Source organism: Macaca fascicularis, chromosome 11 (assembly GCF_037993035.2).
Source record: "Macaca fascicularis isolate 582-1 chromosome 11, T2T-MFA8v1.1".
NCBI classification, from domain to species: Eukaryota; Metazoa; Chordata; class Mammalia; order Primates; family Cercopithecidae; genus Macaca; species Macaca fascicularis.
The window spans coordinates 19,007,062-19,295,419 of record NC_088385.1 but is presented as its reverse complement, the minus strand read 5'-3'; the positions used below and the strand labels follow the sequence as shown (position 1 = coordinate 19,295,419).

The 288,358-nt window shown below is 37.2% G+C and overlaps 2 protein-coding genes and 2 long non-coding RNA genes across 6 annotated transcripts; 1 reads left to right on the top strand and 3 right to left on the bottom strand.

The window, feature by feature from the left end:
• Window positions 1-53,133: 53,133 nt before the first annotated feature.
• LOC135966180 (uncharacterized) lies at window positions 53,134-83,804 on the bottom strand. The gene is made up of 3 exons (XR_010579306.1): window positions 83,686-83,804; window positions 61,912-62,030; window positions 53,134-58,828 (listed from the first exon to the last, which is right to left on the bottom strand). It is a non-coding gene; the product is annotated as an uncharacterized lncRNA (long non-coding RNA).
• A 6,558-nt stretch (window positions 83,805-90,362) lies between these two features.
• On the bottom strand, window positions 90,363-114,672 carry MGST1 (microsomal glutathione S-transferase 1). 2 transcript variants are annotated; one of them, XM_065523805.1, is made up of 4 exons: window positions 114,607-114,672; window positions 107,780-107,927; window positions 104,453-104,547; window positions 90,363-94,664 (listed from the first exon to the last, which is right to left on the bottom strand). In XM_065523805.1, the coding sequence occupies exons 2-4, from the start codon at window positions 107,903-107,905 to the stop codon at window positions 94,526-94,528; spliced, it is 360 nt and encodes a 119-aa protein (XP_065379877.1). In that variant the 5' UTR covers window positions 107,906-107,927; window positions 114,607-114,672; the 3' UTR covers window positions 90,363-94,525. The 2 variants fall into 2 exon arrangements, with proteins under 2 accessions (XP_065379877.1, XP_045220725.1); XM_045364790.3 differs by lacking the exon at window positions 90,363-94,664 and adding an exon at window positions 97,478-98,095 and having other exon boundaries at window positions 107,780-107,937.
• A 5,582-nt stretch (window positions 114,673-120,254) lies between these two features.
• Window positions 120,255-205,828, bottom strand: LOC102145268 (uncharacterized). 2 transcript variants are annotated; one of them, XR_006690743.2, is made up of 8 exons: window positions 194,470-205,828; window positions 193,817-193,868; window positions 192,604-193,005; window positions 191,876-191,971; window positions 190,757-190,823; window positions 133,911-134,172; window positions 127,616-127,864; window positions 120,255-120,518 (listed from the first exon to the last, which is right to left on the bottom strand). It is a non-coding gene; the product is annotated as an uncharacterized lncRNA (long non-coding RNA). The 2 variants fall into 2 exon arrangements; XR_281776.4 differs by having other exon boundaries at window positions 193,817-205,828.
• On the top strand, window positions 186,991-279,559 carry SLC15A5 (solute carrier family 15 member 5). The gene is made up of 9 exons (XM_005570252.4): window positions 186,991-187,983; window positions 192,526-192,748; window positions 207,663-207,832; window positions 224,621-224,841; window positions 229,570-229,756; window positions 243,694-243,882; window positions 251,197-251,328; window positions 273,620-273,728; window positions 278,236-279,559. Exons 1-9 carry the CDS (start codon window positions 187,623-187,625, stop codon window positions 278,381-278,383), a joined length of 1,740 nt encoding a protein of 579 aa, XP_005570309.3. The 5' UTR covers window positions 186,991-187,622; the 3' UTR covers window positions 278,384-279,559.
• The last annotated feature ends 8,799 nt before the right edge of the window (window positions 279,560-288,358 follow it).

The following is a 288,358-nucleotide window of genomic DNA, read 5'->3' as shown; positions in this document are numbered from 1 at the left end:
TTTTTATTTATTTATTTATTTATTTATTTATTTATTTATTTATTTTGAGACAGGGTCTTGCTGTGTCACCCAGTCTGGAGTGCAGTGGTACAGTCACGGCTCACTGCAACTTCAACCTCCCAGGCCCAAGTCATCCTCCTGCCTCAGCCTCCCAAGTAGCTGGGACTACAGGCGTGCGCCACTGTGCACAGCTAATTTTTAAACATTTTTGTGGAATCGGGGTCTCTCAGTGTTACCCAGGTTGGTCTTGAGTTTCTGGCCTTAAACAGTCCTCCCACATTGGCCTCCCAACGTGCTGGAATTACAGGTGTGAACTGTTGCACACAGCCAGTGATTAGACTTATTTGCAAACAGCAATGCAAATCATTATACACGGAAATGACCATTCAAAACAAAAACAGCATAGTCAAGAATGGTGTGGGAGACAGATGAATGCCAGCATCAGTAGAAAATTGAGAAACCAACCAAAAATAAATAGAAAGATGATTTCTAGTTCCTTAGAGAGGAGAACTAAAAAAATAAAATAAAATAAAATAAAGGCTATTAGAAGCCTAGTATATTTCTTTGACAATTGTATATGGTTATTCTTAATTTAATTCATGGTAAACCATATCTAATTCTCATTCCAGAGTGGGCAGTCAGATATTTCAATACTCTCTGTGATTGTGTTTTTAATACTCTTCATTTAGAGCTGAGTTACTTAATCTCAGCACTATTGATATTTTGGGCACGACAATTCTTTGTTGGTGCATTGGTCCTGTGCATTGTAGGATGTTTACCAGCATCTCAGGCCACTATCTCCTATATGCCTGTACCAACCCCACAGTGTTGACAATAGAAATGTCTCCAGACTTTGCCAAATATCCTGGGGATGGAGGGGATGTGGAGCCAAAAATTGGTTCCATTGGAAACCATGGAGATAGAGGGATATCTTAACCTGTCTCATGCTAAAGTGAAGAATCTAGAGGGATATCTTAACCTGTCTCATGCTAAAGTGAAGAATCTGGCCAACAGATTTAAAAGTTATCAAGTAGCATTATGGATAAAATCTTGCCAAGCTTTATTTTTGATAGGTAGGCTACATCTGAAAAGTAGGGATTGATCTTAGCTGGAAGAAGTGTTTATTCTAAGAAAGTTCTTTTTGCCTTCGTGGAAAGGCTAGGCTACAAAATGCAAGAAGCTAAGAAACCGATGCAAGGATTTCCAGATGCCTTTAGAGCTTGGCTCAAAGTTAAAATTCTTTCTCTTATTTTAGGAAGGGATGAGGATTTTTTCCCTGCCTCTCCTTTTACTGCCAGTTCAGTACAATGCCAATTGAAATAAATCATTTTCAACTGCTTACCTATTTAAAGAGCACTTTTAAAACTCATTCACTACCTAAGTATCCCAATTTGAATATTTTTAGTCATCCATGACCATGTATGATTGTGTTATTGCTCAATATACATAAAAACAAATACTGAAAAGGTATCTCTGAAGATACTAACAATTGTAGAAAGAGAGTTTATTAAATCGTCAGACAACACATTATCACTCTGGAGGCTGGAAACATCATGTGATACCATCTCCAGCCACTAATACCATTTTCCAGCTCAAAACTGAAAACATTTTGCTGAACTTTCAAAATGATTTGGCATTAATAGTCACACCAACAGAGGACTTAAAAAAAAAAACAAAAAAAAAACCAGAAGTAAGGCCCTACTCAACTGAGTTACCAGGTGGGCAGACGTTTACCCAAGTTATTTAAAACTCTTGATTTTTGTAGTAAATATGTTTACAAACATATTATTCCAAAAAATGATCACACCAGTAGTGGTACTTGTAATTTGACAGTAATTTACAAAGACTTGTCTTTTTTCTGCTTGTGAAGGAGACAAGAAAAAAGTTATTGTATAAGTACTTTTTATGGGGCGAGTAAGGAGTTGGCTGAAAGATTACGCAAATTTTATGCACTTATAATTCCTTGAGGGATTATAATAATCTTATAGAAGAATAGGTATAATTTATGTAATCATGGGGGACAGTTTATATTTTCCTAGGGAGAGGTAAGGAAGGAACTAGCAGAGGACAAAGTGAAGGCAAATAATGAACAGGAAGTACCAAATAGTTCAAAATGCCTGGAGCACTGGGGAGATGTGTGAGTATGTGGAGCAGACAATGTGTGTGTGCATTGGTGTCTGTGTGTGTGTATGTGTGCGTGTGCATGTGTATCTGTGTGTATGTGAGCTCTACACTTGGTAAGTATTCTGTTCATTGTACCCACCTATAACTTCAGAAACAGATCATGAAATGAATTTGTCGCTGTAATATTTTTTCCACAACGTTGGTGAGTTGTCAAGGAAGATAAAAATTTGTAGGCCTCCATTCTGGCCAGCCTATTAATCACCCAGCATAGAATTATTCTGCTACTATCAATAGTAAATTTAGTATAAAGCTATATCATGTTAGATTGTCTTCTGGACCTGCAAGCTGAACTTTTGTAGTAAATATGTATTTTTCTGGGCTTTAAAATACAAGCAAAAATTAAAGGGTTTCATTTTGTTTTGTTGTGCTATACAGCCTAAATTTCCCTACATCTTTCTCATATTTAAAAATTAAGGCACTAAAAACCTGAGTGTTAGTCCCATAAGAGTATTTCCTATATAGAAATACCATAGCTCATTAAGCATAATTCAGTAAAATAATTTTAGCAGAACTGGTTAGTGTATTGATTGATGAAATTATTAATAATATAAACAGGTGGGGGTGATTCAATTCTGATATACCATAGTGTAAGAATACCAATGGAGAAAACAATTATTTCCCTACAAAATGGGTTGTGGCCACATTGCATATTTCTGCTATTCTCCATTGTCTTCAACGTTGGCCACTGCCGCAGGCAAGTGTGAGACAAGACAGACAAATGGTCTGATCTAGAATGGCAAATTCTATGTTTCCTTAATACAGTCTCCTGGAATGACAGCAGTTATGTATTTTTAAGTCCACTCTTCCATTATGGCGATAAATGGTTATTTAAATACAGTCAGGTTCAAATTACACTAGTGGAAAATGCAGCAGGGAAAAGTATCAAAGACAAAGAACTTTTAAATAAATCTCATCTCTCCTCCCGCCATATGAAGTCATTTCTATGCCAGATGGCAGATGTTTATGCTGGTACTTAAAAGAAGTAAAAATTAAATCGATCTCAAAAACTTAATTGTTTTTAGTTTTAAAATATCCTCAAATAAAGGGAGGTTGGTAGAGATTTTGTTTTAAATGATCTCAAAAACTATAGAACTTAATGTGCAATTTAATTTGGAAAAATAGTTAACTCTTAAGTAACTTATTTTTTATCTGAGTTCATTATTGACTTTTTCATATTATTTTTAAGGTAATTTTTTAAAATGTCACAAGTCATGTTTTTCTGGAAGCAATTACTAAAAATCTTCAAAAGGCTATATTTAAATGTATAATGATTCAATTAGGTCTTCAAAATTGGGTGATAGATTAGGTACTTAGAAATGCTTCATCATATCTATACTGGTACAAGACATAAAAGTTACTCATCCATGACTACTATCCTGTTATGATGGGGATCAACACAACACAAATAACAGAAAACCTTCTTCCCCAAACCAGTGATTGCTGTGTGGGTAGCTCCTGTTATCCAGACCAAACTGATCAACTTTCCCATAAGAAAGCTGTTCTCTCAAAGGCTCAGTGTGGTGGAGAAATATTTCATTATTATGACATCTGAATTTATTGTTCAAAAAAGCAAACTCAACCTAATTGGAATCTAGAGATTCTTCTTCTCATTTCTGTAAATATATAAACCCTGATCAAAAATAAACCCTGCTTTCTTGATCTAAATTGCAGGATAAAGTTTTCAGCAGATATTCTGGAAATGCCAAATGAAACATAGTTATTAGCTCAAATAACTCTAGCAATCACTGGATTTTTTTTTTTTAAGTAGAAAGTTCCCCAAATATTTATTTTTATACTACTAACAGTATAGCAATGACCAATTTGGAGAAAATAATATTTAGATAAGTAAACTATTGTGAAACTTATTCCAATTATTAGTCACAGACACTAGAACATGTACAATATTTCTGAACTTCTATATTCTGAACAATCAATTCAACAAGCCTCAATGAATACTTAGGATGAGTTCACTGTTTCGCCGTGTATACAGACATGATTTCTGTGCAAACAGAAATATGAAAAAGTCTCTTTCCTCAATTTACTTACATTTGTGTGTGTGTGTTAAGGCATAGAAGTATTTAGAAAAAAATGCTTTGATTATTCAAGGCTAAGTCGCACTTCATTTTTAGTTCTTTACAAAACCTAAAAAAATCGCTATTAGATTTATTTGAGACAGTCGCAAATTACATAGGCAACAAAAGGCAGCTTACTCTGATAATCTGTGCAATTCTACTTCATTTTACAGTGGCTTCTCTTACAGTGAAGACCACAGCCTTACTGAATTTTGCCCATACTTAGCTTGAGAGCAGGCATCCTTAACAGATGGATTCTCTTGTCTTCAATAGTCACAAATGCCTTTAAGTCAGATCGGACTGCTTCTCAGATTATCACAGCCCTAGTAGAGGACAACCAGTGGATCTATGGGATTCTAGAATGGCATCTATGGGATAGAGCATTATGGCTAGGCGTGGTGGCTCACGCGCCTGTAATCCCAACACTTTGGGAGACCGAGGCAGGCAGATCATCTGAAGTCAGGAATTCGAGACCAGTCTGGTCAGCATGGTGAAACCCTGTATCTACTAAAAATACTAAAAAAAAAAAAAATTAGCTGGGCATGGTGGCACATGCCTGTAGTCCCAGCTACTTGGGAGGCTGAGGCAGGAGAATCGCTTAAACCCTGGAGACAGGGGTTGCAGTGAGAGCCAAGACTGAGCCACTGCACTCCAGCCTGGGCAACAGAGTGAGACTCTGTCTCAAAAAACAAAAATAAAGCATTATGCATGTTATGTTACTTATAGTGTTAACCAAGCTACAGTAACAAAGATATCACAGAATGCAATCTCACTCAAATAAAATGGAACTCTATTTCTCTCACATTTAGCAGTGCAGTAATAGGTGGGAGGTTCAAACACATAAATAATTTTGCTCCATCTGAATTCCTTCTACCTTGTTTTTCTACAATCCCCTAGGAGTTTCTCATCTACTGTGGGTGAAGCTGGATCATCACTACCCCTGAAAAGGTGAAAGAAGTAGAGGACAGCAGTGTCACAAGAAATAACTGGACACGGGCCAGATTATCTAGCTGCTAGCAAGACTGAGAAATGTAGTCCCTAACTAGACAGCCATGTGCTCTAACACCTGAGGGTGGAGATGGAGTTTCTATTCCTATAGAAAGGGGTGAGTAAATACTAGGGGACAATTAGCAGTCTTATCTTAAGCATTTAATAAAAGGTTTGATTAATCGATCCTAAAACAAATATATTCTGAGTGCCTACTTTGTATATAGCACTCCAACAGGCCCCACTGGGATTTAAAATATATATAACCGTTTTACCCACAAGCACCATATTTTGATGAAATAAGCTACATACACCCAAGACCTCCAATGATGATGTTAATAATAATGTTGATCATAATGTACCATATCTGGTGTTAAATGAGTGATGTGGAAGATGTGTGAGATGAGTACTCAGTGTCATTTCTTGATAGGAAGATTGGAGGAGACAGCAGCCATTCTTTTGCTCATTCTTCTTTTGCAGTTTTCATCCAATAACAATGAGACCTGACACAAATGAAGTCATTTCAGCCTTCAAACCATAAAAAGCATAATGTTTATCTTTGAAAAATTGTCTAGATACTTGGGAATCTGCATATGTATTCACATATATGTAATTGACAAATAGCAGGCTTATTTGTACTCATTTTGACCTAGATATGATGCCGATACTCACCTTTTAGTTAAACAGCATTCGTTCTTATTGTTAGAGAGGCTGAATCAATCAATTGCATTCTCTAATGATGGAAGCAGATGGAAATAGAATGAGCTTCTGAATCTTCCTCAAGGGCATTGTAGAGGATGCTGCACCCTTAACTGAAAATTGCTCAGTTTTGCAATAGAGTTGGCCAATGTAGACACAGTCTTATATTTTCCCTAATTTTGAATTAATACTCTAGAAACCAGCAGCTGACAATGAGCCTGAACAGTTGGTTTCACACCTGAGGCCTCTTTTAAAAGACCATTCTCATCACAGTCAAATAACAGGAGGATATATTAGAGGGGGAAATGAGTGCATTTTCTCTAAGACTACTTAAGTAGGAGTTTCTCTTGAGCTAATTAAGATTCAATTCTATTTCGGAAACTAATGTCTGAAGCAGACACTCTGTTTGGGAATTATTAACATGTGAAAGCAGAAGGTTCCAGAGCACTTGAAATGGTGTTTTTGCCTGGTGGCTGCTCTGTAAAAGTGCTCGTTGAAAATAATTAAGTAAAGTCATATTTTAAACACAATATCAAATGTTCAAGGTGAATGATTATGGTATACAAAATTATTAATGAGATCTATGAACTTTTTAAAAGTGGAATAAGCAATGCATTTGACTATTGAAAACAAACCTGAAACTCTTACTATTGTGTTTGTGGGCTCTTAGAATTCTTAGATGTCCGGGGGAAAACACTGAAGTCTGTCTAGTTTTACTTTATTCAGAATAAGTTCTGTATAATATGAGTCATAGTTCCACTTTAAAAGGAAAAATATTTGAATATACATGTTAAACTTACATATTGAATGTGACGGTTTATGTAACCTAATTCAAATAGAGCAGCTGGCCTAAGCCTAAACCAGAAAAAGCTAATATGGCACGGAACAACATATTTTTGCCTGGCAGTTTCAATTAGCAGTCACAAGTTGTCCGAGTTGTACTCTGATTTTTATATAATAAATTGTTACATGTATAAGTAGTAGACCAGAAAGCACCATCTTTTCTGTCATGCAATTCATCTTTCATGCAGCCTTGAAGGTAGTATTACATTGCCCTTCTAGTGAAAATCACACTACATGAGGTTTGTGATTGCTGCAAGCTCTTAGATTTGTGTTTCATATCACGTGACAACTCAATTTTAACGGGCGCCTGTAGTCCCAGCTACTGGGGAGGCTGAGGCAGGAGAATTGCGTGAACCCGGGAGGCGGAGCCTGCAGTGAGCTGAGATCCGGCCACTGCACTCCAGCCTGGGCGGCAGAGCGAGACTCCGTCTCAAAACAAAAAAATAAATAAATAAAAGAAATTAAAAAAATAAAAATAAAAGAACACTTTCTGTGTTGCTTCCTGTCTTTTTACTTTAACAGCAGACATAGGCATCCACCAAAGCCATCTGCCACCTGCTATGAAGTCTCAGGGTCAGACTGCCTTTTAGAAGTTACATAAAACTGGGATTATCAGTGGAAGGAAGGGAGTGATAATTATCAGTGCAACAAAATTGTGGAAAATGTGAAATCTTTAGGGGAAAAAAAGAGAGGAAATTTCAAAGTGTTCAAAGTTTGAGGCCATACTTTTTAGTGTCTGACACAAAAGAGAAAGTGTGTTAAAAGAAAGAAAAATAGAGAGTTAATTATTTAACCCTTGCCTTACTTTTGCTATTGGTTTCTATCCGGAGAGAAAATATATCTCACTGGGATTCTTGTAGACTTCTGTAGTTTCTCATTTTGTCCCATGCTGATATAAACAATACTTTACCTATCCAAGACCATCCTTCCTTTATTCAAGTGGCTCATATTTAATGACCCCAAAAAATCAGTCTTTCTTTCTTTGGTGTGGTGTCAACACTTTCATTAAATCAAGGTTTTAAATCTAAGACCAGATGACAAAAGGAAGCTGTGTTAGCATCTTTGTCATGGCCACATTTCAGTAATGACATTTTATGTCAAAGTGTCCTATCAAGCTTCAACTGTACACAGTAGAATCCTTCACTTTTCATCAGAATTAGTAGCCATGACCTCACCAGCTATTTAAACATTTCAGAATCCTATGAGAGGGATGGTGGGGTGAAGATCCCGAACCTTTCACAAATCACAAATCCATTTCTTCTCTTTCTAGGGCACAAAGTTACACTGTGCTTGCCAGCCTCCTTCGAGGTTCAATACAGCCATGGGACTAGTTGCCAATGAATGTGAGCAGATATCAGAAATGTTGTATCTTTAAGAAAGTCTGATGGCTGTAGTAATCAGTTTATTACACAGATTAATTTTCTTGAATGAACCACCATTTAGGTCTTTACACATACGCAAGTATTTCCACTAAATGAATTTTCATTCTTACATCCGGATAGGCCTAAACAGTCTAAAACGTAAGAAAAATAAGAGTTATTAGCTATATGTTAACTGAGAACCTGTACAAGCACAAACCATACCACGATCCCTCCTCTTGCCATTACTGAAATTTAAGTCAATAAAGAAGGCTTTTAGTCTCACACCTAGGTTACATCTGGAGAACTGGCTGGTCATACACACTTCTCTTCTCAGAGACAGTGTTGGTACAGAAGTACAGTATTTCTAGTGTGTTATTCCAAGTATAAACAACACGGCACACTACTGTGTCAGGTAAAAAATGTGTGCACAAGGGGAAATGAGGCATGGGCCCGTAGAAAGCAGTCAGAGGGGAATCAAAAGGGCTTTGTTTTTCAGAGTTTCCCTGGTGTTATGTGTAGAAGTTATTGAAAAATTTATTTAAGCTTGTTACAAGCATTGCAAAGGACTATGAAGCCCTAGGGCATGGAGGGGCCACGAGATGGAAGCATCTCAGTTATCAGAATCATTACGTAAAGCCTCATGCCATTCAGGAACATTGAGCTCACTGTCACTTGAAGAGGAAACATGTGTCTATCATGTTAAGTCACTGAAATTGTGATGTTATTGGTTACAGTAATATAGGCGAGTACCTTTGCATAGGAATCCAGGGACTACTACATGGTTCTAAAAGGCTATTTTGCTTTATTCTGTGATTTCAACAATTAAGAGCTTGTTGGTTGAACGTGACACTTGCCCTTTGGCAAAACACATACAGCCCATGGCTAATTATGTATTATAGGCTCTTAGATTTAAATTTTTCAATCATATTATTATCTGAAACTAAATCACAGTGAGGGTGAAAGAAATCACAAAATCTACCCATTCCTTTCAAAGGAAGAAAAACAACAGAAAATTTTTTCTGTAGTTGCTACCAGCCAGAGAAAAGGAAGATGAAGCTTGGAAGTTTTGCCCATGTTCAGCATTAGATAACATGGCAATGGGGGGGGAAATGTAATGAAATAAATGTTACTTTGTGTTCCTGCTACATTTAGTGTTTCATAATAACTGTGGTTGATCATTCACTGTGTGCAGGATCTGTTAAAAAGAATCTTTTATGTAAATTATTTTACATAATTCTCATGACTTATAAAGTCTTTGTATACCCACTTCACAGATGAAGTCAAGTAACTGGCTCACATTTCAATAGCCAACGAGTAATGAAACTGCCATTCAAACCCAGGCCAACTGAGTCCAAATATGCTTCTTAATAACCATGCCCTGTGGCCTCCAAAGATGATGATGCGATAGCCAGTCGTATACATTATGACTTCGTATCATCAGAGAGAAGATACTTTGAAATTCAAAAAAGCATTTAACATTAAAGTAATCTTTCTTTTCAAATATGTTGTGGTAGTATTGATAAAGAGGCAGAAGCAAAGATGAGCTGTACTTAGACAACAAAACAGGCTTATTAGTGAGTGTCTTGTGCCTTCTTTTCACACTATGTAGGGTAGAAAATAGGGAAGCAAATGTAAAGGTTCAATCTTCACATAGACCAAAGGATCAAAGTAGAATCTATTTTTAAGAGCAAAATATATTTTCTGCTTAAAAAAACTCTGCCTCACTTATTTCTTTTTTTCTTCCTTCTCCTCAGCTTTTATTTTAAGTTATGGGAACATGTGCCGGATGTGCAGGTTTGCTGCAGAGGTAAACGTGTGCCATGGTGTTTTAGCGCACAGATCATCCTATCACCTAGGTATTAAGCCCAGCATCCATTAGCTATTCTTCCTGATGCTCTCCCTCCCCCCACCCCCAGAGCATATACCACCTCACAATAAATGTCCTTCACCAGTCTTTTAAAAATTATTGCCAATCTCTTTCTCTTAAGAAAAAACTGAAGCTGGACATGGTCATGCACACCTGTAATCCTAGCTATCCGGGAGGCTGAGGCAGGAGGATGGCTTGAGCCCAGGAGTTTGAGGCCACAGTGAGCTGAGCCATGATGGCACCACTGCACTCTAGGTTGACAGAGAAAACCTCATCTCTAAAAAAAGAAAACTAGTGTTGAGGTAAGGGAAGGGAAGAGGGAAGCAGTGTTAGTCTCTTAATTTTCTGCCTTTCCTTTTGCTTAGATTTTTAAGAAACAACATAACATTGAAAAATAGATTGACAAGTAAAAATGAAGTGTTGCTCAACTACCCTTTAAGTTTTAAATTAGAAGATCTTTGGGAGAGAGAAAGGGTGGGAGAGAACAAAGAAGACATATATGTTAGTCTATAGCGGTATATCAGATATGCCAAAGTTATCAGTCACAAAGGAAGTTAAAGAGTAGCAAAGCTTTAACATAAGAGGAATAAAATATCATCACCCTTTCCTAAAATGTAGTAGAAACAGCACCAAATCTGTAGCTAGAAGATCTGAGTATTATTTCTAGTTTATAGTTACCCATCACGTGATCTTGGGAAAGTTACCACTTTCCTTTTCTTTGCATCTCAGTTTTCTACCTTATAAAAAGATGATGCTTACCCTGCCACTAAATGAAGATCAAATCAAGATAATCTTATCTAATAATTAACTAAACAATTGATTTGAATCTGCATCTAGAACAACTTCTGCAAGCATTCTTTCCATTATCTCAGCAAAAAATGTGAAATTTTGTAGTTTGTACTTTCAACAAAGGTTTTTCCTAGTTTTTCTTTGGGTAAAGTGTGTCTTTTAATGAACCCTAATATTAATGCATTTATACATTCTAAAAAGACGAGTTTCATAAAGCCTTATAACAGAGTTCATTGATGTATTATTTATTTTATGTACTTGTTAGTGTTACACATGACAGCAAATGCTGTACTCTGTAGATTATATTAATGGATCAAGAACTGGAAGGTCCCTATTGACTTATTGTAACCTTATAAAAGTCAACTTTTTGCTAGAACTTTCTCATCTGTTTAGAGATAATATATTCACCCTGTTCCTCCGAAGGTTAGTTGGAAGTTTAAAAATTTAACTGATGCAAAATGCTTGCAAAAGCTCCAAACACCTAGGAAATTATACATATTCATGTCTACATATGTAGATCCAGTATCCCAATTTTCTGAAAATGTATTTTTAATAATGAAAGAGTATCTAGATACAGTATCCCCATTTTCTGAAAATGTATTTTTAATAATGAAAGAGTATCTAAGGTGAGATGGGGAGCTAATTAACTTAAAGTGTGTGATTGCTGGTCACAGGTTTTTATTCCAGCTGTTCAGATCCATAGTCTCAGAGTGAGATTATCTGTAGGTGATGAGACCTTGGGAAAACAGGCTTCTCATATATCCTCAAATCACATGAAACAAGGTATATCTGGAATTCAGTGTAATATTGTATTGTTAGAAATAGCTACTGTAAGCCAACTAATCATCTTGGTAAACCAAGTAAGATTAAAAGGTGGTTGGGGATAATACATGATAAAGACGATAATGGTGCCTTTAAGGTCATAACCACCAAAAACAACCAATTGTTTTGGGCAGTTGTTCTGGGTACAGGTTGTTTCAATTATTCTGTCAATGTTCCTGTGAGCTAATTGAGACATGTACGAATATTCTGCTTTTTGCTAATAATTGGAAAGCAAGAAAAGCCCATGTGTGTTTCAAGGAGAGTTGAAATGTTTTTTCCTCATGGGTTCGAACCCCTTCTCATGCTTATTTGGAAACAGAATCTCTTACCCAAAGAACCTATTTTTCCTAGAGAGTTTTTATATTGTTGGTGCCAAGATAAAATATTGACTGGATAATAAATTGAATGCTTTAAAACATCAAAGAGTCATGAAGGATCTTCTTTGGTAGGCACGTGTTAGCATAAGAAGTACTTGGAAAACCATTCTGGTTGTATGTCTGATAAACTGTTTGGAATGATGTACCTTAGTGAGCCTGATAAAATCTATAAGTTAAGTAATATAGAATAATTATATAAGTCAACTGCAGAAAAATAATTAATTTAAATCCCCTTAGTGTTCAGGGTATCTGTGGATTAGTAATAATTTGCATCTTTAATGCCATAAGTAACCTAGGCAGCCTGTGTTTGAACAAGGTCAATGATGTTATGATGTGCTTTTTTTTTCCTTTGGGCATTCTCTTCCAATATTCCAATTTATTGAAATAACCCATTATCCTCTTAACTTAGTTGTCTGCAAAGCACTCTACTCTGTAGTCTTTGTTGTTGTTTCTATTACTTTATCACCTCTATTTTTCTCTCTCTTAATGTGTTCAACATCCACTTCACTCATTTATTCTACGACTTCCTCTGAATCTTCTCCTAAACCTTTTCCACTCTGCAAGAAGGTCAAATAATGACTAATACCATATGATTTAAGAGACACCCAGAAAGCTTCTTGCTTTATAGTATCTCCTTTAACACCCTGCTATAAAGCCTAAAGTTACCGTTTAAGAGTATTTTGTTAAGGTTAAGGGACTGCATCACCTGACATCTGTTAAAACACACAGGCACTTATGAGGGTGAATTCATTTAATCATTGACTCAATAAATATCTGTTTTGAACAACAAGACTATTACAACATAGCCTGAATTTAGATCTAACATTGTTGATGATGGAGCATAGAGAATGAGTTAGAAGTTATTAAACTGGAGGTGATTAACACCACCACCAAGAATATAAAATATTTTTCAAAGAAAAAAAAAACCGACCTGAATTAGATGCCCACACTAAAGCCCTAGGCACGCTCAAGCAGCATGGGAATGTACACAGAGGAGCCTGGTAGAACAGAGATCATTTGAAGGGGAACCAAAATCTTTAAAAGAAGGTAGGGGTATGTAAGAGAAAATAGTCAGCAACTTCCCATCTTGTAGAGACCTATCTATGTTTTGGATAGCACACCTTACCTTGGCCTTTCGTGAACTCTAACCCTCCCACCAGCCACAAGTCTTCAAGTGCTCTCTCCATTCCCATTCCTGATTCCTCCAGTAGAAAATGTATATGCCATGCTCTCCACTCACTGCTTCATTGAATGATAATAGCTAAAGTGGACATTTAGGTTTTCATTCAAGCATTGCACTGCCACACTGTTAATAAGACACCAAGGCTATCCAAGGCTATCCAGACATATGACACCCTAATAACAACTAACCTTTATGGAGACTTCATTCTGTGCCAGGCACTAGACTAAATTTCCTACATGGACTGTTTTATTTAATCCCCACATCATTCCTATAAGAGTGTGTTCTATTGTTCTTATAACACTGAGGAAAGTGAGGCATAGAGAGATTAAGTCACATTTTTAATCCATTAACCTTCTGTTTCTACAATACAGAAGGTTCTAAAATGTAGCATTCGAATTTCTAAAATATGCCTTTTCCATATCTCTATGTGGGTCATTTAAGCAAAGCCCCCACAGGAGGCTTTCCCATAAGGAGAGACACACAACCCAGGCCATATGCAAAGTTATAAATTCCTGCTGGGCTTTGTATATATCAAGGTCATGAGAGCAAAAGATGTGGTTGAGAAGCTGAGTTCCAGAGTTATTCTGTGTGATACTCTAGTAAAAACCTGCAGCACACTCTGGATCAAGACAAGATTCTCTACCTTACGCCCTGGCCCTTGATCTGACTTTCTGTTCCCACCTCTTGGCCATTCTTGACCCCGGTTGAGCTAGACATTGTTACTCGGCAAAGAAGATCCAAAAATAAAATTTGTCTACATGTACTATTATTAAATTAATTCTTAAATAATAAAGGGCTGCAGGATCCATGACTTATGACTTGAATCACTAAAAGGAGACTATCATCTGTAACTCAGGCTAACCAAAGGGAGAAAGGAAATAATGTTTATCTTTACTAACTAGAGTAATAAATATTGAATAGAAAGGTTCTTGATCCCATTTTCTTCCTCATTCACCACGTTGTACCAAGGTAAAGAATCCCATGCCGTAGGTCATTTAGGGACTTCGAAGCTCATGGTATTAGCAGAAAGTTTCTTAAGTGATGATGTTATTATCCCCACACTTCTTGAGATTTAAAATTGCCAGGAGGTTGGGAATCATCAAGAGTTTACTATCCATCATTCTATTAGGAAGTAGAAAGAAAGTGAATGGAAGAAGCAAATAATAATTGATTAAATTTAGAAAAATGAACAGAATAATGTCTTTAATTGCCTTCAAAATGGACAAATCTTATTCCCAACGTCTTGTTTATCTTAAAGTTTTAATAGACTTTTATCGTTTTAAGCATTTTCTAATTTGAAGATCATAGGTAGGCCAGAGTTGTTAACAAGGCTCAGTAGTGCTCTGGGTATGAAATTCTGCCTCAGATTGCTTGGAACTACTTAGATTTCTGTAAGAATTCCCTGCTCTCAGCTCAGCAGGATAGGCCATACAGCTTTCCTAACAAGCCACTACTTACCACTGAACATGGAGACTTCAAGATATACTTAACCTTGATGGAGGGAAAGCTTGTATCTAATAAAGAAGAATAAAAATTCCGAATAACCGCAAAGCACTGCAGCAGGCAAGCTGCAATTCCAGTCATATGAAACCTCTGTTTACAGTAAAATGATGATATGAATCACAATGACACTCATATAAGGACTCAACTGCCTACCTACTGATATGCCACATGTTTATAATATATAATTTCATTTTCATACAAGCTTATTACACATATTAAAGCAATACTTTTCCTTGTACAGCCGAGATTCATTGATAAAACAATGAAGTGAACTAACACCCTTCCTAAATAAAGTTTCACCAATAGCATCGTATGTTAATGGATCTATTTCATTGTTAATGTGACTGACTGCTTATTGATTCTTGCAGGAATCCAGCAAGGGCTTCAGAGTACAATTTAGTTTGGAGAGCTGTGGGTCCAACATCTATGCTCAATTACAACTTTCAGAAGGAGAGATCAATAAAATTTAAATTGCTTATGGTAATCACAACTTCAAATCATTGCGATCAGCATAAGCAATCTGCTGACCCCAGCCAAGCTCCTAAATTGAAACTTGTAATGAGTGGTCATTTAGTTTGGGTCCATTCATATTATTTTGGAGGCAGGTGATGAACAATTAAAGATCAGCTGGCACCTTCTCTGCACAACATTCCCATCTTTATTCCCAAAGTATTAATATGCAGTAACCCTCGGGTTCACGCTTTTGCACTTCTTTAATGGGTATTCTGTATGAATAAGCAATTATATTTTCTATTAAACAATTTCAGTGTAATTGAATTAGCAGTTATAATATTGCTAGGGCAAGCAAAAGCTTTCCTAGGGAAAAATTAAGTGATATTGGGTAGTGCAAATTAATTTATAGAACTGAAAAATGTAACCAATTAAATAGAATTGCCTTCACCTCCCCCTCCTCCAAAATACAATTAAGCAGCACATTGTTTCAAAGAATATGTTTCAGAGCAATTTGTTTTCAATCATAATAGCTGTTTTTCATTCATTATGAAAAGCTGTCTATTATAATGAAAATTTCATAGGCAGTTTTCCTTGACAAAGCAGGTTGCAAGTTTAAACAAAGATAGCCTGTAGATTACTTCCTTGATAAGGAGTCACCTTAGAATTACATTTTAATAAATCGTTGAAAATAAATCTTCTGCATTACAGCATGAAGGTTTAGAGAAAGAAAAAGCAAATAGAGAGAAACTAATCAATGAAAATCTCCTGCTGCCAATATAATAATAGATGGACCAATGCTAATATATAAAGTGTATTACACTCACACACACAGCCAAAAAGAAAAATGTGAGATAAATATCACGGAAGTCAACTGTCACAAATGAGACTTGAGTAATAATCCCATCTTTACCATTCATCATTCCTACTGTGCCTCCTCCAAGCACTTTGCTGAATTATAAACTAGGGTATTTAGGCCACATTTTTTGCAGCCTAATAAGATGACCAACTTTGAATTAATACGACGATTTAGAGCACACTCCCAAGTTTCTCAAAACAAAATCAAATGTAAATGTATACATATATATGTAACGTACATGTTTATGTACATATATATATCACTAAAGGAGTTTAGGACTGTAATTGGAGTAATTCTAAATATTTAATAAGTATGCATTAGTAAGAATTTTGTAGTAAAATATTTAGTTAAACTGATGTCATTTATTTTATTAATGCCTGGATATGAGAAGACCCACGCAGAAACCATGAGTCTCTCCATATGAATTATGTTAAAAGGATGGTCCAAATTATTTGAACAGTAGAGGAACTTAAAATGCCTTTATGCAAGGAATGACAAGTCAGGTTTAGGACATGTGTGCAGTCAGGAGGGACTGGAAGGAACAGAGTGAACCAGAGAGAGGGACAGCTGTTAGTGACTCTGCATTAGTCCGGGTTAGAGGGTGAACATTCAAATTAACGAAGAAGTGGAGAAACAAATGCAGGTTATCAGTTTTCAGAAGCTGAATTGACAGAGTTTCACATTTGATAGGCTGACAAGAGAATAAGGATGAGGACTTCAGAATAGCTTGAGGTTGCCATTTTAAAAAAGCCCAAAGGTTGATGATGCTTTTTATGAGTTAGAGAATATAAACTAAGGAGTATGTAGGGGAGGTGACTCAGTTTGTGTGTTAATTTATAATATTTCCAAAATCTGAATTAGATTAATGTTCCTGAGCCCTCAACCTCTGTTGGAATAGTAGTGACTGAAAAAGACACTTATGGTAGAAATAACTACTGATGTTCCTTAAGTAAGTTCGTCGTATTCCTATCTAACTTTTAATTCAGTCCATGAGTTAAGCCCATTGTCTGAGAGGGTATGTTATGTACTTCGATAGAATATTTTTGTGTCCTAATGATATAGCTATTTTAAAATTAAATTAAGATTTAATTTTTTTTTTTCAAAAATTAAGATAAATTGTATTTTTTATTCAGCTTCTGACAACTAATGATTAATATTATAAATGATGGTTTGGGGCTACAATGTATTTTATCTAACATTCAGAAAATATTTGACAATAATTTATATTCATTTACAAGAATTAGATATCCACTTTCTCCAATTGGGGAAAAATAGGGACACTAAATATATCCAGGGTTTGTAAACAAAAAGTTTAACAAACTGTAACTAGCAGTTTTTAATTTTTTTATTTTAAAATTATAGAGACATCCCAGAGCCTGGCACGATATCAGGCATGTAATAGAAACTCAATAAATACTAAATAAACATGTACCTATATTTGAAATAGAAAGTGGACACTTGCTCAACTATATCAAGGCAATTGCATATATATTTTAGCAACCAACAATTTTAACAAAAATATTTTTGCATTTAATAGTTCAATATGACTCTTCCTACACACACACGTACACACACACTTCTAAGTAATTCTCGCATCGTCTACTTTGTTTCAATAACTTACTGTCGAAAATTTTATAGTTTTACACTATTAACAGTATGATTCATATTTGAACCTCTTTGAAACAGGTGATTGCAAAACATAAACTTTAGGAATAAGGAATTTTTTCTTGGGTTTCATGGCCATTATAAATGTAACTTTCTTGCACAGATTTCTGAAATTCGAGATGTGATGAACCATAGCAATAGATGATGAACTATTTCTCACACAAAGTTGCCTTGTCTATCCACGCTCAGGCGCAGACTATTTTTCACTTGATGAGGCTTCTTGATTCTGCTGTTTCTTTTCATTCTTTAGCATCATCTACTTTATCCTCTGAAGACTCCCCTGTGCTATTCTGCATCTCCATGGACCCAATCCTTAATAAAACATAACTTAAAACTTTATCCAACATTTATTAAATACCTGCCAAGTGCTGTGCTAGGTGAAAAAAAAAAATAGTGAACTAAATTCCTTCTTATAACATTTCTTCTTCCTTGGTGAAATCAGTGGTTAAGAGTGATTGCTCCTAATAATCTAGTGGGCCCCTTACTGTGTGGCTTCTAAACCTCATTTTCTTCATTTATAAATGGAGATCAAAATAGTACTCATATCATCCATTTGTTGAGAGAATGTAATGCAATGTTGCCTACAAACTATTTAGAACGGCCTGAAACATAGCATATGCTCAACTAATGCTGCCTATTATTTTTCAAACCAGTAGGTAGACTATTATGAAACTAGGCATATTTGATAGACTTACATTCTATCATTGTCCTCAAAATTCTATTAAAAATGTTTTCTACTGTCAATTCCAAAGTGTTCATTTCTACACATATTTGTTAATTATTTAATGCACAGTAGGTACTAATGATACAAAATGAGGAAGGTTTGTTTCCAGTACACAATTTAGTTCAATAGCCTCTCTTCCTTCACTTTCTTCTTAATGTGAGATATCTGACACTGTCCTGCCCTGGTTCTCCTCAGATCTTCGCACCTCCTTCCCCCCACTTTTTTTTTTTTTTTTGGTCTACTTAAACTTACTGATTTTTTTACATTAATTACAGGTTTCATTGACAGTTCAATTTTGATGCCTTGAATTTTCCCTTTATCCACCCCTACCTCAGGAACATTTCTACTCACATGCTTGACATATTTTCCAGTAGAAATATTATGTCTAAAATGATTTATCTCTGGCTTCTTCTTCCTCTACATTTCTACAGGTTATTCTGTGATGTCAGAAATCAAATATGTGAAACAGCTTGTCATAGTTGAAAGGAAAAAGACTTTACGGTCAAATAAACCAGTCTGAATCCTAGCTATGTAACTTATTATTGGATGACTTTGGTAGACTTATTTGACATCTTTCTCTTCTTCCTCATCTTTAAAATGGGAATAATGAGACCCACCCTCTAAGATTTCAATAAATATAAATGGAAATAGTACAAGTAGAGCATTTTGCATAATACCCTCATTATTTAAGGATCACTAGAAAGAGAAGAAATAAAGAGAAATTAAATTCTTATTTTTTAATAATTTAACATATTTGTTCTTGAGAAGCATCCAGAATTTCCCCATAAAGTATGTGAAATATGTAGTCCAAACCTTAAAATCTCAATAACAATGTAATTTGCCTACCAGGAAAAAAGAGTTCCTAAATGAAATCATTTATACAAGTACCCTATTTTCAGTGAGCTGAAAGCTAGGTGGTGGGAAGCGTATTGTGTTTGCACTTAGGAATCTGAATCCCGGTCCTAGCTCTGCCACTGGCTGTGTGATCGGCAGGTACGTCACCTGATTCCTCTGGGCTGGGACATTCCCATCTGAAAGTCACATAGGTTTCTAAAGTTCCTACCAACTCTAACTTTCTATGTTAAACATCCCTTTTCTTTCAAAGTTGACCTTATGTTTTGTGTTGAATTTTGTCCTCCCCAAAATCTACATGTTGAAGTCCTAACTCTCTTGTCAGAAGGTAATCTTATTTGGAAATATGACTTGTTGCAGATATAATGTTAACATGAGGTCATTCTGGAGCAGCGTGGGTCCCTGATCCACTATGACTGATGCGCTTATAAGGAGGGAATTTGGAGACACACACACACGGCGAAAATGCCAGGCAAAGATGAAGGCAGAGATGGGGGTAAGCTTCTACAAGTCAAGGAACATCAAAGATTGTTGGCAAACCACCAGCAGCCAGGGGAGAGGCATGGAACAGACACTTCCTCACTGTCCTCAGAAGAAACCAATTCTGTCAACACCTTGATCTTGACATTTATCTTCCAGAACTTTCAGAGTTTCTGTTAAACTAATAATTCTATAATACTTTGTTACAGCAGCCCTAAGAAACTGATATACCTTATTTCATAGTTAACTAAAATTGCTGAGCTTTATTATATAAATGTATATACATATTTATATATTTGTATGTATGTATAAATAGTGTAAAGAACACTACCAGAATATTCATTTGATTGAGTTGTTGTTTTCAATAGACTATTGATTGAAATATGGAACAATTAAATATGGAATCCAATTACTGAACATTAGAGTCTCAAATTGAGAATAAATGTTACAGAAAAGCTTCAGAATTTAACAGCTTTTCATGTCAGGAAGGTCCTAAATACATTTTCTTCTCTTTGAAGTCTAAAAGGATGTTGCTATCTCCACATTGCCTCTCTCAGTTTTTAACAGCTCCCTAAATGGGTTTACTGAGCTCATGGGAAAAGTAGTTTTCCCCATCAGTGTTCTTGGTTCATATCACACAGGCTTGTTGCCTCTGTGGAATTTTGTTTTTCTTATAAGACTACTTTTCTCAATCGCTTTGCATTTCTTTTAGTGTTTTCCTTCATGAGGATGTGAACCCTGATACATTAAGGCTGGGAACACTCGAATCAAATTTAAGAAAATATGTGTTGGCCAATGCCTGAAAAACAACCTGGCAGGTATCTTTTTATCCTAAAGAAACCATGATTGGTAATTTAGGCACATCTTTATATTTATTTTTTTATTATACTTTAAGTTCTAGGGTACATGTGCACAACATGCAGGTTTGTTACATATGTATACATGTGCCATGTTGGTGTGTCGCACCCATTAACTAGTCATTTACGTAGGGATATCTCCTAATGCTATCCCTCCCCGCTCCCCACACCCCACAACAGGCCCCAGTGTGTGATGTTCCCCTTCCTGTGTCCAAGTGTTCTCATTGTTCAGTTCCCACCTATGAGTGAGAACATGCAGTGTTTGGTTTTCTGTTCTTGCAATAGTTTGCTGAGAATGATGGTTTCCAGCTGCATCCATGTCCCTACAAAGGACATGAACTCATCCTTTTTTATGGCTGCATAGTGTTCCATGGTGTAAATGTAGGCACATATTTTTATAAAACCTTCCTCTAAAAACCACTGGCACTGCTATTAGTTTAAAAGATCCCAGTTTAAGGTCAGAACATTTTAATTTCCTGTAATTCACTGAAACGTAGTCATGGATACGTCTGTTTGGAATACATCTTCAGAATATTTTTTAAAACATTTTTTATTGTTCAGTTCCCACCTATGAGTGAAAACATGCGGTGTTTGGTTTTCTGTTCTTGTGATAGTTTGCTAAGAATGATGGTTTCCAGCTGCATCCATGTGGGGGGAGGGATTGCATTGGGAGTTATACCTGATGTAAATGACGAGTTGATGGGTGCAGCACACCAACATGGCACAAGTATACATATGTAACAAATCTGCACGTTATGCACATGTACCCTGCAACTTAAAGTATAATAATAATAAATTAATTTAAAAAAAAAATTTTTTAGCTTAAATAAATTTACCGTAGTAATTAAAAACATCACTTCTAAAGTTAAACTAGACTGGGTATCTTGACTAATAATACCAACCTTGCAAGGTTGTTGTGAGGATTAATGGGATAAATACTGTCCGATACTTAACACAGTGCTTGGAACATAGTTTTGAGTATCTCAATACAAGTATCTCAAACAGTTTTGGGCTGCTCAATACAAGTTATCTGTTGTATTCTTTAGTAGTAATAATATTGCCAGCTATGAGTTCTTATCAGCAATGGAAAATTTCAGTTTGTTGGATAGGGTGATCATGATGGCAACTAAACAGTTTCCATTTTATTTGGCCACTTCCTATAGACACAATCTAATTTGAGCCTCTGAATACAAAGAAGTGAATTTGAGAGCATCCACTAGTATATGATGTGACAATCTTGCTATCTACAAAAACTTAGGGTTCTCTTAGGACAAGACCAATATATGAAACAGATGTTATAGGAAATAAGGATATCGGCCATAATCAGTTCATTCTAATTGACTGTCTTATAGAAAGACAAAGTAAAGACTTTGCAACTCTCTACAGTTCTCAGAATTTTATACACTGCCCACGTTTAGTTCCTCTGTCAGACCTGCCATTTTATGCGTAATATAATACTGCTCAAGGTTATCAATCTTTAAAAAAGTATACCATTGCTTTATAGCCACTCCTGCTTTGCAATACAAATGACATAATTACTTGCTCTGGCTGGAGGGGGTCCAGTTCCTCAAGTTCATTTTTTAAATGCAAATCTTATTAAGTATTTTATCCTAAAATGGCTAATGCAAAAAGGGCAGTCCTAGACTAAGATGGACAACATGCCTAAAAAATAAATACTAGGCGAATAATGAAACCTGTATTAAATCAGGGTACTGGAAAACCAAATTGATTACTTATTGAAATATGTTAACATGGTGTAATGGGTAACTGCCAAAGTCAGCTATGCAATAATATTACATGAATCATTGTCAGATAACCACAAAGGTTTATAAGAGCAATAAGAAATTTTAAAACCTTTTCCACCAAAATTTAGATGCTCATAAAAAAATATAGGTAGTGATCTGTATATCAGGTAGTTTAGTTAAAAGACCTTTTTTGTTTTTTACAGGTTGTCTTTTTTTTTAAATTCATATAACTGTTGTCAACTAGAATAATGGTCAGTTTTTCAATAAAATCTTTCAAGAAACTTTTAAGAATGTTAAATGCATTTCCTCTACTCAATTTATTTTCAGATTTCTGCTATGGAACACAGTCTTTTTGAGAATTCCTTTTTATTTTGAAATATGTAATACATAAAAAGTGTATTTTATATATCTTTGCACGTATATAATATTGTATGTGGACAGTTTAAAGGACAGTAAAAATAACCCCCCCTATGCATACCACTGTTTTAGCCTCATGGGACCTAGTTTTTGTCTTTGGAGCTATCTAAGTGAAACAATACCTATTCGGAGATTGCTTTAATCTTGAAGTTATACTGAAAATAATTAAATTGTTTGATTGCTTTAAGATACAAGTTTCTAGAATGTATCCACCATCTATTATTAAAAGAAAAATTGTTTCAAAGTCCAATTCAAACAATTTACAATGTAATTTTGAAAACTGAAATGATACTTATACATCTGTTGACTGCTTACAAATTACAGAGCATTTCAGTTATTGTTATTTTCCAGGTTACTTATAATCCTAAGAAAGAAAATTCCTAAACAGTATTAATTAATCTCACAGCATTTAAATAACAGTAGGGAAAAGCTGAAGAAGAAAACCAATTCAAATTCAGATAACTACCAACTTTGAGCTATAGATGTGGTCCTTTATGTCTCAGTTTCCGTGTGTCAGACACACACACACACACACACACACACACACACACACACACACACACGGAATACATATATTTGAAAACCATCCTAACCACCTCCTAGATTCACAAGTTATTTGAATATTTTGTCTTCCTGATCAAACAGAGCTCAACAAAGAGGGAAAAGCCCATTCACTCATGCTGGGAAGAAAGTGACTTCATTAGCACATCCTAGGGGTGCCCCTTTGAAAGTGTGTTAAATTGTGTTAACAGTTTGGTTAAGAGGTGGGAGTGTGACTGGTTTAACTTGTCTCATTAATACACTAGTGTGATTCTGAGTTGGATTTTGCAAGCCTGTTACAGTATTTTCTCACTCCTCTCCCTAGAATTCCTTACACTTTCTACCTCTCAGCTTCTGACTGTTATCAAGGCTCTGCTCTTGAGTGATTTCTAGCCCTAGGACTCTTCCTTTGTTTCAGTCATCAAGAACTATTAGTGGCTAATTTTCCCAAGGAACAGCGATTTCATTGTATTTTGTTGTTTCAGCAGCCCTTTGTCTTCCTCTTGAAGGAGAAATGAACCACCATGCTTTCCAGAGAGGCAGGCACTCAGGGAAGCATTTTGCCTTATGTGATGAGAGATGTAGAAGGAGACCCAAGTGACTGGACACAGACACCCTAAGGGTTATCCGTGCAACCAATAATTAAGTTCTTAGCAGCTGATTACTTTCTGTTGCTTAGATGCAAAGCAAACAGAAGTCTCATACACAGGATAAAAGCCAAAGAGCTGAGTACGTGTAAACCTCTTTTGGAAGATTTATTACGTGTCACAATGTGGCTATAACTTATTCTCATCTGTCCCTCTTGGCACTTACCAACAGTGATGAAAATGGAGAGTCTTTACTCAGGGAACTCTTGACTGCATTACTATTAAATTATTTGCATATTGGTAGCACAGAGGGATCCTAGGATGGCAGTTTTCCAAGTTTCATTACCCTAACCCTCACCACTCAATAAAAGTTCCCACAATTCCAATGAGGTGGAGAGAAAACTGCAGAGCTTTTTGCCTTTTGAGTATTCTCACTGTTAACTAATGAAGAATGAAGGTGAATGGCGCTAAACGGGAGAGTGGAAGAATGGAGGGCTAGATGGATGAGTGGAAGGACTCAATAGTTTATTAATGGAGCTAATCACATGGTTCTTTTGGGGCAAAATTTGAATAAATGAGTACAATTTTATCACAAAGCCACAGGGTCCCCTACTGGCATCATAATATAGTTGATCTTGCTTATTGCCACTCTATTTTGATGAACAATTACATGGAGCATTTATTATGTCACAGAGAGGCAGATGGCCATGGATTTTTCTTCATCCAATTGTACACCTTTCACTAACTATGAAGCATATCCACCTGGACATGTATTAATGTATACTCACCTTAACAACTGATATGGTTTGAGTGTGTGTCCTGTCTTAAATGTTCAAATGTAATGCCCAGTGTTGGAGCTGGGGCCTGGTGGGAAGTGTTTGGGTTATGGGGCAGATCCTTCATGAATGATTTAGCACCATCCCCTTGGTGATGAGTGGGTTCACTTGAAATAGGGTTGTTTAAAAGTGTATGGCACCTCTCTACTCTCTCTCTCTTGCTCTGCTCTTGCCATGTGATACGCTGACCTCCCATTTACATTCTGCCATGATTGTAAGTCCCCTGAGATCCTCACCAGAAGCAAATGCTGGCAACATGCTTCCTGTACAGGCTGCAGAACTGTGAGCCAATTAAACCTCCTTTCTTTATAGATTGCCTAGCCTCAGGTATTTCTTTATGGCAATGCAAAAGAATGGCCTAATACAACAACTAAAGTTACATAGAGTTCAACATAAGACTGCAGAGCATCATTATTCTTCCTGTTTCATTGGGATTGAAATTACCAGTATTTTTATGGACTATTATTGTCATAGTTAGCTCAACTTTTAAACATCTGACCTGCCCCCTTTCTTCTTATAAATGATATCTCTTAAAGTAAATATATGCCTTTCAGACCAACGGGGATAATGTTTCCTACTTCACTCTTTCATGTGGAATCTCCCAGCCTCCTCTTTCATTAACACAGTCATGTATTGCATTTGCAGGATAAGGATAGCTTGGGGTGGAGTTGGAGAGAAATAAAGGTCCTTCAAAATCCTCTACTTCCCAAAACCATTCCAATTTCAACAATTACTATAATTACGTAAATAAGAATAGAGTCAGCCAACATGTGTTTGAAATCATCAATCTGATTATTTTTATTTATCTATAACACAGACTTTAAATTTTAAAAGTGTGTTTATGGAGAAATGCCACCTCCAGACAAGTCTTCTGAATTTGCTTTCAACCATATTTTTGCCCCAAACCTCGAACACTATAAAAATCCTGGAACCATTACTGTTTTTCTTCTACCCTGATATTTTTTGAATTGATATTCTCATGTGCATCATAGCAGCAAAGTCTTAAGCCTGCCCTTGCTTAGCTGATGGCTGAATTAACCCTATCCTCCAGATCTATCCTGTTTTATGTTTTAACCAGTTAGTCTGAAACCCAACACTTCCACTCTTTCAAAAATTCTTCCTCATTGAACCCTAATTCTTGACTCACCCTCAAATCCATACAATCTCTTCCTTGTTAATTATACAAATTATAGGAGAAATTCAGCAAGTATTTGTTAATTTGAAGCACAATAGAGAATGTTTAATAAAATATTTACGTTTCTTCTTTTTTTGTCTTTTCTGAATTGTCTCATTCATTGTCCTTTCAATATTGCTCTTCTCTCATTTTAAAATTTAAAATGTTTAACATTTTTCTTTTTTTGGCCTTTTTATAAGCTTCATTGGATATCTTGACAACTTGTACAGTGTCTTTCAACTAGTACTATATATAGGTGACTCCCAATGCCTACTCAGTGTATTCATCAGGACATACCAGATGTCCAGATGCATCTAAAATGCAACAAATTTATTTATTCAGCAATAATTTATTGAGACCTTGATACAGTTACTAGTTTTGAAATTAAGTTCTCACCATAAGAAATTAGAAAATCTGGAAAAAATATAAAGGAACCCTTTGTAGGCTTTAGATAGCAACTGAGGCCTACAGCCCATGAAAAAGGGGAGGCCCATGGTGAGCACCATAATCTTCCACCAGGACCTTGCATATCTGAGCTGCACAAGTGCCAGGAGAGCCTCCATGATGCCTGGCTGAAAGCAGCTACTGTGAAAGTATATAGAATGTTCAACTAAGTCAAATCTATTACGCCAGGCTTGGGGCCCTTGCTAGGAATCCCTGGTATCTCGACATATGAGATCAGTCAGATGCACCTATTCACCCAAAAATTTGGGTTCTCTGAAGTTTTCTAAATCCTTAGATCCTGCAGAGATAGTGCATCCTTCCTTTTTCACAGCTACCCTTCTTGCATGTGGGATAACACTGCAGAGTCCTCTCTCCCACAAGGCAACAGGGTCACCTTCAGGATTTTCCCTCATCTCATCTCCTGAATGTCAGGCCCCAAATTTGGGTTAAATTATATCAAAAGCAACTCAAGGTTATACCAGACCTGAGTGGTGAGGAAAGAGACTATACTCCCAAAAGAGCTTCAATGACTAGTCAGCATATTTGGGAAAGAGCCAGCATATTTGGATAAACAAGTGGTTTTGAGTGTTGATCAAGGAGGCAGGACATGAAACTAGATAAAGGAGAGTTTATTGACTTAGAGCCATTCTCTTAGGATATCAGAACATGGGATTTAACACTTGACAAGGACCGCAGGGAAAGGCATAAATTTTCTGCTATGGCATCTCTTAGAAGTCTGGAGAAAGTGATGGTCCATGCTGAGTAAAGTTGCATTACTTAAGTTGCTATGGCAGACTGTGGAGAAAGGAATAGAGAGGCTTAGGGGAATAGGCATGCTGGAAAGACTATATGATGTGAGGCTAGAAGACCCACAGAGGATTATATTGTTCCATGGGAAGGCCTAGAGGAAGTACCATTTAAGAAGGCCATCAGGAGTGTACAAGGCTCAGGGACACCAGAATCAACAAGAAGTTCAGTGATGGCTCTGTTCCCCAAGCCACAATGGAAGATAGGAGGGGCTGTCACAGAGATTTTGTTTGCCACAGAACAACTGGAATCAATAAAGGCTAAGTAGCAGCATTTAACCAGCAGGGGCCTGGGAATCTCAATTAATACAGGACTGGTAAGGTTGGAGTGATAAGGAAGGAGACATGACTTTCTGGGAGTTGTGGAGATAGTTAATAGAATGCAGCACCTCTAAATACAAAAAAATGAACAGCCAAAACATATCCTTAAGTTACATAGTCAAAAGAATGCAGGAATGACTCCTGAAGAGGCTGAAGATGGCTACCTTGATTTTAAAAAGTCATGGTCATTTCTCTATTTCCTGGAGGTTTCAGACCTATAACCTGTTAAGTGAAAAGATGACTATGTCCCAAGAAGAAAAGACTGCAACACCTGGACAAACATATATTGAAATAATTTCCTTAGTCACTCTGCAACTGGACCTCTAGCTATTAGTTTGGATAATTATCGCTGGGCAAAGCAGAACATCCAGATATTGCTATTGGTCATTTAGACATGGGCACTAATTCGATATTGATATTTGGAGACCCAAAATGTCAAAGTTAGAGTGGAGTCACACAGAGGGCGTATAAAGTAAATGGTGCTCTGGTCAGACTGGATTAAGTGGTTCCACTAGGTCCACAAAACCATACATTGGTGAGTTCCCCAAATCCCAAATGTGTAATTGGTTTTGACATACATGGCAATTAGGGTAACTTTCACATTATTACCTTGGCATGTGGAGGTAAAAGTTATAATCCTAGGAAGACCGAGTAGAAAGATCTGAAACTAATACCCATGCCAAGTTAGTAAATTGAAGCTAATATTATACTTCTGAGGATATAAAGGATATTAGTGTCATCCTTAAAGATTTCAGGTTTGGTGTATCCTGCCATAAGTAGTCCTTGCCCAAACTAGATAGATCCTGAGGGAATAACTTCAGGTTACCACCAATCCAAACAAGTAGTAGCCCTAATTATAGCTGCCATGTGACTGTAACATCTTTGTGAGAACAGAATAAAATGACCTCAGGTACCTGGCATGGGAGCATTGATATAGCAAATGAATTCTTCACTATGTTAATCAAGAAAGAGGACCAAAATAGTTTTCATTTACATGGAATGGACAATATACATCAACAGTTTTGCCCGAGAGCTACGTTAACTCTCCTACTTTTTCTCATAAATATAAAGAGGTCTGGATTTTACATAGAAGATCACATTGGTCAATTGCATTAACAACATCTTGTCATTCTTAGAATGCAAGGTGAACGAGAGACAGTTAGCATGCTGGAGGATTTGGTAAAGCACATGAAACCTGGAGGGTAGAAGATAAATTATCTCTTCAAGGACCTATCAGCTCAGCAGTGTCTAGTGCCTAACATAAGGGATATGCCAGTACAATCTCACCAAAGCAAAAGGCTAATTGCTATATCTTACATCCCCTGCCACAATGAAGGAATTACAATCCTTAGTAACCCTTTTGGATTTTAGAGACAAAACACATTCCACACCTAAGAACATTGCTCTGTCCTAATAAAGTATGTGACTTAGTGAGCTGATCTCGGATGGGGCCTAGAGCAGAAAAGGGCTAGATAGCAAGCCCCGGATGCTGTACAAAAAATCCCTGCAGTTTTCTACTCAAAATCAAGCAAGCCTTATGACTGTGGAGGTTTCAGCAGTGTTAAAAAAAGTTCAGTATGGAGTTTATGACAAGTCTCAGTGGGAAAAATCACAATTCAAGTCACTTGGGAAAGCCATGCCATCTACACAAAACAAAACACTACATGTCCTTAGAAAAACAGCTTCTAATACGCTACTTGGACCCATGGCTTAACCATGAGTCTGTCTGAAACTGCCCATGAGCTCACTTCTGTTAGACTCATCAAGTCATAAAGTCAGGTGGGCCCTGCAGCAATCCATGATAAATTGGAATTATGTACCCTAAGCAGGAACAAAAGACATAAGTAAATTGCATGAGCAGGTTGTCCAGAACCATGTGTCACTCACTACTGTTGTACCAGCACTCCCAATTCAGCTTATGCCTATGGCCATGTGAAACATTCTATATAACCAGCTGAAGGAGGGAAGAAAAAGTCCAAGCTTGGATTATGGATGGATTGACTTGGTGTGTGAGGATAAGCTGAAAATGATGATGTCTGTATAGAAGTCACGCATAGGGGTTACTTTGAAAGATATTGTTGAGACAAAAAATCTTCCCAATAAGTGAAGCTTTCTGAGCTGCTTATGTCTATGCACACTTTGGCAAAAGAAAAATTATTCTGAGTTGAGGATATGTAATGAATTCATGGGCAGAGACAAAAGGCTTGGCCAGCTGATCAAGGGACGATGAAAGTGGATTGAAAGATCAGAGACAAAGTGGTCTGGAGTAAAGGCATGTATGTGGATATATAAGATTTGGTATAAAGTATAAAGATCTTTATAACTTAATACCCACAGAAACCTCCAACCATGGAAGATGCACTAAAAAAAACAAGTAGAAAAAAAAAACCAGCCAATTGACACGTCAACCTTTATCATCATCCACTTCAGTGCTGGTCCAATGAGCAAACAAGGATTGATCAGAGTGGCAGATATTGAGAGGATGAGCTCAACGTCATGGAATACTACTCACTAAGGCTAATCTGGCTATTGCTATCTGACCGATCAGCCAATGACAACACAGACACAAACTATAGCTCTGTTTCTCAGGGAGAATACAACCATTTAGTGGCAAGTTTACAACTTTTGGATCCTCCTATCTTAAAAGGGCGGTGACGCTTTTCTTGTTATGGATTTGAATTCTGCCTGCAGAGCTTCAGTCAGTACGATTATCTGTGGGTTTGCAGAATGTCTAATTCACAGGTATAATGATTAAAATAATTCAAGATGAAAGAATAGAGACCAAGAGAAATAAAGTGCTCTGGAATGGACAAATATATGGATACATATGAGACTGTTGGCCAATTAGAGTCACAATTGTAACATTTTGGGAGTTATTTTCTTCCCTTATAATTAAATGCATGAAATAATAGTAAAATGAACAACAAACAAAACGATGAGAGATATTCAATGGAGTACAACTAGTAGAAACAGTTTGCATTGTTTACGATGTTATAAAAATACTAATTTAATGTATACTGTAATAAGTTAAGAATTTCAAGAGTAACCACAAAACAATGATACTAAAAGTTATAATAAAAAAAAAAGAGCTAATAGAGGAGATAAAATAAAGAAACAAAAATATTTAACTAACACAACAGAGCAGGAAAAAAAATTAAGGAAGAATGAGCAGATGGGATGATAAAAAACAAAAAGTGAGATTTTAGACCTATACCTAACTATGTCATAATTACATTATATGTAAACTGACTAAACATTCCTACTAAAACACAAGATTTAGATATATTTTAAAAGGTCAAATTATATGCTATTTTCAAAAAACATACTTTAAACATAAATATAAGGTAAGCTGAAAATAATTGAAAAAAGACATTCCAAGTAAATACTTAGCATAAGAAAGATACAATTGCTAAATTAATATTGGACATAATTTCATCGAAGGTAAGAAGTAGCACAAGAAAGAGACATGTCATAGAGATAAAAGGGTCATAAACAAGAAGATATATAACCTTAAACTTGTATGGCTCTAATAGTATAGTTTCAGAATGTATAAAGAAAGAATTAACAAAACTAATATAGACAGACACATATGCAGTTACAATTGGACATTTTAACACACTTTTCTCAGTAACTGGGTGTATAAGCAAGTAAAAAATCAGTAAGGATATAAAAGATTAGAACAATATGACACATCAAATTGATTTAATTGATGTGTATAAAACACTATAGTATTTTAACTCAATTGTCCCAATAACTGATAAAAACCGACCAAAAGAAGAATCAATAAGGCAGACCCAGAATAGCCAACACAGCATTGAAAGAGAAGAACAAAGTCAGAGGACTGACACTACCCTACTTCAAGACTTATTATAAAGCTACAATAGTCAAGATATTGTGGTATTGGTAAAAGAACAGACAAGTAGATCAGTGGAACAGAATAAAGAGCCCAGATCCCAGCTGATCTTTAATAAAAGAGCAAAGGCAATACATAGAGAAAATATAGTCTTTTCGACACAAAGTTCTGGAACAAATGGACATCCACATGCAAAACACAAATAAATAAAGACAAAGACCTTAAATCCTTCACACACCAAAAAACTGAAAATGGGTCACAGATGTAAATGCAAACCACAAAGCTGTAAACCTCCTAGAATATAACATAGGAGACAATCTAGATGACCTTGGGTATGGTGATGGCATTTTAGATACAACACGAAAGGCACAATTCATGAAAGAAATAATTGGTAATCTAAACTTCATTAAAATTTAAAACTTCTGCTCTATGAAAGACAGAGTTAAGAGAATTAAAAGACAAGCCATGCTCTGTGAGAAAATATTTGCAAAAGATGCATCTAGTAACAAACTGTTTTCCAAAAGATACCATGAAAACTTAAAGCTCAACAATAAGAAAATGAACAACCCTATAAAAAAATGGGCAAAAGATCTGAATGGACACCTTACCAAGGAAAAAAGAGAGATGGAAAATAAGTATATGAAAAGGCGCTCCATATTATGTGTTATCTGAGAAATGCAAACTTCAAAAACAACGAAATTCCACCACACACTTAATAGAGTGCCCAAAATCCAGAATACCGACAGCACCAAATGCTGCTGGGGATGTGGAGCAATAGGAACTCCACCATTGCTGGTGGAGATGCTAAATGGTACAGCCACTTTGCAAGACAGTTTAGCAGTTTCTAACAATGCTAAAGACACCCTTATGATATGATCCTGCAATCCTTCTCCCAAAGGAGTTGAAAACTTATGTTTACACAGAAACTTGCATATGGATGTTTAAAGCAGGATTATTCACAATTGCCAGAACTTGGAATAAACTGAAACGTTCTTCAGTAGGTGAACAGATAAATGAACTGTGATGATAGATCAAGAAAATGGAGTATTGTTCAGCACTAAAAAGAAATGAGCTATAAAGCCATGAAAAGACACGGAGGACACTTAAATGCATACCACTAAGTGAAAGAAGCTGATCTGAAAAGCCTACATACTGTGTGATTTCAACTATATGACATCCTGGAAACAACAAAACCATGGAGACAGTAAAAATCAATGGTTGCTAGCAATGGGAGAGGCAGATATGAATAGGCAGAGCACAGAGGATTTTTTAAATGGCAAAACTATTATTTACTATACCATAATAGTGAATAGATATCATTACACATTTGTCAAAACCCATAGACTATACACCACCAAGAGTGAATCCCACTGTAAACTATAGACTTTGGGTGATAAGGACCTGTCGTTGCAGATTCATAGATTGTAACAAATGTATCATTCAGGTGTAGGATGTTGATAGCAGGGGAGGCTATGCCTGGGTGGGAGTAGGGTGTATATGAGAAATCTGTTTATCTTCCACTCAATTTTGCCGTGAATCTAAAACTGCTCTAAAAACTAAAGTAAATTTTAAAAGAGAAAGAAAGGCAAACCTGAGAAAATATATATGTGTAGTTTATACAGGTGTCAAAGGAATTGTATCCAAATATATAGATTTCCAACAAATTAGTAGGAAAAATGTAAAAGTATGCAAAAGAATTAAAGAGATGATTTGCAAAAGATGATATCCAAATAGCTAATAATGACTAATTTGCTAAACATTATTATTTATTAAAGCAAATTTAATCTATAATGAGATACTACTATATAACCACCAGAATGGCTAAAAATTGTGGCAAACAATAACAATTTTTCGCGATGATATGGAGAAGCTAGAACTCTCACATTTAGCTTTTGAGTATACAAATTGGCCCAGACACTTTTAGTAAATAAAAACCAATTATATAACTCAACAGTCCAATGCTTAGGTATATACTCAAGAAAAAATAATGTAAAAGTCCACAAACAATAATAAGTACACAAATATTGGTAGTAACTTATTCCTAATCATTGAAAACTGAATAGCTTTTGTGCTCATGAAGAAGAGAATGGATAAATAAATTATGGCATATTTGTGCAATGGAATTCTACACCAGAATGCAAAAGAATGAACTACTGATACATGCATCTCAAAAACATTATGTTGAGTTAGATAAAAAAGAATAAATGCTATGTGACTCCATTTATAGAGTCCAAATGGAGTTCAGGACCAGCAAAACTAATTTATTCCATGAAAATCAGAAGAGAAGTTACCTCTAGTGGCAGGAAGAAGGTATTGGCTAGGAAGGAGCATGAGGAAACCTCTAAGAAGTTGGAATTATTGCGTGGCTGTCACATGGAGTATCCAAATATAAAAATTATTAAACTCTATACCCAAGGTTTATATGCTTTACTGTGTGTGTGTGTGCATGTGTGTGTGAACACATTTCTTAATATAACATGAAAAATACACATGCATACAAGCAATCATTTATTCATCACTTACAATGTGTTCGCCATTGTATCTGAACTTCTACTATATTAAAATTAGGAATCACAAAGATGAATAAATATCCTAACCCCCAGTCTATTGGTTAAGAAGACAGCTATTTAACCAGAAAAGTTAGAACATCACACCACAAATGCACCTCCAGAGTCATTTTAATGTTGCTGTGGAAATATCCAGGATGAGAACAACTACATTTTCTGGGAGCTAATGGAAAAGGCTTTGCTGAAGAACCAATTTTGAGCTTTGATGTTAAAATTAAATAGGAGAGTGCTGGAGAGGGAGTTAAGGGGAGGTGGGGTGGGACTTGATATTCCAAATAGATGAAATAATATACAGAAAATATGAGTACGGTTTCTAATGGCTGATTTCATTAATGAAGCAGGTTATGGCCAGATTACAAAGGGCTAAATAATTTAACAGTAATGATTCCTAGATCCATGTTGGAAAATTGTGGGTATATCAAAATTAGCTTGGAGAGTTCTTTAAAACACATAAGTTACTCCAGAAGTTCTCAGGTTCACCTTCTACCCCTCCTCTTTGAGAAATATTATCATAAGGAGCCACTATAAGTGACAGGAGTATATCAGGCACCGCCTGTGTTTGGGGACAGAAAGAAAGATTGAAAATCAATGCTCTAGGGCAAGGCTATGGTGAATCAAGAAAGAACAGCTGAAGACCTCAACAAAGGTAAGGGCACAATTTTCAAGCAACCTTTGAATTAAACATAGTTAGAGTCTGGAAGTTCAAGATAAAGCCACTACTCCAAACATAGAAGATATTTTCCTGGTACATTTTTTCCGGGTTTCCATTTTCTTACCACATTGGAATAGATACTTCCTGAAATACCTATTCTTAATAAAACAATATTACATTAATTATAAATGCAATAAGAATCTTTCTAAAAGTCTACATTTTTAATGTTCCCTGTGTCGTACTTTATATCCAATAAATGCAACTCTAAAATAGTCCTCTGGTTTTGTGACAGGGTTCTATGCAATCATAACAGAATATAGATAGTTTTCTGTCTGGCTTTCTTTACATGTCTTACTTTTCCCATACAATTTATATTACACTAAGAAGTTGGAGATTCTTCACCTTTCATCTATAAAATATTCTGTGTTGTCAGACTCTTTGAGCTGTACATTTGACAGGCTTTCATGTTCCATCTTTCCCATTAAAAATCTGCACCATGAATAAATACTGCCCCCAGTAGTTAGTTAAAATAGTATCCTGCCACCTTTCACCCCCTTTGCTCACAAAGTAATCTAAACCTAGCACATTAAGGCAGAGATCAAAGTGATGTTGCTGTTTTATGTACAGTAGGTGCAGCCAGCTCATTTGTGAGTTACTACTCTCTAGGGCAAAGATAAGACATGCAAACAGTTAGTTGTGGCCTTTCACCCACAAAAATCGAGTTTACAGTGAAATATGTGTGATGCACAAAAGAGATAAATAGGAAGAAATGAAGAAATCAACATAAAGAAGGAAATGAAGCAGAAACTAGACAAGATTTAAACATTTTCTAGCTATTAGAATGTCACAGATTTTATAAGGAAGAATTACTACAGAATTTAAATATCTTTCTAGGAGCAACCATCAGGAAGAGGTCATAGAAGCTCGGTCCAACAAACACAGGGCAGATGAGATATAATATAATCTCTACTCATATGTTAACCCCCAAAATCACCCTGCTAAGCAATGTCTGAAACCCCTTTCCTAAATTCGAATCTGATTCAGCTCCCAAATCATGAGCTTCATTACCATAGAGTCTAGTTGGAACATCAAACATTGTTCTTCGAAGGAAGAAAATAACTCCCCCACTGTCAATGTAATTTTATCCCAGTGGCTAAGGGTTGCATTTTTCATTGCCAAGCATATTTTGTTTTTCCTTTTGTCCTCCTCTCCTTTCATAGAAAAATCACATTAAGGCCAGACAGAATGTGGGTTGCACGTGTCCAGCCGCTATAGTGAAATGTTGTAAGAGAAATGGCACAAATGACTAAAGCCGACAACATACCTTTCTTGCCATATATCTTTTGAAGACGTCTTCAGATTTGTGCCACATAGTTGATTTTACAAGCTGTGGAGCACTGCACTATATTTAACATAATATTGTCTTCCAAGAGCAGGCAAAAGCTGTTTTAAAAAAAAATTTACTGTCCCACACAGGTAAACCCAGGCATGCCAACTGTTCTTAAAACTACGTGAACCCTGTGTGGATAATCTGAGACTTACAGGAAACATACCCAGGGATACTTTAAAATATTTGATTCAGAGTTGTTATGTTTCTTTTCTACTTTTTATGTGACTGCCAACAAGTCACCTTATGATAAAATTTGTGAATAAGTACATCTGTGAGGGGTTAATTTTCATTTATTCTGTTTCACTTTCTGTCATTCCTGCAGTCACTTGTTCCTGTTTTCCAAAGAGCCTTTGTTATATCTTACCTCAGAGCACGTTTGCAACAGCATAGAAAGATGTTTCCATTTTCTTTTGAAAATGCATAAGCTTTTGGAAGCGACCATGCTAAGCGTCCCTGGACAAGGAGAAAAGAGAATGGTATGTCTTGGAGAATGGCCAGGAGGAAGAGGAAGCTGTTTTCCTCGGGCTGAGAAGTCCGAGGTCAATAGAGTATGAAGAACTTGAAAAGCCACTTGGGCCAGCACCCATGAAGATAAGACTGCAGAATGTTGAGGTTTATTCTGGGAATAATTCTTGGAAGCCACTGAACCCTGGGTACAGGGGCTCCTTGTCGTGCCAAAGATTCAAGTGCCACTAGATCTGAAAAATCAAGAAAGGCCAAAGTTTCAGCTTCTCAGTCAGGCCCCTCTACCATATGCTTCAGTCTTTCTTTTTTGACAATTAACCAATATTCTCAATAGAGAAGCATTATTCCTGACAATCTGGTCTATAAATTTTCTCCAGAGCATAACCTTTTGTTGATTAGAGTCACCCTCCTTTAGTTCATAGCGTTTCTTCTATTTGGAATATGCTTTCTTTCTGACTGTTCTCATCTTACCAATATTCCCAGGACTAATGTGAGTTCTTCTTCCTCCAGCAAGTCTCCCCAGAGTAATCCAGGCTTCAGTCATCTTGCCTTTCTCTAATTGGATCATTTATGCCCTTGCTCTTCATTTCAAGATTAGTGGCAACAGCTTTAATTTTAACATTTTTATTACTACTTGGCTACTTAAATGGCCAGAACTTACACAATTTTCTCCAGTTACTGTTTAAGCTCTTTGAAGGCAATGATCATGTCGTATCTTTTTTTATTAGTCACAGTGCTTTGAGAAACATTATGGCGGACCGGTTAAGAGCATAGATGCTGAAGCCAGATTTCCTGGGATTAAGCCCTGCCTCAGCTACTAGCTAGCTGCATGACTGCGGACAAGGTAGTTAACTTTTTTATGCCTTTGTTTCTCCTTCTGTACACCATTGGCATCATGATAGCAGTTATTTCAATAAGGGCCCCGTGAAAGTTAAATAAGCCAATACATTCAAAAACTTAAAACAGCAACTAATAAATGTGAGCTTTAACAATAATTGTTATCATTATCTTTTATTTATTCACATATTTTCCTGAAATACTTCCTTTTAATGTTTTTCCTTTGCTGTTTTATTAGGTTTAGTTAGAAAATATCTGTTGAGTTTCTATTGAGTGCCAAGCACTGTTCTCTGCAACAGGGAAATAGAAAGACGTATGCAATGTATTTCCTTCCCTCAATGAACTTAAGAGTATGAAGAGTACCTATCCTGTAAGAACACCCTGTTTCAGCTCTTTGATCAAGTTTTTCTGGAAAACCTCCTCTGAATGAGGCACATCATATGTCACAGCTTGCCTAACTAGATAATAAAATGCTTGAGGACAGGGTCTGCCTTGTCTGTTTTATCACGCACAGTACCTACAAGAGTGCTTTTTATATTGTAAACACTGAGTAAACATTTGATAGATTTCTTCTTATTGGTCATCATTTCTTCAGTGCAAATATTAAGAAGAGCAAATTGCTTGTTCTATTAGAAATGCCTTTTTCTTATTGAAAGAGGCTGAGTTCCCAGACTTTGGGAACTCAGAGTTTATAGTTACACTGATTAGAAGCTCAAATAATTTTAGCGGAACCAAGAAACCATCAGGTCCATTTTAAGAAGGTGTTATGTATGTGTGTGTGTATTTGCAGCAGGGTGGAAATAACTTCTTTAAAAGATATCATACAGACTGCATATTTTGAATTTTCCTACATAGATCTTATGACTCAGGGGCTATTGAAAATTCAAGGCTATTCTGAAATATCCCTAGGGTAGCATCTGAAGGAATAATGTCGCTAAGTACAAGACAACATTAGATTCTATATTTTATTATAAGCTAATAAACAACACAATCATGTATAACTTTTAATTTTCTACACTTGAGCCTGCATTGTTTGTTACTTATTAATCTTCTTAGAAGTCTAGGGTTACAAGTCTTTTCACAACTTTTAGAATTATAGCTCTGATTTGATTATACATCTTGTCTTTTTATTACCCTATCTCTAGCACTCAGCATGTAAGAAAAGATCAATAAATATTTGTTGAATGTTGAATGGATGAAAATTTTCTTCTGTGAATACTCAGAATGATGACAAAGAAAAAGTTATTTGATAGAAGTGTTTTCAATGTAAATAAATAAAAATTCATAGCAATAATTTGATTGAAATGATGTATCTTTCAGCCATGAATTGAAGAAAATCAAGTTTAGATGATAAAATTAGAAGTGCACATTTGTTTTAGGCATATTTTCCTGGAATCAATGAAAAAGAAAATGCTTAGTACTAATACTGCAAAAGTGCTGGCTGTAAGCTGTAAGTAGAAATCTGGGGAAATTGTGAATAATTCATTAATGTACCTGGGCCATATCAATATACATTCATTTGTATTTTTTCTTTTCTCTTTTTATGCTTCATTTGTACATTTAAGTGAGATAAAGAAATAAAATCAAAATAAAGTTAAGAATAAATAACAAGAATGTGCTGTGAAATGTTTTTATGTTAGATGTATCCCAGGTCCTAGAAGAATGCCTAGTACATAGGCATATAGCAGTTGTTCAATAAATATGAAATGAACGTTTTAAAAAAAATAAACTCCTTTTTTAAAAGATGAATATTTGTATGAGATAAATTTTTAAAAGAATCTCAGATAAATTTAAAATTAGCAATGAAAGAGTTACACAAACCTACCAGGTTAAGTGAACTAAAAATGTCGCTTCTCCTTCACCTTTCATTGTTTATGTTCTTTCAATTTCATAAGAAAATTGTTTTTTAACTAAACTAATATCAAATGTGATCTTGGCTTATGAGAAAACCACACAACAGAAGCTATCAAAGTAGGGTTAAATTTGCATTCTGTCAAATCTTTTTACTTTAAGAGTTCATGCAAGTCAAGCATGCTGGTTAATTCCCCAAAGGGAACTGAATGCTCCAAAAACAATTTAGCACTCCCACTTCTCCCTGCTGAAATATAAAAAAAGAAAAAAGAAAAGAAAGAAAAAAGGTGCGGGGGGAGGAGCAGTAGAAGGAGAGCAAAGGAGGGGGAGAAGAAAGAAAAAGAAAGTCTGTTCAATTAAGGTGACAATGAATCTTTGAATCATCTAGGGACTTACCAAGTCATAGCATAATTTCCTAAGAGTCTTTCGGTATACGGCATATAAACACTAGCCAAATCTAGTTGAAGCATGTTAAAAATTGAACAGAAATACACACACACACAATTGAAATAAAATAAATGAGAATTACTTGGAACTATAATGAGACATAACAAGTGATCACAAGAACCAGAAATTTCCGTTGTATAATCTTGTGTTTTAAAACTAGAAAGTATTTTATAATGCTTCACAGCTTAACTATATGACTTTCTAGCACCATTCATGACATGCATTTCTTTCTCATTTGCATAGTGTTTCATAATTTCTGCATTAAGGATTTGTTCTCAGTGATCATTTCATCCATTCATTATTCATTCATTTATCTGCTCATCCAACATTTATCTTGTTCCTATATAAGGAATATTTTTACTGATCCAGATGAAATAGAAATAAATACATGTTAACATAGATATGCATAAAGTACAGCTCCTTAGTCAATGCAATGGGAAACGTAATGGGGACTGGGAAAAGAGATGGACACAGTAGAAGTTAATTTTGTAGAAGAGAAGCAATTTTTTCCAATACATGAGAAAGGTATTGGTGGCAATATAAATAACAATTACTAATAGGAATCTTCTGATAAGATAGAAAATTGATACGGGCTACTGGCTTCCTATCCCAAAATCAACCCTGCAGACATTAGAAAAGAGAGGTAGAAACATACATATAAGAAACTGGCATTAAAACTAACTGAATGCCTTGGGGGGCACTGAGATTGCCTTGGATTGGGATGTGTACGTGTGATGTATGTGATGGTTAATTTTATGTGTCAACTTGATGAGTCACAGGATGTTTGGTAAAACATTACCTGAATGTTTCCATGAGGGTGTATTTGGATGAAATTAATATTTAAGTGTATTGACTGAGTAAAGTAGATTGGTCTCCCTAATGTGGGCGGGCCTCATCTAACCAGTTGAAGGCCTGAATGGAACAAAAAGGCTTATACTCCTCTGAGTAGGAGAAAAATTCTACTGCCTGATTGCCTTTGAATTAGGACATAGGCTTTTTCCTGTCTTCGGCCCCAGACTGAAACATGAGCTCTTCCTGTGTCTTGAGCTTACTGGTCTCTGAACTGAAACCACACCGTGATGGTTAATATTGAGTGTCAACTTGATTGGATTGAAGGATGCAAAGTGTTATTCTTGGGTGTGTCTGTGAGGGTGTTGACAAAGGAGACTAATATCTGTGTCAGTGGACTGGGAAAGGGAGACCCACCCTCAATCTGGGTGGGCCCAATCTAATCAGCTGCCAGCACAACCAGAATATAGGCAGAAGAATGTAGAAAGATTAGACTGGCTAAGCCTCCCAGCCTACATCTTTCTCCCATGCTGGATGCTTCCTGTCCTGGAATATCAGACTCCAAGTTCTTCAGTTTTGGGACTTGGACTGGCCTCCTTGCTCCTCAGCTTGCAGACGGCCTATTGTGGAACCTCACCTTGTGATCGTGTGAGTTAATACTCCCTAATAAACTCCCCTTTATATACACATCTATCCTATTAATTCTGTCCCTCTACAGAACACTGACTAACACACACACTATTAGTTTCCAGGTTCTCAGGGTATTGACTAGGTCTAGAAATACACCATTGACTGTCCTGGATTTCCCACTGGCCAACTCACCCTTCAGCTCTTTGATCTTGTCAGCCTCCACAATTGTGTGAGTCAACTCCTTGTAATAAATCTCTTTGTCTATCTATCTCACACCCTAGTGATCATTTTCCTCTGGAGAACACTGACAATATTATGTGTGTGTGTGTGTATGTGTGTGTGTGTGTGTGTGTGTGTCAGAGAGAGAAAGGAGAGATATGTGAGTCAGGACATAGTTTTAGGTGTGACAATAAAAGCTAGAGGGGAAGAATGGAACGTTGAATCATTTTTAAGCATTACTTTTGGCTCTCTCCCACCTGTCCTTGAGAGATTCATTGTTTGTTTCATTGCTACTATGAGGGAGAAATCAAGAGGAAAAAAATTCAACCACCCAAGTTAGGCTAGGCAGATAAAAACTAGATGAGAGTTTATGTAAATGAAATTTCACCCACTAGCCATAAGCACTCACTCATTCTCACCACTACAATTCCTAACTGATTGTGGATTCTTAAACCTAGGAGCTACTGTACTCCCAGTGGTACTTCTTTCAAAGAGATTGTGGTGGAATCCACTAAGTGAGAAGCTGTCTGGCAGAATGACATCGAATAATGATGTAGGTACTCTGGACTGCCTGGGGTCCATTGCCATGAAGTACATTTCCTCACCTCTCCTTAAATTTACGGGAAGAATGTGTAACCCCAGTATACAATATCGGTCAGGGATCGGATACGTCTAAGATAATGTGAACTCACAGGCAAAGTAATTAGCCATTCAATGTGAAGGATCACTGTTAAAAGCAGATAACGAATGGAATGCATAGACCACATCAAGTGGTCTATGAAAAGGACCAGAAAAGGTCTATTGAAAAGGACCAGTCAAATATTTAAAATCATCAGAATGAATTTCTCAAATGGATTAAAGAAGAGATTTTATAAATGCTATAGGAATAATACAGAATAAATTTTAGGGAAAATATGATAGTTGAAATAAATACAGGTATACCTGTTTTATTGCACTTCACTTTATTGAGCTTCACAGATACTGCATTTTTTGTTGTTGTTTGTTGTTGTTGTTGTTGTCTTACAACTGGAAGGTTTGCAGAAACCCTGCATCAAACAAGTCTATCAACATAATTTTCCCAACAGCATGCATTCACTTCCTGTCTCTGTGTTACATTTTTATAATTCTCACACTATTTCAAACTTTTACTATTATTATATCTGCTGTGATCTGTCATTAGTAATCTTTGATGTTACTATTGTAATTCTTTTGGGCCACAGTGAACTGTGCCCATGTAAGATGGTACACTGTGGGTTCCGATTGCTCCACCTGCGAGCCGTTTCCCCATATCCCTCCCTCTTCTTAGGCCATGAAACACAATATTGAAATATTGAATTAATGAACTTACAATGGCCTCTGAGAGTTCAAGTAAAAAAAAGGAGTTGCATAACTTGCACTTTAAATCAAAAGTTAGAAATGATTAAGTTCAGTGAAGAGGGCATATGGAAAGCCAAGCTAGACCAAACCTAGGCCTCTTATGCCAAACAGTTGTGAATGCAAAGGAAAAGTTCTTGAAGGAAATTAAAAGTGCTACTCCAGCCAACACATGAATTATAAGAAAGCCAAACAGCCTAATTGCTGATATGGAGAAAGTTTTAGTGGTCTGAACAGAAGATCAAACCAGCTACAGTGTCCCCTGAAGCCAAAGCTTAATCCAGGGCAAGGCCCTAACTCTCTTCAATTTTATGATGGCTGAGTGAAATTTTATTTTAAAAAGCTGCAGAAGAAAAGTTGGAAGCTAGCAGAAGTTAGTTCATGAGGTTTAAGGAGAGAGGCCATGTTAATAACATAAAAGTGAAAGGTGAGGCAGCCAGTGCTGATGTAGAAGCTGCAGCAAGTTATGTGGAAGATCTGGCTAAGATCATTAATAAAGTTGGCTACACTAGATAACATTTACAATGTAGCTCAAACAGCCTTCTATTGGAAGATGATGCCATCTAGGACTTTCATAGCTAGAGAGCAGAAGCCAATGCCTGAATTCAAAGCTTCAAAGGACGGGCTCACTGTCTTGTTAGAGGCTAATGCAGATGGTAACTCAGTTGAAGCTAATGCTCATTTACTATTCTGAAAATCCCAGGGGCCTTAAGAATTATCCTAAATATACTCTGTCTATGCTCTATAAACGAAACAAAGACTGAATGCTAGCACATCTTTTTATAGCACTATTTACTGAATATTTTAAGTCCACTGTTAAGACCTACTGCTCAGAAAAAAACATTTCTTTCAAAAATATTACCACTCGTTGACAATGCACCTGATCACCCAAGAGTGCTCATGGAGATGTATAAGTAGATTCGTATTTCCATGCCTGCTAACACAATATCCATTCTGTAGCCCATGGATCAAAGATTAATTCTGATTTTCGGTCTTATTATTAAAGTAGTACATTTTGTGAGGCTATGGCTGCAAAAATTAGCGATTTCTCTGATGGATCTAGCAAAAATAAATTGAAAACCTTCTAGAAAGGATTCACCATTCTAAATGCCCGCAAGAACATTAGTGATTCATAGGAGGGGGTCAAAATATCAACATTAACAAAAATTTGGAATAAGTTGCTTCCAAACCTCATGGATGACTTTAAGGAATTCAAAACCTCAGTAGAGGAGGCAACTACAGATTTGATGGAATTAGAATTAGCAGTAGAACCTGAAGATGTGACTAAATTGCTATAACCTCATAATAACACTTTAATAGGTGAGAAGTTGCTTCTTATAGATGAGCAAAGAAAGTGGTTTCTTGAGATGGAATCTACTCCTGGTGAAGATGTTGTGAATATTGTTGAAATGACAACAAGGGATTTAGAATATTACATGAACTTTGTTGATAAAGCAGCAAAAGGATTTGAAAGAATCGACTCCAATTTTAAAGTTCTACTGTGGGTAAAATGCTATTGAATAACCTCACATGCCACAGATAAATCTTTCATAAAAGGAATAATCCATTGATGCAGCAAACATCATTGCTACCTTATTTTTAAAACTGCCACAGCCACTCCAACTTTCAACAACCACCACCCTGATAAGTCAGCAGCCATCAACATTGAAGTAAAACCATCCACCAGCAAAATGATTATGACTTGCTAAAGTTGCAAATAATCACTAGCATTTTGCAGCAAGAAACGTTTTTAAATTAAGATATGTACAGTTTTTAGACCTAAGAATATTGCATACTTAATGGACTGCAGTATAGTATAAACATAATTTTTATATGCAACAGGAAACCAAAAGGTTGGCTGATTCACTTAGTTGAGATATTTGCTCCATCTTATTGGTCAGGAACTAAACCTTTCTTTAATTAGCAGACCTGTCTTTGAGGTATGCTTGTAATTTAAAAAAAAAAAAAGGATGACTAGAAGGAATCAAAAGATATGATTGAAGAAATAGCTCAGAAGTCAACAGAAAAGGATGAAGGGAGAGAAAATATAAAACATAACTGAAAATAAATGAAAAAGGAAAGGAGAATGCCAGTTAAGACCATCAAAAGAGTAAGAAAAGTATAACCACAAGGAAGAATCACCAACAAATAATAAGTGGTTCAAACTGCTCAACATGAGTGACTGTTTTGAAATATTGAAGGAAAACTGCTTTGAAGCAACCGAATTATGATTTATGTAAATGTGCAATAAAGATATATATAGAACTGAAAGATTCAGAAGGGCAAGATATAAAGAAAATCCTTTTGAAAATATCCTTGAAGAAAAACATAAATAAGATAAATAAATTCAGAAGGTGCTGGAATGTAATGATGTTCAAAAAATTTAACAATGTTTATTGTTATCTCAAAAAGCAAAGATAAGAGAAAAAAGGGCAGGGAAGACTTCAAAAAAACATAAATGTACGTAACGATGTGGAACTACAATTGTAGACAATATTAGCCCAGTTGAGAAGGAACAAAAAACAAAGGTACAAAAAAAGATGGCTAAATTTTTTATCATCTTTAAACGATGGCATAGAAATTGAAAAGATTAGAAATCACTAGAAAATAAATATGTGTTATAGAACAAAAGTTAAGAAATTATTAGGAGGAAATAAGTATAAATAGAAATCTTAAGTAAAAGCAAGTCTCATAAAAACAACGAACAAAATGTATGACTTTTTAACCATCTGACATACATAAAATCTGAAAAACATTTTAAATAAAATACTTTTATGCAACAAAACCAATAATACTAAATGACATAATGTACTTGGTGGGACATATAAAGTTTGAAATATATTTAGCAAAAAATAAAATATATATTTAAAACTCTAGGAAAACTGAATTTCATACAGATGCAATATCAGTGAAATTGTTGAAATCTTCCAAAATCCACCATAAACACTAGAATAACAATTAAAAATTCACGAGAACATCCCCAAAAAACAATAGAAATGTTCAATACAGGTTGATAAGAAGTCATGAATAAAACTGAAGGGGAAGCTTTAGAAATATGTATCCAGAAATGTTATTCTGTCCTACTCATTTTCAGAAAAAAATTAGGAAAATTCACTTTACTTTAAAATAGCTAGTAGAAAATATTGTGATTACTTTGCAAGTAAAGTTATAAGAAAAAAGATTAAAAGTAGATTAACATCAATGAAAACAAGCCAAAATATATGATCCCTCAAAAAAGGCAAAAATATATATATATTTTAAAGTCAGCTAAAAAATAGTATTTAAAAATGTTTGAAAAAAGCTATAAAGGGACATTTATGAAAATAAATCAAAATTAGAAGACATCTTAAAGACAATCAGAAAAACTCCGGTTTGAAGAGATTGGGGAAAATAATTTTCTTAAAAAAGGTTACTCCAGGAAAAGTTGGAAATCAATGCAAGAGTAATTTAAGAAGTAAAGACTAAACAGAAAGAACACAAAAGAGAATAAAAACAATGTATAATGCCTCAAGAGAAATATAAGATTAAATCAAAAAGTTTAAAAATCAAAAAGAAGAAATAAATAAAAATATTCAAGAACAAGTGAGTCACAGAAAATAGCTTAAAAGATCCAATATAAGTATGACTCCCTGAAGAAGAAAAACATTAAAAAGAATAACTTTTTTAAAATGTAAAATTAAAAGAAAAAAGTATAACACTTAGATGAAAATAATTAAAGCTGAATAGCCAGTATCAAGTCATATTCCTTTATGTACTATCCCTTAATGGAAAAGAAAAAATGTAGGCCAGACCCGGTGACTCATGCCTGTAATCCCAGCACTTTGGGAGGCCAGGATGGGCAGATCACTTGAAGCCAGAAGTTTGAGACCATCCTGGCCAACATGGTGAAACCCTGTCTCTACTAAAAATACAAAAATTAGCTGGGCATGGTAGCACACCCTGTAATCCCAGCTACTCAGGTGGCTGAGGCATGTGAATCGCTTGAACCCAGGAGACAGAGGCTGCAGTGAGCCAAGATCGTGCCATTGTACTTACTCCAGCCTGGGCGACAAAGCCAGACTCTGTCTCAAACAAAAAAGAAAGTTTGATTATTATTTAAATGCCTATGGCTTTCTATAATATTGATTTAAACATTGTCAGACCAGAGACAGGTTGTTTCATCTCTTTCCCTCTGCCCTTCATCCCGTTTACATAGATCATTCCTACTCATCACCTGTATCTTAGTCTAAGCACCTCTTCTCACTTGGACATTTTCCTTGAGCCCCCACAATATGTTAGTCTTCTTAAAAACATTTTTTCTAACTTTAACTTCTCCTTAATAGAATACTGTAAACAATTGTTTAAAGTCTTTATTGCCAGACTATAAATTGTCTACTTCATCTCAGCATTCCTTGTAATTGGCACAATGTTTAGCACACAATAGGAATTTCATAAATATTTATTCAATTAATGAATGAATATAACTCCGTTTTGTTCAGCTTTTAACTACAACAGGATGAACCCTAATACTTTTGCTAGGTATAGCATTCTACAAATGCATGTAGTGAAATGGAATGGAATTGAATACTGTCAAGAAGTCACACATGAAACTAACATTCAGTAAATATTTATTGGATGATTGAGGAAGTGAATGAATGAACGTAATAAAAATTTAAATAATAATCAAACTTATTTGGTTTAAAGGAGAAAAACAACTAGAACAAAAAAAACTCAGCAGGAAGAAGAGTCTAATTTCAACTGGAAGAATCAAAATAAATTGTCCTTTGAGTTTTGCCAGGATGAATACATAGAATTTCTGACTCAGAAAAGTGGAGTGAATGAGCATTCAAAACGAACAGTTGTTACAAAACCATAGATGCAGGGAAGTATAGTGTATGCTTAGGAAAGATCTACTATAGCCAAGGTAAGAGGAATGGAACCCTATAGCGAGGAGTAAGAGATGAAGATTGTAAAGCAAACACATAGTGTCAGCCTCAAAATTTATTATAGTGACAATGAGGTATTTTGTTGAGCAGGGTATAAAGTGATCTGATATCCCTTTAGAAAGCTAAATCTATTAGGAGTGTGGAGGGTTACTGGTCAAGACAATAGAATGGAATCAAGGAGTCCACAAGGAGTCTATTGTATTATAATAATCAAGGCAAGAGATACGAGACCAAACATATCAGTGACAGTAAACATGCAAAGGAAAAAAACAAATGAAAGTGGTATTTCAATAATAACATGAGCATGAATTAACTCCTGGGTTGAGAGAAGAGGTCTGAAAATGTGCTTACACCTTCACACTTGTGTGAATAGAAAATGGGGTATTGAGAATGGGCTTGGGGGAAATAAGGACTTTGAGTCTTTGAGTTTCTGTAAAAGGTAATGCCCAGGGGGCAGTAGGAATAAGGACGTGAAGAACAGAGGAGCTCTGAGATTCTGCTGCATGTTCTTGAGCAGCTGCCTTTTCTCTAGACTGTGCTTTAGATCTAGTTGTTGTCATCATGGAGGTAGAAGTGTCTTTATTGGTGTGGTATCCCACAGTATAAGAATTAATGATGAGTTTCTGCCAGGGTGCGGTGGCTCACGCCTGTAATCCCAACGATTTGGGAGGCCCAGAAGGCGGATCACTTCGGGTTCTGAAGTTTGAGACCTGCTTGGCCAACACGGAGAAACCCTGTCTCTACTAAAAATACAAAAATTCGTCAGGCATTGGTGGCTCGCATCTGTAATCCCAGCTACTTGAGGAGGCTGAGGCATGAGAATCACTTGAGCCCAGGAGGTGGAGGCTGCAGTGAGCTGAGATCATGCTATTGCACTCCATCCTGGGCAACACAGAGACTCTGTCTCTAAATAATTAAATAATAAAAAACCTACTAGTTTCCAAAAATATTTATACTTTTATAGGATATTATGGCTATTTTATTACTTTTGGCTGGATCTATCTACCTTACTGTCCTTAAGTAGATAAAGTACAAAATATATCAAAACTAAACTTAACTCAAAGACCATAATTGCTGTAAGTAGATGATTATGCATTCTAACCCTGCGTTACATCTACCTGAATCAAATTGATTCAGAATTAGGGCAAGAGGTGTTATGTTCCCTGAAATACCACTGAAAGATGGTTGTGTAAAATACATTTTTTTTTCCTTCCGATAGATTGATTCTATTATATAGCTCCAAACATGTCTGTTCTGTTTCTTTGTTTGGCATGTACATAGGTGAAGACGCTGAAGAAAAAGCCTGACTTTTGGAAACATGTGACTCACATTCATACAGACATGATCTGTATGAACTGGGTTATAAAATAGAAGAGACAAAAATATATCCCATTTCCCAAGTCTGAAGGATGACTCTCATTTTAATGATGGTGGGGAAATGACAAGGTGACAGTTTAAAAGGTGAGGAGTTCAATTTGTGCCAGATTTAGCTTTCATGGGTGGCAGTGTATGGATAGGCCCGTGTCACTCAATCAGAAGCAGATGTGAAACTGGAGTGTCGCTGAGAAATTAGGCCTTGGAATAAAAATTTGGAAACCATCTTCATGCTTACAGTGGGAGCTATTCTTCCGGAAAGTGAGTAGGGAGAAGTAACAGCACAGATTTCAATCTTGGGCCTTAGAAGAAGAAATAATTAGAGGAAAAGGAAAATTTCAACTCAAATGTTCAAGCATGAAAAAGTATCCAGGAGAGAGGAGACTTAGTCAGCAACTTACAGATTTAGGAGATTTTAGACCACTCGATTTTGCAGAGAAAGTTGAATTTTTTGTAAAGTGGTGCATGAGAGACTTTATTCCAATATATTTTTGAATTGAAAATATTGTCTGTTTCTTCCAAAGTTCTTTCAGGAAGGCTTTGGTCAAGGTGAAGTTGATTCTATGACATCTCTGTTGAACTTAAAGGCTGTGATGTGTAAACACACACTACATCCTTCACGAAGAAGGTGCTAAAAACACTTGATGATCGATTAAATTTAATGCAGCATTTATTTAACATCTGTAATTGTTCTTGATCCTGCAGAAGATACAAGGGTGAATAAACCATGATTCTAGCTCTCCACTGGCTCACAGTCTAGTTGCAGAGAGAAAGACACATGAACATAAAACAAAGCTAGATAGGTTGTTTTATTGACTATAAATGTACTCTGAATGTGCTATAAATAAAGGAAATATGTTAGATATATTTGGAGACTCTCAGAACTAATGGGAGGCTGGAGAAGCAGGCTGGAGCACTGACACTCACCAAGGCAAGACAGGAGACTATCACGTGGGAATCATAGCAGAAAGGGCCTGGTGAGAATGTACCTGCCAAGTGGGGAATGACCATTTTCTGTGAATTGAGGGAGCATAGGATTGTCTTACCTCAGATCGGGTGCTCTTGGTTAGAGGAGCAAAACGGACAAGCTGTAATACCAATAACAGAATTCAAGGAAGCATGAGGAAGAAGTATGTATGTTGAGTAACAAAATAACAAATCCACAGGTAATTAGCATCACAATGAGTACACAAACAAAGTGCTATAAGAAAGCAGATGATGGGTAAAATAATTCTAAAGGATAAACAATAAGCATGTACAACAAGGGTTTTTTTGTACACAGTTTAGGGACAACAAAATATCAGAGAATTGTTTTTTGTTTCACTTTAAAATCAAATATTTGCTGTGACCTATCTTCATGCCGAATCTTATACACTGAGAAAATAGAAACACCTAGATAATTACAGGATTGTTGCATGCCAGGTCTGAGTTGACATTAGTAGTTGAGGACATGGGCCAACATAAGGATCAGATTTATTCTCCCACATGAAACAACTAAATAGATGAAACAGTAGTTTTCAATGTATTTGACGTTAGGTAATTAAAGACAGTGATCTCTAAGATAATGAAAAAAGTAAGATGAGCCCTCTGATTGATCCAGGTTACTGTTTAGAGAGTTTTCAGGCTGTGGCTTAAAGAGCTCAGCAGTCTTCCTTAGTGGAGGAGACAAACAGAGTCAGGGGAAAAGAAGGCAGCTAGAGTTCACAGGGTAGAGTACTGGAGATCAGAGAGTGACACAGAGAGGAAGCTCCAGAGACCTGCAGAATCTTCCCTGGAATATTGAGCTGAGTACCAATCAGCATGTCCATGTGACAAGACAACCTGAGTATCAAGGGAGAACCACTCGAAATAATTAGAGGAAGCAGTACCTGGAGCTCATATACAGGAAAGGGGCTTTCTCATAATTCGTGAGGCATTAGATAGCGTACCAAGAAAAGTATTGTCTAAGTAATTGCCCTGAGAATAAACTCTGATTTTGTATCCACTAGGAAATCTTATAAGTGACACCTAAGAGATTAAAGCTGTTTCTAAGTAACTTAATTAGAATATCAATTGACTATGAGTGCATACATCTAAAGGATATGGTACATTGGGATCAGACACAAGCAATCCAGAGGCAGAAGCACAAGTACATTGCCAGCACGTGACCCATGCCCCATTGTCAGCTACCAAAATTGCACCTCAACTCACTCCTATGGCATCATGTGTGTTTCCTTTTAACCTGATAATGGAGACAGAAAAAGAGAGTCTTGGTCTGTATGGTCTATGCTGAAAATAAGCCATTTTGTTATGTGTGATACCAGCTGAAAATGGATTTCCACTGAGAAGTGGCCCTGAAAGTAGTAAGGGGAACTTCTCCCACTGGCCAGAGATTTATGTGGTATATCTGATCATCCACACTGTATAAAAAGATAGTTGGTCCAAGATAAATATATACATAGAGAGAGAGACAGATAGATTCATATACACACAATAGAGAATAGATGGGCTGGTTGATCAGAGGGCTGAAAGAGAGCACATGTCCCACAGAAGAAGAAATTAATCAACACTGATAGATAGTTACCCAGTCAGTTGATATCAGCCAGTCTTATCCAAGACCACCCCAGTTCTAACAAATGGGTGCAAGAATGGAGTATCTGTGATGGTGGAATGAAGACTTTGCATAGGCCCAGCATGAATGCTCACTGCCTGAGGCTGATCTAACCAGTGACGCTGCTGCCAAAAATGTCCAACCAGCCAGCCACAAAGATCTAGAGTAATGGTAAGAGATTAATGTGGAATCCAGATATGGAAACATCCCTCAGTGAAACCAGAACATTTACTTTGTGTCATGCTAATTACACTGGACCCTTGCACTCTGGAAGGGGCAGTTATTCATCTTGACCAAATGGACATATATTCCAAGTATGGATTTGTCTTACTATTGCCAGGGATTACAGTCTTTGACCCACCATCATGACATTTTATCTAAAATTGTTCCAGATCGAGAGACCCACTTTACTGAAAGGGAAACATAAAAGTGAGTATATGTCCATGGACCTATCCCATACTACACCATACTACATATCCCATACTACTAGAGTGATGGAACAGCCTTGTAAAGGCACAAGTGAGGTAAGAATTAGGAGATTATTCTACACATGAATAGAGTAATATCCTTCAAAATGCACTGTATATCCTAAATCTACAGTCATATTTTATTATGTCCTCAGTAAGTAAACTAGAAATAGAAGTGATCCCATTTGGGGAATTAGTGATTTCCATTATTAGCACTCTGGGCTCTATTGGTTTAGTGGTCTAGTTTCAAAAGGGAAACGTTTTAACCGGCGAACAAAACAATAATTTTATTAAACTTTAAGCTAAGGTTGTTACTGGGTCACATCAGGCTCCTCATGCCAAGAGACGATCAGGGAAGGAAAGGAGTCACCATATTTTTAGAGGTAATGGACTCTGATCAATAGGGGGAGATACGGCTACTCTTAAACGATGAGGGAGTATGTTTGGTACCTCCCTTCCCCAAATTTATTGATAAATGGATATGTGCAGCAGCCATGGGTATAGTAATCAAGGATTCAGATTCCTCAGGGCTTCAGTCTGGATCATTTCATCTGGTTAAATAATCTAGATCAAAAGAGATGGCAGCCAAAGATGGGGAAAATGTGTAGCAGAGGATAGGAGAGAAGAGAGACAGTGAGTACCAGTTCCAGTCTTGAGACCAATTGCAGAGACAGTGCTGTGTTGTATCCCACTAACCATTCTTAGGCAACTCTCCCTCAGTAAAAGAGATGAATCTGAATGCTGGAGGAGCTGTTCCCAGAATTTTTCATGAAAATAAATGAACTTAAGAAACTCAATGGGTGGACTATAATGCATGCTGAGGCACTCATTCCCTTGCCTGCTAAGAAGCCTCAGCTAATGGTTAAAGGTGCTCAGTTAAGTCCTCTGGCAGTTGTTCTCAGTAGAAGAGAGCATTCTCACCCAAGATCACCCCCACTTACTAAAGACAGCTCCCCATACCCAATCACTGTTTGATGAATAGGAAGAAAGGTCCAGTTCTGAAGGATCATCCCAGTTCCAGAGCTCTCCTTAGAATCCGATGAGCCTTTGTCGTGATTGCATCACAACTCAGCTCTGCCTTCTGCCCTTTCTCCTCCCTTCACTCCATCACAGGTGTTGATCCTGAGAGCACTTGCCAATAAACCTCCTGCATGGAAACCTCACTCAGATTTTGTTTCCCAGGAAACCCAACTTAGGATAGTATTTTTAACCTATGTCAAAAAACACGTAAAAAAAATAGACATATCTAGAAAAGTTCATTATAAGAATAAGTTTAATGGCTTTCATGACAAGTAACGTACATTTTTCTTAGATGATGAATGTGTTCCAGGTTGCAGAATCAATATGCAATTGGCTTCTTCAATCAAAAGATCTGAATCTTCAATTAGTGCATTTTGCTTCAGATGGAAGTGGACATCTTGATGATGTGATCTATGCTATCAAAATGCTCCTGAGTGTAATTATTTTGAAATATATATATTTTTAAGACAATCATTAAACAGATGAGAAAAAATTATTCTGTATGATTCTTAAAATTCATCTATGTAAAGCTAAACTTTAAAGAAAATGAAATTAAGATACAAATGAATTGTTAACATAAACGTTTTCTTCTAAATCACCCTCAATTTTCACACTGGAATCAAACTGCTTTTAGCATTTATATACTTTGGTTTTTCACCAAAATCCCTCTAGACAGGCTTCATGGGCTGCCAATATGTCTCCATCACAGATTCAAGTAATCTGTTCACTCTGATTAGACTGTTGGAGCTAAAGTATGGCCTTTGTTATGCCTATGGCAGCCTAATCAGCTAGGCGGATTCTCTGACACCCTGGCATCCAAGCCATCTCCAAATCACTGAAGCAGAAAGGCAAAGATTATGGCCATCAAAGTATATCTTCAGGCTGAGACACATAACCCTCCAAGCTATTCTTAGTTAAAATTGTCATGTTTTAAAATCACTGGAAAGATATTCAGATGTTTGATAGAAATTCCAGGAATCCCAAGTATCTCAATTGTTTTGCCTTGACTTGGTCTCCTTTGACTAACTAGAGAATAAGCTCTTTGAAGAAATATATCATATTACTCTCCATATTTCCTATGGTATCTTACAGATAGCATGGTTTTATTCGTACCTATGAGGCAATTTATTGAGAAAGTTCATTGTTGAGGTTTTTTCCTTTCTTCTGAAGCAATCTCTGTAGGAAATTATAAAGGCACCTATCTCTCTTCCCCCAGGAAGGACAGACCAGAGTTTCTTAAGTTCCAGTATCTGCCTTTTCACCACTCCCACCCCTGGTGAAGAAACTACACTTTCCTTAGAGCCAGACAAGAGAATATGCCAGACAAAGTGTGAATCTTGAAGATAATGCCTACAGGAGCTTGTATTTTAAGAAGATGTAGGCTGAGGTATCTGAGAAAAGGCAAGAACAGAGCATTTGGAAGAAGGAACAGCTCAAACTTAAAATGCATGGTTAGATCCCTAACACTGGGAAAGAAGATTGTCAGATTTGGGTTTCTAAGACTGGTGATGACCTGACCCCCATCAAATGAGTGGTAGAATCTTGAATAGAAATGGCTCCAATTTAGGTAGTGCTGAAAAGCCATGGTGAAGCCTAATTTCTGGAGTACAGTCACCATCTCTGACTAGGCCACATGAGCCTGGCCATCAATAATGATCTTCTTCCAATTTAGGACTCACAAACACTAAATATGTAAGCTCTGAGGGGTGGGTATGAGTTCTTCAAATTTATCAGTGAATGTTTATACTAATCCTTGAAATGGATCAAATTCAGTTTAACAACATAAAGATGTTACTAGTGTTTCTTGAGCACTCACTATGGACTGGACAGTGTTAAGTTCTTTATATGTATTATTTTATGTATTCCCAAGTGTAAGAGTTAGGCATTATTATTAGTATCCCTCTTGAGACCACCAAGGCACACAAAGATTAAATAATTTGTCTACATATATCTAGTTGGTGGCAAAGGTGGGATTTAAACACAGGCTATCTGCTTCCAGAGCACAGGATTTTATCTTCTTATTTCTCAATGAATGTAGAATCTCTCAGAAAACTAAGAGTATTAGAGTTTGCTTCTGGGTACAACACAAGTGAGTGAGGGAACTGAGTTTGATTCCTGACACTGCTTGTTAAAAAGTGATTTTTTTATCAGAGAAGAATGAGCATTATAAACCCAAATCTTCTGCTGATATATGTGATAATTAAACAAAAATCAAAATGTTCGCCATTCCCGACTTCCATCTTTCCTGCTTTACCTTCAGATGTTTTTTCGCTCATTCAAATTTTTCTCTAATCCCAGGAGGTGGCAGGATATGCTGCAAAGAACATGAACCTTGGAATTAGAACAGCCTGTCTCCATTTCTGGCTCTGTCATTTACAATGTCTGTCCTTGGGCATAGTATTTTACCATTTGAATTTAGTTTTCAGTAAAATGCAGACAATAATTGCCACTCTATAAGGTTGTTCTGATGATTAAATGACATGACACACATAAAACTCGGGGCCCATGGATGATACTCACTAATTGTGAGTTCCCTTTGCCCTGCTTTGACTCCTTTATTTTCCTGATGAAGAGATGTATGTGCAGTCAGCCACCAAGTCTCAAAAGTCCTTCCCTACAGCAAGGAGCATGGATGAGCTGTTCAAGCTGGAAATTGAAGATTTCCTAGTCCCAATATGCAGAAGTAATTTAATTAAGTAATTAAGAATGGACCTCAATTACACTTAAATACTTGCCTTGATACTTTAAATACTTGCTTTACTGCTTTTGTATTTTAAAGCCGATACCTTTGATGTTTTAGTAGTTGTGTTTGGGGATGTTTCTTGGGTTTAGAATTTCACCCATATTGTAGAAACTTTAGGGCCCATTACCTCAGATTCTGCAAGTTTGTTTTTCACAGCTCCAAATATCTAGGCCCTTATTAACCTACCATAAGTTAGAGGCATTGATTTGCTTACTTTACTGTTGAGCATTCTCCCTTCTTATTGGTTAGACTGTCAAACTTCAGAAGCAATATTGCTTCTAGAAAGAGTAATAAATCAGGAGTTATAACACTTGGATTCTTTCATTGATCTGCTATTCTCCATTGGCAGGGCATTGGTCAAATAGCTCTCTCAGCTCCTGGAGGAGGGGACCAGTTTTCATTGATTTCTATACTATACAGTTAAGAATTTGATATGGTCTGGCTCTCTGTCCCCACCCAAATCTCATTTTGAATTGTAATCCAAATTACAATCCAAATCCAAATTGTATTCCATGTGTTGGGGGAGGGACTTCATGGGAGGTGATTAGATCATGGAGACAGTTCCCCCATGCTGCTCTCATTATAGTGAGTGGGTTCTCACAAAATCTGAAGGTTTTATACCTGGCATTTTCCCCACTTGCACTTCTCTCTCCTGCCACCATGTGAAGAAGGATGTGTTTGCTTCCCCTTCTGCTATGATCGTAAGTTTCCTGAGGCCTTCCCAGCCATGTGGAACTGTGAGTCAATTAAATCCCTTTCCTTTATGAGTTACAGGTATTTTTTTTTTCATAGCAGCATGAGAACGAACTAACACAACAGTAGAGTACCTAGAACAAAGTAAAGACTACAAAAAAGTTTGTTGAATGAATAATTTATCCGTCAACTAGATAATTAATCGATATAGGAATTGTAGGCTAAATAACTTAGCCCATTTTTAACTGGCTACCTTGTGATACTTCCGATGCATGCTTTTGGTCCACACATTTGATCTGGATATACTGCAGGTGGCGTGAGGAATGCAAATTCTGCAGATTCCTAATTCAGTTTTCAACAACGAACTTTTAAGAAATTCAAACCAAATTGCTCCAATCTTTGAGAATTCTTTCTCAATGCTTCTCTCCAGTCTACAGCAACTTTTTTTACATCTACACCCTCAGCCATTTTGCTTATTTTCCCTGTGTTATGCATTGCATGTTTGTGCTTCCCCAAAATTTGTGTATTAAAACCCCAATCTCCAATGTGATGGGGCCTTTGGGAGGTAATTAGATAAAGATGGAGCCCTCATGATGGGGTTAGTGCTCCTTTAAGAAGAGAGAGGAGAGAACTTACTTCTTCCTGCTGCCCTCTCACCCTGCCATGTGAGAAATCCAGAAAAACAGCCCTCATCAGAATGACCATGCTGGAGTCCTCCTCTCCAGAGCTGTGAGAAATAAGTTTCTATTGTTTAAGCCACTCCAGGTTATGATATCTAGTTATAACAGCTTAAAATGGCTTGCACTACAATCCTTAACATTAGCACTACAATATTTAGTTACACATTTTTGTATTTTTTGAAGGTTGAATCTGACCCTTACTCATTTCCAACTTTGCAAACTATCTCCATTCACATCATTAAAATAACAAGCAGATAACAGAACATTTATAAATAGTTTTAAGCAGAAACATACAAGTTTTTAAAGTACAGGTATAAATTGACTTTATAACCAATTAAATCTGCATCTACAAAGTTCTTTCTTTTCCTCATGGTCTCATTTTATATCTTATTCTCACATTGAATATTTAAAGAATCAAATGAAAATGGTAGGCCCAGGTGACCATATGTTATCCAGTAAAGGCAACTATTTGATTATATACAAATGCGCATGAAAAGGACTACTAAATGTATATTATTCTTTTTGCAAAATCTCTGCATATGAAATGAAATGAAAGGTTATTTCTTGATTATGGCTGCAAATATTTATAAAATAAATTTTATAGAATTTTATCTATAATTTTTCTACTACTGATGTTTGAAGATAAATAAGTCAGTCATTCCTGCCATTGAGAATGAGGATTTCGCCTCGTTTGTGTAGCTAGCTATACAGTAGATCTTTGAACAACATGGGCGGTGGGAAGCACCCCTCCACATACACACAGTTGGAAATTGACATATAACTTTTGATTCCCCAAAAACTTAACCACTAATAGCCTACTGTCGATCAGAATCCTTACCAATAACATAAACAGTCAATTAACACATATTTTTTGTGTTATACACATTATGTACTGTACTCTTACAATGAATTAAGCTACAGAAAAGAAATGTTATTAAGAAATTCATAAAGAAGAGAAAATATATTTCCTATCTATTAAGTGGAAGTGGATCACTGCAAAGGTCTTGATCCTTGTTGTTTCTATGTTGGGTAGGCTGGAAGAGGAGGAAGTAGAGGAGTTGGTCTGACTCTCTCAGGGGTGGCAGAGGCAAAATAAAATTCATGCATAAGTGGACCCACACGTTTTAAACTCCTGTTGTTCAAGAGTCAACTGTATTTTATTAATGGCCAAGGAAATAAGATGAGTAAATAAGAGGAGGTTCTCAGATCTGTGTAATTCACAATGTACCCCTTTTCCCTATGGAAATTAAGGCATTGTGAAATAAACAATGTAAACTGCAAATGTTACTGAGCAAACTTCTTGTATTTGTATTCAAACTAGAAAAATGTCAAGAAATATGGGAAAAGTAGTATAAGATATCTAATCCGACCATAATATAATTCCAGAAAATGTACATATCAACTATGAAATGCAAATGTGGCTTTTAATGTTCCAGCCCCTTACATAAGTGTTTTAACCTACCATACACGCTAAAACATACAGTAATTATCAGAAAAAAATTTTTGAGGCAGAGTTTTGCTCTTGTTGGCCAAGCTGGAGTGCAATGGTGTGATCTTGACTCACTGCAACCTCCGCGTCCCGGGTTCAAGTGATTCTCCCGCCTCAGCCGTCTGAGTAGATGGGGTTACAGTCACGGGTCACCACACCCAGCTAATTTTTTGTATTTTGTAAAAACGGGGTTTCACCATGTTAGCCAGACTGGTCTCAAACTCCCGACCTCAAGTGATCTGCCCGCCTCGCCCTCCCAAAGTGCTTGGATTACTGGCATGAGTCACTGTGCCTGGCTAAAAATATTTGTAAAATAATCACCTTGAGGCCTAAAAAAAAAAAGAAAAGAAAAGAAAAGAAAAGAAAAGAAATCAGGTAATACAGAGGAAAACATAAATCTTTCAAGTCTGGTCAGTAGTTTGAACTTAATAAATGGTTTACCAGTTAATTGTGAGTCCTCAACCTGTGAGTCCACATTTTTAGGCTAGAAAATCATAAATCGGTATACATAAAACTAAAAGAGCTAGTAGCTGGAAAAATTGGTATTCCACAGGGATAAAGAGAGCATGAAAGCTTAGGGGACTTTAGTGCCTTTTTGAGCACCAATATTACGTCTCTTGGTAACAAAGGAAATGCCTTGTTATTATTATTTTTTTGTATAAAACCAGATGGTCCCAACTCTTAGCAGGCAAATATCATAATACTTAGTTGTTGATCCTACAGTTTCTACAAAACATATTTATTCTGAATTTTTAAAATTTTGCAGAAAGAAAGCATTAATATTATGTTTGTAAGAAGAAAAAAGAATACACATTCACATATTCATATTCATATATGTATACTTTCATTCATTGATTTGGCAATGGCTAAGAGTCTTCAATGTGTCATAAATTATATGCTAGAGATGCCAAGATTAAATAACACTATTAATTGCATAGTCTAGAAGTGGAAACAAATGTAAACAAATACTGGCAGCATACTATGACAAACGCTAGAATACAAACTCTAGTGGTTTATCCCAAAAAGAAGGGATAACCGACACTTCCTTGAGAATGTATGGAAAAAAATAAGGGTAAATGAGAAAATTGAGATCTATCTATATGGATAAGTGAGAGTTTACTCACTGGACCTGGGGAGGGGATAAAAGGGAATCAAGTGCGATGGGTATTTCACCATCATCCTTTCCAATCCAGATACAGATACTGGGAGAATTCTCTTTCAACTCCATACCACCACTTACCTGCTGTTCTCAGGGGTCATAAAATGCCTGTACCATTAAAAATTGAGTGTTTCGTTCACAATGGGGCTGCTTGAATGAGAGTTAGCAAAATCTTGCGTGACGAACGCATGTCTTTTTTGCTGCAGAATTCATGGACATGCAGACAGCTGTGGCTGCAAGACTCTCCCTTGACAGCTACCTGAGCAGCAGCTAGCACGGCTTCTCAAAACAAGTGATACGTGGTTGTTGCCCAAATGGCAATACGGCATCCGTAGATATCAGTTTAGCTCCTGCACAGCCAAATAGGGCTCAAGAGAGCCAGTGATAGTGGTTCTCTTGATGCTAATTTGCTGGCCTCTCTTCTTCCTTTCTTTTAAAGTGATGTTCATTGAGTAGTCACACAACTCACCCCTAAATTAACCACCTTCACTATCACCATCCAGGGCAGGTGGACTGAGGAGTTCCCTACTCTCTTTCTGGCATATTATTATGACATATTATCTATGTTCTGCTTCATTCTGAGTCCTTCTTGAATCAAGAGCCTTTTCTTCTCCCCATTAAAGGATGACTTTTCCAAATAAAAATATTATGTACAAAATTACTGTTTTTGAGGAGGGCTCTGTATTAGTCTGTTCTCACCCTGCTAAGAAAGACATATTTGAGACTGGGTAATCTATAAAGAAAAAGACATTTAATGGACTCACAGTTCCCCACGACTGGGGAGTCCTCACAATCATGGTGGAAGGTGAAGGAAGATCAAAGACACATCTCACATGGCAGCACGAAAGAGAGCATGTGCAGGAGAACTGCCCTTTATAAAATCATTGGATCTCATGAGATTTATTCACTATCATGAGAACAGCATGGAAAAAACTCCTCCCCATGATTCAATTATCTCCCACTGGGTCCCTCCCACGACATGTGGGAATTATGGGAGCTACAGTTCAAGAAGAGATTTGGGGATGACACGGCCAAACCATATCAGGCTCCAAAAGCCTATTTTGGATGTCATAGTTGAAATATTAGTTGATTCTTTCTATAAATGCTTGTTATGCACAATCCTAATTCTCCTCAAGCAATGAATGCCTCTGACCAATTTCCAACTGGGCAAAGATTAGGACAAAAATTAATATTTCAAAATAATATCTCACTACAAAGGGAAACTAGGAGATCTGATTGGAGCACTTACACTATCTACCATGTTTGGAAAGTTTAAAACAACCCTCTCGGGTAGGTATTATCATCCCCTACATTACAGATGTAAGTATGATTCAGGTTGTACTCATGGTCATATTTAGTGGTTTAGATTCAAATCCAAGTCTTCTGACTTCAAGCATGAGTGTAAGTTTGATCTATAAAAGGAAACTAGCCAGAAATAATATAGCCCCAATTTCCATACTGCAAGTGTAAGACTTCTTAATTTAAAAATCCAGATCTATCACAGGCAGTAATGACTAAAATTTTTTAATAGTTTACTATTTATCAGGCACTAGTTTATACACTTTACATGGGCTAACCCTTGTTATCCTTACAACAACATTATGAGGTTGGTATTATTATTAATTTCATTTGACACCCAAGTCACCTCGGGTGTATAGAACTTATCTAACTCTGTAACGACCATAGAACTGATAAGTGTTTGAGCCTGAATAGGAAGGCAGACATGATTCTCAAGTCTATGTTATTAGTGATTATTCTACACTACTTTTACATCTAAAAAGAAGAAAATTCTAATATACATCATCATAGAAAATACATTATCATAGAGAACACATCATGAGAGAAGCCATTTTCTTTCCTAGTTTTAGCCTCTGTCAAGAGTATTAGAAAACAACTTCATTATGACACTGTTCATATCAGGATTTATAGGATCTGAAGCCCCACCATTTGTACAGCCCTTTATCGTGTCACATTACCTCTTCTTAGAATGAATTACCTATGCTGTCATCCAAAATCATCATGTGTTATTAAAGAAAACTAACATTTTTGAAGAATGTGAGATCTTTGACCTAATAGGCCAAAAATCTGTTAAATTTAACACAAAAATATCATAGACAATTTTTTCTGCATCCATTTACTCTTCCTTTGGCTGTCTCACAAGTGTATCATATGGTAACTCTCTATAGAGGATTTCACCGTGATAATGTACAAGATATAATCAACATTGCATGTAAAATGCATTATTTTACTTACTTAGTTTTTTTTATATTTACTGCCTTCAATGACCCAAGTACCAGAGTTGCCCTGATGTTACGGACTAGCTGTAATGGTGAGCCCAACGGATGTGGTTCTGCCCTCATGCAGCTTAGAGCCTATGGGAAGATAGGCAAAGAAAATAGACACATAATTACAGCTGTGAAAAATGCCCAGAAAAGAAAGCAAGTAATACGTTGAGGGTCTATGACAAAAGAACTTGATAAGAAAAAGAGGTCTGAGAAAGTCCCTAAGGAAGTAACAGTTGAACAGAGGAAGAGCTAAGTGGGAGTGCAGCAGGAAGCAAAGCATTGCAGAGGGAAAGGCACATTCAAAGCTTCCATATCAGAAAAAAGCATGGAATATGAGGTACACAAGACGTTGAACATAGGTCAGCCTGGCAGGGTACAGAAGCCAAAGAAACAGTGGTTCTGGAGCATCTTGGGAGAAAATGGAGTCAAACCAAATAGTTACATGTAGTCGTTATTCTTGTGAATAACGAGAAGCTGGTGAAGGGTTTGGGATATGGGGGGGATGATATAATCAAATATATATAATCAAACGTATGCATTTGAGTATATTCAAATATTTGATTATATATTTATATATTATATATTATATATTTATATTACATTATATATTTGATTATATGTTTATATATGACATATGTATTACATATACATTTATTAACATGTATATGTAATATATACATAATATAATATAGTATATTGTATTACAAAGACCCCATTTGCATTTCATACTTGATATGTACATTTTCTGGAATTATATAATGGTCAGATTAGATATCTTATAATGCACTTCCCATACTTCTTGACATTTTTCTAGTTTGAATACAAATACAAGGCCATATATATAATATAATAAAATATACATATTAATATATGTATATGTATGTGTAATACATATATTAATATAAATATTAATAATGCATCATATAAATATTAATATATGTATATGTATATGTAATACATATCATATATGAACATATAATCAAATGTATAATGTAATATAAATAGATAATATAAAATATATAATATGTATATTAATATATGAATTACATATGCATATATTAATATTTATATGTAATATAGTAGATATTAATATATTAATATTTATATGTAGCATATATTATATATTCACATATTGATATTTGTATGTAATGTATGTATTGATATTATATGTATTAATATTATATATTAATATTACATTATATGTAATATATGTATTATATATACATATATTAATATGTATATGTAATATTTAAACATTGATATGTATGTGTAAAATATATATCATGAATGTATAGTATGTATATAAACATATATAAATATATAATCAAATGTATACACATATGTAATATACATAAACATATATGCTTTTATAAATCTGACTAGAGTCTGTAGAACTAAGTGTATCATATTTGCAGATTTAGAAAACACAGAGAGGGACTATTGCAGCCCTTCAGGTAAGAACTGGTGGGAACTTGAACTGGAGAGATGGAAGAAGAAACAGGAAGAGTTAAGTGTATTTCAGAAATGCTTAGGAGGTGTATAAGCAGACATGCTAGTAAAACGGTATGTTCAACCCTTCCATTAGAATAATTAAAATGATAGATTTTAAATATGGTAAATCATCTTAAAATGTCAAAGAGCAGGCAAGATAGGCTAATCTCCTAGTTAAAGAGAAATGACAGTAAGCATAGCACTATAACCACTTTGACCCTGGTGACATTTGCTGAACCTGACAAACTTAAACTTCATTACTCACACCCTTTCAGATTATGAACAGGGAAGAGAAAGCTCAGAGTTAAATCTGCGCTACGCTACCCCACTCACTTCCCAGGATACAAGAAAATTTACTTTGGCACTGATAACTCACGAGGGAGGGGGCATTTATCTCTGAGATAACATAAAACAAGTATTTTTTCTCTTTCAAATGTGTGATTATATGTTATCTGAGTGGCTCAATATACCTCAAGCTATTAATTTAATTTAGATGAGGTTAAATGGGTGCTAGATTGCCTATAACCTGAGGTACTTGGTGCAAGCAAAGGGTGCTAAGCTCTGGGGAGGACCACCTGTTGGAAAACAATTTTCCTTGAATAGTTTTACATTTCTGTGTGGTGTAGGCTTTCTGGGCAAACAGCACTGGCAAAATAGTTAAAGACTAATTTAACACCAGAGCTGCCATGGAAGCAACACGATATTGTTCTGCGAAGGCTTAGAAATTTGTCTCCCTAGAAGCCCTGTGCTTACATTTCTATATTCTATGAAGGTAAAAACTAAAATCTTCCCTCTCTTCCCCAGAGAAGATTCGCTTATACTTCAGAGTAAAGGTTTCTCTCTCCCACCCTATATAAGCTCCAAGTCTCATAATTTCAGCAATCCTCTCCTATGGTACAATCCCACTGCATGCACAGGTGAATGTCTAGCCCTTATTACATCACGCTATTGAGAATTGGGTTGCAGGTACAAAGATACTTTGTGGATAATAAATGCTCTTGTTTTATGATCCAGAGATTCCTTTCAGAATATATATAGGTGTGTGTATGTGTGTGTATGCATATACATACATATATACATACACACACACAAATACACACGCACACACACACACATACACGCACACACACGTCACACATTACCTTAACTCTAGACCTCAAATAACTTCCACAGATAAATTTCCAGGAAAATAAGTAGTTCACATATTTATTTGTGAACTGTTCAAGGAAACTAGGTATCATAAACAAAGTTCAGAAAGAAAAATTGTCTCCACAAAGACCTCAGATGTTTAAATTACAAACACAGGCTATGCGATACTGATCCCCAACAGATTTAACATATAATGGTTTAAAAAATAAGAGACAAAATTAAAATTTTGTTCAGGAAATAGAAACTTTGAGTAATGACAAAGTAGATTTGCAGAAAGAAAAAGTAACTTCTAAAAATGAGAAGCACAACAAGCAAAATTGAAAACTAGATATATGGATTGTACAGTAGGTTAGACTCAACTGAAAAGAGAATTTGTGAATTGGAGATAGTTGAAAAGAAATAGTCCAGAATGTAGCACAGATTTTTGAAAAGTTAGAAAATTTGGAATAGAGATGAGGAAATATAGAAAAGAGAAGGAGGTGATTTAACAAATATTAAATCAGAGATCTAGAAGTAGTAAAAACAGAGAATTTTTAAATCCCAATATCTGATACTAGCTAAAAGTTTTCCCAATATCTGATACTAGCTAAAAGTTTTCCAGAAGTGATGAAAACACAAATACAAAAATCTCAACAAATGTAAAATAGGATAAAAATTTCCAGTGAAACTGCAAAATATAAAATTAAAAGAGAAGTTGGTAAAAATAACAGCCAGAAGCAAAGATTAATTTTAAAGGAGGTATAGTTGGTCTGATAGCTTTCATCCCAACGGCATTAATGGAAGTGAGAAGATAATAGAATATTAGTTGGAATGTGCTGAGAGAAAACCACTATCACATTATAATCCTTATAATAATGAATTTAATGAATCCTATATTCATTAAAATACCTTTCAGGGAGAATGCAATAAAGACAGTTTAAAAAAATTTATTTTAGGATTGAGTACATGTGCAGATTTGTTACATAAGTAAACTCCTGTCACAGGAATTTGTTATGCAGATTATTTTGTCACCCAGGTACTAGGTCTAATACTCGAAAGTTATTGTTATTTATTTATTTATATTTTTGGCTTCTCTCCCTCCTCCCACCCTCCAACCTCAAGTAGGCCCCAGTATTTGTTGTTCTCTTCTTTATGTCCATATGTCCATGTGTCCTCATCATTTAGCTCCCACCTATAAGTGAGGACATGTATTTGGTTTTCTGTTCCTGTATTACTTTGCTAAGCATAATGGCCTCCAGCTCCATCCATGTTCCTGTCCTTTTTTTTTTTTTTTTTTTTTTGAGATGGAATCTTGCTGTGTTGCCAGGCTGGAGTGCAGTGGTATGATCTCGACTCATTGCAACCTCCACCTCCCGGGTTCAAGCAATTCTCCTGTCTCAGCCTCCCAAACAGCTGGGACTATAGGCATGCACCACCACACCCAGCTAATTTTTGTATTTTCAGTGGAGACAGGGTTTCACTGCATTGGCCAGGATGGTCTCGATCTCTTGACCTCGTGATCCACCCATGTCAGCCTCCCAAAGTGCTGGGATTACAGGCATGAGCCATGGCAATCGGCTAATCTTGTTATTTTTTATGGCTGCTTAGTATTCCATGGTGTATGTGTACCACATTTTTTTATCTAGTCCACAAATGATGGGCACTTAGGTAGGTTCTATGTCTTTGCTATTGTGAATAGCATTGCAGTGAACATATGCACGCAAGTGCCTTTATGATGCAACAATTTATATTCTTCTGGGTATATACCCAATAACAGAATTGCTGGGTCAAATGGTAGTTCTGCTTTTAGTTCTTTGAGGAAGTGCCTCACTGCTTTCCACAATGGTTGAACTTATTTACACTCCAACCAACAGTGTATTAAGTGTTCCTTTTTCTCCACAACCTTGCTAGCATCTGTTATTTTTTGGCTTTTTATTAATAGCCATCCTGACTGGTGTGAGATGGTATCTCATTGTGGTTTTGATTTGCATTTCTCTAGTAATCAGTGATATTGAGCTTTTCTTCATATGCTTGTTGGCCCCATGTGTGCCTTCTTTTGAAAAGTGTCTGTTCGTGTCATTCGCCCACTTTGTAATGAGGTTGGTTTTTTCTTGTAAATTTGTTTAAGTTCCTTAGAGATACTGGATATTAGACCTTTATCAGATGCATAGTTTGCAAATATTTTCTCCTATTCTCTGCACTCTGTTGACAGTTTCTTTCATTGTGCAGAAGCTCTTAAGTTTAATTAGATACAATTTGTCAATTTTTTGCTATTGTTGCAATTGCTTTTGGCATTTTCTTCATCAAATCTTTGCCAGTTCCCATGTCCAGATGCTTTTGCCTAGGTTGTTTTCCGGGGTATTTATAGCTTAGTTTTGAGTTTTACTTTTAAGTCTTTAATCCATCTTGAGTCGATTTTTATATATGATGTAAGAAAGGGGTCCAGTTTCAATCTTCTGCATATAGCTAGCCAGTTATCCCAGCACCATTAACTGAATAGGAAGTCCTTTTCCCAATGTTTGTCAGCTTTGTCAAAGATCAGATGTCATAAGTGTGAAGCTTTATTTCTGGGTTCTCTATTTTATTCCACTGATTTGTGTGTCTGTTTTTGTACCAGTCCATGCTGTTTTGGTTTCTGTAGCCCTGTAGCATAGTTTGAAGTCCAGTAGTACAATGCCTCCAGCTTTTTGCTTAGGATTGCCTTGGCAATTCACGCTCTTTTTTTGGTTCCATATGAACTTTAAAACAGTTTTTTCTAGTTCTGTGAAAAAAAAATTATTGATAGTTTGATAGGAATGGCATTGAATCTATAAATTGCTTTTGGCATTATGTTCATTGTAATGATATTGATTCTTCCTATCCATGAGAATGGAATGTTTTTCCATTTGTTTGTGTTATCTCTGATTTCCTTGAGCAGTGTTTTGTAATTCTCACTGTAGACATCTTTCACCTCCCTGGTTAGCTGTATTCCTAGATATTGTATTATTCTGTGGCAATTGAGAATGAGATTTTGTTCCTGATTTGGCTCTCAACTTGGCTGTTACTGGTTTATAGGAATGCTAGTGATTTTTGTACATTGATTTTGTATCCTGAAATTTTGCTGAGATTGTTTATGAGTTTAATGAGTTTTTGGGCTGAGACTGTGGGGTTTTCTACATGTAGAATTATGTCAGCTGCAAACAGGGATAGCCAGTTATTTGGATGGCTTTCTATTAGGATGTACTTTATTTCTTTCTCTTGCTTGAATGTTCTGGCCAGGACTTCCAATACTACGTAAAATAGGAGTGGTGAGAGAGGGCATCCTTGTCATGTACCAGTTTTCAAGGGGAATGTTTTCAGTTTTTGCTCATTCAGTATGATGTTGGCTGTGAGTTTGTCATAGATGGCTCTTATTATTTTGAGGTATGTTTCTTCAATACCTAGTTTATTAAGAGTCTTTAACATGAAGGGATGTTGAATTTTATCAAAAATCTTTTCTACATCTATTTAGATGATCTTATGGTTTTTGTCTTTACTTCTGTTTATGTGATGAATCACATTTATTGATTTGTGTATGTTAAACCAACCTTGCATCTCAGAGATACAGCCTATTTAATCGTGGTGGATTGGCTTTTGGATATGCTGTTGGATTTGGTTTGCTAGTATTTTGTCGAGGATTTTTGCTCAATGTTCATCAAGGATATTAGCATGAGGTGTTTTTTTTTTTCTTCTGTTTCTGGCAAGTTTTGGTATCAAGATGATGCTGGATTCATAGAATGATTCGGAGAGGAGTCCCTCCTCCTCCTCAATTTTTTGGAATAGTTTCAGTAGGAATGATACCAGCTCTTCTCTGTAGATCTGGTAGAATTTAGCTATGAATCCCTCTAGCCTTGGGTTTTTTTTGGTTGGTGGGCTGTTTATTACTGATTCAATTTTGGAGCTCATTATTGATCTGTTAAGAGATTTAATTTCTTCCTGGTTCAGTCATGAGAGGGTGGATGTGTCCAGGAATTTATCTATTTCTTCTAGATTTTCTAGTTTGTGTGTGTAGGGGTGCATAGAGGTGTATCTTATTAATTTCTCCAGGAAACCAGCTCCTAGATTTGCTAATCTTTTTAATTTGTGTGTGTGTGTGTCACAGTCTCTTTTGGTTCAGCTCTGATTTTGATTGTTTATTCTCTTTTGTTAGCTTTGAGGTTGGTTTACCATTGGTTCTCTAATTCTTTTAATTATGATGTTAGGTTGTTAAGTTGAGATCTTTCTAACTTTTTGATGTGTATGTTCTATTAATATAAACTTCCCTCTTAACACTGCCTTAACTGTGTCCCAGAGATTATGGTATGTTGTATCTTTGTTCTCATTAGTTTCAAAGAACTTCTTGATTTCTGCCTTAATTTCATTATTTACCAGACAGTTCTTAGAAGACAAAAACTGAGAGAGTTTGCCACCAGTAGATCCACACTCAAGGCAACTGTAAAAAATGTATCTCAGAACCAGAGGAAAGCAATTCCGTCTGGAAGGTCTGAGAAAAATGAAGAAATAAATAGCAAAATAAAGTGGCAATGAAGACCACTGATTGAATAAAATAATATCTCTAGAGTTTTAAAAAGTATTAAAATAGACAAAGACAATAACACAAAAATAGGGAGATGAAAAAATGAAGCAAAATCTCCTATGGTCCTTGAAATGTCCCAGAGAAGGTTAAAAATATTGGATAAATTTGGACTTTGATTGGTTAAGTGTGCCTGTAGAAATTTACAGAATAACTATCTTAAAATATCATATAGTGTATAGTTTCTATACTAATAGAGAAAAAAGAATAAATAATTAATAATACAAAAAGAAAACTTGAATTATAGGTATAAATTCAAATATATCAGCAGTTGCATTAAATAAAAATGAACTAAATGCACTGTAAAAGACAAAGATTGCCATATTGAATTTTTAAAAGGAATCTAATTATATGCAATTTATTAGAAATAGATCTAACACATAATGATTTAGACAAAGTGAAAGTAAAAGAATGGAAAAAATATATCAAGTAAACCAACTAAAAGGAAGCTAATGTCACTTTATTAATATTACACAAGATAGACTATAAAACTGAAATAATTGCTTGGGAGAAAGAGGATCAAGTTGTTAGGACAAAAGGTACAATTCAAATAGATATACTTGTAGATATTATTTTGTCTCTTCCTAAAACACGACTTCAAAATGCATGACATAAAATTAATTGAATTATAAGGAGAAAAGAACAATTCTACAATCAGAGCACTAGACTTCAACACGTTTTTCTCATAATTGATATTAAAAATCAGACAAAATATTTACAGCATTGATATAATTAGGCTTAGTTCCACCCAAATCTCATCTTGAATTATAATCCCCATAATCCCTATCTGTCAAGGGAGAGATCAGTAGGGGTAATTGAATCATGGGGGTGGTTTTCCCCATGCCGTTCTCATGATAGTGAGTGAGTTCTCACAAGATCTGATGGTTTTATAAGAGGCTCTTCCTCCTTCGCTCAGCATGTCTCCTTCCTGCTGCCTGTGAAGAAGGTGCCTTGCTTCCCCTTCACCTTCTGCCATGACTGTAAGTTTCCTGAGGCCTCCTTAGTCATGCCGAACTGTGAGTCAATTAAACCTCTTTCCTTTATAAATTACCCAATCTCAAGTACTTCTTTATAGCAGTATGAAAACAGACTAATACAAGCATAATGAAAATTTTGATATTAGGCTGGTGCAAAAGTAATTGCAGTTTTGACATTAAAAACAATGACGAAAACAGCAATTACTTTTGCCCCAATCTAATACATGTAGAACATTCTATCCAATAATTGCAAAACACACCTTCTTTTCAAATACATTTAGAACATTTGCAGAACATTTGCAAAATAGACTATACAATGGTCAGTAAAGAAAATTTAAATACACATCAAAGGATTGAAATCATACATGGCATATCTTCTAACCTCAGTGCTCTTAAGCCAGAAACTTAAAAAAAAAAAAACAATAAAGCAGACTAAAAAGGGGAATAGCTTCACACATTTAGCGTTTAACAACACATGTCTATATCATCTATGGGTCAAAAAAAGTTGAATTAAAATTTAAACCATTTAACAAAATTTTTAATATGCAGGATAATAAAAATCCTACATATTAACACTTGTAGGGTGCAGCTAAAGCTGTACTTCTTGGAAACTTATAGTCTTAGATATTAATATTAGAAAGTTGAAAGGATAAAAATGATTAAGTCAAGGATAAAAATGATTATATCAAATCAAAGTTGAGAGGATAAAAATGATTATATCAAATCAAAGTTGAGAGGATAAAAATGATTAAGTTGAAAGGATAAACATGATTAAGTTGAAAGGATAAAAATGATTAAGTCTAACTACTAGATAATTTATTTGATAATAATAAATATAGAGAGAATATATTAAATATATTTTATTTTTATTTTTAAATATATATTAAAAAGTAGAAAATAAATCCCACAATACTTCTTTCTATAAAGGAAGAAGAAAGGACATAATGTAGCAAACAGTGGAAATTAATAATATAAATAACATATATATAATGAAGGAGATGAATACAGGTAGAAGTTGGATTTTTAAAAGACTGAACAAGAAAAATACAAATGTCTGGTTAGACTAGTCAAGAAAAAGCTGAGAAGGTGAAAGTAAATGGAAAAAGCAAAAGAATCTGTTGTAATAATAAGGAATGTAAGCAACTTTTCTAGATGCCAAATTATATATAAAACGCAACTCCAGTTATGTAACTCAGCAACAAACAGAAAAATTAGAAAATGGTACTACATAATTTATGGTAGCATAAGAAGTGTTAGTAGCTGATTATCAATCTCACCAAGAATGGGAAAAAAAAAAAAACTCTATAAGAAAAGTAAAATATATGCGAAAGATGTCAGTGCACACGTAAGTAAATGGAGAAATAATTGTGATCATGAATTAGAAGACCGAGCATGTAAAGATATTGACCTATAGATGTCTTATAATCCTAATCAAAATCTTAATAAGTGTGTATATGTTTGGAACTAAATATATACATATTTAGTTTAGTTGACAGTAAAATATATATTAAATATTTATTATTAAATATATAGTAAATATTTTAGTTGACAGTAAAATATATACAGTGATAACAATAACAACAAAAAAGATACTCTTGATTAAGAAGTTCAGGGTAAAGGAAAATGCCCAAAAATATATAAAGACATTTCCCTGATCATTAGTGATGTTGAGCATTTTTTCAGATGTTTGTTGGCCATTCGTATATCTTTTATTGAGAATTGTCTATTCATGTCCTTAGCCCGCTTTTTGATGGGACTCTTTGTTGTTTGTTTTTTTTGCTAATTTGTTTGAGTTCCTTGATATTAGTTCTTTGTCGGATGGATAGATTGCGAAGGTTTTCGCCCATCCTCTGGATTGTCTGTTTACTCTGCTGACGGCTCCTTTAGCTGTGCAGAAGCCCTTTAGTTTAATTAAGTCCCACCTATTTATCTTTGCTATTGTTGCATTTGCTTTTGGGTTCTTGGTCATAAAGTCTTTGCCTAAGCCAATGTCTAAAAGGGTTTTCCTGACATTATCTTCTAGAATTTTTATACTTTCAGGTCTTAGGTTTAGGTCCTTGATCCATCTTGAGTTGATTTTTCTGTAAGGTAAGAGATGAGGATCCTCTTTCATTCTCCTACATGTGGCTTGCCAATTATCCCAGCACCATTTGCTGAACAGGATGTCCTTTCTCCACTTTATGTTTTTGTTTCTTTTGTCAAAGAGCAGTTAGCTTTAAGTATTTGTGTTTACTGGTGGGTTTTCTGTTCTGTTCCATTGGTGTATGTGTCTATTTTTATACTAGTACCATGCTGTTTTAGTGACTATGGCCTTATAGTATAGTTTGAAGTCAGGTAATGTGATGTCTCCAGATTCGTTTTTTTTTTTTTTTTTTTTTTTTTTTTTTTTTTTGCTTAGTCTTGGTTTGGTTATGCAGGCTCTTTTTTGGTTCCATATGAATTTTAGGATTGTTTTTTCCTAGTTCTGTGAAGAATAATGGTGGTATTCTGATGGGAATTGCATTGAATTTGTAGATTGCTTTTGGCAGTATGGTCATTTTCACAATATTGATTCTACCCATCCATGAACATGGGATGTGTTTCCATTTGTTTGTGTTAGCTATGAAGTCTTCCAAAATTGTTTTGTAGTTTTCCTTGTAGAGGTCTTTCACTTCCTTGGTTGGGTATATTCCTAAGTATTTTTTATTTTTTTGCAGCTATTGTAAGAGGGATTGAGTTCTTTATTTGATTTTCAGCTTGGTTGCTGTTGGTGTGTAGAAGAGCTACTGATTTATGTATATTAATTTTGTATCCTGAAACTTTGCTGAATTTATGTATTAGTTCTAGGAGCTATTTGGAGGAGTCTTTAGGATTTTCTAGGTATACAATCATATCATTAGCAAACAGCTACAGTTTGACTTCCTCTTTACCAATTTGGATACCCTTTATTTCTTTCCCTTGTCTGATTGTTCTAAGATTTCCAGTACTATGTTGAATAGAAGTGGAGAGAGTGGGCATCTTTGTCTTGTTCCAGTTCTCAGAGGGAATGCTTTCAACTTTTCCCCATTCAGCATTATATTAGCTGTGGATTTGTCATAGATGGCTTTTACTACACTGAGGTATGTCCATTCTGTGCCAATTTTGTTGAGGGTTTTAATCATAGAGGGACACTGGATTTTTCAAATGATTTTTCTGCATCTATTGAGATGATCAGGGAAATGCAAATCAAAACCACAATGCAATACCACCTTACTCCTGCAAGAATAGTCATAATCAAAAAATAATAGACGTTGGTGTGGATGCAGTGAAAAGGGAACACTTCTACCCTGTTGGTGGGAACATAAACTAGTACAATCACTATGGAAAACAGTGTGGAGATTCCTTAAAGAACTAAAAGTAGAACTCCCGTTTGATCCAACAATTTCACTACCAGGTATCTACCCAGAGGAAAAGAAGTAATTATATGAAAAAAGATACTTGCACGTGAATGTTTATAGCAGCACAATTCTCAATTTCTTTCTCCTTTCACCTTTGCTGCTACTACTGTCACCACAGTGGCAGTGATCCCAGACTCACTGCTCTTGTGTGAGCAGCCTCTCATTGCAGGTTTTGCCTGCCCTGAAAGACTCTGAAAGTATGGTTATTCCTCTCATAACCTCCTCTTTTACTTTACTCTTTTGGAAATGAGGAAGGAAGCTGCAGGAAGCTAAAGCTGCTGCTCTTTCATATGACAGGGTAGGTTTCTCTACTCTTGACATTTTTGGGGAAAACTCTCCTACCATTGTCACCATTCACAGATTGACTGTGAAGCTAAGGAAGCAAAAATATCAGGGCCCCCTTATTTGCACAGGCATCTTCCAAAGACCTGGCAGGGGCTCTGGCAATGTGTTTATGTGGTCATATGTCTCTATACAATTTACAAAACTAAAAAGAGGAGCCAGTTAAGACCACTGTCTGTTTTCATTTTAACCTCTCCCTTATAAAACTTCAACTCATGATGGGTGACATTAGAATGGCCAAGAGCATTTTCTATATATGGTTAAGGGGAAGTTGAGCTGGGAGTACGTTTCTAAGGGGTTTTGGTGGGATATAGATAAATATCTATAGCTATCTACCTACTATCTCTCTAGGTCACTCTAGATAGATACCGATATAAGTAATTATATAATAGATATAGACAGTTATATATATACACAAAAATGTATATTTCAATCTATCTAGCTATCCATATGTATACAGATATATCTTTGTGTATATCTCTCTAGATAGACATATCTTTGTATATATCCAGACAGATATATCTTTGTATATATCTAGATAGATATAGAGGCATATAGAGATATAGAGACAGGAAAATAAGTTGGCCATATCCCAAAATGACTGTAAGACCATAAAGCCATATCCCAAAATGACTATAAGACTATAAACAATATCTGTTTTTCTTATTTCTGGAACAAAAGTGAAGGAATGGAGTTGAGATTATGACTTCAACATATATGATTGCGTCAGGCATTCAAACTATACCGGGAGAAAAATGAAGCTGAAATGTATGGAACTACAAGTTAGTCTGGGGAACATTCTTCCAGAAAGTTTATAGATAAAGAAATTTGATAGAAATCTTTCTAAATTTGTCAACAGTCCTAAAAGTTTGCATGATATTACTGAGAAAGTAATAAAAACAAAACTTCCTGAAAGTATCAATGAAATTTTTTAATTAACCATGCTAGAGGCTAGAGGAAAGAATTATCTTGTTCTCACTATAGGAAATCAAATTACACAATCATTGTCATGTGAAGAGGTAATCAAAGAAGATGCAATGCAAATATGCAAAAAAAAAGTATAGGGATAAAATTGACAAGTAAAAATATTGTTCTTCAAAACATCACATCACCCGACTTCAAATGATATTTCAGGGCTACAGTAATCAAAACACCATGGTACTGGTACAAAAAGAGACACATAGACAAATGGAACAGAATAGAGAGCCCAGAGAAAAGGCTGCACACTTACAACCATTTGATCTTTGACAAAGCTGACAAAAACTAGCAATGGGAAATAATTCCCTATTCAGTAAATGAGGCTAAGATAACGGGCTATCCATATACAAAAGAGTGAAACTGGACCCCTTCCTTATGCCATATACAAAAATCAACTCAAGATGGATTAAAGACTTAAATGTAAAACCCTAAACTATGAGAACTTTGGAAGACAACCTAGGCAATACCATTCTGGACATAAGAATGAGCAAAAATTTCATGATGAAGATGCCAAAAGCAATTGCAACAAAAGCAAAAATTGACAAATTGGATCTAATTAAACTTAAGAACTTCTGCATGGCAAAAGAAACTATCAACAGAGTAAACAGACAATGTGCAGAATGGGAGAAAATATTTGCAAACTATGCATCTGACAAAGGTCTAATATCAAGCATCTATAAGAAACTTAAACAAATTTACAAGAGAAAAACAAACAAGCCCATTAAGAAGTGGGTAAAGGCATCAATGATACACTGGATAAAGAAAATGTGGCACATATACTCCCATTTGATCCACTGTGGAATACTATGCAGCCATAAAAAAGAATGAGTTCATGTCCTTTGCAGGAACATGGGTGAAGCTGGAAACCATCATTCTCAGCAAACTAACACAGGAACAGAAAACCAAACACCACATGTTCTCACTCATAAGTGGGAGGTGAACAATGATGAGAACACATGGACACAGGGAGGGGAACATCACACACTAGGGCCTGTCAGGCGTTGGGGGAAAGGGAAAGGGGAAGGAGAGCATTAGGACAAATATATAATGCATGTTGGGCTTAAAACCTAGATGATGGGTTAATAGGTGCAGCAAACCACCATAGCACATGTATACCTATGTAACAAACCTGCATGTTCTGTACATGTATCCCAGAACTTAAAGTAAAATTTAAAAAAAAAAAGTGGGCAAAGGACATGAACAGACGTTTTTCAAAAGAAGACATACATCTGGCCAGCAAGCATACGGAAAAAGCTCAATATCACTGATCATTAGAGAAATGCAAATCAAAACCACAATGAGATATCACCTCATACCAGTCATAATGACTATTAATAAAAAGTCAAAAAATAAAAGATGCTGGAGAGGTTGTGGAGAAAAGGGAACACTTATGCACTCTTGGTGGGAATGTAAATAAGTTCAACCATTGTGGAAAGAAGTGTGGCACTTCCTCAAAGAACTAAAAACAGAAATACCATTTGACCCAGCAATCCTATTACTGGGTCTATACCCAGAACAATATAAATAATTCTACTATAAAGACATACATGTGAATGTTCATTGTAGCACTCTACAATAGCAATGACAAGGGATCAACCTTAATGCTCATCCATGACAGATTGGATAAGGAAAATGTGTACATATACACCATGGAATGATGTACATTATGTAGCCATAAAAAGGAATAAGAACAAGATTATGTCTTTTATTGGCACAAGGATGGAGCTTGAGGCTATTATTCTTATCAAACTAGCACAGGAACAGAAAACTAAATACCGCATACCCTCACTTATAAGTGGGAGCTAAATGAGGAGAACACGTGGACTCAAAGAAAGGAACAACAGACACTGGGGCCTACTTGAGGGTGGAGGGTGGCAGGAGGGAGAGCAGCAGAAAAGAATAACTATTGGATACTAGGCTTAGTGCCTGGGTGACAAAATAATCTGGACAACAGACCCCCAAGACACGAGTTTGCCTATATAGCAAACCTGCGTATGTTTAAAGTTAAAAAAAAATACTGGTTTTTTTCTATAATTTGTAGCATGTGTTAGCTTTTTAAAATGGATAATTTAAAAAAATTTTTCTGTACCCAATTTAATATTTTAAATTGTTCCCTTTTTTTCCCCTGAGGTACCCTCAAATTTTAAGGTTTAGGCCCCATAAAACCTATATATGCCCCTGCCTCTATTACATTTCCCAACCGGAGAAATAACATGTAAATGTCAGTCTTTGCTGGAGTTATTCTGAAAAGATGTATTTAGGACCTCCCTTTTGGAGCCCTTGCCACATAAACGTGAACATATCAAAATGAGCCTCCATGTGTGAAATTTCAACCCTCTGACTGATGGAGCTGCAGTCTGTGTTGCACTTCAACTCCCTTCTCACAAGAGCATTGCTCTCTTTCTCCTTTTCTGCTCATGCAATCCTGCCTCACTCTTCATTACAACTTCCCATTGGGAGCACCTGATCCAGTGCTTCTGGCTCTCATCACTCTATTTTGCCTTTACCAAGGGATCTCATGCCTCACTCCCAGTCACCTCTGTAAGCTCTTACTACAAAAATTCCAATATTGCTCACTAAACACGTGTTCATACTTCAAACCCCAGTGAATCATCATCAGCGAATGACCCTTCTTTCACATTCCAAACTCCTCCTCCATCTGGAATCCTTGCTTCTCTGTAGTCCCTCCTGTGAAGTACTCATGTCATATTCCTGCACCTACCAGACCAAGGAAATCCAGGGAAACCCCATTTTTTCTACTGACTGTCCTAAGAAGGACAGGAAAAACCCAACAGTATTTGAACTTGAAATTTCCAGAGTTTGGAATTTCAAGAGTAAGCAATGTTCTGTGCAGTCAATTTGATCTGACCCATGGAATCATAAAAAAGAGAAAAAGAGAGCTTACTTATTTTCATTCAACTATAGTCTGGTTTAAATGGTTTTCTATAAGCAAACAGGACACTTAACCACTATTCTCAACATTAATTTTTAGGCAAGTTGTACTCTTGCATTACAAATACCTGGCTCAATAAGTGACTGTTGAGACACAAACTGTTGATGCATCGAGTAAACAAACTATTTCTTTTCGGTTTGTGAAGCTAAAATTTCCTTCTGTTATTTCTGTAATTGGAGCTGGTTGCTGGGTAAGCCATCACATTATCTATCACCTAGGTGTCACTATGACTAATTATTAAAACGAATCCAAGTGCAAGGTATTTACCAGCCCTATGCCACCTTTATTTGTCTTCAGATATGCAAAGTGGCACTTTACAAGATTAACTTAATTTCCCCAAGAAGGTTCAGAAGCTGAACTTCAAGAAGCATTCCTTCTCCACTGCTGTTGCTTCCTGGGATCATCCATTGTTTTCTGATTTAAAGTAGTCTTCATCTGAGATTCAGTGTAGCTGCTCAGTGGAAGGTCCAGGCCTGGCCTAGAGCAGGAGTTCTGGAAGGACATAGTACAGCTCCTGCCACATTGCAAGAGTCTCCATTCAAGTCTCCTAAAACCGCCTTATGCCTCTCGAGTTCCTCATGGTCCATTAGTTTTAATTTAAGGATGTAGAACTCAGCCTGTGATAATGCCTAGGCCAGTGTCTCTCGAAGGGTAATGAATCCTCAAACCAGTGCCAGTCCACTGTTTCCAGTGTGTAACAAAATAAATACAGAAATTGAGAGTAAGCATTAAAAGAACACTTATAGCCAGCTGACATTGCTGTGACAACCAAGCATATAGTTCATTAACTGGTTTTATTAAACAGGGAATACAATAGACGCCAGTTATCTGCAAGTGTATATTTCAAGAGCCTGATTGATGCCTGAAACTGTCAATAGTATCAAATCCTACTGGTAACAACTGGCCCCTGCCAGCTAGTGTGAGCCACCTTCAGCTCTGTGACGATGCTGGTGTAGACCAACCCACTGGGTTGCAAGACATAGGAAAGCGAACAAGTCATGTCCTAGGCCTCCACACTTACTCCCCACTCACTCACTGACACCCACGGCAACTTCTAATCCTGCAAGCTCCATTCGTGATAAATGCCCTATACAGGTATACCATTTTTAATGTTTTCTACTGTATTTCACTGTACCTTTTCTATGTTTAGATACACAAATACTTACCATTGTGTTATAATTGCCTACAGTATTCAGTGTAGTAACATGGTTGGTGCAAAAGTAATTGCGATTTTTGTCATCACTTTTATGGCAAAAAGCGCAATTACTTTCGCACCAACTTAATATGTCTATACACAGTCATGTATTGCTTAACAACAGAGATACATTCTGAGGGATGGATTGGCAGATGATTTTATCTTTGTGAAAACATCATGGTGTATACTTGCACAAACCTAGGTGGTACAGCCTACCACATACCTAGGCTATATGGTATAGGCTATTGCCCTTAGGCTACAACTCTATGTAGCATGTTACTGTCCTGAATACTGCAGACAAATTATAATACAATGGTTAGTATTTGTGTATCTAAACATCGAAAAGGTACCATGAAATACAGTAGAAAACATTAAAAACGATATACCTGTATAGGGCATTTATCATGAATGCAGCTTGCAGGATTGGAAGTCGTTGTGGGTGAGTCAGTGAGTGGGCAGTGAATGTGAAGGCCTAGGACATTACTTGTTCGCTTTTCTATGACTTGCAATCCAGTGGGTTGGTTTACACCAGCATTGCCATAAAAAGGGGAGTAATGCTTTGCACTATAATGCTAGGACAGCTATGATGTCACTAGGTGATAGAAATTTTCCAGCTCTATTATTATCTTATGAGTCCACAGCCATAGATATGCTCCATCATTGACCAAAATGTCATTATGCAATGCATGACTGTACTGTTTTTTTCCCATTTATACATGTATGTCATGCACTATGATAAAGTGTAATTTATAAATTAGGCACAATAAAAGAAAGTTTATAAAGTTTGTAAAGTTTAATTTATAAATTTGGCACAGTAAAAGATTTAACAGCAATAACTGGCAACTAATAATAAAACAGAACAATTATAATATGCCAGCATTACTACTCTTGGGCTTTGGGGCCATTATTAAGTAAAATACATGAACACAAACTGCAATGCCACTCCAATCGATCTGATCACCAAGCTGGCTACTAGGTGACTGACGGGGCGGACAGGATATATTGTGCAGAGACGCTTGATAAAAAGACAATTCACATCCCAGGCCGGATGGAGTTGGAGGTGAGATTCCATCACACCGCTTAGAGTGGCACACAATTGAAAACTTATGAGTTGCTTATTTCTGGAAATTTCCATTTAATATGTTCGAACTGCAAGTGACCACAGGTAACTGAAATTGCAGAAAGCAAAACTGAGACAAAGGGGGCCTACTTTCCGCAGTTTGGGTGTTATCAAACTCACACAGTGAGTGGCATACTGGTCATATGCAGTAAGATCAGGCATTGGCCTGCAAAAAGATCAGAAGTAAAAACATATTTGTTTAAAAGCTAGTTCATAATTCTTCATGAGAGATTGTTTTAGAAGCTTTGGTCTCAGTATTGAGAGTAGGCTGGGAGGCAGCAAAAGTTTAATGATGCAAGTTGGAAAGACCCCGGGACCTCCACAGAGATAATCCTGATTTCTGCGCAGTCTCAGAGTAATTTTTGGCATTACCATACCATTGTACTATAAATCCACGTGCCAGGGTTAAGTTGCGCCAAGTTCCAGCTTGGATGACATGTCGCTATAAACTGCTTCTTCAGAGCCTGCGGAGCGCTCTCCTTCTATCCAGCAGCGTAGAAATAACTTGCCGCGTGTACAGCACTGATGTCCAAAAGAAAAGCCACACAGGGACATCTAGTGGCAATGGGAAATCACCGATCTTCTTCAAAAGAGTCAAGAATTTCCAAACCACAAACTGCTTGGGTACTTGGGACTGGTTTATTGACCTTTACCTCGCAACCTAGCAAATTAGTCACTGCCTCTGAAGGCAAACAGGCATACAGGGAACTGAAATACAGCTGGGTCGCCCTGGTCAAAAAGAGCTCACACCTAACAAGCCACTGTATGACCAAAGGAAGCAAAGAGTGAAGGCAGTAGGCAGATTATTCAGGCAAGTGTGCTGAGAAGAGGGTAGATAGGAGACTCTCATTCTATGGGCAATTACTTCAATATTCTCTTTCTAGTTGGCTGTCAAATAGACTTGACTCTTGAGAGGTAGAAAAGATGCAAAGCTCTAGAAGAAACTGTATGTATTAAAAGCAACCCTCCAAACTTGCAGATCTATCAATTAGCATTTGCAGAACTCTTAATGAGAGTTACTTGTGAGCTCCACAGTATCATGCCAAAGACAAATCAAAGTTAGCCACCCAGATAGAGGGAAAAAAAAAAAAACCAAAAAAAAAAAACCCTTGGAAAAGAGATGGGCTTCTCCTGGACTTTGATGCTAGGACTGAAACTAAAAGAGATACAGTTGCATCAGATTTTCATTGTTTGAAACAGACTCTTTCCCAGGCAGATGTGCAAATAAATTATTCGTAAAGTAAGTCTAAATTTAGCCGGTAAAAATTATAGTGGATTTTACTTGAGAAAAATATTGAAAGTGTATAACCACTGATTTTTGTCATTTCCATGTGTAATAAGATCAAATATTATATACTACAGTTCATGCACACAAATGTAGTTTTTTTTTTTTTTTTTTTTTTTTTTTTTTGAGACTGAGTCTGGCTCTGTCGCCCAGGCTGGAGTGCAGTGGCCGGATCTCAGCTCACTGCAAGCTCCGCCTCCCGGGTTTACGCCATTCTCCTGCCTCAGCCTCCGGAGTAGCTGGGACCACAGGCGCCCGCCACCTCACCCGGCTAGTTTTTTTGTATTTTTTAGTAGAGACGGGGTTTCACCGTGTTAGCCAGGATGGTCTCGATCTCCTGACCTTGTGATCCGCCCGTCTCAGCCTCCCAAAGTGCTGGGATTACAGGCTTGAGCCACCGCGCCCGGCTACAAATGTAGTTTTAAAGAAACCATGTGATTGATGTAACCTCAGAGTTCTTCCTTCACTTCCAACCTCCCTCCATCTAATGACAAAAAAAAAATTTTAGACTTGCCCTGTTCACACTCACTAAATCTTTGATTGATTACGATGGTCCATTACAGTGGAACTCGTATTGCAGTTCAAACTATTTCTTATAACGGTTTCTCTTTGCAAGATTCTCCTCCTCTCCAAACTAAAATTTGGGCACACTAAGTAGTTTATACTGGGAAGGGGATCTTTAGTTCCAAATTATATGTCTTTCCTGGCTTCTGCTTCTCTGAGCTGTAAATAGTTTCTTATGGTCTGTCCTATCTAAATACATTCTAGCAAGTCCACGGTAGGTGAAATCCATGGGCTGTTTTCCCAGCATATCTAGTACCTGATATTATTTCCCCTTTCCCACCCAATTCCTGTTCCTTCTTTGGCCTCTACCGCTACTCTATACCTCCACCTATAGTCTCTGCTGTAACCCCAGCTAGAATTATCCCTCACTATAGGGATCCCTGTGATAGGCCTACTTCTTCTCAGCCATCAGCTGCCTTCTGCATCCCACAAGGAGCATGGCAGAACTCCAGGAAGCTGTGGACAAAAGTAGGTCAAGAGATACTTACGTGTTTTCTCTCTGGACCTCACCCCTACAAACTACCTGATACCGATATTACTATGCTTTTGAGCATCTCCTGTTGCACTTAGGTGCCCCGTGAGTGGGACTCCTCCCAGAGTTTGATATAATAAGTAGATATATTGGTTTTCTAGAGCAATTATACCAAATTACCACAAACTTAGTGGCTTAAAACATACATTTATTATCTCCCAGTTCTGGAGGTCAGAAACCTGCAATCAAGTTGTCAGCAGGGTTGGTTCTGTCTGGATTCTCCTTCAGGGCACCTGTTCCATGCCTTTCTCCTACCTTCTGGTTGCTTGCAGCCCTTGGCATTCCTTGGCTTGGGCTGTGTAACCCCACTCTCTGCGTCTGTCCTCCCATGGACCTCTCTCTGTGTCTCTGTGCCTGTTTCCCCTTCTCTTCTCTTATAAATATTTGCCATTGGATTTACAGCCCAATCTAATCCAGAACAATCTCATCTAGATAACCTTAATTCTATCTGCCCAAACGCCTTTTTCCACAGAAGGTCACATTTATAGGTTCCAAGGGTTAGAAGTTGGATACATTTGGGGGGGGCAGGAGGACACATTAAATCAATTCCATGGGGCATATCCTTCAATAGGGTCCCTATCTTCTCACAAAGGCCAGAGATGGGTAAGTTCCCTCAGGGGACCCCAGCAGCATCCCAACCCAAGATCCACTCTCTCTGAACCCACTCCTTTCGTACCAGAGGAATTTCTACTTTTTGTCCCTTTTCAATGAAGAATTCCCTGTTGCACCTGTGTTAATTCCTATTTGTGGACTTCTTGAATAGAAAATGCCTCCTCTCCTCTTCCCTTTGGCAATAAAGTCTCAGGGCATAGTGTTAATGAAAAAAACAACAACAACAGAAAAAATGCCACAAAATCCTGTACGGATTAAGAGAGAGATGATATCATTTGTAATCATATTTTAAAATAGTATCTCTATTATACATGTGCAGACACACAGAGAATAGTTTGTTATATTACGATATTGGCCCCACATGGCAACATCTTAACACAAGCTTTAGGAAAGAAATTCGGGGCCAGGCCCCGGTGACTCACGCCTGTAATCCCAGGACTTTGGGAGTTCAAGGCGGACAGATCACCTCAGGTCAGGAGTTCGAGACCAGCCTGACCAACATTAGGAAACCCCATTTCTACTAAAAATACAAAATTAGCCAGGCGTCATGGCGCATACCTGTAATCCAGCTAATCAAGAGACTGAGGCAGAAGAATCGCTTGGATCCGGGAGGCAGAGGTTGCAGTGAGCTGAGGTCGTGCCATTGCACTCTAGCCTGGACAACAAGAGCGAAACTCCATCTCAAAAAGGAAAAAAAAAAAGAAAGAAACTCAGACGTTGACAAATATGTATAAATTTTTACCATGTATAAAAATGTAATCACATGCACCAACTGAAAACAACTCAGAAAAACAAAACTCCGGCTTAGGCATAAAACCTTCCTCTGTGGAGTACAAAATATTTCAAAAGTATTAGCTCAACATGCAGCATCTAATTCATGTAAGTTTTCATAAGCTATATTTAGGTCTTGGAGGAATTTGCTCAACTTTACACTCTATGCTTTAACTTTTAATTTTGAACATTTGAAACATAAATAAAAGGAATGAGAACAGTACAATAATTCTCCATGTACCTATTGTGCAGTGTCAACAATTAACAGTTCATGCTAACCTTACTTTATTCTGATGATCTGATGTATATAATATCATCTGATATACAGATATTATATCACCTGTATTTCAGGGGTATTTCTTTAAAAACAGACTCTTTTTTACATCCTCAATGCCATTATCATATCTGAAAATATTTAACGTATTTCATTAATATTAAATATTCTATCATTGTTCACATTTCCCCAATTGTTTACCATTTTCTACTTTGGTTTTTGAATTAGAATTCACATCGCATCCATACATTGCAACTGAATGCTGACAAATCGCTCAAGTTTCTTTTAATCTCTAGGTTCTCTCTCTGTCTCTGCTCTCTTGGTCAATCTCTGCCTGCAAGCTTTTGCAGAGGAAATGGGTTTCTGGTCGTGGAGCATTTTTCTCTGTCTGAATTTCTCTGACTTCATCATGGTCTTTTTTAATCCTTTGCATTTTCTTTAAGTTTGTATTCCAAATTAAAGATTCATGGAGATTTTTGTCAGAGTTTTTGTCCAGACAGCTTCATAGATGGTATTGGGTACTTCTCTCAGTAATAACTAATTTCCGATTGTCTTCTTTTTGTGTTGTTATCAGCAATGGATAATCTTTGCTTGAATGTCCGGAGCTGCACGCCCCGGCCATAGCGAATAATAATTGAGGATTAAACGCCTGAGCTATATTCATTTCCACCCCACACCTTCTCCCTATCTTTGCCTTTTTTCCCCTGTACTAATACCTCATTAAAGATGGCGCTCTTCCTGTTTCTTCTTCACTCACTTTTCCCGCTCCCGGGAAAATTGTTACTTAATAGCGCAAGCGCAACATGACGTCCGACCGGAGAAACCGAAACTAACCTGGCCACGCCCTCGGCAATGAGATCATTTCCGCCTTAGCCCAACCCCTTCCCTTCCAAGTGTATATAAGGCAGTGCATTACCGGCATTAAATGAGACTTGATCAGAGCACTGTCTTGTCTCCATTTCTCGTGTCTCTTGTTCCCCAAATTCCCACCTCCTCCTCCAGGGCCTGCTCTGACTATCCCGCGGGCCGGGATACTTGAATCCATTAACTCATTAGATGTTGAAAAGATAAATTATTTCTTCAATTATTCACTGGTTTACTTCCACAAAGAAACATTTCTTCTTCATCAGCTATTGGTTATGCTGAGTTAAAGTTTATATAGAAGAGGCAAGATAAATGCTCAGGGTTTGATTCTAAACACTTAAAAAAATATAAGAGTCCTAATATCATTCAAATACTATACACATACATGTGCACACATAAAATACATTTTTATATATGTATAAAGTCTGTGTGTGTACATATAGGTGTGTAGGTGTTGTGTGTGTATATATCTTATGAGCTCATAGATTTAAACATCTTTCGCATCTTGAAATTTATTGGCATGGGAGCATATTCATTGAGTCTTGAGTCCTTTTGACACAACACTAGTTGTATTGAATAGCATCATTATTTTCTAATATGGTAAGTTATATTCCAGGTTCATCTCACATTGCCTACATCTGCTTGCTAATTCCTTTCAGTAGACGTAGATACAAATAATTATCTTTGTTTTGTTTTACATAAAACACATCATCAGTTAACACTAATACTTCTAATTCAAATTCAGGAGTACAGAGTTCCTACTTATTTGATTTGGTATGTGTATCTTCTTTCTGCCATGGGCCAAATCCTAATTTTCAGTGATATTGATATATTTACTCATTTGTTTCATGCCACGCTACACAGATTACAGTCTCAGAATAATATCAACACTACTACCAATAATAATATTATTACTGAAAAGATTGTTTTTATGTTCTGTTGTCCTGCCGTTTATGTACAGTCAAATTGTTATGTTTTAAGGCCACTTGGGATAGTTCCTCTGCGGAAGGTTATGTCCTCAATAGGTTATGCATTGAGGTTTCTTTGTTTCTTTTTACTTTCAATGTTTAGGCACTGCTCTTTGTGTTTAATTAATTTAATCATTATATGAAATATGTTTTCAAAGTCACGTCTTTAAAACAAGATACTTTAAAAAATCATATCTATCTCTTTTCCTTTTATTCTATTGCCTCCTTCCCTCTATAGTTAACTATTTTTTCTAAACTTTATGGTTTGCCTTTTCGTTGATTTTAAAATATAAACACAGTCAGGGTGCAGTGGCTCAGTCCTTCAATTCTAGCACTTCGGGAGGCCAAGGCAGGAGGATCACTTGAAGCCAGGATTTCAAGACCAGCCTGGGTAACATAGCAAGACCCTAACTCTACAAAATATTTGAAAATTATCCAGGCATGGTGGTGCATGCCTGTAGTCCTAGCTACTCACGAGGCTGCAGAGGGAGGATCGCTTGAGCCCAGGAGTTTGAGGTTACAGTGAGCTATGATTGTCCTACTGCACTTCAGCATGGGCAACAGAGTGAGACTTGTCTCTAAAACAAACCAATAATAAACTAAATAAAACATAAGCACAAATACACACTCACACACATACAAGAATATATGTATCCTAAAGTTGATTCCACAGTAACCATAGTAACATACAGAGATTTTTCTAATTCTTTTTAGAATTATATATAATTCTAAATTATATATAATTCTGCATAGTAATCTATTGTATTAATTGTCATAGTTTATTTAACCATTCTTTGTTAACGAACATTTGAATTATTTGCAATCGCTTGCTATTGAAAGTGGTGCTTCAATAAATAGCCTGGTTTGCAAGTACTTTCATACATTTACCTAGTGGATCTTTGGGGTAGGTTCCTAAAAATAGTAATCTATGAAATTTTTCTTCTTCATATTTTAAAATACAGTTTAAAATGTTAATTCAGGATCCTAAACATAATGGCTTTTGTTTTTGGTTTTGGTAAAGGGATTTGGGGTGATTTTTGGATTTGAGTGGGTTTAAATTTTGTTTGTGTGGCAGAGCAATGAGACACCGTGATGCTCCTGGTGGAACAATATGCTATCTCTCCATAAAACAGTAATAAATTTAAATCCATCAAAGAAACTAGGAGCAATTTTAAAAGCAATAACCATGACTATATTATATGTGTGCAATATAAAATCACCACCGTGAGCATAAATGTCCCAGGAAAAAAACAAAGATGTTAAATTAGACATCATCAGCTGTTTCTGAGTTTTCCATTTAGTTTCGTTTGGCCATAGCATATTCTGCTCCTTGTTAATGTAAACTGCTTGGCATTGGCTATGAAGTGATTAAACATTAATGGTTTTAGCTACCGTTTCTGAGAAGTGAGTGATTTAATGGTGTTACACTGGATGTATCATGATTTCTGTATATCTACTCCAAACAAAAAGAGACTTTTCCAACCAAAGGGACTTTAAAACCTCAATTTCTGCTGGGCGCAGTGACTCAGGCCTGTAATCCCAGCACTTTGGGAGGCCGAGACGGGCGGATCACGAGGTCAGGAGATCAAGACCATCCTGACTAACACGGTGAAAGCCCGTCTCTACTAAAAATACAACAAATTAGCCGGGCGTGGTGGCGGGCGCCTGTAGTCCCAGCTACTCGGGAGGCTGAGGCAGGAGAATGGTGTGAACACGGGAGGCGGAGCTTGCAGTGAGCCGAGATCCGGCCACTGTACTCCAGCCGGGGCGACAGAGCGAGACTCCGTCTTAAAAAACAAACAAACAGGCCGGGCGCGGTGGCTCAAGCCTGTAATCCCAGCACTTTGGGAGGCCGAGACGGGCGGATCAAACACGGTGAAACCCCGTCTCTACTAAAAAATACAAAAAACTAGCCGGGCGAGGTGGCGGGCGCCTGTAGTCCCAGCTACTCAGGAGGCTGAGACAGGAGAATGGCCCGAACCCGGGAGGCGGAGCTTGCAGTGAGCTGAGATCCGGCCACTGCACTCCAGCCTGGGCGACAGAGCGAGACTCCGTCTCAAAAAAACAAACAAACAAACAAACAAACAAACAACCTCAGTTTCCATCGCAGTAATGTCAAGAGAACTGATCTCATGGAAAAAAAAAAAAATCAGCTACCAGGGAAAGCACATACAAGCTCAAAACATGCTAGTAAGAAGCTATGTTTTCATAGAAGACAATTAACAATATTTCAATCCTCTAACAACTGAGAAAATTCTTGAAACATTACTGAATATCCCACATATACCATACCATATAGAATGTAATAATTAGAAACAAAAATGGATAATTTGGGCCAAATATAAGAGGACCAATGCTGAAATAAAGTGGTGTTCTTAGTCATTTTGATTAAATTCTGGCACCAGTTAGTCAATGAAAACTAATGAGAGAAATTTCAGTATCCATTTATATGCTTTTTATTCAATTGTATAGATCAGGAGTTGACAAACTTTGTAAAGGGCCAGAGTAAATATTTTATTTTATTTTTCTTTTTAATAATTTGCATTTATTTTTATTCTTATGGATACCGATACATAAGAGTTATCACATAGGATACATATAATATTTTGATGCAACCATGCTATAATCAAATCAAGTTAATTGGGGTATTCATCACCTCAAGTATTTATCATTTCTTTGTGTTAGAAACACTCCAGTTGCATTCTTGTTGTTATTTTGAAATATACAATAAATTAACTATAGTCATCTTACTGTGCTACCAAACACTAGATCTATTCCTTCCATCTAACTGTAGTTTCAAACTCATTACTCAACCCCTCTTTATTCCCCACACCCCTACTATCCTTCCAATCTCTCTAGTAACCATCATTTTACTCCCTATCTCCATGAGGTTATTTTTTTTTAAGCTCCCACATATGAGTGAGAACATGAGACATTTGTCTTTTGGTGCTTGGATTATTTCACTTACATAATATCCTCCAGTTCTATCCATGTTGTTTCAAAAGACAGGATTTTATTTTTTTATAGCCAAATAATATTTTGTTTTGTATAATATAATATTCCATTATGTAACACATAGTATATATGTGATAATATATAATATATAAATACATAATATATGTAACATACAATATATAATGGAATATTATATTGTACACACACACATCCCATTTTCTTTATCCATCTACCTGTTGATGGGCACTTAGGCTGATCTTGGCTATTGGTAATAGTGCTGTAATACACAGGAGAGTACAGGTATCTCTTTGACATACTGATTTCCGTTCTTTTGAATATACACCCAGCAGTGAGATTGCTGGATCATATGGTAATTCTATTTTCAGTTCTTTGAGAAATCTTCATACTGTTTTCCACAGTGGCTGTACTAATTTACATTCCCACCAACAGTGTAAGAGGGCTCCCCTCTTGCCACATTCTCACTAGAATCTGTTACTCTCTGTCTTGGGTAAAAGCCATTTTAAATGGAGTGAGACGATACCTCATTGTTTTTTGATTTGTATTTTCCTGATGATTAATGATGTTGAGTGTTTCTTCATATACTAGTTGGCCGTTTGTAGGTATTCTTTTGAGAACATCTATTCAGATCTTTTACCCATTTTTAAGCAGATTACTTGGCTTTTGGCTATTGAGTTATTTGAGCTTCTTATATGTTCTTGCTATTAATCTCCTATCATATGGATATTTGTAAATATTTTCTCCCATTTTGTAGGCTGTCTCTTTACTTTGCTGATTGTTTCCTTTGCTGTGCAGAAGGTCTTTAACCTGATGTGATATCATTTGTCCATTTCTGCTTTGGTTGCCGGTGTTTTTGAGGCTTTAGTCAAGAAATCTTTGCCAGACCAAAATCCTGGAGTGTTTCTTCAATGTTTTCTTCTTATAATTTCATAGTCTCAGGTCTTATATTTAAGCTTTTAATCCATTTTGATTTGATTTTTGTATATGGCAAGAGATAGAGGTCTAGTTTCCCTTTTCTGCACGTGGAGATCCAATTTTCCCAATAGCATTTATTGACAAGACTGTTCTTTCCCTAATGCATGTTCTTGGTACCTTTGTTGAAAATGAGTTGACTGTAAATTCATGGATTTATTTCTGGGTTCTCTACTCTGTCCCATTGATCTATGTATCCATTTTTATGTCAGAGTAAATATTTTAGACTTTGCGAGCTAAGAGGCAAAAATCAAGTATATATTACGTAGGCACTTATAAAACAGGAGAGAAAACAAATTTCCATATTTTTTAACTGAAGAAATTCAAAAGATAACAATAATGATGAAGTGCCCTTTTTTTGTAACAAAGATCCACTAATGAGAAAAATGGAATTTTTATTCAGGGGATTAACATTTTGCTTAATTGGAGTTCAAGGTTAGTGTTTCTAGTCATCAAATCAATTGCAAATGTTCATTAGAAAAACTGTTGACCACTGTTAGCTTGTGGGCCATACAAAAAGAGGTGGCAGGTCAGATTTGGCCCACAGACCATAGCTCACTGACTTCTGACATAGTATTAGTTCAGTCATTTCACCATCTTTCTTTCTTTACAAGCCCTAAGTTAAATAATATCCTTTGGAATGCAAACTTTTTCTCTGCTCTTTGTTGTATATCAAGCATCTAAAATAGTGCTGGGCACATATGAGGCCCTCAATACATATTTCTTTATGAAGAAATGATTAAACATTTTTCTTTTATTTTACGTGTAGACATTTGGACTAGGTGGAACCTAACTAATTTATAGAGTCAAGATTCTGGGAACCCAGAATGATGATTAGACCAAGAAACCCTGTTTCATTTACTTCCGAGCATTCTATTTGTCCCACCATCAACTACTAGTACAAGTTACTGGTCTATTCAAGTGATAGTATGTTCAATGTCTGAAGAAGAATTAATAGAAGAAAATTATTAAATGGAGGTAATTCAATGCATTTATTGAATTTTTCTGAAAAGTAACAATCATTTCATGTTGGTGACATCACATCAGTGATTCAGAGAAAATTAAAGATTATTATTCTGAGACACTAAACCCACAAAATGCTATTTAACTCAAATTGAGCTTGACCTCATTAATGGAGGCTATAAGCTTTCTACTATAATTATTTCCACATCTTGATATTCATATTTTATCAATGGAGAAAGAGTAGACCAACACCTGCCTCCAGAGTAAATAGAATTTTTAGAGTCATGGAATATTTCAAAAATTGTTCTAATTCAATGTATTGATTTTAAATGTGAAGAAATGAATAGAGCATAAGTAGGTGACTTGCCTGGGTTTCTCATGTGTGTCAGTGGCAAAAACTATTATTAGAATCAATTCTAGGATCCAATCTCTAACTATGTTGTCGTGAAAGATGAGTTACAAAGAAAAAGTAAATTATATTCCTTGCACTATCAAGTTATAAATTGGGTAGCTCAAACAAGAACTTAGCACAGCTTTATTTTCATGATTAATGCAACCCATAGAAGATAATATACAATTATTTCAGCAAACACTAACACAAAAATTTTACGTTTGGGCCAGCAATATTCTCTGGTCTACATTTAATATGACAATAATCAGAAACTGATTAAATTTGATGAAACACTTGGTTGGGAGCAGGGTGCATATTATAATTTCAAGAGAACAGACTGGGCACAGTTTGGGAACCAACTTGGTTATAGAGGCAATAAGGCTGTCCAAATATTTGTTCCTTGTCCCATCTGTCTTCCTAAGGCAGCACATTGCAAATGAGAGGGAGAAGGCCAAGTTCACACACCCTGTATTGTGTTTTTTACTTAGTTTGTAACTATTGCTCTCATACTGAGCATATCACAGATTACCACTAATCTGATGAAATTATGACACATTAGAATAAATGCTATTTTAATTGCATAATGTCATAAAGTTTATAAAATGCTTTTACATGTGTCTGAATTGAAACTCATACTAGTATCACAAAGTGGACAAGTGCAATAGATTGTATAAATGGCCTAAATCTTCATCCCTCTGTGCATCCATGCCCCTGTGCCATGTGACTTTGCAGTTCATCTCCCTGAGGGGGTTGGGTCCATTTCCCAGCACTATAATTCTGAGGCCAACCCTGTGACTTTCTCTGGCCAAGGGCATGTAGGTGGATGTAATGATTGCAGACTCTTGAAAAGAGACTTACACAGTTCCATTTCCTCTCTTGCTCCTATGCCATGACAGCACAGTCGGGCTAAGCTACTAGAGCAAGAATCAGAAAACTTTCTGTAAAACACCAGAGAGTAAATATTTTTGGTTTTGTGAGCCATGTGGTCTCCACTGCAACAATTCAACTATGCCACGCTGCCATTGTGACACAAAAGCAGTTGCAGGAAATATAAAAATAAGTAAGTATTGCTGTGTTCCAATAAAACATTATTTATAAAAACAGCCCGTGGGCTGGATTTGGTCCACAGTCCATAATTTGCTGAGCACTGTACTAGAGGATAAGACACATGGGATGGAATTGAGTTGCCCAAGTAACCCTAGTTGAGGTCTTTCTGAATCAGCCAAGTTTCAGCCAAGTTCCAGATTCCTTAGAGAACCCAGACACACATCCAGCCGGACCACCTGGCTAACCCGTAACTTACAGCAGACACATGAGCAAACCCAGTCCAGATCAGCTCAACCTTGCAGAATCATTAGCAAAGTCACTGAGTCATAGGATGATTTATCATGCAGAATTATTGTGGCTGTTAATACAGTAGGTAAAGTATTAATTTTGCCACTTTAGAATTAAGGATGGGGCATAAAGCCTCAGTCATTATCTTAGGCAGCCAGAAAGCCTCAAGACTCAAGACTCAAATATGGATGTTTTTCAAATCCAGTATCTATTCACTATACCACACTGCTTCAGTCCTTCACGATTCTCTTTAATTTGGGTGGTTTTGCTTATATAAAGACATAGGTATAGATATGAATGACCTAGGCTGAAAGACTAAAAACTTCAGGCAGCCTCTAACTCTCCACTGATGTCCTTCTTAGTATTGGGTCATTAAAAATTATGTCTGGCTTCAAGTTTGGATTATTTGGATTATTTTCTTGAACTTACTAATACAGATATCTTCATGGTATATCAGAGTCTATATTGTCCTGGTTCATGTTTTCCAAAACTTCAGTAAAAGGAAATAACTTAAATGGTCTACTCTTGCACACAGCTCCTATCTCTCCATTTTACGGCTCACATTTTATGCAGGGCTGTCAGGGCTTTCTGAATTAAATGTGACTTAGGGCCTGCGCTTGCTGACTGAGGAGGCTCATAGGTCCTATAGCTCATCCACAATCTTATACATGAGCTGTCAAGTATGAGAGATTGGTGCCAAATTCAACCCAACACGGCCCCTTCCCAGTAGTCTGCCTTCGACAACTCCTCCTTGTCAAATCCAACAGTTTACACAGAATATACAGTGAATAAAGTACCCTGAAAGGTATGAATGTAGAGGTGCCGCTTTGGCTGATGGCAGGAACACCTATCAGCTTCCCACAGGGCTGACATTTCAGGCTGGCAGCGGGGAGATGATCATAGGATTTTTGTGCTGCTGTTTCTAAATGGATTGTAAAGACTCCCAAGGCAAATTGCCTCACTTCTCACCATCTGCCTCTATGAAGAATCAGTGTGATGCAACTATGCAACTCAGAAAACTTTCTTTTTGGTTTCTTTATTTATAAAGTAGAGCTCTCAGGTGAATGGTTGACAGAACCCATCAGGATTCCCTAGGACTGGGCCTTATTGCATTAAAATTTAACACTTGGTTGTGAGAAACTCCATGCCCTTCTCCTCGCTGCCTAGCAAAACTTCGGGCCTTAGAATCATTGCATGTTAGATCGAGAAGGTAGTAGTCAGAAGTGCTTACGGGTTTTGAGAGGTCTCCTAATAACTAGGGATCTGAGATTGTACAATTACCTTTTGATCGTTAACCTCCTAGCTAAACTCAGCATAGACATGCCAAGTCACTTCCTGATTGGTAAGATACAAGAAGTAGCCTCTTTGGGTTTTAATATAGTGAAAGGGAGAATGTATCAGTCAGAAGAGTGATTGGATAGCCCAAGAAACAGGAAACAAAAAATACAAAGATAAGCATTGAGTATACCTATCCAAGCACCCACAGTAGTGAGGGTCCTGTGTCATCAGACTTGGCCTTGCCAGTCCCAATTGCACAGTCATTCCAAGTGTAAAGATGAATTGAATGTGGGATGCTGTGGCCAACAGACTGTGTGAGGTTTTTCGTTTCCCTGAAGACATATTATCTCCATCTTGAAGTGAATAATGGATGTGTCAGATTATCTTAGTTGTACGTCATTTAATATTTGATTCCTCTAACTCTGTTTGGTTTAAACCCACACTCACAAACATGCTGCTTCGCCACACAAGCCAACATACGGCAATGTGCAGAGCACTGGGACGTGGAGTGACTCTGGGATCTTTAGCAGTGATCCCATAGAGGGAACCAACAGAAGCCTCTCTTATGACTTAGCTTCCAGGGCATCTTGACCACAGCAAGAGAAGCGACTACTCTCTGGGATTCAGACAACCAGGCCATGGGACGGTCTGTTTCCATGCATTTCCTGCCATTCTCATTTCTACTCCAGTCTCATTTATATTTAGGTTCTTCTGAATCTGCCTCTCTGGGCCTAAGAACTCCTGTGCCCTCAAAGAGTCAGTTTCTCAGTCTTCAAAATAGAAGGACTCATCTACCTGACATTAATTCAACAAGGATCTCTCAGCCTTGTTTAAACCACAGAGGCTTTCGATGTACACAAAAATCTCATGACCTACCCCCTCCATCAACATGCCCAAGACAGTGCATCTTACAGATGTTCCCGCCTATTAAGAAGATTCTATGTCATGTAGTATTATATAAAAATATAAAGTTTTGTCCAATATAATACAGATTCAATATCTATATAAACATAACGTTTGCCCTTGCTACAGTAATTCTGGTAAAATCTACCTCACTCCAGTTTCATTTGAGAGTCACTGAACCCTGCCCCCAAAACCCCCATCATTGCCCTAGATGATGACTCTGTAAGAAATACAGATAAATATCTTCCAGTTTCAGTGGATCTTGAACTGCTTGTGATAGAGTTGGCTTAGGATAGGTGAGTACAGAACCAGGCCTGAATGTAGGGAGATGGTGGTGTTTCGAAAAGTAACAATGTTATCCGATTACTAAGCATTCATAATGGTTAGTACTGGTGATGGGTGTGGGTGTGTGTGTGTACACGGATCTGCATGCAGATACAAAGGTAACCACAATCTTTGTTTTCAAATTAAGTAGCAGAAACATGAAAACAAACCCATCCTATTCCTCACAGGAATAGCGTTAAGGCAAGCTGTACGATTCCACCTGCGTCCCATCAGAAGTGAAAGTCACTTAGCGCACAGACTTCACTCTAGAGCCAATTCTCTCTTACAGTCAGGTGGGGAATCCTCGATGCAGGATTCTAGAGTAGTAAACAGCTTTCCCCTTCATCCATCCTCCTTCACAAAAGCAGTTTCACTAATAAATCCCCCTGTATCTAAAGCTTCTCTTGTGAGTAAAAGTATAGTTAAAAAGTATTCTAAATTGTTTTTACAACTTATACTTAAGTTTAGAAACTGAACTGGGTAATCCCTAGACTTTTTCATTTTTCCTTAAGTGTGTTCTGTTCATATACATAGTTCCTATACCTCTGAGAATATAAAATTTAAATGTCCTTTTCCCCTAATAATTGTCTACTAATGAATATCAAATATTAATAGCTAAATGGATAACTGCTACAATAACCACCATCCGTTCTGCTTCTGCTCAGAGAAGCATTACCAAGTGAGAAGAAAATTTGAGAAAACAATGGAAGACGTGATAATGGTTCAAGAAAGATCTGATCCAAAACTAGGAGGAACTCAGTTATCTGAATCTTTGTGATTGAGAGATTACTGAAATAATTTACACATGGGAAACACTTAATGGCTTAAAATATACTTTTTTCAAAGGCTTCACAAACAGAAAAGCATATGACCTTCAAAAAATCTTGTAAAGTTTGAGAAACTGCAGAACAGACAGTGTAAGCCAGTTGCCCAAATCCAGAGAGCAGGGGTGTGTGTGTGTGTGTGTGTGTGTGTGTGTGTGTGTGTGTGTGCGTGTTCATGCAGGCAGAGCCAACTCATGGGTTTCAAACTTTTCCCTCCTGAGCTCATGGTCTTTTCTATTAATTACACCACAAAGAGTTCCTAAGGCCAAGATCCACAGTATGCAAAGCTGCTTTTTTAACATTAGGAAAAGAAGTAAAAAGAAACTTGTATGGAATTCTACATAGTCAATTGTCTAATAGGTTTTGTTTATGGACTTCAGAGTTGCTCAAACTATGAAACCTAAAATACAACGCAGTGACTTTTCTCAAATGGCACATCTAAATGAACGATTCACAAATGCCATTCAAAGTACTGTTTAAGAAATACATATTTAAAATTAAAATGCATCAAAAGATACGAAAATCAAAAACTAATATAAATTAGATGGATGGCATATATAAGAAAAATACTGATATTTTAAAAGCTCACCCTTTATTATAGAGACTTAAGTACACATTCCATGTAAGACCAAAAAAAAAATCTAAATTTGTGTGATTTACGTGCTACATATTTATATGTAGAAACCAAACAACATATCTGGGTGCTAAATCTATTAAGTGAAATTTTGTAGGGGGACAGGATATGCATACAGTCTCAAGTTATGACCCCACATATGATTATAGAAATAAAAGGGTCCCTTTAAAATGGACAGATTTGGTTGACACTACCTTACTAAATTGATCAAATTTAATTATCACCAATAACAGGGCAAACTGGTATCATATGCCTGTTGATGTTTTATAATGTGAAGGACACACCACCAAAAATGGTTAATCTGAATCTAAGAATGAGAAAATCCTAGATAAAACAAATCCAGATTAAGGGTCATTCTGTAAAACAACTTGTCTGTAACTCTTCAAAAAATGTCAAGGTTAGACAAAAGCAAAAGTAAGTGAAAGAATTCTCTGATTTAAGTGAAAGCCAAACAGAAATGATAACAGAAGGCAATGTTTGGTCTTGGATTCCTGGATCCAAAATAAAGCAGTTATAAAGAATATTGCTGAGGAAATTGGAAAAATTGGAATAAAGACTATGTATATGAAACACTATTATATTAATACTAAATGTCTTGGGTGTAAGAATGGTATTGTGGTTATTTGGAGAATGCCTTGTTCATAAGAAAATCGTGCTGAAGTATTAAAGAGTGACGTGCCATGATATCTGCCACTTACTCTCAGATGTTTCAGAGAAAAAGAAAACAGAGAGAGAAGAAAAGCAAATATGCAAAATGTTAACAACTGGTGAGTCTAAGCGAAGGGTATAGAGAGGTTCTTTGTACTATTTTTCAACTTTACCCTAGGTTTGAAACTTTTGAAAACAAAATACTGGGAAAAATCAAACGAAACAAAATCATTCTTTAAATTCTTTATTTCACGTCCGTTTCAGCAGTGTTGAAATATAGGTTTCTCATACACACAATTATTTTATAGATTCAGAAGTGAAGTGCTGCATGAATGTTACAAATCATAACATGATCCAAATGTATAAGAAAGTACTTTAAAAAATCAGACAAAAGACCTAAGAATTATTATGCTAAATTTCTAATCCAAATGTAAAAACAAGAATAGAGGATATTGGCAATGCTAATATTCAAAACGGGTTTACCCCAGTTCGTAATTCCTCTGTTCCTCTCCTACCTAAAACCTAAGAAAGTATTCATTATAAATTGGAAGTAGAGAATTCTTAAAAAACCAACTGGATAATGAGTTGGATGATTCTCTTTACAGGTACAATTTATTTTTCAGCAACCTGTAAGCCATGGAAAGAGTAACTCCATATCCAATAAAAAAACTCAAACCTCTATTTGGCTGGGGAAGGGGTGTCAAATATGAAATGGTGTGGTAGATCCGTGCTCCGACAAAGAGTCTGAAGTGCAGGATGGCTGTAGAGAGGTCGGGACCACTCAAGGAATACAGGAGGCCAATTCCAAGAAATGGAACAATATTTTCAAGGTCATTCAGGTGGGCTCTGTGGAAAAAGATAACTGTTGAAGACACTAATTACAAAATAGTAGATATGTATCCTTTCTTCTCTCTCTTCTAAAAACTAAATCTGAGTACTCATGGATCCTTAAATTTCAAAGTAAGATTTATTTTTCTCTCTCAAATTATCTTGTTTCCTTACCCACTTGACTTTTATTTAGAATCTCTCATTATTTTTGTTTCCTTTTACTTTTAGTGTATCTTTAAATATCACAGAAGGCATTTTGTAGTTCCTAGAATATCAAAACAGCATCTATCTAATAGAACTCATTTCATTTTTGTAAATACAAGATACTTTTTTCTTATGAGGTTCATAACAATTAGCAATTCAAGAATCTTTTTATAAAAATTCTTTTTCCCAAAGGAAGAAAACCTTTTTGGTGCTGATGTTTCTTAAGACTCCTCCTTTGCTTCTGCTACTCTCCCAAATGATCATTGAGAGAATCCTTGCCAACCCAAACCACTAGGCTGCTAATAATTAATTTACCAATTTAATATCAAGAATCTCATGCTCTTATGTCTAAATAACAGAATATATAACTAGCCTTTCAAATACAGTAAAATTTTGGCTAACTTATCTTCCAAATGCCAAATAAATTTGTTAAGAATGATGGTCCAAAACTACAAAGGACACACAAAAAGTGGGACAGGTGAAAGAGAGAAAGAGAGAGAAAATTTCCTACATGTTTTCTTTATAACAGAACTGGAAGAAAAACAAAAAGCATGTTTTAGCCACAGTTTTGCTCCAAGTCATGGCATCTTGGGTTTCTCTGGCTAAGACCGAATACAAAACACTTCTACTATTGACTTGACATTTTTATTATTATTGGTGTTGTTGCTGTTGTTGTTTTTAGAAATGAGGTCTTGCTCTGTTGCTTAAGCTGAAGTGCGGTGGCACAATCACAGCTCACTGCAGCCTCAAACTCCTGAGTCTCAGCCTCATGAGGAGCTGGGACTACAGGCCTCACCACCATGCCTGGCTTAATTTTTAAATTTTCTTTTTAGAGATGGGATCTTGCTATGTTGCCCAGTCTGGTCTTGAACACCTGGTCTCATGCAGTCCTCCAGCCTCAGCCTCCCAAAACACTGGGTTTACAGGTGCAAGCCACCATGCCCAGCAACATTTTTGAAAATACTTAATTTTAAAATATCATGTCCCTTAAGTCTACAGAATTAGAAATTGCTTTAGAATCTAGGATAGAAATGGAGAGTTTGATAGAGTTTGTCAGCTACTGATATGTATTTCAGAATGAAAACTATTTCTGCTTTACGTTACTCTCTTCTATAGCATAAACATATAATTATTACATATTGCCTGCTCAATGATCATCACTCTCCTCCTCTCCTTTCCTTTCTCCTGTTTTCCCTACATTATCTCTAAGCTTGCCTCACAAAGACGATGCCTACATACACACATGAAGAAGACAGCAGCAGCCCAGATAAGTAATCATTTGAAAAGGCTTCAATACAGAATAAAAGCAAAGAGAGGAAGGTGTGAGTGTTCCTGTGCCCTGTCTTTCATGGAACAATGCAAGTACTACTGAGAATGCGATGGGAAAGAAAAGACAGGAATGCCATTTTCTATTAAAGGGCCCACTTTGTCAATGACGCCAAGGGTATTTGTTTTTGTCCTCTGATTTCTCCTGCAGCATCACAGAGACATACTCACCTCCAATCTTAGGCACGTTAGTGTCCTTCACAACATGCCAAAAGGACAGAAATTGTAAGGTTGAGGAAGAAACCATAAAAAGGAGACTCTCTGGAAAACAATGTCCACTTCTACGCCTGTGTTAAGCAATTGACACATGGAATGGAATGTTAAAGCAGAGAAGAAAGTCAAGGACAGTAAGAGGACCATGAGGGTAGAGGGAAGGAAGGTCAGGGGCAGGCGTTCCTTTACTTTTCTAGCTCCTGCGTGTTTTTCTAGCCTCTTTCTCTTTATCTTATTCTCCCTTTTGAGCTCTCTTTCTCTTTCGTCAAAATGTTCTCAAAGATAACACTCCTCATTATGCTAGTAAGAGCTGTTTTCCACAGTCCCTCATACTTATGCCAATTTATGGTGTATTTTGTACTTCTTTTGAGATTGTTCCAGGCGTACGGTTCCCCAGCTCTCCCTGTGAGCATGTGCCGCAGTGCACTATCACCCTTCCGTCCCAACCCTCCCCTCTGCTCCAATGACAACTTCTTCCTGGAGCGGCAGCTTCCTTCATGTTAGCGCCATTTACCGACAGCTGCCAAAATCTATCTCCAGGTGAACATCGGTCTTCCTAAGAGACCACTTTCTACCTGGGTCTATTACCCTTCTCCCCCATGATTATATTTTCCCATTTTTCTTTTTCCTTTGGACAGACATTCCCTGGCACACATTTGCTCTGTGACGGACCTTCCCAGCATCTCTGTGCTCTTGAGGCCACAGCCGCGCCTCCTACTCTCAGATCAGAATTACTTGGATCCCAGCATCCGCCTGACCCGGACAGACGTTGCTACATGCATCTGGGGATTGTCAGGCTGTGAACAACTACAAAAAGAGCTGCACAGCAGGCTTTTCCTGACGCCCTCATCTCAGCCAAAGCTCTTCACCCTCAGCACACAGCCATGTGTTCACATTCTCACAAAGGAATTTTCCCAAATTGACGAGACTTCTTCTCTCCTCTTCTTTCAAATCCTAATACTCTTCAAGATCTTCCTTTATGAAATATTCTTTGGAACTAATGGAACATGGCTTCGTATCATTCTCCCATTTCTACATGCATGTGGGTCTTACTGGGGGTGGGGGGCGGGGAACATTATAAACCCCTGAGGGTCAGGAACTCAGTCTTAAAGCTCTTTGATAGCATCTCAGGAGAAGAAATGACAGTGATACGTACACAATAATCTCTCCTTATATGTGTGTTCATACAGTGGGGCCACAAGGGACATCATCCAGTTCAACCCCTAGCCTACGTTCCAGTCTCCTGACAGAGTCCGCAGCAAGTGTCACTTAGATTCCATGGAACACTCTCAGTGAAGGGGTATTCTCTACCTTTAAAGGGAATATATTCTAAATGTCTCTCCCGTCCCTAAATACCAACCTCAAGCGTTTGTTTTGTCTTTCAGATGACTCCCTGTATTTCACCAGCTGGTCTGTCTGCCTTTCAACTTTCTTTTTATCTTTTTGTGTCGAAGGTATATGGTATTGAATGCTTCCTAGACAACGTAAGAGAGTATTAAATAAATAAATAGGTCGAGTGCTTTCTAACCATCACGGTTTCTGCCTGTCTAGAACTTTAAGTCACATATCTTGGTATTTCAACACATATTACTTTAAGTTGTTAATGAATTGTTCCATATGTGTATGTATTAATTTTCTCTATTGTTGCACACGGTAAAGCATACTTTTCACTGCATTTATAGCCCCATTCTGTCCCTGCCAAATACGCTAATCGTAACAGCTTTACAATTACTGAAGTAACGAGAGAGGTGAAAAAAAAAGGTCTAGCTTAAAAATCAAAAAGGAAGATTCTGGAAACACTCTCTCTGAAAAATATCTCCAAAAGTGTGTTATTAGGCACTTTTTCGATGAAACAGGTACTATGTCAAAAAGCATTTTGCAACTGGAAACTCCACTCTGTTGGAGACGCTCTTCTCTTACTATGCTGAAAAGCCAGTGTCTCATCACGAGGGGGCGCTGTGCACACAGTCGCTGCACCTCCTCCAGGACGCGAACCTTCTCAGAACTAGGGTCAATTGTTCTTCCTTACATTTATTTGCAACCTGACTAGCAGATCAATTTAGATAACGTCGTTCTCCTCTAAAAGTACAATCCCATGGGCAGGGAGTAAGGGTGGTAGGTCGGAAAGAATAGTAGGTAGGAATCTAAAATCCCCAAGTAAAATATCTTTTGTTACGCTTTCACACAGGAGACTTATTTGGATTTTCATTTCAATCTTACTAGTGCTACTGAGGGTCTAATTGCTTCTGATCACTTTCTAGTTCTGGGCAATTTTATAAATACAGGGCCATGACTAGCATCATGCAGGCGGCTGCCTGCTCTAAAAGGGGAAGTGCATAAAGGACCAGACAAGGCTTTAAACGGTTTCATGTCTCCTCGCTGGTTTTGAAAACTTCAAGCTTCACTCACTTTTTTTTTTTTTTTTTTTTTTTTTGAGGCGGAGTTTCGCTCTGTCTCCCAGGCTGGAGTGCAGTGGCCGGATCTCAGCTCACTGCAAGCTCCGCCTCCCGGGTTTACGCCATTCTCCTGCCTCAGCCTCCCGAGTAGCTGGGACTACAGGCGCCCGCCACCTCGCCCGGCTAGTTTTTTTTGTATTTTTTAGTAGAGACGGGGTTTCACCACGTTAGCCAGGATGGTCTCGATCTCCTGACCTCGTGATCCGCCCGTCTCGGCCTCCCAAAGTGCTGGGATTACAGGCTTGAGCCACCGCGCCCGGCCCACTTTTTTTATTTTTTTCATCTAACACATAATTTTTCCTTTGATATTGTTCTGCTATTGTTTGAAATGTCCACAGTGATTCCTTGTCCTGAAACTATTTTATATCTGTATTCTTGACACAACCCATTTTCAAGACTCACTGATTTACACAGCAGGGCTGCTGAATTAACAAGTATATAACTAAGTGAGACAGAAGGTGAAATTTTGTGCTAAGTATCTGCACAGACTTTTTCTTAGAAGAGAAACCTTCTTGCTTGATGAATAGCTTGGGGGTAGAATGGGTTTGCATGAGCAAGAAGGTACTTTTAATTTTAGTGCTGAAAGGTTGAAGAGTCTGTGTGGCTAGAGGAGAGCCTCAAACATGGTGTAACACTGGGCGTTGCTTGAGTGAAGGAGGTACAGCTACGGGGCCTATTCCCGAAGAGAGGATGCTGAAGGTCATTGTCAGACAGAGAAATAACAAACAACTTGAAATGTTTGTGTTGCCACAGTGTAAATGCCTCTGCACTTCCACTTACTCAAGTCTATTTTTAGCTACATTTTTTTTTAGTTAATTTGTGAAAGGAACTGACTGAAGAGCTGGATTAACATCCAGCATAACCAACTGCAGAATATGGAAACATGCATAGAAGTGGGAATCCAGATCCAGAGTTAACCTGGAGATGATATGCCGTAGGGGAATCTGCAGAAAACTCGGGAGGGGCTTCAGATTTTCACAGAGAATCACAAAAGGGATAATGCAACCTAGGTGTCCATCAATATGAATTGGATAAAGACAATGTGGTAGCATACACCATGGAATACTACGAAGCTGTAAAAAAAAAAAAAAAAAGAATGAAATTGGGTCAGGCACGGTGGCTCACACCTGTAATCCCAGCACTTTGGGAGGCCAAGGTGGGTGGATCACCTGAGGTCAGGAGTTCAAGATCAGCCTGGCCAGCATGGTGAAACCCAGCCTCTACTAAAACTACAAAAAGTTAGCTGGGCATGGTGGTACATGCCTGTAGTCCCAGCTACTCAGGGAGGCTGAGGCAGGAGAATGGTTTAAACCCAGGAGAAGAAGGTTGCAGTGAGCCAAGATCATGCCATTGCACTCCAGCCTAGGTGACAGAATGAGACTCCATCTCAAAACAAAAAGAGAGAGAATGAAATCATGTCCTTTGCAGCAACATGGATGCAGCTGTAGGCAATTACCCTAAATAAATTAACACAGGAAAAGAAAAACAAATACCACAAGTTCTCACTTATAAGTGGGAGCTAAACATTGGGTACATAAACACAAAGACAGCAACAATAGATATTGGGGACTATTAGAGTGGGCAGAGAAGGGGAGACAAAGGTTGAAAAACTAATGGGTACTATGCTCACTACCTGGGTAATAGGAACAATCATACCCCAATAGTATCTTGGCTTATTGCTTTTCATTGTTCATTGAATTCCCAGTACATTAAAACATAATATCTAAAAAGAGATGGCAGTGGGGAGAGGGACAGAAAGAGGTTCCTACTCCTCCAGACTGTCAACATTCTTATTTTGAATCTTACACAAAAATACCTAATTCTTCAACCTTTTACATGAGTTGACAGTCTCTCCTATGGAGATGATAAAACTGTAAGAATCTACTGTTCCCATTTTACCTCCTCCCTGCCATTACTTTTGATACATCCCTATATAAAGCAATGTCATTAACTCCAAGAAAGTACAGATAAAAGTACAGTATTGCAAAATTGGCAATACATACAATTGCAATGATACTTGGAGACTTTCAGATGTCCAGTTTTCTGTAATTGTCATGTGGAATAGGTAAGAGGCCTCACTTTTTTTGTTCAGTCTCCAAGACCCTGAGGCATCTTCACTGAGCTCCTTGCCAAAATTGTTTCATAAAGTAAGTAATTTCAAGAGACACTGGTTTACCTGCGTACACGTTCTACTCTGTCATCTGTTCGAAGATACTTCTTGGCATTTTCTCCTTTGCCAAATGTTACACAGTCTTCTGGATTGGCAAAAACCTATTCCAAATACCAAGAAAAAGAAACTTATTTCAAATACTGGCCAGGAGTAATAGCTCACACCTGTAATTCCAGCACTTTGTGAGGCTGAGGCAGGATTGCTTGAGCCCAAGAATTCAAGACCAGCCTGGGCAACATAGGGAGCCCCTGTATCTACAAAAATTTGTTTTAAATATCTGGGCATGGTAGTGGGCCACATGCCTGCAGTCCTAGCTACTCAGGAGGTTGTAGTGGGAGGATCACTTGAACCTGAGAGGTTGAGGCTGCAGTGAACTGTGATTGCACCACTACAATCTAGTCTGGGTGACAGAGCAAGACCCTGTCTCAAAAAAAAAGAAAACAAACCAGCAAATAACATGGGGATATTCTACCTAGTAAGTTATTTGCATTTTAGTGGAAGAAATATAGACATCCAGGTTGGCCCATTTGGAGCAATAAATCAAACACAAGAGGAGAAGAAGGCATCTATAGTTAAAACTGAATTTTTATTAACAATGCAAAGTTGTAAAAAGAGAAGCATAAATAAGAACTCGAACAAAAAACAGTGAATAAAAACAGTGAAAAGGAAGCAAATATGGGGAAAGGCATAATTCTAAGTCATCATTGACCATTACTATGGTTCACTGGTATCTTTTTCACAGTGATGTTGACATACCTTCCCTCAAGTGTATTAACATTTCCAAGTGATTGGCTCATCTGAAAGTAATATGTTTACCTGCCAACGGTTTTAGAGAACCAGCAAGAAGCATAAAGGAGTAAGGGATGGGAAAGGTGTCTTGTACTTTGTCAGAACATGTGTACCTCTTTTCTTTTTCTAAAGCAGATAAAACTTTGGGTTGAAGAATACTGTATAATGAAATTTGAGAAGCTGAATTGCATTCCTGGGAATAAGAAGTACACATTCATGTATTTCTTCCTGCAATTATTATGCTCTTTGAAATAGCTTCCCCATCCCTTGAAACTTGAAATCTGCATTTAAAAAATATTTAAGCATGAGCCACTATTTAATAATTTATGGCAGAGAAAAACACAAACTGAAAAATTAATCTCATATGTTTTCTATTTTTTCTTAATAGGATGTGAACATTATATTAGAGATAAAGATGTTGAGAACTGATGCACAGGGCTGGGATACTGCTCATCAGTTTTCCTCAACATCTTTATCTGGAACAAGTATTCCAGATAAGGTTCTTAAGGTCAGGCCTGTCTGTCTTGTTCATCATAGTGCTCCCCTAAATAACTGCCTGGCACACACTAGATATACAATAAATACATGTTGAATATAGAAATAAATGTATTAAAATGGAAAGAGCATGAGATTGGATTTCATGCAATTTCAGTTTGAATCTCAGTTTCACTCTTTATTTGTATGTAACCTTGGGTAAGCTATTGCTAAGGACTGAATTGTGGCCCCCCCAGATTTGTATGTTAAAGCCTACTGTTCAATGTGATAGTATCTGGGATATGAGGCCTTTGGGAGGTAATTAGGTCAAGAGAGTGGAGTCCTCATGAATGGGATTAAAGTCTTTACAAGAAGAGGAAGGAGAGAGTTTGCTTCCTTCTCTCTCTCTCTCTCTCTCTCTCTCTCTCTCTGCTCTGCTCTGCCAATGTGAGGATACAATGAGAAGATGGCCATCTGCAAGTCAGGAACTGGGCCCTCACTGAACACCAGATCTGCTGGCATCTTGATTTTGGACTCACCAGACTCCAGAACTGTGAGACAAATGTTTGTTGCTTAAGCCACCCAGTCTATGGCATTTCATAAGAGCAGCCCAAAGGGACTCAGACAGCTACTTAACCTGTAAGTTCCTCTTCTATATAATGGAAAGACGAATCCTCGTTTCACCTGACAATGCTAACAATTGTGTAAAATGACTCTATGACCAAGTACACATAAAAAGCATCATGGCTCCCAGAACTCTACAAATGTGAATTCCCTTCGTCTTTTCTTATGAGACAGGGTACATTTCCTTGATGACATTCTGTTCCTAGGAGTCAGTGTGGACCTGGAAGCAGACAGCCACTTTGTTGCCTGATGCTGCAACACATCAGCTAGTGACAGACTTAACCATGTGGGCATGTGCCCTCCATTAAAATGCAAACATCCTTCCATTATACCGCAAAGTAGTAGGCCAGGCCCACGCCTGTAATACCAGCACTTTGGGAGGCCGAGGTGGGCGGATCACCTGAGAGATCAGGAGTTTCAGACCCGCCTGGCCGACATGGCGAAACCTCATCTCTACTAAAAATACAAAAATTAACTGGCCTGGTGATGCATGCCTATAATCTCAGCTACTCGGGAGGCTGAGGCATGAGAATCACTTGAACCCGGGAGGCAGAGGTTTCAGTAAGCCGAGATCCTGCCACTGCACTCCAGCCTGGGCAACAGAGTGAGACTCTGTCTCAAAAAAAAAAGATAGTAACAAGGAAACACCTTAGGGAAGACTGTGACCTCTGAATAAAATCAAGGCTCTAGAGGACAAAACTCAGGACAGGTCCTAAGAGAGAAACAGATGGTCTCCAGGAAGAAGTTGCTGAATGGGCACAGGGACTACACCAGTGAAAATATTTTAACTTTGCAAAGGAAGCCTTGCTCTACGCGCTTCAAGCAGGCATAAACCCTGCTTGAATACAGAATATATGCTTCAGAATCTGTCTACCACCTTCCCCACATCTGCACTAAAAAAAAAAAAAAAAAGTCATTCTTATAATGCTGGGTAGAAAACCTTAAAAAGTCAGAGGTACACAAAATTCAAAAGGTTCATATCATATGAGGCTCACTTTGAAAGTAAGAACTTTAATTCTCAGCCTTTTTCTTCTTTTTCTTTCTTCTTTTTTTTTTTTTTTTTTTTTTACCAAAATCATACCCTTGACCTGTGCTAGCACTGAAAATACCAGTTAAGTGTCTGGAAAATGATTGTTTTCTAAACCCGCATTGGCAAAATTAATTCCAAAATGTGAAAACTTTGATATTCCAGAATATCTCATCTGCCTTAGCATAATGACAAAAGGTAAAAGTCATTATGAAAAAACCATTTACTAGTTTCTAGGAGAAAGCGACTGTTCCATAAATACATCAGATCCATCTGTGCCAAACGATTGCATACTTCACTTACAGCATAAAACAGTGTGATATTGGGCTTTACCAAAAATTAAAAAAGGAAATTAAGAAAACTGCTCTCCAGAATTCCAACTCCTAAAAGTAAGAAAATATTACCTCCAAATTTCTTACCTTTCTTGTCATTCTATAGAATGCAGTTGTAGCACTCATAAGCATCATTTTTGAAAGAATAATTGTTGCATAGGAGGCAAAAGCCATGAATACTTCATCGTCCATTATCTGGGTGAGGTCAACCATTTTTTCAATTTTGGTCTGGACTCTGAAAAAGACTTAAATAAAATGGGAAAAAGCAGACATAAATACCCAAAATAACTGGAAGATCATTTGATGTTCTTATATTGCAGCATTAACTATACTGTTCTTAAAAATATCTTGGACTATTTGCAGAAGAAATGATCATTTAGTTTCTAAAATATCAAAGTAAATAGGGGCTGAATGCAGTGGCTTATATCTGTAATCCCAGCACTTTGGGAGGCCGAGGCAGGTGGATCACTTGAGGTTGGGAGTTTGAGACCAGCCTGGCCAACATGGTGAAACTCCATCTCTACTAAAAATACAAAAATTAGCCAGACGCAGTGGCGTGTGCCTGTAATCCCAGCTACTTGGGAGACTGAGGCAAGAGAATTGCTTAAATTCAGGAGGCGGAGGTTGCACTAAGCCAAGATAGGGCCACTGCACTCCAGTCTGGGCGACAGAGAGAGCTTCTATCTCAAAAAAAAAAAAAAAGTAAACAATGTTATATTTTATTCAGTTCTATATTATTAAGTTTGAAGACATCAAACAAGTACTACTTGAAAAAAAGGGTGCACTATAGGCAAAAATAAATAGCAAAAATGCCCTAAACATAGACTAACATCACATACTTGCATTGAGATTAACTGTAAGTAGGTTGAAAGCAAAAGACCAGAGGTCATAGACTGGTCTCTTTGGAAACGTCAAACTATGTATCTAGTAGCAGCACTGAACTTAGGAAAGCCTCAGTTCTTATATATCCTGCTTTGGAGATCCAACTTACAACTTGTTGTCATTTTAGTAGTATTCAAAACTGTAGACTTCAGGATTTGAATTCCAGTCCCACCATTTAGCTATTAACCTTGCTTGAGGGATTCAGTCTCTGAGACTAAATATCTTCATTCTCAAAAATCAAAATAGTAGGCCTGGGGCTGTGGCTCATGCCTGTAATCCCAACACTTTGGGAGGCTGAGATGGGTGGATCATGAGGTCAGGAGATCAAGACCATCCTAACACGGTGAAACCCCATCTCCACTAATAATACAAAAAATTAGCCGGGCGTGGTGGCGGATGCCTGTAGACCCAGCTACTCGGGAGGCTGAGGCAGGAGAATGGCATGAACCCAGGAGGTGGAGCTTGCAGTGAGCCCAGATCACGCCACGGCACTCCAGTCTGGGCGACAGAGCAAGACTCTGTCTCAAAAATAAATAAATAAATATATAAATAAATCAAAATAGTAATAGTTTCTAACTTAATGGGTTGCTGTTTAATGTAATTGAGATAAAATATGGACTGGCCCAAGAAAAACCTTCAATAAAGTTTATGATCATGATCATCATCATGATCACTGTCATCATCAATTCCAAGACAAGTGAAGGAGAAGCAGGATAATGGAAACATCAAAAAACCAGGCTTGCAAATGCAAGGTAAGGAATTGCCATTTATGGTACTTTCATCAGTGTAATAGGGAAGGAGAATTAGCTTTTCGTGATCCTCGAGTCATTTCGCATTCCAAAGTTACATTCAACTAAAAGCTGTTGAGTAGAGGAATGTAGCTGTGTCTGGAGTTGGAAGTATAATTGGGAATGTGCTGAAGAGGAAAGCCAAGACACATTGGTAATACTGAAGTCAAAACAGGTAGGAATTTAGGGTAAAGTTTAAAATGTAAATTTCCAGTCCTCTGACGTTATTTTTTGTAACCTCCTTTTGTTCTTTCATCAGCCCTGCTATCTACTTCTCTCTCTTCCACAGAAACACACATCTTTTCTCAGACCCAAGCTTAGATGCTATTTATCCAGGTTAGCATATAGTACTATCTCTTCTAGATGATGTCCATTCCCGCCTTTAAAGTTCAACCCCTGCATGTGTCCTTATTAGCCTGACATCTATCAGATGCAATCTTTCTATCCATCTTACCAGTAATCTATATACATTTATATGTATAATTATTGGTCATATAGCCATGTTTGTGTTGCTGGTGAATGTGATTAAAAACCATATACACATATTTAGCTTTATTAGAGTTTGCTATGTGTTCAACTATACTATGTACGTTATGTACACTTTCATCACCCTTGTTAATCTATTACAATTGTCATAACTGTACCCATTTCAAAAGAAGAAAAAGGAAATTCGAGTTGTTAAGCTGCCAAGCTGGGACATGAACACCCCATACACTTACTACACTATACTCTCTCTTTCAAGAGACTTGATTAATTCTGCTCTCGACTCTTTAATTCTGCTTAATTCTAATTCAACTGACGTTAAGTGAATGCCTACTCTGTGGCTGGCACAAGTAGGCACCCCTTATATCTGTCATCTTCTTTCTTTTTCCAGTTATGTGGTGAGGTAGGTATTATCATTCCCATTTTGCAGATAAAGAAATCAAAGCTACCTAAGTAACCCCTATTTTTGTTTTCTTTTCTTTTCTTGAGATGGAGTCTCACTCTGTCGCCCAGGCTGGAGTGCAGTGGTGCAATCTTGGCTCACTGCAACCTCTGCCTCCTTGGTTCAAGCCATTCTCCTGCCTCAGCCTCCCAAGTAGCTGGGATTACAGGTGCTCACCACCACACCTGGCTAACTTTTATATTTTTAGTAGAGATGGGTTTCACTATATTTGTCAGGCTGGTCTTGAACTCCTGACCTCAGGTGATCTGCCCGCCTCCGCCTCCCAAAGTGCTGGGATTACAGGCATGAGCCACCATGCCCGGCCCCCCTATTTTTGTTTTCTTAGACTAAAAATGTACGGCTTGGATTTAGGCAAACAGAAACTACATGTGCAAGGTTTTTAAAAAATCCCCTAGATAGCAAATTAATCAACCTCCACAAGTCTCTAGTCTTGAAAACACAGTATGTTAGATGAGCTCTCAGTGCAAGATAATATTTTCAGTAACATTTAATGTGTCCGCTTTTGTTCTAGTATTGAAGGGGTGAAAGTCATGAATAAACTGCACTGTCTTTCAGAGTGTAGGTAAAGTAATTAGCTTAATAAAGGATCCCTAAGTCCCAGGCCTCTGTACAGAGATCTGAAGAAATACAGCAAGCACGTGAAGTTTTTTAAAATTAAGGTAAGTGTATCAAATAGAAACTTGCTACTTAACAATAATTTTAAAACTAAAACATTCTCTGTAGGCCTCTACACATGTTCCCAGAATGAAATTTATTTATTGATGCCACAAAAGTCCAGATAACTTTTTTTCCCCCCCTCAGTGAAATTGGTATTGAAAGAGTAGAGAAAAAAATGGCAGCCTCCCAGGACTGTTGGTAGGAAAGTACATAAAGAAGTCAGTGGCTGGGAAAAAGGGCAATGGGAGGCCTTTTCTTTAAAAATGGACAACACACAGCGCACTTCACACAGAGTTTCTCAATCATGAAGAATGTGGCTTAACTCCTAAAGTCTGTGGTTTTGGGAGACAGGCCAGCACCAAGCTTCTGACACACACCTGTTGAGTCAATGAACCATCTCTCCAGGGTAACATCTTCCACTTCACAGTACCCGAGAGCCAGGTAATGAGCAGTAAAGGTAAGAACGTTAAGAAATAGTAGTTGTTTATGGCATGGATTAAGGCAATGCTGGTGTAAACTTTTTTTCCCCCCAAAGCTGATTTATCAATAAATTGCCATGAGTTTGCTACACAAAACTGGAGCCGTTATCATGGTTGGCTCTGCAGTCAAAACAAAATTACTGAAAGCCTTTTACCAGGAAAGGTTGTCAGAAGAGAGAAGAGTGGTCCAGTATAATAATAAATAACAGGATGAAATGTCAAGTGGTTTGAGGATTCAAGGAATGAAGGAGAAATAATCTAAGAAAAGTAAGCAGGGAAAAACACTAATTTGGTTATGAATTATAGAAAATATTTACAATGATGAATCATGTTTGCACAGTGGTTTGTTTGCTCATTGTATTTTCCATTCATTGGCCAGCATGCTAATAGATATCTCCACCTCTCTTACCAGAGATCAGAGCTCTGTCCCCTAATGGGGAGGTGACTTCCTCATAAGAGGACATGGAGTAGAGTGTCAAGTATTCAAAACTCTGGAACTAGATTGGCATTCGGGTGGATCTCGACCCTGCCACTTAATAACTGTGACTTAACTTCTCTGGGACCTCTTCACCTTACCTGGAAAAGGAGGTGAATAAGAACTCCTATTTCACCAGATTCTTGTGAGTCTTAACTGAGTAAAGTTTAAAAAGTGGGGGCCGGGCGCGGTGGCTCACGCCTGTAATCCCAGCACTTTAGGAGGCCAAGGGGGGCAGATCACAAGGTCAGGAGATCGAGACCATCCTGGCTAATATGGTGAGACCCCCGTCTCTACTAAAAATACAAAAAATTAGCAGGGCTTGGTGGCAGGCGCCTGTAGTCCCAGCTACTTGGGAGGCTGAGGCGGGAGAATGGCGTGAACCTGGGAGGTGGAGCTTGCAGTGAGCCAAGATTGTGCCACTGCACTCCAGCCTGGGGAACAGAGCAAGACTCTGTCTCAAAAAAAAAAAAAAAAAAGTAAAATAATAATAATAGTAAATTAAATAGAGATACAGATGCATGGGAATATATATATATATAAAATGTATAGTTTATGGGACATATCTGGCATTTGGAATGTTTAAACCTTTTTTGTTTTTTGTTTTTTTTTTAGACTCTGCCTCACGAAAAAACAAAGCGTTGGGACCCGTTAAATGCTGCGTGTTTGGTAAATAAAAATGCTCGACTTTGGCGCTGTTCTAGGCACTGAGGATTTTAGAATTTTCAAAAAGCTTTTCTATATTTTATCTCACTTGACCTGAAAAACCCCAAGGTAGAGCCAATAACATCTTTTTCTACCTTTAGTATATAAGGAAATCGAGGCCCAGAAAGGTAGTGAGTAATATGACCCAAATTCACAGTGGAGAGACCAAGACTGCAACTTAGTTTTCTCAAGTGTTTAACTCTGGGCTACGTACCATCAAGGCTAAGAATTCTCAACAGCTCTGGTCTTCTGGAGGCCTTTCCTTGTCAAATCTCATTCCTGTTTTGTACCCCTCCCCCAAAACCCCAGTACTATCTATCAGAGAAGAATCTTCACTTCTCAGTTGAGGACCTCCCTTTCCCTTTATAGGCTTTTGGCCAAAATGAGCAAAGTTCTCTTCTTAGGATGAGGTGGCCAGCCTTTCTACATCAATATTGTGAAACACACGAATAATCTGGGCACACATCCCCAGGGCCATGACTCTGCAATTTTGTACCTTCTAAAACTAACAAACACTACACATGAAAGAAAGAAAAAAGATAATTCGGTGGCCATGTTGCTGGCTACTTTAATCTGGAACTCTAAATTAATTCTAGCATTTCCTGAAGGCATTGTGGTGGCTGCAGACTCAGCCCGCTATGCGGTCTCATGCAAATTGGGGTTCAGAGCCCAGGGGCTGGGGGTGAAATGCTGGTGCCTTTCGGGGGAGTGGTGGGGTGTAAGGCCTTTCTCAGGAAACTGTGCTGACCTCCTTTTCCAATCTCAGGGATTAATACACACCACTCTAAAACAAACCCGTAGAAAAATTTTACTTGTCTGCCACAGGGAGTAATATCCAAATTTGGCCTGATTTGCCTTTTTTTTTTTTTTTTTTTAAATTACCAAAGATAATCAGCACACACAGCTCTCTCATTTTGGAAACAGAAGAAGACAACAAAGTCCAGTACTATCCTAAGGCCAAGGAGGGCATATGCAAAAGGTAGGTGTAGGCTGGGATTCGCAGCAGGCTGGGACCCCAAGAAAACTGGGCTTTAATGATTGCTGGCTGAGAGACCGCGGTGTCATACAGCAATGCTTGCTGGGCACCCACTCAGCACTCACTGGGAAAGAAATCGGGGAGAGGAAATAGGGGAATATAAACGCGGAGCTCAGACTGCCACATTTCAAGAGAAGCAGAGAGACTAGAAGACTTACATGTACTCCTCTCTCCTCTGTCCCAGGCCAGCTAGAGCAATATATGAGACCTTAATTCCCGAAAAAAGAGCTCCCTTCTCCTTTTCTCCTTCCACATGGCTTCCTCCTCCAGACTGGGGAAGTGGGGCACAGGTGAGAACCCTCCCAACGGGTTCACCCTTAGCTCTCCTGTCACTGGCTATAATATCACACAAAAATATTATCATCTAACCCACATCCTCCTGTTTCGATAGCTAACATTGTTATTAGTATTATTATTTAGTATTACTTTAAAACTTGCTGATGTTTCTCCCATCAAAGTGAGCTCAGAAGAGTAAATCCTGTCTTACAATAGGCATAAAGGTCATTATGCCCATGAAAACTGAGACACCGCAGGCTTTTGCACTCTTGGGGAGAACAGCAGTCGCTTAAACTACAGGCATTTCCTCCATTACTACAACTTGCACGTGCCTTTTCCTCCTTCCCCAGAGTTCCAGGGACCCTTTCAAAGAGGAGGCTACTTTGGCTTGAAAAGGGAAAGTTTGGAAATCATCACTCAAGCATGAAAAGACTTATTCTCTCGTTTCAGTCTTGGAGTTTGAGAAATGGGAAAACTTACACGGGGACAGAAACACAATTCCCTTTCAAAAGCGATCGATCGATTGAAAAGCTAAGGTTTAGCGGCTAAGTGGAGCCAAGGACTTTCGGGCTGGCAGAGATCCCCCCAAGTCTTCCATCTGCCACCCACCCTGGCCCTCCCTGCCCGCCACCCTCTGCACGCCGTCCCCTTCTCCCCTCCCAGTACGCACGGTGAGGCCGAGGAGGAGGAAGCTGCAAGCCTGTCCCGCCGCCGGGTCGCGCGCACTGCAGGGACTGTCGCCGCGCGGGCCGGACGCAGGCGCCGCCCCTCTCCAGTTAATCTCCTATTAATTAGTCCTCCCGCGTTTAAAGCCCGACCCCAACCTCGCCAAATCCCTCCTCTGAATCACCTGATTTCCCCGCCCAGAGTAACCAGCGTCTGCTGATTCCCTTTGAGCCCTTCTATTTGGCGCCCTTGGAAGCTCTGGTTCCTGAAATGCAAATTCCCCTAATCAGTGGGAAGGGGGACATTAGCCATTGTCTAGCAACTCTGAATCCTCCAACATTTCAGGATTGGGAGAGGGGAAGGAAGGGGAAGGCGGTTAACTTTCAGTTATCTGAAAACGATGAAAAAGATCACGCGGAGTTTTGAAAGTTTTTTTTAAAAACTTAAAAAAAGTTTTTTTCAAAAAAGTTAAAATCTCCACGGTAAAACTAATTGGCAGGCATTGAGAAAATTACCTTCCCTTAGACTTCACCTCCCCTGCACTGGTGGCAAGGCCTCCTTAAAAGGCTGACAATGACAGAATATAACCTTCAGTAAAGATCACTTGCTGTGTTCCAAATTCATGACACCAGACAACTTGCTTTGTCACGATGTCCCCTCCCGTTCAGGGTCCAGAATGAAATTGGAGGCAATTGTACTGAACCAGTTCATTACACAATCAGCTTAGTGTGTTTTTTTACAGGGAGGTTTAGAGGAATGTTTTGGGAAGCCGTAGATATTTAGTCTACTATCAATATCTAGATTAGGGATACTTCCAACCTTCCTAGTCCCCATAGTCCGCACAATATTTATGGATCTATCTTCCATGAGTTTATACGAGAAATGCTTCAGGATTTCTGTTTTCAATCTATATTATTTCTCTTCTAGTGCTAAATCTCAGACACCACCTGTTGCAATGTATACTTCCTTTTTTTGCTCTTAATTTACTCCTTTAGGCTTTAAGGGATATCTCTAGGACTAACTTTCTAGGATTTGATGGACAAGTTCATGTTCTATTAAAGAAAGAAATAACTACCACTTTGCTCTAGGAACAGAAATTAATCTAAGGCAGGTCTGAGAATGATTTCTATAGAAGCATAACAGTGGGAGTTTTGGAAAATCTAGCATCATAAGGCATCTGTTCTTCATTTTTATGTCTGTATCTTTTCAAAACTCTACTTATTCACCTATCTTTGTAAAGTATACTAGAATCTGTCTGTAACACTAACTGGGATAGGTTAGAATTTGAGATGAAATAAATCTATTCTGAATTCTCTCCAAAGGAGTTTGGTATTATAAGTATTTAAGACTCTCTTCATTTAGTATAAGGTGATACAGGCCAAATCTTATGGATAACATTGCAGAAAAAGGAAGAGGAGAGCTATTATTTAGATAATTTGGTCTACAGAATGCTAGTTGAATGGTTCTAACATTTTTTTAAAAAAGAAAGTAGCACTTGACTCATCTAATGCTCTAAATATAGAATGTGTCCAAACTATTAATTAATCAATGAATACTGTGTTCCTACGATCACTAAATCATGAACAATTATTGCCTGTTATATATATATATATATATACACACACACACACACATATATGTGTGTGTATCAAGCAATATTATATATATATTATAGATATATATATATGAGACACTGTACTGGGTAGAATATCAGCACTTGATTTAATTGAATAAACATTTATTAAATGAATGCAATGTACTTTGTATGAGGCTAAAATCTAAAACTAAGATAAATAACATCAAAGAGTTGTCCTCCAGGATTTTATAATCTAGTAAACACAAAGGCCAAAAAGGTAAAAAGTTGCCATTAAGCTTGTGGAAGAAAAGTTTCCATTTAGAAATAAGAATGACAATTGGAGTGTGAACTAGGGCGATAACAGGTAAAAGTTGTAAAAGAATTGACACTTTTTATTCATCTTTGTTATAGGCTCTTAGATGACTGAGGAAGAGAAGGAGTTATTACTTAGCTTAGTTTAGTCTGGGTAAAAGAATGGATTCAGCTTTTCAACCCTTCCTCTCACCATCATTTAAATTCTAGAATACCATCTTTTAGAGAAACTCAATCCAAGCCTCAGAACAAGTAATTCCCTAGTAAATATTACAACAGTTTAAAAGGTCATTGATTTGGGGTGAGGAGAGCAAAGGTCATTCATCTGAAAAAGGAGTCTTTGTCTGTTTTTAAAACAGACAAAGGAAAAATGTCAGAAAGAATTACCATCACCCTCTGTTAAGGCTTACTGTAAATAGGAAGAAAACAGGTGCCTATCACTCCTCTCAACTATATTGGGCCTTTGTTTTTCCCTAAATCCACAGAACAGGTGCCCTGCCACAATCTGAAACTTACAGTGCAGACCCTAGTGGGGGATTTCAGTAAACGTACATAAGAATATGTTTTAAGGTCAAGAGAGCAAAAAGTGAAATAAAAATAAGCAACATTCTAAACCTTAAGGGTTATTTTAGAATTATAATACACTTTAAACATGTATACCAGACTGTTTATTTCTCCCAGTGACCCTATAAGGGAGTTCTTATTTTTCCTAATTTTTAGATAGACACTCTGAGATACACAGCAGCTTGAAAGCTGTGCTAACTTCTGAAATAAACTCTTAACCTAATATTGGCAAGTGGCAAAAGTAGCCACGATGAAAGGAACAGAACTGAAAAATGATAAAAATTATTGAAGCTAATCAAGAGAGTATAGTAAGGGTATAAGGATAGACAAGTGGGTCAAAAGAATAGAACAGAATCCAGAAATAGAACTATATTTAATTGGCCAATTGATTTTCAACAAGGTGCCAAGACAATTCAATGAAGAAAGGAAAGCTTTCAACAAAAAGGACTGGAACCACTGAATAGCCACATGGGAAAAAAATGAACTTTAACCCTTAACTGACACCATACACAAAAATTAATTCAAGCTGAATCATAGACCTCAAGGCTAATACTATAAAGCCTCTGGAAGAAAACCTCGATTATCTTCGCAAACTTGGAGTAGGTAAAGATGTTTTAGACAAGATACAAAAAATTACCTATAAAACAAAAAAATCGATAAGTTGAACATCATCAAAAGACATCATTAAGATAATAAATAGGCAAGCCAGAGACTGAGAGAAAATATTCCCAATACCATGTATCTGACAAAAAACTGGTATGTAAAAGAACACCCATGACAATAATTGAGACAAAAGTAGAAAATTAAAAACAGAAAATATTCAAAATATTTGAACACTCACAAAAGAAGATATACGAATGACTAAGAAGCACATGAAAAGGTATTTAATGTCATTAGTCTTCACAGATAGGCAAATCAAAACCACAATGATTTGCTTCTTTCCCAAACTTGCAAAGGCAAGAATTAAAGACAAACAAAATCGAATATTGGCAAAGCTGTGGAGCAAATGAAACTCTCATACATTGCCAGTGAGAGTATAAAATGGAATCAAATAGTAAAACTGTCTCATAGTTTCTTATAAAATAAACATAGAACTGTTTTATAATCCAACAACTCTGCTTCTAAATACAATATTCACCCAAGAGAAATGAAAGCATATGGCCACCAAAAAGATTGTTCAAGAATGATTTTAATAGCTTTATTCATACTTACACCAAAAACTGGAAAAACCTTAATGTTCATCATCAGAAGAGTGTAAAGACAAGTTGCGGTATATTCATACAAGGAAACGTTAACTACATCACATAAAAAAGTAATAAACTACTGCTACACACAAAAATATCTAACTAAATTTCAACATTACATCAAGCAAAAGAAAGCAGACACAAAAGAGTATGATTTCATTTACATTAAATTTAAAACACAAAACTAAGGTATAATAATCAAAATGATAATAGTGGTTGTTTCTAATGGAATAGGGGCAGTGATTGGCTGGAAAGAAGCATGGCTTAGTTTGCTCAGGCTGCTATAACAAAATACCTTAGACTGGGTAATTTATAAACAACAGAAAATTTATTTCTCCCAGTTCAACAGGCTGGGAAGTCCAAGATCAAGGCACCAGCAGATTTGGTGTGTGCCAGAGCTGCTCTTTGCTTGTGAGATTGCTCCTTCCTGCTGCTTCCTCACATGATGGAAGGGGCAAGGCAGCTCCCTTCAATCTCTTTTATAAAGGTATTAATCCCATTCATGACAGCTCCACCTTCATGACTTAATCAGTCCCCAAAAAGTCCCATTTCCTAAGACCATCACAATGGGGATTAAGTTTCAACATCAATTTTGGAGGGACACAAACATTCAGACCATAGCGGAGCATAAAAGAACTTTCTGGAGTTATGGAAATGTTCAGGGTATTGGTTACATGGGAGTATACATTGGTCAAAACTCATTGACCTATACATTTACAATTTGTGCAGTTCACTATATGCAAATTATATCTCAATAACAAATTCGTTTTTTAAGATGCACAAGCTTCCCACTTCACCTAGAAAGATACACACAGGTTGAAAGTGAAAAGAGTAGAAAAAGATAGTCCATGAAACTGGAAACCAAAAAAGAGTGAGGGTAACTATACTTATATCAGATAAAATAGACTACAAATTAAAAACAAACAGAAACAAAGAGATCACTGTATAATGATAAAGGGGACAATTCAGCAAGAGAAAACAATTATAAATATCTATGCACCAAGTACTGGCATTCCTATGTATATAAAACAAACATTATTAGATATGAATGGAGAGATAGACTGCAATACAATAATGGTAGGGATTTCAACACCTGACTGTCATTAATGGACAGATTATCTAGACAGAAAATCGACAAAGAAACCTCAAAGTTAAACTCTACTCTAGACTAAATAGTTCTGACATTTAGAGAACATTTCACCCAACTGCTGCAGAATACACAGTCTTTTCATCAGCACATGTGTTCTCTAGAATAGACCATTGCTTAGACCACAAAACAAGTCTCAACTGATTCAAATAAGTAGAAACCATTCCAAGTATCTTTTCTGATCACAGTGGAATAAAACTAGAAATCAATAACAAGAGGAACCTCAGAAAACACACAAACACATGAAACTTAAGCACCATATTCCTGGATGACCAAAGGGTCAATGAAGTAATGAAGAAGGAAACAACAATTTCTTAAAACAAAGAAAACGGAAATACAACATAACAAAATCTATAGGATACAGCAAAAGCAGGATGAAGAAAAAAGGTTTATAGCAATAAACATGTACATCAAAAAAGTAGAAAGACTTTAAATAACTTAATGATTCACCTCAAGGAACTAGAAAAGAAAGAACAAACCAAATCTCAATGTAAGGACTGAGTATCATTTAAAAAGTAACATTTTTAAAAAATTGAAAAATTTTATAAAATTCATTGAAGTTGACAATAAAAGAATAATAAGATAATTACATAATGATCACAAGTACTTCCACCTTAATATTAGATTGAAATGTTGAAGGTAAATGTAGGTAAATATGTCATAAAGTAGTCTGTGAAATTCTAATTTATTTCTGTGTTTTTGTCTCGTTCAGGGAAACAATCGATTTTATTGTTTCCTTGTTTTTCCCAGAAGGGGGATAGTCTTAAATGCAATTGTGTACCTAGGATTAAGAACGAGGTTATCCTTTTCGCTCAAGCAGTCAAGCAGCAATCTTCCCAGAATTCCCTGGCAAATGTTTCAGGCAACATGGAGGCTAAATTATTTATTTGTTGGGTTAATATTGACTTTTCCAGGATATACTATTACACTGATTCATGGAGCTTACCAAAGGTCCAGGGAGGGCATCCTGCCACTCTAGTTCCAAAACTGTAGCTCTTTAAGTTGATTTAATCAATTCCTTTAGTATAGGTGATGTATTGCTGGCTTTAAACACCAAATTTGCAGAAACAAACCTGGAGATATGATTTCAAGTTAAGAAAATAAACACTATACACTATTTGCTAACATCTCCATAATTGCTCTCATTCTTTTGAACTCACGTAAGCTTCCTGACCACAATTACCAGAATGGATTAATAAAAGTTAACATTTCTATCATGTAGTTTCTTTTAGAAAGACTAGAGCCTTCCATGTGCTGCAAGACATCACTTGGTAAATCTTGCAGAGTCTATTTTTTTCTTCCAAATCTGTTTAAAATTCTTCTTTTTCTCCGTTTCGATATAGTAACTTTAGATCTCTGCATTATGTTGTGTTTTGCACGGAGCTATTGACTTCAGCTAAGGAACCGTGAACAATAATTATTTTGCATGACTAAGGTCTGGTACACCACTGTCAGACAGGCACTTTACAGTACCACTAGTTTCAAAATTTAGAACAGAACTGTCAAACAAGCAAATGCCTACACCAAAGACTTCTATTTTCAAGCTACAGGCATGAGTTCTATGATGTGCAATAATAGTGTGAATCTTTATGTTCTTGGGAAAACTTCTGATTTGACAGTCCTGGAAATGAAAGCCTGTTACTTTCTAGAACAGATACATCAGTGGTAGCAATAGCACACATTTTCAAGCAAGGCTGAAGTATGGCATAAGCGCTGGAAAGGCGCACTGAGATTATTAAGTGGTAAAGAGAACTGTTTTTATGATAAGCAGAGGACAACCTACCCCAAACTGAGAAGTTCTGATTTGACTCACCTCAACTGGACATTTTTCCAACCACTTGAGAAAACTTCTATGGAGTTACCAATTTATATTCCATTACAATTTTAATCCTAGAAACATTATATATCTAATACCAGTGTTTCCCAACATTTTACAGAATCCAAGGATGGAACACTCTCACACATTATTAATAGGCAGGAACATACATTTTATATAAGTTAAATGTCTTTTGTCTTTTCAGCACAGCCATGTATGACCCACTCAGAAACACAAGGACAAACAATTTCTGTTTACAGAGTTGACCTTTTATCCCTTTACATTTTTATAACACTTCAACTTTTTTTCTAGTGTCCTCTCTTCTACTGATAATTCGATTCTCAAAATAACACTTTAGGATGAGTATTATCTTCCTTTCATAGATAGGAAACTGAAGAACAGACTACATGACCTTAAAATGTTATATGGCAATTAAGAAATAAAGGGAGGGCAGGAAGTATGACTGACTAGAAGGTGAGTGGGCTGAAATGCTGAGCCTTCACAGACGTCTCTGTCTTTAAGTGTGAAAAAATTTTAAATATTTCCTTTTTATGGGCCTATGCAAGTCTTCAGAATGAATTCACACTCATATATTTATTATTGCTGAATTATAAATCAGAATTCCAATTTAATCAGTAAAAAAGAGAAGTTTTGTCTTTCTGCTCATCAGCTATTCAATCTGCTTTTTAAGGTACTTCCTTCTTAGGTGGAAATCCAAATAAGAAATAGCAAATTGTCCAGAGTGAAAGTAATGTTTTTTCCAGGCTACGGTAGAACTAGGATAATTATCTCAGGTTTTTACCAGAGGACACCGTCTAAGTGACCATAGAAATATTGCTACAGTTTAGTAACTGGATTCTCTAGTTTTAGCCTCTCCTTCATCACCCTCTACTTCCATAGAGCCTCTCCAGGACTGTCTGTTTGGATTTTCTGAAGCACAGCTGGAAACCCTTAGTGGCTCCCCTTGTCTGGAATTTAAGAATTTAACGATTTCTGCCTAGTCTACCATTCCAATCTTATTTCTAGAATGTGTCATGTTGCAATAAAATTGAAGTGTTTGGGAAATGGAATGGGTCTTCTACCTGGTTTGGTCAATGTTTGAGGTGTCAAGATCTTGACTGTAAGATCTAGGTAAGATTCACCTGCACTCAGCGTTAACAGTACCGGAAGGGGTTATGTCACTCAAGCTTCCCTCTTTCAAGACAGTGTGGAATATTTGTTGAGAATCACTAAGCAGACATCTTGAAAATAAACATTATTCCTTAGAATACATATGGACAATTTAAAATGTCTACCTACGAAAATTAGTAATTTGTAATCCCTGGCACCCTCAAAAGAAAGTGGCTACTGAAAATGAGAGAGTTTAGCCAGGTCTAGGTAAGATAGAAGGGAGATAAAAAGAGGAGATGGTTGCTGGAATAGAAACCTGGTGAGGCAGAGCCAGTGAGACTTTAGGAGCAGTTGGGGAAAGGGTTGAGACAGAGATGAAGTAGCTGGGGAGTAAGATGAACTTCAGAGGCAGAACAGATGTGACTTCAAAATAGATATGACTAAAGGAAGGAAGATGTTTTTGCACAGATGTATGGGGTACATGTACAATTTTGTTAAATGTATATAATGCATAGTGATCAAAGCAGGGTATTTAAGGTGTTCATATCCCAAGCACAATATATTTTTTTAACTATGGTCACCCTATTCTGCTATCAAACACTGAATTTATATATATGTTTGTAGCTTTAACTCACTTCTCTTTGTCCTCCCCACTCACCCCTCCCAGTCTCTCTTTTCTAATGGAGATTTTCATTAAGATGTTAGACATAATGTCTAATACAATCCTCCTCTCCTTTCCCCATACTGTGTTTAGTAAAGTATTCCACTCTCTGAAAAGTCTTAGGAATCGATTTTCTTTTTATTGACCTGGGCAAGTCTAATCTATTGGTCTAGGCAAATCATGAGAGTGCGGAGTTGGGCTTCAACAGATGGATTGAGAACAGAGGGTTCTCTCAAGCACAGCCACATCTTGGTTAAACAATTAATGTATAATAAACATATAGCAGGTTTCGATCACAGTTCCAGTCCTCCTTGGGAAGAAACTGGCAATCATTTGATTCAATAACTCAATAACTGAAAATAATTCGAGTCAAATGGATTTTTCTTCTGTGTGTTCTACTGTTTTCATGCCAGCAAAACCAATGCTACATCTTACTACAGAACCAGTATTGGGAAATCTCAGTCTTTAATTGGAGATTTGCTCATAGGGCAGTCTGTTTATGGAATTCTATTTGTGACTTATATAGAAAGGTTTTTCTTTCCAATATCATCTTTAAATGCTGACTGGCTGTGAAAAATTATGCCCTCCTTGTCTATTATCTTTTTGTAAGAGCAAAATCCTTTTCTTCTGTTCTCTTATTTAAAGAGGATTGGAAATATAGGGATAGAGTTTAAAGCTTCTATCCTGATTTAAAAAAAAAAAAAAAAGAATTGCTTCTTGCTTCAAATGAGATCTGTAAATAGGGTGCGTCATGTTAACAGTGATGGAACCTTTTCCTGTGAACACTATGAAGACTCGCTCTTTCACAATCCCCGTGAACAAGGGCTTAGGAAGGACAAAATAGGTATTATGGGGTCAGTAGAAAAATTACTGCTATCTTGACTGTATATGAAATTCATGATGAGGCAGACAAAGGAGAATAGGTTGAGAGGATAAATGTCTGGAGGTGGTTAATTTACACATGTTCTGCCTACTCCCATTGCCATACCTGTCCTCTGTCCTGACCGAGAGTGTCTTCTTTCTTACATCAGTCTCTCTACAATCCAGACAGCCCAACCCAGTTCCTACTGCTTCTTAATTCTGAAGCTCTCACCCAGTTAAAGGTGATGTCATTCTCTGCTGAACTTTTGTAGCAAATTATATTTACCTATTTTACGGCATGTTTACATTATCTTGTAATTTGATTACTTTCGTAATCTCAACACTCCTACCAGACCATCCTAACTCACTCTTGAATATAAACCATGGCCCTAAGTTTGTTAAAAAACTAAACACACACACACACATATATACATACATACAGGAATATGTGTATATTTATGTATCCATGTTCTTCCTTATCTCTATTTTTGAAAATGTTCATTATGATATGTATTATTTATATATGCAATGCAATCATAAATATATGTGATCAGAAATACAAATATTGTATTATGTCCTTTATTTAGGCCCTTTACTCCCAAGATCCTCTCAAGCAGTATCAACAAAACTTACAAATCTCTTACCACCTAGGATTATTTGCTAGAATAGATCATCTCAATTTTCATATTCATATCACAGAAACATATTCTGCTAGATTAGATGGGTTTTCAAACTATATTTTCCCATAGGATTTTGTGTTCAAATAAAATCTTAAAGATAATCTTAATATTTAAAACAATTTACAGCAATATGTGAGTCTTTCAGATGGTCTAAAATATTTAATGATTGGAGAAAATAAGTAATTTATTGGTTAGGAAATCCCTGAAGCATCTCCATGAAATCTTGGGGTTCATCTAGTCCAGCTCCCTCTTTTAACTGCAGAGGAAATTGAAGCATAGAGAGGCTATTATAACCTGTCCTACATTACTCAGCTAGTAACTAGAACTTACATGTTCTCAGTCTAAGGACCTGCCTATTGTATCACTCTCCTAATTCTTCTTTGTGATTATTTTAGAGCATTACATTTCTTGGACCTAATTTCAGAGTGTGACATATGTCCCGTTTGAATCCTAGAGCTCCTACACTCTGCTTACACCCAGTCTTCAAAGTCTAGGGTCCTGCTTCATTCCAGATCCCAGGAAAGGCTTTCCTACCAAGAATTCCTGTCACTCAATGGCTATGCTCCGGACCTCCTCAGGGCTTGTCCTCAATGTCTGGCCTGTTATTCAGTCATCTTCTCATCACCTATATTGCTTTTCCTTTGACAGACAGTGAAGATTTATTTGAACCTGAAGATCCTTATATCTTTCCTGACTATTCCACATTTGGCCTGATTTTGCAGTGAAAAGCACTCCAGCCTCCACATGCCACCCTCAGGCTGAGCAACAAATCTAGACTCTCCCCCTATTCTTCTGTTTTCTCTGTCTTGCTCAATGTACAGGGAATAGAGCTTGTCCTCTAAGAATCAGGTGGCATGAAACCTCTCTTGCTTTCTCCTCCACACACACACACACACAAGTGTACAACATACTAATACGACAAATAACTACATGCTCATAAGTAGAACAGGTAATATCAACTTCAGTGGCTTAGAAAAAGGAAAGATCAACATTGGTGAAAATAAACAACAAAAAAAAATGCCTTTGAAGAACATCTCTTCCCATATCACTGGATAGAAAGTCAGGGGAAGGAGCCATATCAGGGACAATATGAGCAAAAGAATCATCAGAAATACGGAGACAGACTTGGACTGAGAAAAAAGGTGAAACATTTATATAGGGGATTATTTCAAGACTATTTTTTATTGGAGTTTGCAATTAATGATTTTGTAGAGTCTATTACTATAACTTTGATCATAAATCCTTCAAGATTTCTGGTTTTGATTTAGTTGATTATGACCACATCCTTCAGTTTACTTGTTAGTCATTAGGTGGCTCTTAGGCAAAACCGTGAAGTAGGTAATAATTCATCTACCAGCAAAGGTCAACCAGACTTTTCTCTGCACATAGAAAAACAAGAAAATGTCTGCAGTGCTATCATGGATCCATCTATTAGTCAGCTGCCATGGTCTGAATATGAAAGACCATGGTAACTACCTGAATCCTGAGGCTGATCTCAAAGACGTTGGGATCTTTCCCTGCCTGACTTCTCTCTGTATATTTGTTAAAACTTTTTATCTTGCAGGTATGACAATACCCAATACAAATTCAACTAAAATGGATTTATTGACTCGTATAATTAGGTAGCCCACAGGTATGTCTAATTTCTGTAAGAGCTTGAATCAAGTGTCATAAAATGAAATTAGGATCTCTCCCCATTTCTCTGCCCTGCTTCATTGGTGTTGACTGCATTCCAGGCAAACTCTCTGCTCATGTTTGGAAGATAGATCTGACTCTAACAGCATACTAAGTCACAGAATTACACCTTCTTGATCGTAATTTGTTTTAATTGGATCTGTTATCTATCTCTAAAATTAGATAAAATGCACTGAATATCGTATACTAGATGAGCCTACCTGGAAGGGCAGGGATGGAAGTGAGTCTCAGTCACCTATCAGTTGGGAAACTTGGGAAGCGTTTTAAGAATGGGGTAAGGATGCTTGTATTCTAAGCGTATAAACAAATGTCCACTAAGAAATAGCAATTTTCCATGATTCTTTGTTCCTCTGCTTCCTTTTATTGTTTATTTCTAGAACCAGGTGGTTGACTGGGGTTGAATTTCAGTTCTGCCATATATGGGTGTGTGTGTGTGTGTATATATGTATACTTATCCATAGAATCTCAATTGTTAGTGGAAGAAGCTGGCTGTCAACGGAAGTCAGTGTGAGGTGACCTCAGGCAGGTTATTTAACTCCACTAGGTCCGTTTCCTCATCTCTAAGGAAGAAATAATAATCCCTACCAAATAAAATTATTATGAGTATTAAATTAAATGAGATATATATATATATCTGCTATACACCCCCCCCAAACACACACACACATATGACCTTCAATAAGTTATTTGACCTCTCTATACCACATTTTTCCCTTCTGTAAACTAGAGATAATCATTGTACCTACCTCATGGGGTTTGTGTGATGATTAAATAAATAAATAAATAAATAAATAAATAGTGCTTAAAACAGGGCCTGGTGACAGGTAAAGCCCGGTGGACTTCCTGGGTCAAGTGGGGAGTTGGAGAACTTCAGACATTCCTTCAGATGTTCAGATGTATCCAGCTAGATGTTTCCATCTAGCTAAAGGATTGTAAACACACCAATCAGCGCTCTGTGTCTAGCTAAAGGTTTGTAAACGCACCAATCAGCACTCTGTAAAATGGACCAATCCGCACTTTGTAAAATGGACCAATCAGCAGGACATGGTTGGGGCCTAGTAAGAGACTAAAGGCTCGCCACCGGAACCAGCAGAGGCAACCGGCTAGGGTTCCCTTCCACGCTGTGGAAGCTTTGTTCTTTTGCTCTTCACAATAAATCTTGCTGCCCCTCACTCTTTGGGTCCGCACTAACTTTATGAACTGTAACATTCACTGCCAAGGTCTGTGGCTTCACTCCTGAAGTCAAGCGAGACCACGAACCCACTGGAAGGAAGAAATGCTGGACACATCTGAACGTCTGAAGGAACAAGCCCCAGACACACCATCTACAAGAAGTGTAACACTCACCGCCAGAGTCCGCGGCTTCATTCTTGAAGTCAGCGAGACCAAGAACCCACCGGAAGGAGCCAATTCCGGACACACTGGCACATGGAAAGTATTCTCTTGCATTTATCATTACTATTATTTGATTATATCACTTTCTGTGATTCTGACTTCTTCTTTCTCATTTGTTGAGTTTCCAGTTCCTTCAAATTGCCTTCCAACAGAACTAATTTCTTGGTCCAGTTTTTCCAGTCTTCTCTGGCTTGTTAATACCTATGTCAATAACATTTTTATCAGTGCATTCTTTCTGTGATTTACAAAGCTGACCAGAAACCCTACAATCATACATACAGAACTTGTAGAAACCATGGAAGCCATCTATTCTAGTAGTCTCCAAAGTCGGGTGCACATGAATCTTGATCCATTGATATCAAGGGGAAAATCTATTAAAATTTATATGTCTGTGTATATTTTTAGTGTAAAATTTGAAAGAAATGAGATAATTCTTAAATGAATGCATTCAAAATACTACATATTTATTATTTAAAATAGTCAATATATTAAAGGGCGCATGCTCAGTTTTTTTCTTTTTTACTAACAAAATGGTACAATCACAAAAGTTGGAAGATGAGTGATTTCATCTACTCTTACATCACAGAAAAGGCAAGTGACACAGAGAAGGGAAGCAATTTATCCAAGATCTCAAGTGTTAGTGGAAGAAGCTGGTTGTCAACCGAAGTCAGTGTGAGACGACCTCAGGTAGGTTATTTAACTCCACTAGGTCCCAGTTTCCTCATCTCTAAGGAAGAAATAATCCCTACCGAATAAAATTATTATGAGTATTACATTAAATGAGAGAATATTTAAAGAGGGTAATGCAGTGCTTGGCACAATCAAAGGTTCAATTAATGTTAGTTCTCTTTCTTTCCTCAGGGTAAATGTCTTCTTCATCGAATGAGACTGCTTTTCAAAAACTAGATAGTAGTTTAGTTTTAGACATTCAAAAACTAAATAAATCGTACTGCACTATTTCGTGGTGATAGGGTTATATGTTACTAAGATCTCCGCAATTTAAAATAGATTTTTAAAGGCTGCAGACATAAGAATAAAACCAACAAACTCAAGCGTCACAGTAGGCTGGTGGCTGAGAGATGTAGGGGTGAGGGGCTGCTTTGCCACCTTTGGACCAATACTGGTGTTGGTCCCAGAATTCTCTGTCGGAGAAGTTTAGGGGCAGTGCTCAGTTTGGGAAGGGGAATCAGGAACTTATCCTAAAGCTGGTTGCCAATATACCATTTACTTAGATGTATGTTTGTTTGGAGTGGTACTTTTAAGGGATGTTTCTGTTGTCTCCCCTTAACCCCCGATCCCGCAAGTCCCCCAGCCATCACTGGTTGCAGCCACTGGCCATCACATATCTCTGAATTACTAGCTTAGTCTTTCTGTTCTTACTCAAAATCCTATGCAAACAACAATACATCTCCTTCACATTCATATGTGCTCTAAATAGCCACTATACTATGTAAACTGTTCGCTTTCAATTTAATAAGTCTTCTCATCCCTAAATCAAAACTAATTAGCTTTGTTTTTCAAATTGCTGACACTGGGGGTCTTCGCTATAACAAACCTGTGTGTGATTAGTGATATAACGGCTGGTGCTGAGCTTGGGCAAATATTTATAGAGTAATCATATTGGATAGGGTTGAATAACCTCTTGGATTAAATGTGAGCTTCTGCCAGGCGATGCTGCAAAATTGTGCTAATTTAATGGTACAGTCCATTGTTCCGTCTGCCGATATAACCTCTGTAGACACTGATACAAATATAATCAAGGATATTAGGGCACAGTATGGCTCCTTTATTGGCACTCCTGGCAGTAATGTGCCAGAAGAATCCAAATATAAATTACGTGATAGGTAAATAGGAGTACATACAGGGAGCAGATCCAATATACACACACCCACCCAGCACAGGGAGGAGCCTAAGGTAAGTAGTCACTGATTACATTGTTGTTGTGCCATTAGTATATTAGACACAAGAGGAAGAATTTTGCTTTTATTTACTTTCAAGAGCATTAAACAGATCTTAATTGGGTAAACCAGCTGTACAGTTAAAGGCGGATTGTTTCTATATCAAGCTATATTGATATTAACTCCAACTTCTCACAGAGACAAGGAAATGAGCCTGAAGATACAGTGTTAATTCTTAATACGTAGCTCTTAACGTGTAGTCTGAAAGGAAACTCAGACCTTGGAAGAAAGAGATGAAGGCGATAGTTTTTCCAGATTTATACACTTAAGCAATGACCAAGTGGATACTAGAAATCCCATCTTCACACACCCCATCCAGTGCTTTCTCAACCAGATTATAGGGATCCATAAAAGTAAAATACTGTAATATTGACCTACAAATGACTTGAAGAACCTGGGTCATTTCCTTATGCATATTCATTACTCATCATGTTATACAATTTTTAATTTAATAAAAGTTATATATTTGATATGTATAGGTAAAAACACCTTGATAGCTTTTTATTCACATTGATTAATTGCAATTGCACCATTTTAAAAATACAGCTTCACTGTCTGTTTTAGACACTCCAACCGGTTAGCTATATTTAGATGTGAGGGGGAGGCAGAGTAATTCTTAAAGGGTTCTATGTTTCTTACAACTGACTTGACTGACAGTCCTTAAGTGCTATTTCTTTCAAAGCAAATATGACTCACAGCCCTTAGGTAGAGTGTGTGCACAGGCTAGAAATATTGATCTGTCCACATCCTAGAAACATTCAAACACAATAAAAAAGAATTTTTAACTTAATTCTGAATAATGCAATAGCAAAAACATATGAACAGGACAAAATCGACAATGGTAATGTATCTGTAATGCTTTATAATGTCAAGGATTTAATTTAAACTCAAGAAACAGCAACTCTCTTTCCAGCTCGAACTCGCCCTCTTCAGCTTAACTGTGACAGTTCTTAGAACAGGAGGTGCCTAAAGAAACTAATTTAAAGATATAAATAATATGCATTTATTTAAGTCATTGAGTACCAAGTACCCACTTTGTGAGTGACTCTAGTCACCAGCTTAAAATTTAGAAATAAGAGCAACCAGCAGGCAGTTTGGTTTGGTAAGACTTCCCTTTAGAGTTTACTGATAATGGAATGAAGAAATGTTCCCCATTACTCCACATCAACACTGGCGAGAGCTCTGTGGAGGAAGAGGCAGGTTTCAAAAGGTAACCCAGGACCCTGAGGTTCCAGTCAATAGATGCTCCCCTCCCTTGTGTTTCCTGAGCTACTTGGAAACCCCTTTTTCTTCTTGCCCATGGCCAGCCTTCTTGCTACAATTATTTCTGGTTCCCACAGAAGGCAACAGAAAATAATCAATACTGCTGTGGGTTACAAAACATGAAGTTTTCTCAGATTTGGCACCACAGAGGTGCCAGCAGCTGGATTCCTCTTCCTTCCAGCAGTGGTTCAGTGACAGATTTGCAGGCTACACTTCTGTCACTCATTACCTTGAGTAGTATTTTGTGTTTTTTTTTAAGTTAAGTTTTCTACAATTAGCTCTGTTTCCATTTAATAAATGTATATAATCCTTTCCTGGGGTAATGCAGATATGCTTCCATCAGTTACATGACTTGGAGAGCAGATGTCATTGAACGAGAGAAAAATGGACTAGAGGTGGGAATTACTGGTGAGTGTGAGTTGACAAAGAATGACATCCCCAACAGGCAATTTCCATGCCTGCTGACTTCTGTTTCCCAGCCCAGTCCCTCTGCAGGTCATTGCCTTCCTTTCTTACCCAATCCTTTCCCAGTATCCCCTAGCATTGTTTGGCTCTTCCCATATAGATCAGAGTAGCAGTTGGAAAAATATCTGCTTAGCCTTCATCTATAGACTGTAATCAGCCCAGTCCTTAGACACAGATAATTTCAGGGCTTGTATTTAAGAAGTTTAATCTCCATACTAAATCAATTTATTTTCTATCATAACACTGTGACTAGTGCAACCAAGTTTCCCCAAGACTGTGTTCCTATCCCTGACCACCTTTATTAGCTGGGCCCTCGCCTAATGGCAGACACTGTATGTTTGCATGCCACCAAAATTCATTTGTTGAAGGCTAATTTTTAATGCAATCATATGTGGAATGGAGGTAATTAGGTCATGAGGGTGGAACCCTCATGATGGGATTAGTGCCCTTATAAGAAAAACACCAGAAAGATGATTTCTCAGTCCACTAAGAGAGGATATAGCAAGAAGGCATCCATTTGAAAACCAGGAAGAAGGCCTTAACCACAAACTGAATCAGCTGGCATGAACTTGGACTTCCCAGCCTCCAGAACTGCAAGGAATACATGTTTATGGTTTAAGTCATCTAGTCTATGATATTTGTTAGAGCAGCTTAGACTGACTAAGACATCTAGTTTGATCCCAATCCCTACATCTGGGTTCCTGACATGTACTACTGAAGAGCAGAATACCTGCTTCTTTGATCTCTGCCAGTTGTCCACTGTGTATGGCCTGTAATAACTACCTGTTCCACCTCTGCTTAAGGTAACATATGAGTTTCACTCGAACCTTGGTTTATATCATGTCTGTTCTTTCCCCTTTGACTCATCTCCCAATTTCAGATTCCCTTTCTATATTCACATCCTTATCCTCCTATGGCTAGATTAATACTCTGGTTTTAATCCTATTTTAGAAGCCCTGGCGGTATCGATGAATTTATGGTCCTGCTCTTTGTCTCTTCAGCCCTATACTCCAGGTATAACAAGTGCCATATAAGCAATAAAACCATAAAAGATAATAGTAACTTATACCTGTTAAATACCCGGTAGGTATTAGGAACTCTTTTTGTTTGTTTGTTTTTTGAGACGCAGTCTTGCTCTGTTACCCAGGCTGGAGTGCAGAGGCGCAATCTCAGCTCACTGCAAGCTCCGCCTCCCAGGTTCTCGCCATTCTCCTGCCTCAGCCTCCCAAGGAGTTGGGACTACAGGCGCCCGCCACCATGCCCAGCTAATTTTTTGTTTTTAGTAGAGGCAGGGTTTCACCGTGTTAGCCAGGCTGGTCTCCATCTCCTGACCTCGTGATCTGCCCACCTCGGCCTCCCAAAATGCTGGGATTACAGCCATGAGCCACTGCGCCCAGCTGGCTAGGAACTGTGTTTTTAAGTTTTATGTTAACATGTACAACCACCTTTTCATTTATGCAGGGCTGATAGCCAGCTGATGGGCATATGAATATAGCATTCCCAGCTGTGAAAATACTGCAATGCTTTCTCACGGGTTAGTAAATAGCCACTGCCCCAGTCTCCCAAAGACCTCCCAACTGACTTCCAAGTCTTCCAGGCTTTCTTACCATCAGCTGCTCCCAAGCCCCATAATCCAACAATCAAAAGGTTGATTCCTGGCACAGTTCTCTGGCCAGTGTTGATTCTGATTGGTTGCTGCCATGCCATCTCGCTGTCAATTGTTTTCAATATCAGCTCCTCATAATCCATATTATGCCTAATCTACATATCAGTAAATTGAAGCTCAGAGAAGTATACTCACTCAAGGTCATAAATTAGTAAATGGTAAAGCACAGCCTCAAACCTATATCTTCCTATCTTTGTAGACTATTCTGTTTCCCCTATACCAGATAGTTCATAGATGCAAAGAGGAGTTCCCCAAACTTGCCTGATAGCAAGAGTAAGTGTTTTGATGAAATTACAGCTTCCCGGGCCACTCCCCCTGGAGATTCTGATCCCAACCAGTCTAGTTCAAGGCTAGAATTGATGTTTTCAAAAAGGTGAATTTTATGGTTATACAACCTTTGAAACACTGCACAGGGGCATTTTCCTTCAGAGTATAATTTGAGAATGACTGGAAACATTGTATTATCTTCACGTTTTAAGTGAGCAAGTAAAGACTGTATCACAGTTCCCAACTTGGAGGAAATGTTTTTTGAATAAAATGGGATGTGTGTTTCAGGCGGCAGGCTACTTGGTGGTTATTTTAGATGGGGTGGTGTAATTTAAAAGTACAGGCAATCTTTGACAGGTCTGGAAACATCGTTAGTGACAATCAGTGATGAGAAGAATGAAGCAAGATTTCGGTTTACCAATAGTTCAAATGAAAAGGACATAGAATGAAAGCTAAAGCTAAAATAAAAGTAATTTCATGAAATGTAGAAAGGGGGCACTGAGTTTACTGAGGAAAATTTTCTAACTCTAGAAACCATTAATTTACCCAAATAACAATACAGAATGTACTTTGCAGAACAATAACCTGTAAAAAAAGAACTTAAAGGAGATTACATGTATAATGTTACCTGTGATGGCCATTGGTGCTTTGTCTCTGCGTGTTGCCATCATTCTGCAGTGGTGTATTTTCTGTTAATGTCTGACAATATGGTTTGTCACATAAAGCCTTTTTAGTAGCATCCCTCTCTGGACACTTCTCTCCCATTTCTGCTGTTAGCCAAAGTTAATCATGAAACATAAAAAGGTATCCAGAAAAAGGCAAGTACAGTATCACATATTAATTGCACACAGCAGGTTTATGATGCAATTCTCTTTCACATGATGAAAAGGCTAAGAGAAAAAAAAAAAAAAAAACAGAGAAAAAAGAGCAAAATAGATGAGCAATTGTCTCTAGTCTTGTCTTCTAATAGGTACTGATTCATTAAATATTTCTGAGGGCAACAGGGTCATCTAACCCAATAGAACCTCCTAAGATGTTCTTCCTAACATGTAAATCAGCAATAAGCAGGAGAAACCTACAATGGAGCTGAAATTTACTACCACAGGACGTGGCCCAAGCTGGGTTGGTTCTCTTCCAAGTGACAACCCCTGCCAAACAATTTAACACCTGCTGCAGTTATCAGCACACATATTTCCTTAGACAACTGAGAAACAACTCACTGGATAAACCAATAAGTAAAATAAAGTGCCAAACATATCCTCAGCAGAGGCTGATAAAAAAAACATTTAAATAAATGTAACTGAATACTTCCAAATGGCACACCTGACAATGACAGGAAAGCATAGGAGTGGGAGCCTTAGGGAGGAAAACAATATATTAGGCTTTTTAAATTTTTCTATAATTCTACAAAGCCAAATCCATATCTAACCACACCCTCATTATCTGCAAACAATGTGACTTCCTACCCTGGGGTGAAGAAATATGAAATGAAATAAAACAATAGCAATAGCAATAGCAAACCTTAGAACTGCGTGGCACAGGGGACCTGGAATAAAGAATGTTGCCCTCCCTGATTTATTTGAGTAAAAATCAAAGCTTTTCTTCATTTATTTGTTAGTTGGATTTTCCCCTCCTCTAGTACTTAACACCTGTACGAAAGTCCCTGACTCTAGAGGCAGGGCTTATCTAATGAGGTGTGTCTACACAATTGGAAGCCCAATTCTAAATGAAAATTGCACTGTGCTGTGAGCACAATCCCTCCAGGTTGGAGACAGCATTTATAAAGCAGCAGGGTTGGTAGCCAGTGTTTTCTCTTTAAGAAGGGGCCTGTAGGGTTACCACAGTTGGGAGAGAGAGAGGCTGACCTAGAGCTATGGGCTAACGTGATAATTCTCCTCCAAATTAGTCATATTTCTCCAGGTTACCTTCATAGATAGTGAGCAAAGGCAGATATAATCCCTTTCCTAATTGTAAACCAGCACAAGCCTAATTATATTCCCATTTACCCCAGATACTCTAAAATCATAGGCTTTCTGTTTGCTAATTCCTCTTATTCATGGTTTTATGACTCTGGAGGAGGCTTTGGGGAGTACAAATGGAAAAACAGTGCAGTGAGTTAGTTCCACATAGACATTAACTATGAAAAAGTAATGGCATGGAGGAGAAAAGCGGGTGGAAAGAAAAAATCTCATATTCAGTTTACTCTGATTTCAATCCAAACTGGATGAGTGTTTTGAAGCCTTGTCTAGTAAGCACAGTAGCTGAGGCCATAGTTGCAAGAGTACACAGCAGTGTTTTAGTCATGGAGGCTGTATTTGTTAACAATTAAACAGCCTTTCTGTGAGAAACTTTACTCCCTTTATCTTAGAATGCCTATTATCTTTACCTTAGTGGACATTTAAAATTTATGTAATTTTTGAGTATTTTTATGTCATCCTGTTAACACTAGCCTGAGGAGGGCTCCACGCACCAAAGCTTACGGGGTCATGCTAAAGACCATAAGGTGTTAGGAACAGACAAGTAGGACAAAGGGTGATGGTTGCAGTGGCAACCAGATTCATTCAAGTCTTATAATGTTACCTCCATCTTCCTTTCTCCCATCCTCATGCACTGACAGTGCACATGTGTGCATATGTGTGTATGTGTGTGTGTGTAAGAGAGGAAGAGAGAGTTATCAAACTACATAATTCTTTTTTTTTTTTTTTTTTTTTGAGACGGAGTCTAGCTCTGTTGCCCAGACTGGAGTGCAGTGGCGCGATCTCGGCTCACTGCAAGCTCCGCCTCCCGGGTTCACGCCATTCTCCTGCCTCAGCCTCCGGAGTAGCTGGGACTACAGGCGCCCGCCACCACGCCCGGCTAATTTCTTTTCGTATTTTTAGTAGAGACGGGGTTTCACCGTGTTAGCCAGGATGGTCTCGATCTCCTGACCTCGTGGTCCGCCCGCCTCGGCCTCCCAAAGTGCTGGGATTACAGGCTTGAGCCACCGCGCCCGGCCCAAACTACATAATTCTTGATGGAAAAACGAACACTCTAAAATAGGTTTAAATTATTTATTCTGGGTTTTTGTTGTAAGCAAATAATAAAAATCTTCCAAGTTATTGCCAAGATCACGCAATCTTTGTCTCTTAAGTTTTCCCAAGACCACACCTAAAAAGGGGGTTATGGCACCAGTGTTTGGTGTCAGTATCATGGAAGGCCAGGCATTATTTTAGTTTGTAGTTGCGAACATGTTCATTCCTGGTTGAACAGGTCAATACCAGTTCACGAGATAGAGGAGGAACATGAATTAAGTTTGAACAGGTGCCAAGTAAGAATTCTGAAAGAAAAAAGTGTTTGCCACTTCTGGAAATGCAGGTACTTCTGGTGGAGACAGATTACTTCAAAGCTATATGGGCCCAGGATTTGTTCCTCCACTGCTACAGGTCAAGGAATTTAATGGTCAGCTCCTCCAGATGATAATAAGGCCCACATTTATGCTGAAACAAACACAGCCTCACCTTACAACTTTGAAAGCAAACTGAGAACAGGGATGATGTTTTTGTACCGCTCCCACAGCCTAGAAGGATTGCTTGCATAGGTTAAATACTCAAGCAGCATTACTCAAATTGGTAATAGAGAGCAAATTTAATAATTTTCCATGAAAATTTTTGCTTTAAAACAGACAAGTTGTTTGTGTTTTATTTTTTGTTCCTTTGTGCTTTCTTGTCCAGGTCAGGAAACACTGGGAAATTGAATTTAAATTTGAAAGTTGTTTGGTAAATATGGAATCAGAGAAATCGAAATCACATGGTCTGAAAAGATGATTTTTTTTTGACGTTTAGAATAGTTCTATTTATTATTTACAATGCATGAGATATTTAATATATAATTGAGGGGGTTGAGAGGACAATTCCTAAATGGAAACTTTAACATTTTTCATAACTTTAACATTTTTATACCAAGTGGGGTAAAACAACTTTAACATTTTTTTTTTCATAACAGCTGTGGTAAAACAACATTATGTAGGTGGGGAAGAAGGTTAAGCTATGAAGGCTGGTGAGTCATTCCTCTTCACTAAGAGGTTATGGTTGCCAATGTAATCACATATTTATATACCCTTGTCAAGTTACATTCTTTCTTTTGAATGCCATACTCCTGAAACACATTCATTCTTACCCTGCTTTTTGTTTTTCTGGATTCTACAAAACTCTATTATTTGTATTTATCGCCAGGTTTCACATTTTGATTTAATCTTTATCATTGTTTTCCTACCAATCTGCAGAATATTCTCCAAGTAAGTTGTTAATTTTAATGTTTAACTTAGGACCTTTCTCTTCTCACCTATCCTGCTGACATTCTCAGACCCTTCAACATCTCCTTCAATCTGATACACAACAGTCACAGGTAAGGCAATGGATTAAGGGCTAAGTGGATACAAACATTTATAAGCTAGGGCCCTTGCTTTCATCATGTGGTATCAAAGATGACTTGATGAACCTGTAAGAAACTCTAGAGTAGGGTGGTCACATGCATGGGCTCTGAAACCAAACTGCTTGGATTTACCTGCCTTGACATTTGCTAGCCGTGTGATCTTGAGCAAAACTAACTCAACTCCTTTGTGACTATTTCCTCGTCCATAAAAGAATGTTAATAACAGTTTCTACTTTTTAGGATTGTAGAGATAATTTGATTAGTTAATATAGCTAAATTTCTTAGAACTATCCCTGGTAAACAAACAAAGCTCAATGTATTTGCTATTATTATACACTTCTTTCTCAACTTTTAAAACCTTCATATTTACTTCTTTTTTTTTTTGAGACGGAGTCTCGCTCTGTCGCCCAGGCTGGAGTGCAGTGGCCGGATCTCAGCTCACTGCAAGCTCCGCCTCCCGGGTTCACACCATTCTCCTGCCTCAGCCTCCCGAGTAGCTGGGACTACAGGCGCCTGCCACCTTGCCCGGCTAATTTTTTGTAGTTTTAGTAGAGACAGGGTTTCACTGTGTTCGCCAGGATGGTCTCGATCTCCTGACTTCGTGATCCACCCGTCTCGGCCTCCCAAAGTGCTGGGATTACAGGCTTGAGTACTTCTTTTCAATTACCCATAGGCACACAGACACCTTGTAAATTATCATCATATGAGGGGTCTTCTTGTCACCTTATTCTCTGACTCTGCTAACCATGGAGATGTGGATGGGCAATAATTCTTCCTTACGTTCATTCTTTCATTCACTCAACAATTATTTATTGTCTACTCTGTGCTAGGCTCTTTTAACATTGAAGATATAAAGATAAACAAGATACATATAAAGCGTCTGGCCTCGTGAAGTTCTGCTAGAAGAGAGAAGCATTTACAAATACAATAATAAAAAGGTAGTTAAAAATGTGATACCAGATCTGTGAAGAAAATGAAAGGGGTATTGTGTGAATAAATTGCAGTAGGAAGATCATTCGTGAATGATCCAGACAAATCATGAACTTTTCATCCTGATGAGATTAGTGAAAAAGCCCAAGAAAGAAGACCAAGAAGGAAACAAAAAGAGTTTGATGTTTTAAGGAACAGAATGAAGCCCTGTGAATGGTATAAAATGAGATGGGAGACCAGGCAAGGAATCTACTTATGTGAGTAAATGGAGACCATTGTTTGGAGTTTGGATTTTACTCTAACCCAAACAGGAATTCATTAAAATTGGATATCCATATTCAGGAGAAGGAAACAGGGCTCCTACCTCTCATCACATACAAAAAAATCAAATAAAAAGGAATTGAAGACTTAAATCTAAGACCCCAAACTATGAAACTACTAGAAGAAAACATAAGGGAAACACTTCAGGCCATTGGTCAGGGGAAAGCTTTTATGAAGAAGACCTCAAAAACACAGAAAACAAAAATAGACAAATAAGATTATATCAAACTAACAAGTTTCTGCACAACAAAGGAAATAATTAACAAAGTGAAGAGACAACACACAGAATGGGAGCAAACATCTGCCAACTATTCATGCAACAGGAGTTAATATCCAGACTATACAAGAAACAAACAACTCCACAGCAAAAATAATAAATAATAATAATAATCTTATTTTAAAGTGAGCAAATAAGCTGAACAGACATTTCTCATAAAAAGTGATGCAAATGGCCAAGAAGCCTATGAAAAAATGTGCCACATTATGAATCATCAGGAAAATGCAAATCAAAACCACAATGAGATGTTATTTCATCCCCATTAGAATGACTATAATCAAAAAGACAAAAAAATAAATGCTGGTGAGGATGTGGAGAAAAGGGAACTCTTACACATTGTTGGTGGGGATGTAAATTAGTTCATCTATTATGGGAAGTAGTATGAATGTTTTTCAAAAAACTAAAAACAGAACTAACTTATGATCCAGCAATCCCACTACTTGGTATGTATCAAGAAAAAAAAAGGGACATTAGTATGTCAAAGACATATCTCTACTCCTATGTTGATTGCAGCACTATTTGCAATAGCCAAGATATGGGAACAATCTAAGTGTCCATCAATGGATGAATAGATAAAGAATATGTGGAATATATAGACACAATGGAATACTATTCAGCCGTAAAGAACAAAATCCTGTCACTTGAAGCAACAAGAACGAGCTTGGAAGACATTAAGTTAAGTGAAATAAACTGACTAAAAATAATAATAAAAGCAAAAAAGAAAGACACATACCACACATTTTCATTCATGTAGATTATAACAGATGATCTCATAAAAGTAAAGAGTAGAATAGTAAAGAGTAGAATAGATTACTAGAGACTGGGAAGGATAGTGCAGAGAGGGGATAAGCAGAAATTTATTAACAGATGCAAAATTGCAGTTAAATAGGATTAAGTTCTGTTAGAGTCACCCTACAGTGTTTTATAGCACTGTAGGATGACTATAATGAACAATTTACTTTATAATTTCAAATAGCTAGAAAATTGGATTTTGAATGTTCTCAACACAAAGAAATAATAAATGTTTGGATGGATATGCTATTTACCCTAATTTGATCATTACACATTGTATACATGTATCAAAATACTACACTGTACCCCATAAATATGTACAATTGTTCTGTGTCAACTAAAAATAATAATAAAAGCAAAAAGGAATTCCTAAAAAACAAAACAACAAAACAAAACAAAAAACCGGAATCCATTGAAGGGGTCTAAATATGGTCTCTGGGCCAAGAGGTGAACAGACTGCAGGGGAGAAAAGTGAAAATAGGAGTCCCAGCTGGAGGTCACTGCCATTGTGAAGGCCATGTAGAGGAGACAGGCAGACAATTTAAGATGCATTCTTGAGGTAAAGAGGACAGTGCACCTTTCGAGTAAATGGGTGAGCTGAGAAGCTATTTTCCCAGTGAACCAGGAAGTGAGGTAGGTAGATGAGTCGTCCAAGGCAGTGGGGAAGGAGGTGCTTGAAATCGATTTGTATATTTATATTATAAAGTAAATGAATTAAGAGAAAAAAATTGGATCCTGAATCTGAACTTATTTGCAAATTATAATACCTTATCAAAAAGGTATTTTATGGACAATACTATAAAGACGGTAATGTTTATTTTTAGCATTACAATCCACACCTTTAAATTATGAATAATTTGTGAGAGCTTGCTGTAAACTAAGTACCCTTCATCCATTTTCTCATTTAATTCACAAAACAGCCCTATAGACATTTATTATAATTATACCCAATTTTATGGATGCAATGAAATTGAATCTCAGTGAAGTCACATTTCCAAGGCATTAGAGCCAGGTAGCACACAGCTGGGTTTGAACCCAGGTCACCAACCCAACAGCCTGAGCTCTTAACTAAATAGAACACTATTACTCCCTTTTACATCACCGATCACACCCTGCTTCCCCCAAACACACACACACAGATACAAGCACATATACATCCACGTTGCCTTGTAATCAAAATCTTCACTCAGAGAGAAGCTTACTCTCAATCTCTCCAAACCCACTAATGATCTACCCAGTTTTGATAAATTACATCTTTCAACAGTAGAATCACTAATTATGAAAATCAAGCTTAAGCAAGGCAGTAGAAGAGATACTTCTTGAAACACAGCAGCCTTATTTGTGCCTCTGATAGCACATCATACCCAGCCCTGTGGATAAATGTGGCCTTAGCCAGGAAAGGATAAATGATCGATGATTTGGAAGAAATAAATGACAGGAGCGTTAAAATGTTTTAGGGCAAGGGACATTCAAATAAATGCTATTGGATGATTTATTCTCCAAAAGGTGTTACATTCACTGCTGAAACACACCTACATGTCTGCTAGAAATGTGGTCGTAAAAAATCTATGTGTATAAAAAATTTACACTGTAGCAAGCTGACCTCAACCCTTCATTTACTAACGCCGCCACCTTAGCTGCAAGCACACATTCTCAAGTTCCACCTAGATTTCAACACCCGGATGTCCCACAGCTACCTCAAGAAGAATATATTCAAAATTCAGCTCATTACCTTCTCTCCAAACATCTAATATTTGAAATCCCAGTTAACATATCACTTCAGCAGTTTTCAACGCTATAAGCTTCATAGTTTTCATAATCGCCTCTCTTACCCTCATTCAGTTCTCCAATTCCAATCCCACGCAATAGCAAGTATGGACAATTCATCTCCCTTAATTGTCTCACAAATGTACCTACCCCTCTTTACCATCTTCATTGACTCCTATAGTTCAAGTCTTCAGCATGACTCAAGCAAAATATCTTAGCCCTGGTTTTCTAAAAATCAGAGTTTAAGGCAAAGCATCAGGGCTAAAATGTTATTGAGAGGAAGAGTGAAGGAAAAAGAAAAGTGAGGCAAGAAAGGAGGAAAAGCAAAAATAAGATGATCTGTTACCGAACTGGCCACAGCCTCTTGAGGAAGTCTAGACAATGCCTCAGTTCCACAAGGTGGAAGGAAAGCACTGCTAGAAAAAAATCTAGGAGAGAGGAAGAGTAAGCAGATGATCTGATCCTGTCTTGTATCTCTCAGTGGTCAAAGTCCACCTCTTGGGGCTTTATTTTTCCTACACTTCTATTATAGTTTCTTTCTCCCACCCTGGACAGCCACCAAAGAAATTAAGAGTCTCCAGGCATGCATGCAAGTAGGACCTAAGCACTGAGCTACTATAGCTTTGCCATAGAATTGTAGTGAATGAGATGAAGGTTGCCCTAAAGCTCAGCCCTAAATTCCCGGGGAGGATACAAACAATTGGAAGTATTAGGAGATGGGATGACTGAGGCTGCAGCCCAGCATGGTGTGAGCAGTTGCTCTTTAGGACCAATCCAGATAGAAAGCAAGGCAAACGACTGAAGTTGGAGTGGGTATGCAAGGGAGTCAGGCTGATATGAAATGACACGTAAATTGAGTCTGATAAAATTCACTGAGTGCCACTCCATTCTGCTTACACTCTCTAATAACATATGAATCTTATATGTGAGCAAGGTGCCCTTACTTCTTCCATGGAGGGGAGGTAAAAAATTGTAATCTTCCAAGATTGAGCCAGTTGCCATCTTCTAAAACAACGTACAGAGTGTTCGCAACCCAAGCTACACTTGTAGCTGCTTTAGCTGATCCGAAAACCCTACTGACATTCATCACCTCTCCCTTCCCTTACCCATTCTAGATTTTCTTTGTCCTTAGCCAGAATTCCAGCTGATCTGGATTTCTTGTTTCATAAGGTGACCCAGACCTTCATTCTGGAAGGATCTGAAGTCTTAGTCACCTTGTCATTGTCAGGTTGTTATTGCTACCACTGCCTGTTAACAAATATCAGAGGGCACAGAAGCACCAAGGGAAGAGCCAGTGAGTCCCCACATCCTTCCCCCATTGTGTAGTAGAAACCCTAGTTCCTGATAGTAGTCGGGATCAATTAGCCTAATCTATAGTGTAACTCCTTTTTGCCTGATGATCTACTGGCAGGGAAATCCTAAAGTAGCCAAGCAGTATGTAGAGATTTCAGTTCCAACCTAACAAAGCCTAACTTTTCTAGGATAAGAGACATGTGGGAGAATGGAAGTGCAGTGAGAATGAACAAATCCTACGTATCTCTTTTTTCTTCATCTTAAATATTCTTGCTATCAGGGACACAGTTCCATGTTCAGGCTGTAGGTGCAGCACATATATTGCACTAACCTCTTAAAAGTTGCCCCTGAGCTGGTGCCTTAACTGAGCCTATTCCTCATCTTATCAAGCTGTCTATATACAAGTTATGAGGAACACACATCAATTTCTTGTGAATGAGCCCAGTGGTGCACCTCCTTTGCCAAAAAATGGATCTCTGGGCCCAAAACAATGTTGTGTGGGAAACCATGTCAATGGATAAGGCTTTCTGTAAAGGCTTGGAATATAAGGCCGGGATTGTACTGCAGGCAGGAAAAACAAACTCACTATATTTGTTTTCTATTAAAGCTGTGACAAATTATCACAATTTACTGGCTTAAAACAACACAAATTAATTATCTCACAGTTCTATAGATCAGAAGTCCAATATGGATCTCACTGGTCTAGGATCAAGTCAATAGGATACATTCCTTTCTGCATTTCTCTACAAGAAGAATCTGTTTCCTTGCTGTTTCTGGCTTCTAGAAGCTTCCCACATTCTTTGACTCATGATCCCCTTATCTATCAAGGTTGAGCTGAGTCCTCACATTGGTATCTCTCTTCTGATTCTGTCTTCCAAGTTTAAGGACCCTAATAATTAGCTATTAAGCAACCTGAAAAATCCAGGATACTCTTCTCTCTCTCTTTTTTTTTTTTTTTTTTTTTTTTTTTTTTTTGAGGTGGAGTCTTGCTCTGTCACCCAGGCTGGAGTGCAGTGGTGCTATCTTGGCTCACTGCAAGCTCCGCCTCCCAGGTTCCAGTCATTCTTCTGCCTCAGGAGTGAATCCAGTGAATCCCAGTCGAGTAGCTGGGATTACAGGCACACGCCACCATGCCCAGCTAGTTTTTGTATTTTTAGTAGAGATGGGGTTTCACCATGTTGGCCAGACTGGTCTTGAACTCCTGACCTCAGGTGATCCACCCATCTCAGCCTCCCAAAGTGCCGAGATTACGGGTTGAGCTACCACACCTGGTCAACTGTTCTCATCTTAAGGTCAGCTGATTAGTAAGCTTAATTCCATCTGCAACCTTAATTCTCCTTTGCCACAGGACCTAACTTGTTCACAGGTTTTGGGGATTGGATGTAGATATGTTTGGGGAAGAGAGGAGCATTGTTCTGTCTGCCATATCCATGTCTGGAATAATGTTTTTGGTCTTAGTCACTAATACAGGCCAAAAATTGTCCAGTATTTACAAATTCACATTATTTGACCTATTATTGCTTCTGGTAAGGATGAACTGCCCCCTCCAAGAGAGAAGAGGATCAATGTAATTGACCTGGCACTATGTGGGCTGGCCATTCCCTCCAAAAAATGGTGCCAATTCAGGGCTAAGTTATTACTCACTTCTGATAGCAAATTGTGCATTCCACACTGCCAGTAGCTAGATTAGCCTTCATTAAGAGGATGGCCGTGTTGTTGAATTCATTTTTAGACTCCATCTCTGCCTCATAGCCACTCAGGTTACAGGCCCACTAGAGAAGTACTGGGTACTAAGAGCAGTGCTGTATAACTACAGGACAGGGCCACTTGTTCACCTTGGTATTTACAGTCCGTGCTGAGGTGATGCTTTCTAGTGAGCACGAGAAACAAAGGTTTACTCACCTTATGCCCCTCCTCAAAGACCTACCTCCCAATGTGTTGTCCTTATTCTTTTAGGATTATTCCTCCGCAACCTCTGATCTGCTGGAGAAGTCCAGGAACCAACCACTAGCCAGGAGTGTCTGAATGCCTGTAACTCAATTCACCTTGTCTCTAGACAAGATGGACAACCAGGTGAACTGCTGATGTTTCTGCCCAATATGAGAAGTTTCTGTTAACACATTCTTCGAGGACCACTTCTAAGTGGTGCTGTAATGGAAAAGCAATTCATTTCTAGATTAGCGCCTATATAACTTGCCAACCCATCTGTGAAACAGGACAAAGTTATTCTTTCCTCCTTATTAACTGCTCATAAGGAAGCCCCATAAAGTCATAGATATAGATTACAGGAGAGGCATTGGTACATCGGGTGTAAGTGCCTTGGAAGTCTGAGCCCAATGTATTTCATGTGCTCAGGTCCAGTTCTGAAGGTACATCTTCTGTGCTACAACGGTTTGCTGCTGTGTCCACTTGACATTATGATGTCTGAGGTACACAGACACTCAATTCATGATGGGTAACTCTGGTCCCATCCTCATTTTTTATACCGTGATCAGCCACTCAGTCTCTCTCAAGGTTCTACAACGCACTGGGAGCTCCAGAGCCCTAGAGGCCTGCACCAAGACTCTCCTCCTGGACCATCCTTCTTTACAGTGATTGTTACTTCTAGCACTATTGGAACTGCTGGGTCATTTGGTCCAAATGGTAGGGTGGCTTGTGCTGCAGCCTGCACCTATGACAGAGGCCATTTTTGTACTGTGCTCAATTATAAACTGGCAGTTTTCCAAATCACCCTGCTAAATAAGTAACATATACTGCCTTCCAAATGCAAATGGGTCTACTAGTACTGGGTCTTTTAATGATAAGAGATGCAAGATGCAGCCTTCTTAGTGATAAGAGGTACAAGTCCTTTATCAAGAGATTTCCCAACATGCTCCAGACCACTGGGCTCCTGAGCATTTCACTGAGGTATAAGGCCCTGAATCTTTCTGGGGTTTTTCTTTTCTCCCCTTTGTCATACATGTTTTATGAAAGCATCTAGGTTATTTGCCTCCTCTTACTCACGAGTTCCAGTTAGCATGATGTCATCAACATAGATGAACAATGTGACAATCTAAAGAATGTCAAAATTATATGGGTCCCTGTATTAGTACAAAAAGCACTTGAGTTGTATAACCCTGTGCAAGAGAGTGAGGGGTACATACCGATGGGGATCTAACAGGAAACATTCACCAAATCAATAATTGCATAGCAAGCACCACAGGCTATGTTGATCTACTGCAGTAAAAAGTTATAACCCAGATACTGTGTTGGGGTTTCCAAGTTTATAGTGATTCTTTTTTTAAATAATTTGTCATGGTTTATCAGGTTATTGCAAAGGCCAGACAGGTAAATTGAGCAGAGATAGGAAAGAAACTGCTATGCCTCAGTGCTTCAAGTATTTAACAAAAATGCTAATCTCTACAATCCCCTCTGGCATGCAATATTGCTTCTGGATGCACTGTGTGGTCCAAGGGATGGGGGCAGGTACAGGAACTCCCATATGATCCTTCCTGTCATGATAGTCTTTACTCCACAAATCAGAGAACCACTGATAGAATTCTGTTGGCAGCTAAGTCCATCTATCCCAATTATACCTTATGGGAATGGGAAATGACCACAGATTGGATCCGTGGACCTACAGGACCAGTTATGAGACAGTCTTGGACTGAAAATCCATTTATCAACCGCCTTCCATAAGCCCCCATTCTACCTGAGTGTCCATGATGGCATATCACATAAGATCACAAATCTAATATTTTTGAAAAATTTTTGTACTCCTTTTTTACTGCCCAGTTCAGAGGAGAATTTACTAGATGTACATGTGATGGTGCTATGGTGTGTTTCTTAAAGGGATTTGACCGCTCCTTCAATCAATGAGATATAGATCTACAAATTGACTTGGATTTGTAAACTGAATGAGGGACGTCAATTTTCCATGGTAGCAACTAAGTTCTCCTTGCCACTGTCTTTATTTTTATTTTTTATACACAAAATGAGCAATACATTACCTGTTCCTCTATCTCACTCTTAGGCATACCATGACCTATTGACCACTGCCACAGAATCCTGCAGGTAAAGGAACCTCGATTGTCACAATGTGCTACCTTTACTTCCAATTCTGTAATAAAATTCATTTTGTCTCTGATGTTTAAGTACTATCATCTGACCCCTGGCATAATGAAATCCCAACCTCCCTACAGATAATATCGATCTTGGTTCCGTGGCATATCTGACTGTCAACCACAGCCTGCAGACAGCACACAACAACCAATAAGCATCTCAAAGATTTTGGTGTCTTGTTCTCAGGGCATTCCTTATTGCCTTCATGAAGGGAGAGTCCTCCCTGTTACTTCTCTGAAACCCTCCCAGGGACCATAGTCAAGTAGTGAGGCTTACCTAACAACACTAGTCTAACATTCCCACCTCCCTGAGTCTTCTTGGGGAAGTTCTAGCCTCTCTACTTTATTCATCATAGGTCATCATGACCAAGCTGCAATAAATCATTCCAACAAAATACCGAAACCAGTCCGCAAGTGAACCCGCCACAACATTGAATCCTGAGTCACTTTTGAATGCCCACCATGTCAATGGGTTTTTTCAAATGCGGTTTTCATTGTACATTCCCATGCCAACACATAAAATCCACTCTCATATATATATTCTCCCAATTCCTATTGGCATATAACAAATTCTGTAATTTCTTTCTATTGTAGGCTTTGTCTGTCTCAAATAGGGATTTCGATTCCCCACTGAATCTGTGTTGGGACTCTATCCTGATATTGGGCTACAGGCGTTGAGTGGTGTTGATGGCACATCTTGAGAAGAGCAGGCATCATCTCGCATGGCATCTTCTGAGCTGAGGCTATTGAGTGGTATTCAGGTGCTATGGTCTGAATATTTGTCTCCTCTCCATATTCATATGTTGAAATCTAATCACCAATGTGATTTCAGAACAGGGCTTCTGGGAGGTTACTAGGTCATGAGGTTAGAACCTTGGTAAGTGGGATTAGTGCCCTTATAATAAAGGCCCCACAGACTGTCTTCTCTCTTCCATCATGTGAGGACACAGCTAGATGCCACCATTTTTGAACCAGAAAGAGGGCCCTCACCAGACCCCCAACTATGCTGTCACCTTGATCTTGGATTTCCCAGCCTCCTCAGAACTGTGAAAAATAAATTTCTAGTGTCTATAAGCCATCCAGTCTATCGTATTTTGTTATCACAGCCTGAACAGACTGAGACATCAGGTAAATGGAGGCTGTTCTCCTCTAACAAAGGGAGAAAGAGCGTCTTCTGCTACCCAGGAGCATTTGGAGGAATTTCAGGCCTTTCTATTCTTAGACTTGTCTACTCAAATGTCAAGGGTCCTACTTTCTCCCTATCAGGCATTCAGTGTTGACACAGGACACGTGGAATGGCTCTGCATTTAGTCTTCTTTGCAGCTCTACTTTGTAATGAGATCCTAGGCCTGATTTCTAGCACAGTCTGCCATATGGCTATATGAGATAAAAATCTCCTTTAAACCTGCCTGTGGCTTTAACAATATGCTTTAACTTGGCAAGTAGGGGCCCTAAGCTTTTTCCCAATTAACTATAAAAGTAAGCTTTTTAAAGCCATTTTATTGAAATATTGATATGCATATTTATTGTGTACTAATTCAATGAGTTTGGAGACAAGCATACATCCATGAAACCATCACCACCATCAACGCCATAGACATATCCATCAACATGCAAAAGTAAACTTTAACAACTGTGATATTATTGCATGCTAGGGATCCTAATGCCTTGAAACCAGTGGCCAATTCAACTTCAAACTACTATTTGAGAGTCTGATTGCTAGAATCACTCCTTATAAAGTTATCTTAGCCTATCCCAGAGACTGAGGCAAAACATACATGTTGGTGTTTCATTTTGTTTTATGGCGGTAAGGCAGGATAGTCCTAGGAAAGTAGGACTGAAGGAAAATAAAAGTGAAGTAGGATATGAAACAAAGCAAAGATACAGTGAGCTGGTTACAATGTCTAACAAAACAAACAAACAAAAACTCACAGCTCATTGTCAGGACTAAATAGTCTCTGCTCAGAACTTGTCAAAAAGAGAAAGCTCTTCATCTGTTGTATTCCTCTCTGTCTCCCATCTTCAGCTAGCTACAATCCCATTGGTGTTAACTCCTCTCTACTTCTAGTTATGTTACCTGGACCCTCTGAGAAGCTGCTGGGAAAGCCAGTCTCCATGCACACTTGGTTCTTACTATTATACGTGCTGTATTAGTCCATTTTACTGCTGCTGATAAAGACATACCCAAGACTGGGCAATTTACAAAAGAAAATTTATTGTACTTACAGTTCCACATGGCTGGAGAGGCCTCAAAATCATGGCAGAAGGCAAAGAAGAGCAAGTCGCATCTTACATGGATGGCAGCAGGCAAAGAGAGAGCACGTGCAGAGAAATTCCTATTTTTAAAACCATCAGATCTCATGAGACACATTCACTATCACGAGAACAGTACAGGAAAGACCCACTCGCATGATTCAATTGTTTCCCACCTGGGCCCTCCCACAACACGTGGGAATTATGGGAGCTACAAGATGAGATTTGGGTGGGGACACAGAGCCAAACCATACCATTCCACCCCTGCCCCTCTCAAATCTCATGTCCTCACATTTCAAAACAAATCATGCCATTCCAATAGTCCCCCAAAGTTTCAACTCATTTCAGCATTAACTCAAAAGTCCACAGTTGAAAGTCTCATCTGAGACAAAGCAAGTCACTTCCACCTATGAGCCCGTAAAATCAAAAGCAAGCTAGTTACTTCCTAGATACAATGGGGTACAGGTATTGGGTAAATACAGCTGTTCCATAAGGGAAAAATTGGCCAAAACAAAGGGGTTACAGGCCCCACGTAAGTCTGAAATCCAGCAGAGCAGTCAAATATTAAAACTCCCAAATGGTCTCCTTTGACTCCATGTCTCACATCCAGGTCACACTGATGCAAGAGGTGGGCTCCTATGGCCCTGGGCAGCTCCACCCCTGTGGCTCTGCAAGGTATAGTGCCACTCCTGGTTGCCCACTGGTGTTGAATGTGTGTGGCTTTTCCAGGCACTTGGTGCAAGCTTTCAGTGGATCTACCATTCTAGGGTATGGAGTTCAGTGACCCTCTTCTCACAGCTCCACCAGGCAGTGCCCCAGTAGGGACTCTGTGTGGGGGTTCTGACCCCACTGTGGATTTCCCTTCTGCACTGCCCTAGCAGAGGTTCTCCATGAGAGCCCTACCCCTTGAGCAAACTTCTTCTTGGGCATCCAGGCATTTCCATACATCCTCTGAAATCTAGGTGGAGGTTCCCAAACCTCAATTCTTGACTTCTGTGCACCCACAGGCTTAAGCTGCCAAGGTTTGGGGCTTCTACCCTCTGAAGCAACAGCCCAAGCTATAACATGGCCTCTTTTTGTCACGGCTGGAGTGGCTGGGATGCAGGACACCAAGACCCTAGACTGCACACAGCAGAAGGACCCTGGACCCGGGTCACTAAACCATTTTTCCTCCAAAACCTCTGGGCCTGTGATGGGAGAGGCTGCTGCAAAGGTCTCTGACATGCCCATTGTCTTGGTGATTAACATTTGGCTCCTCATTAGTTATACAAATTTCTACAGCTGGCTTGAATTTCTCTCAGAAAATGGGATTTTCCTTTCTATTGCATTGTCAGGCTGCAAATTTTCTAAACTTTTATATTCTGTTTCCCTTTTAAAACTGAATGCCTTTAGCAGCACCCAAGTCACCTCTTGAATGTTTGGCTGCTTAGAAATTTATTCTGCCAGATACCCTAAATCATCTCTCTTAAGTTCAAAGTTCCACAAATCTCTAGGGTGGGTGAAAAATGCCACCAGTCTCTTTGTTAAAATATAACAAGAGTCACCTTTGCTCCAGTTCCCAAAAAGTTCATCATTTCCATCTGAAACCACCTCAGCCTGGACTTTATTGTCCATATTGCTATTAGCATTTTGGTCAAAGCCATTCAACAAATCTCTAGGAAGTTCCAAACTTTCCCACACTTTCCTCTCTTCTTCCAAGCTCTCCAAACTGTTTCAGCCTCTGCTTGTTACCCAGTTCCAAAGTTGCTTCCACATTTTTGGGTATCTTTTCAGCAGCACCCCACTCTACTGGTATCGATTTACTGTTTTAGTCCATTTTCATGCTGCTAATAAGGACACACCCAAGACTGAGAAATTTACAGAGGAAAGGGATCTAATTGGACTTACAGTTCCACATGGCTGGGGAAGTCTCACAATCATGGTGGAAGGCAAGGAGGAGCAAGTTACATCTTACATGGATGACAGCAGGCAAAGAGAGCTTCCTCAGAGGAACTCCCATTTTTAAAACCATCAGATCTCGTGAGAGCCATCCACTATCACAAGAACAGCACATGAAAGACCCACCTCTGTGATTCAATTATCTCCCACCTGGGACCTCCCACAACATGTTGGAATTATGGGAGCTACAAGATGATATTTGGGTAGCAACACAGAGTCAAACCATATCATGTGCTCTGAAGTTTGGTACTATTAAAAGATGAGATGACTCTGGCTGTGATAGAGGATTCATGGTCCTGGTGAAGGATGTTGTTAGGGCCTCTCTGCCCAGTAAGACAGGCAAATAAGTGAGGTCTAGGTTGGGGTATCAGTGGAACTAAGTTGACCTGGGCTGATGCATAAGTTGGGTCTAGAATCATATCAATTACAACAGCTTCCTATGGCTTCTCTTCAAGTCTATCCTTGTGGTAAGAACTGTTTTTTCCTAAAAATATCAATCCTCTACAAATTTTTCTAAAATATCAAAACCTCTACATTCTTTACTGCCTACTCAGGACTTTTTTGTAATCTATCTACTGCTCCCAAATCATTATTTAATCGACTATGTCCCTCCTTTCTTATCTTTGGATGCAAGATACGGTATTTCTTCTACCTAGAATCCCTCACCTTAACCAATCTGCCTATATCTGGTAGACTCCAACTTATTGATCAAGGCCCCTAGCAAATGATGTCTTTTCAATAAAACTTTCTAGGACACCATGGTAGAAAAAAAATCATTTTCACTTCTGTGGTTCCCACTAACTTTGCATTAAGGACTTAGGCCTTAAGACCCAAGTCCAAGAAATATCCATTCAGAAGATGAAGCTGTGATGTAGTGGAAAGAGCACAGGACTTGAGTGTTCTAGATTGGAATCTGTATTAGTTTGCCAAGGGTGCCATAACAGAGTGCCATAAATGGGGTGGGTTAAACAGCAGAAATTAATTGTCTCTCGGAGGCTAGAAGTCCGAGATCAAGGTATCATCAGGGTTGGTTCCTTCCGAGGCTGTAAGGAGGGATCTCTCCCATGCCTCTTCCCTAGCTTCTGGTGGTTTTCTGAAGCTTTAGTGTCCCTTGGTATGTAGAAGCATCACCCTGATCGCTGCCTTCATCTTCACATGGCGTTTTTCCTGTGGTGTGTTTGTCTCCAAATTTCCCCTTTTTATAAGGATACCAGTCATATTGCATTAGGGGACTATTTTCCTCTAGTATGACCTCATCTTAACTAATTACTTCCACAATGTATTTCCCCATAAGATCCCATTCTGGGGTATTGCAGGTTAGGACTTTAATATTTCAATTTAAAAAGGTGGGGGTAGGGAGTGGGGAAGTGGGAGGGGGGAACACAATTCAACCCATAACAGAATGTAACTTGGGGAAAATCTTATAAATTTTCTGAGCCTCTTTCCTCTAATCAGATAAACAGGAATAATAATACTGAAAAAAAAAAAAAACCTAGATTAAATGAAGATCAATAGCAATGTTGTGTGAAGCTTGTCCAACCCACCTTATTTGGTTGCTGTTACTGTTCTGTTTGGTTTTGTTTTAGGCTTTTAGCAGCCTGAAGCCATAGTTTTTAGTTTCTGTCTCTAGCGATAAGTAGAAAAGAAGGATGAGGAAGGGGCTTTACTGGTCCAACCAGAAACAGAAACTAAGAACCCATGACTGTATTCTCTCCCTTGGACACCTCTGTCAGAATAGCAGAGGGAGAAGGGATCAGAACAAATGAAATTTGTGTAAATGTTAGATAAGAATATCTTCATTTGGACAAGTTGCTGTTTCAGAGCAGGATCTAGGGATGAAAGGTTAGCCAAAAGTATAGAATACAGCAAGAGAGCAGAAGTATAGACTATAGGAAGAATATAGAGTAATGAGTGCTTCAGGGGAGACAGCAAAAGCTATAGCAAGAAAGAAAATATGAGTAGATTACATGATCTTTCTGAACCTCAATTTCCACATATAAAAAAATACCTACCTTCTACAGGCATAAGGAAAGCACCTTGAGTAGTAAACTAGCTATAGCTGGAAATATATTAGCAAATGCAGATTCTCACCATTGATTTGAATGAGTGCGTTGTTTTATTTTATGCTCATCTTCCTTTCTACTTTTTCCTTTTTCTTATCTTTCATTATTCAAGTACTGAATTCAAGTTTTCTACCTGTATTCACAGATGCTTTACTCTACTCCAAAATAATTTTATTTTCTTAAAAATAGTTTTTTGTAAAAAAAAAAAAAAATTCTCATGCAAGTAGGGGACAAAAGTCTTTAGGATCAAATTCACTCTCAAAAAACACTGGCATTGAAAATACTTTATATCCATTAATTGAAACTGTTGAAAAATTGTATATTGAAATCCCCCCAAAAAGATTTTTTATTATTCAGTGTTTAAATGAAGCTGTCCATCTCATTACACAATAAATAAGGAGGTTATAGTGGTTTTGCCTACTCGCAGCTACTAGTATTTTTAGATTTCCTAGTCTCCATTTACATATTAAGAAGAACCCCCACCACACACACACACACACACACACTCTCTCTCTCTCTCTCTCTCTCTGAACAGAAAGCATGGGGAAAAGAGGAAAGGAGAAAGAGAGATTCTTCAATCAGCCCTCCAGTGGATCACAACTCAATATCTCTTCTTAATTTCTGCTTTGGATCTTCAAGTCTCTCAACTCCATCAAACACTCAATTTTGTTTATTTTAACTGTAATTTATAGCCTTACATTGTATTAGTTGCTATGAGTAAGACGAGAGGAAAGATCAAAAGTAGATTATAGTAAGAATCTCTTATAATCAGAGGTTAAAAACATAGATGTACATAAATAATAATAATGTAAGACAGAATATACCATAGAGAGAAATCAATTACAATGTATATTCAGCTGAGAAAGAAATCGCATATTGTGAGTGGGAGTCAAGGGGGACCTGGAGGAACTTCATGAAGGAACAGTATCAGAAAAGGGTTTTTAGCAATTAGGAATTTTTTAAAATGACACAGAGACAATAAAGAAGTCAAGCGTGACTAAAGTTGAGCATATTTGTGGAGGAGTAAAGAGAGACAAATTTATGTGGTTGAAATATATAAAAATGCTATTCTTGTAGGTCAAAATTGTATGTTGGGGCTAAATTGTAGATGATCTTGAATGTCAGAAAAAGTCTGGACTTATGCTCTTAACAACTGTGAGACCTTTGAGAGAACAGCATGTATGTGTCATATTTTAAAGAAGATTCACTTGCTAATTTTGAGCTTGGCCTGAAAATAAGAAGTGCAGTTGGGAAACTCTTGAAATACTGGATACCAACTAAGTCCCCAAACCTCTACTAGACTTCATGCCACTGAATGAAGATCTCTTTCCTGCATTTACTTCCTGTCCCTTGTACATTTCTATTCAACTAACATCCTTCACCAATTCCTTTGACCTCACTTGCTATCCCTGCCTAATCATCAGGATTCCTACCTCTGCACCTGGATGGGCAAAGCCTAGCTCAACAGGGTCATGGGGTCAGCCAGGCTAAATTTGCAGTAACAGCTATCATGACCTTTATTTTATTTACCATAATATTTGTTTGTATGTCTTGCTCTCTCTCTTTCCTCCTTTGACCATGCTTTTCTGAAGGCCATGCTTAATGCCTTATCTATGTGCTGGGGCCTAGCAGGGCACCTGGCACCTACTAGGTGCTCAATAAATATTAATTCAGTAAAATTCCCACCATAGCAACTCAGGAAAAACAAAAAAAAGTGGTTGCTTTATTAAAATCTTCTCTGATCTCTTGCTTAACCTCCTGATAACATGTAGTTAGTAAGCCTATGGCCTAGGTTTTCTGGGATAGCCCCAATCTAAGACAGTTTATAATTACCTAAAATAATCTCTATTATGTTGTTTCAAAGAGCCACACTTAGCACATCTTTTTAATTTTCCTTAGGGCTTGTCATGCGCAATTCATTCTGGACACATATAAGTGCTCAAAAGATACATTTATTGATTGAGTAGATAAACATTTCAGAAATTTTAATTACCAATCAACTAAATAAGTACAGGTAAATCACATTTTACAAATCATGTGTCCAGCTTTGGTGACAAAACCAACTACTATATTTATAGTTCATGCTAGATAAATGAGTACTTGAGTATATCCTGTTATGTTTCTTTCAATATTACTATAATTTGAATGTAACCAGTTCTTAAGACCAGTCTAAGTCCTATTTCCAAACCTCTCAACAAATCAGACTCCAAAAACTTCATAAAGAGGTATTTTTACTGAGGGTTTCCTGAAAAGACAAGGAAGTTGTTTACCTCACATATTACCAAGTAGGAATTTATTTAAAATTCACTAAATATTTCTCTTTGACTCTGCAGGAGTACTCTAAGATCTACTCCTTAGAGCAACTTCTCGCTCTCTTTTCTGCTCCATGCTCTGCCTTCTCATGCAAAGTTCATTGCCATTTTGACTTTTCTCACTCCATTCTCTGACCACATCTAGCCTCCTTGTGAGAAATGAGAAAGTTCTTCCACAAAGATTATAAAAAGTCACAATTTCTTACTGTAAGATTGCTAATATATACATATTTATATATACACTAATATATATAGTGCATGTCATTCCTTATTTGGAGATGCTTCCTTAACTATCCCTGGGCAACTTCCTTTTCTTTCTTTGTTCTGTTCCCCTTACCCAATTAAAACAGTTTTAAACTAATAGCCAATCGGGTAATGTGTAAAATGTGAGGTCCTATTCCAGCCAATGGAAATTGGACACAGCAGTAGGGTAGACACGTCAGATTATAAATAACTCTGTCTCCTTTGTTTGGTGTGCTCTCGTGGCTGGTCAGCTATTGAGTAGCACCCTTTCTGCAGAAAGTAAAGCTCACCTTGCTGAGAGATCATTTGTTCCTGTGCTAATTTTTTCTTTTCTTTTTTTTTAATGACACCAAAAACTTCATTCCCAACATCCTACTCTTCCATTAGAAATTTAGGAACAGCTTTCCCTGTTCTTAAGTAAGTTGGCCACTGTCAGTTTATCCAATATTCCTTTCCAAAACTATGAATAGCTGAGAAGCAAAGGATACTTCCCCCTGGGGTCAATGGGAGTAAATATAGGAATTTCAAATAAATATTTAATATTTTCCCTGTATTGTCTCCTACCAACAGATTTAATGCTTCTTTTGCATTTTCCTTAGAGCTGCTCATGCACAATCCAGGCCACATATGGGTGCTCAATAAATATGCATTTATTGACTTCTTAGGAAAATGTTTCAGAAATTTTCATCACTGGTCACCCAGAGTATTTAATAATATTAATCTAACACATAACTCTTGGACCCCTACTATGTGTGACAGTGTACTAAGGGAGCCACACAGCTTTGGATGGAATGAGGGTGCGACCAGAATCCAAAAGAAGTTCTATTGAATCAGCCTGTTCATGCCGCCAACCAAATAAAACTTGAAAATTGACCTGATGAGGTGAGCCAAATGTCTCTTCAGGCTCATAATTTTCCAAGGCTCATTATACAATTTCACATTAGCATTTTCAGCTCTTTCGATCACAAAGTAATAGACCAAAAACAAACTAAGAATATAAGCAATATCTAGATCATGGTAGGAAGATTCATCCCCTCTCAGCTAATTGACTAAACCAGAAAGCCTAATTAGTGTTACAATCAGTTCCTACAGGAAAGCATTCACTGTACATTAGAACAACCTAATGTTAACTAACATTGTACATTAAACCTAGATCATGTTCACTTGCAAGGAAATCATTTTTTTAATAGAAAGGATTCAGTTTTAATGTTCTGTAATGGGCCATTTATTAGTATACAAGAAGGTCAGAAGAACTAATTAGAGACTATTTGAGCAAGTGTAAGTGATATGGTTTTCCCAGGTTGCCAATTGGGATTCTAAATCCCAGAGCAGTATACTGAGATGCAGATATAGTATCAGATTTTACATGCCTGTGGGATTATTTGAGTGCCCCAAAGCTCAATTTAAATACCAGGTTGTGAAAATGTGCTTCAGTAAAGCAAGTTTAAGTCACATTTGTCCTTTTGATTTTTATGGGATCTGAGCAGCTAAAAGCCTGTGTGGGTTAAAGAAAAAATTAGCTCTGTGGCATTCCTTTTTCATTTTATGTACTTCGGTATAAACACTGAAAAGCAGTATCTTTTCTCTTTTTCACACCATCCAACATTCATGACAGTAATTATCTGGATTGCTTAATTCCTGCACTCTTCCTGTTTGCATGTAACACACTTTACCAAAATTTCCTCAATGTGAGACCATCCTAATGGTTTCTTTTTTCAGCAGTTGTGAAGCAAGCTGTCTAAGGAGAGGGAGTAATTTTGGAATTTGATAGCAAGGCCCCTGAGGATATGAAAACTACTTCAAAATGCATTGTACAACTGCCTCAGGCAAGTAAGGTATACCCAAGCTGTGAACATCTGGCTTGCAACTATTATTTACATAATGAATTCATTCTACCCCACCCTCACTATTTATCTCAAGATCCTCAGCTCTCTCCCTCAGGGATTGTTCCAGAATACAGCTGAGAGGTTCCTAAGCCAGTCTGAGCCAGCCGGGAGCCAGCCTGGTCTCCTCTTCCGCACCTCACTCTTCAAGGAGGTCAGGCATAAGCTTTGACCCTCACTCTGTCTTTCATGATTCACACTTTCCTTGTTTCCATCTAAAGTTATTTTTTTCTCAATGTATAGATTTGTCTTTTAAGCAATAATATATAGATATCATTTAAGCAACAGCAAAAACTCCTTTTCTTCTCTTTTAAACAATTCCTTCCAGGTTACCTCTTAACTTTTCTTTGTTTACATTTGAACCAAAATTACAAATCATATCAACATAGAAAAACATTAAAGTCAGACTTAAATCATATAAAAACAGAAAATAATAAAAGTCAGACTTAAAGTCAAATTATATAAAAGAATTGTGTTTAAGTAAATTTTAAAACAAAGAACTGGAGCTAAAATTCTCCCTCCAATTAATCTCTAAAGGCAATGAAATCTACAAATCTACGAAGGCAGTAGAACAGCACAATCGTCTGATTCTGAAGTTAAGATAGAGTTACAAAGAAAAAAAAATATCCAAGGTAATTGTCAATCAGAAGAACAAAGAGTGGGAGATTTGTCCGACCTGACACTCAACATTTTTATTAAATCTATAATAGTTAGGACAGTGTGGCATTTGCTTGAGAGTGGATAAGCCGAATAATGGAAAAGAATGCAGAATCCTAAAATAATCCCACACAAATAATTTGAAACAGAAATTAAAAGTCACTGGGGAGAATAACATTTATTCAGTGAGTGGGCCTGGGACAAATGGTTATCTATAAGGGAATAAATAAATTTGATCCTTAACCTATATCATACCCTAAAATCAGTTACCAGTTTTATAAATATATATTATTCTTTATATATAGATATACACTATATATATTACTATTATATATAATATATATACGTGTGTGTGTGTATATATATATTTTTTTAGACAGTGTCTTCCTCTGTCGCCCAGGCTAGAGTACAGTGATGTGATTGTAGCTATTGCAGCCTTGACTTCCCAGGCTCAAGTGATCCTCCTACCTCAGCCTCTCAAGTAGCTGGGACTACAGGTGCACCTGGTTAATTTTTAAATTTTTTGCAGAGATAGAACTCTTACTATGTTGCCCAGGCTGGTCTTGAACTCCTGGGCTCAAGTGATTCTCCCACCTCATCTTGCAAAGTGTTGGGATTATAGGCGTGAGTCACCGCACCTGGCGACTAGTTGTATATTTAAGGCAAATATAAAAGGTAAAACTCTAGAAATTATAGAATAAAATATAGAATATCTTTACAACTGCAGAATGCAGAAAAATTTCCTAAACAATAGTAAAACCTGCACATGGTAAAGTAAAAGGTGTATCAGTACATTAAAACTAAAACTTTGTGTTCATCACAAGACATGAGGAGTTAAAAAGACAAGCCTCAGAATGAAAAAAAAATTTGCTATACATATTTTTTGACATAGGATTCATATGTAGAATAAATAAAATAAGACAACCAAATAGAAAAATAAAAGTGTGAATGGACATTTTATAGCAAAGGCAAAAAATGGTCCTGTGTATATGAAAGGATACTTATCACAGATCAGAAAAACACAAATTGAAGCTACAGAGTAAAACAATTAACTTCCATAAAAATTAAAATGATGATTGCTAGCAAGGCTGTGGAGAAACAGGAACGCTTTTACACTGTTGGTGGTAATGTCAATTAGTTCAACCATTGTGGAAGACAGTGTGGTGATTCCTCAAAGACCTAGAACCAGAAATAGCATTTGACCCAGCAATCCCATTACTGAGTATATACCCAAAGGAGTATAAATCATTTTAGTATAAAGGTACATGCATACATATGTTCATTGCAGCACTATTCACAATAGCAAAGACATGGAATCAACCCAAATGCCCATCAACGATAGACTGGATAAAGCAAATGTGGTACATATACACCATGAAATACTATGCAGCCATAAAAAGGAATGAGATCATGTCCTTTACAGGGACATGGGTGGAACTGGAAACCATTATTCTCAGCAAACTAATGCAGAAACAGAAAACCAAACACCACATGTTCTCACTTATAAGTGGGAGCTGAACAATGAGAACACATAAACACCGAGAGGAACAATACACACCGGGGCCTGTCAGGGCGGTGGGTGGTGCAGGGAGAGAGAGCATCAGGAAAAATAGCTAATGGATTCTGGGCTTCATACCTAGGTGATGGGTTGATAGGTGCAGCAAACCAGCATAACACATATTTACCTATGAAACAAACCTGCACATCCTGCACATGTGCCCTGAAACTTAAACAACGTTTTAAAAAATTAAAATGATTACAAATTTTACTAAAACTCAATGAAAAACAAGGTGAAGGTCTCTATCACACTTCTAGTGGTAATATAAATTGTTACAGCCACTTGAAAAAAAGTCTATCTTGGTTTGACTAAGGAAAATTCAACATAGGCATATCCCATGTTTCAGCAATTTCATTTCTAAATGTATACCATAGGGAAACTCTAACTATGAGGGAAGATGTCTTGTGCAAAGTTGTTCTTGATAGCCTAAACAGGAAATGATCTAAAATCCATCAACAGGTCAACACACAAACTGTGGAGTATTTACATAATAAAATAAGACATAGGAGTGGAAGTTAATGAGTGAAACGATTACATGCATCAACATATGCATGTCATGGGATATATTACTGAGGAAGTATATATTGCTTGGGAAGGTGAGGAACGAGCAGAATTCAATAAAGGTGGAGCGGCAGAGGCCTTCTAATGCACTCACAGCATTTTATTTCTAATCCTATGTGATGGTCTCATGGGTATTCATTTTATTATTCTTTAAACTATACAGATGGGTTGTACACACTTTTGTATGCATGATACAGTTTACAATAATCAAACACCTTTTTAAAGAATCAGAGTAGTAAAACTTCAAAACCCTTGAAAGTTCCCAGAGGTCCTCTTCAAAATCTTTGTTCAGACTCTTCTAGTAGAGGGTCATTTGAATAGCTACCTCTCTGCAGTATTCCTTCAACTGAAATGAGGTGTAGAGTAGAAACATAGAGGCTACTCATTGGCAAGATCAAATCCAGAGATTTTAGAAGCAAAAACATGCTCCTTCAAGGTCATTACCATGTAAATTTTGCTCACTAGTATATCTCTAACATCTGGCCTAGTAGATGACACATAGTAGGTGCTCAATAAATATTTGATGAATGAATGAATGTACACACGATGTACTATAGCAGATTGGATCCATGAAGGACTCTTAAATTCTATTTAAGCATACCAAGGAGTACTGAGAATAATACTCTTCAATTATATTAGTTAATACTGATATGCCATCTAAGCTGATATAACAAAGAGATCCCCCCCCTGCAAAAAAACTGTAGTACTTCAAATAAGATAGAAATGTGTATTTCACACATGTACCAGTACAAAAATAGGAGTCAGGGGACCTAGAGTAGATATGCCACTCAGCTTTTGGAGGTCTCAGGGACTGAGGTCCGTTCTCTCTTGTTTCAACATCCTCCATAACAGGAGTTGGCAAATATCTGTAATATTTTAAATTAGTAAATATGTTAGGCTTTGCTGGCCACTTATGGTATCTGTGGTATATTCTTCTTCTTTTTTCACAACTCTTCAAAATTATTTTTAAAAATAATAGTAGCTCAAAGATCATATGAAATGAGACCTTTGGCCCAAGGACCATGCCCCCTGTCTCAGGGTGCTGCCTGTGTCTTCAGGATTGAGGATTGAGACTGGATTACCAGCAGTTCGTCAGTATTTCAGCACGTGGGAAAGGGGAATGAGAGGAGGTAAAGACAAGCAATTTCCTCTAAGATCGTGAGTGGGAAGTCACACACATCACTTCTAATCACATTAAGTTGGCAAGGATTTAGTCATATGATCATAAGCAACTGCAAGAGAGACTGGAAAACCTAATCTCTAGCTAGGCAGCCATACGCCCTGTTAAACTCAGGTTAAAGTTTCTATTCCTGTAGAAAATAGAGTAAAATAAGATCACAGATAGAGATGTAGCCTCCTCTAGACACATCTATTCAGTTTTGTTACCTTCACTCTTTCCTTGAAGATAACCTCTATCCTCAATTTGCTATTTACCATGCCCATTCGTTTGTATTTTTCTATGACAATTATCATTTTTTTTTAGTTTTAACCTTGAAATGCATGTTATCATACTAGATGTTATCATTTTACAAATTCTTTCTATTCAATCTTATGTTTTTGAGATTCTTTTCCTTGTTAATACATGTAGCTCACTCAATTTGCCTGCTGCATAGTATTCATTAGGTGAATGGAACACAGCTGCTTATCAGTTCTGTTTGTGAAAATTAGGTTACTTCCCACTTTTCTCCAAGGTCCAGAGCTCAGAGAAAAGGTAATAGCGAAACTCCAGGATGGAGATGATTATGCCCCGAGGAAAGGTCTGGATTATGAAAATTAAGAAAACAGCAGACTTGGACAAAGGAAAACTTGTTTTTAATTTCCTTCATTGGCAGGTCTTCTTCCTCTTAAATGTTTGTTTTCTGCAAAGTCTTGTCCTTTTTTTTTTTCTTTTGTTTGACAGTCTCTCCTTATGTAATATCATCTGCTCCAATGAATCAAAGTAGATAGCCAGCTACTGAAGCAATTCAGGTTCAGGTCTGCCTTCCCTACTCAGACCTCCTTTGTTCCTCCTTTCCTCCCTTTTCTCAAAACCAACTCTCACCACCATTTGCCCGTGAAGAGCAATTCAGCTCTCTCCACACCTCAGCCCCAACCTCTACTTTTAATTCTATGCCTTGTTTTTTTTAGAGCGAAGCATCTCTAAAACCTCAGCAAAAAAATTTTTAAAAAACTATACACGGAGGCTTAAGTTCTTGACAAAGGCTTTCTGTCCCACCGGTCTGCATGTGTGTTGTTATTTGTGGCAGGATTTTGGTTTTGTGTCTTGTCTTTTTGTTCTTTACGGGGGTTGGGTGGTGAGAGAGGGAGAAGTTGGAAGAGAGTGGGCATGTTTCTAGTGATAAATGTGAAGAAGGTATCTATGGCATCATCCTGTGTGTGTGTCCGAATACTTCCTTTGTGTGTCTCCTCTAAGCATGAATAAGCACTGATGGATTTAAATATTTGTGCTTTTCAGCCATGTTCAACATATTGAATCTTGGACTTCAATATAGTTGACAGAGGTAGCACTAATTGTCTCAGATATTAATGCAGATTTATGTAAAAATAGCCAAATTAACACTGGTCTAGCACTTATTATTTTTAATTTGCACATAATTGTACATATTTATCGGGTACAGAGTGATATTTCAACATATGTATACAATGTGTAATGATCAAATCAGATTAATTAGCGTATCCATCACCTCAAACATTTATCATTTCTTTGTGTTGGGAACATTCAAAAACCACTCTCCTAATTACTTGAAAATATATAATCCATTGTTGTTAACTGTAAGTCTCCCTATAGTACTATAGAACACTAGACCTTATTCCTCCTATCTACTTGTACTTTTGTATCCATTAACGAACCTCTGGCTATTCCCTGAGCCCTTAACCTTCCCAGTTTTCTACTCTCTCATAAAAGTAGGAGGCTTCCCAGCCTCCCACTCTCTACTTCTATGAGAGTAGAAGCCACTTTTCTACTCTCTACCTGTATGAGATCAACTTTTCTGGCTTCCACATACAAGTGAGAACATGGGGTATTTATCTTTTCTGGCACTGATTTTAATGGGACAAGAGTCTAGTTCTAAAGAGAAACAAGTTAATGTAAACACCTGCCTTTAGGAACTGTTTTTCTTCAACCCCTTTCACAGACTGATCTGTCTCACAGAGAGTTGTTCCAAAAAAAGAAAAAAAGGAAGAAATGTCTTAAAATATAATGTGCAACTTAAATGCTAAGGCAACAAAAATCTTTTTTTTTCCTCTTTTTGAAAAACAAATTAGAGAACAAAAAAAGGTTGAATTCTTCTCATTGAATCATAACTTAGCTTGTAAACAATCTAGAAGTCCTTGTCACCACCCCCATTTTTGTTTCTTTTTTCTTTTTTTTCAGATCATCTGCATAAGACTGCAATCCACAAAGCACTTTATCCTCTCCTGGGTTTCCTACACGACCTTGGTCAAACGGACTTCCTGCAGGTTTGACTTGGAATTTGCCAGAAACCCATCAGAAAGCGTTAGGCTGGGACACTGCTGCCCATCCCACATACCATACCCACATCCTAAATCCAAAGACTCCACTGCTTTTATTATTTGGGAAACAAAGCGGGATACATAATAATACGAAACAAAGAATAATGCTTCAGGGACCTAAAAAATCAGCCCAGAGGATATAGAAATGTGAGACACTGGATCCAGTCAAATGGCATAATGCTTCTATCACTATCCCTCTCTCCCCAGCATACACACACACTTTGCTTGCTTTGAAAACTTAACGTTCTTAATTAATTGTAAACCAAAGGGGAAGAAAGGCCTCCAGAATGTCTGAAATAACTTTTTAGTATAATACATTTACACACTATTGACAAAAACAGGCAAGATTGAGATGCCCTGAATAATATTCAGCTATATAGACAGATACATTGAGAAAAAAATGTTTACAGAGCTTTCTAGGTCAAGAGGGGGCTATTAAGTGGATGTGACTGATAGCTGATCACTAAGTAGATAATATTAGCAGTATGTTGAATTTATATGGAACTTCCTATTTAATATCATTTGCGGTAATGTATTAATAATTAAATATAAAGTGTACCTTGGTTTCCTTTCTCCATAAAATGCATGTTAAATTCATCCCAGATGTTCATCCACATTTGCCAACATACCTTCATCAATTCGCATAGCAGAATAGTTTTGTTAGCAAAAGGGAAAGGGAGAAAAATATTTAAATTTTATTGTCAACACAGTGCCAAGACATACTACATACATTGCAACATTGAATCCCCTTCATACTCATAGGAGTATTATATTACTATTTTCAATTTATAAATGAGAAGTCAGAGATTTAGAAAAGCCAAATAACATTTTTAATGTTTCACAACTAGGAAGTGGGAGAATCAGTACTTGAATTGTAGCCCATCTGGCTTCAAATCCCAGCAAGCTTTCTTTCCTCTGTGTTAAAACCCTCCCTAGTGAATGTCTTATGCAACTGTGAAGAGGTAGAACGGAAAAATTTTTTTCCTATTCCCCAAATCTAACTCTGAGGATTATTTTTAATGGAGAAAAGTGACATCAGGTGGGGCATGGTGGCTCACGCCTGTAATCCTAGCACTTTGGGAGGCCAAGACGGGTAACTCACCTGAGGTCAGGAGTTCGAGACCAGCGTGACCAACATGGTGAAACCCCATCTCTACTAAAAATACAAAATTAGCCAGACATGGCAGTGGGTACCTGTAATCCCAGCTACTCAGGAGGCTGAGGCAGGAGAATCGCTTGAACCCGGGAGGCAGAGATTGCAGTGAGCTGAGATCACATCATTGCACTCCAGCCTGGGCAACAAGAGTAAAACTCTGTCTCAAATAAAAAATAAAAATAAAACTGACATCAAGCCTCATACCAAAGGCTGCTAGTAGTGAAGGCCTTTGTGGAAACTTCTTGGAATACCAGTCCCTGTAGGTCATTAAGCAACATGGCTTTGCCTCCTACTACTAAGTCATTCGCAGGAAATGCCTTTCACTAAAACGCTGTTGATTGCAAGTGACTTCCAAATCCAAATCAGCATTTTAGGTCTGTTTAATAGATCAATACAGTAATTCAGCCCTGGGTCCCTGAAATCATTTGTTTGGACCTGATGTCTATGTAGTCAGATTGAAGTATATATATTAGCATGTGCAGGGAATTACACAAATAACTTGCAATGAAAAATGTTAAACCAATTTGTGTGAAGGAGGGAGTACTCAACTCATTTCCAAGTGACTGGGATTACATGGGTCATTATAAAGGCAACATCTTCAACAAGCATCAAAAAGAAAAATAAACCTTTTGGCCAAAAACAAACAAACAAAAACACTCCATCATGTAGAGATGCTTTGGAGTTCAACTGAGCAGAGGTTACAAAGAAACTAGTAAAGAAAACCTAATATAAGTTGAAAAGCTTTTTTATTTTTGTTTCTTTTTAAAAAATCGCTTCCACTCGACAGTGAAAGACTTTCCCAAGGGAAATAGTAGAGGACCTGTTGCTTGATTCTCTTAAACTCAGTGGACAAAACACCAGAGGGGAACAATTTTGCCTTCACTCCCAGAGGCACAGGGTCTATGTGAAACTAATAATAATTTTCCATTTCTAATTTTGATGACACAAAAACCAGAGTTATGTGCTTATTTGATCGAGTGTTGGATTGGATTTGAGCAGCAACATTTCATAGCAACTGAAGTCTGCTCATTATGTGTGCTGGGACGCCAGCCAAAATATTGTTACAATAGTCCAAAGGGAGTAAAATAAAAAGTTTTAACATGGATCCTTCCATCAGGAACAGAGAATTGGCAGTAAAAGAAAAATTTCATTACAGTTGAGGTGTGACTCATTTGTCAGGTATTGAAGTAAAAGAGGATTCTCCATAAGAGACACAAAAAAGGTAACTTTCAAAATAGCATAAAAGGAAGTTCTTTGCTGATCAATGAATGACGTGAATGTGTCCATTGATACAATGTTGTTTACAGTGAAGTCATGTACACACTCATTTATTCAATCACTCAACCAACAGTTGTTTTTTACCACAAAGTACTTTTTAAGTTTTATTTTGTTTTTAATTGATGCCTAATAATCCTACATATCTATGGGGTACAATGCGATGTTTCAATTTATGTATACATTGCATAATCATCAAATCAGGATAATCAGCATATCTATCACCTCAGCATTTGTCATTTCTTTGTAGTAAGAACATTCAAAATTCTCTTTTCTAGCTATTTTTTATATATACAGTACATTACTGTTAACTATAGTCACCCCACTGTGCAATAGAATACCAGAACTGATTCCTTCTATCTAACCCTAACTTTGTACTTGTTGATCAACTTCTTCCAATCTCCCCTCTCCTTTACCCTTCCCAGTGATTACAGGGAACCACTGTCCTACTCTACTTCTATGAGATCAACTGTTTTAGATTCCACGTATGAGTGACATTGTGTATATTTGTCTTTCTGTGTCTGGCTTATTTCACTTAACAAAATGGCCTCCAAGTTCATCTGTGTTTTCACAAATGATAGGATTTCATTCATTTTTATGTCTGAATAGCATTTCATTGTGTATATATACCACTTTTTAAAAATCCATTCATCCATTGTTGAACGCTTAGCTACAACTACCATGTGATCCAACAAGCCCACTTCTAGGTGTACATCCAAAGGAAATGAAATCAGTATGAGAGATATCTTCATTCCCATGTTTATTGCAGCACTATTCACAATAGCTAAGATATGAAATCAACCAAAGTGTCTATCACTAAGTACTCTGCCAGATGCTGCCAGTACAAAGACGAGTAAGACTCAGTCCATGTATGAAAAACAGAAAGAGAAAGCAGGAAAAGGAGATGTATATTGATAATTACACTGTAATATTATGAAGCACAGAGTGTTAGGGCAACACGGAGGAACAACATCTTACCTGCCACCCACTGAGACGTGAGGACGTCCTCCTGGAGAACAAGACCCCTGAAATAGATCTTGAAATATGAAAATAAAATTTGCCTGACTAGAGAGGGTAATATTTATGAAATCATAGAGAGCAGGAGTTAAAAGAAAGAAACGAACACCAGAGTTATATTAAGAACTACGGGTCACTGAGTGCGGATGAAGTAGAAAGAAAATTGAAGGATGAGGAACAGGCAGAGGCAGATTGTGGTGGGCAGTATGAGCCTTCTCAAGGGGTGTGGGCTTTATTCTGGAGACTGAGATGCTCACAGAAGACAATGACAGCTGAGTAGAGAAGAGATTATGATGACACAAAAGTGGGGACAAGGTGATCAGTAGAGAATCTCTTATTATAATCATAGCAAGAAATAATGATGACCTGAATGAGGAACAGTATGGGTAGCGTAAGGAAGGGACAAGGGAACACTTCCCCTTTGCCCTTTGAAGGGTCGCTGAAGATCAACCGACAAAAGACTGATTAATAGGAGAAAAGACATACACATTTACTTGATCACAGTTGTATGTGACACAGGAACCTTCAGAGTGAAGACCCAAAGATACAAAGGAAATTTTCCATTTTTATGCTTAGATTCAACCAAGTATGAGCAGTCATGTAGAAATATGACTGGACAAAAAGAGTACGACCTAATGCAATAGAGTGGATGGGAAACAGGCCTGTCTTTCTGGAATCTTCGTGGCCTCTCTGAGCGTGCATTCCTCCCTTCTAGGTATGGGGCGGAATCTATCCTGAAATGAGAGTTTTAGACCTATAGTCAAACAAAGCTTGTCAGATAATTTCCTTTTGGCCAGTTTTTGCACAGAAAGGTGGGGAGGGGAGAAGAGGGAAGTTAGAGTGATATTTTGAAGTTTTATGGCTGGTTTTGGGGAAAGGCATTCTGGTTTCTATGGCCCACCTTGGGAAGAGGGATTCTAGTTTCTATGGCTGGCCTCAGGGGAAAAGAAGGGATAGAGACAGGAGGGCAGGAGAAGATCAGAGAGAAACTTGTGCTTTTTTTTTTTTGCTTCAGATGGAATCTTGCTCTGTCGCCAGACTGGAGTGCAGTGGTGCGATCTCGGCTCACTGCAACCTCTGCCTCCCGGGTTCAAGAGATTATCCTGCCTCAGCTTCCCAAGTAGCTGGGATTATAGGCATGTGCCGCTACACCCAGCTAATTTTTGTATTTCTAGTAGAGCTGGGGTTTCACCATGTTGGCCAGGTAGTCTCGATCTCCTGGCCTCATGATCTGCCCACCTCAGCCTCCCGAAATGCTGGGATGATAGGTCCAGCCCAAAACTTGTGCTTTTGAAGCTGCTTCTGAGGCCTTCATCTGGAACTATCATTTTCTGATCCCCAAGGTAGAAAAGAGAAGGCAGTGTGAAAAATATTTAAAGATAAAATGGGTAGAGCCTGATGATTGGATGTGGAGGATGGTGAGGGAGAAGGACAAGTATCTGAAACCTCAGAATTTTAAATGAGAAAGGGGAAGAGGGTAACAAAAGACAATAACACTTGGTCATAGACCCAGAATGTAAGAAGCTCAAAGGAACAGTGATAAAGATGGCACTAAGAGAGAGATCTGAGTAATCCTTGGTAAATTATGTCATTTCCCTGGGCTAATGACCTCATTTTTACTTGGAGTACTTGATTAGATGCCTTCTAATAACATATCCAGGTCTATATTTGTTTTCTAGTTTTCATTTTTTACTAGATAACATATATCTCTATGCTATATATAAAAGTGCCTGAGTACATTTTGGTTGATTGAATTTCAATCTAAATCTGCTAGTACTGAACTGTACCATACCTACTTTAAAGTCAGTTTCCAAGCCTGTTCTATAATGCTCTTTTAGGCCCATCATTTACTTCTCCTCATTTTTCTATCAGTGTCTTCTAAATAATGAGGCACAACTGAAAGTTTCTGTTTCATCTGATCATCCTGAAGCACAATTCTGATATGAATGAGCATCTTCATTATATAAATCTCAATTTTCAGTTCAAACCACTAGTATATAAGGCATTACATTTTCTGCTATTTGGAATCTCTGACTCAATCAGAGTTTACCTGTAAATATGAGTTAAGAAAATGATAAAAATCAAAACATAATTTTGATAGTTATTTGGACAGATAGAACAATGTCAACATGGCCTTTCTATTCTAATTGTTAGTAATCTGCCCTGACATACATATATATATATGTATACATATATATACACACATATATATACATATATATACACATATATATACATATATGTATACATATATATACATACATATATATGTATACATATATATATACACACACACACACATATATATATATATATTTTCCTTTAACAAATATTCATTGAGCACTATTTTGGGGCCCTTGTAAATGCTTTTGTTGGGAAAAAAAATAGCAAGAATTTCTGCCATTATAGAACTTAATCCTAGTATGGGAAAATATTCAATTAAACGTGTGTGTGTGTGTGTGTGTGTATGTGTGTGTGTAGAAAGATAGATTAGAAAGATAGGTTAAAACTTGGGCAGAGTAAAGGATATTGGACTGAGGGGTTTCCTGGGATGTGGGACTTTCAGTGTTAAAACTGGGAAAGTCTCAGGCAAACTAGGACAAGTTGGTCATCCTACAGTGTGGAGGAGGGAAGTGGCAAACAATTTTAAAAAGGAAGCTCAGTGTCAGCTTAATTGAGACTATATTATCTGAGCAAGTCATGATGGAGGTGAGGAAGCTGGACATGTGGCTATCTGGGAGAAAAGCATTCTAGCTAGGGAAGAGCCAGAGAAAACACCTAATGTGAGACAACGCTTAGTGTGAATATGTTAGGTCAGCGCGAAAGTAATTGTGCAAAACCACAATTACTTTTGCACCAATTTAATACATAGAAAGTACATATTAAGAAGGATTATGTCTATAAGGCAGCAAAATAAAAAGAGTGAGGTATGAGTCAGAACAGCATTCAAATCTAGGCTCTTCTACTTCCCAAGACTCATATTGGATTTCTGCAAACTCCTTAAGGGCACAATTATGCATTGTGAGAAATAATAAAAATAACAAGTTTGGATAGTCAGTGAATGGAAAGGGATTTAATAAAATTATATTTGTACCAAATCAACGAACCAGAAGAACTTTGGAACTAAAATTCATCACACTTCTTCTTCAATATCCTTTGAGTCATTTAGACTTTGTCAATATAAATAAACCCAACAAGAAACCAATCAGTATAATTTTTTCATAAATATTTCTGGTACTTAGTTTCTGCCTTGTCTTAATGATAAAATATGTGCATGAAGAATCCTGAAACAATCAATAAATATTTGGCATGACCTTAATAACCCCAGTCTTAATCTGTACCAAGACAAAGTCAGCATTTCACAAGAAAAATATAATCTTGCATTTTCTCAACATTTTAATTCTTATTGACAGCTTCTCTGGATAAATCACACCACAGAAAATCCTTAGCTGAGAAGGACTTCCTTTGAATTGGTTAGAGCTATTTCAGTAAAGCATGCAATTGTATTAAATATTAGATTCATTTTGCATGTTGTGGACAGAGTGTACCTGTTCAGCTAGAGTGAATACTTCAAATAAAACCAGATTTACAAAGTCCACATCTTTCCTCTTTGGTTATTTTCTACTCAAGGATACATTTTGGCCTAACATGTACCAATTCACAGCAGAAGTCCCTTTCTTTTCACTTTTTACCACATCCTAAGCAATTCCTCCAAGGACTTCCTCAGCATTATCTGCAGATGGGAAAAGCAATTCACAATGCAATAAAATTTATAGCTCATAAAATTATGAATAAGCCAAACGTTAAAAAAGAAAAGTTAAACTAGGTTTAAAATGATTTTTATAATATCAACCACATGAATTGACACAGAAAATGAATTGCAAATGTAAGGGAATGCAACAACTAAATGCTCTGTGCTCTGTCAGTGCTAAATGGAGACTGTTGGCAGAGCACAAAGAGATTCAGGAAACAGCCAATGATTTCTCTCAGTAGAGGTGGCCAAAGTAAGGCCCAAAGTATATTTTTTAAAGTACATTAACCAGGTATGACTACATGTACATAAGCCCCAAAGAAGGAGGTACCTGGAAACGAGTTGATGAAATCATGTGTCAACTCAAATCATTACTGTGGTTTTTATGTAAGAAAAATAAAAATACGGCAAATAAAGAATTAAACAAGCAAACCTTTTTTTTCTCTCAGTAGCAGAAGTTTCATTTTTAAAAGAAATATTAGAATACCTAGCAATGTTAGAACAGACTCGATTTTCCATTTCCTTTAGCTACTTATGAACACCTTTGGCCACAATGACATCGGAATCTAGAAGGGTAAGTAACGAAAACATATTATAAATATCTAATCCAAAATGTGGGGGTCTCTCACAAGGTTTGTTGTTGGTGGCCTTTCATTTCTTACTATACACATTTTTCCTGGATGACCTCACTTATTTCATTGGCTGTAATGATTATACATTCCCAAATGAACATTATTATCACTCACATTCTTTGCCCCAGGATGTATTTTTAACATGATCTGAATCTTTTTCAGTAACTTTAACCAGCATGCCTAAATTCAAGCTAAATATCCAACCCCAACCTGCTTTTGCCTCTGTATTCTCCATCCCAGTGAAACATTATTCACCCAAATGAGTGTGGGATGGCAGAGGAGGCAGAGACAGGGGGAATGTGCAGTCAGTGTCTATACATCCCTCTGGGTCCAGTATTCCCAGCCCGATCCACATAATTAGCATATTTAGACAATGATACCTGTGACATGTTTGTTGAGTTCACCTTTTTCTCTCTATTTCCAGTATTACTTTCTCTCAGTTCTATTCCCAGCCTTTCCTCTACTTTGCTATCTATAACTGGGAGGCTGTCCTCTGCAAACTGTTTCTGAAACTCTCTTACCACTTCCTTCTACTTAACTTTGATCAATGGGGTACACATGCAAAATTGGAGGCTTGGAGAAAGGGGTGGGGTCAGGTTATTTCAAGCCAAACTTTGACCCAAATATACCACGTTTCTTAGGCTCAGATCGTTTTTCTGGGTGGAATTCACTTTTTTACCTTTTCCACATAACAAATTCCCACTTTCTTCATGTCCAGCTCAAGTATCACCTGATTATCTCCTCATCTCAGGGGAATTAATCAACTTCTCCCTCTTCCTGAGCACTTTAAAAATACCTTTAGTACTGAACATACCAATGAAATTTATCCCTCACCAAAGACATCGATGTCTTGGTTATTATTATATCAAATAAGTACATTTTAATTCTTGTCAACTTCATGTTTGACTATTCAGTTCTTCCTAAGTCTACCTGGCAATACCACTCCTGCCATTCTCATTTCTTCCTACATTCCCACATAAGCAATGCTTTTTCTGTCCTAAATATTGAAATCCTCCAAGAAGCCTTGCTTTCCCCTTGTCTTATTCTTCCCACCCTCCTTGAGTGACCTCAACCACTCTTATGGCTCCTTCTACCATCAGTAAACAGATGATTCCTATTTAATCTGTATCTCTGGCCCAGGCTGGTCTCCCCAACTTCAGATATGAACAGTCTGGGCATCTCTTTCTCTGTGTCCCATAGACTTCCCAAAGCAATATAACAACACTTGGTTCATTTTTTCCCTCACCCCCCCACACAATCTCCTACCAGCCACCGTCTTCACTCATCTGTGTCTCAGGGAATGGCACTGTGAAATTTCTCCAGCCAGAAATCTGGGAATCAAGACTGATTTTCCCTTCCCTAGCACAGATACTAAATCAGTCAGAAATTTTTGTAAATCTTCCCTCCTTAATGACTCATTAATCTGTACCCTGTTTCCTATCTCCGTTATAATGCCTGCTAATAGGCTCCTATCACTTATCACTCAGATTAGTTCCATACTACCTGGTTACTATGACCTCCTGTCCATTCTTCCCATTGCTGCTAGAAAAATGTTCCCTTTGCTCTCTAGAATGTAGTTCTGACCGCATTAATCCTCAGGTGAAAACTTTTAATGGCTTCCCACTGAGCTGAGAATGAAATCTAAACTCTTCATCATGACCGGCAAGGCTCTCCACAATTTTGTCCCATCTAAATCATTTCTCACCACTCCTCTTCACATTATGCTCTAGAACTAGCTAAAAGTATCTACAGTTCTCCATTTCTATTTGCTTTCACATATCATTGCCTTTGGCCCTTTCTCCCCTCTTCCTGGAATGTGCTTTACCTTCCTGTCCCAGACAACGCTTTGTTCTTCACTGAGATTTCATGCAGACCCCAATTCCTCCAGAAAGTTTTTATCATACAGTCTCATGAAGGTGCACCTCATTCACTATCCCACAGTGCCCATGCATTCCTCTCTGAGAACAATTTTCACTATTTTCTAATTGTATTTATATGTACTTATTTCTCTTTCAACCCTAAGACTATGAATTCCTTGAAGGCAAAATCCATGTCTTTTTCTTTGGGACCCCCTATTTAGTACATTTTTTAGCATAGAGCAGGTGTAAAATAAATATTTCCCGAATGAATGAAGTAATCTCGTCATACTTACATGTATACATATGGCATATCTAAAACATATAACATACTTACTTAAATAGAATGCAAGTTAATCAGGCCTTATTCGCCTTAGAAACCAAACCATTGAGCAGAGTGTCTGACATAGCAGGTTCCCCAAATATGTTGAATTTTGTTGGCTACAAATGGTTTCCATCAAAATGATTTGGTGCCTGAGTTTATTGGATAATCATGGTAGCCCTTTGCTCTCTTGTCCTATGCCAAACTATTAAGACAGTCTGTGCCTTCTGAGGACCTAGACTGGGCTGAGTGAGCATGATGAAAAGCTTAAAAGTGGTACAAAGCTTGGTCTTTGTTCTCTTAGAATTTTACAATCTAAATATTTGCATTCATGCATATGTAAATTTGCTGTCAGAGTCCATCATATGGATGGAACAGACAGGACCTTACTAGACCTATAAAATGGTTCACCACTCTTCCTGGCCCCCATAGATCCAGAGCCAACATTGTTCCCATTCATAGATACTGTTTTACAATACACAAAGTTTTCTAAAATCCATGTCAAGAGCTGGGAAATGAGTCAGAAAAAGACATCTCACTCTATGAGATAACTTACTCTAATTTCCTCATTAGTGAAAACGACATCATAAAGAATATCTGCCAACAATCTGATATAAAAATGTACATGCATCACGGAAAATAATTGCTGTTCAATTACTACTGAATTATAAAGCCGTCGTCGTACAGGTGCAATAATGCAAGAGCCTTGAAAAGTATGAAAAATTGCTTAGCTCAGGTAATTACATGTGTGTGAATAAAGTCCCCAGAATAAAATGTGCAGAGTTTGAAGAAACAATGAAACCAGAACCAAAGAGCTATTTATAACTATATAATTTTAAATGTTCTGTTTTGTTTTCTTCTGTATACATTTTGAAACACCAGGGATAATTTTTGAACTATGGGGTGCAGGAAGAGAGAAAGATGGAGTAGCTCTTCCTTTGCTTTCCTCTGTGTCCATCTCTCAAACTGGATCCACAGGGAGGGTACTATGAAGATAGAAATCTAGCCATAACCATGGTAATTGCATATTTCAAAATGGTTAAATCTTGCTTATACCCTGTGCATAGTTTACATATAATGAAAAGTAAAATTTATAGGAAGATGATTCTATTACTACTGTGAAAAAGATTTATTTCTTGTAAATTTCCAGGGTCTTTAGAAAGGGAACTTAGACTCAGAGAACTAGAAAGTGTTTTAAATATCATTTAATCCAAAGCCCTTAGTCACTGTGTAAGAAACTGAGGTCCTAAGAAGTTAATTGTGCAAATTTGTGCAGATAGTGGAAGAACTAAGTCTAAAATCATTTCTATAGTATTATGGATTTGATTAGGCATATACTCTATTGGTCCAAGTCAATTTCTAATTTTTAAGATACTCAAACTTCAAAGCTCTAGGACAGATTTTTATCCAATTACAATGTTGAAGAAAAAAATGGGATTAGCCGCCAAGGGGCATGAATTGTATTGCAGGACAAGCTATTAATTAGTTAAGTTAGCTAATTTACCTCTCAGATCTTCAGCTGTATAACAATGTAACATAAAAGACTTGGCCAAAATGCCCTCTTTCAAGTCTAATGTTGTATAAGTTTGAAATTAGGGGAGAATTGGTCTAAAATGATGAACTATAAAAATCAGATATCACCATCCTAACTCTTTATCCACCTCACCAATCCTGCCCTTCTTACAGTAAGATGCCTTCTGTAAGGTAGCCAGTTCCTCAAAACATGTCTACTAACTCATATTCTAAGCAAATGATAGGTTGAAAAGTGGGGGCCTTAACATTCATTGACAATTTAATTTCCTCCTCCACATCTTCCCTAAAGTTTTTGCAGTCAAAACTCAAATCTCAGATGAATGACAAAGAATTAGTTTTATCTTGACATTGACTAACACTACGTGATCCATATGCTTATGTTTTACTTATAATGAAAATATAATCTTGCATTAAAATAGTAGCCAAATTCTTTAGTTCACTCCAAGAAATAAAAAAGACACTCAAATAAATGAAATTTGATTTTAAATTTAAATTTAATTTAGTTTAATTCAATAGCTTCTCGGCCTTTGGGCTAAGAACAAGTGTAGAAATTAAAATTAAATTTTGATAAGTATTTTGCAATGAATTTCAAAACAACTAAAACCTGTCCATTTTCCTATTTTAATAAAAACTTTAATTTTTTCTCCAATTCATCGCTATTCTACAGTTTATGTTTAGCATTCTATATTCTTTCCTAGGTACTTCACAAAGGAATAGCACAGTGCCCCAATAAATTTTCATGAAATCCAAATGGTATTCAGGAGAGGGTGATTAAATAGTAATGTTCTAAGCTGCTTTTGGCTTGGGAATGTTTAACATTGTTACACAAAATGTCATTGTGTTCTTTCTGCACAGTGGGGGATATGTTTCACCTCCACTCAAAGGAAAAAGTGACTTCCTATGAAAAAAAGAGATGGGGGGAGAGAGAGAGAGAGAGAGAAAGAGAGACAGAGAGAGAGAGAAAATGAATTTGATTCCCTTCCTTCATCAACTATTGGATATGCCCCAGGTGCCTCGAACTCAAAATGTCAAATGGTAAAGTCCTGTTCCTTTGTCCTGGTCTGTTCCCTTGCGTGAATAGCACCACCGTCCACCAGGACGCCTACGCTAGATACCTGCACAGCATTTCTGATGCTCTCCCTTCTGTCATTAGGATTCTACCTCGAGGCCGGGCGCGGTGGCTCACGCCTATAATCCCAGTACTCAGGGAGGTCGAGGCGGGCAGATCACGAGGTCAGGAGATCGAGACCATCCTGGCTAACACGGCGAAACCCCGTCTCTACCATAAATACAAAAAAATTAGCCGGGCTTGGTGGCGGGCGCCTGTAGTCCCAGCTACTCCGGAGGCTGAGGCAGGAGAATGGCGTGAACCCGGGAGGCGGAGCTTGCAGTGAGCCGAGATCCGGCCACTGCACTCCAACCTGGGCGACACAGTGAGACCCCGTCTCAAAAAAAAAAAAAAAAAAATTCTACCTCGATTTTTCTATCAAATTCTATCAAATTTTCTGCCAAATCCTGGTACTTCTGTTTCTGTACATTTTGCCTAGATGATGATAGCAGTGGCGTGGTGGTAGTAGTAAAATAAATAGCTAAGAATTATCAAATCTCACTAGTACCTCTTAATTGGCACCCAGACCCAAACAGGCAAAATGGCTTTGCATCAAAGACTTTAGCTCTTTATACCTTGCTTTATTGTAGAAATTCACTCTATGTAGACAGGTCCAGGAATGACTTCGAGAATGAGTTAAAATTCCATCTTATAAAGCTATGTATGATCTGGATTTTCTTGCTCTTCAGTCTCATTTCTCCCCCAACTCCTCCAGGTCCCTGACCCAGGACTTCCAAATCCGCTCCTGCCTTAAATCATAAAAAGCTTTTTTTCCAGGTCCTTAAACAGTAACAAGCTCATTATCACAGAGAGCATACCCTCTGTTAATAACAATCCTAGCCTTATATATCTTCCCCCAGCTGAATTCTATTCCTCCTTTAGATCTCAAGCACAGGTATTATTTCCATGGAAAGGTTTATGTGGACTTTCTCAGGTTGAGATGCAAGCCTTGCTATATGCCTCCGTGACATTTCCTTCTTCCTTCTTCATAGCATATAGCTCACTGGACTGTAGTTCTTGCTAATTGTTGGTACCCCTCACTAGATTGTAAGATCCATAAAACCAAGATAGGTATTTTGTCATCATAGCATTTTGGTGCTTGGCTTCTATTAGGTGCTCAATAAATATTTTTTAGTAGTCAGATACAGTCTACTTGCTGCATAGTAATGCTTTTACTTCATTCATAACATCCTGACAATGTCTAAACCTACACTATTCATTCATTCATTCTTCAGAAAATCAACCAGGCATTCATTCACTCAAAATGTTTTAATACATAGGTAGCAAGTAGATTTTACCCAGTTATTAAGAGTCAAGATCCTGGTAGCCAATTGGGAGGAAAATATAGTAAGCAGTACTTCTTGTAGAACTTTGTCTGAATGAAAGTAATTTATGTCTGAGTATATCACACGGCACAGCCATGTAAGCCACTGGACATGCACTGAAATAACTAGTACATTCCAGGCACTGTGCTAGGCTTATAAAGATAAATATGAATCTGCCCTCTGTTATCAAAAAAACTCATGGTAAGCAAGAAAAGGGGCATTCAAACTAATTAATATAATATATATGTATTAGAAGAGAGAAATAGAAGCAGTGTTTTAAGAGCCCAGAGAGCCTATCTTTGAGAATCAAATAAACATTTACTGAGACATGATATTTATGCTGAAGTTTAAAGAATGAAGAGAAGTTCCCAAAGTGAATGGAAAATGAAAGTGTCCCAAGAACGAGAAATAGCATGTGAAAAAGCAAGACAAGGTGAAAGAACATGGCATAGTCCTGGGACTGTGAGCATGTTATCCAGCTCCATGGCAGAAGAGCAAGGGAAGACTCTTATCACAAGGCAGGAACTTGATCATAAAGGGCCTTTTGTGCCAGCAAAGAATTTCTAACTTGATCTCATAGTTTAAAGGGATTATTTACGGACTTTAAGCAAGGGAGCATATTGAACAAGTTTAGATTAAACAAAAAAATCTCTGGAGGTTTAGTGAGGATTAAATAGAAAAGTGTTTCCCAATATCTTGAAAATTGAAATGATTATAAGTGATATGCGGTTTGGGCATTAGATAATGTAGAATCCTGCTATAAAAAAAGGTGGTTGTTTATGTACTTTCAATTTTTTTATTATATAAAGGAAAAAGCATATGTTGAGTGGAGGTGGTGGCATCAGGCCACTTAAATTTAAGTCCTTGCTCTACTACTTGTAATTGATCTTGAATAAGTTATTCCTATTCTGTGCCTCAGTTTCCATAATGGTAAGATGAGGCTCATAAAAATGGTATCTTCCTCATAAGATAGTTTCAAAGATAAATGAATTCATTCTTAGAACAGCCTGGCCAAAGAAAAATAGTAAATGTTAATAATTATTTTTAAGTAGTATTTTTATCTTTATCGTTACCTTCCATTTATGACAAGTAATTTCATTTATGGTAGTAACTTAAAGTTTCCTTGTTAAGGAGGTGAAAGATCTCTACAAGTAGAACTATAAAACACTGCTAAAAGGCATCACAGATGACAGAAACAAATGAAAAATCATTCTATGCTCATGGTTTGAAAGAATCAATATTGTTAAAATAGCCATACTGCCCAAAGCAATCTACAGATTCAATGCTATTCCTATCAAACTATCAGCATCATTTTTCACAGACATAAAAAAAAAACAAAACTATTCTAAAATTCACATTGAACCAAAAAAGAGACCAAATATCCAAAGCAATCCTAAGCAAAAAGAACAAAGCTGGAGGCACCACATTACCTGACTTCAAACTATACTATAAGCCTGTAGTAACAAAAACAGCATGGCACTGGTTTTTATATCATGGTATTAGTATAAAAACAGATATATAGACCAATGGAACAGAATAGAGAGCCCAGAAATGAAGCTACACACCTACATTCACCTTTGTTGATGTCCAATGAAGTCAACAAAATTAAGCAATTGGGAAACAACACCCTATTCAACAAATGGTGCTGGGGTAACTGGCTGGCCATATGAAGAAGAATGAAACTAGACCCCTATAATTCACTATATTAAAAATTAACTCAAGATGGATTAAAGATTTAAATTTAAGACCTCAAACTATAAGAATCTTGGAAGAAAACCTAGGAAACACTATTCTAGGCATCAGCCTTGGGAAATAATTTATGACTAAGTGCTCAAAAGCAATTGCAACAAAAATAAAAATTGACAATTGGGACCCAATTAAACCAAAGAGCGTCTGCACAGCAAAATAAACTGTAAACAGACAACCTACAGAATAGGAGAAAATATTCTCAAACTACACATCTGACAAAGGTCTAGTATCCAGAATCTATAAGGAACTTAAGCAACAGAACAAGCAGAAAACAAACCACCCCATTAAAGATGGGCCAATATGGCCAGGTAGGCAAAAAGACATGAACAGATACTTCTCGAAAGAAAACATACAAGTAGCCCCCCCAAAAAAATTAAAAATGCTCATCACTAATCGTCAGACAAATGTAAATCAAAACCACAATGAGATATCTCACACGAGTCAGAATGGCTATTATTAAAACGTCAAAAAAACAACAGATGCTGATGAAGCTGTGGAGAAAAGGTAATGCTTATACACTGCTGGTGGGAATGTAAATTCATTCAGCCATTGTGGAGAGTGGTTTGGAGATTCTTCAAAGAACTTAGAACTACTATTCAATCCAGCAATCCCATTACCGGGCATATATCCAAAAGAAACCAAATCTTTCTACCAAAAAGACACATGCCCTCACATGTTCATCGCAACACTATCCACAATAGCAAAGACATGGAATCAATCTAGGTGCCCATCAATAGTAGAGTGAATAAAGAAAATGTGGTACATATATACCATGGAATACTATGAAAACATGATAAAGAATGAGAGCTTGGGAGGCTGAGGCAGGTGGATCACTTGAGGTCAGGAGTTTGAGACCAGCCTGGCCAACATGGTGAAACCCTGTCTCTACTAAAAATACAAAAATTAGCCAGGCATAGTGGCACATGCCTATAATCCAAGCTACTAGGGAGGCTGAGGCAGGAGAACTACTTGAGCCCAGGAGGCTGAGGTTGCAGTGAGCCGAGATCGCACCACTGCATTCCAGCCCCGGTGACAGAGTAAGACTCCGTCTGGGGAGAGAGGGGGGAAGAATGAGAGCATGTCCTTTGCAATAACATGGATATAGCTAGGGGCCATTATCTCAAGCAAATTAACACAGAAACAGAAAACCATATACTGTGTGTTCTCACTTGTAAGTGGGAGCTAAACACTAGGTACTCATGGATATAAAGATAGCAATGATAGAAACTGGGGACTACTGGGGAGTGGGAGGGAGAAGGCAAGTATTGAAAAACTATTGGGTACTAAGCTCACTGCCAGGGTGATGGGCTCATTTGTACCGCAAACCTCAGCATCATGCAATATGGCCAGATAGCAAAGTTGTAGATTGTCCCCTGCATCTAAAATAAAAGTTGAAAATAAAAGTTTCCTTGTTAAATAAAATTACTTGATTTTTCAAAGTAAGCCATTTTAAATAACACTATTAAGAAAATAATAGGAAATAAGTCAAAAAAAAGAAAACAATATAACATATGGCAAAAATCAGGCAAGTCAGAGGGACAAGAAGTAGGCAGCTAGGGCAAACTGATGAAAATGATGTACAAGTGACTAAGCTACGAGAGAGACGGAAGCAATGCCTGAGGCAGCAGTGCAAAGGAGACATGCTACAGGACTCAAACTACAGCAGAGTAGAAGGCAAAGATAAAAGATGGATTTGTAAAATATTAAGAATGTTGAATTGACAGCACTGCCCCTCCCCACCACCACCAAGCATAAAATAGCCTAGCACATGTTAGGGACCCAATAAATATTTTCCTGAAAAAGGTAAATATAATAGGTAAAGAAGTGAAGAAAGAGCCTAGGACATCTCAGTGTTTTTACCTTGAATATGTGGATAAGTGGTGATGCCATGAACCATTAAGAGAAGGAAAAAGAGGAGTAGAATCTGGCAAGAAGAAGATGAGTCAAGCTTGGAACATGATGAGTTTGAATTTTCAATTAGAAAGCTAGATGGAAGTGTGTACCCATCTACCAAAAACTCAAGAAGAGGTCTCAGTTCCACACATCAATATGAAAGCTACCGGTGTTGTATCTAAATCCTTCTTTTTCCTTTATGATCAAATAGGGGGAAAAAAGAAAGAATGAACAGAATGAACAATAGGGATGGTATGAACAGTGTCAATATTCGTGTTCTCCAGAGAAACAACCAATAGAATATGCTTGTACGTATATATCAATGGATTTTAAGGAATTGGCTCATGTGATTGTGGAGGCTTGGCAAGTCCAAAATCTGACGTGAGTGTGATAGCATGGAGATTCAGGGAAGAATGGCAGTTGAGTCCAAAGGCAGTCTGCTAGGAAACCAGGTAGAACCGATGTTGCAAAGGAAGTTCGCAGTCTGCTGGATAACTCCCTCTTGCTGAAAGCGGGGGTATGGTCAGCCTCAGCCTCTTGTTCTATTCCGGCCTTCAATCAATTAGATGAGGTAATCTACTTTACTCAAAGTCCACTCACTTAAATGCAAATTTCATCCAAAAACACACAGAATCATCCAGAATAATATTTGATCAAATACCTGGGGCCTATTGCCCAGCCGAGTTGATACATAAAATTAACCATTATGGTGTCCATGTAATGACTCATTCCCACTTTACTCACTTTATACTGATTTATCTTGCATGTAGAATTCAACAAAATAGCAAGGTTTGTAATGGTCATTGCATAATGTGGAGGGAAAAACAGGAGAAAAATACCCTTCATTCTTAGTTATCCCAAGAAAAAAGAAAAAACACAGTATATTAGAGAAGAATTGAGTATCTTATATATTCTTGGGACTATATGAGTTATTTTCTGCTAGGGGCTTGCATTAGTCCATTTTCACACGGCTACAAAAAACTACCTGAGACCGGGTAATTTATGGAGAAAAGAGATTTAATTGACCCACAGGTCTGCAGGCTTAACAGGAAGCATGAGTGGGAGGCCTCAGGAAACTTACAATCATGGCAGAACGTGAAGGGGAAGCAAGCACATCTTCCCATCACAGAGGAGGAGAGAGAGAGAGAGAGAAGGGGGAAGTGCCACACACTTTTAAAGCATCAGATCTCATAGGAACTCACACACTGTCACAAGAAAGGCACGGGGAAACCACCTCCTTGATCCAATCACCTCCCAACAGGTCCCTCCCCAAGCACTGGGGATTACAATTCAACATAAAATTTGTTTGGGAACAAAGAGCCAAACCATATCAGGGCTAAAGTAATTCTCTTTCACACTGGACAGAAGCATCAAGGTATAGATATCATACAACTGCCAGAGCCTCTTTATAATGGAAGAGTAGAGGTTTACACAGAGAATGTCTTTTTTTACAAAGCAAAAAGTAAAGCCCAATATGTTATCTTTTCATTTCTGCTTTACACCTTGAACAATGAAGCAAAAATTTCACTCCAAGTCTTTGATGTGCCATTTTTAACAATTAAATTATAGGGAATCCAATCCTCATGTTCTTGACAATGCTTTCAAACCAGGTACCAAACCTCATAGTCAATGGAATTAAATGAAATCGATAGGCCTAAAAGAATAAATATCTTCAAATGACCTTTGTGTATACCATTTACAGAGAATTATTGAGCTAGAAAAGCTCTTCCCTTAAAAATACTTACTGTTTAGAAGACCTATGAAAAGTTACTCTGAAAATACATACACAAATGGAAAAGCATTGCAGCAACCCACTGTACAAACATTTTAAAAGGCACCACCATTTTCTCAGAACTTATCATCATATTGGAGGTAGCTTACAGAGATTCTTTCTAATCCTGAATATTTAAAAATAGCCTCCTTAGAAGCAGGGTTTGCATTCCTAGTGTGTTCCCTAAACAATCCTCACAAGATCTGATTTACACATGCTCTCGGTCCTCAGAAAAAAACATGGGTGTCATCAATTCATGAAATGAGCATCTGACTCATTTTCTCTATTACATAAGATGCATTTGCCAACACGTACAAGTGTGGTCAACATTATTACTCCCTCTGTTTCATTTGTGACTTTGTCTTTCCAATGAAGGATTCTAGTGATAAGTATAGTCTTTGCCTTCCAAAAACAATATAGGCTTTCCAATTTTAAAAAATTTCTGAAGTTTATATTGTAATTTTGCTTTATATGTCAAGAAACTGAAACACTTTCTCATACTTTTAGCCAGTGATATTGCTTCAGAAAAATCAGCCTAGGGATATAATCAGGGAACGGGGAAAGCTTTATGCACAAATATTCATTTCAGCACTGTTTATAAAGGTTTTTTTTTTCTTTCAACTGTGGGTTCATGGTCAAATGTTTGACAAAGGCTGGCTTATAACTGATCTGAAACAAATATAACTAACCAACGATGGAAGAATAGTTAAGCAAACTATGTCTCCATTAACGCAACCATAAAAAACTATGTTTACAAAGAGTTCATAATGGCATGTTAAAATGCTTTTTAACAGTACCTACAAATGGGGTAGAAAATGTATTGTACAATAATACACAATTATACAATTTAAATATTTTAAATCTACTAATAAAGAAAACGAGCCATGGGGAGAAAACATCCAACAAAATGCTCCAAAAACTTCCATGGTTTTTCTTCTATTTTTAGATATTTTCCAAATTGTATCCAATTTACATTACATACATTACCTCTGTAAAGGAGAAAAATATTACTTTATACCAGAGAGAAGAAGCAGGGACAGAGAACAAGCCTGGGTTGGAGTGGGGGAGGGGGTTGCATAAAACTAAAGTATGCATAAGTCTTACTCAAGGGCCCAAGTTTATTGATAAAGACGATGACATTCAATATTCCCTGCCAAGTATTATTCTCAAGTGGAATTACTACTTGTCCTTTGAGCTCACTCTGAACTTTGTACTGAGAACTAGTAGGGATGTGACAAATAAAAAGGGGGTGGTTTCCCATTGCTTCAACTCTATTCCGCATAATCCAGGCCTTCTAACGTCTGTCTCTTGTGCAAACTGGAATTTGGAAGTGGTTCCATGACATTTCTTTATGGCTCATTGCTTAGAGTAGCTAGAAAATGCAGGAATATAGCAGCAAGTAATAACAAAGGCATTTCCATGTGCAATTCTTGACATTTCATAAGCCCTTTTTTATACCAAGCCTCAGAAATGATCTTCTGAGACAGACTTTACTGTTTGTATTTTGCAGTTAATGTAACAGGCTCATAGACAGGAAGAAATTTGCCTTAAGTGATAAAGGGGCAGGAGTATAACTTAGTTCTCCTAACTCCCACTTAAATGAATATCCTATTTGCGCACTATTATGTCCCTATTGAAGTCAGATTTTTCCCCCTTACAGATAATTAAAATAAACTTTATTTCTGAGTAGGTGGCCCTCTTGGAGGTTTACCAAATATCCCCTCCAAAGAAGGCAAATGCTGTTGCTCTTACTGACTCAAGTGTCCCCAGACCACAGGTTACCACCACCTGGAGCCTGATCTTGAGCCAGTGAAAAGAGAGGAGCCAAACAATTCAGATGGGATCATCATCAGGCCGTGGGAAACAGCAGTGCTACTCTGCTTAGGAAGGAGCACTTTGTCAGGTGCTAAAGAAATCAGTCAGTGGCTAGAGAACAGCTTGCCCTTCCATCTAGGGGTAAACAAAAAAGTAAAGTATCATTTAGGCTTCTTTGTAAGCCACAGAAGCCAAATAGGCCTAACTAAATCAAACCAAAATTAATGGGAATCCTTTGAGCCTTCTACAGAAGGAAAAAGTAACCATGCTTCCAGAAGGAAAAAGTAACCATGCTTCCAGAAGAAAAAGAACCATGGAGGTGCTGAGTTCTCCATCAGGGCCTCACGGGCAGTCCCTTTTGGGTACTGCTGATATGATGTGACTGTGTCCCCACCAAAGTCTCATCTTGAATTGTAACTCCCATAATTCCCAAGTATTGTGGGAGGGGCCTGGTGGGAGGTATTTTAATCATGGAGGCAGTTTCCCCCATACTGTTCGCATGGTAGTGAATAAGTCTTACAAGAGCTGATGGTTTTATAAGCGGTTTCCCTTTTTGCTTGGCTGTGATTTTTCTCTCTTGCCTGCTGCCATGTAAGATATGCCTTTTGCCTTCCCTCATGATTGTGAGGCCACCTCAGCCATGTGGAACAGTGAGTCCATTAAACCTCTTTCCTTTATAATTACCCAGTCTTGGATATGTCTTTATTAGCAGCGTGAAAACAGACTAATACACTGCCATCTGAATAACTCAGCTGCCACCATGCCCACTCTTGAGTCATTCTGCTCAGGATTAAAATTCCACAGGAGAAAAGTAAAAGGACTATCTTAGATCGTGTGTTGACCCCCTTGGCCAGAAGAAAAGGGATATCCTGATCAACAGTCCCACCACAATCTCAGGTAATAGATAGGAGTCATTCTCCAAAGGAAGGTGAACACATGTCAGAGTGTTGCCCTGGACAGTCCCAGTTTATAACTGTTTTAGGAGTAACTATAAATAGCATCACTTTTCACCTGCACAAAACTGTTTTGTCCAAGTTTGGATCATAAATTGCATGATCAATTCACACAAAGGAAATTTGGGGCATTGTTACCAAGGTAGCAATGCTGAGCAGAGACAAATAGCTACCATTACTATGAGGCTATTAGGAGGGGTCAAAACAGAGTATTTTGCTCCCAGTCTCTCAGAACCAAAAGATGAGAACCAGAGTCAAAAGTCCCTCTTGGTCTTTAGGTTTTGACTCCAGCATGAAAATAATATTCCTATACTCAAGTGTTGAATTATTACGACTTTGACCCAATAATTCTGGTCCCTTGTCTTTGTATGTCCTTGCAGCTAAACCACTAAATGTTAAGGTGTTCTCCTTCACTGCTGCTTTTTTAGCTTAATTGGCCCTCCTGCTTTCCAAAATACAATGCTAACACTCATTCGCCCAGTTGGAGGGTCAGGGTGATACCAGATCCAATATTCCCCAAAGCCTGCGTAGGCTGGTTGCTGTATCCCTGACTACTGATTAATAATAAAGGAGTCAAATAGCACCTTTTGATTCTGATTTCCTCTGAGAGGCTGTTCTACAAGCATGGGGTCAACTTAAAGGAAGCGGGGTTTTGTTTAATATTTTCTCCTTTCATTAGTGCACTTAAATTACTTTCTTGTAAACTCTGCTTGTTACCTAAATGTACTAGCACTTTTGTTACCTAATTAAGTTTCTTATCAGAATTCCAACCAAAAATAACAAGAAATGTAATAATGATAAGATATCGTGCTCCCTCAAAACAGATTTCCTTTTGTGCTTTATCTCTTGGTACTGTTCTGGCTTGTTTAATTAAAGTATCAGAAATTATTAGACTCAAATTATTTCTTGATCTAGTGCTCAAATTCTCCTGAAAAACTGCTTCTTCTGCCTCAATATTTAAACCTTTATCAGTATGAGGCAGATGAGTTTCCACATGTTTGCAACTGGATTCATGTAATTCAATATAATTTTGGAGGACGATCCTAATTTAGCGGCTAAGTAATTAAGCAAACAAATCAGATTTGGCTACACTGAGCTACCGTGAACGTTTAAATACTCATGTCTCCTCTCCTGTGCTCTTGGATCATCAAAATGAAAAACGTTCATGTGCAAAAAACAAACCTTATGAAATTCTAGCATGGAGATGTGAAATTCAAAGCAACCTTCTTACTTATTTTTTCATCGGAGGGATAGGGCTCAAAATATCACGAAGTTCAAATCACTAATATAAGTTGTGTTCAAGGAGGGTAGTCATGTCTGTTACAGACTTTATCATAACTGATGAGAAAGTACGCTTACATCACAGCATTGAGAAGGAGAAAACTGTAAGACATATTGGCGATTTCTGTTCCTCATACTCTGTGAAAAAAATTCAGGTTGGAATCTGCTTGCTTCTGGTGGAGCTGTGTGAGAGGTTCACGTTCTTTGAAGTCGTCTGCAACATGATCCCCTTTTGCACAATCAAGCTTGGCTATCACAATTGCCAGGCAGCCATCTTAAACTTGTGTTTTATTGGAACTTCAATACTTACCCCTGTGTTTGTTGGATGGCTCACTGATGTCTATTTAGGAAGAAACAAACTGGTGTATATTTGCTTGTTTCTACATTTTCTAGGTGAGTGTCCTCTGCTGACTGGAATGTTTTGTGACTTAATTGAGTAGATTTTTGTTAGAATTTTTAGTTTATATTATTTTCACTCTGCTCTTAGCACAAAATGTGATAAATGAAGTAAGAATGTGGTTTCAATGTATTTCATTCTCTGTACTATTTGAAGAATGCTAGTAAGTGTGTGTGTGTGTGTGTGTGTGTGTGTGTGTGTGTGTGTGTTAGAGAATGCTTTGATGCCTATATCATTGCACTTATATTTTACAGTAATTACTCCTTTACATATATATCCTACTCCTTAGAATGCCCTCCCTTCCCAAAACCTTTTTACCTCAAGTCCAAATTCATGACAAATTCCCTCAGAAATGTGAAATTTATTTGCTTCACAACCAAGATGAAATGTGCTAAAAAAAGGTTTTTGAAGTTCATGTAAAATAATTGAGAAATGTTTTTATCCAAAGGTGGTCTTTTAATTAGTCATATACTAATTAAGATTGCATATGATGGTATGATTTCTATATTATTAATTATGATTATATGCTTTAAAAATGAGTAAATTAGACACCACAGTGTGCGTCTTTACATATATATTAATATGTATCTGCAAAGGTTTGGGATCGATTGCGAGAAATGCTGGGAAAATATCAAGTTAGTTTAATAAGGAATAGAGAGCAATTTGAAGAACAGACTAGAATTTTAGACTGAAAAGTTCAAGTTATTCTTCTTAAACAACAAGAAGTCTCTGAAAATATCATGAAAACAACATTTGAGAAATGCTATTCTGCAATACAGGATGGTCAACCACAGTGAGAGATTAAATAGACAGAGATCAGAACATCTCAGGATGATGGTTTAAGCAATAAAGTGCCAATTCAGGAGAGAACAAGTGAAAAGCTATAAAAACTTGGCAACTAAATAAAGGTACAAATGTGATGGGGGTCAAAAATTAGCTCCAAGTTTCTGATCTGAGCAACTTGGGAATATAGCATGCTGTTCACCAATAATGAGAGGTGCAGCCGAAATGAGTGTTGGTAGGAGGACAGATGAGAAAGAGATGGATAGATATCAGGTACTCAACATATCACACAATCTCAGGCAGGTGGTAAATTACCATTCAGAGAATCCATTGGAGTGTAAGTCAAACCTGGAAAGTCCGCAGCTGAAGTTCTGTGGAATAAAAACTAAGGCACTGCATGACAAATAATCACTCAACATTCAACAAATATTTCTTATTGACTACTCTGTACCAGACATTATTCCAGGTCTGGAAATGCAAGAGAGAAGAAAGTCATGTGTTCCTGCTAAAGTTGACTTTTTGGTGCAGGGAGAGAGAAAATAAATGAGGAAATAGATGTGATGTCATGTGGCAATGAGTTAGGATGAAAAATAAAGCTGGGTATGGGGACAGGATGGAATGAGTAGTGATGAGGCTGCCACTTGGTACCAAGAAAAAGTTTTCTGATAAGAAGAGATTTAAGCAAATCCAAGACTAATTTACTCTGCGTACCTTGGTAACAGGCCACACCAGTAGCATTTGCTGACTTCTTGTTTAACATGGTAATTTCTATCAGTCTAGATTCTGAGGTTAGTCATCAGACAGGATGGAAATCCCAAGTTTGGAATTTGGCAAACAAAAGACTTAAGTCAACTCTACATCCATTCATTTTTTTACTAAAAGTTATTTCTTTGTTGCCCTCTGCTTACAGCTGCCATCAAATTCCAACCAGTCACTAAATATTAGAGGTTATATAAAAATAGTCTCTCCCGTCTGAACTGCTACAACCCTGGCTGAAAAAAATGCAGCTTTCTTCTTTCTGACCATTCCAATGGCCTACTTACTCGGCTGCCAGTTGTCAATCAGTCTCCAGTTCATACTCCATTCTACCAACAACACTGACTTCCTGAACAAATAAATCTCTCTATTGGCTCTATTATCTAAAAAATCAAATCCAAATTTATTAATTTAGCATACAAGAACCTTACCAAGTTCACCTCTCTAGATTTCTCATTCAACATGCAACCCCAACCTTGCTAATTTCTCCTGGCCTCCTTCCCTAGTTTTCTAATCTTATACATGCTCTTCTCTCTTCCTGAAATTGTCACCTTCCCTTATCTTTCCATCCCTTATCCATGACTGGAAAATTCCTGCTATTGTTTCAAGAACCAAATAGCGTTGTTGCTAGCTTCTCTGTGTTCAACCACACCCATATAATACTTATACGATTGCATCCATCACTTTATAACATAATAGTCCACCTACATGGCTGACTTCTCTGATGGACTCAGCAGTTCCTGGAGAGAAGAGCCAGTGGACCCCCACCACCTAGCAGGGGGTATGACACATCATGGTGCTTCTACAGAGCTACTAAATGCGGGCATACTGATGATGAGATACACAATTGCACACATCACAGAGGAGACTTTTCTTCATATATGTCATAGATTTGTCTTTTTGCTGCCCCATTTTACAACAGATAGAGATAAAGTTTTGATTTAATACAATCAGCCTATTATGACATTTTCTCAAAAGACAGAAGGAAAGTGCCTTTCTAAATTACACAAATATACCATTCAAACTAAAAGTGCCTTGTTCCTAAGTAAATAGTTGCTGCATGAAATAGTTGCCCTGTCCATCCTCTTTGGACATCCCTTTGTCTAGCCAGACCTCACATCACACCTACAGAAGAGAAGACTGAGTGAGTGGTAGAAAGAGAGAAGTTAGTTTCATATCCGGCTAACCTTAAAAGGGAACATTTCAAACTCAATAATTTAAAGGGCTCACCTCACGGTAAATGAATCTGTTGCCAAATAGCTCTTCAGTGCATATATTCTTTACATTGTGAAAGCCTCTGTAGGGGAGATGGAAGCATTAGACCAAATTTTTATCTATAAAGAATTTATAATCTAATTGAGAAAACAAACCACATGAAATAACTCTATAAAAATTTATACCAAATAACACTAATGCCAAATTGATAAAATGAAGAGCAAAACGAAGACGGAGGAGTCATTTTTCACTAATCGAATCATCAAAAAAATTAATGATGCTAACTACCATGAATGAAGGTCTTCTCATACAATGATGGTAGGAGATTAACTTGTTGCATTGTTAAAGAACATTTGCCAGTGGTATTAAGAAGCAATAAAAATAGGAATGCCTTTGACTTAGAACTTAGGCTAATAAAGATGTGCACAAAAATTATGTGTCAGGGTATTTTATGGTATTCATTTAAAATAACTGAAAAGGTCTTTTAAAATACATTATGATTAGAATATCACATCATCACTAGAAATCATGTTGGAAAAGTATAAAGGTATTTTAAAAATTGTTCATATTATTTGGTTACATTAAAAAATCAACAGTGTAATCTCAATTTATTTAAGTAAAATATATTTATATATATTTAAGTAAAATATTTTTAAGTAAAATATAAATATTTATAAAATATTTTATTTTATAAAAGTAAAGATGATCTCTGAGTCATGAGATTATGGGCCTTTTGTATTATTCTGAGTGCTTTCCTCTATTTTTCAAATTTTCTGAAATAAGAACGTATTACTTTTGTAATCTGATGGGGGGGAAATGCTATTTCCAAAAAAAAAAAAGTATTTGACTACTTGATGGTAGGAGGTCCAAGAAGAGGGAGATTACAACTGGGTTACTTTATAACATTAGGCAAGCCGCTTAACCTCACTGAACCTGTTTCTTTAAAAAAATAAATAACAAAATCTATCCACTCACATCACAAAGTTTTTTCAAGATGAAACATATAGTTCATGAGCATCCTTTGTAAAATATAAAGAGCTTAGCAAAAGCATGGAATTGTACCGTAATTTTTATTAGACAAGGAAAGACATCAAATGTGGTCCCCGCAAGGTGGAAGAGAGAAGGATACTCAACCTTATTTTGTCACTTTATGTCCCCTCTCCTTCCAGCTCACACTCCTCTGTCCCCAGCCTTCTCACCCCTGTATGTGGCAAAGAAGGCTCCATCCAGCTGTGTGAGAAATAAGATAAATAAGAAAGACATTACAAGGAGAAAGAAAAGTAGGAAAGAAAAAAAAAAGACTGTGTTCTCTTTAACGATAATAATGTTCTTCTTAAAAGCTTTTATGTAATAGGCTTCCGAGATGTCTGAGATCATGGTGTTTTCTGTCACTCGATTGATTAGGAACAAATAACCTTTATTAACAGTGGTTTTCTCTGGGGGTGGGAATACTAACAGCTTCATTTTGTATACAATGCTTTTCTGAGTTATTTTAATTTTGGCAAAATAAACACGATTTGCTTATACATTCTGGGAGAAAATACAGTTCAAGCTTGAGGAAGAAAAATAACCTAAAACTCTGGATTAGTTAAGACACATATTGAAGGAAATTCTTACAATTAGAAAACATCAGGCTATCCCTGAAATTGCAATGACTAGCATAAACGTTTGGATAAGACAATCACAAAATGATGCCACTGTCAGAGGAAAAACCCTGTTTATTATGTGATTTGGTGATCCAATGGTTCTATGTTACATTTATTCTTTTTTTTCTCCACTTACAGGCACTGCTTTGTTATCTGTGGTGGCTTTTCCCTTGGAAGATTTCTATCTGGGCACTTACCATGCAGTTAACAACATACCAAAAACAGAGCAGCACAGGCTGTTTTACGTAGCACTGTTGACCATTTGCCTTGGCATTGGAGGCATAAGAGCCATCGTCTGTCCACTGGGTGCTTTTGGCCTTCAGGAGTATGGATCACAAAAAACAATGTCTTTTTTTAACTGGTAAGTAGCACTGGCTAGGAGACAAAAGAGGCTTATGACCGTCCTCACTGTTTACTTTCTGATTCCATTTGGGTAGTAGTTGTTCAGTCTTTGTGATGAATTGGGCTAAGTGACGATGGAATGAATCTGTGATGATGATTCAGTCAGTAATCACAGGAGCTTCTAAATCTCATGCAGACCAGTACAGCTTACCAGCACCTTCCCAACACACACGGATACATTTATCCTCCAGGTAAAAAGATTTGAAGTGCCTTGACCTGCAGAATAGAAGGTGGCTTTGGAACCAGAGACCTGGGTGGAAGTCTGGACTCTGCTTAACACAAGCTGACTGACCTTGACCTAGTCATGTATTCTCTACTTCAGTTTATTCATTTCTGAAGGGGGATAATACCTCTTCTCCAGTTTTATTAGAGGTAACACCATGTGTACTGCTGGCAAAGAACTTGGCACATAGTAAGTGATCAAAAAAAGGTAGCTGTTAGCACGTCTGTATTGTAGTAGACTAATTTGGGAGAAATTATAAATTTCTAGGCCAATGCAGAGAGAAGATGCAAAGATGAAAGAAGTATTTAACAATTTGTTAAAACATCACCCAGCATCTCTGTTTCTCACCCAGTTCGCTCCCAACACCTAAAAGAGTTTATATTCCATGAAAATCAAACAGCCTTTCTGTGAATCTTTGCCTCTCCCAATGAGTTCTTATGGAGTTCGTCAGTTTTTGTGTTTTTTAAGGAAACAATTTATATTACCAAATACAAATTCAAGAAAAAAAATTAATATGTGGATCTTAAGGGAGGGTAGTTAAGCATTTAGTATAAAACTTCTTTGTTATTGTTGTTATCTATCAGTGGATGTCAAACAGATGTGAGCTACATTGTCCATTTTTAGAGTAAATAGTGTCTATATGTATATGTATAGGCATATGTAGCTCTCCGAGGCCGTTCTTCTTTTCTCTTTCTTTTTCTTTCTCTTGCTCCCCTTTTTTCTTTCTCTAATGATATTAATATTATAAAGCACTCAGCCCTATTTTGGATTAAGTCCTAATGTCAGAGAACAATGCAGTCTTACCAAAGGTAGAAGGGACTCTTTACTTCCTTGCAGCAAATTCTGCCTCCTTGACCTGCCCAAAGGAGAAAGAAAAATCCTTCTTTTTTATTCTATTCGGAGGTTTTAATCCTTAATTAGCAACATCATTTTGATTAAATAAGACTCTGGAGGATTAAGACTGGAGAGCAATCAGTTGTTCTGAAAGATAGCTCTGGAGAATTTATTGTACTGTGGTCTTAGTCATTCAGAGTTGTGTTTAATCAAAGTGACATTTCTCAGTGTTGATTACAAAGGAGACATTATATGAATGAAATATTTCCTTTGGGAAACAGAGGGGACTCCCACTGGGTCCGTGCTTTAGGGCTTCAGGAAGGGGGATGGGGAATGGGGAGAAAATGAATTTCTGTAGCTGTAAGGAACCAGGCCAAATTGAGGATGAGCACATTTAGATTTTTAAAAATTATTTTCCAATTTCACTAAATAGCCCAGTATTTTAAAAATTTAAAGTTAAAGCATCCAGAAATGTGTATAAAGAATCAGGGTGTTATTCTTTAATGTGATAAAAGAACTGGATGATAAGCTCCTTGAAGGTTGAATCTGGTTGTTTTACCTGTTTTTTATTTTTCCAGTTTAAATACTAAACTACAGGCCAACTTTTATGAATGTTCACTTACCTTACTGTAGTTTATAGCAACGAATGCTGATTCCATTCCTGTACACAGTGCAGGGGCTGGTGACAAGATGGACAGAGACTCCACTGGGCAACCAGACAGCTGGCAGAATCCTGGCTCTATCACTTAGGAGTTTTGTGGTCTTTGGCAAGTTCCTTAATTCCTCAGAGCCCCAGGCTCCTCATCCACCAAGTGGGAATATCTTGGAAAGCTATTGTATCACTTATACATAAAGTACCCTAGCATATTATAGGTATTCAAATTATGATCACTATTGTTATGATTATTGCTAAATCATGGATAAGCCATCAGCTGAAACCATTGTCTAAATGCTAGGAAAGAGGGGACCCATTTAGGAGGAGGTCATCTTGGAAAGGAGCAGTTTATTAATGCATAATCTATGTCTTCCAGTCAATGCCTCTAGATATTAGCCTGGTAAATATAATGAATTTCAGCCGTGCCTTTAGAAAACAACATACCCCTTGAATCTGTAACTACTTGAAGGCTGCATTCAGTTCTATTTGCAGCACAGATGTCAGATGTTCATAGTTACAGGACCTTTAATGAGATGTGTCATTGCTTCTGTACCACCTAAAGCTTCCCAGTGAGCATGTTAAGTAGCATAGACTGGAAGTCTCAGGCACTGAAAACACCACTTCCGAGTAAAGCTGCCAAATGTAGGTGAGAAAACCACTCCTAGCCAACATTACCATCTGGTACTGGATCTTCCTCAACTAATGCACCTCACTGCAAAAATAAAGCTAAACTCCCTGAAATCAAGAGACATAATAATCTGCCAACATCCTCGTGCCATTATCCAGATCAGAACCTGGCTTTCCACATATTCCAAAAGCTGAGATGGCCAATTAAGAATAGCCAGACTGGAGATCACCTAGGTAAATACACCTGTGCAGATTCTTTTCTGGAAGCAAAAAGAAGGAGAATAATGAAGTCTGTTCCTGGCCACAATTTTAAATTCTACCACAATTAACCTCAAATCTTGCTTCTGCATTTCTCTACTTTCTTCACCTGATAATTTGCATCCTATCTGCATATCACAGTCTGTTGCTAAGGGGTTACTAGGGTGAATTATATACATGATTAAAAGCCCAAGTAGAATATTGGTAAAGTTCTTGAAAAAAGTCTGGAGACTGACTTATTTCACCCCAGAAATGTTGACTATCTGGTACTCAAATTGACTCTACGTGGTATCTGTCTCAAACTGAAATATTCTGATTTTAACACTTCCTCAAATTAAATATATTTTATCTTAGAGAAGCACTAGAGGTAAAAATATATGATCCCACAGCATTTTTCCAGAATCTATTTTAATATTCACAAGAACACTGAGAACAATGATTGTTAATCCTAGGTGCACATTAAAGCCACCTGAGGATTCTTTTTTAAAAAGTACAAATGCCTGGGTCCTGCCACCAAAGATTCTGACTACATTGGTTAGAGGCAGGACCCAGGGACCAGGATTTTTTTTAAGCTGCCCAGGTAGAGTTGAGAACCACTGTTCTAACGCAGTGTTGCTGATTTTAATTATCACTTGAGAGCCTTGTTGAAAATGTTTCCCAGGTCCCACCTCGAACCTCCTGGATCAGAATTTCCTGGGAGGACAGGTGGGAAATGCATATTTTAAACAAGTACTGTCTTACTCTATTCAGGCTGCAATAACAAATCAGCATAGATTGGCTGGCTTATAAACAATAGAAATTTATTTTTCACAGCTCTGGAGGCCAGAATTCTGAGATCAGGGTTCTGGTGAGTGTTCCCTTCCTGGCTGGAAGACTGCTGGCTTCTTACTGTGTCTTCACATAGTGGAAACGGCAAAGGAGCTCTAGGAGGTCTCTTTTACAAGGGAACTAATCCCATTCAGAAAGTCGCCACCTCTATGATCAAAAGCCCCACCTCCCAAATACACCGCTCCCTAATACCACTGTTACAGGAAGTATATAACACCTAATACCAAGTTACGATTTCAACATATGAAATTTGAGGGGACACAAATATTCCTACCATATCAAGTACTTCAGGTGATTCAGAAGATCAATCAAAGTTTGAGAACAATTCCAGAGCCATAAGGAAAGTCTAGTGATGCCTTTGAAAAGAAATGAAACTAACCATTGATTGAACCCACTACTGTGTTTCAGACTGCTTTGGAACTTTTTGACAATTTTATAGCAATTATCATCACATTTAGAAATCTACCTGATTGAGAAATTCAACATAATTCTGAAAAGAGAGAGGAAAAAATATAAATCTACCTATATTCTTCAATCGTAAAATCATAATTTATAAGGTACATTTCAGCGAACAAAATCAAAGCAGTTCATGAAATAATCTTATTAATACTCAAAATGTCCTTTGAGTTACATGCTGAGGAGTAGTAGCTTGTAAATAGCTTTGAAAAAATCAGAGACCTTCCCAAATTCTATTTGCACTGGCTCTAGCCAAGTTTAACAAATGCTACCCTCTCACCCTAATAACAACAAGCACTTCCTTCTTTTCCTTTGTGATCTGAGCTCACTGCAACCTCCATCTCCCGGGTTCAAGCAATTCTCCTGCCTCAGCTTCCCAAGTAGCTGGGATTACAGGCGCATACCACCACGCCCGGCTAGTTTTTTGTATTTTAGTAGAGATGGGGTTTCACCATGTTGCCCAGGCTGTTCTCGAATCCCTGAGCTTAGGCAATCCGCCCGCCTTGGCCTCCACAGTGCCGGGATTACAGGCGTGAGCCACTGCGCCGGGCGCATGTTCTCTTTTAAGCTTGAAAGATACATGAGTCAGGACAATTGTTAAAATTAGGGTGTTGGCCAGGCACACACCTGAATCCCTAGGCTCTGGGAGGCCTAGGAAGGAGGATCACTCAAGGCCAGGGGTTTGAGACAAGCCTGAGTAACCCCATCTCTACCAAAAAAAATTTTTTTTAAATTAGCCAGACATGGCGGGGTGAGCCTGTAGTTGCATGTGCTTGAGAGACTGAGACTCAGAAAGTGAGGAGCTTAAGCTCAGGAGGCTGAGATTACAGTGAGCTATGAACACCCTGCACCAGTCCAGCCTGGGTGACAGAGTGAGACCCTATCTCAAAAAAATAAAAATAAAAAGACGGGGAGTGGGTGGGGGTTGTTGGCAAAAGAATGAGGGAATGGGAAAGGAGGGAAAGGGAATGAAACAGGTTAAAGAGTAAGAGAAGTAGGAAGAGCTTGGGAGAGAGAGTAAAGCAGTCCCCCAAATTTTTAAATTAAAAACTCAACTTCTTCAATCCTAATGTCTAGTTACCCAAATCAATATTTTATTGTCTTTAATAGCTCTGCTGGAAAAAAATATGTATTCACAGATAAAAAGGAACTCTAAAGTTTCTGTTTTTCCTCTTCTTTCTCCAAATATTTGGCTACCAGAGTATTCTTTGAAGTACCTCAGTGGCCAATGGCTATGCTAAAAGAAGCAATGATTGACAACAGCCATCCACCATGAAATCGGTGCCCAAGTATTTTATTTCACTGACTCCTCTAAACAGTTCAGTTTTATCCCATTGAAGAGTCACAAATCCCCTGGAAAATTATCTGAATATTGATCAATGTAGAATAAAATACTTTCTCTGGAATATTTAAATGGTCCACTAATGCTATGAAGACCTGAAACTTACAGAAAATTTGCCTCCCTTCTTTGATACTGCCTCAGGTTAGGAAAGACCATTTTGAAAAATTTCTCTTCAAATCACCAAAAGTAAACATGAAGCACATCAAAACTGGCCAGTCTAAGAAATGACAAAATATTTGAGTAATTTAAATGTATTACTAAATTAATTAAGTGAATGTTTAAAATAATCTCGTAAGGATTGCTGAGTTTTGCAGCCACGATTTTTCTCATTTGTATTCAATACCATACAATCATGAAGACAAAAAAATTACCACTTATATATACTCCCAATTATTTGCAGTTCCCAGTCTGTATTTAAAAGTAGACTAAAGAAACATATTTTTACTGCTGCTTTCAATTTTCCTTAATCACTGGTATTTGTTTTGCTTTAGTGCTTTGCTCTCTGACTTTTTGTGTGAGAGGTGCTTTATAAATTCAATTTGCTAGTGAGCTATGAGATGAAAGGAGTCTTAATGGTAAGTTTGAAGACTGTGGGTTTTTATTTCTTTTTTTTTTTTTTTGTAGATGATACATATACAATTTCACCCTTAATTATCTGTAGCTTGTCCTGTCCATGGATCAACAAAGATATATATAAAACATGCCTGTACTAGGTAATTCTTTCAGAAAATTACACAATCAAATATGTTGGGTGACATTTGTTAAAATACATTTAGTACTTCATGTAAAATCTCTTCCTAGACATAAATATTCAGCACTATAATTTTTTGGTTTCTAACTACTTTTCACAAGATTTAAGTCTTGGAATAATTGTAATTTTCCTTGACCCTCTTTAGAGCAATGCAGTTTACATCACCATGTGGTACACTGAAGAGTCACACAGTGTTCTCTTAGATTTTCTCAACAATGCTTAACATTTTAAAAAGAGTTTCCTAAAGACTGAAAGCACTGTAACAGGACTTTTGGCTCCAGATTCTCTGTGTTGCTACAGCCACAAGTCAAGTGTACGGCTTGCAGTAGCATGAAAGGATAACCTGTGGCTGAGCCTAGGGACTCCATCCAGTTGTCCTAGAAAATTATAACTTTTTGTACCTCACCTACCTTGTGATAAATACATTTCCATTAGTGGATCACAGTAAATCAGTTTGCTCAATGTGGTCATGTTTGATGTTCTATTACTTTTCTAGGCCAATTATTGAGAGGTTTTAGTTTTGTTTTTTTTTTAATATTGTGTTTGTTTGATTAATTGATTTTTAGGAGATGCTGTATTATTAATCTGTTATTTAATCTCCATTTATTTTCAACCTAGTACTGTGCTAGGTCTCATGGAGATAAAGAAATGAAGAATAAAATCTTACCATCAGGGAGCTTCACAATCTATATATGAAAAGCAAAACTGACAAAAATGAAATAATTGAATAATGAGTATTTGCTTTAGAAGTTCAGAAAAGAAGCTGGGTGTAGTGGCTCCTGTTTCTAGTCCAGCACTTTGGGAGGCCAAGGCAAGTGGATTGCTTGAGCTCAGGAGTTCAAGACCAGCCTGGGCAAAATGGCAAAACCCCATCTCTACAAGAAATACAAAAAAATTAGCTAGGCATGGCGGTGTGCACCTGTGGTCCCAGATACTTGGGAGGCTGAGGCAATAGGATCACTTGAGCCCAAGAGATCAAGGCTGCAGTGAGTCAAGGTCATGCTACTGCACTCCAGCTTGGTCAACAGAGTGAGATAATGTCTCAAAAAAATTTTACAGAAGAGAAGAAGCAGAATATTCAAGAAAGTATTTAATGAAGGAAAAGAGACTGAATATAGGACTTTAAAAGTGAGACAGGGCAAGCCAAGAAATAGGACAAGTTAAGGAGACAAACATGGGTAGGTCTGTTTCTCAGACAGTGAGGAGACTAACTCAACTTGACACATGTTCTTTCCAAACACATATCACATATCTATCCACTTCTGTCTCTTTCCTTTGCTACCACCATGGCCCAGTTTGCTCTTAGCTCTCATCCAGACTTACAATAGCTGCGATTTTCTCCCTACCTTGCACCATCTGCAATTCATGGAACTGACACAATAATCTTTCCACTGAAAACAAGATCTATATGAGCCCCCTGCTCAATTCCCTTCAAATGGCTTCCCAATGCACTGAAAATAAAATCCAGACTTCTTGCCATGAACTTCAAGGCCCTAAATGACCTGGACCACATTTCCTGCTTTATCTTTTCTTCTAATATTTTATTCCTTAATCACTGTATTAGTCCATTTTCATGCTGCTGATAAAGACATACCCAAGACTGGGAAATTTACAAAAGAAAGAGGTTTAATTTGACTTGAAGTTCCATGTGGCTGGAGAAGCCTCATAATAATGGTGGAAGGCAAGAAGGAGCAAGTCATGTCTTACATAGATGGCAGCAAGCAAAGAGAGAGCTTGTGCAGAGAAACACCCATTTTTAAAACCACCAGATCTTGTAAGACCTATTCACTATCATGAGAACAGCATGAGAAAGACCTGCCCCCATGATTCTATCATCTCCCACCTGGTCCCTCCCACAACATGTGGCAAATATGGGAGCTACAAGATGAAATTTGGGTGAGGACACAAAGCCAAACCATACCATTCTGCCCCCAGCCCCTCCCAAATCTCATATCTTCATATTTCAAAACCAATCATGCCTTTCCAACAGTCCCCCAAAGTATCAACTCATTTCAGCATTAACTCAAAAGTCCACAGTCCAAAGTCTCATCTGAGACAGAGCAAGTCTCTTCCACCTATGAGCCTGTAAAATCAAAAGCAAGTTAGTTACTTCCTAGATACAATGGGGGTACAGGTATTGGGTAAATATAGCCATTCCAAATGGGAGAAATTAGCCAAAACAAAGGGGCTACAGGCCCAATGGAAGTCCAAAATCCAGCAAGGCAGTCAAATCTCAAACCTCCAAAATGATCTCCTTTGACTCCATGTCTCATATTTAGGTCATGCTAATGCAAGAGGTGGGTTCCCATGGTCTTCAGCAGCTCTGCCCCTGTGGCTTTGCAGGGTGCAGCTTCCCTTCTAGCTGCCTTCATGGACTGGCATTGAATGTCTGTGACTTTTCCAGGCACACGGTGCAAGCTGTCAGTGGATCTATCACTCTGGGATCTGGAGGATGGTGGTTCTCTTCTCACAGCTCCACTAGGCATTGCCCCAGTAGGAACTCTGTGTGGGGGCTCTGACCTCACATTTCTGTTCCACACTGCCCCAGCAGAGGTTGTCCACAACGGCCCTGCCCCTGCAGCAAACTTCTGCATCCAGGTGTTTCCATACATCTTCTGAAATCTAGGTGGAGGTTCCCAAACCTCAGTTCTTGACCTCTGTGCATCTACAGGCTCAACACCACATGGAAGCTGCCAAGGCTTGGGGTTTCCAACCTCTGAAACAGCAGCCTGAGCTGTATCTTGGCCCATTTCAGTTATGGCTGGAGCAGCTGGGACACAGGGCACCAAGTCCCTAAACTACACACAGCACAGGAACCTGGACCTGGCCCACAAAACCATTTTTGCCTCTAAGGACTCTGGGCCTGTGATGGGAGAGGCTGCCATGAAGACCTCTGACATGCCCTGGAGACATTTTCCCCATTGTCTTGGGGATTAGCATTTGGTTCCTTGTTACTTATGCAAATTTCTGCAGCAGGCTTGAATTTCTCCTCGGAAAATGGGATTTTCTTTTCTATTGCATTGTCAGGCTGCAAATTTTCCAATCTTTTATGCTCTGCTTCCCTTATAAAACTGAATGCCTTTAACAGCACCCAAGTCACCGCTTGAAAGTTTTGCTGCTTATAAGTTTTTTCTGCCAGATGCCCTAAATCTTCTCTCTCAGGTTCAAAGTTCCACAAATCTCTAGGGCAGGGGCAAAATGCTGCCAGTCTCTGTTAAAACATAACAAGAGTCACCTTTGCTCCAGTTCCAAAGTTTCTCATCTCCATCTGAGACCACCTCAACCTGGATTTCAGTGTCCATGTCATTGTCAGCATTTTGGTCAAAGCTATTCAACAAGTCTCCAGGGCGTTCCAGACTTTCCTACATTTTCCTGTCTTCTGAGCCCTCCAAACTGTTCCAACCTCTGCCTGTTACCGAGTTCCAAAGTCACTTCCACATTTGCAGGTATCTTTTCAGCAGTGCCCCACTCTACTGGTACCAATTTACTGTATTAGTCTGCTTTCACACTGCTGATAAAGACATAACTGAGACTCAGCAACTTACAAAAGAAAGAGGTTTAACTGGACTTAGTTACACATGGCTGGAGAGGCCTCACAATCATGGGGGAAGGCAAGGAGGAGCAAATCACATCTTACACAGATGACAGCAGGCAAAGAGGGAGCTGTGCAGAGAAACTCCCATTTTTAAAACCATCATATCTTGTTAGACCCATTTGCTATCATGAGAGCATCACAGGAAAGACCCGCCCCCATGATTCAATCATCTCCAGTTGGGTCCCTCCCACAACATGTGGGAATTATGGGAGCTACAAGCTGAGATTTGGATGGGGACACAGAGCCAAACCATATCATTCACTATGCTCCAACTTCACTGCTTTTTTTGTTCCTGAAATCAGGGTTGGAGAAAAACGAACATTTGATATGATGACATTTGCTTAGCACCATGTAGTTATAATCCATGTTCTTCATTTAATGTTCTTCATTAAAATTCTTACCAAAAAACCTTATTTAGAGGGTGTGATTCCAATTTTTAAAATTCCAGAAAGTAGAAGATCACAGACCATGTGATTTTCAGATTTTGTGACTCTAACTCATGTCTTTGGACTACCATTCTGAAGAGGAAGGACAACATTTATAGTTAATGATTGATATATAAAATGTGATGAGAGGAATGAAAGTTAATTTCAATTGTTAAAGGCTAGATTAACAAGAAAATGAAAGTGTCATGAAATTGATAACCGCAAAGATGCAGAAAGAAGTATTAACAGGATATTTAGCCCGATTAGCCCTGTACCAGGATGATGACTTCTGCTCATGGCTCTACAAGCAACACAGCTGTGTGAATGTGGATGAGTCATTTCAGTTTTCCAAGTTCAGAGTTCTTCTCCGAAAGAGAGGGAGAAAAGTTTCTGACCTCAGTTTAGGCAATGGTTTCTGAGAAACAATTCTAAAGGACGATCTGTGGAAAAAAATTAGAATAGGACTTCATCACAATTAAGAATTTCTGCTTTTCAAAAGACACTTTTTATAGAATAAAAAGACAAGCCACAGGCTGGGAGAAAATACTTACAAATCACATAATTGAGGAAGGACTTGTAGCCAGAATACATAAGGACAGAAACTTCACCAAAGAAGATATGCAGATGATCAATAAGCACATGAAAAGATGCTCAATATCATTAGCCATTAGGGAAATGCAAAATAAAACCACCATCATATATCAGTACACATGTACTATACCAAGTTTTGGCAGGGATATGAAGAGATGAGAACTCTCATACACATGTGGTGATAATGTAAAATGTTACAACTACTTAAAAACTATTTGAAATTTTCTTAAAATATTAAATATACATCTATCATATATCACCCAGCCATTACACTCCTAGGTTTTACCCAAGAGAAATTAATGTCTATGTCTGTTCAAAGGCTTGTACATGAATGTTCTTAACAGCATTATTTGCAATAGCAATAAGCTGAAAAATGTCTATTAACAGTAAATGCATAAACAAACACTGGTACATTTACATAATGGAATAGTACTTGGCAATAAAGAGGAATGGATACAGATAAATACATTAACATGGATGAATCTCAAAATAATTATGCCAAGTGAAAGAAGCCAGATTTGAAAATACAGATGATTTAATATTTAAAAAAGAATCTATGAATTGCAAACTAATTTATAGTGGCAGAAAAAAGATCGGTGGTTGCCTAGAGACGAGGAAGGGGAAATGAGAAGGGGCAGGGTTCAGAAGGGTGACAAGGGACATGACGGAGCTTTAGAGGCAATGGATATGTTTGTTATCTTGAATGTGGTAATTATTTTGTGTGTGCATATATATTCAAACCTTACAAAATTGCACACTTCAAATATATGCAGTTTATTGCATCTCAATTATATCTCAATAAAGCTCTTTAAAAAAAAGCAGGAGAAAAGAAAGTAACAGTAACCAAGACACTGGTATTGACATAAGGACAGATCAGTGGAACAGAACTGAGAGTCAGAAAATACACATACATTTGTACGGTCAATTGATTTTCAACAAAAGTGTCAAAAAATCATTGAGGAAAAGATCATGTTCTCAATAAATTATACTGTAAAAACTGAATATCCATATAGGAAATAATTACCCCATGACACCCTACTGAAAAATTAATTCAAATTAGATTAACTTTATATGAGATCAAAACCCATAACAGTGATTTTTTTGAAAAAACACAGGGGAAAATACTTGTGACTAAGGCTTAGAAACTATTCTTTACATAGGATACAAAAAGTATGAACCAATAAAGATAAAAAATGATAGAATGAAATTTACTAAACTTTTAAACTTTTGCTTATCAAAAGACATCATTGAGAAAAGGAAAAGGAAAACCCCATATTATAAGAAAGCATTTGTAAAACATGTATCTGACAGATGACATGCATCCAAAATATATGAAGACCTTTGACAAATCAATGATAGGAAAAGAAAGTGTCCAATTAAAAAAAAAAAATAGAGGATCTCCAATATTAGCCAATACAAGAAGAGCCCTATTTCTCCCAGGTACTTCCTCTTACATCAAAAAAACCCAAACCTAACACAACAAATGGACATAGGGAGATTTCAAAAGGTAGAAAGAAGACAATCTCTTCCTAGGGGCCTTGGAACTTGAGGAAGGACTACAATGAGTTTCCTGGGTTTTCTTTTTGTTATCAGTGGGGCTATAGAGAAACCTAGAACCTGGAACCAGGTACAGATGGGTGAGAGCAAAGGTGTGGCAAGGAATGGGCAGCTCCAAAAAAGTCCTGCTCCCCTTACTCAAAGTTCTAGGAAAAAGGTAGACTAATATAGGTGAAAATGTTTTTGACAACATCTGTCCTTCTCTAGCCAAACACTATTAAAAACACTGCCTCCCCTGCATACTGCTGGTCCAATAGTGTCAGCAGACATGAGCGAGAATCTAATATTTTACATAAACACTCGGAGAATCAGACCGGAACACTCTGATTCCCAAGTTGGGTGGTGTTGCTGAGGCCAAGTGAGGAGCCTGTCTTTCATCTCCTGCCCAGCAGAAACTGGAAGTGCTCTAATTTACCCTCCTGGGCAGTGTCAGCTGGGTGCAGCAGAGAGCTGAGCCTCCACTCCCAACCAGAAAGTATGCAGCAAGGCTAGTCTCCAATTAATTAGCAGTAATATTCCATGTCTTCAATTATTCTTCCCTCCCCCTCCCCCCAGCTTACTTTGTCATAGTCTCCTGTGTGATGGAGGAAATAATCTTAGTTAAAATTCAACTCTCCACATATTCCATTATTGTACTCACACAACAAGAAGTCTGGAGAAAAATGCAAAATTATACTATATCCACATTAAGTTCATGACCACCAAACTTGTTCCTTATCACTGCCTAGCAAGTATATGATGTCCAGTCAATTTCTCTCCTCCTTTAAAGTACTATTTCTAAACATTTTCTTTCTTCTCAAAACTTCAATATTCCCTTTCCATAGCCAGTTTTACCTGTTGTCTTTACTTCTTTTACGTAGAAGAAATAGAGGGAAATAAGGGAAAGAAGGAGGGAGGAAGGCGGGAAGGGAGGGAGGAAGGCAGGGAGGGAGGGAGGGAGGAAGGCAGGGAGGGAGGGAGGGAGGAAAGAAAGGAAGGGAGGAAGGAAGAAAGGAAGGAAGGAAGGAAAGGAAGGAAGGGAGGGAGGGAAGGAGGGAGGGAAAGAATGAAGGAAAGGAAAAAGGAAATGAGAGGGGAGGCGAGGCGGGGTGGGGTGGGGAGGGTGGGGCGAGGTGAGGAATCATTTAGAAGATTTGCAGCCTGGGCAACACGGTGAGACCTCATCTCTACTAAAAATAAATTAGCAGGTATGGTAGTGCGTGCTTGTGCTCCCAGGTACTAGACAGAAGTTGAGGCAGTAGGACTGCTTCAGCCTGGGAGGTCAAAGCTGCAGTGAGCCATGACTGCATCACTGCATTCCAGCCTGGGTGACAGAGTAAGACGTTGTGGGAAAAAAAAGAAGTGGAGGGAGAGGGAGGGGGGGAGGGAGGGGGAGGGAGGGGGGAGGGAGAGGGGGAGGGAGGGGGGAGGGAGGGGGAGGGAGGGGGGAGGGAGGGGGAGGGAGGGGGGAGGGAGGGGGAGGGAGGGGGGAGGGAGGGGGGAGGGAGGGGGAGGGAGGGGGGAGGGAGGGGGAGGGAGAGGGGGAGGGAGGGGGGAGGGAGGGGGAGGGAGGGGGAGGGAGGGGGAGGGGGAAGGGAGGGGGGAGGGGGGAGGGAGAGAGAGAGAGATCGATCGTGGGAAGGGAAAACACAAAGAAGATATGGTGGACATGCCCCAGGATGACCCCCAGTGGACCACATGCTTGTTTGGACCCATCCCCCTGAGTGTGGGCAGAACCTGTAACCTGATTCTAAACAGTAGAATATTGGAAAGATTTTGGAATATCACTCCCCTAATTATGTTATATGGCAAAGGTGAAAGAATTTTGCAGAGATAATTGAGGTTTCTCATCAGCTGATTTCAGTTATCAGAGCCCAGATTATACCGGGTGGATCTCATCTAATCACATAAACCCTTTAAATTGTAATTATAGTGTAAGTGTACTAAGACTTATCTGATGGTGCTTGCACAACTGAAACACTTAAAAAAACTAATATGTATATAAGTTATATATGTAAATGAGTAAATTTTATTGTATTTAATTTTATTTACCTCAATCTTTAAAGTAAAAGTTAAGATCCCTTCTTTGCGATGGGATTCTAATGGCAAGATTTAGACCCAGTGAACAGTTGAGAGGTAGAGATGATGTTCCCAGAACTTGCAAACCAGACTACTAGGGTAGGTACCTCTCTGTGATACTAATCATTGGGAAGAAAAATGGAAAGTTTTATTCAAATGTCACTCATTTCTTCAGTTACATGCCTATTCTAAGTGTAACCCAGATATTCCTGAGTATTCTGTTTTCCTATACTTTGAAAACTGGAATATACAGGAAGAATTAACTTTTTAATCTTTCCAGTTTCATTAGGGGTATTTGAATGATTAAGTGTTGTCTACAGCTTCTTTAGTACCACAATGCTACAGAGACTGTATGGCCTGCAAAGCTTAAAATATTTACTGTCTATCCAGCCCTTTATAGAAAAACTTCGCCAACCTTTGATTTAGATGAAAGAGAGCACATTCTTTCTGTGTCGATTCTAAACAAGGATAAAACAAAGATAATGAAACTGGTTAAGTCAGGGCTGATGTTTACACACTTGTTAAGAAATCTGATAAACAATATTTGCAAAATTGGGTTCAGTTAACATGTCATCGTTTCGTAGTTTACATTTGAATAGAAGCATTAAAATTAGCAATAGTTGTCTAAAGCGATTCAATGGTATTTTTATTTTTGTCTGTCTGTATACCCCAGGTTTTATTGGCTCATGAACCTAAATGCAACCATTGTGTTTCTGGGAATATCTTACATCCAGCACTCACAGGCCTGGGCCCTTGTTTTACTTATTCCTTTTATGTCTACACTTACGGCTCTGATAACTCTTCATATGATATACTACAACCTAATTTATCAGTCAGAAAAACGTAAGTAAATTATACTTTACATTAATTTCTGGGTTTATATTGTTTTCTTGACAGATCTTCTTTCTCTTTGATTCTTTATAACTTCTCTTTCAACTCGGAATTTGAAAATTGTGTCTGTCATTACCCTTGATAAAGCAATGGTCTCCAAGAATATTTTTAAGTAAATATTAAGACTGCTTCTTTGCAATGGGATTCTAATGGCAAGATTTAGATCCAATGAAAAGTTTAGAGGTAGAGATTCCTCTTCTCCCCATCTTCCTTTCTTTCCATGGTTAAAAAAGTTTTAATAATGGAATATCTTAGACATAAACAAAAGTAGTTAAAGATTATACCTGAACCTCACTTGGGTAGCTCTGAGCTTCAGCAATTATCAACTCATCTTCACTCATTTTTTCTTCTTCTTACCCAGGTAATTTTCAAGCAAAAACTAAATATTATAGCATTTCTTATTCGTGTATTTTGTTATATTTATTTATATGTAATATATTATGTAGGTGTATACATAAAAGTTAAATTCCATTTGAAAAACATAACCACAATGTCATTATCAATCTCTGTCTCTGTCACACACACCCACATATGTGTTTGTGGAGGAAGAAGATTTCTTAACACCATCAAATGTCTGGTCACTGTTAAAATCTCCCTGATTGTTTCCTTTTTGAAATTTTTTTTTTTTTTAAATAATTTGTTCAAATCAAATCCAAAAAAGGTTTAAACATTCCAAATGCCAGATATGTCCCATAAACTATACATTATATATATATATATTCCCCATGCATCTGTATCTCTATTTATTATTATTATTTATATATATATATTTTTGAGACGGAGTCTTGCTCTGTTGCCCAGGGTGGAGTGCAGTGGCTCGATCTCGGCTCACTGCAAGCTCCACCTCCCGGGTTCACACCATTCTCTTGCCTCAGCCTCCTGAGTAGCTGGGACTACAGGTGCCCACCACACGCCCGACTAATTTCTTGTATTTTTAGTAGACATGGGGTTTCACTGTGTTAGCCATGATGGTCTCAATCTCCTGACCTCCTGATCCCCTGACCTCGTGATCCACCCACCTCGGCCTCCAAAGTACTGGGATTAAAGGCATGAGCCACCACGCCTGGCCCCTAATTTATCAGTTTTAAAAAGAAATCGTAACATTTCTTAGAGTATTTCCCGTAGTCTGGATTTTGTGAATTGCATCCGCATAGAGCTTTCCCTCTGTATTTCCTGTAAATTTTCTTTTTTTTTTATTATTATACTTTAAATTCTAGGGTACATGTGCACAATGTACAGGTTTGTTACATATGTATACATGTGCCATATTGGTGTGCTGCACCCATTAACTCATCATTTACATTAGGTATATCTCCTAATACTATCCCTCCCCCCTCCCCCCACCCCACGACAGGCCCTGGTGTGTCGTGTTCCCCTTCCTGTGTCCAAGTGTTCTCATTGATCAATGCCCATCTATGAGTGAGAACATGCGGTGTTTGGTTTTTTGTCCTTGCGATAGTTTGCTGAGAATGATAGTTTCCAGCTGCATCCATGTCCCTACAAAGGACATGAACTCATCCTTTTTTATGGCTGCATAGTATTCCATGGTGTATATGTGCCACATTTTCTTAATCCAGTCTATCACTGATGGACATTTGGGTTGGTTCCAAGTCTTTGTTATTGGGAATAGTGCCGCAATAAACATATGTGTGCATGTGTCTTTATAGCAGCATGATTTATAATCCTTTGGGTATATACCCAGTAATGGGATGGCTGGGTCAAATGGTATTTCTAGTTCTAGATCCTGGAGGAATCACCACACTGTCTTCCACAATGCTAGAACTAGTTTACAGTCCCACCAACAGTGTAAAAGTGTTCCTACTTCTTCACATCCTCTCCAGCACCTGTTGTTTCTTGACTTTTTAATGATTGCCATTCTAACTGGTGTGAGATGGTATCTCATTATGGTTTTGATTTGCGTTTCTCTGATGGCCAGTGATGATGAGCATTTTTTCATGTGTGTGTTGGCTGCACAAATGTCTTCTTTTGAGAAGTGTCTGCTCATATCCTTCACTCACTTTTTGAGGGGGTGTTTTTTCTTGTAACTTTGTTTGAGTTCTTTGTAGATTCTGGATATTAGCCCTTTGTCAGATAAGCAGATTGCAAAAATTTTTTCCCATTCTGTAGGTTACCTGTTCACTCGGATGGTAGTTTCTTTTGCTGTGCAGAAGCTCTTTAGTTTAATTAGATCCCATTTGTCAATTTTGGCTTTTGTTGCCATTGCTTTTGGTGTTTTAGTCATGAAGTCCTTGCCCATGCCTATGTCCTGAATGGTATTGCCTAGGTTTTCTTCTAGGGTTGTTTATGGTTTTAGGTCTAACATTTATGTCTTTAATCCATCTTGAATTAATTTTTGTATAAGGTGTAAGTAAGGGATCAAGTTTCAGGTTTCTGCATATGGCTAGCCAATTTTCCCAGCACCATTTATTAAATAAGGAATCCTTTCCCCATTTCTTGTTTTTGTCATATTTGTCAAATGTCACATGGTTGTAGACGTGTGTTATTATTTCTGAGGGTTCTGTTCTGTTCCATTGGTCTATATCTCTGTTTTGGTATGAGTACCATGCTGTTTTGGTTACTATAGCCTTGCAGTATAGTTTGAACTCAGGTAGCGTGATGCCTCCAGCTTTGTTCTTTTAGCTTAGAATTGTCTTGGCAATGCGGGCTCTTTTTTGGTTCCATATTAACTTTAAAGTGTTTTTTTCCAGTTCTGTGAAGAAAGTCATTGGTAGCTTGATGGGGGTGGCATTGAATCTATAAATTACCTTGGGCAGTATGGCCATTTGCACGATACTGATTCTTCCTATCCATGAGCATGGTATGTTCTTCCATTTGTTTGTGTCCTCTTTTATTTCACTGAGCAGTGGTTTGTAGTTCTCCTTGAAGAGGTCCTTCACATCCCTTGTAAGTTGGATTCCTAGGTATTTTATTCTCTTTGAAGCAATTGTGAATGGGAGTTCACTCATGATTTGGCTCTCTGTCTGTCTGTTACTGGTGTATAAGAATGCTTGTGAGTTTTGCACATTAATTTTGTATCCTGAGACTTTGCTGAAGTTGCTTATCAGCTTAAGGAGATTTTGGGCTGAGACGATGGGGTTTTCTAAATATACAATCATGTCAACTGCAAACAGGGACAATTTGACTTCTTCTTTTCCTAACTGAATACACTTTATTTCTTTCTCTTGCCTGATTGCCCTAGCCAGAACTTCCAACACTATGTTGAATAGGAGTGGTGAGAGAGGGCATCCCTGTCTTGTACCAGATTTCAAAGGGAATTTTTCCAGTTTTTGCCCATTCAGTATGATATTGGCTGTGGGTTTGTCATAAATAGCTCTTATTATTTTGAGATACGTTCCATCAATACCGAATTTATTGAGCGTTTTTAGCATGAAGGGCTGTTGAATTTTGTCAAAGGCCTTTTCTGCATCTATTGAGATAATCATGTGGTTTTTGTCTTTGGTTCTGTTTATATGCTGGATTACGTTTATTGATTTGCGTATGTTGAACCAGCCTTGCATCCCAGGGATGAAGCCCACTTGATCATGGTCGATAAGCTTTTTGATGTGCTGCTGGATCCGGTTTGCCACTATTTTATTGAGGATTTTTGCATCGATGTTCATCAGGGATATTGGTCTAAAGTTCTCTTTTTTGTGTGTGTCTCTGCCAGGCTTTGGTATCAGGATGATGTTGGCCTCATAAAATGAGTTAGGGAGGATTCCCTCTTTTTCTATTGATTGGAATAGTTTCAGAAGGAATGGTACCAGCTCCTCCTTGTACCTCTGGTAGAATTCGGCTGTGAATCCATCTGGTCCTCGAATTTTTTTGGTTGGTAGGCTATTAATTATTGCCTCAATTTCAGAGCCTGCTATTGGTCTATTCAGGGATTCAACTCCTTCCTGGTTTAGTCTTGGGAGAGTTTGTGTGTCCAGAAATTTATCCATTTCTCCTAGGTTTTCTAGTTTATTTGTGTAGAGGTGTTTATAGTATTCTCTGATGGTAGTTTGTATTTCTGTGTGATCGGTGGTGATATCCCCTTTATCATTTTTTATTGCATTTATTTGATTCTTCTCTCTTTTCTTCTTTATTAGTCTTGCTAGTGGTCTATCAATTTTGTTGATCTTTTCAAAAAACCAGCTCCTGGACTCACTGATTTTTTGAAGGGTTTTTTTGTGTCTCTGTCTCCTTCAGTTCTGCTCTGATCTTTGTCATTTCTTGCCTTCTGCTAGCTTTTGAATGTGTTTGCTCTTGCTTCTCTAGTTCTTTTAATTGTGATGTTAGCATGTCAATTTTAGATCTTTCCTGCTTTCTCTTGTGTGCATTTAGTGTTATAAATTTGCCTCTACACACTGCTTTAAATGTGTCCCAGAAATTCTGGTATGTTGTGTATTTGTTCTTATTGGTTTCAAAGAACATCTTTATTTCTGCCTTCATTTCGTTATGTACCCAGTCATCATTCAGGAGCAGGTTGTTCATTTTCCATGTAGTTGAGCGGTTTTTAGTGAGTTTCTTAATCCTGAGTTCTAGTTTGATTGCACTGTGGTCTGAGAGACAGTTTGTTATAATTTCTGTTCTTTTACATTTGCCGAAGAGTGCTTTACTTCCAACTATGTGGTCAATTTTGGAATAAGTGCGATGTGGTGCTGAGAAGAATGTATATTCTGTTGATTTGGGGTGGAGAGTTCTGTAGATGTCACTGTCAACAGATCAGCAGAGACAGAAAGTTAACAAGGATATCCAGGAATTGAACTCAGCTCTGCACTAAGCAGTCCTGTAAATTTTCTAATAGACCTAGATACTTGCAGATTCAGATTTCATTTTGGCCAAATTTCTTCATAGGTGGCATTATGTACTTTAATTAAGAAGCATAATGTCTGTTTTTGCAGAGTTAGCATTCATTGATTATTTTTGCCCAAATCCAATATTTTATTGAGGATTGCAAGGTGATTACATTCTATATTTCTTCCTCTTTTACTAACTGAAATAATTTCATAAAGACAAATATCTCCTCATCAACTAGTTACACTGAGGTATAGTTTCTGTAATAAAAAGAAGATAAACATTTAAGTATTTCCATCTATAGATTTTCAAATTATTGAGTTGAATTTCAACATTCTGCAAAAGTAATTATTAGGATTTCTTTTTTAAAAAACTGTAATTATGAATTTATGCTCTTAAGCATTTTTGATGTGTTTCAGTCTACTACAGCTAGTGATTCTCAATTTTGTTTCCATATTTGGACAGTGAAGTCCCCTTCATGTTGGTACCTTAGTCGTTCAGATAAACCTCTTGCTGTTTTTCATCGCTTCCTTGGTTTTCTGGATTACCCTTCCATTTTTTAAATAAATGCAAATATTAAAATATGTGTGTGTGCATGTAGGCATAGATACTGTCTGCCCTTTTGATGGAAGAAGTAACATATAATGCACACTTTTCTCACTTGCTTTTTTTTTAGTTAGTATAGTTTAGGGATCATTTTATAATTGTATATTTATTGTGTAACAAACTATCATTTATTTTACCAGTCCCATATGGATAGACATTTGGGTTGCTTTTTTACATTTGCTGTATTAAGTAGATTCTGATAAATAGCTTGGTGCATGTTTCTCTTTGTTTTTTTTTTTTTTTTTTGCCATTATATCTTTAGGATAGATTCAAATCAAAAGTAAGTCCAAATATAATTTTTCTATATGTTGCCAAATTCCTTTCTATAGTGGTTGTGGCACTATTTTGTATTTCTACCAAAAATGGACAAGAATGCCTGTTTCCCCACAGCCTCTCAAAGTATATTGTCAAACTTTGGGATTTTTGCCAAGTCGAGGGTGGAAAATGGTATCTTGCTGTGGTTTAAATTTGTATTATTCTTATTTTGAGAAGAGTTGAGAATCTTTTCATTGCCTTAGAGCATTTTGAATTTCTTTTTCAGTGAATTACCTGTTCATGTTTCTAGTTCAACTTTTCTATAGGGTTGTAGTATTTATTGCGGTAAAAAAACAAAAAAACACACACACACATAATATAAAATTTACCACCTTTATCACTTTTTTTCTGAGTGTATAAGATGAACATGTAATTTTCAGCTTAGGCATTCAGGTATCAGGACTATTTATTGTAGCTTTTAATTGATAATAATAATTGTACATATTTATGAGGTACCTAGTGATGTTTCAATACATATAATGTATAGTAATCACATCAGGGTAATTGGCAGATCCATCATCTCAAACATCATTTCTTTGTGTTGGGAAAATTCAATATCCTTCTAACTATCTAAAACTACATAATATTTTATTGTTAACTACAGTCATCCTACAGTGGTGTGGAACACTACTACATATTCCTCCTACCTAGCTATAATTTTGTGTCACTTAATAAATCTCTCCCTTTCCTCTATGCTTCCCAGCCTCTAATATCCTCTGTTCTATGTTTTACTTCTTTGAGATCAGCTTTTTTTTAGCTTCCACATGTAAATGAGAACATGCAATGTTTAAAGTTCTCTGGGCTTATTTCACTTAACATAATGTCTTCCAGTTTCATTCATTTATGCAAAGGAAGGGAAGTCAATATATCAGAGACATTTGCACCCTCATATTTATTGCAGCACGACTCACAATAGCTGAGATATGGAATCAGTCTAGGCGTCCAACAACAAATGAATGGATAAAGAAAATGTGGTATCTATACACAATGGAATACTATTCAGCCATAAAAAGGAATAAAATCCTGTCATTTGCAGCAACACGAGTAGAACTGGAAGACACGGTGTTAAGTGAAATAAGCCACCTTAATCATTTTAAGTGTACCGTTCAGTAGTGTTAAGTATATTCACATTGTTATGCAACGGATTTCTAGAACTTTTTCATCTTGCCGCAACACTAAAGCTGTATATCCACTAAACACTAATTCCTCCCCCCCACTGCTCCTAGCCCTTGGTAAATGCCTTTCTACTTTCTGTTTCTATTTTTTGACTGCTTTAGATACTTCATATGAGTGGAATCATACAGTATTTGTCCTTTTATTGCAACTCACTTAGCCTAATATCCTCAAGGTTTATCCATGTTGTAGCATCCTGTCACATGCTACAACATGGATATACCTTGAGAATATTAGGATATTAGTGCCACATAACATTCCATTGTATGTATATACCACATTTTCTTTATTCACTTGTGTAACAATGGACATGTGGGATGTGCCTAGCTCTTGGCAAATATAAATAATGCTGAGATGAATGTGGGTATGTAAATGTTTCCTCACAATCTCACTTTGAATTCTTGTGGATATATACTCAGAAGTGGGATTGCTGGATCATATAGTAGTAATTCTACTTTAAAGTTTTTGAGAACTCTGTTTACTGCTTTCCATAAAGGCTGCATCATTTTACATTTCCGCCAACAGTGCACAAGGGTTACCCACAATTTCTCCACATCTTTGTCAATGCAGTAATTTTCTGATATTTTAATATTGCCCATTTTGAATGATGGTTATGAAGTGATATCCTGTTTATTATTATTATTATTATTATTTCAAAGGCAGAGTCTCCCTATGTTGCCTAGGCAGAGTCTCCCTATGTTGCCTAGGCTGATCTCAGACTCCTGAGCTCCAAGGATTTTGCCACCTCGTCCTCCCAAAGTGCTGGGATTAGAGGTGTGAACCATGACACTCAGCCTCATTATGGTTTTGGTTTGCATTTCCCTAGTAATTAGTGATGTTCAGCATCATTTCATGTGTGTATCGGCCATCTATAAATCTCATTTGAAGAAACGTCTATTCAAGTCCTTTGGTTATTTTTAAACAGGTTATTTGAGGTTGGGGGGGTTGTTATTAAGTTGTAGAAATTCATTATACATTCTGGATATTAACCCCATATCAGACATATGTTATGCAATTATTTTCTCCCATTCCATACGTTGCCTTTTCACCCTGTGGATTGTTTTCTTTGAAATGCAGAAGTTTTCATGTTTGATGCCATCCCATTTGTCTGTTTTTAAATTTTTTTGTTGCCTCTGTTTTATTGTCATGTCCAAGAAATCATTGCTAAATCCAGTCTACTGAAGCTGTTGCCCTGTAGTTTCTTCCTGTAGGAGTTTAATAGTTTTAGCTCTTACTTTTAGGTCTTTAATTTATTTTGAGTTAATTTTTGTATATGGTGTAAAGCAAGGATCCAACTTCATTCTTTTGCATGTGGATATCCAATTTTCCCCACCCTATTTGTTAAAGAGACTGTCCTTTCCCCCTTATGTAGTCTTGGCACCCTTGTTGAAAATTATTTGGCAACATATGCAAGGGTGTATTTCTGGGTTTTCTACTCTGTTCCATTGGTCTATATACCTATCATCATATCAGAACCTTGCACTCTTAATTACTGTTACTTTGTAGTATGTTTTAAAATCAAGACGTGTGGGACATCCAACTTCAATTTTCTTTTTTCAAGTTTGTTTTAACTATTAATATTCCATATGAATTTCAGGAATTTTTTTCTATTTCTACAAAAATGCTATTGAGATTTTGACAGGGATTGCATTGAATCCATAGATCACTTTGGCTAGTATGGACATTTTAACAATATTAAGTCTTCCAATTCACAAGCACAGGATATCTTTCCATTTATTTGTATATTCTTCCATTTTTTTTTTGGTAAAGTTTTATAGTTTCCACTATACAAGTCTTTCATCTTCTTGGTTAAGTTTATTCTAAGTATTTATCTTTTCAATGCTATGTTTCCTTAATTTACTTTCAGATCAGTCATCGTTCATTATAGAAACGCAACTGACTTTTGAGTGATGATCTTGTATTCTGAAACTGCTGAATTCCTTTATTAATTCCAATGACTTTTGTGTCGAATTCCTAGCATTTGGTACATATAAGATCATGCCGTCTGTGAACAGAGGCACTTTTCCTTCTTCTATTCTGATTTGTATGCTTTTTAGTTCTTTTTCTCTTGTTATTTCTCTGTCTGAAACTTCCAGCACTATGTTCAATAATAGCAGCAAGAGTGGGCATCTTTGCCTTGTTCCTAATCTTAGAGGAAAAGCATTCAGTCTTTCCCATTGAGTATGATGTGAGCTGTGGGATATTCATATGTAACTTTTATTATGTTAAGGTAGTTTCCTGCTATTCTTACTTTGTCTAATGTTTTTATCATGAAAGGGTGTTGAATTTTGTCAAATGTTTTTTCTGCATCCATTGAGATGATCATGTGGTTTTTGTCCATTTTGTTAGTGTGATGTATTACACTGATTGATTTTTGTATGTTGAACTATTTTTGAATTCCAGGTATAAATTCCACTTGTCTGTGGTCTATGACCCCTTTAATGTGCTATTCAACTTGGTTTGTTACTATTTTGTATCAATATTCATCAGAACTATTGGTCTGTACTTTTCTTTTCTTGTTATGTCTTTGTCTGGTTTTGGTATCAAAGTAATGCTGGCCTCTGAATAGCTGGGAATGTTTTCTCTTTTTAGAGTCTTTGCAAGAGTTCAAGAAAAACTGGTGTTAATTCTTCTTTAAATGTTTGGTAGAATTCTCCAGTGGATCCATCTGGTCTTGGGCATTTCTTCTAGGGGGTTTTTGATTACTGTTTAAGTTTTTCCACTAGTTTTAGGTCTTTTCAGATTTTCTATTTTGTCATGATTCAGTCTTAATAGGTTGTATGTTTATAGAAAGCTATCCATTTCTTCTAGGTTATATAATTTGTTGGTGTATAATTGTTCCTCTATAAGCCTTTTTATTTCTGTGACACCATTCGTAATGTCTCCTTTCATTTCTATTTTTAATTATTAGAGTCTTTCCTCTATTTTTCTTAGTCTAGATAGGGTTTGTTAATTTTTTGAATCTTTCCAAAAACCAACATGTTTTCATTGAGTTTTTTCTATTGTTTTCCATTCTCTATTTTATCTCTGCTCTAATCTTTATTATTTCCTTCCTTCTTCTGACTTTGTATTGTTCGTTCTTCTTTCTCTAGCTCCTTGAGGTGTAAGGTTATTGATTTGAGATCATTCTTCATTAATATAAACATTTGCCATTAAAAACTTTCATGTTAGTATTTACCACTCTTGCTGCATCTCATAAGTTTTGGTATAGTGTGTTTTTGTTTTGATCTGTGTCCAGATATTTTCTAAATTCCCTTGTGATTGCTTCTTTGTTCAATTTGTTAAGAGTAGGTTGTTTGGTTGTTCCTTTCTTGTCAATTTTAGAGCATTTTTATATTTTGGGAGTATTAACATTTTATCTATGATAAAAGTTGCAAATATTATTTCCTATTTATCATACATATTTTTAACTTGCTTCTTGTGTTATTTTTTATGCACAAGTTTTTCCATGTGTTTGTTTTGTCTTTCATTGGGGTTTATGTTTGTAATAAAATTCATCAATATTCTCCCTTACTGCTTCTAAATTTTGAGTCGTGGTAAAAAGTTTTACTCACTTTCAGGTTATAAAAGAATTAATCCACATTTTATTTTAGTATTAATTTTATTGCCTCTTTTCTTTACCTCTCTGACCCCTTCATAAATTATGTCAGAATATCTTTTAAGAATAAACCCAACTGTATCTTTTTTCCATATTATTACCAACTTATCCTAACCTTACTTATTAAAAAGCTTATGTTTTTCAAACTGATTTTAGATGCCATCTTCATTGCATACTTTCACTTGCACTTTTGGAGTTTCTATTCTGTTCCATTGTTAAGTCTCTCTATTCATCTTGTTTAACTCAGACCTTAGTTCATAACATATTTTTCTTTTCCTTTTATTTCTCTATACAGCTACCAATAGTAATGCAATGAGTTACATTTTTAAAAATGAGGCACATTCACCAATGTTATTTTATTTTTATCCTACACCTAGGATGTACAGCCCTAGGTAGGAAGGGCACCTTTTGCAGACTAGCTTCTGGATGCTTTGCCCCTGCTCCTGTAGCACTCTGAACACACCTTTATCATTTTATTTACCACACATGTTGAAATTATCTATTTATAAAAACAATTAGAAATTCCTGTGTCTTATAAATACTTGAATATGGTAAGTGTTCAATCAGTGTTTGTTATTGTTAAACTGAGCACAGAAACTGAGACATAATATAATTAAATGACTTGCTTAAGATGTCACAGAAAAGAGCTGCAGTGAAACCAGAACCCAAGTCTTCTTTTTCTTAGACTGGAGTTCATTCTATTACACCACATACTGAGGCAGTGAAGCATTGAAAATATTATACACTGTCCTGTTTCTGAGAGCTCTGTGGTCTGTGGACCACACTTAGCAGTACATGTCCTCCTGATAGACCCCATTCTTGGGGTCAATATGCAAAAAGTCCTAAATAGCAAAAAAAAAAAAAAGAAGAAAATGTAAAGTATATGATTTTTCCTAAAAACCACTTTGGCACTTTCTCAAGTGTCTAATTATCAAATAATTTGGGGTTTTGTGAATACACACACACATATGCACACATATGTATGCATACATTCATTACTATTTTTGGATTCAAATTTTCTAAATAACTATTCAGCATCCATTCATTTGCTTCTTAATCTACTATTTGAATATATATTCATCTGAATAAAGAAATACAATTCTCCTTCAACTAATACAGATCTACATAATCAACTCTGTTTACTACCAGCCTATTGCAGTCCATATATTACATATTTTAACATGTGATAAGGTAACCTGTTTTTGGATGTTAACAAGGTAAAACTTTATTAGCTACAGGAACAATTAGCATAGAAAATGTTCTCCAGTGGCTGACTTTACACAAGCCTCTATAAAATGAATATTTGAGGGTTGTGCTTTGTTTTCCTTGTTTTGTTTACTATTTCTAAGATCACCCAACTATGATGAAGTAGAACTCTGTCTTTCCTCTAGTGAAGTATATAATCCTTATTTTGGCTTCTTTCTCTCTGATGACTAAATTGGAAATTCCTCAAAGCTGTAATTCAAAGCCATAGGTGACCTTAAAGAAATGATTTTTTATATGCTACCTTTTATTTTAAGGTAACTTTTCAAATGTGGACCATGCATTCCATTATGTTTAGCTGTCAAGCACGGCTTTCATTTGCATTTCTTCCCACTGCTATAATTTTGAGAACTGGCAGGTGACCAAAGAAAAAAAAAATGTGCATCTACCATCTAGAGTGCAATGTAGGCTTTTTAAATTATAATTAAGTAGCATAGATATTCATGATTAGATCAAGGTCAGAAGAGTAGAACATTAAAGCCAAGGACTTAAAGGTCCAAAGAATAGGAAAATTGCTTTCTAAAAGTTTTTTTAAAAAAAATAGTAATAACTACAATCTTTAAGTTTTGCAATAAAACACTTAAAATAGTTCATCTGTTTTATTTTAAAATGTGCACGCCTGGTGTGTTTGCCCTGCACATTTAAACCAGAACTTGAAGTCTCAGTTGAATTTTTCATTTCAGTATTTTCGTCAACTTCTCATTTCTGCTCCTGGTACAGAAAATCAATTTGAGAACTACAATGATAATGGAGTTTTTTAAAGGCTGAGCCTACATGACATCCAAAATTATCTGCATAGAAGGCATGAGTTTTCTATTAAGTCTAATGGATTAATCCAAGGAAGTGGTATGATGTTTACATGTAAATGTTTTCAACAGGGTATCCATCCTAACATTTAGTGGTAACTACAGTTTCATGGGACAAGGGCCACTCCCTTTGGGTAGACAGATTATTGTATAGTTTCTTTTCTTGGACTTTCTTGCTGACTTACTGGGTCTCTCTCAGTCTAGTTGATCGACTTAGGTTTATTATTTCACTCCTTTCCTTCCCTCTTACAACTCATCTAGCACACTGTCTACCTCTTCTCAATCTCCTTAACCAACCTTTCTCCTGTGATAATTTCCTACCCGATGTACAGCCCTAGGATTCATTCCAGGGACCCTGAATCTTCTCTTCCTGCCTCTTTCCTCAACTAATCTCTAGACTCATGACTTTTAATGCATCTAATATACCAAACACTCAATGTCCTATTGACCTCTCTCCTGACCTTGAAAAGCATATATTCTACTTCTTATTTGACATGTTGACTTGGTTATCTAATAATTCCTCAAACTTAATTTGACCAAAACACAACTCCTGATTCAGCTAACTACAGACTGGCTTCTCTTTTTCTCCCTCTCAATAAAGTCACCAACATCCAGTTGTTTAAGGGGAAAAAAAGCAGACATCTTCAAATTTTCTCACTTCTTCACCCCTTTCCCACATCAGAAAATTTTACTGATTGTTCAAAAACCATCCCATTCTCTTCATTTCTCTTCATGGCTACTACTGTACTAGTCTGGGTCACCACTATCTCCTGCCTGTTCCCCAGGCCCCTAAAATTCATTATCCATGCATCTACCAGGGTTCCAGAGTAACTATTTTAAAATATACATCATAAGATCTCTCTAGTCTACTTAAAACTTCTTAATGGTTTTCTATACTATTGTAGATAAACGTCAAGTTCCTTACTTTGACCTATATAATCTGACCCCCCTGACAACCTCCTAGACCTCATCTCCCCACAATCCTCCCTCTAACTCAGCTACTGCCTTATTGGCCTTTATGATTTCTGAACCCCTCCTGGCTAATTTCTACTTTGTGATAAGTCTGGCATATGTTTCCTAGGTCTCTTTGCCTATTTCTAGTCATTTAACCCTCAGTTCATATGTCAACTCTCTAGGAGGTCTCCTCTACCCCACAATAGGTCTCTTACCATATCAGCCCACTGTGTTTTCATCATAGAACTTGCCTAATATTTTCCTGCTTTTAGGGTCTCCCCCACCACAAAGAAGAATCAGGAGTTTGTAGGTACTATTCACTGCTATATTTTCGGGGCCTAAAACAGTTTCCTGACTCCTGGTAGATTCTCAGTAAATATGTGGAATAAATCAATGATCGTGATGACATTTCTTTGGCATCAATTATATGCCCTTGCTGTGTTAGCTAGAGTTTTAGACCTCATTCATATGTTATCATTTCTTGTTTCTTGGCCATTTTGTTTTTGTTGCTTCATATAACTATATCTGATACAATTTTATTTGTTTAAACAAGTTCATTTTTCAAAGTACATATTCAACTGAAATCAGTGCTACACAAAGCCTGGTTCATGGAGCAGTGCTGGTGTCTGAACTATTTGTTGCCAGTATACAACAAAATAAATACAGACGTTAAGAGAAAACATACAGAGATATTTATGGACAGTGACATCTTATGTCTGTTGAATCTAATAATAAAAATATCAAGGCTTATATTTTGTATGCCTTTATTTTGTGTTTAGATATTTCATTTTTATTGGATTTCACAAATGAATTGACCATGATAGTTGAGAAATTTTTTTTAAAACTCGCTTTTAACACAGGTTGAGAAGCACTAATCTGAACTACTACTACCTCTCGTTAGAAATAAAATGATGGCAATATTTAATTGTTTAATAAGATTGCAGGTATCAATTTGTCATGTATTAGAAGCAGATCCAAGTTCATCTTGCAACAAATAGTGGTTGTTTATACAAAAAAAGGGTTAGTGAGTTTAAAATATATTATATTTAATACAAATTCCTGAATTTTAAAAATTGGGGGGAAACTGGAGAAAATATCTTAGGAAATAATCTTTCATCCTACAAATACTTATCATTTAATAATAAAACCTACCTGAAAGCAAAAAGTAATTTGGATCAGTGTTCATAATAACCCTACTATCTACACAGCACCGTTTTGCAAGAGTTTAGCAGAGAACAGGTTGATGAGTAACAGAGACAAGATTGTAAGGAAATGTCAGGAAGTTAAGCCCCCAGTCCAGGCCTGTTCAAATTCAGTTTCCAGACTGTTCATCAACACATTCTCAGTTCTCATCTTACTTAAACCTTAAGTAAACTAATTGAAATAGCTAGGAAAGTCTCATAATAGAGCAGTTCATTCTCTTAATAATAAAGAGCAGTCCCTATTACTTCTTTCCTAAGAGAAACAAATCTTGGCGTCTCACAGGGGCTTCTATTTTCTTGGCCTTACCAGTACGTGGGCCTTCATCTACTTCAGGCAACAGTGACTAAGAAGAGGCAAAAGTGACTATAGATATAAGCCTATCTCCTGTTAGCAAGTATCCCAACATACTCCCAGAAGACCTAAGCACACTTCACAAAGGCCACCAAAGAGCCACAGCTATAATCATTCTTGGTCACTACCAATTTGGGCTGGATTTGATTCAGTGACTTAGAGGTGAAAGGCTCCATATTCAATTACCAGGCCCCCAGCTACCTCAATTAATCAAAGGCTGACATAATGGGTCTATTACAACTCTTGAAGAAAAGACCAGATCAAATCAATATAACCACTTTATAGCTATAAAAATATATTAATACATATTCTTTATTTAAATATAAAAACCAAGACTCTATGGCATATAAATGAATTTCATTAGAATGCATTTTATCTAGAATTTTATTATAGGAAACTTGAACATAATCAAAATGACTTTCAAACTATACTTTGAGTTTCTATAGCAGCCTTCTTTTGAGAAACACAAACATTTTCACATGTATTATGCTATTTACCTGGCAACAGTAGTTTGGTGTCTACATAATTTCTGGGGGGATTTATCTGGTCAAAGGGAGTGCTATGAAAAATTGTAACCATCATGATGGCACAGCTGAACTGCTACTTAAACGGGGGTCTCGTATCTGTCATTGTATCAGGAAATCCTAATGGAGTCAAAGAAAAGGTAGGAACTGAAAGATCATAAAGAAGCAACAGCAGGGCGCCATGGCTCACGCCTGTAATCCCAGCACTTTGGGAGGCCTAGGTGGGTGGATCATGATGTCAGGAGATTGAGACCATCCTGGCTAACACAGTGAAACCCCGTCTCTACCATAAATACAAAAAGTTAGCCGGGCGAGGTGGCGGGCGCCTGTAGTCCCAGCTACTCCGGAGGTTGAGGCAGGAGAATGGCATGAACCCGGGAGGCGGAGCTTGCAATGAGTCGAGATCGCGCCACTGCTCTCCAGCCTGGGCAACAGAGCGAGACTCCGTCTCAAAGAAAAATAAAAGAAGCAACAAGGAGGTTGCAAATCACTAGCAGTAAGTGCTGCCATCTGAAGCAATAAAGTGCTTCTGATCATAGAGCAACAGCCATGTAAACCTAGAAGAAACTACTGGAAAAGTCAAAAGCTAACTAATCTAATCTGAACTCTTAATGACACTATGAACATGCATAAAATCATTTAGAGAGTTCAAAGTTTAACCTTATTTCTGAAATCCAAGGCTAAAGTTAAAGCAGAGATTACATTTCCCTTCATCTCCATGTCACAATAAGAAGCCACCCTCTACCTGCTAAGTAAAATGAGGATTATTTATATAATAATTTATATGAAAAGATAGTATTAGTTCTTTGTGTTAAGGATGTTAAAGAAAGTTCAGTTTATTGTATTCATTAATGCATTAGAGACTTCTCAGAGATTCTGAAGTCCTTAACTTTGGCATATTATTTTGTCACCTTTCTTTCCCTTTTAATATGTTTTCATTGATCTTACCTTTTTCACTTTTTACATCAACTGCTAGGGGCCACCCTGGACTGGTCATCAGGATGCCAGAATCACTGTCAGAAGTGTGGTCCTTTGAATCCAACCATTTGGGTGCTAAAAACTTTCTCACTTCACTGCCCTGCATCCTTGAATCGTTATCTTTCTGATCAGCATCTTGAAAAACTGGAGACCAATTCCTATACTAATACATAATATCTCCAATTACTTGCAGGTTGTTCTCTCCTGACAAGCGTTGGGGTGTTGGTTCGTGCGCTGAAAACATGCCACCTGCAATACTGCCCTCTTGGCAGAGACGCGACAAGCCAGTTAGACCATGCCAAAGAAAAAAATGGTGGCTGCTGCAGTGAGCTCCATGTAGAAGACACAACATTTTCCCTCACCCTTCTCCCTCTCTTCATTTTTCAGCTCCTCTACAGAATGTGCATTATGCAGGTAAGGACAGGAGATGAGTGCTGCCCCAACAACAGGAAAGTGATTGCATGTCAACAGTACAAGTCAAGGTGAATTTTCTCCCCAACGAGTGCTTTCCATATACATTGGCAGGCAGTTATCCCACAGAAGCTTCTCATCATTACAGGCTCTGATTTCCAGAGCTAAGCGAGGTCAGGCAGAGGCATACCTGAGGAGACCCGGGATGTGTTTCTTTTGTGGAGCTATAAATGTCTGTCAGTAGGTGCAGACAGTACTTCAGAGTGCATAGTTGTAAGGCGTAAGAGCAGTGCACGAACATATCAGATCTGTAAGCAATTACCAAACTTCCCTTTAGCCAAAGGTTTTGCCTTCCTCCCTCATTAAACCTTTAGAAAGTGGTACTAACAAGTAGCTAAATTGACTGATTTGAGTACCACCTCCACTGTACTCTTAAATATAAGTACTAATGAGCAAGCGATTCTCTCCCCACCCACTCTATTAGTTCCTTGGGGAATCTGTTCCTGTGCTGTGAGAAAATCAAGGGAAAACATTAAGCCCAAAGTATCTTTTATAGATATATGTGATTGAAAAAATTTTTACATGTGGTTAGAGTTAAAGACTAACTTATTTACTGCGAAAAATAAATGATTACAAATGTCTTTGAATAAATCTGGGACTTTGTTCATTGCTAACCCCCAACTTGGAATTTAGAAGGCTCATGAATGAGTTACATTTAGAAATCACAGAATAATAGAGCTGCAACAAAAGTTAGAGATTAACTTCATCAACTACTTTATTTGTTAAAGAGTAACCTTCGGCTCAGAAAAATTAAGTGACTTTCTTTCGGTAGAGGTGAGGCGCCCCAGGTCACAGCTAACAGTAGTGCAAGGGAAAGCGCAATCTGTCCTCTGCCTCTCAGTACGGTGCCTGCCCCTCTAAGCCAGCGGTTAGCAATCCGCTATCTGCAGGCCAAATCCAGTCCACTACTTATTTTTGTACATCCTGTAAGCTAAGAAGATTTTTACATTTTTGTATGTTTGAAAAAAAATTAAAAAGAATAGTGTTTTCTGGCACATGAAAATTGTATAAAATTTAGCCCGGCGTGGTGGCTCACGCCTATAATCTCAGCACTTTGGGAGGCCGAGGCAGGCAGATTACCTGAGGTCAGGAGTTTGAAACCAGGCTTACCAAAATGGAGAAAACCTGTCTCTACTAAAATACAAAATTAGCGAGCTTGGTGGTGCATGCCTGTAATCCCAGCTGCTTGGGTGGCTGAGGCAGGAGAATCACTTGAACCTGGGAGGCGGAGGTTGTGATGAGCAGAGATCATGCCATCCAGCCCGGGCAACAAGAGCGAAACTCCATCTCAAAAAAAAAAAAAAAGAAAAAAGAAAAGAAAACAAGAAAGAAAGAAAACAAAGAAAATTGTATAAAATTTAAATTTTAGTGTCCATAAATGAAGTTTTATCAGAACATAGCCATGCTCTTTGTTTTGTAATATCTATGTCTTCTTATGTACAAAAATAGCAGAGTTGAGTAACTGCCACGGAACCCATATGTGGACATATTTACTATCTGGCCCTTTACAGAAAGTTTCTTGACCTCTAGACTAAATAATGCATGAAAACTAGTCTGATTTAGGAGATTCAAACTCCCTCTTGATTTTGCAATAGCAGTAGCCACAAAAACAGAATACAGCAGAAATATTACCATATATGTAAACATTAATATAATAAAACCTCTTAGAATGGAGGAACTGATAAACAGTACAAAATTACTACATGGTCCATAGCTAACCTGAAAACCTTATGTGCAAGTAGCACAGAATACCAGTTGCTTAACTTCATAATGCAATGACACCTGATATTTCTTTCCACCAAGTTCGAGCCTTCTTTGCACACAGTCATATATTTTTTATTTTAACATATATTGCAATAAATTTTGATAAACTAATTTTTAAGCATATCACCAACTCAAGATGCCCAATTTATTGCAAAGCATAGAAATTAATACTTATTGATCACCTATTATGTGTCATAGCTTCTAAAAGATAGCTTCACAGTATGTAATTTAATCCCCATAGCAAGGCTACATGGCTATCACCTTCCTAAATCCGAGGTTCAGAAACGAACTTGCAACTTGTTCCCAGTCACCTTGCTAGTGTGTGGCACAGCAACATCCCAACTCAGGATTAGTGTCAAGGGCCATGCTTTATTACCCTCAATATCATTTTGCACTCGGTTAAAAAACCCTGATACTACATAGATTCCAAAATTATATGCAGTAATGTTAGGCTAGAAACTTCAAAGAAAATGCTTAGATCATACTTCACCAGGGAGGCAGAGGAATTTCCAATAGGATAGGCTGGGATTAGATTTTTGCCCCCAAATGGAATAATCACCAATACAAAGGCAATCAAAGTACCAAGAATAAAACATCATAGAATTTCATACATATTTTAAATTTAGTAGCCATTATTGACCTTCAGTTGCAGGACATACATCTAAAATATGTTGATATTACGACTGATGAGGTTGCCATTTGACATTACTGGCCACTCAAAGGTGAGAATGAATCTCTATTGACAGCAATTATTTCCGAATACTCACAGGCTTGGATGAAATAAAAGTATTTAAAATTTTACACGGGGATGATTTCAGAACTTGAGGCAGAGGCAGAAATGATTTCAAGCTTTCAAGACACTGGAGCCTTTTCTAAGATTAGGCAATATATTAATATTGCTTCACTAAAGATTAATAGTACATTTGCCACATTATTAAGTTAACAGATTTCCATGTCTGTGATTCATGCCGATAATAACTTTATTCCTATTAACAATAATTCTCATTTGAAATCAGTAACAGAAACTTCCAAGTTGTGCTGGGAGCCTTTCAGTCTTAGAGTTGTTCTGCTGCCAGCACTTTTTGTTAAAACACATCATTCATTTTCCTCCGATGGGGGATCCATGCCTAATAATTTTTATTGAAGTAGGGCAGAACGAACTAATGTTCCTTCAACTCTTGCCATCTGTACCCAGCCAAAACAATCCTTGTTTACTATGCTAAGGGTCAAATTAAAGATCGGAAGATAAATGATCACCAGGACACGTTTTCTATAGAAAGAATCTCAGTGAAAATGTGGTTTTGTCCTGTGTTTGGGCAGTTAACATGGCAATAGGCTCATTTTATAATTGGTGGACTTGGTAACAGCTGTGCTGACACCATAACACTGATTCTCCATATATACCCTCTTGAACTGTACATTTGAGTCTAGAGAAGGGGTTAGCAAAGGTTTCAAATGAGAAGTTATCATCTGGATATTTGAGCGAGACTGCTCTCCCAGGATGGTGGTGAAGCAGGGATCCTAATGCAGCTCTTGTACTATAAGAGTTTGGAGGATCCATTCCTCAAGAAGACTTGGTTGACTTTCTCTCCATGCCACTCAATAGCTTTGTGTACCACTGGGAATTAAAGAAATACTATACGCTACTAAAGATCATTATGGGCTGGTTGTGGTGGCTCATGCCTGTAATCCCAGCACTTTGAGAGGCCGAGGCAGGCAGATCACGAGGTCAGGAGATCGGGAACATCCTGACTAACACGGTGAAACCCCATCTCTACTAAAAATACAAAACCATTAGCCGGGCATGGTGGCGGGCACCCGTAGTCCTAGCTACTCGGGAGGCTGAGGCAGGAGAACCACGTGAACCCAGGAGGTGGAGCTTACAGTGAGCCAAGATTGCGCCACTGCACTCCAGCCTGGGCGACAGAGCAAGACTCCATCTCAAACAAACAAGCAAACAAAAAATCATGATGAATCTGTAATAAAGCTCATGAACTAGAAAAGTGAAGAGACACCTTTTTCATGTGACATCATCCCTTGGTACTGATATCACACCCGGTTGCCGAGAGGATTGGAATACACTAAGAGACTTCGAATTAGTGTTAGAGTTTTAGTTAGGGTTGGGGTTATTTTTAAAATGAAGGAATTCTAACAATACATTGAGGATTTGGGGTGGAGCACAGGGTTTTTTGTTTGTTTGTTTTTTTAAATCTGTATCTTTCACTTTATCATGCAAACCTTTTTCATGTTGTTTCCTTTATAGAATTCTAGTATCATGTAATTAGTTTGAAGGGAGGGCAAAGACACAAGAAGGTTTATTTTTCCTCCCCATGTTACTTAGTTCACATTGGAAACAAAGCCTCTCTAAATAGCCCCCTCAAGGACAGCCTACAGCAATTAACATGTGTCCACATTGGGCCCCTCTTCTTAAGAAAAAAGTTATTTCTATATTGCCACCAAACTAGATGCTTTTTAAAGAATCTATTCTAGTCTCATTTTTTTCATCAGGGTAAAAACAGACGTCTTTAGTATTTTTTACTGGTTTTGTATTAGTGTTCATGAAGAAAAGTCACTTTGCTTATCTGCAGAATTTAAGTTATTAGGTTTTTATGTGTCATCTTAAGCACAAAATTGGGGCCATCATTACTTTTCATAGAAAAATTAAGAGAGACTAAATGACGAAAGAGTCTTCCATGAGGAATAAGTACTATTGTCAATAGACGAAACAGAGCTCCTGCCACCACAGATGAAGACCCTTTATCAGCTCATAACTGGACTTGAAAAACTAGGGAACATCCAGCTCAGCCATCTCAGAGTACATGCAAGAGGGATGGCCTCTGGTGGACGATGCTTTCTTCAATGTTAAACCACTGTCTTAATGCATGGCTGTTTCCCTCTCGAATGCAGATTCCTTCAGGATATTATCTGCAAACCATGAATTCCAACCTGAGTTTAGATGGATTTCTTCTGCCGATTGCAGTAATGAATGCCATCAGCATCCTACCACTACTAATTCTGTCTCCTTTTCTGGAGTATTTCAGCACCTGCCTGTTTCCCTCTAAGAGAGTTGGATCATTTCTGTCAACATGCATCAGTAAGTACAACTTAACCATTTCATGTGAATCGTTTGAAACTTTTTAAAACAACATTCTGCTAAGATCCGAACTAGCTATATGCTCCTGAGTAGTGTCAGATTTTGACAAATTGGAAAAAAGGTGAATTTGTGACTGATAACATCCATTTTCCCAAATCTCTAGCCAGACATGTGTCCCATCTTCTTCCCATCCTTTTATGTTTATGTCTCCTCAGAAGACACACCTGATATAAAGAGATGGTGAAATTTCCAGCACTGCCAAATGACCAATCCTTAAAGTCAGGCAGTCCTTACCCCTTAAGTCTATGTCAAATATGTTCTTAAAAATAAACACAGTTAATGAATTTCAAAAGATCATTTTAATTTCTGAATCAGTAAGAAAACTGATTAAGGATTAGTATTGTGAGTTACAGCTTCGATACAGTACTTTATCAAATAGTAAGTGGTATAGAAATAATGCTTTTTAATCATTTTTTAAAGTGAAACAATTTAGGATATCATTCTCAGAACATAATCAATAGGCCATAAAATAAAATGTATCTGATTGAAATGGCAGAGAAGCATGGAAGTCCATTCTGCTCATACTGTCCTCTGCCTGTCTTCCTTCGACAGCATCAGGGAACAAGAGAACAGTGAAGATGCAGTAAAACAAGTTGCAATCTAAGAATCAGAGAACTCTGCCATTGAACTGCTCCTGGTGACTTTGACAAAGCCACCGAAACTTTCTTGTTTTAGTTTGCTTATTTTTTTCATTGAGGGACATACCCTAGATAAATTTTGGATCGTTTTGTTCTGTAAAACTTTTGACATCACTCAGGATGACATCAGTGCCCAGAACGTAGTCCAGACACATAGCAAAAGCTCTATAAATGTTAGCTATTATTATGAGTCATCATGTGCAGGGGACACATTTAATTGTTTAGTGAGCATAAACAGAAAGCAAAGGAAGTTTGAAATTCTTAAGTAATATCCTGCAATGGTAACCTAATGTCTTATCCTCTACTTGAGAAACAATTCTATTGAAATAGTCAAGGTCAGATTCTCTTCTCTCAGTTAACCTGTTCTTGTTCTTAAGCTCTTCTTTTGAAATAATCTGCGGAGACTATGCAGTCTTCTAGTCACAGATAGTTCTTGTTGCTTCTCCGTTTACAGAAGTTACATTTCACTGTGTGTGTTTCCTGTTCTTTTATTTTTATTTTTTATTCTTTTTTTGAGACGGAGTCTTGCTCTGTCGCCCAGGCTGGAGTGCAGTGGCCGGATCTCAGCTCACTGCAAGCTCCACCTCCCGGGTTCATGCCATTCTCCTGCCTCAGCCTCCCGAGTAGCTGGGACTACAGGCGCCCGCCACCTCGCCCAGCTAGTTTTTTTGTATTTTTTAGTAGAGACGGGGTTTCACTGTGTTAGCCAGGATGGTCTTGATCTCCTGACCTCGTGATCCGCCCGTCTCGGCCTCCCAAAGTGCTGGGATTACAGGCTTGAGCCACCGCGCCCGGCCGTTTCCTGTTCTTTATCTACCAGATCAATCAACATCACATCATGAAGTGGGTTTATTTTTGGTTAGAACTAAAAGTGACTAAACTCACCTTAGTTTCTTTTATCATCTTCAATTATAGAGGAGGACTTTAGTACATAACCTTTTGTGATGTATTTCTTAAGCCAGTAACCCCATCTTTATTTATTGTAATAGGCTTTAGCAAACTATAAATCTTTAGGTTTTGACAATCCTTAAGTCTTAAAAAGTGCTTTTCTGTCTGCCAATGTAGAAATCCAAAAGTCACCACATATTTGGTGAATGTCCAGGATTAGCATGGGTACAATGAAGATAAAAAAGGAAAAGTAAGACATGGTTTGTATACACTTTCAACAAGTCCATGATTGAAACGTAATGCATGCAGGACAAAATAAGAGTAAAATCATACTGTGAAGTGCCAAAAATCTCAGCAGTTTTGTACAGTATCATGAAACATCCCAATCTGAGCTTCCAAATCATGCTTAATTACTATTTTAAAATTGTGAATACCTTAGAAAAATATTCTATACAGCATGGCTAAAATAAATTCTTCCTGAGAATGAGAAATCTTAAATTCACTTTAAAGTTAAGCAACTTTCTTTTGGACAGTTCTCTACTCCCGCGTATTTGAAATCATATCTATTCCTAAAGAAGAGTATTTTTTTCTGGATTTAGAAAAGTTAGAGAGTTATTTAGTACATTGTTTGATGTTGTTAATGAATTAAATATTCCACTTCAAGACTGGTAACAAGACCTATTGCACAGGAAAAAGGAAAAACTAGACCCACTTCAAAAGAAACTAAGCTATGTTCCACTGGGTACAGAATTCTGACTTCAGTTGTTTCTGAACCCCACTCCATTCATTCATTCATTTGCATACTTGTATGTTTATTTGCATAATGTTTTGCTATGGGAATATAAAAGTGCGATGATATGCATCTTTTAAACTAGATATTTGCTTAAGTTTTCCATATTCTGGTTATGATTATGAAAGATTAACAAGTTTTATCAGGACATAAAAGTACCAATCTGGGGTACTTTTTTGATACTAATTTACATAATTGAATTAGTCTAATATTAAAGTTACCTTTCACTTTGAACTCAAATGCCTGAAAATGTGGGTGAAGTATATAAGTATATGAATTACGAATGAACATATATTTATAAGTTCCTAATTTGAATTCAGGTACCTTCATATATATATTACATTCAATCTCATGATAAACCACCATTTAATAGATCAGAGTCACAAAGATAGTGTCATTTGAACAGGTTTTCTAATTTTAAGGGCATAACTTTATTATTATTATTATTATTACTATTACTATTACTATTACTATTCTGCTTAGCAGCTAAACGTAGCTGTTAGATTACAGAAATTAATGTACTGATATTAGCTTGGCATCCTTACTGATATTTCCAATTAGCACTATGAAGTAACCGAAAAACTCCTTTTGTCATCACAAGGGGCAGTTACTCCTTATACTCTCACACTCCCTTCCACATTCAGGCATTCTCCTTCCAGGGACTGTCATGTTTAAGGAGGCAGATGGTAAAGTCAATGACAATGCCTAATGTTTGACATGCAAAATCACAGCCCAAACCAAGAGTGAGAGGTGGGGAAATCTTACCCAGCTGGTCAAACTAGAAATTTATAAAGAAAAAATAAACTTACTTTTTTATCTAGCTCATAAGCAATGCAATGACAAAGGTGTTTCCGATTCAAGATACAACATTCCTGAGTTCATCACCTGTGGAGGTCAAGAAGTATGTTGGGGTCTCCAACTATTTAAAAAAAAAAAAAAAATCTCTAGGTCTTCCAAGACCGTGAAAGGCAAAGACTTCATAGGCTCACAGTGTTTTATTCATGGCTGCATTTTCTTAATAGTACACTTGTGTGGATTTATCTATTTAAGTCAACCTTAATTCACTAAAAATCCAGAACTAACGATATTGTTGTAATTTATCCTGTCATAATTGGGTTTACTTCATTTTATCTTTTTTTTAGTTCAAAAATGTTTACACTATGAGTATTTCCTTTCCTTAGCATTAATTAAAATCCTGCAATATGGAGCATTCAGTAGTTAGTGCTGACACACACAAGTATTAATCTGACTAAAATTAGCCTAATTAAGATTGTTATTAAGGCTTACACAAAGCAGAAGTGTACAACACAGTAGGCAGCAATTATCTTGGCTTTTAAATAACATTTAAATTGAAATGTAGATGAAATATATTCACATAACTGCAATACCTTTTTCCTTAAAATAAAAACATGAAAATTCAAGTTCCAGCTAAAAGTCTTTTATGATAGACACAGTCAGTGTAGGTCCCAGTAACTTCAACTAGTTCTAATAATTGGCAGTCGTATAAAGTTCTTTTTGTGGTTGAAACCAAAGTGGTTGCTAAGCTAAAAATCAAGTCAGGGATCCAGTTGTTTTCATTGCAAGTTCAATTATCTCAGGGAAAATTATTTTTTGATATAGCTTTCAAACTGATACATTTTCCCAAGAAACATCACGGTATGTACCCATTGTAAAATACTTGATAGGAGGAACTGTGTAAACACCAAAAGAAGTAAACCATGAATTGTAAACATCTAGCCTGAATAAGTCATTCATTCGGTTGTACATTTGTTTGATATAGACACGTTAGTGTTCTCAATTCTTAAATGTAACATCAAGTTGGAATTAAATCAGAGGTGAAGTAGATCATCTAATATGTAATCTGAAGCAAACTGATGTCTTATAGCGATACATTTGTGTATTTTATCTCTATGTAAATGATTACCTGTTCTACATTCAGAAATAAAACATAAACGGAAGCTGGGTCTTCTGAAATGAATTCCAATGGTCTACAGAGAAACAAAAGATAGAAGGTCATATATATATATATGAACATGTCACGTTTTATGTATATATTATATTTAGAAACATGCCACAAATAGGGGAAAACAATAATAGTAAAAAACACATGCCACCCTAAAAAGTGAGTGACAAATATCTTCCCCAAAGGCAGCAGATACATAAGACAATAAAATTATAGCTGACTTTATGAGAGTAGTTCATGAACACTGATTGATATATTAACACTGAGCAAATTTCTCATTCTGGGAATTTGCCAAAATCATGGATCCAAGGGGAATTTCTCAAGGACTCAATAGAATTTCATACTTAAGGTTGTGAGCTTACATATCAGAAACTCAAACATCACACTATCCATAGAAACCCATAGTTTTCCCAGTGAATAAATTTATACCTAAAGAATCTTATACCAATACCTAAAGAATCTTAATATGCCCACTTTTTTAGTATGAAGTTCAGCTTCATTATGAAATCACAAGTGCAACCCTAATGTTTGAATAAATTCTGAATGTCTTTTATTTCATTGTAGACTAATTTGGAAAATTATTACATGGTTCAATAATAGCATAAATTATAAGAGCTTCAAGACTCTTGTGGACTTGTCTGCAACCACACAGGCAATATTGAAACACACATTATATATCTGAATATAATATCTCCTATGCAACCATTGTGCTTTATCTTGTAAGTACAGATCTGCTAGAGGTTTAAAATGTGTGCATTCTGATAAACTGCACTCTGCTTTGGGTGTGTTATTATCTCATACAAGTTATGAATTTAAAATGGAGTGGATTAAATTTAGGTTGGAATCAAACTTTGCTTTAAATTTTAAGAAAGTTAGTTTTTATTGGCACCAGAGTCCAGTAGCAAATAAAAAGCAAACATAGATCCTTTAAATATCCTAAAATATGCTTTGCGCTAAAATACCTAGGTAACTGAGTGCTACGGTTTGAATGTGTTTGTTCCCTCCAAAATTCATGTTGAAATTTATCCCCAGTACAACAGTATTGGGAGGTGTTGGTTTTGGAAGGTGAGTGAGTCATCAGTGCTCCACTCTCATAAATGGGATTAGGTGCTCTTATAAAAGGGTTTGATAGAGTTCATTCCATTTGCTCTTCTACCTTCTGCCATGGGGAAGGTGCCATCTCGGAAGCAGAAAGCAGCACCCCCCAGACAGCCAAGCCTACCAGCACCTTGTCGAATTTTCCAGCTTTTAGAACTGTGAGAAAAGAAATTTCTGTTCTTTATAAATTACTCAGTCTCAGACTTTTTTTTGAATAACAGCACAAGCAAACTAAGACAATAAACTCAATATGTGTGCTTTGCTTGAAATTTTCTGGAGAACTGTCTTTCATTGGAGTTTGCTAGATCAGGCCCGATAGTGTTATATGCTTGAGCAGTGCTTCTCATAGTTTAATTTGTGTAAGAATCATCTAGAGACCTAGTTTAAAATGCAGATTCTGAGTCAGTGGTTCTGGAGAGAGCCTGAGATTCTCCATGTCTAACAAGCTCCCAGGTGATACCTACACTACTGGTCAAGGAGGACACTTTCAGTATCAAAGACAAAGAAAGTGGCCAAAAGACTGCTCTCTCAAGTTTCATACATGTGTATAGGCAGCAGTGGCCCAGATAAAATGCCACAATTTCTCACTAGGCCAGAATGAAAGTTCGGTAACAGGCAATAAAAGCTGATGACTAAACCAGGGGTTAGCCAATCACTACAGCTCATGGGCCAGATCTGGCCCACCATCTGTTTTTGTATGACGTGCATGGTAAGAATGGTTTACACAGATGAACATTTGCAACTGATTTGATAATAGAAAACACCTTTGAACCCCAGTTAAGTGAAATTGCGTCACCCTTCCAAAAGAAATAATTTTAAATTTTATCAATTTTAAAAATCGTAGAAATTTGTTTTCTCTCGTTACATAAGTACCTACTTATCCTCAATTTTGTTGTTTTTCTCAAAAGTCTGAAATATTTATTACTGGCCTTTTACAGAAAAAAAATAGTGACCCTTGTCTACACTTTTGCTGACAATGCCACAAACTTTCCTTCATAAAATATAAGCATTTTTACATAGCACAAGTAACAATCAAAAAAAAGTGCATGATAGTTTTAAAATCTAAATTACCTCAAATTAGTTAGGATAAGGGGTGTCTTAGAAGATACCCATGGAATTCAAATTCTAAAAGAAAACCAAAGAAAGCAACTTGAATTACTGTTGAGAAGTCTAGTGCTTTTCTTCCTTCTTTTCTTTCTTTCTTTCTTTCTTTTCTTTCTTTCTTTCCTTCTTTCTTTCCTTTTTCTTTCTTTCTTTCTTTTTCTTTTTCTTTCTTTCTCTCTCTGTTTCTAGCTTTCTTCCTCTTTCTTTCTTTTTTTCTTTTTTAGACAGAGTCTAGCTCTGTAGCTCAGGCTAAAGTGCAGTAGCGTGATCTTGGCTCACTGCAACCTCCACCTCCTTGGTTCAAGCAATTCTTGTGCTTCAGCCTCCCGAGTAGCTGGGATTACAGTTATGTGCCACCACATCCAGCTAATTTGGGTATTTTTAGTAGAGATGTGGTTTTGTCATGTTGCCCAGGCTGGTCTTGAACTCCTGGCCTCAAATGATCCTCCCACCTTGGCCTCCCAAAGTGCTGGGATTACAGCTACAAACTGCTGCACCTGGCCAGAAGTCCACTGCTTTTCTGATGCTCATTCTTGTGTTACAATCGCTTTTCCTAAATGGAAAGCTCATCTCTCTTTCCATGCTGTTCTAAAATTTCATGTTATTATACCTTGGTAAAGGTCCTTTTCAACCATTGTACTTTTGACCCAAGTGGGCTCTTTCAATTAGAAAAATTTTATTTAAAAAAAAAAGTTTTCTTTCTTCCATTTTCTTTGTATTTCCTTTTCAACTCCTATTGATCAGATGTTGGATCTTCCTAAAATAACTCAATAAGTCTCAATATTTTCTCTTCAAATGTCTATAAATGTGTTTGGTTGATTTTTATTGTTATTGCCTTTTTTGCTTTGTTGTTTCTCTTTTTTTTTTGGAAATTTCTTTGACTTCATCCTGCAAATTTTCTGTGAGTTTTGTATTTCAGCAGTCATATTTGGTTTCTAAGATTTCTTATTATTCTTTTTTCATAGCTACTTATTATTGATTGCATTAACTACAGATTACCCCCACTTCCTGTTTGCGTGTCTCCTTGTTTTTCACATGGGAAGCTTTTCTCAAATGTCTGGTGATCTTTGGATATCTATTCTCATAGACTGTAAAATAATAGTATTACTGAGGATGATATGACTTTGTACATAAGTGAGACTTATGGGGTTTCTCTGTAGAATCATTTGGCAAGGAACCAGTCATATTATTATGAGGATCTCCCCCCAGCTATTATATGCAGCAATCTTTTAATGGAGTTATTCAGCTTATTGAGAGAAGATTTCTTCAGCCTCCTACTTTGAGGCATACTTCCTAGTGCTGAAAGTAATGTGTGGCTGTGTGCAGATACGAATGGAGGATGTCTCATCATTCAAAATCCTAGTTTTTACTCATTTTCCATTTTCAGCCTCAGCCTTCTCTGAATCCAAAGTCATACCTATTTAAATTCTGCAAAGTCATCTCCAGTCTCTTACCAGAGGAGGAGATGGAACATGTACTTACCTTGTTTCATGGGGATAGAAATGGAGACTTGACAATTTCACTGTTCAGTGTGCAGACTTTCAACCAGTCCTTGCAGTTTTCCTTCTGAGTCTTACCCCACCTTCTGAAATACCTGGTGCCTTCAAGTCATGAGCTTCTAAATGATTCCTCAGGGGATTAGGGGGATTAGGGTCATGCTTCTTCAGTCTCTCACTCAGCTGTCAGTTTAGATTGTAGCTCCCTCATTTATTTTTCTAAATCAGTTATCACTTCTCTTTCCAATTTCTACCTTTTTTTCAATTTTTGTCCACCAATGTTTTCTCTTCCTCCGACTTTTTACCTTTTCCAAATTTCTTTGCCATCATTTAATTAGAATCATGAGAAAGAAAAATAAAATTGTGTGGTCAATCAGCCATCTTAACTGGAAGTCCTTAAACTGCTCTAGATATTGAAATGTAGATAAAAATCTTCTTTTTGTAGAATGGGATCTTAAAAGTATTCTAAATCTGCATAATTCTTTCTAACTTTCTTTTCCAGCTTGCAAAGAATTTTCACCATTATGCATTATCCAATACCAAATTTTGTAAGATACTTGAGAATTTTTAAGGTAAAGTGAGTGGTCCACAGTTATATAACTAATAAGAATCATATTCATCCCACTGGTGGAGACTATTTAATTAGAAAAATACTTGGCCATTATCTAGGTCCTAAACCTTGAAGAACATAATTATGTAAAGTTTTTTGTCTTTCTTTTTTTTTTTTTATTTTTGAGACAGTCTCACTCTGTAGCCCAGGCTGGAGTGCAGTGGCACGATCTCGGCTCGCTACAAGCTCCATCTCCCGGGTTTGGGCCATTCTCCTGCCTCAGCCTCCCAAGCAGCTGGGACTACAGGTGCCCGCCACCATGTCAGGCTAATTTTTTTTTTTGTACTTTTAGTAGAGACAGGGTTTCACCGTGTTAGACAGGATGATCTCAATCTCCTGACCTCGTGATCCACCCACCTCAGCCTCCCAAAGTGCTGGGATTACAGGCGTGAGCCACTGCGCCCAGCCTTGTCTTTTTTAAGAATTAAAAAATAAAAAATACTCAAGTGTCTTATTCTCTTGGTGTAAATATTTAAAAATTCATCTAAATTTTGTAAACGAATTGAATAATTTAACATCATTCTAATTGTTTACTGTAATATCAAAAGCAAAGCCTATGGGACGAATATTAAATTGTGCTTCTATTGTCTGGGATAGTTCAGCTCTTGCACTATTAGGACAAAAAAAAAAAAAAGAGCTCAGTAAAATAAGCTGCAAACCTCAGCAACCAGCTCTATTGTAGACTCCATCTTTAGTTTAAACTCCTCAGCAGTGGTTGTTGAAACTTACCCCTCTATCCTCTCAATTTCATTCCCATCTACTCACTCTCACCAAGTGACTAGCCTCTCTAAATTGCAAGAATAAGATTATATGGTAAATATGTCCTCAAATTCACTTTTCTATTTGTCAATATTCTCTGCATTCTAATCATTCTATACATTACCTTTCCTTTAAAGAATAACTTTATTCTTTCCTTGCTGGGATTAAACTTGGGCCCCTAATCCTTTTCTCTCTCTCACCTACTTCAGGATGTTTCTATATTATTTTTTTTTCTCATATATCTTTAATTTTTCCCATCTCCATTGACTCCTCTTCCATCTATACAAACATGACTAAGCCTTTCACATCTTATAAAAGAGCTTCCCGTGATCCTGCTAACTTCTTAAGCAATTTGTGTAGCTTTCTCCTTTTCTGCACACCAAACTTCTCAGAAGATCAGATGACACGACTTGCACATACTCACCACCCACTCATTGTTCAACCCCTTGCTTTCTGATTTCATCATGGGAGTCCTGTTGAGTGTAAAAAGGTAACTGATAATCCATTCTTCAATAGAGTTGACTTGTCACATGTTTTATTATCTTCTATCTCTTAAAATATTAAATGTGGTCATTTATTTATTTAAGTGTGTGTGTGTGTGGGTGGGTGTCTTACTGTGAACCGGGGCCCTTTTCTTGGTAGTAAAGACTAATAAACAAAACAAACTTAGATCCAATTCTTGTGAATCTTCCAATTAAGTAATTGAAACACATGGTACAAATGAACACTCTAAAAATATTTCATTTCAAATTGTAGTAAGTATAGTGAAAAAATGGATGTTACGGGATCTAATTTAGATTATAAAGTATATATCTAAAAGTCAAAGAGGCATTAAACAGGTAAAAAGCAGGGGACAGTTTCAGACAGAGTGAAGAGCAAATCAAAGTCCCTAAGGTAGAAAATAAAGAGTTCAAGATATTCAAGAAAGACAAAGATTACTGTGGCTGAAACCTGGTCAGACAGTAGAAAGCAGCAGGCAATTAGACTGGAGTAACAAGCACAGGCAAGATCACACGGGCCATGTTAAAAATTATGGATTTCTTCTTAACTGTGTGGATACCCATAGAAGGAATTAAGCTGAAGAGTAATATTCAATTTACATTTACATAAGTTCAACCTGGCTGCCGGGTGCTTAATAGGTTAGGGGTGGACAAGAGTGGAAACAGGAAGACCAGCTAATATGCTACTGCACATCATCTGAGTTAAAAATGAGAATGGCTTGGTTTGGAATAATGGCAGTGGCTATGGATAGAAGCAAACTGATTTATAATACACAGTTGACCCTTGAACAACACAGGGGTTGGAAGCATCAAGCCCCACACAGTAAAAAAATTACGTGTAACTTTTGACCCCCGGTGAACTTAACTCTAATATCCTACTGTTGATGGAAAGCCATATTAATAACTTAAACAATATATGTTTTTGTTATATGTATTACATAGTGTATTCTTTATAATAAAGTCAGCTGCAGAGAAGAAAATGTTATTAAGAAAATCATATAGAAGAGAAAATATATTTACTCTGTATTAAGTGGAAGTGGATCATCACAGAGGTCTTTAACCTCACTGTCTTCACACTGAGTAGGCTGAGGAGGAGGAGCAGGAGGTAGAGGTTGGTCTTGCTGTCTCAGAGGTGGCAGAAGTAGAAGAAAACCTGCATATAAGTGTACCTGAGCAGTTCAAACCCATGTTGTTCAAGGGTCAAGTGTATTTTGGAAACAAAATCTACAAAACTTAATGATGTATTTGGAGGTAGGGGGAAGAGAGGGGACCACAGATGAGAAAGAGATCAGAAGAGTGAAGGAGAAGAATTAGAGAGAAAGATTGAAAGTTCTACTTTGTATATATCCTCCTCCTTGAAACCTTTTCTTACACATGACCTATCTTTCTGACCTTGCTTTCAGCCGTTTTACTTCATTGTCTTGCTCCAAATGCAAACATGTTTGAAGGTACTGCTTAGATATTCTCTACTGTCCCTCCCCAGTCCTCTTTCAGTTTCACCTGGTCCTAAACTCCGACTCTAATCCGATGACTCATTAGTTTTTCTCTCTTGATTCACCCAATTTTCTGGGCTATGACACATTTTCAATCGTTTTCTGATCATTTCTCTTTAGATGACCCCTTTGTACCTCCAACTCAATTCAAAATTAAATTCATGTTTTTCCCATATCTACTATGGTTCTTGCTTATATTACCACTACCATCTTTCCGGTCACCTGGATTCATATTCATCACTAACTTCTGCTTCCTCCTTGCTCTTTGCTTCAGTTGCTATGGTTTTATCAGTGCACTCTATTGCATTTTATGTTTCTACCTTCCTTATATTTTCCTGAAGTGGAAGCCCTGATTGTAACTTAAGCCCCCATTATACTTTACCGGATTATTTTTATCACTTCTATCTTCCTACCTCCAATATCTTTCCTATTCTATGAACCAGCACATGACCTTTAGAGTAATCATCCTAAATAACAATTGTAATCATTTCACTTGTGTCTAAAATCTTCAATGATTCTATTATCTTCATTCTCCTATCTTCAGAGTAATTTTCAAATTTCTTAAAAGTGTATTAAATGCTTCTTATGATCTGACCCCAATCTATTGTCTACCTTGATTCCCAAATAACTTGAGCATCTCGTCATCCTGAAAATCTGTCTGATGCTCTCGCAACACTGTCCCCTTGCTCATGCCACGTGTACTGCCTTCACCTTTTCATGCTGAAACCCTTCTTTCTTAAAAGCATAAAATGATGTCTCTCACTTCTCCACCTAGCAAGAAGTTCTTCTCCTGATGCTCCCCAGTAGCATATGAGTCTGCAATGGAAGGGACCTTTTTCATGTTTTATCCCCCACGGTGCTGAGCATACTATCTTGCATGTAACAGGAACAGAGCAAATATTAAATTGAATTGACATATTAGCACGCTTTCTGATGAGTTTGTAATGTGTGCAATAATCTTGATAAATGTGATTATATAATGAATTTGGCCTTAACGTCAGGTAATATGTGAAATGCATATTTTTTATGTGAGCTGTTTACAGAACCAAAATCTCTACTCTACAATGAATAAGCCTTTATAGGCCTTAATTTAAAATAGTAATAAGTTAAAAATTCCTCAAATTTTTGAACTGAAGTTTATTGAGGTTTCCTCCTTTTTTACACCTTTGATTTCTTAGGGACCCTGGAAAGAACAGTCTTTTTGAATATATTTAAATTCTGAGATATAATAAAAAAAATTACCTACCAGTTTCTCTATCAACCAAAACAAACACTAAGCTATTTAAACATTAGATTGATTTTTCTGAATTGAAAGCTTTGCCTTATCTAAAATTTTATGCAAGTTAGCAAAATGTGACTATCTGTAAATTTCAAATAAATTCCATCAAGTTAAAGTTTGCCTCCACTCTAACGACAGGATTAAGTCCAGTAATATGAATGCTAAATGGAGAAATGGAATGGTTAGAGTAGATATAGACTCTGTAACAAATTCCCTACTCAATTTCAACAAAAAACTTCTAGATAATTCCTTAAAAGTAAAAGGAAGAGAAGAGTTTGACCACTATAATTGTTTGCATTTACACTCTTCACTTAGCTAATTTACCTCTTTAAGAATTTTTTTCTAAACAAAAGTTTCTAGTCCATAATTCTCTAATAGCTGTTTTACCTTCTCTGTGAAAATTAGAGAAATGACAGACAACTGAGGATCAATAATACCTTAAGTTTATGTCAAAAACATGTTTAAAATAATAATTAAAACTATATATAAAGGTAATTTTATATTTGAACTTCCTCCAAATCATTTTTGACTCATATCTTTTTTATGAAGGTTATCTAGGATGATATCTCTTATCTGGGAATAAAGGTTTTGAAACATTGCTTTATCTTCAATAATAATTGCTACTAATTCAAGGGATCTGTATCTGCAGATTCAACCAACCTTGAATAAAAAATAGATGGTTGCATCTGTATTGAACATGTATGGACTTTTTTTCTTGTCATTATTCCCTAAACAGTATAGTGTAACAACTATTTACATACTATTTGCATTGTATTAGGGATTATAAGTAACCTAGAAATGATTTAAAGAATAGGGGAAGAGGAGCGTAGGTTATGTGCAAATAAATACAAAGCTGTTTTATATAATGGACTTGAGCAGCAGGAATTTTGGTGTCTTTGGGGTCTTGGAACCAATCCCCAGCAGGTATCAGTTGTCTTACTTAAATGTCACAAGCACCCTACAAAGTAAGCATCATTAACCCCACCTTAGAGTTGAGAAAGTGATAATGAGGTTACATTACTGACCTGAGGTCCTATAAGCCGGAAGTCAGGGAATAGGAAGTCAACTCAGTCCTTTCTGAGGCCAGAGCCTAAGCACTGGATGGCCGGACAGCACAGTTCACTGGAGTCTGGATATCCCGAGGGCAAACAAATGTTGAAGAAACATTTAATGTCAATGGGTAAGAAATGTTACGGCCTATTACATGAATCTCTAGCTCTTCCTTTAACTTTTTTTTCTTTTGCATTCTTTTCCTTCAGTTGCTGGAAATCTTTTTGCTGCATTGTCTGTGATGATAGCTGGCTTCTTTGAAATGCACAGAAAACATTTCCCTCCAGTGGAGCAGACCCTTTCAGGAAAAGTTCTCACTGTTTCCTCCATGCCCTGTTTCTACCTGATTCTTCAGTATGTTTTACTTGGAGTGGCGGAAACACTGGTAAACCCAGCTCGTGAGTAAACACTTTTTCAACTACTGTTAGAATGCACTGAACCTTTACACAGAACACATCACCTCAACCAGAACAATTAAAGTGGTAGATCATCTATTCACCCCCTAGAGAGTTCCCACAACACTTCAAGCAAATTTATCTACTACTTTCATTTTCACAAACATTTCATTTCTCCTCATTCCTCTACCATGCACAGAATAATTATCAATTCTGCCTGGATGCAGATGGAACAAAAGATTTTTAACCTGGTTAAAGGCAATAACCATTTTGTCAGACACACCACAGGAGGAAAACCTCTGCTAAAAGCCAGAAGACAACTCCAGAACACTAAGATGAAAACTCTGTTCTCTTCTCCCTTCCCTCTTCTCACCTCCCCCATTCTCACTCATAGATAAACTCACAGGCCGGGCCCAGTGGCTCATACCTGTAATCCCAGCACTTTGGGAGGCCGAGGCGGGTGGATCACGAAGTCAAGAGATTGAGACCATCCTGGCCAACATGGTGAAACCCCATCTCTACAAAGAATACAAAAAATTAGCCGGGCGTGGTGGCAGGCGCCTGTAGTCCCAGTTACTCGGGAGGTTGAGGCAGGAGAATCACTTGAACCCGGGAGGCGGAGGTTGCAATGAGCCGAGATTGCGCCACTGCACTCTAGCCTGGCGACAGAGTGAGACTCCGTCTCAAAAAAAAAAACAACTCACATATATACCCCTCCAAAAATGACACTTAATGTTCTTTGAGAGTATATAAACATGCAAATGAAATGAAAATTTAAGCCAATTTTCCAGATAACTTGATGTCTTTGAATTAAATTACACTAGATTAAATGAGATCACTAATGTTTCATAAGACAGGTTCAAAATAAGTTTATTAAATATCAAGGGTTTCTGAATTATCTAGATTGCTTATATTAATTAAACTAGCCACTTTACAATTTATCACAGTATTTCAGTGACTTCTTGCAATACAGTAATGTGTGCGTACATATATTTATCAGTGTAATTGATTACATCTGTTTCTATCCTCCTTAAATTTTCGTGTAGTAGGAGTCCTGATGGTAACTCAAGCCCCCATTATCCTTTATGGATAATATTTTTATAACTTCTAACTATCTTCTGACTTCCAATATCTCTCCCATTCTATCAACCAGCACATGGATTTTAGAGTAATCATCCTAAATAACAATTCTAACCATTCCATCTGTGTCTACAATGTTCAATGATTCTACTATCTTCAAAGTTGTTTCCAAACTCCTTAAAGATAAATATTTAATAAATATGTATTTATACACATACATACTTACGATACCAAGGCAATTCATTAAACAATGAAAATAAAATTAAGTTGGAGTATATTCATATATATGTGTGTCTCAGACTTCTTTTTATAATTTTATATCATTTCATTCCATATATTTTGCATACATAAATTACTTTATGTGATTTTATACTGGGGACCTCACTGTTCAACATTGCAAGGAAGACAAAAGAAGTGTAAAGCAATGCTACTACACAAAAATTTGTGATGTTCTCTGATGTTATTCCCAAAATTGTGTTGGAAGTAGTCAGCCACAATTTTCTGGGCTGGATTAGAGTAAATAATGAGTAAAGGTAATTAGTGACTATGTGGAGGAAACTGTTAGCCAGCTTAGCAATAGTGGTTCAACCTACAGAAGCCAGAGAGGTACAGAAAAACCAATGACTGTGAAAAAGGCAGATCATGTACTATACATCACTTACTCCACCACTCCTTGATTTACTCTGCAGGAAATCAGGTCTAACTGAAGTCTAGGTCACTTGACTCATCTGCTGTTGGGGTCATGGGCCAGGGACTGAAAGAATCTGATCTGCTATCTAGCTTTTCCATTACTGCCTACATAAACTTGGGAACTCATTTAACCTCCAATCCTCATTTTTCTGATATTTAAAATAGAAATAATTTTATTCTTCTTTATATCACAGCATTGATAGGGTAAGAATCAATGGGAATGAGAGACTACTCCTTGGAAATCAGATGACGTAAAATATGAAAGGGTATTTCGAACTATAAAATCAAGTATCACCCTTCTGGGAGACAGTACAGCATAGAGGTTAGGCGCTATGGTCTTCAAGTCAGACAGACCTGAATTCAAACCCACTTCTGTCACTGACTAACTCTGTTTGGGAAAATCATTCCTCATTTCTGGGCTTTTCTCATCATCTATAAAACAGGGAGTGGTTCAAAGGACTAAGTGGAAGATTTTATGTAAAGCAAAAACCATAGTGCCCCGTGTATAGACAGCATTCAATAATTAGCAGTTATAATGTGTTGTTATCATTACTAAAAGTAATGGCAAAAACCACAATTACTTTTTCACGGACCTAATATTATTATCATGTTTCACATGAAGTAATAGTGTCAGACTTAGAACAGAACTACAGGTGTCCTGTTCCCAGCTCTTTCTGCCATAAACTACCTGGCAGCGTAAGCAGAACTGTCTCTCACTTGAGTCATCCTAGATCCGTCTCTTTCCTCTCACCTCTCCTCTCCAATCCAATAGCAAGTCCTCGTTTTTACTCTGAAATAGAACTTAAATCTGGCCACATCTCACTATCCCCTTTGTTCTCCTCCTGGCCTACAACACCATCATCTCCAGCCCCAATTTGACCAGAGCCTCTGAACTTTTCTCCCTGTTCCTCTCCTGCCCCGTGAGTCCATTCTCTTCAAAACAGCTGTGGTGTTCTTAAAACATAGGTTCTGTTGTTTCCCTGCTTGAAATTCCACAGTAGGGTTTTAGAGATAAATTATTCACAATGGTGAATAATGTTCCACACTATTTGGTCTCCGCGGGTTGTTCCATCTACATTTGGTTACATTCTGTCCCTTGACCGCATCCCAGAAATGTGTGTGTTTCTAAGTTGCCAGATTTCTGTCTACCCCAAGGACTTTCTACTTTCTTTTTCCTTTATTGACAATTCCCTTTCCTCTGTTTTCGAATGACTGGCTTCTTCTCATTATTGAGCTTTCTCAAAGGTCATCTCTTTGGAGGGGCTTCTTTGACCATTCCATCACTTTCCATGTAATTACCCTGGTTTTTTTAAATAGCTCTTTTCATAATCTGAAGTTACTTTATTTATATTTGTATTGCCTGCCTCTCACTGTAAGAATATACACTCCTGATGTCAATGTATGTTTCTCCTTCCGAAAAAGTGCATATACAAAATAGGTGATCAATAAATACATTTTGTTTGAAGAAACAAATCAATGAAGTCTATGGCTATTTCTATATGGTACAATTAAAATACATTATTCAAAATTTTGACAATGTCCTACATTGATGGCATTGAGCAAGGAAACCCAGTGAATTACTCCATAAATGACAGTAGACATAGTCTGCCCTACTAAGACATGTTATACATTGGAGATGAGCTAGAAAAAAAAAAGCAGTAGAAAACATTTCAAATTATGTTTTAATTGTAGTAGTGCACACCTCATCTGTCTCATACCCTGTGTTTGTTTATTCAAAAAATACCGTGTAGGTGTCTACAATGTGCCTAATACTGCTCTCGAAGCTTTAGACACATCAGTTAAAAAAAAAAAGACAAAAATTTCTGCCATTGTAGAGCTTACAGCATTTCTGTGGTCGAGTAGTAGAGAGTAAGTTGGGAAGAATAGAAGGCTCTAATCAGAGAAGAGTGCACAAAATTGTGATTATGGAGTAGGTACAGTTATTGATCCAAGACATGGCTTTGCAGGCCAGTCTCTGTTACAGTTACTCAACTGTGTCATTGTGGTACAAAAGCAGCCATAGACAACATATAATAAATGAGTGTGGCTGTGTTCCAATAAAACTTTATTAAAATAGGTGACAAGCTGAATATTACCTGACCATAGTTGGCCAACCACTGGCTGAGGTCATGACCTTGGGTATGAGTGGAGTGGAAGTTAAGGTAGATTGGAGATCAAGGACATTGGAGGTCAAGGAACTGGACAACCAAGATTGAAAGGATGGAAGGTGGGAAGGATGATCTATATGTATAGTAAAATTGCCAAGCATTAAGGCAGGAGTAGTACCAGAGAGTATGACAATGAGAGAGGACAACTTTGAGAAAAAGAGGAAAATGTCCTATAGATTGGCAGATGACAGCATGAAAGAAAAGTAGATGATATAATCTGATAATATAAGGTTCAAAGCTGAAGTATTTTTAGAGTTAAGGGAGATATAACGGCCTAAAAATGGCAACAGGATAAAGTTCCGTTTTCTGGGACTATGGTACTTCTTCTCCACATGTTCAAAATAACTTTTCACCAAACAAAATAAACACGTTTCAACTGCTTAAGAACAACTAGAGTAAAATAAATTTCCAGCAATAAGTCCCCAGCACCAGGTGCCATTAGGAAAGTGGTTATGGCCCTACATTTTGAAGATTCTGCATATGCTGTGATGTGGCATCTTTGCAAGCACTAACCGGCTACTACCTAGAGGCACATTTTTAGCACTCATTGGCAAGAAGACCAGCTTTCACATACACATTGAATATTTTTTATTGTGTTTTCATAGTAAAATGAGAACTTTAGTGACAGACTTGTTGATATTATCTACATTGTAATGGGCTAAAAGGAGTATCTCGGAGCCTAAAAAAAAAATCAAATTGATGATCACTAAAGTTTCAAAAGATCAGAACATGCAAGTAGATGCCTAAAAATGAAGATTCGAGGACTTGAAAAGCTAAGTCCTATAAAAGGGAACTGGAGGCTTTCAAAAACAACTAAAATGACACCAAAGAGAGATTAACCAGCAGGCAGAGAGCTGGCAAAGTGTGTTCATGAATTATATACCATACCAGAAGTTCTAGCAAGAGAAAAGCATAGGATTAATAATTAACTAGCAAGGTAATAATGGGCTTGTATGTTCTGCTTTTTCTTAGTGAAAGAAATAGGCCTATTTACTCTTTCTGCTCATTACTTGTCTCCTTGTACTTATGGAAAGGAAAGTTTACAAGCCAAAACCTTTTTATAACTGTGAATCATTTATTCCCAAAGCCTATTCAGACTTCCTCTTGTACTCCTATTTGGACCTTTCTGAAAATACTCCAAAGCTCCTGCTGGTGATTGGTACTACACAAAGAGCTGTGTTACCTTGCCACCAATATTTGAAGCCCTTCTCCACAGTATTTTACCTATCACCATTATTATCTTCATCTCCAATCAGCATCTGTGGGAAAAGTGCACATTTAGCACTGCCCTTTGTATTAAATCATGTGCTGTTTCTGCTGCAGAGTTTAAAGTCCAGGAAAGATTAAACTGATGCCTTTTCCCACCTATCAGTTCCAGCACTCACCACTTTCCTGAAGCACAAAGCGGGACTCCTTTAAATGTTGATGGGATAAATAAATCAAAACATAGGGAGGACACACGGAAAGTAAAACAGAAATTTTACATTAATGAAGGAAGAAGCATTAATACATTTACATCATGTGTTAGTAAGATCATGGAAAAGTTCTGGTAAATGCAGAGTTTTGCTGTGGCAAAGTATTAAAAACAAAAAACACAAGGGTAAGTATTCCAGAGAGGAGCGGGAGGAGATAATAAGATCTCTTACTTCTCATAGAGAAGGAAACTAAAGGTTTAGTGTTTACAGTACAGTCATGCAACATGTAACAACACTTTGATCAATGATGGATCAGGTGTATGACAGCGGTTTCATAAGATATAATATCATATTTTACTGTACTATTTCTGTGTTTAGATATGTTAAGATTCACAAATACTTACCATTGTCCTCTAATTGCCAACAGTATTCAGTACAGTCACATGCTGTACAGATTCATTGCCTAGGAGTGATAGGCTACCCATATAGCACAGGTGTGTAGTAGGCTACACCACATAGGTTTGTGTAAGTACACTCGACGATGTTTGCACAACAAAATCACCTAATGACACATTTCTCTGGACATATCTCCATTATTAAGCCACGCATGACTGCACATCTGTTTTCTATCATCACTTTTCTTTTTAAAATGAGCTGTAATATTTATTTATGATTTCATTGTGGAAAGATTTGCAAAGCACAAAAGAGTAAGAGGAATATTAGAAATCCAGTAATTCAACCACTCAAAGCTAAGACTGTTAATATTATTTGGTGTATTTCCTTACAAATTTTTTGGCACACATCATATTAGAGATTAGTATAATAAACTCTCCTATATCCATCTTCTAGAATCAATAATTTTCAACTCATAGCCAAAACTTGTTTCATCTCTGCTCTCATTCACATCTTTTTTCCTTCTTGTTGTATAATTTTGAAGCAATCCCAAATATCGTATTATAATAAACATCAAATATTTTAAGACATATCCCTAAGATTGTCATGCATTTTAATATATTATGTTTATATGGCATGTACAAAACCTCATATACTTATTTTCATCTATTTGATTTCAAAAGAAAGCTATTTTTTCAATTGAAAATTAAAAAATTTTTTTTCGTGGTTTTTTTAACCTCTTGTTACCATCATTACTGGCACCCAAAAAAATGACTTGGGAAGGAAAGATAACCACTTTGGAGATCTAATGCTTAAGCTATTGTCTCTCTCTCTGAGAACCTCTCCTGAAGTGAGATAATGCATATTAATGGCTTTGTAGAGTAGGAGCTACTTAGTTTGATAAGATTAATACTGTCAAAAATGCCTAACCCTTATTCAGGACCTACAAGTCAGCATTGGACTAAGCACTTTACATGTAGTATTGCAGGTCAGTGTCCCAGCACCTCTGCAAGTGAATAATGATATTATTCCCATTTCATAGAGGAGGACATTGAGGCTTGGAAAGTTTAAGTCACTTACCTAAAATCACAGAGATAGTAGATGGCTGACATGGTATTTTAATACTATCTTGTCCAACTCCAGAGCCCATGCTCTTAACCTTGAAGCAAATTTTATACAAGTTTTCTATAAGGAACCTAATGAATTACACAGAATCACAGAATTGATAGATTGTCATATTATCTAACAGAGGCCACACCTCAATCCAAAATTTATCAGAAATATTCAATTTGGAGTGAAATTAGGGTGAATACATTAGGACACTCAACTACTAAGTAATCAAATTCTCCTTGTAGCTGGGTCAAGGTATATTTTGTCATATTTTATTCCTTGAAGACATCTGTAAATTGTATCACAGTATATCTTACTATAATAACCTTAACAAAGTCCAACCCAAATTTTTACTGTATCAGTAAATTTTCTTTGATATATGATCAACATCAATTTGAACAGTCTCTATGAAAGAGTTTTCAGGAGGAAGTTCTAAATTCTGATCTCTCTTTTTCTCTCAGTCTCTGTAATATCATACAGATTTGTTCCAAGCACCGTCAGAGGAACCTCCATGAATTTTCTGACACTGTTCAATGGATTTGGCTGTTTCACAGGCGCACTGCTGGTGGAGTTGGTATATCTCATCTCAGAAGGTAAAAATAGGTTCGTGGCATGCTTATATACATTGAGTTGATGACTAGGGAACGGGGAGACCAAACCTTAAGAGAGGGGCTTTGCCAGTGCAGTCTTTTTTTAATTGATCCACTTTTGCAATTAAGATAGAATTAAGATAGGAAATACACTCTTGCTGTATTCATTAATTTCTGGGAATTGTTTTTCTTTTGATAGGAGGAGGTAATTACAGAATGTCATGCTGTCCTTAGTGTATTTTAAAACAAACTGGTTATTATATTCTTATTAGATCTTTCAATGAGGCCATATGCAATAATACCTCACAGCTGGCATAGACAGTCTTCAGAAAAAGTAAGACCTGTGTAAATATAGGGGATAGGGTACCTGAATGATCTTTTTTTTTCTCATGATTTGCCACAATTCTTGTCTATGCAATCAAAGAGAAATTGTGAATTGAATAATAAATGATATTTTAAAATTTTCCCAGTAGAGATTTTGGTCAGGAGAAACAACTAATCTGAAAAATTCAAACATTATTTGAAACATTAAAGTATCTACTAAAGCAAATATTTGATTAAAGCAAATTTTAAAGAACTACTCTTTGGTTGCATGTGTTGAAAAAATAACAGCCAGACAGGATGACAATAATGATCAGCCATCACAGTGAAATGACTTTGGCTGTATTTTAAATCCGGACTTTTGAAATTTTGTTCTAAAATGTTAATATAGCTTTAATTTAATTTAATGTATGTTTGCTTATTTTGTGGAAATGATCACAAATGTATTCTCTACTTTCAAAAATACTTATAGTTGTGCACTGAAAATGATGTAAAGAAAGTGTTAGTTTCTATTCTCTTATAACAAACAAATCTAATTTACCTGCTTTCAAACCATGGAAAAAATCAACTTCTATGAATGAGACACTCCTTTTAACACTAAATCTCCATTCAAAAAATATTTATCAAGGACCCGCTCTGTTGCAGGCACCATATTGGACACTGGTGATACCATGGCAAGCAAAATAAACACTTGCAAGCCCTCAGGAAATTTCCAGGGGTACAAGTAAGAATGAAATTAAAAGTGAGAAAGTCAATGATAGATATAATAGCAGAGTTCTTGGGGAGAAACCTACTAATCCTTGATTGATGACTGACAAGGTCAAACTCTGCCCTTTCCTCAGTTATCTGAGAAAATTAAGATGAACTGTGTGTTGAGTATTTACTACGTACTAGGTCGTGTGCTATATGGAATTGTGTGAGATATGGTCCAGTTCTCAAAGAACTCAAATTCAAACTGCGATAGCTAACTGTGTGAACGGCGGCAAGTTGCTGACTTTTCTAGTACTCAGATTCTTTGTACATAAGCTAGAGACAAAGCACTGACATTAAGATTTTGTAAGATAATCTTGCAAACTCATAACATATATTCACACCTGAAACATTTTCAGTGTTGAATGTGTTTCCTTTCTTTACGTTACTCAGTGAAGATATTTCCAAAAATTTGCTAAAACAAAATTTCTAGAATCAAATCACATTTGACATATACATGAAGAACTGCAAAGTCAAATATTACTACTAGTTTATCTTTTATATAAATTTCAATGTTTCATATGCATGCTTAAGCAACTTACCCAGAGTTAGACCAAACATCTTTGGCTAAGTTCTCTCCAAGGCTACCTTCACATTTTCTTTTTTTTTTTTTTTGACATAAAGAGTCTCACTCCAGAGGCTGGAGTGCAGTGGCACGATCTTGGCTCACTGCAACCTCCACCTCCCAGGTTCAAGCAATTCTTCTGCCTCAGCTTCCTGAGTAGCTGGGACTACAGGCGCCCGCCACCACACCCAGCTAAGAGTAGAGATGGGGTTTCACCATATCGGCCAGGATGGTCTCGATCTCTTGACCTCGTGATCTGCCCGCCTCGGCCTCCCAAAGTGCTGGAATTACAGGTGTGAGCCACCACCCTTGGCCACTACCCTCACTTTAGATACTAGCCACAAGTTTGGAGATTCCTAGGGCTGTCATCACCTCTGACAAGCTGTCTATAAATGTGGGGATCCCCACAGACTCCCTCAGTATGATAATTTGCTAGAATGATTCATAGAAGTTAGAAAAGTACAATACTTACAATTACAGTTTATTATGGCAAAAGAATACGAATCAGAATGAGCTAAAGAGAGAGGCACATGGAACAAGGTCTGGGAGGGTTCCAAAAGTGGAGCTTCCTTCATCCTCAGGTATGCACTACCTGCATCAATATAAGAATAATGCCAACTAGGTGAGCTCACCTGAGCTTCAGTGCCCAGCGTTTCTATTGAGACTTTATCACATAGGCACCATTGATTGAATCACTGTGAGCTCAATCTCCATCTTCCTTCTGCTCCCCAGAAGTTGGGCTGGTATATGTGGCTCAAAGCTCGAAGTCTGATTACGTGGTTGGTCTTCCTGGCTGCCCACTCTCCATTCCGGGTCATCTGATTAGCATAAATTATCTATGGGCCCTCTCCATTCTGAGTTGCCTCATTAGCATAAACTATCAGGTGGGGCTGAGGGTCCCACCATAAATAACAGATATTCCAACCACTCAAGAAGTTGAAAGGATTTAGATTACCTCCCAGAAATCAATCCAGGCAAATGTTTTAATCACACAACTATTCTTACAAAAGCATTTCACTGAAAATCTAAATTTTTACTGGCAATCTGTATAGTATAGTAGGAGCTGTTACATGCATTATTGCATTTATTACAACAACCTTATATTATTCTTCTCGTTTTTTAAATGTAATGATTCAGGCAGAAAAAAATATAGTCAAGTTCTCTAATCATCACAACCGGTAGCTGACAGAGATCTAATCCTCTTGGCATTCTGAAACCAGTTCCAACATTGATTTCAATACACCAAGGAACTTGTAGGAATCCCCAGATGTAAAGGTTTTTAAAGACTTTTGTTACTTTTGCAATATAACCTCCGTGGATGGACGTCTGTATAATATTGATAATATTCTAGATACAGTACAAAGGTGCAGAAACAAAAGTTTATATAATTTTGGCACAATTTGGTGCCCATGACAGGAAATTTACCAGGGACACATGGTGAGGACATCTTAGCAAGATGGGTTGTGGGGTGGAGCACTTTCTAAACTGTGCTCAAGAGAACACCATTTAAATTACCACTAATCAATTTAAGCTACATCTTCTTTTAAGTGTATTCTTTCCAGTTAATAATAATAGTGTGTTATATCAAATTATAATCCCAATAAATTACAATCATAGAGTTGAATGTTGCCTTAGATCTCAACTAGTCTAACATTGTACCAAACACAGAAAACGTAGTAGGATAATCTAGTGCTGAGAAAAATTCTCTACTTTGAGATATAACCTGAGTGTGCCCATCTAGTGATCACTATGTTCTACAGAGTAAGTCCGATTCTCCATTCACATAGCAGCTCTTCAAACATTTGATAAATACTTGGAGAAATAATATCATATAGTGGTTAAGAGAATAGGTTCTGGAGTCATACCACCTGAATTTGAATCCAGGTAGTCTAGCTATGTGTTCTCAGTTTCTATTTCAGTAATGACAATAAATAATTCATTATGTTGTTCTGAAGATTAAGCAATTAATATGCATAGTGTTCAATAAAGATGGCAATCATGACCCTTTCTATTTTATAGACAAACCACCCCTGTCTTTTCATATTGCATGATTCCTTGATTTTTCACTATCAAGGCCCCTCCATCCATTAAACAAACAACAGCTTATCAGTATCTTTCTTAAAATATGGCTTCCAAAACTGAAGATAATATGAGTACAACCAGGGTACAAAATGGGTACAATCAAGATAAGTATGTTACTTTTATCAACCTGGACTCTCTCTCTCTCTCTGAATGTCAACAGCGATTTTGTTGACTTTTTCACAGTTGCATCCTGCTTATGGTCAATTAAAACTTGAAACTTTTTTTAATTTTCAGGAGTTGCTTTCAGCTCAGTTCTACTCATCACAGTTCTTTTTTCTAATTAGATGCAGCACTTTATTTTTATCTTTAATAAATGTCAACCCATCATCCTAAGTAATAGACATTTTTGAAAATTGATTCTGTGTCATCCAGGGAATTACTAATCTTTACTTGCTTTGTGTCATCTGCAAATTTGGTAAGCAAGTTCCTAGACTTCTTCCAGGTAATTGATAAAATTTTTGAATTGGACAGGACCAAAAAAGAGTCTTACAGAAAATTCCTAGACCCCATTGCAAGTTAATGACAATCCATTAATCCTCTCCTTTTGGATATAATCAGTTCCCAATTCACCTAATTACTATCATTCAGCCCACATACTTCTCCATCATTCACTAAATGACATCACAGGAGACTTTTCATAGGTTTTTCTGGAAATAGGATAAGTCTCTTTGTGACAATCCCTTTAGCCATCAGGATAGTATTCCTCAATGAAAGAAATGAGGTTCATTTAGATGATGTGGTTATAGTAATCCTATACTGGTGTAACAAATAAAGGCCCTAAAAGAGAGTGGCCATAAGCATGACTTTGGGTAGGTCAGCATTATACCCTCTAAAACTGGGTTTTCTTAATTAAAAAAGGAAATTTTACTTCACTTTTCTCAGAGAGGATGAGAGAATAAAATTAAATAAGATATTTGAAACTTTTCTCTGCCAGAGATTATTTTTAAATACAAAATTGTCATACATTATAATGGCTCATTTGGCCAAAAACAAGATCAGTCCACTCAAACAAACAGACCAATTTTTTTGACAGAAGTGACCATAATGAAACAAACACTATAATTATATATTTAGGCACCCTATATCCTTCAGCATTTCTTTTAGTATATAGGATATTTTCAACCTTTAAGGATTCATGTCAGCTGAGCATGTGTGCGTGTGAGTGTGTGAGAGTGTTAGGATACGATTGGAAAAGAAGATCAGCTATCACAGTCTTCCAGTCTCCAAGCTGCATTAGTCATTTTTAGCACCATGATGGAGAATGGTGTGAATGCGGTAAATTCAAAAGATTTCTCAAAACTTGACTGTGCAGACAGATAACTGTTAGAGTGACATTTTCAGTACAAGTGAGAAAACTGATCCTTCTGGGATCTCTAACTCTGAGTGCTTTAAAGGAGAAGATACAAGACTAAACTCATCCTCCTACACTAATCATTTCAGGAATAGTTTATCTAAAAGTAGCAATGCTAATATAAGGGAATGAAGAAGTCAGTCAAACTGCTTATTTCGACTCTATCCCATTAGCAACAAGATCAATTTCCTCACACTCCTGAATTTGAACTTACCTTTTCATTAAAAAAAACAAAACAGAATTCAGTAAAAAATGACATCTTAGTTATGGACATGCAGGTGATTGAAAGATCCAAAGCAAAATATTTAAGACAAAAAGGGATAACTGGGCAGAATCAAGAGGTCAAGTGGTATATCTTCTTGTCCCTACAAGTTCTTTCTCCTCAAAATTCAGGAAAGGGGCAAATAATGTAGCTGTTTAATTTCCATCAAGAGTATTTTAAATTAAAAATGAGATCACCTGAAAGACTCATTTAAATATCTAAGATTATTGAGGCCACTGGCAGTTATGTCAGCATGAATCACTGAGTCACTCTTGAAACAGGAATTTGCAGTTTCAGCAAACTTGAAAGAAGAAAATATGCATCTGGAAAAGTATTCCAATTCCATTTCATGGGCTCATGCCTATTATCTAAGAGATATGCTTCTTCAAATTCAGATCTATGCCTCGGGTCCAACTTCATATGGGATTTGGGCTTATAGATTTTTAGATTCAGAGGGGAAAATAAGTGGCCTACTGCCATAATTCACCCTTAGCCAGGCCCATACTCTACTTGTCAACTGGTTTAGTGCCAGTGTTCCTGTAGCTAAGTCAGCAGGGCCCCAACAACTCCCATAGGCAAACCCTGCTCTTGGTCCTCAGTCAGAATTTGAAGCAAAGCCCCCCTCATACAATGGTTTTATGTATTTCAGATACAATTTATTCTATATCCTTAACTTTTTACTCCACAGAAACCCCCAATGCTGCACAGAGGACTTTGAGTTTATAACAGCATCAGGAAAGAGCCAGCTTTAGACTGTGGAAAGCAACAGTCATTGCTGCTGGCTCACGAGAGGTAGAAAGGCAGACATCTGAGTCAGATGAACCTGAATTCAAATGCAACTCAGCTCTCAATGAGCTCCTAGATCTTGAGCTCATCACTTAACCATACCGAGTCTCAGTTTCACCTTCTCTAGAATGGAGTCTGTTTCTCTTTCTAGTCTTCACTAGTAACTTACCTTTCAAGCTTTTTATGAGGACTAGAAGAAATAGATAAAAATCACCAGCTAAATGCAGATGCACAAAAAAGAATGATTTTGTTGTTATCTTAATTTGAGTGGGACCTCAACATCTTCCAAGTGGGCTAGATGTATTATAGATATGATGTTTTGGTATGGCACTTAATTCTCCAGAAAAGAATAGATTCCATATTTGCAGAGTTCAGTTGTCCTGTTCAACTTCAATTCCAGGTGGAGACTGGGAGGCGATGAAATTAGAAAGTGCTCTGAGATTCTTCTTGGCCTCATGTACCCATGTAATTAATGGACCCTCCTACGCATGGCAAATTTGTAAGTCTAGGTGGAGTTACAGACACATGAACATGCACATTAGGAGTACCTGGAAATGGTATTGAAGCTGAAACTAGAAAGATGAGTGCAATTTAGCTTGGTAAGCACAGGAATGAAGGATTTCTGGTACAGAGCACATATATCAAGGCCCATAAATAAATAAATGATAGGTGCATAAGAGGAACCCAGAGAAGGCCAGTAAGCTGAAAATATTCAAAAAAGGAGGAAATGGCCTGAAGTCACATTGGAGAGTTAGGTAGGGGCAAAACCACGTGGGACCTTTTAATACAGGGATTTTATGTTTACTTGAATGTTATAAGAACGATAACATTCAAAACACCAATGACCTCCTGGTGTTTTGGGAAGATCATTATGGATGCAGTATGATTTTGAGGAAAGAAAGAATAATTTGGGAAAAACAAGGAAGTACAATTGAAGTAATCCAGATAAGTCTGAAATAGTAATGAACTAGAGAGGAAGTAGGCAGATGGAGCGAAGTGAATGGATATAAGCTACATTTTAGACGTAGAATCAGAGTCTTAGCAATGGCTTTGAGAAAGTCAGGAGACAGTAGGATGCAAGAGGGAGGAGGTAGTATCAGGAAAGCATCCCAGGTTCTGCCCATGAGCTACTGGGTGGGCAAAGATTCCACTTACTAAATGGAAAAAACTGGAAGAAGAACAGACTTTAAAAGTTGCCATCCATTTGCTTTTTAACACATTATTTGACACACCTGTGAGACATCCAAATAGAAATATCTGGAGGCCAGAAAAAAAGGTCTTTGTTAGATATATAAGTATGAAACTCTATGGCACAAAAATAACATTTGAAACCATGGTAGTGAATGAAATTACCTAGCGTGAGTATTAAGAATGAGGAGAAAAAGAAGCCCCAACATTAGAGGTTGAGTGGAAAGGAACTAGTTTGCCACAGAAAATATATAGCAGTCAGAAAGCTGGGAGGAGGGAATTATATATGTATATATACACACATATATGTGTGTATATGTATGTATATATGTATATGCATATATGTATATTCACTGAAGATAAGAAAGAAGATGATTTCAAGCAGAGAATGGTAAATTGTGTCAAATGCTACTGTAAAATCAAGTACGACGAAGAATGGAAGGTATTCGTAAAATTTAGCAACACTATGATACCTTTAATAAGAGCCATTTCAGTGGTGAAATGAAAACTAGATTGAATTAGAGTGATGAATATCCAGTAAATGAAAAAAAAAGCCTCATGTTTAAAGAACTCTTTTGAAGAACATGAAACTGAAAAAGATTTAAGAGAGAGAGTGATGGCTAGAAGGGGATGTGGGTGGAGTTGCCAGATTTAGTGAATAAAAATACAAGATACATAGTTAAATTTGAATTTCAGGTTAACAAATAACTTTTTGGTCTTTAAGAATGTCCTATGCAATATTGAGGACATACCTCCTTATACTAAAAAATACATACACCTTCTTATACTAAAAAATAATTCCTCATTCTGAAATGCAAATTTAAGTGGGAACCCTGTATTTAAAACCTTTGGTGTGGGTTCAAGATACTTTTTTTTATTATTTTATTTATTTTTGGGGGGGTGTTTAGAGATGGGATCTTGCCCTGTCATCCAGGCTGGAATGCAGTAGCGAGATCATAGCTCACTGCAGCCTTAAATTCCTGAGCTCAAAGGATCTCCTGCCTCAGTCTCCAGAGTAGGACCATAGGCACATACCACAGCGTGGCTAATATTTGTTTTCATTGTTTTAGAGATGTGGGTCTCACTAGGTTGCCCAAGCTGGTCTTGAACTCCTTGCCTCAAATGATCCTCCCACCTCAGTCTCTCCAGTAGATGGGAATATAGCAAAAGCCACCACACCTAATACTTTATTTCTGAGAGACATTTGAGTGTATTTTTCTGATAAGAATACCTGGTGTAAATGGAGAAGTTAAAAATGCAAGAGAAAGAAGAGAGAATTGATGGAGCTAAAGACTTAAGGAAAGGAATGGAGGACTCGGTCATTGACAACCCAGAGAGGGTGACTTCTTATTGGAAGGTGGATACTTCTTTCCTGCACTGAAACAGAAGAGAGAAAGGAGAAGATAGGCACAGGTGCACACAGATGCATAGTTCTGATATTGGGAAGATCCTGGAGCCTTCCTTTGGAACTCTCCATTTTTTTATGAGGTATGCAGTGAGCCAACTGTGAGAGCAAAGGGAATAGGATGAGAATGGGGAGTTGGAAGAACAAGGATTACAAACTTATTATGAAGGTATGAAAAGATGATTTAGAAGACAAATGTTAAGATCGCTGGTGGTGGCCGGGCACAGTGGTTCACGCCTGTAATCCCAGCAGTTTGGGAGGCCAAGGTGGGCAGATCACCTGAGGTCAAGAGTTCGAGACCAGCCTGGGCAACATGGTGAAACCTGTCTCTACTAAAAATACAAAGATTAGCGGGGAGTGGTGGTGTGCACCTGTAATCCCTGCTACTCTGGAGGATGAGAGAGAAGAATCACTTGAACCCTGGAGGCAGAAGTTGCAGTGAGCCAAGATTGCACCACTGCACTCCAGCCTGGAGACCAGGCAATCAGAGCAAAACTACATCTTAAAAAAAAAAAAAAAAAAAAAATCGCTGGTGGTGTTGAAGGCCCCAATTGTGTTGGTGATCATGAAGAGTGATCCCAAACTACCTAAAGCATGAATTTGCCCAGTGATATTCAGAAGCTCAATAAAGATGTCTCATAAATTTTTAAATAGCCTAAAGAGCACAAGACACAGGATGAAAGGCACAAACTCTACTCTTAAAGTAATTTGGGGTAAAGGTTTATTTTCCTCCAAATATGCAAAAGTAAGAAAGGCTTTCTTCTAAAATTATGAAATTAATATATCTACACTATTAGTAGAGTTGCAAATGAAGAACCGACTGTACAAACAAGCAGGTTCTGGGCAAAAATCAGTGTTGTCATATCCATGAAATTATTTAAATTCAATATTTTACTATTTTAAATAACCCCACTTATAGACTGATTTATTAATTCAGTCACAAATACATATTGGGTTCCTACTATGTGCAAGCACTGCTAGATGCTGAATTAATAATACCAAGTCTGATGTTTAATTAATAAGAAGAACCTTATAGAAATATTTGACACTCAAATTAATATCAGATATATTCATTTGACTAATGCTATTACAATTACAGTTCATAGCTAATGGCATTATCGGGCTATTATCACAAAGCATTACCTCTCTTCTAAAACTCATTTCCATGATAATTCATTGAAATCATCATGAGAACACACTATCTTGATGGGTTTTTACCTCCCAATGCTCTTCAAGAGAATGAACTCACCCTTATAAGAAAGCTGGTTATGCCAAATATCACCCATGCCTGTTCTCTCTGCAGTTCAGGTGAACAATGCCTAGCAATTTCCCTACAATTTTGAAAGACACAGTGTTCCTTCCTGGAAACAGCAGCCTGACTTAATTTTTATCCACAATTCCCAAGATCTGGAAATGCAAATTAAAGTCATGATGCAGGCATTATTATCTAGAGCAAAGTATTGAGCATGTTCAGATCTGAGGCCCAATCTCAGTTCATCCAGTCACTCAACAAATATTTATTCTGTCCCCTTTCCATGACTTTAGGCAAACGGTTCAGCTGCTCTGCCTTTGTTTCCTTGTTTATAAATTGAGGGTAATAAAAATTTGAGTCCTTATTAGATAAATATGAAAAACTGGTAGAAAAGTCAAAGTTAGAATACAGTGGTTAGGTATTAGTTCCTTCAGGTATCATGAAAATTAATGTGTTTTAAAAATTAACTCAGGTAGGAGAGCTATGAATCTCAAATGAAGCATTTAAATCAGGTTACTGAAAGGAGGAAGGAAAGAAATTAACATTTATTAAGTGTCAGTTATATGCAGACCTTTCTATATGCATTTCATGAAGATATTATTTCATTAAATCTTCACAACATTTCTTTGGAGGTAGATATTTGTAGCCCCATCATATATAAGAGGAAAGTGAGCCCAGAAAGTTGCATAAGTTGTCCAAATCACATAGTAATGGTGGATTCCTGATTCCAAAGCTCTTTTTACTACACTAGTTTTATTTCCTGTGGTACAGAGGCACATCTACCCCGGAGACAGACTGCAACATCTTTTTAATTGCACCCTTTTTCGCTCCCAAGCAAAAAGCACATAGTGAAGTAGAAGGCGTGCCTCAAATAAAGCAGAATATAAAATCCATTTCAGTTTTGTCTCCACAATTTTGGACTTTTGCTAGAACACCAGCACTACAAAATAACTTTTAAAAATCTAATGAAGTCTGAGGGAAATAATTGCTCACTGTCTCTAACTATCTTTTGAAGAGATTCCAAAAGGCACATTTTAAGATTTTCATAGTTCCATTACATTCAAAATAAAACAGTAGTTTGTCAAGAGGGGAAATATTGCATCTTTCTCTAAAGAGAGATAACAGAAATCTGCCTTGAATCCAAAGCAATATGCTATAGCACTTAATGCCACATATACTTGAAGTATCCAGTAAAGCTCTGATTTTGGTGGGAGATGGACTGACATATTGCTGAAGTGAGGAAAGGTGTTTATATATGTATACATATATACATATATATGCACATATATATGTGTGTGTGTATATATATGCACCCTTCCTTTCTTATGGTATATTTAGGTTATTTCTAATTTTTCATGCTATAAATATTACTAAGGTAAGCATCCTTTTCTATAATCATTAAGTACGTAACTTATTCCCTCCTTAGACTAGAATCCTGGAAATGGGATTATTCCTTCAATGAGGATAAATATTTTAAATATTTTAAAGACTATTGAGAATTAAAGCAAAACTGACTTCTAAAAGACTGCAATTATGTGCCATTGTGAAATGATAATACTTGCCTCAAGATATGAATTTCAGTCCTTAGCATAATATTTTGATCTTTGTCTATTTGATTGGAAAAAGTTATATTCCACTTTAAATACTTTAATTTGTATTTTTTTAGAGTGTAAAATTGAAATATTTAATGTTTATAGAACATTTTTATCTTTTTTATGATATGCTTAGTCTTGGCCTATTTTTCTTTGGGTCTTTTTTTGTCTGTTTACATATGCTCATTATACTTTAAGAATATTGTGATTTATGTCATATTTATTGCTAGTATTTTCCCAGTTTTAACTCAACATTTTATTTCATAAATTTATTTTATACAAGTTTTGCTGCTATATGTAATCAAATCTGTCCACCTTTTTCATTATGATTAATTTCATTGCATTTATGGTTGTAGAATTTTAATGGTTTCACATTTTGGATTAATTTTATTATTCATGTGGATTTCATTTTGGTTTCATTAAAGAAAATACTTATTTGCTTCAAATAACCAACATTCACAACAGTATTTAATATAAGTTGTGAAAAGTTGGTTAAACTTTAAATATTTCCCAACGATACAGTAAGTGAAATGAAACTAATCAGTTTTACATATTTTAACATATTTTTAGGTGATCTTGGGACTGTTTCAGGGCTTTCTGGCCTGTTCCCTTCAGCTGCCTCTTTATTTTAGCTTAGTATCACTCTCCTTTTAATTAGTATAATAATTTTATGATATATAGTTTATATCAGTTATTACTCATACTTATCTTTTTGGTTATTTTTTATTTATGAAAACCATATTCTCCATGGCTTATACTTCTAGATGAATTTCACATTTTTATTATTTTTTTCTCCATTTTTTTTTTTTGAGACAGTGTCTCGCTCTGTTGCCTAGGTTGGAGTGCTGCAACCTCTGCCTCCTGGGTTCAAGCAATTCTTGTGCCTCAGCCTCCTAACTAGCTGGGATTACAGGCATCTGCCACCATGCCAGGCTAATTTTTGTATTTTTTTAATACAGAAATTTCACCATGCCAGCCAGGCTAGTCTCAAACTCCTGACCTCAAAGGATCGGCCCACTTTGGCTTCCCAAAGTGCCGGGATTACAGGTTTGAGCCACTGCACCCGGCCCCCCAGTCCTATTTTTATTTTAATAAAATGAGTAAAACTTGTAAGTTAATTTTAGAAAAACTAAAGTTTTTGCAATAGGTAGTGGTCCATCCAAGTGTATAATATACTTTTTAAATTTAATATTTCAAAGTTGAGTTCAGGAAGTTTTTTTCTTCATATATATCCTGATCATTTCTTGTTGAAATTATCATAGACATTTTATACATTTTTCCTTTTTGCTATTTGAACTGAATCATTTTCCCTCATTACAACTCACTGAGGTGATCACTGTTATACAGGGAGATTATTACTGTTTATTAATGTATATGTCTTCATCTGCATCCAATTTCATAAACTTAGTAAATTTATAAGAGTATTTCAGTTGATCCTTTTACTTTTTCAGCAAAATTAATCTTCAAATACATATAATTTTTATCCTTATTTCCAATATTTACTCCTATGCTTTGCATCTTTCTCAGGACCCAGAACTTACAGGGCAATGGTAATACCAGAAGACAGTCACATTATATCTTGCTCATGATCTTAATGAGGACATCTTTTATTTTATTAAGTATATTTGCAGGATTAAAAAGGATATTCCTTAAAGAATATTCCTTATTATATAAAAACTTTATTCTTGTTTTCTAAGAGGTAAACAAATCAGTTTAAATTTTATCGAATGTTTAAGCAACTATTAAGATCACCTTATGATATTTCTTAATCATAAGAAACTGGACCTATCATTAGGGTGCATTTAATTAATAAATTTTTCAATATTAAATCATCTTTATATATGTGCAATAAACAATACTTGTTGGCAATTATGATTCTTTCACTATGTTCTGGAAAGATCCAGAGAAAAGATCTATTTTTTCTGTGAAAATTAAAAAATGCCTAGTATCTCTCTTTTGTTCTTAAATTGCATGTTATGTTTAATTGACAAATAGTAATTGTATGTATCTATGGGTACAATGTAATGTTTCAATACCTGCATACATTGTGGAATGCTCAAATCAGTCTAATTAACATATCCATCACCTCAAATAATTACCATTTCTTAGTGGTGAGAACATTTAAAATCCAGTCTTTTAGCAATTTTGATATATACAATACATTATTATTGACTATAGTCACCATGCTGTATAATAGATCACCAGAACTAATTCCTCCTGTCTAACTCAAACTTTGCACCTGTTGGTCAACATTTCCCCTTCCCCCATCCACTTCCCTTCCCCACCTCAGCCTTTGGTAACCACCATTCTACTCTCTGCTTCTGTGAGTTTGACTTTCCTACATTCCACATATAAGTGAGATGATATGGTATTTGTCTTTCTGTGTCTTGCTTATTTCACTTAGCATATTGTACTGTAGATTCATCCATATTGTCACAAATGACAGAATTTGTTCTTTTTTAAGGCTGAATATTCCATTGTGTATATATACTACTTTTTAAAATGTATTAATCCATTGATAGGCACTTCAGTTGTGTTCATATCTTAGCCATTGTGAACAGTACTGTAACAAACTGAGTACAAACATTTCTTCGATATACTGACTTCAACTCCTTTGGATATATATCCAGTAGTAGCACTGCTGGATCATGTGGTAATGCTATTTTTAGTTTATCAAGATTCCACCATACTGCTTTCCATAATAGCTGTACTAATTTGCATGCTCACCAATAGTGTACTAAAGTTTCGTTTTCTCCACATCCTCATCAACACTTATCTTTCATCTTCATCCTTTTTATAAAATTCTAACTGGTGTGAGGTGATATCTCATGGTGGTTTTAATTTGCATTTCCCTGATGATCAGTGATATTGAACAGTTTTTTATATACCTGTTGGCCATTTGTATGTCTTCTTCTAAGAAATGTCTATTCAGGTCATTTGCCCATTTTCAATTAGCTATTTGGGCTTTTTTCTTATTGAGTAGCTTGAATTCTTTACATGTTTTGGATATTAGGCCCTTACCTGATATATAATTTGCAAATATTTTTCCCAATTTATGGGTTATCTCTTTCACTCTGTTATTTCCTTTGCTGTGCAGAAACATTTTAGTCTGACACATTCTCATTTGTCTATTTTTCCTTTTATTGTCGATGCTTCTGTTGCCGAATTCAAGAAATCATTACCTAGACCAATGTCATGAAGCTTTTCCCCTGTTCTAGTAGTTTTACAGTTTCATGTCTTACACTGAGGCCCTTAATCTATTTTGAGTTTATTTTTCATATCTGCTATAAGTGTCCAATTTCATTCTTCTGCATGTAGATATACAGTTTTCCCAGCACCACTTATTGAAGAGACTGTACTTTCTCCTTTGTTTGGGTATTAGTCTGTTTTCATACTGCTATAAACAGCTGCCCAAGACTGGGTAATTTATAAAGGAAAGAGGTTTAATTGACTTACAGTTCAGCATGGCTGGGGAGGCCTCAGAAAGCTTACAATTATGGTGGAAGGTGAAGGGGAAGCAAAGCACCTTCTTCAAAGGCGGTAGGAAAGAGAATACTGAGTGAAGGGGGAAGAGCCCCTTATAAAACCATCAAATCTCCTGAGAATTCACTCACTCTCATGAGAACAGCATGGGGGAAACCACCCCCATGATTCAATTACCTCCACCTGCTCTCTCCCTTGACACATGGGGATTATGGGGATTACAATTCAAGATGAGATTTGGGTGGGGACACAAAGCCGAATCATATCAGTTTGTTCTTGACACCTTTGTCCAAAATCAGTTGTCTGTAAATGCACAGATTTATTTCTGGACTCTATTCTGGTCCATTGGTCTATGTGTCTCTTTTTATGCCATGCTGTTTTGATCCTATAGCTTTGTAGTATATTTCAGGTAGTGTGATGCCTCCATCTTTGTTTTTTGCTCACAATTACTTTGTCTATTTGTGGTGTTTTGTGGTTCCATATAAATTTTAGGATTGTTTTTTCTATTTCTGTGAAAAGTGTCATTGGAATTTTGGTAGGGATCTTAATGTCTCTTTTTAAAAAAATTATTCTTTGTAACTTTTTCCTACTATTATTGGTCTTTAATAGATTTCCATTTCTTCTTGATTCAACTTTGGTAATTAATGTTTATCTAAATACCTCATTTCCATAAGAGTTTTTACTCTAAAGTAGCATACTCATAACTAAACATTGTTATCTCCTCTGTATCTGTTGTGACATATTCTGATTGGATTTGTCAGTTTTATTTATTTTGTTATATTTTCTCCAATGAATCATCTCTTAGAACTATTAGATCTAAAAAAGTTTAATATATTGATTTCCTGTTCTCATCTCTATTTCCTTACTCCTACTTTCCTTAGATTTGTTTTATGCATTTCCTAACTTCTTTGTCTTGAATGTTTATTTCATTTATTTTAATTCTGACTTTAAAAATGAAAGCCTATGTGCCTTTAAATGTGCCTCTGGGTAGAGTTTATATCTGTATCTCTTAAATGTGTAAATGCAACTTCCTTATTCTCTTCATTTTCTAAATACCTTGATATTGTGGTTTTCATTTCTTTGTTGACCAGTTAGTTATTCAAGAGGCATATCTTCAATTTCTTGGAGGTCTGGTTTGTTACTAATGTTATTGAAACTTCTGTAAGAGGGTGAAATATTCTTTTTCATACTAAACAATGTTGTGATCTTTATTAAACACTTGTCAATCACATTAATTCTTTACATCCCTTCTTTGCCAATTTGATCAAAAACTGACAAGAACGTGTTATAGTCATTGATAAGAATTACTTATATATCATTATTTCCAAAAGACAACAGATTTTGTTATGATTTCATTACTTAAGGGAAATCCACTGGCATATCTTCAATTTGAATTGTGTTTTTTATCAATATAAAAAAATTCTCAATGTCCCTTTAAAATGGTTTTTCCTTTGAATTCAACTTTGCGGAGATTAGTATTTTACAGTATTTTCTGTCTTTGTCTTACGAGTTTCTCGTTCATTATATTATTATTATTATTATTACTAGCTTTGTCATTCTGTGTTCAGGGTGTTTCCTGTAAGCAACAAATATGTATAGTAGTCACTTTTCCTTACCCACATTGGCTCTTTTTATGTTTACTCATCCTCAAAAGAACAGATTTGCTGAGAGGTAGGGTTTACTAACTCAGAGTATATGTGAATATTTTTGCTAAAGTCTGCATTTAAAGTGCCCCACTAAACCCAAGACTGCTAGGCTACAGTGAGAACTTTACACCATTTTTAGGTTTTCTAACACTCTGACTAGCTGGAGTGATTACAGACTGCATTGTCAAGCATACATGGCTATCTGGCACTCCCCAGAACTCATACTCACCTATAATGTTTTATTTTTGGTCAGGCCAATACTTCTTGGATGCAGTGCAACTTGACTGCGTCTTGTTCCCATTACTTCTTTTATTTGATTATTATTTTTTAAATTTTTTTATTGATACATATTAGGTGTACTTGTTTTCAGCATACATGTGATCATTTGATAAACTGATATAGTCAAATCAAGGTAATTTGGATATCTTTTACCTTAAATATCTGTTCCCTTTACTTCTTGTCCTGTGATTCTATGGGAGTTGCACTCCCTGATGTAGTTTAGAAGCAGAGGTACTTGGTTCTGAGTAGTGGTACGGAAGGATGAATGGGAGGGTTCCTTTCTCTTTTCTTCACCTTCCAAAAGAAAAATAAACAGTAATTATGCATTAAAGCAAAAGCTATTACTATTTTCTCTAGAACTGACCTTGATTTCTGTGGTGAGGGCATGTTCTGATCATCTCCTATTCACCACATTGGTGACCTAGGGGTGCCTCTTACTCTAGATAGTATGAGATCATGGAAAACACGCATCCTTTTTTTTTGAGACAGAGTCTACACATGAGACTGACAGTAGTTTATTAGTCACATACACTCACAATCTGGGAAAGGAAAATACCCAGATATGTGTAGGGTCACCTGGGGTTGCACTCAGGCATACAGTGAACAAGCAGGGTCTGTACGGGCGCAGGCTTTATAATAACAAATGGTTGTGGTGACAGGCAGGTTCCTGTAGGCTGGATGTGATTGTCTGGTTCCTGTAGGCTGGATGTGATTGGTTGGTTTGAATAATGTTGAGCGCTAGCAGGGAAGTGAAACCTCTCAGGTTGAGGGCTGGGTGGAGTGCAGCTGGTCTGACTAATAGGGGAACTAGCCAGGTGGGGAGCTCTTCCAGCTGGGTGAGGAGCCTATCCAATGAAAACAGGGAAACACGTGGTTAGACCTTTGGGGCCTGTGAGGCTCAAAGGCATCAAGACAGCCAATGAAATTTTGAGCCTTACAATGTACGGCATTAAGGAGAAGAGAAATAAACTGTATTTCTTTTTCATATTAGCAAATTTGTGTAGTTTATAGTGTTATAGCATGTGTGCATCACCATATATGTTTTTCAATCCACTTTCAAAAGCTTTAAATGTAGTGTAAATTGCTCTAAGAATCTCACAGTAGGTTGAATGCCAGTCTCAAGACCGGAGTAGAAATGTCGTTAGGTATTTTAGAAAGAATTTGGGGTAAGTGATTTCAAAGACTGAAATCCAGACATTTTAAAACTGTTGAGAAGATGTTAAAGAAAGGCATAAAAGTGGTAGTTGCATTAAACACCAAGAGGTGGACTACAGCCGTACATTTGATGTAACAGCAGGAAGATGAGGGTTCTGCTGAGTGATGTTTCACTTGACCTCTCTGTTCCTTCACTCCTTAATATATAAAATAAAGAACGAGTCTAGACGATTCTACAATTCTTTGTCTCTAAAATGACTGTGATAATTTCAGATAAATATAAACACTTTACTTACTGTCTACAAGGCCTAATGCTCCAGGATAATTACCCTACTAATTTATGAATCCCTTTTCTTAAGCAACATGGAATGCACATTTCCTGGTACACAAAAAAATTCTAAAAAATGACTTTCAAATGAACAAATACATGTAGCTAAGTAAGAGATATTTGGGGAAATTCTGAACAATGCTAAATATTTTGAGTCCTTTACTATTTCAGCAGTTGAACACTATTACTAACTAGCTGGTTATATTACGAAAGTAGTAACTAGGGTGCACTGTGGGCATTACGAATGGCAGTGAGTGAATGACTCATCAGACTCTATGTGGCACACTGTTTCTCATGCTCCTGTTCAGCTATCCTGTGATCTGGAGAAGTTTAGTTAGTCTCATTCTAGACCTCAAGTCTTCACTATGTCTCCTTTGCAAGGATGCTCCTGATTTCAATCAGCTACTGGAAATGTCAGATGAAAAATGGCACAAATGTGAATTACGACAATAAAAGTTTATAAGCTACTAAAATAAAGTTATAGTACCTAAGAGCTGAGTCAACTGACAATGTTAAATGGAACATTTTACAACCAGTCCTGGGATAACGATAAAAAAAAAAAAAAAAAAAAAGGCACACAGAACATGAAGAAATATCTGACAGGAAACAGACCAAGATGAAGCTCAGGCTACATGACGGTGTGTGAGCTACCTGGAAAGGAGGCAGGAGGAGGTGATAATCTGAGGTTTGTGGAGTGCCTCCTCTGTGTCCGGCCCTTGACAACCATTATCTCTTTAACTTCTCATTACAACTCAGTAAGGGAGATTCTGTTATCATCATTTCATAGAAGAGAAACTGAGGCTTAAGTGGTCCAGTTATTTGCCCAACGACTATACTGTTAAGGCAAGATTTAACTTTAAAAGTCTACCTGACTCCAAAGCCCATGATCTTTCTATATATTTTTATACACAGTTCTGTCTCTTCACATACACAGATAATCTCCATATAAATAAAGCAAATTTTAGGTATCCTGAAGAATCTTTCTGTCTGACTTGATACAAGTGTTTGTCCCATGCTATCAATTCAGGCGATGCTTCTCTTTACCATGTAAATTAGCTACACAGAGAATGTTAAATCATATCTAAATATGGCAAAAATATGGGACTAGAATGATGAGCGTTAGAAAGTCACGTGCTAAAAATGATATTTAAGAATGAATACAGGAGCATTCTAGAAATTTTGAATACGTGATATGGGAATCTTTGGTTTGGGGTTTTCTTTTCTTTTTTTTTAAAGATAATCCCACTCCAAAATGTTTTGTCCATATCCACAGATTTATATTATCTTTCTCTAACTCTTCTAGTACAAATGTCTTTCTCTCCTGTCACCCCAAACTCCCAAATACCACGTCACAGTACTTCTCATTTCTGTTTTCCACAGCTTCCCCAGTGACGAGAATGCTCTGGTGTGACCAGCGGGATCTAGTGGTATCTCCCCAAAGGCTGGCATTTGCCATAATGACAAAATTTCTTTAAAATATTATGTTTTACCTTTAAAGATCTTAGAAAATTTATATTCTTCTTCCTCATCTGACTCTCTTATAATATAAAGATAGTCTTTTCAATTACTTATTATGGACCAGAATTCATGCTCTAAGAAGAATTAATGTCATGTTAACTTTGAGGCTTCACATACTCTGTGCAAACTCCTCTTACACTAGCCAGAGAAACACGGTGATAAAAAGGTATAATCACATGACATGCAAAGTGCTGATGTGAAATGAAAAGGTCGGAAATACGATTGGGACATTAATTCAAGAGGGGAAAAAACAGCACTGTTTGAATAGGCTTAGAAGGATGGTTTAGTTCTTCCTGAAAATACGTAGGATATTATTACACCTTATCTTGACCTCCACCTCAACTCTCCCCATTCAAGTACAATCAAATGTTTAGTTCCTGTGTGCACCCATACACGGGCACACACACACATGCACACACACAAAAGCACACATATACACATCAAAAAGGCTACACAATATCCAATAGGCAGACTTATAGAGAAACATTTAGCGAACTTCATTTACTCATCTAAACACCAGATAAAGGCATCATGTCACTGTAGCAATAAAACCATAAATTTTCATTATAATAGAACCCAAATGAAATGGTAAAGTGAAACTTATGAAATAGGTATGGTAATGCTTATTTATACCTATCATAATACCTATTTTGGTATTATTTTGCCAAATAATCCCCATTTGTCAGGCACTGATCTAAATACTAAAAATATAAGGATAAATAAGACACACACAGCTCCTGCAAATTAATAGCATAATCAGGATTACCTTTACAACCCAGTTCTTTTGACAAAATAATACCTATTTTGTGAGTTGCACTTCACCATTTTATTTATTTGTCCTATAATTTATTTAGGCTAGCTTTCAGACATAGGTCCCAGAATATAATAGACACAGCTAATTTTCATTATTGATCCATAGTAATAGTCACTGAGTAGGTAAAAGACAGAAGACAAACAGCTTTAAATGCGAAGTGGCACAATTAATCACAATTGTCATACTTACGCACTTGCTGACTGTGATCAGAATATTTCAGTTAAATCCCATTTAAAAGTATGCATTGTCAAGGGAGAGGCCAAGAACCACTTTCCACTGCAGGAAGCAACCCTACAACCCGTGTGCCAAAGATGGTACTGAAGCCCAGTCCTACTGGGTCATAGACTGATTGCTCTGGTCCCACACCCTCTTCACCTCCCGCTGTAGGAGCTGTTCCTATAAAAACGCAAGAAAATGATGAAACCTTGGCATTTGTGTGTTCAAAGATGATCATTTCCTGTTCTCATAATGCATAACATTAAAAAAATTCAGCCCATTCGGAGAGACAGTTAAATTCTCTCTGTTAAGTTAGATTTTTCCTTTGAGGCATTCTGTAATGGTATGTAAATACATTTGGTAATAACAGATCTCCCTTGCTGTTTTTAATGTATTGCCTAAAAATAAGTATCACATATATAATATGTATAATATAATGCATTTTATTGTATACATTAAACAATACCCCAAAATTTACTGAAGAAATAAAAAGTATGTGTGTGGATAGAGACAGAGACAGAGGCAGAGACAGAGACAAAGACGGAGACAGAGATAGAGAGATAGAGTTATAGCACAGATCCAAAGCAAAAGTCAAAACTTAGAAGCAAATTAAAGGAATTACCTTGAATCTTGAATAGGTTCATATATACCCAGTATGACATCATAAGGAAGTAGAGATCCTTTATTTGGTGGTATTAAATTGAAGAATTTACTTATTAGGTGAAAAGAAAATCTCCATGTTAACCAGAGATTGCAAGTAATTTGACCAGTAAGGTCTGTGATATTATCATAAGGTAGCCCTGGATTTATCAAAGTTGTGAAAATAATTTAACATCTATCACCTACATACATTATCTCACTATCCTTACAATTAGCAAATGAAACAGACTATCTGGTCATAGAAAATAGTTTTCATTCATTCACTATATATTTGCCAAATAATCCCTACATGCCAGGCACTGTTCTAAATACTAGAAATATAACGAGAAATAAGATACACACATGGCTCCTGCAAGTTAATGGAATAGTCAGGATTACCTTTACGAACCAGTTCTTCTAACACCTATATTGTGTGATGCAAATTAAGAGTGTTTTGTGACCTTCAAAATATTTGGGGTGCTTTGCTTATTTTACTATTAATTACATAATTAAATAAATTTTGACAATCAAGTTTCATATGAACGTTTTTGCTTTGTGGATATTACTGAAGCGAATAAAGCTCTATGAATTGTGGAATGATAAAATATTCACAGAAACTTACAACTCTGCAGTTGAATAACAATTACATTTGTTCCAAACAGGCAATTGGTTTCCAAACACATTAAACAAAGGCAATTTAGAAAGCTTCTTCTTCTTCCTGGCATCATTAACATTGTTGAACGTCCTGGGATTCTGGAGTGTTTCACAAAGGTAAGTAAGTGTGTGGTAAGATGAAAAATTTCTGAGTCCATGAAATATTGGTCTGGGAACCATCACTGAGCCAGCGGGAACTCTGTACACCATGACCGGACAAATTAGCATATGAGAGAAATTCAACAGATTATTCAGAGCAAGAAATTTCAATTTAGACTTCACTTTTTCCATCGATCCTCATAACAAAATAGTGCTTTACAAATTCTAAAATACGTTCCAACACAAGATTTTTCTCTCCACTATGTAGCATCACTTTAGAATTGGAAATAAGCATATTGATAATAAGAACGAGTGCATCATTACCATTAAAAGCAAATATCATTAAACAAATAGCTAGAAATCTAATGATGCTTGAGATTTGGATCCTATTCAGGCCTTTAAATCAGCAGTGACCATTTCAAGGCCAATAAAAAAACTGTACAAAATCCCTTAGCTTGTTGCCTGAGACCACCTGAGAGTGGCTTAATAGGTACCATCTACCATCCATCCACCCATCCATTGCCAGCCTCTCTCTCTCTCCCTCTCTCTCTCTCTCTCTCTCCCCCCTTGACATATTCTTGGACAACTGTGTACTTTTGAGAAAATTCTCTAACCTCTCTGGGCCTCTGTTTTTACACCTGTAAAATAAAAACCTCTTGTCGGTTTTAGGGGGACGAATACTGATAAAAGACTAATCACAATGTCTGTCATGAAGCAGAAACTAAACAGATTTTCATTTTCCTTACTTCCTTCCATCCATTTACCTCTTTAGTCATTTAGTCATATATTATCTCATTCATTGTCACTTCACCCTTGCCTAGGTCATTATTTTATTAACCTAACAAATCTCTTTTTGAATATCAGCCATGTGATAGGTGGTGTCATAAACTAGAAAGATACAAAGTCAGTAAGTCAATAAAGGTTTATTTTCACCAATGTTCTGCTCTCATCAGGCTTATGGTCTGGTATAAGAAAGAATCAAACCTCATGCAAGGCAGAACTGATGACAAAATTAAAAGCCTTAATGGCTCCCTGAATTTTTATATTTCTTACACTCCAAAGTGTATAAAATATCAAACTGGTCCTTCACAGTGTATACTTTTCCTGAATGCTGATCTCATTCTTAGATTGAAAATCAAATTAGAGAACCAGAAAGTTTTGCAGAAAGGTCCAACAGGAATGTTCTTAGCATTATAGCAAAACAGATTTCACAATGGAAATGGAAACTGGAGGCATGGCCTCTCCCCTCCATCCACTGCCTCCAGACACGTAAGTGGTGCCCACTCAGCAATTTTCAAAAACCTGCACCGTCTCTCAGTTTTTACTTTGTATCCTGTAGTAAGGTTTGATCCTTGTCTTTCATGAAGTAATTTAGTTACCCCAGTTGAGTCCAGTTTCACAATTTATATGCTATACAAACTTCAGCAAGCTGTTTAACCTTGCTAAACCTCAGTTACTTCATTTGAAAAATGGAAATGATAAAAATACTAACTGTGTCATAAGGCTTTTGTGAGGATGAGTAAATGCTCCAAAGTGTTAGCAATTATAATTAGAATGGTCTCATACCTAGCCATATGCTGTCTTCTTCCTCCTTTTTATGCTTCTCCTACACTTACATTGAGGTGTGGCCAAGATGACCGCAGTAATGGACAGAGTTCAGGTAGAACTAGCAGTGGACCCAGAATCCATTAGCCCAGGGATTGACTCATTAATATATCCACCCAACCAACATGCTAAGCATTGTTCTAGGCAATAGAGAAATAGAGTTGAATAGGCAAACTCGTAGTCTACATGGAGCTAACATCTAGGGCCCAAATTAAAATATTAAAGTGTGATTCTTTCTCTCTGATTGTGGAACTAGTGAGTTCCTGTAAAGAAGCGAGAAATAGTGGTGTGGAGTGCAGAGGAGGAGGTAAGAATAAAAACATACAACACACCAGGGATTGGAGGAACCAAAGATGAGAAGGGACTAAGTACAAATGTAAAGTTCATTCAGAGATAAATCTGATTCTTACCAAATCTTCTCCATCACCTATCTACTTTCTCTTCTCCTGCATACTTTTTTAGGGAGGGAATAAAGATAGAGAGAGAGGAACAAACAAAGCAAGAAGGAAATAAATTAATTTTCTATGTGTTGAGCAGCCTGTGTATCTTGGGTGGCATGCTATACACACACAAACAACTGCCCTTACTCCCCACCATCTTCTTGGCATATAGATCTTATCATTCTACGTTATAAATAAAAAAACTAAAGTGCAAAGCTAGTTAAATAAATTGACCAAGTTCACACAACTAGGATTCAACTCCAGATTTGTCTCTGAAGCCCACGCTTCTATACTCCTATACTATGCTGCCTCCAAGTGCCATAGAAGAGCCATCTTCTTGCTCTCTGACAATTCCTACCTCGGTTTGGGAGAAAACTATTTCCTTCAGTTAAAGTAACTCTACCCACTACTACCTGTTGACCAGCACCCCGCAGGAAAAGAATGAATGTCACATGTCAGAAGTAAGGAGAGTCTGGAACATTTGCCTCCAGAGATTAAGCAGCTAGAACCAATGACATCAATGCCAAGACACATGTTGCCTTGGGAACCTATTGGCCATTGGGATTGGACAGTCCAAGTCAGAAGAATTAAGCAAGACACAGTATGAAACCTGAGAGAGAAAGACCAGTGCCTGCAGTGAGGAGTGCATGATTCCGATTTTTTTCTATACTGATTGTTTTTGTCAAACACTAATGAACAATAAGCATGCAAATAAATGGGGGAAAGTACCAATGTCCCAGGGACAGCATTATTGAAACATATTACGTAAAGTCAAATCATATCTAATCTCAGCACGTATGTAATCACAATCCCATTTTTTATCAAACCCAAAGGTGTATCTGTTCAGAGCCAGGTAATAGTGGAAATCTATCAAGAACAAGGCAGTCCCAACTTATTCTTGCCCTCAAGATCTTGAGGACAGTGGATTAATTATGAAACAACCTCCTCACCAAAATACAGGTAGGATGAGGTCTGTTTTAGCACCCTAGACACCTCCACAGCCAAGTTCATCATATTAGTCTGATACAATCTTATTGTTAAGTCCTAGAGCCAAACCAATCTTGTGAGGGTTACTGGGACATTATCTCAAATCCCCAGCTGCATACAGCTAGGAATTATCCATAAATATAAGGCCAGATTTACCTGTCACATGTACCAAATCGAAGAAACTGAAAACAATCCCTCCACAATCAAATTTGAAATAGTGCACTGATGACGTGTCATACTCAAGGCTTTCAAGTTTAGGGGTGAAGGAAGTAGGTAAATGCAAGTAAATATGTCTACAGTGCTTTATATAAATATGTATCCTATCCCACACTGGGTGCCAAAATAAAAAGAAATTTCAGGTGTTTTGAGAGGGAGGGGGCAGAGAGTGCTTTTATAACTAACACCACTGTCCTTCCAGTGTTGTGAAACATAGAAGTTGATATTGCACTTGTTTTGTCAAATATTCCAGTAATCTTTTGTGTCTATGCTGTAGGAATCATTGAAAGTGACATAAATCAGAGACAAATGACCAGAGTTGTTCAGGCAGTATTCATTCTCTTACAGCTACAGTTATTTTTAGTAATGTATTGAAAAGGAAAAGAAGGTAAAATTAACTTTTGAAACCTTCACAAATCAAAAATAGATGACTGACCCCATCTATATTTGAAACTTATGTGTATGTGATAAAATTAAACTTATAGCCGATATTCATTTGTTCATTTGACAAATATTTATTGAACATCTACTGTGTATCAATCACTGGGAATAAAGCAGTGAATAAAGCAATTTGAAGTTCCTATTTTCCTGGAACTTACCCAAAAGTGTTTAAGAAAGTAATTTGTCTTTAGAGGCAGTATGCCATAGAGGACCAGGATTCAGAATAATCAAGTTCTGGCTCCAAATCCAAACTCTGCCAACTACTACTGCTATGAACCTCAAGTGCGTTATTTAACCTCTTGGAAACTTCAATTTCTCAATCTGCGAAATGGGATGATTCTATCCCACCCTTGCATGGGACTGGTACTTAGAAGACACTGGAAAGGCAGGTTTTTCTGGAGGTCGGGGATGGAGAGTGCACATTCTAGAAATACATTCATGGATTCTTCTTTGACAATGGTGCTTTACACATAATCTCAGCACTGAATTTACAAATCCCCAGTAAACCTCTTACGCAGCCTGACCGCCAGGAAATCTGTCAAGTCAATAGGCTTTCAGCCTTCTCACCATCTCTCTGTCAGCATTGAAGACAGCACAGCAAATTGTAAAAAAAGCGCCACCTAAAGGTCCTTATGAGACACTTTACTAAGTCACAAAACTCCTTTTGTACTTTTAAAAAGACTGTTTTGGTGAGCAGCACTCTTAAATAATCGTCACTGTTGTGCCAGTATCTATGAGCCCATCATAAAAGGTAGACAAGCACAGGAGGGAAGCAAGTGATTTATCAATTCATCTACATCTGGTCCTAAGAAAAGCTTTCTTTCTTTCTTTTTTAGATATTGTAATCTAAATCATTTTAATGACCAGAACATCCGTGGAAGTAATCTTGAAGAAACACTTCTCCTCCACGAAAAGTCTCTGAAATTTTATGGCAGTATACAGGAATTTTCTTCAAGTATTGATCTTTGGGAGACAGCCCTATGAAACTGTATTTGAGTCTACCTGTCTTATGAGAACAGTATTCATTGTTTTCTTCTTCAGTTGAGCATTTTATGTGTTTTAGTGTAAAAGCCATATATATGGAGGTGATTTTATAAATATCATCTGTATACTTTATTTACAAAAACTAATTATGACCTTTCTAGCAAACTGTCATGCTTTTGCATTAACATGCTATAGCATTAAAATTAATAAAATAATTTCAAAGCCTAGGTGATTACTCTATGACAAAAAAAAAAATGACAGTTTTCTATACACCAATAGTACCTTGCCGCTTTCTACAATGGTTCAGCCATTGAAAGCATATGACCTTTTTTTGGAGTTTTAATGAGTCATTAGAAGCAAAATGACAGTATTTTAATATACTCTCTTTCAATATACTTATTGAGCCCTTATTACATGCCAAGCATTGTGACCATATACTGTATATAGCTGAGTAAATAATAAACATATACATGATTTTCTATATTTGCTCTTAATATTATGCTATCAAGATACGACTTCATTAAGGAAATTTTCTCTGAATTTAAAAGCAGTATTACTAAAATAGATGTCCTTAACAAAGAGAATGTCCACATACTAAAAAAGTTGAAAAATAAATGTAAGTTATGGAACAGTTGGAATTAAAGGAAAGAAGGAAACTCAGGAAGATCAAATGAGGGCTGAGAGGAGGGTAAGTGACCAAACCAAATAGAGATGCTTAAAGGAATTATATGAATAACATCTTATGGTCTCCACTGCCAATTCAGATGCATTCAGAAAATTATCTTCTAAGAGTTTCTTCTTTTATAAGCAAAAATATGTGGAAACTCATCTTTTAAAAAGTCAAGTAAAATTAATGTCTGTTTCTTAGTAGCAGTGTTTGTCAAAATCTGGTTGAGGACAGTTTGCTACAGGTGAATCTTTCTGGCCCCTACACAGACTGCCTTAACCCAAATCTTTTTTCAGATTGGGGTCCAGGAATTGGTGGTTTTAATAAGCACACCCAAATCATTCTCATGTTCCCTAAAGTTTAAAAGCCATTGCTTTCCAGGACAATTCGTGCTGGATAGGACAGGTGAGTGTTATCAGCTGACTGCAAATTATTCTGCAATTATGCACCTCGCTTGTGTATACATAAAATATTTTAGGTCTGTAGAATAAAAGACTTATTCAACTTGATTAGGTATGCTATGCATTTTTAATTGCAAAAGAGCTGTAAAGCACCAGGTGTTTCTGTTACTCAAACTATTTTTTGTTTGAGGACAACTGAAAAGACTTGCTGGTACAGGCATAAATTCTTTTCCTGCAACTTTTTCAAATCCTTTCTGTTTAGCAATTGTTTCCTAGCAAAACAGTGAGGCAGACCCCTGATATTCCTTAGAAGCTTTCCTTGCTGCAAAAGGTTAAATGCCAGGTTTGCAATTTGGGTTTAATGAACACCCAAAAGAGCCAGAAGTCTTTAAATACTTCACCTCAGTACAAATGGGAAGCTCTAGTCTCTCTTACTGTTAGAAAAGGGGCCTGCTTTATTTTGTTCTCCCCCTCCCCACAAATTTGCCTTCATCTCCTTAATTTCTACATCATAATAGAAAAAGATGCTCATTATGCTTTCACTTGTCCTTAGAGCTGAAAGATCTACAGAATTATAAAGTTGACCCAAAGCAAACACCAAAAGAGCTTAGAATCCTCACGTTGGCGTTGACACTCGTGATTAGCTAAATTGCAGTAACGACACAGGCTTCCATTCGGAACAGGATGCATTCACACAGCAGTTTCTTCTCTACTGCCTAGCAACATTATCATTGAGCACCTGGAATAGTTTAGGCATTAAGTGTAATTGGTTTTGCTTTACATAAATCTGTAGCTTTGTAAATAAGCGGAGCATTTCAGCTTCTATATAACACCAATTAACTTAAAGGGATGCGTTGTTTGCAGAAGCCTGCTGGGTTTCATACTGTATTTCTCCAGTAATATGCTCAGTGGCGGGCGAAGTTCTGTGTCCCTGCAGTGTTCCATTTACTCCAGCCACTTGGTGCCAAGGGTCTGTACCCAGCCACTCATTTGCTCCATTTTTCACTTGCGGCAAAAGGTTGGAAAAGTGAAGACTTCCCTAAGAAGCACCTTCTGTGCTCTATTTCTGTCCATGATCAAGGCCTGAAATGCAAGGTATTTGAAAATGTTTTCTGTGACCCGCAGAGCACAGGTCTGACCCCATCTGATTCTGTTCACAACTGACAGTAACATCTCTTTTCTCTTCCTTTTTCTCTTGTAACACTTCAATCCACTGTAGCCAAAAGTCACTACATTGACCCTGTATACAAAATTAAGAAAACCATACTCTTATTACCTAAATGTATAAGTGAAAATGGTTTTCATCAGAGTGATTTCATCATTTCTTTAATAGCACAAAATAACATGCAGAGATCTGCTCCTGAAAGTAGGTAAATGTTCCCAAGCTCCGTGGTTATTTCTCCTTATTTCCTCTTTATTCAGTTTAATCCCTTATCTCTCATACATATCCCCTTCAGGCAATCTTGATTTATAGCATTCATTCCACCCTAACCAACCTTTAATTCTCTTGGTTTCTGAAAGTGTTTTATCAACTATCAGAGTAACAATATCACCAAATAACAGCTCATAATTCCAAAAAGTTTTCTATTATAATATTGCACGATTTACAAATTGAAGGAGAGAAAATAATCCCTTCTGAAAACTGTCAGGATCCCTTGTTTTATGAAAACAAAGCTTCCACACCGGTACTCTGAGCCAGTCGGGTGATAGGCATCTACCATCTACCATTCTCTCACTACAAGAGAAGCCAGCGTACAATTATTGGTCCCAGACTTATAAGTAAAGCCCTCAAATAAAATCAGCAGCCAAGTGATGACAGCACACAGGTGCTGCTAGAATTCAGGTCTGCTTGTAGAGAGCAGGGAAATTAAAAGAACCACTAATAGTAACAACTCACATCTATGTCACCTTTTACAGTTTACAAGTTGCTCTCACACATATTATCACATTTGATTAGCACCACCACTCTGGGAGGTAGGCATACTTTAGCATGTCCATTTTGTAAATGAGAAATTGCAACTCTTGACACCTTAAGTGATTTATCAAGAGTCACAGAGATAGTAGGTGGCACAGACAGGACTTGAACCTTGGTCTGTCTGTCGCTAAAGTGCTAGCTCCTTGTACAACAATACTCATAATGTCACCAACAACGGATCATTCCCCAGCCACTTAGGTGAAACACTCTCTACATCATTCAAAAGGGAACAAGAATGGGAGGAAAGATTATGTCAAGGTTATAGACTCTGACAAAACGGGTAACAAAAAGCAAACATCTTTTTAGCATCTCTTCTCCCTCACTCAGCTCTCCCTGAGGAGCCATACAGTGTCCCGACATGGATCTCAGGATGTCAGAAACAGTCCCTGAAAAGACCTACCCAGACTGAACACCATGGCAGGGGAGGGGCTCTCAATGTCAAAACCATCCTTTATTTCTCTTTTCATCAAACTGACTTGGCTGTGCTACAGTCAATTGCAAACTGCCTTAGAAAAGGCAATTTGAGGGCCAGATGCGGTGGCTCATGCCTGTAATCCCAGCACTTTGGGAGGCTGAGCTGGGCGGATCATGAAGTCAGGAGTTCAAGACCAGCCTGGCCAATATGGTAAAATGCCGTCTCTACTAAAAATACAAAACTTAGCTGGGCGTGGTGGCACACGCCTGTAGTCCCAACTACTCTGGAGGCTGAGGCAAGAGAATCACTTGAACCTGGGAGGCGGAGGTTGCAGTGAGCCAAGATCGCGTCACTGCACTCCAGCCTGGGAGACACAGCAAGCCTCTGTGTCAGAAAAAAAAAAAAAAAAAAGAAAGAAAGAAAAGAAAAGGCAATTTGAGAAAAACAAATGTACCCTGAAAAGTAGTATTAATATTTATGAAGACTTTTGTAGTACTTGTTAAGTTCGAGATACTGTTCTAAGTGTATTCAATGCATTTGCTCGTTTAATCACAGTAATCCCATGAGTTAAATACAATGGTTAATTCTATTTTATAGACAAGAAATATGAAAGATGTAGGAGCTAATAACTTTCCAAGGGTTATGCAGACAGTATGGGCAGAGTCAAGGTTTGGACCCAGGACATTTGTCTACAAAATCTGGGGGCCATTCCTCTCTATATAACTGCCTCTCAGTACAGCTGTTATCTACAGGAGGTGTTTCTATTCTCCCAGGGGAACTGAATTCCAGGGAAGACAGTGCCTAAGCTTAATCGATCTCAGTAATTTTCTGTCTCAACACATAAGAATATGACCTCTTCCATTGGTTATTACCAGGTTGAAACAACACTGATTCTCAACATTCCTATATTGTCCCCCTTCCTCCCCTTTCAAAAATAATTACTATCTCCTGCTTACATGTGAAAGTAGACAGATATTCTGAGAAGAAATATTTTACCAGCAACATTCAGTAAGATGAGAGAAGACACGTGGTTGGGTGATCTGCAGTGGGAATTGTTATTGTAAGGCAAGGAAAAGAGTTTGTTAAATGGTGTGTACAGTGAGGAAGTTCAAGAAGGAAACCTTGGGGTAAAATGTCAGGTTCTGTAGCAGTGAGTGGGCACATCTGTTTAAGAATTGTTGTAGGCATGCTTTTCTAGTGTTCCTCAAATCACAATGTAAGCCCTATGTTTCTCATCTGAAATAGTCACAGTTAGATCAAGAGGTTAACTAGGTTCTCTGCTTCCATAACATCTATGCAGACGTTCCTGACATTTCCTGGCTTCCTCCAGACCTGTCCTCTAGCCCTGTTCTCCAGGGATATTCAAAGATAGTGATGATAAGACTTTCTCTTTCTCTCTCCCTCTCTCTCTCTCATACCCTCTCTTTCCCCCTCTCTCTGGCTGTGTGCTCCACTAATGTTGTCTATAGTAGAATAGATGCTGTGTGACAGCCAGGACCATTTCCCCAGGTGATGCACTCTCCCTAGTCCACTCAGAGGCTTTACTAACTATTAAATAATAATAGCACCCAAATCCTAATCTATCATTCATCACAGACAGGTTTGAATCCATTTCCTGGCTGACAGTCAGTTTGTTTCTTAAGCTTGCTAAACCACAAGTGACCAAATCTCATATAAATACAGTAATGAGTCAATAGCCTATGACAAGCGCCTATTACCATGGTAGCAGCAAATCAGGAGCACATTTAATGACGTTTATGGAAAGAGAAAGGCAGTGGTTCTACGAGGGAAACAAAATGGAGAAGAATGAGATCAATGGGAGAAAGAGATTTGGCAAAAATTGGGGGGGAAGACACCAGAACATTAAAGATATTACCAGGAAAACCTACATCTCCTCATCATGGTCAGTTTTTATATTCCCCAAGCAATCAACAGAAGCAAAATGAGGAGAGAGGAGAAGACATGCCGAATTTTAAAATAAGTGAAAGAGCTCTCTGTCAGAAATGCCACAGGGGAAATGAGAACTTCAAAAGTAAGAGCAGTGAGTAGCCATCTGGAAATACTGATTTCCCATTTTGGCATAAGGCATAGCACACGGTAGGTGTCTTGCTTCGTCTGAGTTGACTATGACTGGCTCCACCTTGAGCATGCCATATTGCTTTGACCATTTTCCCAAGCATCTCTTACACGAGCTAACCCCGCGTGACCAGTTTCCACTGTGTCTCCAGAAATACAGACTTTTGTTTCTAGTGCAGCTTGTGCAGTTCTGCCTTATTTCATTGCAGCCAACCGTGCCTGAAAGACAGGAACACACAAGATGGACAAGCATGGCAGTGAAAAAACTATTTTACTGCAATTAGAAGTTCACGGAGAATAAATTATCCTCCATTTCAAGCTGTCCAGCAGTAATTCTCATTAATAATAACACTTCAACAACAGTCTGCTTCCCACATCAACAGTGACTGCTAGAAACTTTTTCATTGCTCTTGAAGCAGGAGTCACATCCCAGACGGCTAGCCCAGATTGCCATATGCAACACACAAGAGAACGTTTAAATTACAAAGAAGCTTGAATGTAGAACTGGCTGTGAAGTTCACTGGCTAGATAAGCAGGTGGAACAACTCAAAGGGACCCTCTCGTTCAAGCTTTCTCTTCTAATTCATGCTAAATAGTAAATGGATTTTCACATTAGTGAGTAAGTCTACCTAACAGTACAGTTTCCTGAGGTCTGTCCTCTTGCCTCATCAGATATGTCTCTTTCACTACCTTTCCAATACATGGCCACAAGGCTACAGAGAATGTAGGGTCCATGAAGGCAGAGATTTTTGTGAAGATACACACACACACACACACAAACACACACGTGTATATACATATATCCATATATATACACAAATACAGATACACACACATGTATAAATATGAAGTCCCAGTCAGCAGTTGATGCTGGCTATCATCTAGAAGACTCTCCACGTGGGAGTTGCATCCCAGATGGTCTCTTCATGTTGTCTCCCTAGGTGGGCTACTTTGAGCTTCTTCCAAGCTTGGTGGTTGGTATGCAAGGGCAAGCATCCCAATAAAGAAAGCAAGCCAGGCTGAAATCCCATTGCCTCTTATGTCCTAGCCTCAGGGGCTAAACAGTATCACTACCACTGCATTCTATTTGCTGAGGCAATCTGAAAGCTCTATCTAGATTTAAAAGGAGAGAAAATAGGTTCCGTCTCTTCAGAGAAGCAGCAAGATTCTAGAAATTTATCTGGGACCAGAAACATTATTTAAGTTGAAAGATGAATAGATATCTGCTAGCCAAACTAAGGGCAGTGGCAAGAGCACTCCGGGTCACCTTAGGAAGTAACAAAGCAAAATACCAAAGTGTGCAGTGACACAGCTTCTTCTGGGAACTTCGAGTCATTTGCTGTCACTGGACCACAAGACTCAAGGGCAGAGTAATATGACAGAATTTGTTTCAAAAAGATCACCCAGCCAAAAATGCAAAGGATAAAGTGGGAGGGACTAGACAAGAGTTAGAGAGCCCGATTAGGTGACTATTGCAGTATCAGTAAGAGACAATGAGGTCCGGGTTAGGATGGTATTACTCTGGATGGAGAAGAGGGGAAGAGCATAAGAGGTTTAAAGATAGAGTAACAGGAAGGAACCATTTATTGAATTTCCTTTCTGCATGTGATTATCTCTTGTATAATTTTCACAATACATTTATATCTTGGCATTATCATAGGCATTTTATGTATAAAGAAATTGAGGCACAGAGAAGTCAAGCTGCTTTCCCATTTTCCTACAAGTAGAGCCACGGTTTGTAGACTCCAGTACTGAAGCCCACACATTTAATTACTAAGCTGTACCGATTGGATGTGATGGTGACAAAGGAAAAAGGAGTCCAGGATCACTACTAGGTCTCTAGATTAAACAACTTAAGTGACTGGTAATGTGACAGAGATAAAGAAATGTAGGAGGATGGGGAAGTGGAATGGATAAGAACATGTTTGTACATAATGAATTTGAGATGTCTGTAGGAAACTGAGTGGAGATTTCGGGTATCTTGTTGGTAATCTAAACAAAGCATAATGGGTTTTGTTCATATGGAAATGGGTTGGAGTCATCAAGCATTTATACTCAAGAAGGATCTTAGAAAACATCTAGCCAGAGTTTTATTTTATAAATGTTGAATTCTAGGCCCAGAGAGGTAATGTGACTTATCCACAGGTAAACAGTTTTACCTACTTAGCTGGTAAAGCTTCCAGGACCACTGATTCTCAGTCCAACTCAGTAAAGTATGTATTTCTCAAAGAATTATAAGGAAAAAAGAAAAGTTTTCATAATCCAATGCTGGATTTAACAAACTTAATTTAGTTTAATTTCTACAGGACTTCTCAGAAACTTTATTATATGCATTGGGAATTTGCTAAGAAAGGGGTTTGCTATTCACAGTCTTCCAAATTCATAGGGCGACATAATCCTTTACTCAGGGAGCATTTCTCAGCACTGGCCTTCTCCAGACACTTTGGAAAAGCTGGTAGGGTGGAAAGTGCATCGGCTTGGGAATCAGATAGCTTCAGATTTCAACTAAGTCTCTACCAGGTAATAGCTGCAAAGACTTTGGCATGTTATTTAATCTCTGAACTGTAGTCTCCCTATCTGCAAAAGACAAGTAAGAATCTAGCCATCACAGCACTTTGTACATTAACATACATAACACATGTGGCAAAGACCCTCAGACATAGAGACTGGCAATACAAATTAGTCACTTACTATTTTTTCCTTCTCCTAAATCAGTAAATATTTATTTGATATTTTCTATGCTTCCAACCCATTCATGGATATATGTTAACTTTTAACATATTTCTTACTACTATTTAAGAAAAACTAAAAGCATCTGTCTTTTCTATTTATTTTACTCCAAACAAAATTTTTATCCATCAATACCAATCACTTTGACACCAGACACCAGATCCAATTGTGGGGCTAAAAGAGATGAAGCAGCAGAAATCTTATTTATCAGAACAAAATGTCCTGGTCAATCATCACAACAAGTCTTCAGTTCATGGAATTTGGAATTGCTCCAAATACACAAATAACAGGTCTCTTCTTCATTGGCACTGATTATTAAATTTAAAATGGAGTTAGAGCATCATACAATCACCACGTACAGATGCAAAGAAGCAAATAAGTTCTCGATTGCACATTGAAAGCTTGTAGAAGAGTTGTTCTTTAACAGAGTGCAAGTTTTGGTAGCATTCACTTTGTTCCTCTTTAGTGAACAGCAGATGTTGAATTCATCTGTCTTCCCGCCGAAGCCTCTTAATAATGAGTGAAATTAGGTCCACTTATCTGCCATGCTTGCCAATGGTTATGCCCCCATTCTTGTTTGGAAGGCATGCAGCAAGTCAATAAACAGAATTGAGCCCACATGCTGTGAGTCTAACCTTGGTAAAACACTACACAGGATATCAAAGAAACCAATCTCACCCTAAAGGCACTTAAAAATCTCCTTTACTAGATTGAATATTCATTAATGAAATAAATAAAAAATAAGTTGTATGATCAAGTGTTAAAATGCATGCTATAACAAAAGAAAGAAAACTAGACATTAGGTATCACCTAATAGAAGCACACACCACCATCTAAGAAGTAGATTAAGCCTCCTCCAGATCCAACTACCAATTTACAGGAAAGACAAGGGAGGTAGGAACATGTTAAATGACACTGCAGGGATACAATAAGCAAAATCAAGACTAAGGGAGACTCACAAGATGAAAAACTCAATTTCTGTCACAAAAACATTTTTTAAAAAAGAGAGAGAAGAGCCATCTTTAGAAAGTTAAAATTATATCAACCAATTCCAATATTTAGATTTATTTAGATCTTTAATAAATGAAATGTTTTTAAAAATGGGTAAATCTGAAGAGATATTTGATAATATTAAGGAATTACTGATAATTGTAGGTGTGATAATGATGTGGTGGTTATGGCTTTTCTAAAGGAATCTTAATCTTTTGTATATCCACATAGAAACACTGATGAATTATACCACAATGTCTAGGATTTGCTTCAAAATAATTTAACCTAAGGGGAAGTGGGTGAGAGTTTAGATAAATTAAAATTGGCTGTGAATTGATAAATGAAATCAGGATTTGGATACAGAGAAGTTCACTGTGAAATCCTCAGTCCTTTTTGCATATTTTAGATATTTTATAATAGAAACTTTTAAAATGTGCTATAAATGCAGTCAGTATGTCAATGACATAGGCAATTAGTTGTTTAATAGACTTTTTTTGATAATCCAATTTTCTCATCAAATGTTTGGAATATCCACTGTCAAAACTAAGGGAGAAGGAAGAAGAAATAAAAAACATATTGAATGTATGCTTGCCCCACATTTCAAAACTATAGTTAAATAATCTTCCCCAAATCTAAGATAAAGGAACAACATCTAACTCTCACCCTTCCTATTGACTGTGCTGCCTTGAAGTGATGAATCCAAGTTAATAAAGATCAAAAA

What these genes read in the sequence shown, in the direction of transcription:
- SLC15A5 (XM_005570252.4), top strand. Translation starts at nt 187,623, where the DNA reads ATGTCTGTTACAGACTTTATCATAACTGATGAGAAAGTACGCTTACAT. An exon ending in ACAATGTCTTTTTTTAACTG is followed by an intron (nt 192,749 to 207,662) that starts GTAAGTAGCACT and finishes TGTATACCCCAG; the next exon opens with GTTTTATTGGCTCATGAACC. An exon ending in GGTATATCTCATCTCAGAAG is followed by an intron (nt 251,329 to 273,619) that starts GTAAAAATAGGT and finishes TGTTCCAAACAG; the next exon opens with GCAATTGGTTTCCAAACACA.
- MGST1 (XM_045364790.3), bottom strand. Translation starts at nt 107,905, where the DNA reads ATGGTTGACCTCACCCAGATAATGGACGATGAAGTATTCATGGCTTTT. An exon ending in TCTATAGAATGACAAGAAAG is followed by an intron (nt 104,548 to 107,779) that starts GTAAGAAATTTG and finishes TATTTGGAATAG; the next exon opens with GTTTTTGCCAATCCAGAAGA. An exon ending in AGAGTAGAACGTGTACGCAG is followed by an intron (nt 98,096 to 104,452) that starts GTAAACCAGTGT and finishes CTTTTTCCACAG; the next exon opens with AGCCCACCTGAATGACCTTG.